Below are 288,358 nucleotides of genomic sequence, written 5' to 3' on the forward strand. Positions count from 1 at the left end.
AATTCACCAAACCAAAATGGCGCCCCCGTTCTAAATCGGAAGGTGTGTGACATCAGTCGAAAACAGTCTATTCCGCTTCCATTGCAAATGAGCGCTGGCGTGGAGAAGTGCAGTTTGATTGGGCAGCACCGTACAGTACAACTTCTTTCTGGTACATTGGGGTATTTTGTCAGCGCTGTTGCGTTTAGCTAACGTAGCATCTGAAACGGGGACACAGCCGTCGTGGCTTTTGCATCCCATAATCCTCGTGTGTCACTCTCAAGACACGACCAAACAAGCCACGCTTCATCCAAATCGGCTCGACTACCCGGTGAGACTCAATAAGAGGATCTAAAATGAATTTGATCGCTAAGGCAGTATCAACAATGGAATGAGAGATGTTTTAACAAAAATATGTTAACACAGTAACACCCGCTGTACGGTTAAGGTCATTTCTGTATTTTTATAACATGCCCCTCCCACCCCTCAATTCAAGTTTTAAAGTTTGACACGTGTCAATTTGATGAGCAAGAACATAACAGGAGGAGCAAATCTAACCCTCTCGAGTTGGTATTTTCCGCTGATGATGAAATTTGGACAACATCCTCCTCTTTCATTTGTTGTCGCCGTGCTCGAGCCGCTAATGCGGCTGCAAAACCTCGGGACATCTTCCCGATTACAGAGAAAAAGACCATTTGAAGACACGTGTCCAAACGGGGAGCCGTCTAATCAAGCAACACAAACAAAAGCCTTGAAATTCTACAAAACTGACCGATTCTGATACAGTTAGCATTATGGAGGAACAAGTTTTTTCCCAATATGTGCTCCCAGATGCTTAATGGGAGCAGAATTCAAAGGGGTTGCTGTGTGTTCCATTTGGGCCCATGCCGGCAACCGTTCACGTGCGCCGTTTTAAAGGTCTTCATAATAGCGGGTCATTCGGAACATTTGCGAGCAGAGTTGAAGGGTCATTACGCTAGATTGTATGCAGCATTTTAAATACCGTGTCATAAAAAAGTGTCTTTGCTCTTGCTGTGTATTTCATCATCACATTCCACAATTAGCCTCCTGTTTTTCATGCTGTTGTAGTGGTGAGGGTAAGAAAAAAAGGCGTTACTTTATCTGGATCAGACCTTATCAGAAGAATGCATAAATGTTCTTCTATTTCATGGCCCAAAGTGCACGTTTGACTTGTGTTATGACTTTTTATGATATTTTTGTTTTGGGGGCAAAGGGAGAAAGTGTGAATGGAGGACTTTAAATGATTACAAAAAAAAAGCCAAGAACATTGCTTGCATTACAAAAAAAGTGTGAGATGAAAGGCGGTGAAGAAACGGATCCAAGCAGGTTGCAACGGGTGGAGGAAAGCGTCAGATGTGATGTGATGTAAATTTCCACAGCGGCAAGAATCATGAATGGCGTTGCTGCACGTCACGGGCAAATCCCTGCGTCCTCCTGTGCAGAAATGCAGCTTTCCATTTTTGATTTTTACAGCTTTCCAACTAAAGCCAGCTCTCCTTGTAGATTGGCAGCTGCTGAAGTTTATTCTCTGGTGGTGAGCTTGCGAGTGGACTTGAACATCAAGAGACTGCACCTTTTCTTTATTTTAGCTAGAAGTAAGACGGACTTGCTCGCTGTTTTGACTATTATCAAATCGCGTGGGGAACAATGTGAGAGTTGATGTAAAGGCCGTCTACGGAAGGGTTTGCTGTCAGGTGTTTGCTATGCAGCGTGCGGCACGTTGGCATTCCCAGTCAACTCTCATGGTCTCCTGCAATACTCTAACTTTGCCTTCGAGCAGCTTTGACTATATTGACAAAATATTTGATCCTATCTATTTATATTCCAATACCAAATAAATTCCATATTGCCACAGTGTGATCGTAGAGTGTTTTAACAAAAGTATTCTAATACACACAATAATATTTCTCACAAAAAAAATCACATTTTCTGCCATTTACGGAGGGTCCCTTAGCACACCTCGCGCATTGAAACGTGACGAATGGCGGCCGCATTGAGTGGGTCGCCAAATATGACGTGTGAAGCCTCGCATAAAATGTGTTCAGATGGGTTTTGTCCAGGAAGTGGCTAAGAAAATCTTGAATGAAAATAAACTCTTCACAGACAAACTCATTCATGAACTTTCCATGACTGAACTCAATTAGGTACAAGATCACTTTTGGGTCCCGACCCACCAGTTGAGAATCCATCCATCCATCCATCCATCCATTTTCTTCGCCGCTTATCCTCACAAGGGTCACGGTGAGTGCTGGATTCTATCCCAGCTGTCAATGGGCAGGAGGCAGGGCACACCCTGAACTGGTTGCAAGCCAATCGCAGAGGACATCGAGACAAACAGCCGCACTCACATTCACACCTAGGGGCAATTTAGAGAGTCGGAGGTTTTTGAGATGTGGGAGGAAACCGGAGTGCACGGAGAATACCCACGCAGGCACGGGTAGAACCTGCACACTACACAGAGGTGGGGCCGGGATCGAACGCGGAACCTCATAACTGTGAGGCCAACGCTTTACCAGCTGCCCCACTGGGCCAACCAGTTGAGAGTCACACCACTGAAACGTTGTCATACATGCTACAATATTTTTTTCGTTGACTAACATGATTTCTTCTAAATGGTCCAACACAGCTACAAAGCTTTTGTAGTCACAACTAAAACTGTTTTCGCTCACATACGCGACAGGAATCCTCTCACACACTGCTGAAATTCTCACATATACACACAAAAATTAAATACATTTATGACTGAATGTCTTTAGCCACATACACAATTGAAACAATCTCACACAAACCTCAAATGCATTTCGTAAGCACTCTCCAACATTACGTGCTACTAAAATCTTTTTCGTGCATGCTGGTGAAATGCTGCAGTCATATTTTCTAAGTTGAAGACACTCATTATATGTTTTCAGTTCTCTTAGCAAAGTACAATTTTGGTCACGCGAGATGTATTTGAACCTTAAAATAGGTGGCTTGGCATAGTTGACTTGAAAGCCAAAACGTGAGTTGAATGAAGAGCGTCAGTGGAGGCGCTGGGCTTGTTCTCGGGTGCATTTTGAACAGATACTAGATACTAAAAAATTTGCGATGCTGATGAAGGCACCGAATCCCCCCACCCCACCTCCCAGCCCCCCGGCAGGCAAACGGCCGTCAGGTGAAGGAGAGGCTGACATGTCACAAAGTATCGGCCTTAACTCCATCGTCACGTCTGAGCCAATCAGCGTCTGGCACTTTTTCCTTTTTTTGTCCCCGTTTTTTTTTTTTTTTTTTAAACAAATGTCTGCTGTACATTTTGATTCTGCTCCTGTCAGCAAAGTCGAGTCTCTGAGCACTTCATGGCTTTTACCACAGTAAAAATACTTCAAAGAAACATCCAAGGATTAACAGTGCTCATTTTGGCTCATGATCTTTCTCGCTTTTTTTGTACGACTTATTAAAAAGTGGAGCGCCGACGCCAGTGTTGTCACATGAGACGTCAGCAGAGGTGGGTAGACAAACCACATATTGTACTCAAGTAAGAGTACTGGTACTATAAAATATGACTCGAGTAAAAGTGAGAATTAGTCCTCCACATGATTGCTTAAACCTAAGAAAGCGCTTAGTGGAAAAAACTAGCAAATCACTCCCGAGTAGTTTCTGATCTATTACAGAGCACAAGCCTAAAAAAAAAACAAAAAATGGAATAAAATGAATATGAAAATTCTGATTTTGCTGAACAATATCAGTTCATTTAAAAAAATATTAATCTTTTAAAAAATAAAATCTTTGTAAAATAGCAAATTGAGTCACATTCAGCTCCAAGAAATGTTCTTATATTATTTCTACTTGATGGTAAATTTATGCGATATATCGACACACACACACAAAGAGGAAATATCATTTCTATTAGTTTCATACAACCTTCACAGGCTTTATTGTTCTGTTCTGCTGGTTAGCTCGATATGTGTAGATAACTGTTTACTGTCCTTTTCTGTCTCTCTCACTTTGATATAACGACGGGCCTTTTTTGTCCGGGCGACAACTCGAGAGCTCTGTATCGTTTTCTCTCTTTGCAGAAACTAGAAAGTTTTGTGCTTTTCTATTGTAATAAAACCCCACAAAGACAAGATTGCTTCCTTATTTATTCTGTCAGAAAAAGATTTGCCCAAGGAAGGCTCACCAGGCTGATTACAAAAAACAGGAACAAAGCAAGGCAGCAGTGGAAATAAACAGTGTAGGAAATAAATGTGTGGTTGATGTGGCGGTGGTGGCGTTGTAATATTCTCTGATGGTGTAGATAAAGCGCCGTATATGTGCAGTCCATTTTGCCATTTACCATATAAACAGCCCTGTTTTGACCAAGATAAATCATTTCAAAACATTTTACACCGTTTGCCTGGAGGCCCCCGTAGCTCAGTGGTTAGAGCAGTGGTTTGGTAAATCAAGGGTTGTGGGTTTGTATCCCACTGGGGGTCTCCACTCCCTGAGAAGGGTTGCGTCAGACGTAAAAGTTGTGCCAAACATGTATGTGCATGAACGCTGTGGCGACCCCAAAAGGGACAAGCCGAAAGACACTTACTTACTTTACACCGTTTGCCTGACCCAGAATTTCTACAGCCCAACTCATTTCCACATTTTCCAAGCAGATTCATTTTTTGATCTTTTTGAGAGGGGAGGTGAAAATAAACAACTGAAATCTACTTCTATGTGATTGTCTTGGTTTTGACATTGAACTTGGCTGGCTCACTATTGCAAAAAGAGACGTTCTGTTCTAACTGACTAACTTAGCTGGTTAAATAAAGCTTAAATGAAATAAATAACATTTTATTTGGTTGCACAGGGCTGCTCTCCATTTTTTTCCCATCACCATCAGGTTAGAAGTGAGCTGTAATATTCAAGTTTAGCCAGTGACAAAGGTCAGCTGTTAAATGTTAAAGCTTTTGCTTTTGGTTGCCTGTAATGTAAACAAGGGTTGCGTGGGTGTCACGACACACTTTGATTGGCCTGCAAAGTCCAAAAGAAGACTTTATAATTTACCCATTTGCCCTTTTGTTGTGGCACCCAATCCCCTGTTATTTGGTTAAAAAAAAAAAAAAACCAACACCAACTTTGTAATACCTTGGTGCTGAGAAACATTTTACAGTGATTTGAGCAGCTTCTTTTAAACATGTGGTTTTTAAACTTTTTTGGGCGTGTCGCCCTTTTCTTGAGATGGATTTTTTTCATGTCCCCCTGCCGCTTGAAATTTTCTCTGGCGGGGATAGCTGAGATAGCGCTGAAAATTGGAAGCCCCCCCCCCATCATGACGACCCCCACGGGGGGACACCTCTCGGTTTGAAAACCGCTGATTTAAACAAAAGTAATGCTTTTCCATTATCTTGTGCCACATATGGACGGTTATTAACCTTTTGTGGCCATCAGTTCCTCTCAGAACTTTTACTTAACTCTGGGGGGTCCCCGCCCTGTCAGAGTAGCCGGTGTTCACTGTATTTGTAGTAAATAATCATGACGGGACCATTTAGGGTAAGGTTGATCATTTCCAAATATCTCCCGCCATATTAGCCACAACATGCTTTCCCTCTTGTCTGCTATATCTTCCCCACTTGCTCGTAACGAGAAAAGATCACCCCCATGTTAAAATAATAGACCATCAACTCTCAAAACTGCACATTTGAGAGCGCTTAATGACACTTATTAGTTCAGACATTGGTTGCACTTAAACAGTAAGAGAGCACATTTATTTCTGAGCAAAACGATGCCAGCAGCCTCTGGCAGCATTTGCAACACATACGTTTGGGGTGGGGTGTGGGGAGGGGTTGGGGATGGGGGGGGGGGTGTTGCCTTTAGCAAGTGCTAATTAGCATCAGAGAGCAGCCAGTCCCGGCCTTTTAACAAGCACAGAGGATGAAATTACTTATGTATCGGATGAATATTTGTATTTGTTTGCTCCTCTTTAACACCATTCAAAGCATGCAGCAACATTGCAGCTGCAAAGATAAGCACGCGTTGGTACTGATGACAGATAACTGGGTGTTTATTTTTGTCCACCATAATGAGCTTGTAATTACTAGCAATTCAAACCATGCTTCACCATTCATGCCTGTTACTAAAATAATAGAAGCCATTCTACTTTTCTACCAGAATGTGTTTCTTTTCCATTATTCAAAACATGGAGCAATTTACACACCTTGTATCATTGCTTACAGGAGTGGTTACCTACTGAAATAATAATTCTTTCCATCCAGTTTCCATATCGCTGATCCTCACTCGGGTCACGTGTGTGCCAGCGGCCGACTCTGCGCGAGAGACAGGGGACACCCTGAACTGGTCGCCAGCCAATCCTAGGGCACATAGAGACCATCATTCAGACTCACACCCATGGGTAGTTTAAAGTCTTGAATCAAGCTACCGTGCATGTTTGCGGAATGTGGGAGGAAACCACAGATCCCGAACAATACTGGGAGTACTGCAAACTCGCCACAGGCAAGGCGGGATTTGAACCTGGTTCCTCAGAACTGTGAGGCAGATGTGCCAAGCGTGGCCACAGTGTTGCCCGATACTTGTCATAATACAATTGAACATTGCAATGGCAATGGGAAAAATGCGAACCCCTGCGATAAGAGGCAGGACAAGCACTCTGCGATAAAGTGAGAGACAATTTAAAAACACTTGCATGCAGGGAGACAGTCTGGCGGCTGACGAGAAGTGGGAAACAATTTTTCTCAAGTATTTTTCTCTTTGAATGGCAGGGAACTCTCCCCACCTTAACCAGGACAAAACTCAACCTTTAGTTATTGGACCTTAGGGCCAAAGAGAGAAACCTTTAACTTAATCAGAATCTCTCTTTAAATCCCTTTTCACAAAGGTAAAACGTGGATGTTATTTTAAACTCTGAGCCGTCATTAATTATATATCAAAGATTATTTCATAGACTCTAAATTGCCCAAAAGTGTGAATGTTGTCATGATCCTGCCGCTCCAGCACGAGCTGTGCGGGTGTCCGTGCAGGTGCGCTGATTGGATGGTGCACACCTGCGCCTCATGCAGCCTGATTTTGCTGTGGATTTATATGACCGCGATGACAACTGGCCGGGGCCAGTTCGTTGATCTTCATGTCCCGTTCGTGTGCTCCGGTATCCCAGATCGAACCTGTGTATACCGACCTTCGCATGTTCTCCGACCAATCTTGTAAACCTGACTCCTTTGATACTTCTGCCTGCGTTGATTGTTCCCCTGTGTACCGACTCCTGCCTGTCCGCTCATCTGCTCTCTTCGCCCGACGTCCCAACTACCGCTGCTGCACCGGACTGCCTGCTTGATCCCCTACCTCTGCATATAATAAACGTGTCTCCTTGAACTACCTTGCATCTTCCGAGTCCTGCATTTGGGTCCTACTCTCGTTCTGATGGGAACGTGACAGAACGAACTGGCCAACACAGGACCCAGCAGGAAAGACCCGGCGTCGCCGGGACCGAAGCAAGGTAGACCGTCTGCCGGAGGACCAAGCCTGTCCGATCCGGGTAGGCTCCCTGATGTCCTCCGCTTCCGTGTCTTACGCTCCGCCAGCGAGGTATGAACACGTCCCGAACACGACCCGTCCGGCTCCTCATATTCTTCTGGACTCTGACTTTTCGGAGTATGAGGAGGACCGTGATTTGTATGACCGGCTGCCGGAATATGACTCTGATTATTCTGATTATGAATCTGCTCGTCCGATCTTTCATCCCAGTTTGTTTCACCTCCCCGCATTTCCAGCACCCGAGCGTCTTCGCCCGCTAGGTTTAAGTACACCAATCCGTATGAGGGAACCCGCTTGGCCATCTACCCGGGACCTCCGCGTGGAGGCCAGAGGAGACGCCCCGGCCGGGCGCTCCCCGATGCCTCCCGCTGCGCGGCAACTAAGACATCGTCCTCCCACTCCTTGCCGGCAACGGCGAAACCGGCAGACCCGCAGCTGGTGGCGAAGCTTCCAGCCCAGAGGGAGGAGGAGTCTCCAAATCACGAGGCGTTCCGCCGCGAAATGCGGGCGGAGATAGAGCGGCAGAGCGCGGAATTGGCGGCTCTCACGCCCCAGGTCCGGCAAGGATTGGCGAACCAGCCGAGCTACGCTGACGTCGCAACGGCGACGGACTTGCTGCTGACGCAGGTTCACGTGGCAGTTGGAACTGACCCGCTCCCGAGACACGCCCACGTGTCAGTTTCGACTGACTCTCTGCTGACTCTCGTTCATGTTGCCCTGGAAACGGATTCACCACCGCGCCACACCCACGTTGCTGTTTCAATGGATGCACTGCAAGCTCACGTGGCAGTGGGGACCGACCCGATGCCGCCTCACGTTGCTGTCCAGGAGGTGGCGACGTCTCCACAGCTGCTTCTCGTCCGTGCTCTGGATTACCAGTGGAGACCGGCCCGCGGACGCTCCAGACTCCTGCTTCGTCGGCGACCGGCGCGGTCGCCCCCGTTCCTGCTCTGTCGGCGACCGGCGCGGTCGCCCCCGTTCCTGCTCTGTCGGCGACCGGCCCGCGGTCGCTCCCCGTTCCCGCTCTGTCGGCGACGGGCACACCCATACGTTTACCGTCCAGGTGGTGGCGACGGTAACACTGACGCTGCCTTCTCACATTCCTGTCCAGGAGGTGGCGACGGTTCCCCAGCAGCCTCACGTTCCCGCCCAGGAGGAGGTGGAGTTGGTGATGCTGCCTACGCCTTCTCATGTTCCTGTCCAGGAGGAGGTGGTACTGTCGCCGCCTTCTCACGTTGCTGTCCAGGAGGAGGCGATGGTGTCGCCGCCTTCTCACGTTGCTGTCCAGGAGGAGGCGATGGTGTCGCCGCCTTCTCACGTTGCTGTCCAGGAGGAGGCGATGGTGTCGCCGCCTTCTCACGTTGCTGTCCAGGAGGAGGCGATGGTGTCGCCGCCTTCTCACGTTGCTGTCCAGGAGGAGGCGATGGTGTCGCCGCCTTCTCACGTTGCTGTCCAGGAGGAGGCGATGGTGTCGCCGCCTTCTCACGTTGCTGTCCAGGAGGAGGCGATGGTGTCGCCGCCTTCTCACGTTGCTGTCCAGGAGGAGGCGATGGTGTCGCCGCCTTTTCACGTTGCTGTCCAGGAGGAGCTGGGGAGTTCTGTGGAGCCACCCTGGAGCTGGAGAGACTTCGGGATGGCGGCCATGGCGCTGGTCCTTCTCTCCATCATCCTATTCGCTCCAGATGGCTCCCAGCCGCTTCATGACCTAGCCTTGTTGGTGACCAATCCACGGCTCCCTACTGACCAAGCCTTGGTGGCGACCAATCCCTGGTCGTCTTGCAACCACGGCATGGGAGGTTCTCGTCCGGAGCAGTGGCCTGCCTTGTTCTGGTTCCTGCTTCGCTGTTTGGTTCCTCACAGATGTCGTCCGCCCTTATCGCACCTTGGGGACCCTGGTGCTTGGCGTCCGGGTCGTCCTCCTGACCTGTCCACCCGGACGCCTTGTGTTTGGTGGCCTGGATGGCCACCAGACTGGGGTTCGGGGGGGGGGGGGGGGCGTGCCCTCCTCCGGACACCCATGTTATTTTAAACTCTGAGCCGTCATTAATTATATATCAAAGATTATTTCATAGACTCTAAATTGCCCAAAAGTGTGAATGTTGTCATGATCCTGCCGCTCCAGCACGAGCTGTGCGGGTGTCCGTGCAGGTGCGCTGATTGGAAGGTGCACACCTGCGCCTCATGCAGCCTGATTATGCTGTGGATTTATATGACCGCGATGACAATTGGCCGGAGCCAGTTCGTTGATCTTCATGTCCCGTTCGTGTGCCCCGGTATCCCTGATCGAACCTGTGTGTACCGACCTTCGCATGTTCTCCGACCAACCTTGTAAGCCTGACTCCTTTGATACTTCTGCCTGCATTGATTGTTCCCCTGTGTACCGACTCCTGCCTGTCCGCTCATCTGCTCTCTTCGCCCGACGTCCCAACTACCGCTGCTGCACCGGACTGCCTGCTTGATCCCCTACCTCTGCATATAATAAACGTGTCTCCTTGAACTACCTTGCATCTTCCGAGTCCTACTCTCGTTCCGATGGGACGTGACAAATGTGAATGCGAATGGATGTTTGTTTCTATGTGCCCTGCAATTGGCTGGCAACTAGCAGAGGGTGTACCCCGCCTCCTGCCCAAAAATAGCTGAGGTAAGCTCCAGAAAGCCAGAAAACCATGTGAGGATAAGCAGCTCAGATAATGGATGGATGGAAATGTTTTCATCAGCTATAGAACATCATGAGTGTTCTTTATTCTCTCTCAGGCCAACTCTTTTCGGAGCATTAATGGCATTTCAATTCATTTCAATGGGAAATGATGATTTGAGATACAAGCATGTTCCCGTAATCCAACTCAATTTTATTTATAGTATTGCACTTTAACAGCCGCTTGCGTCATCATGGAATTTCTGTGTGTGATTCATCCAGCCATCCAATTTCTGTCACGCTTTCACCTCACTAGGGTCACGGGTGTGCTGGAGCCTATCCCAGCTATCCCAAGACGAGAGGCAGGGTGCACGCTGAACTGGTCGCCAGCCGCACCTGGGCACATACATATAAACAAGCATACTGGGTGATTCATTGCCTCCCTAAAGAGACCTGCAGGCTGATACTCGAACCTGTTAGCTCAGCTTCCGAATGATTGTCACAGAAGTCTTACAATTTTGGCCTGAAAATACACAACGGCACACCCATGCACACGGCCACAGATCGTGAGGCAATAGAGATGTGATGTTTCCATAGAGACGGGCACATGTTTTTTTCTTCCTCAGTGAGGGTGACACTCATCCTCTTGTCATCTGTCCCCGGCGAGGTTGCGCGTTGTAGGTGCAATGGCTTTATTGCGCCATGTTGTGAGTCGCTGACAGCCTGCCGCCTGCAGCGAGCACATGTGGACTTGGACAAGAGTGGAGCAAACCCCCGTAGATAAGTCACATTTTAAAATGATGTTATCAATTGAAGTTGAACATTATTTCAATTAGTGGGCCTTCAGAATTGGAACCAAATCCAAGCCAGGAGGTTTTTTTTTTATCTTTTCCGATTTTGAAAACATTTCGAAACGGGATATGCAGTGTTGGTGTACTATAGTACTTCACTTGAAAAGTGTACAGGTTATGTTTTAGGTAACATTTTAGTTTACTGATTTGTCATGTAAGTTAAAAACTGACATTTTTGTCATTCCATTTGAATTTATTCTGTTTGAAGAACTCTGGTCAACTGTTTACATGATGTGAAGAGGTCATGACTGATTGATAGACTGCCTGAATACTCACTCAATCACTCAGATTTTGACTTTAATTTTGACATGAAAATCATCTATCCATCCATCAATTTCCTTAGCCTCACAAGGGTCAGGGGGATGCTGGAGCCTATCCTAGCTGTCAACGGGCAGGAGGCAGGGTACACCCTATACTGGTTGACAGGCAATCGCAGGGCACATAGAGACAGACAACAGTCGCACTCACAATCACACCTTGGGGCAATTTAGAGTCTCCTATTATTGTCACATGTTTTTGGGATGCGGGAGGAAACCGGAGTGCCTGGGGAAAACCCACGCAGGCATTGGGCGAACATGCAAACTCCACACAGGCCGGTCCGGGATTGAACCTGGGACCTCAGAACTGTGTGGCCAATGCTTTCCAGCTGCTCCACCGTGTTGTCACATGAAAATCAGTCACACTTCAAAATAAAAACATATTTGTATCTGCCAAAGTATCCAGAGAAAGCCCAACTGTTAAAAGATTTGTTCCTGAAGAAGTCCACCAGCCAAAAGCCAGTCAAATCAGTGCCCGCCATTTGTCTCAACAGCATATGAGTCTAATTAAAACTTGCGGTGTTTGTATCCCACTCCAATTTAACCACAGGCACAGGAATATAAAAAATCTGACCTGGACACGTCTTCTAGAGATGTTGAATTGCAAAAAAAAAAAAAAAAAAGAATAAAACAAACAATCTAACGCATTTCAGTACTCACTGGAAAATGTTCTGAATGCAGACAGTGACTGCATTCTCTGTACAAGTCATTCAAATGTAGCATTGCGACTTGGCTCATTGGCACAGAATTAAGATTACCATAATTAATCTCAATGACAAACTTAAGAGCTCTACCAGATGTTATTTTGCAAATATAAAAACAAGTCTAAGGAGAGCAATAGAAAAGCAAAACTCTTTCTACTTTTACAATCAGGAAAATGATCAGCCGGCACCTCACCTCTTGCTAGTAGCTCAGGTGGAGAATCCCCGGTAAGGTGAGCCCAGCCAATTAAATGTCATATAGACGAGTTGTGGCGCTTCCTTGTTGTAAAACACTTCCCAGGGGGCCTCATGTCCGCCTTAGTTGCGATTCCATGTTGGTCATCTTTGACACATCGATTGTTGTTCCGGCGCTTTTGTTCTCTGTATCGGACCACTCTGTTAAATCCTTTGCGGCTGATAGGTCAAGGAGAAAGGAGGATCTGCTTTCATTTTGTGCCGGAACAATTCTACAGTGGCACAGTGGAGTTTTTGAACCGTAACTGTGATTCTTTGTATTCTCCTGGATTTTTATTAAAAAATTCAGTCAAACAGAACAAAGTTTTAAAGGAGCGTGAGAGGAAAAAAAACACAAAAGGGAGTCACAGTGAATACACAACTAAATAAAAGGAAAAGAAGCCAAGACACTAGCTATAAGGAAAATTAGGAAAGTAAATTATTTCAAGCCAAGTACTGTACAATGAAACATTGGATTTGAGTTTTGTATGGGTCAATAGTGCAACACCCTGTGAGCAAAAGACAGGACAGCATAGGACAGGAGTGTAGAGCACAAGGACAGGAGGGGAAGGTGCAGGACAGAGGTAATGGACCCGGCTGTATAAGTGAAGTGGGGTTATGTAAATTCTAAACATCTATAGGAGCTGTGTGCAATGTGAGGAGATACGACAGAAGTTTGCATCGTTATGAGTTGTGTATCGCAATGAGTGAATGGCAACCCACACAAAGTATACAAGTCCCAGAAGTGCAGATACATGCAAGCGAATTGACATGCACAGTAACCTTCACAAGTGACCTGTATTGCTGTACCTGCACCGCAGGGGCTGATGATCACATCCCACCCGCGGGAGACGTGGGGTCAGACCATACAAGAGCAATCTGGTGGACAAGCCACCCACACCGAGGGACCCAGAGGAGGGCAGAGGGGCAGAGGGGCCCGACCCCACCCCCTCTCACTGCCCCACCTCCAACCTACTGGGCTCACCAATGTAGCCAGCCCTCCGCCAAGCCAGACATTGAGTCCCCTGTTTGATAGATAGGAAGGCGAATAGAAATCCCCAACAGGAAAATCATACTGAGGGCTTTCCAGAGAAGAGCCACAGGGCAAGCAGTCATTCAGCCAGAGGGGCCCAGCCCCAGCAGCACCGCCATGACCCTAAACAATATTTACTGTTCCAATGAAAAAACAATTTAGCCCGGAACTTGGCAGTCTTGACGCAATTTGGCCCTCAAGTGAGAACTAATTGGGGGACCCTGCCCAACCCCATGCATGAGTGGTCCCTGAGTGGTGCTCTTCACTCATATCGGGAGTGGCTGTGGGGGGGAGGGGGCCGCCGGGCCCCGCAGCCAAATCCCACCCCCAGAGATTACTGCATGTAGTGCGCTGAAAAAAAGGAATTGATATGTGTGGTGCGTGAAGAGACTGGCCAGGCCCATCCAGCGGGGACACCACAGGGAGAGAATGCAATATACAATACGCGATAAGACTTCTAGACACTTTTCAAGTTGCATGACTTTTGTCTTTGTCACAGAGTTAGTGCATGTGACACTTAAGGGTTGCAGGTACAAGGCACAAATGACCGCAGGAGTTACATTTTCAAAGCTGAAACAGAACCAGTATATATAATGTATTAAATTTGCCTTGCCAGGTCGTGTGGTTCCATTGGAGATACGTTCAAGAAAAAAAAAAAGAGCGAAAAAAGGAGTACATGAGTGATGCCTTCAAATACTTGTCGGAAGATATAGGAATTCTTTCCATAATTTGTTTTTTTCTTTGAAAGAGTTCTAACTATTACGTAGTTTCAGTTTAATTCAGTGCATATTTTGAAAGCAGCTACATTGGTTTGTCAAATCTAGTTTAGTCCCAATCAGCCCTTGGGAGGGGTTGATTTTAAATCAGGCAAAGCACTTTGAAATGCATTTTATCGATTAAAAGTGTTACATAAATACATTTTTGATTGGCTGAACGAACTGACTGACAGCCAGCGAGCACACAAGCAACCAACAGATTAACTTTACAAAAGACGTTTTCTGTCTATTCTTTATTTATCTATATATATATTTTTTTTAAATCTAACCCTCTGATCGTCTTGAGCTTTTGTGCCAATTTGCCATATGGCCAGTAAAATATGGCTAAGTCAACAACAGTAATATTATATTATATTAATAACAAAAGAAGAACGGAAATGGAAACATATTGCTGCCACACCCCAAGAAAAGGTTCACTAGCACGTTATAATCTTATCATGTTATAACATGAAATTATTCATGTATTAATTTCATGTACAACATGAAGTTATTCATGTTATAATGTATAATTTAGAACATTATAACATAAACATACTTATCACATTATGACATGATAGTGAAAATTTTTATTTTTTTTTTGGTGTGGCAGCAAAACACTTACGTAAAAGAGCAACTTTATTTTCCTCCAAATAGGCCTTCTTATAACAATGTGAGAAGTTTAGCCGTCTTAAACCTTCTCAGGTGGATCCTTTAATGAGATTTTGTCGACAGCACCAGAAACACGAAGGTTACATCCCCATGACGACGAGCCTGCAAGTATGTGGCACTGATTAAAGCGAGCGAGGGTTCAGACTGCACCAAAGCGTCCTAATGAGCTGTGCGCTCGACTTGTTTGGGCTGCTTTTATTTACGGACCCACGGTGGCGCGCAGAGGTCTGGCGTCGCCCAAGGCCAATCACGCAAAGATTCAAATGGAAGGCTGAGGACAGTTCACACCTGGATATTGCTGGTTTGGCATTTGAGAACTCAGTTATTGGGTGAATTTCTTATCCCGAAATGATACCTCCGCTTGTCACAAAACACTCTTTCACTGCTTTTTGCACTTTTCTCCTCAGCTGGAAAAAAATCATTTTCGATCCTTGTTAAAGCCAGGCTGGTCCGTCACTCTTGTGAGACACTGACAACTTGCAATATATTTTTATTTCTTGAAAATGACTTTTCATAGCTTGACTGAAAAAGAAGAAAAAAGGATCTGCAACTGGGCTTTCAGTCCATGGGTGGAACTAAATTCAGTGCTGTACTTTGGGCCGTGTGCTATTTCCTCAAAAGAACAAACAATACTTATAACAACACAATATTTCCGTATCTATATTACACCAGGTGTATATCTAGCAAAGATGGGGGGGACTTAAATTGCCCTGACTTTAGAACTAGTAGCCAAGAGATTCAAACTTGACTTGATTTGAACTAGATGACGTGACACATCTTGTATAGTGCTGGAAATCTGAATTTTAATTCTTATTATGATTTTGACATGTTTTGGCTGGGTCGCTCACACCAAGCAATTGTTGCGGACTGGCATGTTTGAAATACTCGCCTGCATGAACAAGGATGGCAGGAGCTCAAAAAAGAATTCAGTTCTGATTCAAGGATGATGTTTATGGTGAAGTCTGCAAAAAGATAGTAGCAACTTGCATGGCTTCCAAGAGGTGCATTAAACACACAACAACAAGGACGGTGTACTTCATCCTTGTGTGTCGTGTTTTAGTTTTCCAGTTCATTTGCCAGAATAAGCATCAGCTTTATTGGCCAAGTGTGTAAAAACACAGGAGGAGTTTTTCTCTGGAACTCGTTGCTGCCCTGGTACAACGTTCAGAACAAAGAACAAAAGCGATTTTTGTGTTTATAGAAACTTTTCCGGAGAAGAATCCTGCAAGGTGTAAAATCTTTTTCATTTAGAACAGGTAAGAGATAAGAGTGTGTCAACGTCCCACAATGTTTTAAGCTTGTACCGATTGCCTTTATCTCTTTGCGATTCTTGTTGTAGACCAGCTTCTTGCTGATGGATTTGCTTCGTTACTGTGTCCCAGCGTTCCTGTGCCACCACAGCCAAGTCTAGTCTAGTCTTGTTTCTGCCTTGTAGTTTTTCCGGCCTCATTTTCATGACTTTGGATCTTCCCTTCTTCCACATGTTTTTGTACCTTTGCCCTTGTTGGACTGCTTACATGTGTATGACCTCTGCCTGGAATAAACCCACCCTCGAAAATCACGTCACTGCCTCGGAGTCCTGCATTTGGGTTCTACCCCATAATTTAAGATTTGCGAGCTGATCAAACATGACATTTCATAGACTGGTTTTGAATGAAAAAACTAATATTGATGTGAATGTCAACGTTTTAGCACAGCTAAGTAATGTAACTAGATGTGGGAGAGTTTATGATAATTGTCAGAACCTTTTGTTTCGTTTCGTTTCGTAGGCATGTAAACCAAAAGATATAGCCAAAAAAAAAAATTTGCAGGTCATGACAAAGAGTCAATTCCAGAAGGTGCTAAGTGCGTTACAGGTCTGTGTGTATCGAATCACTTTGGATTACGAACACGGCGATTAAAAGCAATAGTTGTTGACAAAAGGGCATTCCACCATAAGTTAAAGTAAGTAATTTGCATTACAAGGCTGTCACCACAAAGTACACAAGATAGTTTGTTCAGAAATAAAGTTTAGTTTGAAATACAACTTTAAAATAATTCAGCGCAGTCCATTAATTTCATCATCATCTCTGTTGCTGTTCATTCAACTTTTATAAGGTGAGAATCCTTTTTTGTTTTAGTGTTGTGAATTATGGGGAAATAAAAGTGTGAAAAGACATTTCTGTATGTATGACTCTTGTATGACTATGAGTACGACTTGGGACTTGCTTGAGACCTACTCTCACATCTGGTATATCGTCAATATTACACAGAAATTCCATGTACTGTATAGTGTACACACCACTTCTACTATAAAACTAAGTACAGTATATAAAGTTAAATGTCCTGTTATTACTTTCAGGAAATGTCTACACGCTACTGTTAAAATGCCAGCTTTTTGCAATATTAAAAAAATTGGGACCATGATTTGTAATAACAAAAAAAAAAAAACACATGAATGCGAATAATGCATGTTGCAACTCTGCTTTTTTTGTTTTGTTTTGCCTTTGTTTCATGGGACTGTTTTTCTTATTTATTGATTTTAATTTGTTATGGTTTAGTCATACCAAGGTTGAACTATTTGGGGATGACTCCAAAACGATCAGTATATTTGGTGTAAAGACATAACTGCTCATCACCAGCAACTACAATGAAGAACAGTAGTGGGAGCAGCATTAAACATTCCGACTTCTACTAGGATGCATCTGGAGAACCTTCCCAGAACATGTGAACTTTATTTGGGGTTAATCAGAACCACTTGAATGGGAGGATTTGCGCTCTGACTGAATTGACATGATTATTTCTATTTGAATTGATAAGTTTTAATGTAGTCTTTCATGGTTCCATAACTGGGTTCCACTTCCAGTGTAACTTTACTTATCCACCAACTGCTGGCTATTGTTTTGTCACAGTTGGCTGGCATCTGTGTGAATGTTCTCATCGTGCAAATGTACTGAATCTGATTGAAAGATGTTCCTTGTAATCGTCTGTATTTTTGGGTTTCAGTTTCAGAGGGCGTACAAAGAGCATGAGGACAGTCGACTATCTCCCACCCTCTCTCTCTCACCCCTTTGTCTTCTTTCACCTGCCGTCTCATTTTGTTCATATCATGTAAATTGCTCTTTGAGTTAAAAAAATAAAGACAAGAGGCATTTCCAAGACACGACTCTCATTTAACAGGAGTTTAAATATGATTGGTTAACTCAGCTACACAACTGTAGTAGTTGCCGTTGTTCTAGAGTTAGCCGACCAATCAGAACCTTGCTTGCCTTCATCTTTGTGTGAGACCCAATGGACCTTTCCAACCTGTCAATCACTCGTACAATAATAGCCAATCAGAGAGCCACATTGTCTTAACCCCTGGCTTGACACGCCCCCGCCACCATGTTGTCCCATAAGTAATACTGGTTGTCAGTAGCGTGCGCTTGGAAAAGTTTAGGTTATGAAGAAAATGGTCCTCAGATGCACTTGGGGAACGTGCAGTTCTGATGAAAGATATCCTGCTAGTTTACAAAGGGCCCGGTTAATTCATTTTCCAAAGCCTAAAACACAGTTGAAGAAGTGTCTACGATGGATTAAGGCTTGCGGAAGACCGCATGTATTTATACGCATGCATGTAGTTGTATGCATGTACAACTAAATGTGGACAATATCGCCGAACACAAGGCTGTATGCTTTATACGTTGCAGGAGAACAACTTTCACTTTGTTAGTGTATCACTGACCTGTTGAATGAAGTGTGTAATGTTTTATGATAGAATGATTTTGAATGAATGATTTTATGATATGAGTCGTCAATGTGCAACGTCATGGAAGAGAAATGTCTATTTGCCTGTTTGTATCACATCAGATTTTTAAGACAGCACTGGGTTCCATTACAAGCCAAGTCAAATAAATAAACCCACTTACTTATAAAGACCACAATGATATTACTCGTGATGTTTACAAGTAAAAAGTACTCACCCTGGTTTACATGTGCAGTACGATTCCACTATTTTATCCTGTTGGATTTCAATATAATGTTTGTGAGGCGTTAAACTTTTTTGCATCGATCACCAACATTTCACTGTAACTCTGACATTGCGTCCTGCTCCATCCAAAATCTTAATTCCGTGTACATATCCTTGCGTGAAATAGTTGTGACCTCTCTGTAGAACTCTCTTGGACAAGTCTGACGCATTTGGCAAAAAACATACCGCAATATTATCTGGAATCCGGGATAGAGAATCGACTCAAACCTGTTCTGTTCAGTCGCCATTTTGGAAGTTTGTGGGACATGGCAATTGTAGTTAAGGGGGCGGAGCTTAAGGCGCCACTGTCATGAAATGGATAATTTTTAGTATGTTATTCATGAAAAAACGGCAGCCGGTAAGACCCATCCGTTTTTTTTCCACCACAAAACATGATTATGACATGATTATTATATGCCATGAAAATCCTCTCGAGGGATTTGTTTTTGACAAGAAGCAGGAAGTGATGTTAAGGGCATTAGCGCAGTCAAACGGACTTGTTTATTTCTATTAGTTTTGCCTGCGGGAAGGTAGCTCTTTGTTCCTTCGTGTTAGCCAAAATGCCGGCTCATTGCATTACTGGATATTGATCGAAAACTCGGGAGGATGGATTTACCCTTCATGAGTTTCCAAGTTTCCAAGAGACCTGGTTCGTCGTGAATAACGGAATGCCTTCCGCCGGCCTTGCTCGTCGCTGCGGTCGCTCATGTCTGCTGCAGAAGTGGGCGTTTATCACCGCCGGCAGAGGTGGATAGGGCGGGGAGGTGGTTTGGCCGTGATCCGCATGTCATCTAAATATGGGTCGAAACAATAGGGTAATATTTCCCCGGACACTTCACGCGGTTGTGAGATGTTTTCTTCGAAAAGAGCTTCCGTGTCTGAAGAGGCGTGTCCCACGGTATGGGCCACAGCGTATTTTCAATGGCGAATTCCGGGGTGACATCACAGACAGTAAATGCAGCCAATATGGTGACCACTTGGATGCAACTTGCGCATGGATGACGCGCTCTCCGCTCATATTTATTTTTTCGTGGAGACATTGAAGTGAATAATCTTATATGTATTTTTCATTTCAATATCTATTTTACAATGTTTATAGGGGTGACAGTAGACCTTTAAGGAACTCATTCGAGTGATTCAGTACACCCAAAAGTCCATCGTCCACACATTGTCAATCACTAGTTCAAATCCTCCCCTCGGCTGTATGGGTTTCCGGTTTGACCACACATCCCAAAGACGTGCACATACTTTCATTGAAGACTCTAAATGGCCCATAGGTGTGAATGCAGATCCGAATGGTTATTTGCTTCTATGTAGCCTGTATGCTGTGCCGACCCCTAACGGGACAAGCCGAAAGGAGAAGAAGAAGCTGTGACTGGCTTGTAACCATTTCAAGGAGTAGCCCGCCTCACCACAATAGATAACTGAGATCCAGCACACCTGCGATCTTGGTGATAAGCAGTATGGAAAATGGATGGATAATTGTAGCGTGGGGGGACATGGAAAGGTCACATTCGCACATTAAAATGGAGACACTTTCCCCTCATAATTTCAGCATCGTAAATTGTCTTTGACTTCCTGTCTTGCCTTCGCTGTATAACCTAGACAACAAGTGAAGATTACAGTTTTGGACACTGTTGTCAATCATAGCTGCTCACAGATCCATTCGTTTGCTATACGTGTACTGAGCCTCTTTGTGCCACCATTTTTTTCCCCGTCTTTTGAAGTCAACTAGCGTGTCAATCCCCGAGCAATCAGGGTGGCGTGAAAGCGTGAATGAATAATTCTACACTGCTGTTATTATTTCCTGTTCCCTTGTGCAGTCTGTCAGAGCTGAGTGGCCTTTAATGTTGTTTTTGTTTAAAAGTGACTTGAAATAAAAGAGGAGACAGATTCTTCATTTCCAAGGTCTGCGGAAATTAGTTTGCCGATGGAGTTAGCGTAGCGACCCTGAGCCGTCCGCAATGACCTAAAGGAGGCGATGGGGATGCTTGGTTGAAAAAGGAATTCCACTGTTATTCTTGGCTGAGTTTGGTTGTCATGGAAAATAAGCGCTACATGCAATGTTCTTGTTATGTATTGTAAAGTAGGAAATGCGGAGAGATTTAGAAAAAAAAAATCAAAAAGAAAAAGCTTTGCGTGCAGCGAGGTCAGCTACCGACTATCCTTCCGTGTGCGCTCACGTCCATCAAAGCTCTCGCCAGCCGGCGTTACTTTTCTGCATTCCGGTGTGCAACAGCATCTGCCACCCGGGCTGCTTTCCTGCTCACTCACTTCACTGTTGTCATCATCTGATAAGTGGAAAGTGTTGAGAAAGTTTCACATATTATTACAGTATTATTATTGTTTCAAATAGGCTTCAATAATGGCTTCAGACACACAGAGGGAATGATATAGTGTATATGTGTAAATATATACATTTATATTATATCCATCCATCCATCCATCCATCCATCCATCCATCCATCCATCCATTTTCTTCGCCACTTATCATCACGAGGGTCGCGGGGAGTGCTGGAGCCTCTCCCAGCTGTCAACGGGCAGGAGGTGGGTTACACCCTGAACTGGTTGTCAGCCAATTGCAGGGCACATGGAGACAGAAAACAGTGCCCGGAGAAAACCACACAGGCACAGGGAGAAGATGCAAACTCCACACAGGCGGGGCCGGGATTGAACCCGGTTCTCAGAACTGTGAGGCCAACACTTCACCAGCTGATCCACCGTGGCGCCTTTATATTATATTTAGACTCAGAATTAGCTATTGGCTTGAAGAAACTTTTGCTATCCAGACGAGGACGTCAGAACTTGCTGTTTGAATCACTTGTGAGTAAATCGTTCACCCGGCGAAGTAATCACTTATCGTACAAGTACTTTGTGCTTGTGCATCACAAATGAACGAATCATGCTTTAGTACCTCAGTACTCCAGTTGGATGGATGGATGGATGGATGGATATATCCATCTCCAAGTCCAATGTCCAAACTGCTTATTCTCACAATGGTCCCAGCTAACATATCCATCCATCCACTTAGTCACACTCACAATCACACCTAGGGGCAATTTAGAGTGTTTTTGGGATGTAGGAGGAAACCGGGTGAGTGCCTGGAGAAGCCCCACGCAGGCACGGGGAGAACATGTCAACTCCACACTGGCGGGGCCGGGATCGAACCCGAGTCCACAGAATTAACAGCTAAACCACCGTGCCGCCCTGCTAACATGTGTTAATACTAAAATAGGTTATACATGTCCAGTGATGCTGAATCATTGAGCAACCAATGTCATGATGGTGTTTTTTTTTAACATGTATTCACAGTGACCAGCAGTCCAAACCTACATCACATCGCCATCGTACCCGTAACCCAATGACAAAGTAGAACATGCGGGTTCCTCCGTGGGCTTTTTGTCCACTAAATGAAAGGATCACACATTTTTAAATAAAGCCACATGACATCTTCTGGACTTGTCTTAAAGGTGAAAGGACAAAGATGTTATGGGGTCAGTTAAATTCAAATTTGAATATGTAATGTAATAATGTCATGTAATCCATGCATGTAACTTCCAGCAAGTTGTCCACTGTAGTTTAGCTAAAAATGAGATTTTTATGATGCATACTGAGTCCCCGCCATACATACCAGAAGCTCAAGACACCGAGATGAGGTTACTCCGTCCACCGCAACTGCAATTGCCAAACACGGCGTCCTACACACTACAGGCAATAGCGAGCAACGTGTTGGAATATGAGAAAGAGGAGGATTTCCACGAACACGAGCACCCAGGTGAACTTGGCATCATCGAACTGTACGTTTGAGTCGATCAGGAGATCCGAACTTGACAGAGATGACGACGAGCAGCCAAGTAACAGCCAAGTAGCAGCTGTACAATAGAAAAAGGAAGTTGCCACCGGCTCCATGTGACCATGAGTGTGACGTGACAATAGCATGCACGGTGGATTGGAATATTTGTGCATCCTGTAAATCCACGATTTACTTGGTCCTTGCTCTCTTTGCCACAGATTCAACTTCTTGTGGTTGTTCCTGAGCTCCGTGAGGACATTTTAAAATGCTACAAGGGAAAGGAAAACATTTACGCTCCTGGAAACCAAAACAGCTAGAAGCAAATTGACTCACGTGGAGCCAATAAACAAGTGGAGCCAATAATCAGTACATGAGCCTCACAAGGAAAAAGGAAGATACAAAGTCCTGCCGTCAACCCCAGTGAGATGCTGTGGCATGACCTGAAGGGAGCTACTCAAATACACATCCAAGGAATCTTGTTGAACTACAACAGTTTTGTGAAGAGGAATGGTCTAAAAATTCCTTTTGATGAAGATCACACCATATTTTCTGATCTAATTCTCCCCAAATTTCAGAAATTCCAAAGGTTTCACATACTTTTTGCTTCTCCTGTGCTCCTTGAAGGCAAGCCTCCTTGATTTCCAGCCGCGTGACAGCAATGGATCTGTTCATTTGCATTTGTGCGAGCAACTGAGTGCATTAAAACAAAAGTGACACACTGTCGTTCAACCATACAGCTTAATTAGCTGCATGCGTAAAAGTCCCTCAGTTGGCAAGTCCTCCATCTCCCCTTTTTCTAGGGCAGACGGGATGTTTTTGCACTCATTTGTGTCACGCAGGCTTACAGTGCATACATGAAACATGCTCACACCAGCTGTGACCTGCATTATCACTCTGGGTGTGCGCATTCTCACAGTTGCAAGAGGCTATCACTCTTTCGCCCACCCCCACCCTCTCCCTGCCCGGCTGCCTACGTCACGGCCTCAAAAAGGGTCCACGCGCCGCCGCCAGCCCGCCACTCGCGCTCACAGAGGCGGTCTGAGCGCATCTTCAGCCTCCATGACGCGCGAGGTGGAATCACACAGTTGGCCTTTTTTCTTTCCTTCTGAGAAACAGACGAGAGGCGTGTTGGACACGCGCGCTTTGAAAGCTTCAAAAATTAAAGGTGAGCTCCTTCATTTATGCACTTTGTACTAAGTGAGGAGGCAACTTGTCATGCTTGTGACATGATATATTATTATTTTATTTGCTATGACTAACCCAGTAATGGGTTCCTATTGTCATCTCTGTCGTTCATGCTTGTGAGAACATATACAGTATACATGGTATGCTTTTATATGATCAATACATATAGTTTGAATTATATTCATTTTTATGGTAATTTCATTTTTTCTGCTTTCTGAGAGTCAGTGCATCTTCCTTTACATTTACTTGTCATTAAAATTTGCGATTATTTGAATGTGCGCGTGCATGCGCGGATGTGTGTGGAAGTAATCGAACATTATGAGTATGTATCTTATATCTCTTTCATTTATAAGTTTAAAAAAATATTGGTTTATTTCTTTTCTTCTTCTTTTTTTAATTATGCATTATTGAAGTCACCTAGACTTAAGTCTGTCTCTTATATTTCAAATTTTATTTCATTACATCTATTTATTCATTTATCACATTTGTATCGATATTATGATGATGCTAATAATGCTGATCTGTTTTTGTAATTTTTCATCATGGATGGCACTCAGTGCTATGTTTGTCTCCTAACTTAATTTTTAACCATTTTTCATTTTGATTTTTTTTTCGTCTTTTTCAGTTTTTCATAGTTCTTAATTTTTTCATTTATTCCTTTATATATATTATGGAAGTCAATCAGCATGAACTGAATGTCTCTATTCAGACACATTTCATTTTTACATATTTTTTTATTTAAGTTGATGTTTTATTTTGGATTTGCATTAATACATTCTATATTTTTATTTATATTTACAGTGCTTTAAATAATGGATATTACTGAACATTAATTGTGCATCTCTTATACTGCAGTATAGCATAGTTATGGTTTACTTTTAAAAATATTTTCCTTTTCATTCAGTTGAATTATTTGTAACAAAGTATTTTTATGGAATTATTTAATTTGATGATTTTTCCATTGTGGCATTCAATTGATATCACTGTACCGTAAGACTACTTATATTTGTAATTTAAATGTTCTTTTTTTTTTTTTTCTAATCACAATTCTGAGCGTGTATGTGATTCAATTTTTGACTGGTGGAAACCGCCCAACATTGGGTGCGTGCGTCCCTCCCATCATCTTCATTTGTGGACACAGTGGGCTCATTGTGCCTGGTCCAGCCCCGTAGATCCACTCATGAACATACCCCAACGCACCCCCACCCTTTTGTTTTTACGCAAAGTGTCCAGAACTGTTCGGAGATATTGTTTTACATGACATGCAATTAAGTGTCATTGATTGTTTGGAGGTTGTTCCGCTAAACAATTAGGAGCAGTAATAACACAGCGAGGCGACAGAAAGGGAGCCGGGCGTCAAACTTGCTTTCAAGGAAGGAGGAACGTAAGCAAACGGGACGCGATGAATGGCAACAGCTCGGACAGAAGGCGGTTTCGGCTCTGGCTCGGAATAAACACGCTCTCGGGATTAGACTGTTATGCAATAAACAAAGACAACGGGGCTGTACTGTAAGCACTGAAGTTATGATCGATTTCAGTCCCCGTGTGAGTACGCGACTGTCATATACTGTAAAAAAAAAAAAAAGCACACACACACAGAAGGCACGGAGAAACGTATTCCCAATCAATGGGCCAAGAGAGTTGTTGATTTTTATGCATTATGACCAACGGAATGAGATTGGTAAAAATGTCCATTATGAAGGTAGTCACAAAAAAAGTCTCAAGAACATATGGAAGAAAACAAATGGCTGCCAATTTGGTTATTTTCAGTGGTCCTTTGGAAAAATAACTTTGGATGACCTGGTATTAAAATGTGCAACTCATATTTGACCTGGTTTTTACACAATTAGCAATATGAAACATACAGCAAATGCACAGGAAATTTTCCATTGCACCCTTGGGAAGGTCCTCCAAAGAGGATTTTTCTTTTTCTTGGAGAAGTCCATTTACAAGGAAACGTGACTCATGCATCTGTCAGAGCGGAGCATGTCATTGAAGTTTGGTGACTAATGTGTTTGTAGAATTGCATGAATTTAGAATTGTATGGTGGACCTGATTGAATGTTCTCCTGGAACATGTACAGCTAACGAGCCGTAGGGTTCGCCACCTTCGTCATAGCCTACTGATACACATTTGTTCCAGTCTATAAATACTGTATCATAATATCATCTAGCTCATCATTATCAAAAAACAGTTTTCACTCCAGTAGAGTCATCATTATCTCTACAGGTTCTACATGCATCATTGACTGCATGTTACGAGGAGTCTTTAAAGTTGATAAAAGGACGCAAAAATATCTGATTGCAGTTTCTGTTTGATGAGGTCAACTGGCGGCGCATTGGATAACAGATATCATGAAAATCTGCCATCAGCTGGTGAAAGCCCAATTTGAGCAATAGAAAAGCAATTTATAAAGGCCCATTGGCGCAAGTTTTTAGATATTACATAAATACAGACATCATAAGTAGATCTAGAAAAAAAGGCTCAAGGAACTGCTGAATTGGACGCACACAAACCAGACTGATAATCACCGCTTAATTACCATGTACGGGAGTTTTTGTGTGGGCTGAGCATGACGGTGAAGTTTGAATACTTGCCTGAAAACACAAAAATGGACAGTCTGACAAATCAGGCCTTGAACCCGGTTTCATTTAAGAACACATGCCAGAAAACACACAAAGATATTTGAAATGACCAATTTGATGGTTCCCCATTAAAATAAGAAATGTGATCTTTGAAAATTCAGCCCTAATAGCCAGTTTCACTTAGTCGCATCAAGTTTTGTAGGCGCTTCTACGATCAACAGACATGCAACTCATGGCTGAAAACACACGAAATCTGCCATTGAGGTGGCCATTTTGGAAGCATTTTCACAATTTCTAAGAATCCTCCGGAGAGGATCTTGCCCTGTGGATTTTTTTTCCAAATGTCAGCAAATATGAACCACGTACACGAAACAAATAGCCAACAATAAAAGTTTTTGTCTCAGTATGTAGGCGGAAGATTGGTAATTGGCCATGAAAGGTGATACTACGTCTTTTAGGACTTGGCAACGACAATCATAAGTTGACTTGCAAAAAGGAAGCTTTGCCCAGAAACCCACGGGCAGCCCGCCACTGGAATAAAAAAAACAACATTAACACCTTCTTAGTAGTGTGTAATTCTACATATGTTGTCAGCAAAGTAAAAGCAGACACCCAAAAACACAGTGAAGCAGCCGTTTTTGAGGTATTGTTTAAAAAAGACCTTTTTGACCATTTCCGGGGCTTCCATTGAATGGTTAAAAAAATACATTTCCATTGACTTTATGAAAGCGTTTTGATGGACATTCGGAGGGTTGGCATTTGTGAGCCTGCTGGAGCGTTAACGCTCACACCGAGGGGCGAATTACATCTGGCAAGCTCCCCGACAGTAATTACAGTGGGGACCATGCTGGGACACGCCCCAGGAGGGTGGGGGAGCGTCGGTGGGGGAACCGAGCGGATGGGCAGAAAAGATACTGCGGCGCCTTTTATCAGTGGGGGAAGTTGGAGATTTCCAGCGGTGATTGATAAGTGGCCGTGAAATGTGTAGAATGGACAAATGTGAAGTCTTTGATGCGGAGTGGTGCTGGAAGACTGTCGGGAAGCAGTCCAACGTCGCGCTTTGGACACGGGCGCGCTGTGTCGCCTGTCGAGAGTGACATGAAACGTGGACCAAATGGAATCTTAAGAGGTGTATAAGGTCTGAAACCGCTCCAAACACTCGTCAACGATGGTGAGCAGGGTTCACGCAAAGCTGGAGGGAAGTTTTAGGTCCTGCCTCTGGTTATTTGGAAGACGGTGGACATTTATTGGAAAAAATTTGGAGTGGGACACTGCCACACAGGCACGGTTTTCTAAATTGTTTACAAAAACATGCAAGCTGGGTTCATTAAGCACGCAAAGTTGTCTTCTGTGTTTATGAAAAGTTCAAAGATGACATTTTTTGAAGGTTTCCATTGCTTGTAACGTGTTGCTGCGAAATTGTCTTGAACAGTCGGTGAGGTTCGTGCCGGACTAAATTGTCTCCGACGTTTCCGAATATGCATTAGTTTGGTGTGGCGAAGACTGAATTCCGTGTACATTCGGTTGATTAAAGTCACGAAATTTTGTTCTCGTAAAAAGAAAAAGTTTTGGGTTTGTTATTTTGTGCTTAAAGCTTCTTTCGATCCCTCGGGGCCTCTTTTCACATCAAAGCCACACGCATCATTTTCTTCTTTACAAATTTGCTATCATCTCGATGAAGAACGAGAGGCCTTTCATTCAATCGATCTCGTCTTGATGATAAGAGGGAAACGCATGAAGAGGCTCGGGGCAAAAAAGACCCCAAATAAACAAAGAGTTGAATATGACTCCATGGGAGACGGCTGGTGTGATTGAAATCTTGAAAAATGCTGGGGACAGACGTAATCGAGCGGCTGAAACGATTCGCCGAGATGATGCTTGTCCGCTTGTTCTTTTGGACCTTTTGTCCACATGGAAGAAAACAGGTCAACCATTGAAATATTTGAAGACAACAGGCTCCAGGACCCCCGCGACCCTTGTGAGGATAAGCGACTTGGAAAATGGATGGATGGATAAATGAAAAGAAGAATTTTAAACTACTCTTTGATGATTACATGCAGCATGTGACAGTATATTATTTTACTTCAATATTTCAGGCACCCTTATGGGGAACAGTACACACTAAAGATTGACAATTGAGTCCAAATTGATTGATGACATCACTGATTTTGTTTTAGTGCAGTCAGGCGGTCCTTAACAATTTTGCACCAAAAGTACACATCTAGACGAAAAAAAAAAAAAAGGTATTAAGGTGAATGTAGTTGTGGTAATTAGCAGGAAACCTGCACGTTTTTCCTCTTCAATCTTGTGGAGGCTGGTTAAAAAAAAGTCTCTCTGTTTCCACTTGGGATTTTATGGCATATGAGGATGAATTTACATATTTTTTCGAGAGGTCATGTTGAATCTTTTAAATGTCTACGCTGAGTAGTCGATCAGTCGACTTGTCGAATATTCGGTTTCAACACATAGCACAAAGTGACTCTCACACTAGCCCCTCCCATTCTAAATTTGTAAAAATGTTTAAAATATCCATCGATCCATTTTCTTTGCCGCTTATCCTCACAAGGGTCATGGGTAGTATGCAACATTGATTAGACACATTGATTTGACACTCTAAATTGCCCCCAGGTGTGATCATAAGAGTGACCGCTGTCTTTCTCTATGTGCCCTGCGATTGGCTGGCAACCAGTTCACGGTGTACCTCGCCTCCTGCCCGTTGACAGCTCGGATAAGCTCCGGCACTCCCGCGACCCTCGTGAGGATAAGCGGCTCAGAAAAAGGATGGATGGAGGATTTAAACAAACTCCCACTTCTTTTTTTTATTTCATAGGGTCAAAGAAAAATCTGACAGGAAAATCAATTAAAATACACCCGCCCCCCCCCCCAAAAAAAAAAAAACCTTAAATGTGAAACAAAACAAACTTTTAAATCACAAAATTCTTCTAGTCACAGTGAGAGGGCTAACACATGCTACTGTTTAAGAGTCCTATCAATCTAATCATCCATTTTCTTAGCCACTTATCCTCTGACAGATAGAACCCGCCCCCCCCCACCTCCACCCACACACACACATACATACATAAAAGCAGTACAAGTGTGTTGAATAGGAAGTCACTCCATGATGTCTTTCATATTAAGCAAGCTTCCATGCATGTTTATGGTGAGCAAACCTCCAAGGAGGTGTTCGAGTGGTGAATTGTGCATACGTCTTGATAGCGATGCAAAAGCAAGCTGACATAATAAAAATCAAACAAAAGGAAAAATAATGGAAATCCTCAAGAAGTCGTCTCTTTGACAGGATTGCTGCTCCGTTAGTTCCAATTTAACAAAACAATGGGTTCAAATGTGTCCTTGCAATAGCAACCACAAAAACATTTTTTTTCTTTACAACTCCAGGGCATTAATTAAATAAAATGAAACGGGACTTGAATGCTGACTTTCAATTAAGACATACTTTCGTATCCACCCCTTGCGATGTTGCCAGACCAGCCAAGAAAGCTACGTTTGCGCTTGTCCTCACAGACAAATCATCTACTTGTATTACAGTGGCTTTCAAGTAGCTCGTAACTACACAAGTGCAGGAAAAGAAGATTATTACAATAATGATGATTATTAGTGTTGCTCTAGCTTGACATCTTCCATCCCTCCATCTGTTTATACTTTCACCCATCAACCCATCTATTCAGTTCAACCCAACTCAATTATAATCTCAGGGCACTTTTATCCATGGAGCAGGTCAAAAGCCTCACTCCCCACTCAATAGACTGAACTGAGAGAGAGAGAGAGAGAGAGAAGAGAGAGAGAGAGAGAGAGAGAGAGAGAGATTGAGAGAGAGATAGAGAGAGAGCGAGAGAGAGAGATGCTGTTTTTATCTGCACCTATAGAAGCAACAACACTCTTCCTATTACTGAGAGAGGGATGAGGTTAGTGTCAGAAACATCAGAACCTAGTAACAAGAAGTTCAACTAGGAACCTCAACTCACAACCTCGATGGGGTCGTGGTGGACCAACAACTCACCGTGGGAGAATGCAGATCAATAGGAAACACGTACAGTGGGTAACAGTAGAGGAAACATGAAAAATTGGCCGCATCAATCAACGTCCAACGTGAAACGTTAAGTCGCAGAAGTGTGAACTAACAAAAAAAAAAAAAACATAATATAGCTATTCATCAACATCTTGCACTCGGATATGCTACTCCAATTAATGAGGGCTCCTAAAGCAAATAATATTGGGACTCTCGGGACAGTAAGATGCTGAAGGAGGATTATGGATGACCACTAATCACGTTTTATTGAGGAGACATGCTATATATTTGCGCAGTCAAAAACCTAGCAAGATACTTCGACCGGACAAGCGCCTGATAACGTAAAGCTCGGAGATATTCTGTGGACCACAAGTAAAGCCTTCAGAGCTATGGGAGGGACGGGGGGAAATACTCTGGTCACTTGGTTTTGCACTTGACATTGTTTGACGTGCTCAATCATTTAGGGTTTTACAGTTGAGGAGAATCCATCCATCCATCCATCCATGCATGCATCCATCATTGCCACATTGGATTCGAAAATAATTATATTTTGCAACTTCACTCAATGGCTGCCTCCAATTGGGATATATTTCATCTTCATATTTTAATAGACAAAATGCCATTTAAAAAGAGGAAAGATGATGTTCCAATTGCCCCCCCCCACCTGTTTCCTATGACATGTAAATTGATACGTATGTTTGTTTGTTTTTTTGTCTTTGAAGAGTTGTGTCTTCAGGCTGTGCTTGTTTTGCTGTAACGCTCAAGAGCCTTTTATCCATCATTCCTATAAGCTAAATATAATGGCGGCTGTTGTACAATGATAAGGAATGATAATCAAAGCCTTCATTTACTGAATTGTAGGTCCAAAATATTTTGTCTTAAATTTCAAGAAACAGTCAATGCCCCAAAACGCACCAAATTGGCAAGCGTATGTACTTGGTGAGAATGTACGTATTTTACAGTTGCGGAACACGAAAAGCCCAAACTAACGAAGTAGTCCTCCCTTGAAAAAAATTGGCCCCCAACAGCAGTTTTACTAGTAAACACAAAATTGGGTGCCCATGTTTGATGACACAGAAAAATTCTCATGGCAAAAATTGAGCAGGAAGTTACATTTGGTTTGAAACCACTATTTTGGACCAAGTCCTACTCGGGAATTTAGCAAAAGGACTTACATTTAGAAACAGATTACATTAGTAACACCAGGATGACGCAAAATAACCAAGCTTTTTTTTTTTTTTTTTTTTTGCCTAGGCTATCTAGTATTGGTAAAACATACTGTAGGGACTGGTCACGAACGAGGCAGGGATTTTGAGCTTTAATATTTCCTTTCATTCTTATGACCCATTTGACGGATGAATACACCTGAACTGCATTTTTCCTTGAGGCCAATTTGTCACCAGTGATTTTGGGCCCCATAAATAAAAGACCGACTCACTCAGTTATTCGTCTGCCCTTAGGTTTAAAATGAATCAACATCAACAAGCGGACAACTGGACCCTTTTCAACACCTCTGGAGAGGGCGTCCTTCCTCCTAGGAATAACGTCACCTACGTGGGCTTTTACCTCCACCAGCCATCCACGGCGACCATCTTCATCGTGTCCTACCTGCTCATCTTCTTGGTGTGCATGGCGGGCAATGGCGTGGTGTGTTTTATTGTGCTGCGCAGCCGGAACATGCGGACCGTCACCAACTTGTTCATCCTGAACCTGGCTGTGAGTGACCTCCTGGTGGGGATTTTCTGCATGCCGACAACACTTCTCGATAACATAATTACAGGTACAGTAAATACTTGCCTCACTCACTTGGTTTGCTTATTGACTGTTGTTGTTCATCGTGTGTTGAGGAAATGGAGACGACACGGGAGCGCACTACTTGGTTGTCTGCTCAAGAAATGATTTTTTTTTTTTTTTGCACAAAAAAAGTCAAATTTTGCATGAGAAAAAAATTCACAATAATGCAGGGAAAATGACTTAATTCTATTGGAATATTTGCATGATTCCAAAAAAGGGTCAGAATTTCACGATTGGAAAAAGTCACCATTATTAGGAAAACAGTTAGGATATTAAGATAAGAGTGAATTTATCAGTTTATGTGAACAAAGTCAAGTAAAATGCTGAATTTTGCATTCAATAAAGTTTGACAAGAAAGTAAGTCATGTAATGAGACAAAAAGTTTGAATTACACAAAACTCAAGTACAGTAGGAACATTACAAAAACTGAAATAAATCATCATGTCGAAGTCTGACTTAATTTTATCAAAGTACTGAGAACAAAACCAAATCATATAAAATAAGTCAGAACGTTATGAGAGCAATGTCATTGTATTATAAGAATAAAGTAGTAATGTCACAAGGAATGAAGTTTAAATTTGCAGAATAATCAATAAGAAGGGAAATATTTCTGTTTTGCAAGAACAATCATAATACTAGAAAAACAAAGCAGTAAAATCATAATTACAGTGAGTCTTGAAGACGTTACAAAGTTTCTCACTACATATTTCCAAAGGTGCTATTGATGTTGGGAGCAATTCAGTTGTGTGGGAAATCATACAGGGAAAAAGTATTGAACACGCCAAGTGGTATTTACTGAATAATTTATGCAAAAGTTTTTGTTTGCAATGACACTCTTCAATGTCTATCCACAGTAGCCATCGAGTACCACTGGTCTTGTATTACAAGACTTCTATTGACGATCGTTTTAATGAACCACCATTAAAAAGTTCTCTTGTCCTTGCAGCTTTAATTGGAATTATTTCCACCGCCTCACTCGCATCTAATTAATGTCATTCATGAACTCCAGAATAGAAAGGTGGCAACCATGAGAACCTGTCATCTGACGTTGTCGAGACCGGACAACGAGCAGTCGGCTCTTTGATAAAAAAAAAAAAAACAAACAAAAAAAAAAAAAACCTTTCAAGTCCCGCACGTCATTTGGGTGATTGGGACACATAATGCTTTAATTGGCCGATAATGAGAGTTTTCTGGTTTGCGAGAGGACTAGATGAAAGGAAAAGCCGACTGAAGCCAGCGGCTATTGTCGGGATGCACTATGTGTCTCGCAAGAAGATAGCGTTAACCCCTTTTTCTTTGCTGCTTTCTTCTTTTAAAACACAGCATTATCTGACTGAACTGACCTGCTAACAAGTACTCAGGAAACAAGTTCAGGTTAAACGGAATGCTTTGTTTTAACACAATAAAATGGAGATGAAAAAGCCCCCCCAAAAGAGAAGTAATTGGGTGGGTTTCAGGCAAGCAAGCTGGAAAATTCAGGATAAACAGTTAGCCTTGTAATAAGAGAACAGCAAAAAAAAAAAAAACAGTGAAAACAGTGAAAATCAAATTTAGAATCAAATCAAATCAGGTTTGTTTGTGCAGCCCTAAAAGCAGTTTTGCAAGTGGCGTGAGCAGGTGTGTGCGAGACAAGTGTTGAAGAAAATTCAGCAGGAACATAAAGTTAGCTTACAAACAAGTCAATGTTAAGGAAAAATGCATATTTTTGTAGGAGATGAAGTCGATGGAGTGGGCCGAGAAGCAAACGAGCGGTAAGGAAACAGTTTGGGAGAACAGCTAATGTTTGCTTTTACAGCAAAGAAAAACAGGAGTTGAAACTATTTTGCAACTTGACTGGGAAAATTGTAAAACTGTCAAGGTCATAAATGTGTGCATTTTGTAGGGGTCAGCCACAGCAGGGCTCAAGAGGGAGCTTAAAGCAGTCCCAACAACTCTTGGTTTTCTACACTCAGAAACATGGAATAAGGATTCCACAGGCTATGAATACATTGTGAAACGTTCTGTAGTTCCTAATTTCATATACTGTACAAGGTGTGTCATAATAGTTTAAGAACTGGGGTCACGAAAGAAACTCCAAACTGCAAGTTTTCCTCTTCCAAATAATCTCCCTGGAGTTTAAAACACTTTCGAGCCTTTTCTGCCACCCGTTCATGCACTCCTGAAAGGATTCTTCTGTGGTCCTCCATAGCTCCGTCGTCACAACCATCTTGACCACATCTTCAAAAGAAGTCCCCTTGATGACGCCATTGAGCTTGGGAAAGTGGAGAAAATCAGCAGAGTTTTCACTCAAGTCAGCACTCTTGGCCAGGAAGTTTCAGATGTTCAGATCGTTGTGAACAGGTGCTGAATCATGTTGAAGCATGCCCGAGTTTTCCTGCCACAACTCTCATCTCTTTTCTATGAAATGAAGCAAAGCAGCAGCATCCTAGAACCTGACACACACCATAGACCATTGCTATGGGGACATTCTTGGTCCAGGTCAAAATTAACCCAAAACATGCAAGAAAAATGAATAGAGTGTCTTGGTTAAAATCTTGAAATTAAACTGAGTATCCGAGTACAACACTGTTGAGACTTTATCTCCCTGGCAGGGATTGAGCAGTCTCATCCCTTCTGTCCACAGGGTGGCCGTTTGGAAGCCTGGTGTGCAAAATGAGCGGGATGGTGCAAGGCATCTCTGTGTCGGCATCCGTCTTCACCCTGGTGGCAATCGCCGTGGACAGGTACGGTCCCCCGACAGCGCATTGATGATTTTCCACTGGCAAAAAAACAGCTTTGCTCCAGGTGACAATATCCCGTCATTTGTTGCGCAGATAGGTCGTTTTAATGCTTGAAGATACATGCTAACCTTAGCTTTCCCTTAGCTCTAGCTTTGGATGCTACACTGTTGTTATTTTTTTTAGTACAGTGCTTTTATTGTGTTTTACATTATTCAGTTTCAACTTCCTGGGTTTCACCTTACCAGTTCTATGGGGATTGAGGTGTGCTTTAAAGGTTTTTTTTTTCCAGTGGTTTGTTCTTTAGTGTTCTCTGCTTTAGTTTCAACTTCTTAGTGTGCCGCTCATAAGTGGCATACAAAATAGTGGCATAGGGCAGAGTGCACTCAAGTCCCTTTTCAAAAGGATGCACTCCAACAACAAAGATGTCTACTTTTTAGTTGCGTTACGTGACTCGCAGACAGGGACGGTTGCACAATGCAAAAAGAGGCCAGGCAAAGATCTTTCTGCTCATCAGGCGCTTCCTCTTCGAAGCTCACAATCTTCTGTCAAAGTGTCATGTACAGAGTCAGTGATCATAACAGGACGAGTAGAAACACAACATACCATACAGGAGATCCTCCAATTCATCAGTGGTTCGTACACTAAAAATTATACATAAATGGAGGAGCAGAAAAAGATAATAATGGTAATAGAGAGAATGCCAAGCACACATACAGCAATATAGGACATTGTGTGTAGCTGGACTAAATACTGTATGTGATTGAATAGGCTACAGCGTGTTGAGCTAGTACAAAGGTGGAAAAATGTTTGAAGTTGGTATTTCAACCCTAAATTATTAGCCACTAACTTTGTACATTCTGACAATGATTACCATGCTCTACTCACGACCGTAGATCAGTCGGCCCTAGGGATGGTCTGTCCCTGAGCACCTCAGGAGAGAAAAGAGACTGCTTTGGTTGAAGGAGAAGATACGCAAAAACAGAAAACAAAAGAGATGCAAAAGAAAAGTTGCTGTCCCATTGTTTCCTGCAGTTTGAGTTTGTTGCGGGCCCTGCTCTTGCTTTTAACTGGGGGTGTGACTAGTACGGATGCCGAGACTTGCCGCCTGGGGTCTCCGCCAACAGATCGGGGCTGGAAAAGACCAATCGGAGCGCGCATGGCTGCCTTCTTTGATCGAACAGTCATGGTCCGGGGGCGCACGCGCACATGGTGCTGACAAAAGACAAAGAAAAGGGAAAGGGGGAAGGGTTGGCCGAATCTGCCCCCTTAGCTAAAGGGGTGTTAGGCAAGAAGGGGAGGGAGCCAGAAACTAAGAGCAAGAGTTCACTTTTTATAGGTTGAACAGGTTGTGGAATGTTCAGAGGAAGCAAATTTGGAAGGCAACCCGTGAAAACACAATCGCACAGGCATCGCGTTATACCTACAACAAGGTTTGTTGTGTTGACCATTAACGTGGGAGCTCTTCATTGTTTTAATGTCTGCAGGTCTCTAATCACCACTGGGGGGATGATGTTCCATCGTTCTATAGTCATCAGTCACTCCCTCCCCCGGTCAGATGTGCAAGTCATGAGGAGGTTTTATGGTGTCCGATGATATAAAAGAGGTTTCCTGTAGCTTGTGAAAGCAAACTGGCAGGTTGAGATTCAGGACGCAGAAATGCTACAGTTTATTGGTTTAGGGGGTCGCCATGACAACCGGGCCATCGACTTATCCTTTTCAATGTTACAAAACCCGTTTCCTCAGTTGTCCAGCACAGTTTTTCTCCAAAGGTACATCGGCAGTAAACAAAATAGATAGCAGTACATTCTTATGCCATACCATTTTGAAAAATGGCATTCTTACATATCAAGACCAGCGTGCCAATAAACCAAGTGTGCAAAACCAATTGCTCTTCCCGAGCTTCGCTCTTAGTGCCCATCAAAATAACATCAAATCTGACATCCCCGCATGAATCTCAAGAAAAGTTGTATCTGCTTGAGAATAAAGGTGAATAAAAGTTGTTTTAATATTATGAAGCTATAGTTGCATTTTTGAAATTTGAAATGTGAGCGTCTTCCTTTATGTTTTGCTTTACTGGATAAGCGGTAGAAGATGGATGGACTTTATCTTGGGTAACAGTACTACTCATAGTTGCAGTATATTTAATTGATGTTCAGATAATGACACAGTCCTTAGAAAAAAAAACATCTTGCACTTGGGATTCCATTCGGATCAATATTGAACCCATTGAAGGCATCACAACATTGTAAGTGACATCTTCTGGATTTTTGTTGTTGTTTTGGTCAGCCTGTGCTTGCCCTGCATTTAAGACCAATTGCCTCATTACTCCAGATGACAGTTTGACTTGAACTCTGCAGTCAGTTGCAAACTGGCCTCTCAAGGATGGAGAAGCGGCTGAGCTGCCACCGTATTAACAACAGCCGGTCTGTAGCGGCTCTTGTCATTGTGTCCACCCTTTACCCAGCCCGAGGGGGTCTGGTGCCACTGGAAAGGACACATGAGAGTTTGTAATGCTTTGGGAGAAGTCAGCGTCATCTTACATATCTGTCAAGCGCTTTGATCGGTCCTGGATCTAAGACAGTGAAACCTCCTCTGCTCTTGACTACAATATCACACTTCAAAATCAAAAAGCACAGCAAGAGTGTTTTGAGGAACAACTGATTTTATATTTCCAGAAGTACTTTTTTTCCATCTAAAGGAATATTTTATATATTGATATACTGCACTCATTTCTGTATGAGCCCCCCCCTTTTTTTTTTCCCAACCCGGCAGAATGCTTTGCCTTTGTTTTAGTGTTTTTTCCCTTTGCTATTCTTTTATCTATTTTATTTTTCGTTTTATAACATTATTCTAGATTGTATGTTAAATTCCTGGTTTTGACCTGTGGCCATGGTTCATCTACTGGTAAGGGAACTTTATTTTTCAGTGTCTTAAGGACACCTTGACCTCCATGTCACTTGGTTTAGTAGTTTGGATTCCTAATTTTAACATATATGGACATCCCCCCACCCCCATCCTTTTACCCCATGTTCAGCTTTTCTTCTTAGAGGTTCATTTCTGAGAACCAGACTTTGGAAGCCCACTGCTCAGTCTGGTTTCACCCTCCCTTTCAACTCCCTTTAATGGACGTTATCTTCTGCAGTGTCTAAAGACAATTTTTGTTTGAATGACAAAGTTTACTTTTCATCCCATTATGCTGTAGGGACTGGATGCCATTAACCTGTACTTAACCCTTTGATATCTCATGTAGTCTAGCAGGTACGAATCCTGGTTTTCAGGTGCCCCGGCTGCCCCTCCTGGTGAAAGATGTTCTTTTCTGTAATGTCTGACAGCAGCCTCTGAGCGAAGGCTCGACTCACTGTATTTGGATTCATGAACGTAAGGGTGACTCAGTTTTTATTTGACATCCCTGTCCAATACGGTTTTGAAGTTAGGATTCCTTGTTTTCAACCGAGTGGTTTGGGTTTAACTCTTGGAAGAACTGAGTGGCCTGGATTTAACTCTCAGTGTACTAAGTATCTTTTCTGCGGTGTCTGAAGGTAACTTTTGGTTTCAGATGATTTGTGTAACTACATTTGGATTTAGGCCTTGGTTTTCCCACATTGTCTTGCGGTTCAGTTTCCTGATTTTTCTTTTCTTCCCCAGTCAGCCTGGGTTCTACTCACATTATGAGAATTGTTTTTTTCTCCAGGGTTCAAAGTCAATCTTTGTCTGAAGACAATGTTTCCCCCTGCATTTGATTTTAAAAACCGTATGTACCAATCGCAAACTTAAATCACTTTCAATTAGGGTAGAGTCTAGAGAGACGAGTGGGTGAGATTCCTGACTTGCATCTGGCTGCCTTGGCTTGATTACCACTAGTTATTTTCTCTCAGATCAGAGACCAGCCTTAGCCTGAAGGTCCACCACTTTAATCACACGATTTGAAATTAAGAATTGGAAATGAATAATGAGTGGCCCTTATCCCAAATTGACAAATCCCTATCAAATATGGACTAATGGCAGGAATTCCTAGTTTTCACCTGTATGACTCTGGACTCTAGTGTGTTTTGTTTTGTGAATAATTCTCTGCAGTGTATGAGGGGAACCTTAAAATGAAGAAAATGGGTTTTACCAACTAACCCTAACGCTAACTCTATTTCCAACAGTTTAACTTGGACCTCAGTTTACCTGAAACGGGCCACCTAACCCTAATCACTGACTTTACCTTCAATGCAATGATTTTATAAAACCAAATTACTTTTGTTACATGTATGCAATGTATCATAAAACACGGTGTGTTCCAGTTACAAAATCAATGCACAGTTACAGAGAGAGAACATATTTGTGCATGGAACAAAAAATATTTTTATGCTAGTTTTGTTGCTTTCAAATAAAATACCCAATGTCTGTTTGAGCCCTCTTTATGTCTATGCAACAAAACCTAAAAACTTGAATTATTCACCTGTCTACAAAATGCTGCATGCTTCTGTGTGCAGTCATCATTTTATTGCAAGTACTGGAGCGTGCAGTCAGCTGTCAACCTAATTTAGCGCTGGGATTCCCTGATTCCAAAATTGACATATGGTTATCCCATATGTTCTAGTGTAGGCCTGGCCAAAGAATGGTCCACGGGCTACATCCAGACCGGCTGCAGTCTCTGGCCAGCCCTTGCAGTCTTTATAAAGTACAAAAAAAAAAAAAAATCTGAATATGAAGAGCTTTTTTTCCTGAGAGTTTAATCTGCCCATGTGTTGGCAGTATAAGAGTGCAAGTGCAATGAATTGTCTTCAGTGGTGCCATTTTAGCAACTTCTGTATTTGGTGTTACTTAAGTATATCATACCTACACAAGTAGCATCTTATTGAAGCAATGTAAATGCGCTAAAATTATACCATACTTTGTGTAAACACTAAATTATTATAAGACAATTGAGATGAACATGTTGGTGTCACCTTCGTCAACTGTTCCAGGTTTTCAGAAGGACCTTGTGGAATATTGCTCCTCGCGTCATGAGAGGTTTTAGCACATCTAAAGACCCTTTTTTGATTACCATCCTTAATTTAATCTCTAAAGTGACATGTCACTTTCCCATATGGTCTAGCAATAGGGTTCAGCTCGTGGTATGGAACAAGCTTTTTTTGTATCTTTGAAGACTCCCATTGATGAAAGACCCTCACTTTGAAGTGCTGCATTTTGGTATGATGTGTCCTAACCCCGAATGCACGAATTCCCATATCATCTAAAGATCAGGATTTCTTTTTTGTTCCCAGAATCTGAAGCTGGTTTTTGCCCTGTCTTCTTCTTTTCCTTTCGGCTTGTCCCGTTAGGGGTCGCCACAGCGTGTCATCTTTTGCCATCTTAGCCTATCTCCTGCATCTTCCTCTCTAACCCCAACTGCCCTCCCTCATGGTTCCCTCACCACATCCATAAACCTTCTCTTTGGTCTTCCTCTCGCTCTTTTGCCTGGGAGCTCCATCCTCAGCATCCTTCTACCAATATACTCACTCTCTCGCCTCTGAACATGTCCAAACCATCGAAGTCTGCTCTCTCGAATCTTGTCTCCAAAACATCCAGCTTTGGCTGTCCCTCGAATGAGCTCATTTCTAATCCTATCCAACCTGGTCACTCCGAGCGAGAACCTCAACATCTTCATTTCTGCCACCTCCAGTTCAGCTTCCTGTTGTTTCTTCAGTGCCACCGTCTCTAATCCGTACATCATGGCCGGCCTCACCACTGTTGGTAAACTTTGCCCTTCATCCTAGCAGAGACTCTTCTGTCACATAACACCACCAGACACCTTTCGCCAGCTGTTCCAACCTGCTTGGACCCGTTTCTTCACTTCCTGACCACACTCTCCATTGCTCTGTATTGTTGACCCCAAGTATTTGAAGTCGTCCACCCTCGCTATCTCTTCTCCCTGTAGCCTCACTCTTCCCCCTCTATTTCTCATTCACGCACATATATTCTGTTTTACTTCGGCTAATCTTCATTCCTCTCCTTTCCAGTGCATGTCTCCATCTTTCCAATTGTTCCTCTGCATGCTCCCTGCTTTCACTGCATATGACAATATCATCTGCTAACATCATGGTCCAAGGGGATTCCAGTCTAACCTCATCTGTCAGCCTATCCATTACCACTGCAAACAGGAAGGGGCTCAGAGCTGATCCCTGATGCAGTCCCACCTCCACCTTAAATTCCTCTGTCACACCTAAGGCACACCTCACCATTGTTCTGCTGCCATCATACATGTCCTGTACTATTTTAACATACTTCTCTGCCACACCAGACTTACGAATGCAGTACCACAGTTCCTCTCTTGGTACTCTGTCATAGGCTTTCTCTAGATCCACAAAGACACAATGTAGCTCCTTCTGACCTTCTCTGTACTTTTCCACGAGCATCCTCAAGGCAAATAATGCATCTGTGGTACTCTTTCTAGGCATGAAACCATACTGTTGCTCGCAGATACTTACTTCTGTCCTGAGTCTAGGCTCCACTACTCTTTCCCATAACTTCATTGTGTGGCTCATCAACTTTATTCCTCTATAGTTCCCACAGCTCTGAACATCCCCTTTGTTCTTAAAAATGGGAACTAGAACACTTTTCCTCCATTCTTCAGGCATCTTTTCGCCCGCTAGTATTCTGTTGAATAAGTTGGTCAAAAACTCCACAGCCATCTCTCCAAATTGCTTCCATACCTCTACCGGTATGTCATCAGGACCAACTGCTTTCCCATTTTTCATCCTTTGTAATGCCTTTCTGACTTTCCCCTTAGTAATCATTTCCACTTCCTGGTCCTTCACTCTTGCCTCTTCAACTCTTCCTTCTCTGTCATTTTCTTCATTCATCAACTTCTCAAAGTATTCTTTCCATCTATTTAGCACACTACCGGCACCAGTCAACACATTTCCATCTCTATCCTTAATCACCCTAACCTTCTGCACATCCTTCCCATCTCTATCCCTCTGTCTGGCCAACCTGTAGAGATCCTTTTCTCCTTCTTTCCTGTCCAACCTGGTGTACATGTCTTCATATGCCTCTTGTTTAGCCTTTGCCACCGCTACCTTTTCCCTACGTCGCATCTCGATGTACTCCTTTCGCCTCTCCTCAGTCCTCTCAGTATCCCACTTCTTCTTCGCTAATCTCTTTCCTTGTATGACTCCCTGTATTTTGGGGTTCCACCACCAAGTCTCCTTCTCCCCTTTCCTACCAGATGACACACCAAGTACTCTCCTGCCTGTCTCTCTGATTAGCTTGGCTGTCGTAGTCCAGTCTTCCGGGAGCTTCGGTTGTCCATCGAGAGCCTGTCTCACCTCTTTCCGGAAGGCCGCACAACATTCTTCCTTTCTCAGCTTCCACCACATGGTTCTCTGCTCTACCTTTGTCTTCTTAATCTTCCTACCCACCACCAGAATCATCCTACATACTACCATCCTATGCTGTCGAGCTACACTCTCCCCTACCACTACTTTACAGTCAGTAACCTCCTTCAGATTACATCGTCTGCACAAAATATAATCTACCTGCGTGGTTCTACCTCCGCTCTTGTAGGTCACTATATGCTCCTCCCTCTTCTGGAAATAAGTGTTCACTACAGCCATCTCCATCCTTTTTGCAAAGTCCACCACCATCTGCCCTTCAAAGTTCCTTTCCTGGATGCCGTACTTACCCATCACTTCTTCATCGCCCCTGTTTCCTTTACCAATATGTCCATTACAATCTGGACCAATCACAACTCTCTCGCTGTCTGGGATGCTCAGAACTACTTCATCTAGTTCCTTCCAGAATTTCTCTTTCAACTCTAGGTCACATCCTACCTGTGGTGCATAGCCGCTAACCACATTGTACATAACACCTCAATTTCAAATTTTAGTCTCATCACTCGATCTGATACTCTTTTCACCTCCAAGACATTCTTAGCCAGCTCTTCCTTTAAAATAACCCCTACTCCATTTCTCTTCCCATCTACTCCGTGGTAGAATAATTTAAACCCTGCTCCCAAACTTCTAGCCTTACTACCTTTCCACCTGCTCTCTTGGATGCACAGAATATCAACCTTTCTCCTAATCATCATGTCAACCAACTCCTGAGCTTTTCCTGTCATAGTCCCAACATTCAAAGTCCCTACACTCAGTTGTAGGCTCTGTGCATTCCTCTTTTTCTTCTGACGCTGGATCCGGTTTCCTCCTCTTCTTTGTCTTCGACCCACAGTAGCTGAATTTCCACCGACGCCCTGCAGGTTAGCAGTGCCGGGGGCGGGCGTTGTTAACCCGGGCCACGACCGATCCGGTATGGGATTCTTTAGATGAACGCTCATATTTGTTTGGCACAGTTTTTACGCCGGATGCCCTTCCTGACGCAACCCTCTGCATTTATCCGGGCTTGGGACCGGCCTACAGATTGCACTGGTTTGTGCCCCCCATAGGGCTGCATTGGTTTTTGCCCTGTCTAAAGGCTGCTATTGGTTGAAGGTTCCATGCGTTTGATGGGCAACATTCAAGATCAACCTCCCTTTTATTAGCCGCCTAACACAAACCATGTCTTCTCAATTTCAATGCCATGACCCAATTCTCCAGAGTCCTGTATGGTCAGGTGGCTAGGACTCCTGGTTTTCACACACAGTTTCAACTCCTGGTGTGGGAATAAATACTAAATGCCTCACCCTCAGACACACATAATACCTTCAGTTATGCGAGATAAACTAAATCTCATCAGTTTAATGATAGGTTGATGTCTGCGTTTGGCAACCTCTCTTATTCTTTTCATCTGTTGACAGATTCCGATGCATCGTTTACCCATTCAAGCAAAAGCTGACCATCTCCACTGCCACCCTGATCATCGTAATCATCTGGGTCCTGGCCATATCCATTATGTGTCCGTCGGGTGTGATGCTACAGGTGACGCAGGAGCAGAGCATCCAAGTGCTGCTGGGGTACGACAACAAAACGACTCCTTTTTACTGGTGCAGGGAGAACTGGCCCAATCAGGACATGCGGAAGATTTATACCACCGTGTTGTTCGCCAACATCTACCTGGCTCCGCTGTCCCTCATCGTGGTCATGTATGCACGCATCGGCATCACACTTTTCAAGACCGCCATGCCCACAGGCGGCAAGCCAGGTCACGACAACCGACACAGCGTCTCCAAAAAGAAGCAACGGGTGATCAAGATGCTGCTGATCGTTGCCTTGCTCTTCATCCTGTCCTGGCTGCCCCTGTGGACCCTCATGATGCTGAGTGACTACGCCCGGTTAACGGAGCAACAGTATCGCATTGTTAACATCTACGTGTACCCCTTCGCCCACTGGCTGGCATTCTTCAACAGCAGTGTCAACCCAATCATCTACGGATTCTTCAATGAGAACTTCCGACGAGGATTTCAGGTGGTGTTCAAGTTTAGCCTTTGCGCAGCCGACGGACAGCGGAGGAAAACATACTCGCACAGGCTGCAGCCCAACTCAGTGCTACCGGCCAATAACGTGCAGACATCCCTGGAGCCCATCTCGCTAAACAGCCTGGACAAAGCCAGCTCCAGGCGGATGCACCAAATTGCGGAACAAGACTTGGTCTTGGAGGACCTGGAAAAGGGGTCCTGCAGTAGTGGTGGGGTAACGGCTGTGTCCATTTGAACCGATATGTTCCTTGTGATACTTTCTTGGGGTGGTTCAGATCTTATGCCTGAGTGCCAATTTCTCCAGGAAGCTACCTCCAATGAAATGAAGACAAGTTGCTGACCTTCATTGTCTCCGACACAAACAATCCGGGTCGTGGACATTCCCAAAAACCTTTTTGCAGCTTTGGAGTTTGAGTTAAGATGACTGGAAATAAGAATGACAAAGTATCACCCAGAATAAAAACAGTAACTTCCGGTTATTTGTATCACATCAACCTCCACAAAACAGGAAGTAGCAGCCAACCTTTACATATTAGTGGGACTACTAAAGTGTGACTCCACCCAAGAAAAGAAGTACTTTCTGCTCCTTTGTAACTGTTTCCTCCATGAACCAAGAAGTAGCCTGCAAATCTAACTCGTCCTCACCTATTGGAATAGTTTTCTGTTTCAGTGACTATGACTTTGGGGTGAATGGAAACATTTGACCTAGAATTGAAATGCACCTATTTTTTGCTTCGAAACAACCAAGAGGCAAAAATAATATCACCATGTTACACCATCAACAATGAAGTATCCTGCCGATTCCCAAAAAGTTTGAACTGTTTCAATAGGGTGGTGTCCAAACTATGAACATTAATTTTCTTAGCAGAATGAACTAAAATTTGACATTTGATTGAGGGTTCCTTATCACTATCAAACCTACGAAGTACAATGCAATTAACCCAAATCATTGCTTAATGTTTGAGCTTGAAAGTTAAATATGGCATTGTTATAATAGATACTTGCAACTATCACGTCAAATAGTTTATATGTGCAAGGGTCAAACTGACTTATCTGTTTTAAGCACGTAAACTTTCATTTTCACGGGTACGCCCTGAAACTCAGCATTCTCTCACAAAAAAATAACTTAAAAAAATTAAAATGAGACATAAGAGAAAGAGTAATGTATTGAGCCAAATGCGCTACAAAATGTTGATTCTGTTACCTTCCCACTGATGACACACAAGGTTAGTGTTTGTGATACTGTGAGATAAAGTTCTTGTGAATTTGGTACCAATTCATTGTGATGTAAAGTTGCTAGTTTGACCTTTGGTGAAGTTTTAGCTCAATGTTAAGCTTGCAATGCGACTCTTTCCAATTTTTTTCAAGTATGGTAAAATCATTCATATGTTATTTTTCTGTCTGTCATCAGCTCTTATGCTGGTTGAAAGACTAAAATAAACTAAAAACCATCAGTGAAAGCTTGCAACCCACCGTTTAACTTGTTAGGTGCCTCAATGTTGGCATAGAAGTATTTTATTTTCTCACACACACAATTGACTGGACTTAAGGTCCACACAATGTAGGCTGAGCCTCGGAGCAGAAGGGAACACATCAGACTTTGTGAAATAGTCCTTTGCACAATATGAATGAACTTAATCCAAGTGTTGCACTGAGGTGACAAGTCATATATTTGAACAAAGTTAAGACATACATTTGTTTGATGCCGCTATTCAGCACCAACACTTCTTTGTCCATATTCTGCTTTTGCTGGTTCACGCCACTTTCTTCTTCAGGGTCAGGGGACTGTAGGCATCAAAACTGGGAAACGAAATTTGAATGATTCCGGGAGAACTGACTCAACGTTAGTCCCAGTTCTAATCGGTTCTTATTTCTCAATGCACAACCCTATTTGTGACATAGTGATGCGGATCCAGAAATGTCCAACCCAGTGTCAAAATGGTACCTTCCATACATTCGTAGCGTCCTCCTCCATGGACCGGGGGAAAAAAAACAACAAAAAAAACCAAAAAAAAACAACGTACTTAGCTAAACAATCCAAACAAACCAAATTTGGTCATTCACTACTTTTGTTAGGCTCATTGAACCCTCCAAGCGATGTGGAGTGCAGATGAAAGTGGTATATCCAAATGGACAAGGGTAATAAGTAACTCATAATACATTTTTGGTTCATTTTGGTACTCCAACGACACTTTGGTAATCAATTAAGGAGTTGTTTGTTAGCAGTGGTAAAGAACAAAAGAAACGCTTGTCCTCTAAAGCCATTCAGATCCACTCTTATGTCATCATGACGTTAGAAAGCTGCAACAAATATTGGCGAATGCGATATAGTCTACGGCCAAAATCTTTTAATTGGGGATGCAGTAGAATAACTGAATACTTCTTTTCTTCCCTACCTTCAGAGCTTTTGTGTGTATTTTGATAACTATTCAAACAAAAGGGCCAAACAAAGTTTTGGCAACTTGCAAATGAAGGTAATAAAAAAAAAGAAAGAAAAGACCAAAATACTGTAAATAAACATGTATTAGATAAAGGTAGGTGTATAATTTAGTGAGAAAAAATGTTAAAATGTATAGTATTTAAAAATATAAACAAATTATGTTTTTGTTATTAAAAACATTATGTCAATCAATTATATTTCTTTTTTAAAAAAGACAAATCTCGAGTCATTTTTAAATAATAATAATGAACATATATTAATTCATTTTAATATTTAGAAAATCTGTTATTTTTATTCAAATGAATTCAGTTGTTCAATTCAAGCAAGTGTTTCTTTAATTAAACACAATGAATTATTCATGAAAGATGTCAGATTGAAACCCATTTCCGATAATACCACTATGGTATTATTTTAAACATGAAATGGTGTATGAAGAAATCCAACCTATTTTTATATACAGAATTTCAATATAATATTTTTTAGTTTAATTTTAGTTGAACAATTTTAAATGTAGTCTAAGCGACCACATGAAACAATGTGACAGGTTGTTGCTGCGACGTCGGCTCGTCGTCACACAAATCTTGCATTGCTATGACAACGCTTTAACGTCTGCTTTTAACGCAATGTAGTATTGGCGCACCAGCCAGGACTTGTTCTTCTTATGTTTTGTTAAGCACTAGCTTGGGCACTAACATTATTGGATGCAGTACTTGTACAAACATTTTTAGCATATAATTAAAACATTAAAAATAATTTCAAGGTAAAAGCAATGGCTTCTTTTATTCTGAAATCTTCATTGCCGCCTACATGCGGGATTAGGTGTTATGTATTCATAAATGGCTCGTCATCTTCCATAAATTTCCATAAACACCATATTGTAAGATAAGCGGTTTAAAAAATACAAAAAAAAAAGAAAAAAAACTAGAAAGAGGCCTGCAGAGGTAGCTACAGAGACAGTTGACTGTATACATGGAAAAGAAGAGGAAATAAAAAGTCTAAACACCCCATTTTTATGATATGATTGAATGAGACCTAGATTAACAATGTAAAACATTGGGCTGTACAGCCTGTTTAACGCAATCGAAAAAGTGAAAACAACAACTGAAAAACGTCTTGTAGTTGCACAAGTATGCACACCATCTTATTGCTGGGATGTGGCTGTGCTCAGAATTAAATATTCACATTCAAACTCGTGTTAAACAGGAGTCAGCAAACACCTGCTATTATGTTAAAGAACCTAAGATGAACCCCAAATAAAGTTCTGCTATCATTTTTTTCCCCGGTCACTATTTATATTTCCTCCACCATTACAACATAAAATATGCAAAATGCATGTTATGGTATGATGAAACAAACCAAGGTCGAACATTTTTGCTATAATAGCATATATTATATAACAATATACGTTTGGCACAAACACAACACTGCTGATCACCCAAAGAGTCGGAAGCATAGTGGTGGCAGAATCATACTTTGGGGCTGCTTTTCTTCAGATGGAATGCAGGCCTTAGTCAGTGTGGCGGGAATCATGAACACTTCCAAACAGTTGGACTACAAAACTTTAAGGATTCTGCTATAAAGCAAAAAATGAAAAAAATATGAGGAAAAACTGAAATTGATTTTGGGTTAATGATGGAAGCCATGCGCTAAATTGAGTTTGAAAGTGATCAGTTCATCATCCCTTTTTAGAGGAAGATGTGCACATATGTGCAACCACATTATTATCCTCTTTTATCTCCTTTGTATCTGATTTTTTGACGGCTCCCATACTTTTGCAGCAAATAACCTTTATTGCCGTACGCAAAAAAAGTGAAAATGATTCCTCACGTAGTCAGCTTCTTAGAAGGAAGAAAACTTACAATTTGCCTTTTTGAAAAATAATCTTGTGAATGTATGCAGTGCATGTTAACAGGGAGATACCAGTCAACAAAATATGGAAAGAACTACATGAAATGAAATCACAAAAAGGCAAGAAAAAATAATTACATTCATGCATATTTCACAGAAAATAGACATATAATAAAACATACATCCTGCATCTATTACAATGAATATATATAAAAACTGTTCATTGTATAACTTTAAGCATATTATTAGCAAAATACTGTACAACTAAAAGTCTCCTGTAAACAGTGGGTCATAGAAAAAAAAAAACAACTAATTCGATGAAGCACGTGGGGACTAATGGCGTGGATGATGTAATTTAATGAGCACAATGGGTATACATAATCGCGTCTTTCATCCAGCGTACGCTTTGATGAAAAGTACCTTCAAGTACACACCGTGCCTCTTCATGGCGCCATTCTCAAGCTTCAAAACATACGAGCACACGTCATCAATAAACAGCACCAAGTGAGCGCGCAGATGACGTGCAAAATTGTGCGGGTGGAAAAGACTGGAACTAGCAACAGTCCAAAATGTCACCCTTGAGACTACCACTGTGAAATATGTCATCACTTTTTAGGGGTGGGGGCTTTCAATTTTCTGCCCGAGTGATCCTCCGCCGCCAGCTTCATATCTCAATGTGTACGCTGTTCAATACAATACCTCAAATAAGAATTCTTCATCCGCGTTAGTTTTACTTGATACAGTTTTATGTTCCGTGATGCTTTTACCTAATGTCAGTAGGTACGCTTGCACTTTCCATTGAGAAAAAAAAAAAAAAAAAAAAAAATCTGTGCATATATACATGTATATATTTACCCCAATTAATTAATTTTGACTTTTTAAATAAATGACTGAGTTCTTCTTATTGTTGTTAATGTTTTTAGCAATTTGACATTATGCATACAATGGTCCATTTTAGGGGCCCGTGGAAGAGCAAAAGACAAAAAACTAATAATTCCTCACATTAAGGTGGAATTCATTCGGATAAAAAATGTCTATTTTAGATTTAAAAAAAAACACTTCATAAATTTTTAAAAGCCATCTGTGTCATTTAATCAATTATTGATCTAAAATCAACTTGAAAAGGTACACATTATTTTGATCCTTGAATTTAGTTTTGCTTTTAAAATTCATATGGAATAGTATTTATAGCTAAATAAAAAGCATTTTTATTTGCTACAAGAAATTCAAAATGAATACAACTTATTTTTGGGTTATTTAATTTGAATATGTAAATAAAATCTACTTTTTAGATAAAACAAAGATATTTAGTCATGTCTCAAAAAAAAGATGGGGTTTACATACAGTATGTGGCTAAACATTTTGACAATAAAAGTACATAATTTAATTGACTATTTTTTTTCCGGGTTACGCAAATGATAACCGTGCCAACCTCGCTGCAGAGTAAAAAAGCAACAACAATGATAAAAAAAAAGAACCAAAACAAAACACAGACTACAGTGTGATATTGTAACACAAAAATGTACATTATGTTTCATCATTGCACAATACCTGTAAATAAAGAAAGCGTTCAAAACAGGCGAGAAGAGGCACTGCAGTCACTTTTGAAATGACAACATTGGGATAAATGAGGTGACTTGAAGAGTCTTCTCGTTGTTTGGGGTGCAGAAGTGAAGAAAATTGGATCAAAGAGGTTAATAAAAGTGCTGGAGTGGAGAGTGCGGGTGGTGGTATGCATGGTGAACACAAGGTATTGCCAGCAAGTTTTTTATACACAAATATTCATCAGTGAATTTGTCGAATTCTTAAATACAAATTTGATGAATGATTTTTCTTTTAACCAGGAGGGGTCGAAAAATTAAGAACAACCCTGAGGAACACCTTTTTTTTTCAGTACTGGATTGTCCAAGTGTATCCAAAACCCCCAAAGTATTTTGTTGTCCAGTCAGTATTTTTTTCCTTAACCAAATTAAGTAATTAAAAAAATAATAATAATAATTTTTTGGGACATTAAAACAACGACAGTCCACTTTTTGAATGTAGTGCATTTTTGTGCCTGTGATGTGACCAAATGAAAAGATGTTTCTGTTGTAAATGTGGGTGAAGGCCCAGAAAGTACCTTTGTGAAGTTTGCACGTAGAAACGTATTACCACTGTGCGTGTGTGTAGTACTGAACTCTGTGTGTGTGTGTGCGTGTGACATATTGAATTACTGTACTGTAATTTTAGCTGTCTTTTAATGCTCTGTGGACACTGTTAATTTGTGAAGGGCTACACATCACGTGATTTATTGTTCCACGATTGATGACAATTTCTCACGCTGTCATTTGCTTTATTTGAGGGTACGGAAGATTCACAACATTGGAAAAACTGCTGTGCCGCCGGCGGATTAAAAAGAAACAGCCAAAATCTGTACAATGGAGAGATGAGAACAATATTTGAATAATACTTCATTTATTTATCATTTGGTGTAGATAGAAAAAGGTTTTGATCCTTGAGTACAGCGCATGAATATTGGGAGTCAAAACAACTGTTGCATTTACATTTTTGTTCAGTATAAAATTATCACATGTAAGCAGAATACAAGTATAAAAAAATTCAATGCAAAAAAAAATAGCTCAAGGCAATAAATTGGCAAATGTTAAGCAATAAAGAAAGCATTATGATAGTATACAAAACATTAACATTATATTGTATTACTTTTTTAATTACATATTGAAAAAGGTTAAGTGTTTATCTGGAATATGTTGACTTTTATTTTTATGATTACCAATTATTTGAATGACTTATTAATTGTAAAATTAATGATACATTCTTTATCACATGTAACCTTTTATTGTAGATTTCTGACCTGTAAGACATTTAATAATATCTTGAGTGTGAGCTAATAACACAAACAAATTATTCAGGAATGAGTCCACAATCCTGAAAACATCAAAAGCAAATGAGGGGGAACGACAATGAAAAGTTGTTATGAAAGCACAAACTATTAAATACAAAAATCAGCTACCAGCTTTTTCAATATATAATGTTTACCATCAATAAAGAACTTTCATATTTTTATTCTTTAGCATAGTTAAAATAAAGACTAAGCCATACGATGCTAGTTAGCAAGAGCCGTAACAAACACGCATTTGCGTACTTAGATCCACTGTGGTTCGGACAACTTTGCTTTTCCTTCACTGCTGGTAGTACTGCTGTCTTTCTTTGTGCCGATGGCAAAGAGCATACTGGAAAAATAACAACAACAACAACAAAAATATCTTGAGAAGAACGAGCGAGAGAGGGGACGTACTCACGCTATGAGGAAAGCACCGGCGTGCAATAAGTGAGCAGCGGCTCGTTTCGACACGGGCTCTTATGGAGTCGTCATTGCTCAATGTGGTTTTCACTTTGGCAAGATGTTCGGAACCCGAGAATTGGGCTGAAAACTGAAGCGTTTTTTTTTTTTTTATGCAGACTTTTTAGGTCGATTTGTACAGCTACCGAGAAGTTTGAATTCCGAGATTCCACTGTGTACGGTACCGGTAATTGAGACATTATGATTATGACAAAAATCACACACAAGGACAAACAAACAACCAGTACTTGTAAACAACTGCTTGGATTTTAATGAGTATACACAAACAGGTGAAAGCACAATGTACGATAAATTGTTAACTACTCTTTGAGCTTCGATGATAACAAGAAGAAAAACGAATGAAATCATAAAATACGCAAAACTTTAAAAACCTTGTGAGGTGTGACAAAAGATACGCGCCAGGTCGGAAGCTTGTATGGAAAATGAAATGGAGTGTAAAATAAATGCACATATATAGTATTACATAAGACGGCATTCACGACATTACAGTTGGTCCAGAGCATAAAACCCTGACTGATCCAAATTATGGTGGACTCTGTCTGGAGCTGCTCTACATCTCACTGACAAACACATTCTAGAGTTTTCTTTTCACTGGCCTGAGTGCTACCCTCGCCCCGGTCAAATGCACTTACGGGGACGTCGCTGCGTAAAATCAATCAAATGTGTGTGTGTGAAAGTGTGCATATGGATTTCACGCCGTCTCACGTCTGCCTGCCAAAAGTTGCCTCCCGCTACGCACTCAATTTGACTTTTTAGTGTGTGTGTGTGTGTGTGTAAAGTGTACTGAACGGTGACGTTTGGTCAGATCATTTTTGTCTCGTGTGTGGTTCCTCAACTCATTCACAATAAAGTTTGAACTCACTTTCTGCTTCATTTATTGTCTGAAACAATTGGAAAATCCCAAATATCCTAAATATTTGCTGAGCGTTTCTCCCCGGAGCCCTGAAGCCAGTTCATCCTCACAATTCGACATTTGGTTGGCATGTCTAGCATAACAAGACCCATAAAAAAGCCTCAAGAACAGGAACACAGGAAGTCAGCCATTTGGATTTGAAGCTTCCATTTGGGCCCAGTAGCATCTTGTAGAGGGTTGAAAAGAATTCAGACCCCAAAGCCAGTTTCACTTAGAAACATGAAATCTCGTAGCCACGTCTATTGTGAATACACCCACAAAGGAGTCTCAACAAGAAAAGATTCAAAAAGTCTTCCATTTTAGTTTGAAGTGGCCAATTTAGAAACGGTTTGGCCATTTCCAAGGCTCCTTCAAAGTGGAACTTCAAAATTGCCTCATAATAAATCAGGTGGTACCATTGGAACACATAAAAGTAAGTTTCTTTCAGCTTGTCCCTGTCGGGGTCGCCACACCGTGTCATCTCAGATCAACGCATATACATGTTTGGCACAATTTTTACGCCGGATGCCCTTCCTGACGCAACCCTTCTCAGGGAGCGGAGGCCCCATAAAAAAACTAAAAAAGGACTTTCAGTTTTTGAGGAGGCTTTTCAACTTTTCCATCCTGGTAACTCACGTTTTCAGTTTTCTGTCATTGGCTTTTCCGTTACAATGCATTATGACATTGGTGGGCAGAATTAGCCTTTTTACAATTTTCCTGAAAAATGCATCTAGCACTTTGTTATTTAAAGGGGCAAAGGATGAATAGCAGGAATCAAAATCAAAGCACAATCATAGAAGTCAGACTATTTAGTCAGGAAATGTCAAAAAGCCTCTGCAAACACCTGCAGCGTCGTCATGCACATTGAAAAGTCAGTGAGTCAGCCTTTTCTCATCATTTCTACAGCTCAGCACTTTTTGTCTCACTTTGACGTCATTCCTTCAGGCGGCAAAAAACAAAACAAAACAAAACAAGAGGCTGAAAAGTATTCCGTCGACACTCCCATAACAATATTCATAAGCGTCTATTTCCTCCAGCAGTCATGAAAAGCTTTTGAATTTGATGCCTCATCACCACCAGCTGCTGCAGTTGTGAGGCTTCTTTTATTCGCGTTTATTGGGGAAAAAAAAAATCATTAGCCAAGATCATGGTTAAGACTCACACTGCCAAATGTGCCGAACACGGTCGTGACTATTCCGGACAATTTCAGTACATTCATGCATGGGAAAAGAAAAAAGCTTTGTTCTGTCTGTCATGTACACACGTACAGCAAATATGATACATAGATGGGTGAATTGAGGTTTCAATTTGGTCTTAGTGTAAAGTTAGTGTTGCGTTATGTGGAAGCCCACATACGTTCCTGGCAGGGCAGACCCTGCTCCGATATTATTGGCTCCAGGACACACGCCGCTGCACTAGGGTTGGCTTCTGTATGTGCAGAACACGCCACGCTGCCTCCAGAGGGCAAAGGAAGCGGCGAAAGTGATTTAAGCGTAGCAGCGTTGATGTGAATCCCACTAATCCTAACCCACCTTAATCCTAACCTTGACCCACCCTAATCCTAACCACGGCAACTTGTTTGTTTTAATTTGGGAGGGTCCTCCCATTCCATCTGCGTAGCCCGCTTTGTCATGCCAGGAATGCTAGTGGGATATGGAACAACGGCGATGTCCATCATATTATTAGAGTTAGGCTTGCTTTCATGGCTAGTAGTGAAATTTAGTGGTTGGCTCTCACATTTAGTGAGGGAGGGAAGATGCAGGACGCAATCAACATCCTTTCATTTTTCAGCTCAAGAGTGTTGTGGCTTTTTACACACGATGGGCGAGGTAGCCGAGCGTTCCTGCTGGCCTCCGTGCTGGACTTTAAGACTCCAAGTGCTTATTCCGCCCGACTTCAGCAGGACCGCTATTCATTTGGAAGGAAATGTGAGGTCAGATATCAATGTTTCAGTCCAGCTCTCGACTACGCTTTAACACACTTGAGCCGCCCGACCCGACAATCCTCCACACTGTCAGAGCGAGCCCGCAATTGATTTCAAAGGGAGTCTGAAGCGCATATCTCCTAAAATGGGTTCATGATTTAATAACCTTTCCATGACCTTTCCCATTGAGTGCATGTATACAGGCCACAATAGACTTTCTGATGCGTTTGCGTGACTATATGATAACACGCTGCTCAAAGAAGTTGCCGCTCAACCAAATGCAGCAGCAGGCTCCGGGTCGGCAAACGAACCGTCGCCCCTGGCGATGTCGCTAATGCGCCCACGTGGTAACCTTGGCGTGAACGTGGCAGATGTGTTTTATTTTTCCACCGCAGAGTCCCTGTCGTCTTTCACTGTTTTGCGCTTGCCTCATTTCACACCATGCAGCAATGTTTACGTAACATAATCATAATCATAGCTACTATAGTAGTGGTTTGGGCAGATAACGAGGGTTAACAACACCTTCACTCCCTTACATTTACTTCAGTAAATTTTGGGATAACTTGTACTCGTCAGAGGACTTTTAATTGAACATACTTTAAAGTATTCTGTTACAGTGAGCTATAGTCTGCTCACTTTCATATTGATCTATTATTGCTTGTGCTACTTCTTTGTTTTGGTTTGACAGAGAGTCATCAGCCTCGGGCGCTGTCATGAGTGTTTGGCCAATCCAATAAACGAATCGCGATGATTCACCAATCAAACGGAGACAGGCATCACATGACTTGCGGTGCCGCACGCACACAAGCAAAGCTTTTAAAGTGACAAATATATACTCACGTTCAAAATATGTTAACCTCAAATGTGATCAAAAAGAAAAGCTCAGTCACATGCTGTCATCAGTTCCTAAAAACGTCAGTAGTTGAAACCATTTTCTCAGTGATTTCCCCCTGTGAGCCCATTATGTTGTTTCACAAGTATAAACAAAAGAAAAAAAAGGCGAATTTAAGACCATCTCTTTTGGCTGAATCTTACTGAATGTCTATAGTCTATCAAGACTCCCTGTATTTTTTGCATTATGTTTCAGTGATATTGTTGAACAATATTGGAAGTTGCAGATTCCCATTTTTATGCTTATGTCCATTTGACATTAATGCGTTACATACATGATATACATTACTTCTTTTTTTTAACGAGTAACTTACAAGTAACCAATTTGTATCGTTTGATGGTTGTATAAACATCTGTATAAATGTATAAATATGTGATCAGGCGCATCCAATTTCATAACCTCTCAATACCACCGCAGGCTGAACATTGTAACGAGGGTGATTAAGCCTGCTGTGATGATGATCACACAAGGTAGACAAATGAATGGATAAGTGGCGTCATCAGTACACACTGCCCTGCGAGAACAGCATGCAAAACAGTTGTCACGAAACATAATTACAGTACTCACAGTGGTGCTCATTGGAGCACTGACACCTGATAGGGCCTAAAGAATCCCAATTGTGGTCGTCATGAATCCAAAGTTTCACTTCAGTCTTCGAGGTGGCAGAAATGCACAGTACGAGGTGGACAGCAACCCCCACTTTGTCATAGCGCAATCTGGCTGGGACCAGTTTAAGTATACTGACAAAAAGGATGTTTTTTTTTTTAAATCCAATAATTAGAAACAAGTATCATATACCTGGAACCAAGGAATATCAATAAAATGTGTAAAATACATAATAAAATAATAGAATGCTAATACAATACAAACCCCACCGTCAAAGAAGTTGGGATATTGTGAAAAATTGTAAATGAAAACCATACAAAGGGTTTGCAAATCCTTTTCAAATTATGTTAACTTGAATACACCACAACAATAAGATATTTTATGTTCAAACTATTTTTTTTTTTTTGCTTTGAATTTGACACGTTTCCAAAAAAGCTGGGGCAGAGGCTATGTTGCATCACCAATAACATTCAATAAGTCTTGGGAACTTAGAACACCGATTGTTGAAGCGATTGCATGTAGGTGAAATTCTTTCGCATTCTTGCTTGACGTACTTCAATTGCTCAACTGTCCAGAGTTGCCTTTGTCATATTTTGCGCTTCAAAATGTACCACACATTTTCGATGGGAGACAGGTAGGGACTGCTGCCAGGCCAGTCTAGTACTAGTCAAGCCACAGTGCTGTACCAGTGCCACCTTTGTGGCTTTGCATTGTTTTTCTGAAAGAAGAACCGATGTCCCTGAAAAAAAGATCTTGCTTGGAAGGCAGCACATGTTGCACCAAAACCTCTATATACCTTTCTGGGTTAAAGGTACCTTCACAGATGTGTAAGTTACTCTTGCCATAGGCACTAACACACCTGACTGCATCACAGATGCTGGATTTTGAACTTTGCACTGATAAGACTCCAGATGATCCTTAATGCGTAGGACACAACATCCATGATTTCCAAAAACAATTAGAAATGTGGACTCGATAGACCCGAGGACAATTTTCCACTTTACGTCAGTCCAGCTCAAAAAAGCCCGGGCCCAAAGAAGTCAACAGCATTTCTGGGTGTTGGTGATACATGTATGGGTTTTGCTTTGTGTAGTAGACTTTTAATTTGCGTTTGTAGATGCAGCGATCAACGCTGGCTTTCGTAAGCGTTCCTCTGCCCAGATGGCAATATAATATATGCAATGATACTGTTTTTTAATTGCTGTCTTGCTTGGTTGATTGAAGATCACCGACATTCAATGCTGGATTTTGACCTTGTCCCTTGCATGCAGGGATTTCAATCGTTTGATTATATTCTGGTATATGATATTCAAAATTAGGGTAGGATTGGCTCCGGCGCTGTCGCCACCCAAGAGAGGATTAGCGGCTCGGATAATGGATGGATAGATGGATTAAGAGGAATATAATATACACAACAGAATATATGTGCATGAATGTGAGGGGTGGAGGAGGACGAATGAAGCTCCAGCGAGAAGAGATACCGAGGGTGGATGACTTCAAATATTTGGGGTCAACAATACAGAGCAATGGAGAGTGTGGTAAACAAGTGAAGAAACGGGTCCAAGCAGGGTGGAACAGTTGACAGAAGGTGTCTGGTGTTCGATGCGACAGAAGAGTCTCCACTATGATGTAGGGCAAAGTTTATAAAACAGTATTGAGGCCGGTCATGATGTACGGATTAGAGACGGTGGCACTGAAGAAACAACAGGAAGCAGAACTGGAGGTGGCAGAAATGAAGATGTTGAGGTTTTTGTTAGGAGTGAGCAGGTTGGATAGGATTAGAAATTAACTCAACAGCCAAAGTTGGATGTTTTGGAGACAAGGTTGGAGAGAACAGACTTAGATGGTTTGGACATGTTCAGAGGCGACAGAGTGAGTATATTGGTGAAAGGGTGCTGAGGATGGAGCTGCCAGGGAAAAGAGCAAGAGGGAGACCAAAGAAAAGGTTGATGGATGTTGCGAGGGAGGACATGAGGGAAGTTGGGGTTAGAGAAGAGGATGCACGAGATAGACTTAGATGGAAAAAGATGAACGCTGTGGCGACCCCTAATGGGACAAACCGAAAGGAAAAGAAGAAGAAGATGAATTAAGAGGAAATCAATGAAAAATAAACACTTTTATGAAACTGCATGGTATAGTCTTTGCCACTTTGCTCACAAGTTTTACACCAGTACCTTTCACCAAGTGCAATGTGGAAGTAAAAATCGATTCTAGATTTAACCGTGACATCACACAGACAGACATTTTTTCTTACCTCCATTCCCCCAGTGCACAATCTTCGTCACCCCGCTGCTCATTTTTTATCTTATCCTTTGTTCCGCCACTTTCCGCTCTCCCCAGATTCCCACCGTCTGATAGCTTTGTCTCTTCCTATTTCTCAAGAGGCATCAGGCACTTCCTCCTCGATTCCCAGTTATGCTCGTTACTCTCCCTGAATTATTTTTTCTTTTTTTTTTTTAAGTACTGGAAGAAACATCTGTATCCTCGTGTTTTATGGAAATCCATTTCTTTTTCCTATCCTAATCCCTCTAGAGTGGATAAGGAGGGTCCATCTGCTGCCAAACAAATAACGGCAGAGATAAACAATAGAATCAAGTAGGACATCTATTAAAACGTTACATAAAAGAACCAGAGTAATGGCTTATCGTAGATTATTATATTGGCTTATATTGGCTCCTTCTTTTTTCATACGATATGAGTAATTTGGGCATAATGGGATATTAATACTGCTGATATTTTCCGTGTTCTTGCACTGTGTATCTTGCTGGCAGGCATACATCGCTACTTGAAAAATAACATTCAAATTTACGCAGCGGGGGCTGTAATTTTCTTGACTTTTTTTCTGAAATACATCATGTTATGGAAGAATACTCACTTTGGTTGATGAAAGTAAAATAAGGATCCCCCACCGCGCCCCACCCAATAAAATAACCATTTTGTGTCTGATAACTGAAGCATTGCACAATGCCAAGGACAGTGACATTAGAATTAACGCTAGCGTTACTGTAGTGTACTGTAAAGTGTACTGGATGGTCTAGTGTTCCCTTGCTAACAATAGGAAGACAAAGGATTTTTTTTTCCTCCCAGCCTAACATCTAAAATATACTTTTTTTTGGTCTCACGATAGAAACAAACATTTAAAACCTTAACAGTGGCATGAGCATTGATGGTAGTGGCTGATTAGGGGATCGCCAAGGGAACAATATATAATGAACATGTTAATTGCAATAATAAATTATGCTATATTCCTAATGCCATGTTCCCATGGCCACCTATGATCAAAGCAACAATGAGGAATATTTGTTCTTTAACATTCACTGACGAAACAAATGAGCATTGCGCTTACCCTGAATAGAGAAATTAGCATTAGCGCTAATTGTAAATGTATTGTTTCTATATTGCAAGAGTTGTCGGTGAACAAGCACTGTGTGCGGCTCTAATTAGCCACTGTAAATCAATTAAGCAGTAGTCAGAGGCTTTGCGACTCCCACACAATCCACGGGTGACCAACCATCACCGACAAAAGACAGCGGTTGCCCTGTGACAGTGTTTTGATGTACCACATGAAGATGTTTTCACACTTTTTACTCCGTGATCAATCATCACTTACTTCTGGGTTGAAAAAAAGAAAAAGGAAACACCTAACGGGATTTTTATTTTCCACGCAGGATTTCTCCCGTGGTAAAAGTTTGGACATGACCATTGGAGGGGTGTTGGAAGCAAAGAATATGGGGAAACCTTCCACTCGTGTAACAAAGAAAAAAAGGAGAAAAAAAAAACCCATTCAGGTGGTGCCTTCGGGCATATTTTTTAAAAATGCAAATGTCTAAAACCAAGTTAACAAGCATTTTTCAAATTGCAAATAGATAGATAGATAGATAGATAGATATAGATAGATAGATAGATGGATGGATGGATGGATGGATGGATGGATGGATGGATGGATGGATGGATGGATGGATGGATGGATGGATGGATGGATGGATAGATAGATAGATAGATAGATAGATAGATAGATAGAGATAGATAGATAGATAGATAGATAGATAGATAGATAGATAGATAGATAGATAGATAGATAGATAGATAGATAGATAGATAGATAGATAGATAGATAGCATTGCCCACTCACCTGCGGATCTGCCAGACTGTGCTGGTCCACAAAATTAACACCATCAGTCTAACCCACCTCTGGCGCACAGTTGGATTTTTGCTGTTTATGATAATAGGGCCTAAAAGTATATATATAATTCTAGAAATTATCATTATTTACAATTAATATTTATCAAAATACGGGCAAGTTAAAGGTCTTCAACCTACCATGCTTATTTTTGTGATGTGCGAGGAGTACCTGGAGAAACCCATGCAGGCATGCAGAGAACATGCAAACTTCATATGGGTGGAGGGGGGGGGGGGGGGTGCAGATTTGAACCCCGGGCCTCAGAACTGTGCATTTTCTTATTGAATTGCATATCTTTCACAGACTTTTTGCAACATTTGTTTGGATAACAAAAGTCCTTTCATATTGTTTTAATGTTGGGAAACATTTCTAAAGGTCACTAGGTAGTTTGTGCAGCAAACCTCGTTTATGTTTTTGCAAACAACCACAGGAGAGAACATCACACAAAACGTTTGGATACACTTGGAATTTTTGGGTATTAACACTTTTTCTGACAAAAACAACAACAATAGTGTGGAGGCGGACGTGTTGATCCTATTTTTATTGCTATGTGCGCCCCATTCCAATAAACAGCATCAGTAGTAGTGTACACTCGAATCTGCACAAATACACAAGACAAGCACAATGGAGACATGACAATGCACAGGTTGTATGGATACAGTACTGGAAGGAGGCTCAGGGGTTTTGTCTTGCGCAACTAGCATCATTGCAAAGCTTAGCAGCGACGCAAATCGTCAACTACACTAGCAGCTTGAATAAAGAGCTTGGGTCGGTTGCTACAAAAACAGAAAAACAAACAAACAAAAAAAACCAAAACAAAACAAACAGCTGTGAAAAGACAGCCTGGTGACAAACATCTCAAAATTGAGCGTGTATATTTACATCTAATTGTTTGCAGAAAACAATGTCATTTCTATCCTAGTACATGTATTTGAATTCATTTAAAAATGAAAATTGAAAATATTGCCAGAAAAAAGACAAAACAAACAGCACCGTTCTGTCAATAAATATGTCTGCACTCAATGCTATCTATATACACGAACTATACACTGTTGTACATGGTTGTGTTGTGTTCTTATTGCAGTCAGATGCATCGTGGTTGTGAGGAAATCCATTTGTTGTTTTTGTGTTGTTGTTGTTTATCTTTAATTGCCATCAAAAACATCATGTAGCTAACTGCTAAAAGGTCAGAAATGAGCAAAGCGAAGCTAAGCGGCAGGAATGGGCAGAAATAGTGAGACGGTGCAATCATATCTGGTGTGTATTCAAATATCAAGCATGAATTCATCTCCATGTGACAGTGACATCGTAACAGGAGTTCAGAACATGGTCCACAACACTCAATCTCAGCAGGGTTGCGGATGTATGTGTGAATATAAATATATATAAAGACTCACTGATAGTATAGTGGCGCCTGACTTTGGTGAGGGCAGGGTGGGTTCAATTTCCACTTAGTGATGGTCAAAATCTGCCCTGTAACTGATTGCCCACCAGTTCAGGAATGAAGTGGATGGATGGATGGATGAATGGATGGATGGATGGAGATATAATAATTGATCATTAAATTGCTACATAGTCAAAGAAACGAATGAATCACCTACCTCTATTGTAAATGTTTGTGAAAATGTTCATATGTTGAAAAAGCTTGCAACATACTAGAGATGGTCGTGACAAGTATTGGCAAACACGTTCCTGTTGCACCTTGTTTGTGTTCAAAATGCTTCTCTGGGTGAAGCTAATGCTAAAACTAAAGTAGCTGTAGCTGTATCTATCCCCAGAACTTTCAAAAATGTATTTATTTTGAAATAATGATGATTAAACTTACTCTGCTTGCTTTATTTTCCAAAATAAAAAAAGGAAGTATGATCATGGAGTTCAGAATAATCCATTCAAAATCCACGCATCCATTTCTGTCTCTCACAAGGATCGTGGGAATACGGGGCACACCATGAACTGGTTGCCAGCCAATCGCAAGGCACATCGAGACAAACAACCATTTGCCCTCACATTCACACCTAGGGGCAATTTAGAGTGTCCAATGAATGTTGCATGTATCTGGGATGTGGGAAGAAACCGGAGTTCCCGGAGAAAAACTGTGTGGCAGATATGCTAACCAGTCGTCGCTATTTAAAATACAATTTTAGTAATATAAAAATATTTTGTCCCTTTGTAAAATAGACATTTCATGAAATGTGGATCCATTCCAAACTCCCAAAGTGATTCCGATTGCAGTAGGCAAGGTCCATTAGCTGAAAACGTGAGTGCAGCAAAAGCATTAGGATGTTTTAGCAAATGCCTTCCCATTTGTGTCTTGTCTTTAAATAAGGAACAAAAAAACTTTCACTGAGGAAAGGTAAAGTTAAGGTTATTGTCTACAACAATCAAAACTGACAAACTGATCCTTGTCATTTGTAATTTTTTTTTAAATCTAGAAAAAGTTGACAATTGAAATTGAAGTAATCAGGAAAAATAAGTGATTGAGGAGTTCAGAATATGCCACTTCAAATATTTGAAAGAGGTCAACGACTATGATTCTAAATTTGACCCGTGGTCAATCAAGGAATTTGGTCAAATCCAGTCTACGTTTTTGTGACCACATTAACCTTTATTGGCTTCAACTGCTAGCCATATATCAAAATGCAAACGTGACGAAAGCAAAATACTACTTTTGGTAAATATCTTCTTCTTATGCGTTATTGCCAAAAAAGAAAGCTTTTCACTGCAGCAGAACTTAGTCAAACTGTGGCTGTAGCTTCTGAAAGTTACAGCTGCTACATATTTTAAATATAAAAATGTTCATTTTGTAACACTGAGATGGTAAAATAAAAAGCATCTGTCCATTTTTTTTAATACAGATTATTTGAATGTGATAGCTCCATATCACCATGTAGTAAGTGTGGAAGCACCATGAAGCAGAGCTTCTGAAGTTAGAAGCAGCTCAAACCACTTTTTGTTCGATATCGATAACATTGTGCGTAATGTCTCCTCTTTGACTGGAACACATGAAAGGTAGATACCGGTTATTGTCGGTTTTGCTACGTTTCCGTTTTTGTATTTTTTCACGTCATTCATTGATTATTTTACATCATTAAAAACATGTTGTACCGTTCACTGTTTCTGTGCATACATATATTTGAATTTTATGTCTTTCTATTTGTGATGGTGTTGTCGTAAATGTTGTTTTGACGCACGGGAAAATAAAAGAGTGCGTTTGATCAGTTCATGAAAACCTGCATTCAGGTTTGGAGGGCAGTGAATTGTGATCTTTGAGGTTTATTTATGAGAAGTCTTTGACTTTTTCCAGAAGCATGCATGTTTTGTTCTTTTTAAGACCCAGTTATCTTTGTTATTTATCTAAATGGTTGTTTTATTTTTCTCTGTGTAAACTATCTTTGATGTTTAAGAAAATGTGTATGTTCGATTTGTCTCCATCTTGGATGTTAAAATTGCGTATGTCTTCATTCTTAACGTGTTTTTAAATTAAAAGAATTGCAGCAAACTTTTCCATTTCGACCAAATAAAAACGTTCCCTTTCGACCTTTGTGCCCCCATCTTAAAATGAATGCCCCGACTTGCTACGTAACTGTAAAAACAAAGTGAACCAGCACCTCTTATGTCTTTGATGATTTTCTTGTTGTTGTTAGTGTGAGAAGACTCAGAACGATGAAGCTGTTGTCTGTGTAGTCCAGTTAAGGAATCTGCCACTCTCATCTCTCCACTCGTGAGTACGTAGCGGGCCGCTGGCTGTCAGCGGAGCCGCCAGCAGCGGGCCGTTGCCTCTCGGCAAGGGCGGCATCCCGTGGGTTCCTCCTGGGCTTTGACGTCGTCTTGGCTTTCTTAGGCGGTGCGGGCGTGGTGACCGGCCTTGATCGGCCGGCGTTTTGTTGTTGTTTACTGGCACTTGGCTTTTGTTTAGCAATGCTCTGCCGTTGTTTACCGCTCTTCTGCTGTTGTTTACCTGTGTTTTGTGGCTGGTTGCCTGCGTTTTGTCGCTGTTTATCGCTGTTTTGATGTTTATCGGTGCGGGTGGCATTGGCCATCAGCGTCTCCAGCAGCTGCGATGCAGAACCGAAGCGCACGTGGTCCTCTTGCTCGGAGAAAAGAGCCCCCCCACCCCCACCAACCCGTTTGCTGCAAGACTCGCAGCACAGTTTTTTGTATCCGGGGATAGAGCAGTAGCGGGCCAAAACCTCCATTTGGCAGAAGATGGATTTGTCTCCGTGGCAAGGATCATCTGAAAATCAAAGCACATCAACACATGGCAGCCGAGCAAAAAAAAACATGAAAGAGAAGACCCGTGTATTATAAGCAAGGCATCAGTTTCTTAAGGAGCAGAACACAAGAAGATGGTTACTTATTTGAAGTTCGGTTCAGTCAAGACTCGTTATGTATGGAAGTAAATTAGTGCCACCAGGACTTGAATTTGAAATGCCACAGAAAACAGGATTTGAATTTGAAATGTTAAGTGATCCCATTTTCAATAGTTGCGACAATTCGTTGTCTGAAATTCAACCGGCTACAATTCGCTGTCTAAAATTCACTGTCTGTGCCACCAGGCAGGGTTACGTCAAGTCAGAACTGAACACCCACCCAGCCAATCGCAGTTACGCTTTCTTAGTCACGTGACGACACATACAAAGAAAGAGTAACTGGATTGGCTGGCTGTTTGGTTTTGACCTGAAGTAACCCTGCCTGGTGGCACAGATGGGGAATTTTACACAGCGAATTGTAGCCAGTTGAATTTCAGACAGCGAATTGTAGCAACTATTGAAAATGGGATCACTTTACAATTCAAATCCTGTTTTCTGTGGGATTTAAAATTCAAGTCCTGGTGGCACTAATTTACTTCCATAGTTGTGAATGTTCATGAAAATGCACACATTAGCTTTTTTGAAGACTAAATGGTATGATGGGTGATGATGAAAAAAATGTCTTTGATGTTCATAAAAACCTGCCCGGTAGGTTAATCGAAGACTGAATTGGCTTGGGTGTTTACAAAATGTTCATTCAGCAACAAATAGCATTTTAAAAACAATTAAAATAGGTTCACATGCACAAAAGACAAAAGTGTTTCATTTTTATAAAAATTAGCTTAATTGACATAATTGTCTTGGTCTTCACAAAAACACGTAGAATAGTGCATTAGTATAGTATTAGTATAATAGTGCACAATAATGGTGCAGATTTTTGTAAAACCCCTTTTATTTAAGTTAAATGAAGACTGCATTATCTATGATGTTTCTAAACATACAAATGTGTGGTTTGTTTTGAGTTTGAGTTTGCTTTATTGAAGACTCAAAACTATCTTTAATGTTAATAGTCCCATTCCTTATCTTCACTGACTTGGGCTTTGGTAAAACATGGATTCACGAACCATTCGAGACTCACTGATTTTTACAAAAAAAAATTGCTTTTGGCTCATAGAAGACTAATTTGTCTTCAGTGTTTCAGAAAACACGCGTTAAGTTTGTTAAAGACTTGAAATTTTCTTTAATGTTGAAAACGACATTTTTGACTAAATTGTCAGCGATGTGTCAAAGAACTTTATGCTGGGTTCATTAAAGTCTAATGCAGAAGTCACCTGAAAGGCTCCAGTAGCACCCAGGTGACCTTACGAAGAAAAAGCAGTATCGAAAATGAGTTTCTTATCAAACTATCCCCGAGTCCCAGAATGTGAGTCAGACAGAGGGGGTGTCCTGGCTGGTCCATTCATCTATATGACTGCGCAAGCAAGCGATCAAGGTTTGCTATGGAAACTAGAAAGATGCTGCACTATTGATTATAGCTAGCGTACCACAGAAAGGATTTTTTTTAAAAACTCAACTTTGTGGTATGGAAACAAATGTTTCTTGAAGCGTAAATTCACTTTCAGCCTTTTAGAAAACCTTTACTTTAAGGTACAGTTAGCCCTTAATGTGGTTTTAAAGTCAATCTTTTGTATTACATTAAGCAGTTTTTAAATTGCTTTAGATTTTTTCAATTCACATCAATTTACACATCATGTTTTGAAATGGGGCCTTTTATGTCCAGTTATTAAAGTACATTTTTTTATATCGTTGATTTGAAATTGGGTTTGATCAAGTTGGGGGTGTTTATTTGATTCTCATCTTAATTTCAGGTTTGACAGGCTAAATGAAGCATTTACTTCAGGGTACTTCAGATACTCACCATGGCATGGCCCAGGCCGGCACACACGCACATTCTCTGGCTTGTCTCCACCGCACTGGTCTCCAACTCGGCAGGTGACCAAACGCCTCTCTGTGCCCTCACCACAGGTCACGGAGCACTGCACAACAAGTGGAGGTGCAAACACAACACTCATGAGGCTTCCCCATACTTGCAATTAATTGGTCAGCATAACCTCTGATGGAGACAGAATTACCCCCAATTTTTTTTTTTTTTTTTTTGCTTGACCCCAACTGACCCATCGCTTGCTACTTGGTAATGCAAACAAGCAAAATTATTGTGCAACAAACCATTAAGTCCCACCTCAATTAATATATGGACCGTCCAGATTTGTCATTAGGCCCTCTTATGACAACATAAAAACCCCCAAAAATCTCAATTTTTGGTTGAAGGTGACAGCAAAGATATTTCACCATTCAGCTGAATCTGCTGCAACAAACGTCTTCATGACTAATTATCGGATTGCTTACCGATTTGTCTTTATGCTTTTAGGTGATGACAAAATTACCCAAAAAATGTCGCTTGAAAAGGGGATTAATCTCCAATGCTTAAAATAGCAAGTACATATGCAATGAACTATATCAAGTCATTCCTTAAGGCAGGGGTGCCCAGACTTTTTTACCCCAAGATCTACTTCTCAAGCAGCCAGCCTCTCGCAAGCGACGGTGGGGGTGTGAGAGGGTTGGGGGCTGACGGTTTTTTTTTTTTTTTTTTTTTTTTTTTTAGAATGACCAATGATGAAATAGAATAACAAAATCATAAAGATCTACCCACTACAAAAATGCAAAACACATTTATTTTTAAATATATTGAGGATTCTTTTTGTGTAAATGTATGTTTCTGTGCCTTGCATAACCGCTTGAGCCAACATTGCACAATACAACATAGATATGAACACTTTTTGTAACTATCTGAGATCACGTTGATAATCACTAAACACCATACGAATGAAAATGCACACCTGGGCTGTGTCACTCACATCTGTGCATTCGCAGGAACTGCAGTGAGAAACACTCACAATCTCTAATGACCTTCCACACATCAGCCATGGCTTCACAGCGCCGTGTAACTGTACTCCTTAACAACTGCAGAGATTTTATTGAAGATAATATTCACACCTTATTTTTAAAACATCGAAACAAGTCAGCTATGCCTCTTTTACCATCTCTCCGTCTTGGAAGGATTTGTTGTTATTAACGATGATGTGACGAACCCGGAAACGATGCTTAGGAGGCGGCTGTCACTGTTGAACTATATTGTGTGCAAAGTGACTGCTGTGCGGCCAATTGGGACTTTAGTTTGTTCACTTTTCTCACTCTCAGCTTGCTTTTCGGCGGAATGTCGGTGTCATATTTTCCATAAACAGTCCACATTTCACTACACTGGCCGATGAGGCCAACGCACTTCGAAATGACATCGTTAAAAAGTTGTCCGCCTCCCATTCTGTATGAAAGTGATACGTTTTTGTTTTCTTTACTGCAGCATCCATATTCATGTTTAAGATTTCTTAAGCGAGAGCTTAAAATAGGGGGGAACTCACTGACAGCGTGTTTTGCTGTACTTAGTGTCGTTGTTTGCACATGCGTGGTGAGCTAAAGTTAAAAAAAAAATACGGCTGATGCCTTTTTTTTTTCTTGGCACGTTGTCGACTGGTCGATCGTGATCGACGCATTGAGCACCCCTCCCTTAAGGTCTTAAATCTGCAATGTATAGTTAAAAAAAAATTAACACTTCATATATTTGTGTGTGTGCACCTCATACTCACGAGCCTCGCTAAAGAGTGGAATGGCGATTCAACACATGTTTTTATTTACGCACTCAACAACCTGTTGCTTCCTGGGCTGATTATGTACTGTAACTTCGGTTTTCAACAAAATTTAAAAAGAAGGCTTTACACAGGTGTCTACTTCAAAACTTGGGTAAACGTATAACGGTGGTGCACTATTTGCAGATGGCTGCATATTGCTGGTCTCGGAAATCCACTGGCACCCACACAATGTGCTAACAAAGAGTGACATTTCCGTTGGGTGGGTTGATCACCCATTAATTTATTGTACAGTCCCAAAAACAAAATATCTAACTGGCAGCATTTTCGTGTAACGGCAATGGTGCACTCTGAGTGAGGCAGCCTCAGATGAGTGTGCCCCCCCCCCTCATTCCTCCAGTGGCTCATCGTGCACATCTGGCCAACCAAGCATCATTCTGAAATGGCCACGCCGCTGTCTTGCTACTTCTTTTTCCTTGAATGAGCTGGCGGCTTTCCTTTGTGCAGACAAGTGAGGTTGTGGGGTCATGGTCAGGGATGTGAAATAAGGAGAGATGTGTGTCTTACATGTACTTTGAAAACTTGCAAATTTTGCTTTTAATGAGGACTTTCCATTTTTCATATTTTCTATTATGCCCTCACATGGTGAGGTACTGACAAAAAAAACTGGGTTTTGCTTAAAAAAAGGTCACCGCTTAGAGAGATAAAAGTAAATGTGCAACAAATCATATCATCATACATCAAATTAAAGCCCTCAATTGGAATTTTCAATATTTCAAAATTAATGACGTTGTCTCATTCATCATCTTAATCCTGATGAAGACTTTTTCAAGTACAACAGCACTTCTTCTTAGTCATCGCTGATGCGGAGCTTTTAAGATTACAAGTTGTTGGCTGTAACTTTTGGAGACAAGCCACAAGTCGCCTGGGAGGAAAAATGATGCCGCCAAATTGGCAAAAGAGTCACACTCATGCAAAGCCGCCATCAGATTGACAAATGCTAACCAGTTTAAATGAGATCTATGCATGAAAAATAATAACCTTAAAACAAAATTTCACACAAAGGAAATAACAGAAATAAGGTTAAGAAGGTTTTCTAGTGTCAATTTGTCTACAATGCCACATTTGAATATTTGTACAAGGGTAAAAAAAAAAAATCAGCTATTTTTATCAGTGATATATCGTAACAGGCCGGCACGGTGGGCGATTGGTTAGCAGATCTGCCTCACAGTTCTGAGTCTGGTTCAAATCTGGCCTCTTCTGTGTGGACTTTGCATGTTTTCCGTGTGGCTTCGTGGGTTTTCGCAGCGTACTTTGGAAAACTGCCCGTAGGTGGTAGTTTGTGAATGGTTGTTTCTTGATATATGACCTGTGATGGGCTGGCGACTAGTTCAGGGTGTGCCCTGTGATTCGCCCAAAGATGAGTGGGATAGGCTTCATCATGCCTGTGAACCCCCCGAGTGAGGATTTAAAAAAAAAAAAAAAATGAATGGAAGGATGAAAGTATTATAACAGTACTGAAAATGATTTAAGTAACATTTGAAGAGTTCAAATGCATAAGGAGACATTCCGTTGTGGTTGCCCACATTACAACATTCAACCATAACCTGCAGCAGTCGGAAAAACTCAAAGCTGACTACAGCTCCTTCATAAGCACCGATGTGGACTGGTTTGGTCTCAGTTCCATTTGCTCAGCTATGATTTGGAAATGAAAGGTTAGCCGCGTCAGACAACTTCACATCTAGCTCAAAGGATACAATTGGGACGGGGACATCTGCTTCGTGGACAATCACACCCTTTCTTCAATAGCTTGGACTATCACAAATAAGACTGACTCCATCCAAATCTCACTGGATCTTGTTTTATTATTATTATTATTTTTAATCCCTGAGCACTGAATTCAACCTGCCCTCCTGCAATGTGTTATAACAATGATGGTCAGTACATCTACACCGTTGCAGCCGCCCAGTGTCAATCGCATTACCCACTAGCGCCGCCTACTGTCCACCTTTATCCATCCCAGTGATTGGGTCCAATATACCTCCAAACAAGGTACACGTTCACATTCAGTCTAATGGACATTAGATGACTAGCACAGACATGGCTTGGGACAGATGCACCAGTTGTTTTCACTGAAGGCCTACCCACCAAATTTGAGATATGTACTCTCTGCGAAACCGATTAGGATCTCAGGAGGAATAGCGGACTTTTCTAAGATCAAAGAAACATAAAACCTAAATCAAGTTTGTTTATATTAACAGCTCGGCATAATTTGAATCCCATACCAATTTCCAGACCTTTTTAGAATTACCATTAATCGTACACACCACCGACAAGACGGATTCAATAACCAGCGATTTTAATGTGCATGTTGACAACATAGTGGATAAAATGTCCACAGAGTTTTTAAACCTTTGAATCTGTATGGACTTCAAACAGCATGTTACACTGTTGACTCTGAAACAGACAGCATACTCTGGATCTTGTTGAATGTACAGTGTCTCTGTTGTCGATGTGTCTGCTGTTGTCTGACCACCGCTGTGTATATTTTAAACCTCTGGTGGGAGTGGTGGGGAATTGCTTTCTAACATCTAAACTGGCTGCAAATTGTGTTTGTAGATTTTACAGAGCACTCCTTGTGACATTCTTACTGCTAGCTGGGATTTGATTGGTGAGAATTTTAACACAAAACTGAAGGAAGTCAATGTCTGATCAGAGGCTCTACTTTTAAAATAAAACAATACAAATATAACGTACAACCTGTGCAGAAACAACACTATCAAAAAAATTAAAACAGAATTCCAGGACTGGAGAGAGCAAGTGGAGGGGAAAACAACTTGACAGTTCGTTAAAGGGGAATTCCGGTGGTTTGGATTAACAATGTATCCAATAGGTCATGTCATATGTACTGTATCTTGAAAATGTGATGTTAATCCCCTCTCATTTAATGGTGTTTTGAGAAGATTTTTATCTGCAATTTTGAATTTTCACGGGCGCCGCCATTTTGCCGAGTCAAACGACCTACGTGCGCGGAAGTGACATATTAGATGCGGCAACAAAGGCTCGCTTACGTTGGGAAACAATTATGGCCAGCGTTGATTTCTCGGATTTATCCTCATCTGATGAATAAATAGGAGTATCGGTTGATCGGGGTGACAGAGGAATACTTCCATACAGATTTGAACCTGTGGCTGTAAATAATGTTGAATCTTTGGATGGTTTTTCGGACGCAAATGACGTGGAGTTTGACTACTCGGAGGCCGATGGGTGGGATATTAGGTGCGTAAACACTCGGCTCAGTTACATTCCTATACAATCATGGACAGTGGTGATTTTTGGATTTATCCTCATCTGATGAAGAAATAGCAGTATCGGTTGCTCGGGAAGATGGAGGAATACACAGATTTGAACCTGTGGCTGTAAATAATGTTGAATATTCGGATTGTTCTTTGGACGGAAATGACGCGAGGCTGACTACGGGTAGGCCGGCACACAGGACACACCATTCATCCATCCTATTGATTTTGGAGTGCGTTCAGGCCAGCCAGCAGAGGACTGCACTGAGGACAGCACTCGTGGCCATGAAGGATGGTAGAACCCATCAGTGGAAGGTGGGCCTTATATTGTAAGAAAGGTTGTTTTAGCGGACAGCGTAACCGGGACCCAAGTGATAATGAAATGCTCTTTGGCTTGGAGGAAGTTAATACTGCCTCCACAACAGCGGCACGGTAGCTCAGCTGGTAAAGCGTTGCCCTTACAGTTCTGAGGACCTGGGTTTGATTTTTGTGGAGTTTTTATATTTATGGAGTTTTGTGTGTGTGTGTGTGTGTGTGTGTGTGTGTGTGTGTGTGTGTGTGTGTGTGTGCGTGTAGAATTGTGAAGTTTGCAAGTTGTACCCATGCCTGCGTAGGTTTTCTCTTAGTTGACCCATAGACGGTACTCCACCCTTTTCCGAGTGAGGACCATGGCCGTCGGAAAATTTTCTTCCCAACCACTTCGTATTCTGCTGTGAATCACTCCAGCAAGAGTTGAACATCACGGTTTGATGAATGTATCAGAAACACGTCATCTCCAAAAAGCAGAGATGCAATCACAAGGTCACCAAACTAGAACCAATCAACACCTAGAAATTCTGTTCATAAAGATAATGAATAGAATTGATGACAGAGGGCAGTCTTGGCACAGCCCAACCCTCACTGAAACAAATCTTACTTGTTACTGGAAATGCGGACCAACACACAGGGCTCGAAAAGGCCTCATTAAGGGGTCAAGTAGTCCTTACTCCAAGTGCACCATCCACAGGAACCTCTGAGGGAAACAGTTGAACACCCTCTCCAAGTTCACAAAGCACATGTAGACTGATTAGGTGAACCCCCATGCACCTTCAAGGACCCTGATGAGGGTGTAAGGTTGGTCTTCGCCAGACTCCACTTCCTCAGAGGAAGGGATAGCGGTGGAATTGAGGAGGTCTTCGAAGTATTCTGCCCACCGACTCACAACAACTCCAATTTAAATCAGCAGCACCGGTCCCCAGGGTACACAGTGCATACGGTGCACTGCCTCCCCCCTCCTGAGACACTGGATGGTGGACCAGAATTTCCCCGAAGCCACCCAGAAGTCATTCTCCATGGCCCCACTGAAGTCCTCTCGTGCCATCAGTGACCGCCATAGCTGCTATCTGCTTGGCTTGCTGGTCGCCATGAGTGGCCTCCGGAGTCTCACTGGCCAAAAAGGCTTGATAGGACTCATTCTTCAACATGACATCATAACTTAGCGCTAGTGTCCCGCATTGGGTTAGGGGACTGCCGCCATAACAACTTAACAATTCTTGCAACTCTCACACATGTAATGACATAAAAATGGCAGCCCACATAGATGAGTAGATGCAGTGTTTGTGTTAATTTGTTTTGTTTTTGTAACAAATACTTCATACACTGTCAAGTTAATCGCATACAAAGACATTTTTGAAATATAAACGTAAGGTTTGACATCTAGGGTTTAGTATTCCTTTAAATGGTTTTCTTATTTTAGGTTCAATTTTCATTTACGTACTTTGTTCTATCCACAGGTGTTTTTTTAAGTGTTTTACAAAATTTGTTGACTTTAAAATAGAATAGACTTTTGTTTAATTGTCAACAACTATTTGTAACAATGTATTCAACTCCAACCTTTATGTGCAATATGTTTGAATATAATCATTATTGATTTTTTTTTTTTTTTTTTTAAATTTCCTATATTTAAGATACCTCAGACCAGGCCCCTGTCCTCCAGTGTGACGGGCAGGCGAGGCGGTTGCAGGGCCTGCGGGTCTCGGGCCGGTCCCGGTGCAGTACTTGCTGTGTACGGAGCGGTTGGCGGTGTCATGCAGCAGCTGGATGCAGCGCACGGTCCGCACCTGGAAGCCCAGGCTGCCGCACGTACGTGTGCAGTGTTCCCACTCCTCAGAGATCCACCTGTTTGGATGGAGGGGAGGTAGAGGAGGTGGGGTGGGGGGGCAAGAGGAGGGTTAGACAACATGCAAGACTGTGGCAAATCTTGAAGGATTTTGACTGAATGATCAGAAAAAGAATGCCCTCAGTAAATACATATGCTAATACTACGATGTATGATGACTACTGCTTCTCAAAATAGCACTCAAACGAGCGCAGAGCACAGAGAGCAAGTGGTTAGCAAGTCTGATTCACAGTTCTGAGGTCTTGAATTTGAATTTCAGGTGCTCCAGCTTCTGTCCTCATTTCAAAAACATGTATATTAAACATTCATGATCCTGAAAAGATCAAATAAATATATATAAATACATATTGTATGACGGCGGCACGATGGATGATTGGTAAGCACATCTGCCCTCACAGTTCTGAGGACCGGGGTTCAAATCCTAGCCTCGCCTGAGTGGAGTTTGCATGTTCTCTCCGTGCCTGTGTGGGTTTTCACCAGATACTCCAGTTTCTTTCCACATCCCAAAAACATGCCTGGTAGGTTGATTGAAGACTCGAAATTGCCCATAGGTGTGAATGTTTATTTGTTTATGTATATGTGCCCTGCGATTGGCTGGCAACCTGTTCAGGGTGTACCCCGCCTCCAGCCCGATGACAGCCGGGATAAGCTCGAGCACTCCCGGGGACTGCGGTTTCTGCCGACATCCCCAAAAAAACATGCATGATAAGGTAATTGAAGACTCTAAATTGTCTGTAGGTTAGAATGTTTGCTATTCATATGTGCCCTGCAATTGGCTGGGAACCAGTTCCGGGTATATCCCACCATCTGCCCGATGATAGCTGGGATTGGCTCCAGTACTCGCGACCCTCGTGAGGATAAGTGGCTTCGAAAATGGATGGATGTCTTTTTAGTATATATAGTATTGTCGTGTGTGTGTATGCGTGCGTGTGCATGTGTGTGTGTGTATATACACACACTCACACGTGTGTGTGTGAATGTGTGTACATAACTTTCATATTTATGACTATGTTAACGCCATTTTTTGAAGGGGTAACAAGAAAACGTATCAGAATCCATTTTTGAAGAAACACTCCCAGCCCTGTATGACTATCTGGTGGTTGAAATCGTTGTTGGTTGAGGCAGTGCACAAAACTCTTTGGAGACATTTGACACAGCGGGGCATGAAAGAAAACCTCTCCAGGATCATCTTTACAAACAATCACTATCAGCACAATGTCAGTCGAGTGGGGGGAAGCTTCATAGCATGTTTTCCGTGGATGCCCAGGGCAAAAAAGCATAATCGACAGCTGTCTGCGGGATTTTGCCCATTGACTGGATACAAACAGGTTTCTTTTTTCTTAAAATAAATTGAGATCTCAAAGAGGAGACACAATTCAGTAAACATCAAATCAATGGGAAAACTTTAAGGTTATATTTACACATACACTTGTCAGCTTCAAGGTGTGTTTTTATGGTCAAACGTTAGGACTTTAACTGTTCAAAACAACTTAATTACAAAGGTTTATGTTTCTCTCAGGGCGGCCGCACATCGAGCAAAGCGGTGACTCACAACCGCACATCAGGCAATCGACCCTCACACGTACAAGACAACTCACCGCTCGGGGAAAAACTGCATAATTGGGGAAAAAAAATGGGGCTCCTTTGGCCACCAGGAACATAGCTTAAATGTAGCATGAAAAACATCAACATGTTGAACGGTAATACCGGTGAGCTCGCTTTATGATGCTGAAACCGTATATCAGCTACATTTACAGGTATGTCCTGCGAACTCTATCCGCTTATCCTCACTGGAGTCATGGGAGTGCGGGAGCCTCTTCCAGCTATCATCGGCCAGGAGGCACCCGTCGTTGAGATACACCCTGAACTGATTGCCAGCCAATCGCTGGACACACTGAGATAGACAACAGTCGCACTCACAATCACACCTAGGGGCAATTTAAAGACTACAATAATGCGTGTTTTTTGGATGTGGCAGCAAACCCACGTAGGCACAGGGAGAACATGTAAACTCCACACAGGCGGGGCTGAGATTTGAACCTTGGTCCTCAGAACTGTGAGGCGAAACCTCTAACTAGTTGCGCCGCCTTGCTGCCACTACATCAAGTCATATCTCAAATTTACGGCCTCAATGGGAGCTTCCAGATTTCACAATAATTAGTCTATATGGCCTAATGTAAAAAGTTTTTTTTTCTCAAAACGGTTACCCATCTTCACCGCTTACTAAGGCCAAAAAACAAATGTAAAAGAAGTAATACTAAGTCACTTCTCAAATTTACTGTCTTGATGAAATCATGGCAGATTTCCAATTAGTTGGTCAATATGACCGTATAACAGGATGTATTAACAAAAAAAAAAAAAAATCAATTTCTTTTTGGTTGAAAAGGTGACCAGCCTCCAACTATTATCTGGCTAAGAATGAAAATTTGTAACAAACTACATTGAGTCATACTGTACACCCAATTAAAAGGCCTCTGTGACAGCTTGACTAATTCGTCAATACGACCTCAAAATATGATGCACGAATCAAGAACACACACTTTCTTAGACACGAAAAATAATGAGAGCGAAACAAACATACCAAGTCATACCTCAAATAACAGGCCTGGATGAAGACTTGTCAGATTTGTAACTAATTTGTCAACATCTGCATGTGACGATGCAATAAGCCTCAAAACATATGTTTTGCTTGAAAAGATGAGCACTCATTTAAAAATAATTCTGCAACAAACCAAAGACACATGCCACAGCATAAGTCCCTTAACAAGCAGATTTGAATGTGTCAACATGACCTCGTTTGACAACATCGCGTCATAACCAAGGAAAAAACCCACAAATATTATGAAGGGCACCAATATGTGTGTACACACTCACTGGGGTTGTGTGCAGTCCTGCAGGTTGCACATGCGGCGTATTGGTTTGGGCTTCTTGCCGACGTCACAGTACCCCCTGTGGACCATCTTGGTGTCGCCTTTCTTCCGACAACCGTACTTGGTGTACTGGTAGCCTAAAATCATTTCAAAACCGGAAGCAAGGTCCTGTTCTAAAACTCATTATATGACATACAGTACATGCTGTGTGAACTGCAAGTGCATGACGCTGCTGTGTTGTTTACCTCCGGCGCACGGCTTGGAGCAGGCAGACCAGCTCTTGAGCGCCCACTCGTAAGTGTCCTCCTGGATGACATTGTTGTTGTTGATGGGCACTGAGTCTTCGTGGATGATATACTTGTACATCAGAGTGGAGCGTGTTTCATTGTCCCTGGGTATGATCTGGTAGACATGATGAGTGCCACTATTAGGAGGCGACATATTGCATGCGTACAGTATGTTCTTTGACAATATTGTACCTAACGTGACTAATTACAGTTGCACTAGCTTCCTGTTCAGTGTTTATTACCTAAATAAAAAAAAAATAATAAAGTAACAAGTGGAAGCGTGGAGGACCGGTTAGCGCATCTGCTTCACTGTTCTTAGAACCGGATTCAAATCCAGCCCTGCCTGTGTGGAGTTTGCATGTTCTCTCCATGCCTGTGCATGGGTTTTCTCTGGGTTCTCTGCTTTCCTCCCACATCCCAAAAATGTGCATGGTAGATGAATTGCTCTAAATTGTCTGTAGGTATGAATGTGAGTGGGATTGGCTGTTTGTTGTTACATGCCATGCGACTGGCTGGTAACCTTACAGGGTCCACCCCGCCACTTGCTCAACGTCAACTGCGATAGGCTTCAGGAACCCCTTAAGTCTAGTGAGGATAAGCGGCTCAGAAAATTGATAGATGGATAATAATAAGAGTAACAATGCATATCACTTACAAAGCACTTTCAAGGCACTCAACGGCGCTTTACAATTGCATGGATTATTCATTCATTCAACAATCCCACCCCCAGTCCCCGGGGCAGGCTGACAGAACGTGGCTGCCATTCTTTGGCTGCACCCACCCTCTGCTCGCAGGGCGTACACCTAACCTCTGCACCACACAGGACGGAATCAAGACCGCTGTATTGAACGATAGAGTATGTATAGTTGTATTTAGTACATTTTACAATATTTACTCGATCAACTTCTAACAGTGGGGCTCTGCTCTCGACTACTCGTTGTGGAAAGCGGAGCCATTAAACTGCCTCTCCCACATTCATTCAGAATAAATTGCTGAGACAGAACCGACGTGCAAAGTTAGCCATTGCAACACAGCGAATGGCTTAAGTGCGACTGAAACCGAAGCTCCTCCAACATCCTTCAGGTCTGGCTTTGGAACGACTTTAGTTTTTGAATTAAGTATGACCCTGATGGCAAGCACGTCGTGAAAAAGGACAACGGTATGTGTCACACAGGGCTAAAGTCCATCAATGGAAATACAATAAACTAGACAACAAATGTTCAACAACAACAAGAGATGTGAAAATAAGAGCAAAAAGACAAACAAGCACACGTGGTACAAAATTGACAGTGCAAACACAAATACAGTGCAATTCACACTTAGGTGCCACAGCAAAAATTCCCAATAATAGCAGGACCAGAAACATTTCATTTTCCATTTGATATTTTTTTCAGATTCTCAGATAATTGCACAACATGGAACAGTGGTTATAAAATTATCATGTCAGGATTTGGGTCTTTTTGTTTTATATGCTGTCAAGAGTAGAAAATACACCATCAGTGACGCCCCCGCACCCCTCCCTCCCCCCAAAATATTAATTGACAGTATGTTTCAAAACATATTTAGAGCGCAAATTGAATTTCATACTCTACTGCTAAGAATGAACCCAAGAAGATATCAGGTGTAACACCTCATCCATCCATCCATTTTCTTAGCTGCTTATCCTCACAAGGATCACGGGAGTGCAGGAGACTATCCCAGCTGTCAACGGGCAGGAAGCGGGGTGCACCCTGAACTGGTTCCAAGCCAATTGCAGGGCACAAGGAAACAGACAACAGTCGCACTCACCACCCCACCTATGGGCAATTTAGGGTCTTCAATTAACATACCACGTATGTTTTTGGGATGTGGGGGATACCGGAGTACCCGCAGAAAACCCACACAGGGACGGGGAGAACATGCAAACTCCACAAAGGCGGGGCCGGGATTGAGCCCTGGACCTCAGAACTGTGAGGCCAATGCTTTACAGCTGCTTCACCGCGTTGCCTATCAGGTGTACTGTATTTATTTTGTTAGAAGGTATTAATTTTTTTAATGGTTCTAACTTGTAAGCATGGACAGCAAAAAAAAATTAAATAAAATTGGAAGGTTTAGTTGCACCAAATACATTTAATTAAAAAACTGTACTTTCAAGTTGAAACAAATTTCAATCAACCTCCAACTTAAAAAAGGCAGGACATTTTCTCTTTTCTTCAAACGGTGGCAATTATTGAGCTGAACCAAATTTTGTGTAGCGCTGCACCCCTACTTGCAACCTATACATCCATTTCACAGATTAATATGAAAAACGCGTATACAGTTTTTTCCCCCTCAAATATCTGTTGAGTTACTGCTTAAAGGCTGACTACGCAGGCTGATCAATATAAAACCGTCATTAGAGTTTTAACAGCAATTCAGAATAATGTTCAGTGGACCTTGCTTTTTGTGAAGCACTCACAGTTTGCACCACATAAATTAACTAAAGGTTTCTTTTTCATCATCAAGTAAGTGTATAATAAATGTCTTTTGATGAAGAAACTGCAAGTTGTCCTCTGCCACTTGTCATTGTCACAATAGAATAAAAGTGTCTCGCAGATGACTGTAATTAAGTCTCCTGCATTCATTATACCATCAATGCATTTCTTTTGAAACTGCTGCGCCACTTGTACTTTGACGATTGGCAGAGAAGTACTGTTTAAGTCCAACAAACAAATGTCTCAATTAAAAGTGCTATTTGAAATATAAAGTAACTCATCTTTTGAGTGGTACCTCTACTTACGAACGTCTCCAGTAACAGAAAACTCATGTTATGAAACACCTCCTTGGAAAAATATTCTCTCTAGTTACGAAGGAAATTCAGAATACGAAATCAAAAAAATGGGGACTGGATTGGCAGCCCCCAAATTCCACCGAACATAAACATCCTGTATCTTGATTTGTGTGGCGCGATAGAGCTGCTCTCGCAGTGCTATCGCCGTAGCATCTTCCTAGCATCCCAACGGCTAGGAGGGATGTCAATCTTTACCCATGATGCTTTACATTTCCCTTGGACACTCGACTGTCAGCGAATCTCACTAGCACACATTGGAAAAGTACAACTTTTAGATTCGTTTTTCTTTTTTGTTTTTATGCAAGTTTATTCATCTTTATTCACCACGGGCCCCAAGATACTCTAGTGGCATTAAGTGGTGTGCGTGCGTACATTCTTATGTTTCCTTTCCTTCCTTTCAGCTGTCAAACGTTTGCCTCCTCCTCAGTCCCCCACAATGCCTTTTGTTTCTCAATCACCCTTCTCTTCAAGCATAGTTGCCCAATGCCAAATGTAAATGATCATCATTTTTATTATTCCTTACATTAATATACTTTAAATGCTTATTTTTGGTGGGGTGGGAGTTGGTGGTCGGGGGGCTTGGAACAGATTAGGCTATTTACATGTAAAATGCGGTTTTACTTCCAAAAAATTCACGTTACGAAACAACTTCCGGAACAGATTATTTTGTAAGTAGAAGTAATGGTGTAATTTTTTAAGGCTAATGTTGAGACTGTAGCGTGGGAGAAAAGGAGTCGGAGGCGGAGTGTCGGACACAGGAACAAAACTTCTTTTATTGTTCGACATCAAAACACTACTTGCATAACGGCGGGAACTCTGTTAACCTTTACTCCGGAAGCGCAACAACAAAAACAGTCCGTGCGGAACCCCGCACCCCAAATCGAGGTCCCGCGGGTGAATTATGTAAACGCCACAAGACAAACTGGAATTAATTTTAATTGCAACCTTGACAGTAAAGGCCATTTTTGCACCAAAAATGACAGTTTTCTTATTGTATCTAATTTAGCTGGACCAGCAGTGGGGTGCAAAGATATTTCTTAAAACCTTAATTCTAGTTTAGTAAAGAGTTGACCATTTACAGACAATTGATATCAATCGAACAAAAACCTTGGGAAAGGCAAAAACCACGCCGAGATGGTGGACATCCGGTGTCTTTTTGGGCATGGGTTCTTTTTGGCCAGTCTCTTCATGATCAACATGTCAGATTTTATGCAGCTCAGTGAAAGTGGCTTCAAGGGCTGAATGTTCCTTGATAAACTCAAGGTAGAATTTTGTGTGAGAATGGCTGCTTCAAATCAAAATGCCAAACTTTGTTTTTCCAGTCATGGTTTCTTGAGACTTTTTGGTTGGTCGACTTATGATAGACACACTTACCAAATTTCATGTTACTATGAGACATTTGCTTCAGGGGCGGTATCCCCCCCACACACACCCCCACCCCCGCCAAAAAAAAGTTCAATAGTGCTGTTAAAGTGCTAAATTTCAAACCAAAATGCTCAGACTTGTGTGTCTTTCTGTTCTGGCTTCTTGAGACATTTTCAGAGTGCTATTGGCCAAATTTGAGGGTTCAAATGTTTTTTTATTTTGGGTCTACTTGTGATAGACGTGCCGACCTGATTTCATGTTGCCAAGTGTACATTAAAAGTAATGAAGAACCTTTTTAAATTAGTGGCACAATTATCCAGCTCCTCAATGTTTACTAAATTGACACTCCACCTTTGAGAGGGTTGACTTTCTTTCTGATGTGATGTCATTGACCTTGACTTACTGCACTCTGTATACGGAATACAGCAGTGATTCCCTACTGGAATGGCATGGCACTATACAAGATGGGTAACACTGAAACATAGTAAAACTACTATACATGGTATTAATTCACATTTTACATGTGAATACCTTACATTATAATCAATCATTTACTGTTCTCCTTTGGGGTCCAAAAAAAAATTCTGTACGGGGATCCCTATTAGAAAGTCTGATGTTGCCACAGAAGCCAGACAACTGGTAGGCCTGCCTATCATGGGTAGATGATCAAAAAAAAAGTTTCAAAAATCGATACACTCAACAGGAAGTACAATTTTGATTGAAGCACAACATTAATTTGGACATTTCCAGGGAGCCTTCAAAGAGAGATTTTCCGTGCTTGCTATCAAATTTGCATTTACTAAATACTAGACAAATAGGTGATGCTAAATTGTGAAGCATTTGTTTTTTTGTCATCGTGTGAGGGCACCCAAAATTAACTCCATCATATTATACGAAAACCTGACGGCGCCACATCCAGGTTGAACCATGTGTCTCCAAGATTGAGCCACCAAAGCCAGTATAACTTAGCAACATTAAATTTCGTAGAAATTTCTATCATGAATATAGACACAAAAGAGTCTCAAGTACATAGATCTGAATAGCCATGGCACGTAAGCCACTATGGTTTAAATATGCCATTTTAGGGTAACCTTTGCAATTTCCAGGAGTCCAGCTGCCATGGAATGAGCATAAACAACAAATTTGACCCCACCCTAAAATACACACAGCCAGTGTCGCTCAATTGGAAGAGTGGGTCTTTCAATGACTGAAGGGGGTCAGTTTGAATCTCTTGAAGAGTCTTTGGTCAAGTCACTGAACCCTAAACTACACTGCACTTGCAGTGGGCCTTGCAGTGCCTTACAAGGGCGCAGCTGCCCATTGGTTTGAAGTAATGTGCATGTGAATGGGTGAATGTGAGGATTTCTAAAGCTATAGATACTGTATTATGTAAAATAAATGCAGTTTGTTTACTATTACAGATGTTTTATGATGTATGTTCTGCTATAAGGTTGTTTCAAGTATGTGCCATGTCTGGTAAACACTTGACATTTAAAGATTGCATTCGATAGAACAACTTCCACACAGCGAACAAATTGTAGCGAAGTGTGTAATTTCAATCAATCTCGTTTGATCGCCTATTGAAAAGCACAAGCTTAAATGTAGCACCAATGTGATGGAAACATAAGTGCTCACAAAAAAAGATTTTTATTCAGCATATTAAAAGTCCAACTGAAGATGATCTCATGAAAATCTTTGAAACCATTTCCGTCAAACATAACTCTCTTTCGATGACTATAAATCCATAGTACACCCTCAGATTCCCCCCACTGGGATACAATTACAGCCTTATCATGACAGGTCATTAAAACACTCACGGCCTGCTATGTATAAAATGTCAGGGCTATTCACTGTATACCGAGCTCAAGATTCCCCCTGGTTCTTCATTATGGTGACTTAAGATTCTGTATCCATTTCATTGGGGCATGAGTATGCTGTGTGAAGGCACCCTGAGGCCAGTTTGAAAAAAATTAGTCTGTCATGAGTAGACACACAAAAGAGTGACATTTTGGTTTGAAGCAGTCATTTTATGATCAATTTTACATTTATGAGGGGTCCTTAAAAATAAACTCCTAGAATATTTGTCCCTTTGCTATAAAATTTAAACAACATATATTCGGTCCAGGGCAGAAACCTCATGTCTAAAGTTGGTCAATCTAATATTTCTTCACGAATCAATACGATTAGTCTGTTTTCACAGTGACTTTCTGATCAGTGTTGAAAAAACCCATCTCTTCCCTCACTCTGCAAGAGCTGTGCGGACTTATGTCACCACAAGATTGAAACTCGGGATGTTTTTTTAGACAATGATGGTAAATGCTTTTTACTTTTCAGTCAACCTCTTTTGTTAAAGATACATTTCTGGGTGGCACGGTGGCTTTGGCCTCACAGTTCTGAGGACCCAGGTTCAATCCCACCCCTCCCTGTGTGGATTTTGCATGTTCTCCCCGTGCCTGTGTGGGTTTTCTCCAGTTTCCTCCAAATTGAAAACATGTGCCCTTAGTACAGGTAACAAGTGTAGAACAGAGGAGCCTATTAAAGAAGAATTTACAGGTATGTGAGAGCCAGTAATCTTGTTTACTTGCAGGTGACCAAATACTTATTTTGCACTATAATTTACTAATTAACTCGTTAAAAATCATGGTTGAGGTATACCTATGATGAAAGTATACTGTAGGCCTCTCTCGTCTTTTTAAGTGCAAGTACTTGCACAGTTGGTGGTTGACTAAATACTGCTTAGCCCGACTGTATGCATCATTACACTACTGACACTAAGCAGAATCATGCCGATGTGCAGTAATTTCCTGATCGCATCTTACATACAGCCAACTGCAACAAGCTGAAATTAAACAAGGGTCTGCCAAACATATAGTTGGGAGTCAGTAATTGCCCCTGCATTTGAAATAAAGCACCGTCACACAACAAATGCAGAAACTTGAATAGGAAAAGATTTCCTTCAATCAAATTTATCAGTGCACTAATAATCTGCGATCCACATCACTTGGAGGTAAGCAGGGTTCACTCATTCATTTATTCATTCATTGTACAGAAAAGCTCCGCGGATGCATGCACGCCTCCATGGGAATGGTGGTTGAGGATGACTGGCTGCGCATTTGATGACGTGCCCCAGTAATGCTTGCAAAACAGGTAACCATAATTGCTTGTCCTCCCCCCAGTTAATTAAAAATAATTCTCATCAGTTTTTTTTTTGCATTGATTTTTTTTTATGGCCAAACAATTTATTTTTATTTCTCAAACTGCTCTTTTCCTCTGATCGATATAATTAACAGCAGCAGATACTGGCGACACTTGCATGAATTGTGAATATGTTTTTCATTTATTTTTGTAACCAAGAACTTCAATTACAGCTGGGTTACATTTCCACTTCTCTGGCAAGTTCCTTTGGAGAGGGTAGTCAATCCCTGCATTCTTTAATGGATTGCTGCGACCATGTACTCCATGTTCAGTTGAAGGCATTTGTCAATGCAGATGAGGCTCAGTGTGGCAAGCGTGCCAATTTAGAACATGTGGGATTTATCAACACACATTATTTAGTGATCTGCGCGTCTGACTGGTGTTGGATATGGATTATTTTGTACGTACGCACATAGTAAATTTCAGTTAAATAAACAAATTTAGAATCTGTTTTCTGCAATGTTTAAAGCATTAGTGCCCAGGGCTCTTCAAAGACAAACTGCTCCTACAGATTTAGATGGATTGCTACCAAATTGGAAATTGGTATACAAGGCCAGTGGTACTCAAATGCAAATCTTTAAGGGCCACAACGATATTTATCACTGACTCAAAGGTACATTTATTTAGATTAGCCAGGCCACGTGCAATAATGTCACTTTTATTTAAAAAATATATGCCAATAAGACTATTGTCAGCCTGTGCCTTTTGTATCGAAATAAATATTGCTTAAAGGGTTGGAACATGATGGCACTGATGCTGGACATTATCCCATCTATGGTGTTTTGTAATGTTCATTAGCATTAAGCTAAGCGGACTAAGGCATGGCATATGGCATTTCAGGCATATGGTTGCCTGAAATACACAACGTAATTCTCTCGTTTGTTTGACAGTACATTTTAACTGGGAGTGACAATAAACAGCTTGAATGAACTAAAAATTTAAACAAAATATAAATAATAATAATGTGGTTGAATAAAACAGAGGGAGATTCTTTTTTATTTTTTACTTCGGTCATGCATTCCTGTGTTCTTTTTGCATCTGAGAAGGGCTTCCATGCCACATGAAGTCAGTGCTTTGTACTTTTTTGTTGTTGTGTCATAGATGTGACAAGAATTTGGCTTGCAGCTTGATACGACAATTTCAGTGGTTTTGTTGTTGTTGTTCTTACCTCAGAATTTTAAGGAAATGTCTCTTCAAAATACTTTTTTTTTTTTAATTTGGAAGAATTCAATCACATCTACACTCTCCTTGCATACAGAAGAACAGAACAGGAATCTATGAATTGCTGATATTCTTTGTTCACTTTTCTTTTAGCAGGGAACTCAGAACATACAATTTTTGTACAATATAGGCTCCTAGAGATGGCAAAATGACAACAATGTGCAGCTTGACACATACACGCAACATGTGGCATTGAGGCATTGAATGAATTGTTCAACGGTGTACTACTGTGCTAAGTGCGGTGTGAAAAGGGCATTAAAATCCAGCCACGACAAATGTGCAGCTGCCTATTGAGGACCACTCCACTATACGACAGATAGGTTGCTTACAATTGCTACGGGTTTCAGGGTTCACCACAACGAGTGTGCAAAGCATGATACTGTGGTTTGGCCAAACCTCCATTAGGTCAGAGAGTAAACAAATGTCTTTGAAGCCATTTTGTCTGAGCAACCTGAAATCTAATAAACTGTGAATATAAAATGTAACTGTAACTGAAATCAAAATTAAAATTATTTGAAATAGAATGAGGAAGTGCGGTGTGCAGCTGGTTTGCACATCCGCCCCACAGTTCTGGGGATTGGGGTTTAAATCCCAGCTCCGCCTGTGTAGAATTTGCATGTCCTCCCAGTGCCTGAGTAGGTTTTCTCCGAGCACACCAGTTTACTCCCACATCCCAAAAACATGCATGAAAGGTTAGTTGAAAACTCTCAATTGCTTGTAGGTATGAATCTGAATGGTTGTTTGTTTAAATGTGCGCTGTGATGGCTAGCTACCAGTTCAGGGTGTACCCTGCTTCTTTTCTGATGATAGCTGGGTTAGGCTCCAGCACGCCTGCAACAGTTGTGAGAATAAGTGGTTAAGACGTCATGTCTGAAAACATCAAGAAAGCCTGCCATTTTGACATTCTAGTGTAATTTTGGAAATTTCAGGAAATTTCTACATTTTTTTACAACGGCTAAAAAAAAGAAGAATTTTGTGCACTACACAGATGGGAACAAACAATGAATAGTTTGTTTTCATCTTGATTGTGGCCGAAGCATGGAGGTGAAGTCTCATGGCTCGCCACAAGAAAAACTAACTCTGCAAAAGTCAGAGTTGAACCAAATGTCTTAAAATTTCAGTCAGTTGTATTTAGCAACACAAAATTTGGTTGGCATGTCTGTCAATTGTAGACACACAAAAAAGTCTCAAGAGGCCATGCCACAAAACACAAGAAGCCTGTCATTTTGATTTAAAACAGCTATTTCCATGGTGAAGTTTGATAACCAACATGCCTGCTCTGAAGAGGTTGACTGCCTTTCCCGACTCGTAAACGTATAACTGCAATAAATGAATTCCTTCTTACCAGAACCACCACTGGGTCGTGCAAAGGTCCGTCAGTGTGTAGAGTCTCCACATCTTGCTCAATATTATACTGCCACTCCACCCCCAAATCAATGAAGCTCCTGGACTTGACTTCCTCTCCTTTGCCATTGAGAATGTAGTGGCCAGTCGCCTGGTTCTTGATTGCTGCAATTGGCAGTTTGTTATAAACCAATGAAAAATAGCTGCACAAATCAATCACAGAGAAGCCCGGAAGAGTCCATGAAGTCACTCTGTGGTCACACCTGCATAAATACATTCTGTAACAAGGCTGGGTTTACACTGCATTCACTGTAAGAGACAAAATTTGAGGTGCTTGCATAAATATGGTACATTATAGATGCAAAGACCAATAGTACACCCAGTGCCGTAAAAAAGTATTGGAGCCCTTCCGATTTCTGTTTTTTTGCGTATCTATCACACGCAAAAGTTTCAAATCATCAAACCAATTTTAATATCACTCTGACAACCCCAGACAATACAAAATGCAGTTTTCAAATGACATTTCAAAGTTGTATTAAGGCACAAAAAATTCCAAATCTTTCTGACCTTCTGTGAAAGAGTAAGTAATTTGTGAAATCACAAAGTCACAAATTTGGAAATTTTACAAGACACACCAAAACCTGATTAACACCAAACTTGTTGAATGAGGAAATCACTTAAATAGAATATCAGAGAATGTGAAGTAAGCTACAGGCTCTCAAGAGCCAATGCATCTTGCCAAGATCCAACCAAATTCAAGAAGAAATTAGAAAAAATGGGATTGAAATCGATCAGTCTGGAAAAGGGTACAAATCCATTTACAAGGCTTTGGGGTTCCAGCAGATCACTGTCAGAGCCATAATCCACAAATTTCCTAACTAAAATTACTCCAAGATTGCGAATATGACTCTTCCAGGTCACAAAAGAACTTTGAACAAAATCTAGACACCTACAGGCCTTGCTGGCCCCAGTTAAAGTCAGGGTCACTCTAACATAAGACAGACAGTGGCCAAAAATGTCATTGAAGGCAGAGTTCCCGGGCAAAAATATCTGCTATCAGCAAAAAATACAAAGGCTCGTCTCACATTTGCCAAAAAACATCTTGAAGAGCCTCAAGACTTTTGAAGAAACATTCTGTGGACTGACGAGTCAAAAACTCAAAAACTGAACTTTTTGGAAGGTGTGCGGCCCGTTACATCTGTCGTAAAAATGGCACAGCATTTGATAAAAAGAACATTGTGCCAACAGCAAAGCATGGTGGTGGCAGTGTGATGGTCTGGGGCTGCGTGGCTGCCTCAGTCACAGGACAACTTGTTGTGATTGATGGAAAAATGAATTCTGCTGTGTACCAGAAAATCCTGAAGGAGAAAGTCCAGGCATCTGTTCATGCCCTCAAACTCAAGCGCTCTTGGATCATGCAGCAGGACAACGACCCAAAACACACCAGCAAGTCCTCCTCTAAATGGCAAAAAAAAAAAGTTTTGGTGTGGCCAAGTTAAAGTCCGGATTTAAATCCAATTGAGATGCTACGGTGTGACCTTAAACGGCCAGTTCATGTTAGAAAACCCTCCAATATGGTGGAGTTGAAACAATTCTGCAAAGAAGAGTGGGATAAAAATGCCTCCAGACTGATGTGAAAGACTCCTGACCAATTATCGCAAACGCTTCATTTTAGTTATTGCTGGCAAGGGTGACACAACCCATTATTACTTCAGGGGGAAATTCATTTTTCACAGAGGTTCAGAAAGGTGTGGATATTTTGGTGTGTGTCTGAATAACTTGAATTGTCATTTGAAAACTGCATTTTGTATTTCCGTGGGTTCTCTCTGAGTAATATCAAAATTGGTTTGGTGGTTTGAAACCGTTGTGTGTGATGGATATGGGAAAAAAAAATCAGGAAGGGGTTGAATAGTTTTTCATACCAATGTATGATGATATGCAGACAGACCATTATATGTAAGAGGTGCCCAGATGATTAAATCTAAATATGGCACATGTACTTTAGAGAGGCATACACCATTCATCGGACAACAAAGGCGGCCACACCATTAACTGTGATGTAAACTGTAGATGGTACATTAGGGGTTCTCAGACAATTAAATATTGTGTAAATATGCTAGACTGGAGGTGCACAGACCATGCAAAGGACACTAGATGTCCTTTTGTATATTAGAGGTGTAGATAGAGGCCGTTCATTGAACATAAGAGGTGTCCAGACTATTAATATGCATTCAGAGGTGTTCAGACCATGCGCTATGCGTAAATGATGTCAATAAGGTACATTAGAGGGCCTTAGACCACTTAGGGTACATAAAAGGTGCACAAACCATCAAATCTTATATGAATTTCATAAATTACAGGCAATCAGAAAATTATTTGTACATAAGACGTCATATGGACCATTAATGCTACATTAAAGGAGCTCAGGCCATAAAATACAATGTATTATAAATATGTTACATTAGCGTTGTAAAAACCATTAGATTGTGAACAAACCATTAAATATGAAATGGAGCTGTAGGGCAATTCAAGATGAGGTCAAAACCAGGTCTGGAGTATTCCAACAATTCAAAGAGTGCGGCAGTCTGATAACAATTGGGATTAAGTCATTGCTCAAAGATCAAGCGAAACTATGACTTAAAGTCTCTCAAATGAGTGTTTGTTGCTAAGTGAGTTGAGTCAAGTTCACAACTACAATACAACTGTCATATTTAAAATTTTTGCCAGCAAGTCATTGCAAAAATTAATTAAATAAATAGATAAAAATCAGACATTGCATTTGATTTCAATAGAGATACTTTTAGAGGACAATAACCCAACAATTGTGATGGTTTGGCACAAGTGCATCCTTTAATCACTTGTTTGCCTTGAAGTAAATGGCATGACACAAAGGATGTTTTAGCTTTCCAGCTGTCAAATCAGACCCCCGCAGACTAATGAGCAATTAGCGGCGACATAAATTAATGTGTCTTGATTGAAAGGACGGAGTTTATTTAATCTTTGCTGTTACATCTACAAAGTATTTCTTTCGGGATTCACACCCAAAATTATCTTCCCACATTCAAATCAGGGAGCAACATTTCACAACCCTCACTTAACACTAACTTGTAACCCTAAACCTAACCTGGTAACTCAAACACCAAAACAAACTCGAAATCTAAACGAAACCTGAACCACTCAATTCACCTAATGTTAACCCGAACTCCCAACCACCAATTGAGCAACCAAGAAGCACTAGTTTACATCCGAACTCCAAAGTCACCTCACCTGAACTCCTCATTAGTGTAGTGGACAGTGTCTCCGCCTGTCACGCAGATGACCAGGGTTTGATTCCCTGATGGGGAGTTAAATAATGTCATCTCCCTCACCTAACCCTAGCCTGAAACACTATCTGTAATCCCAAACTAACACTAGACCTTTAATTCTAAAATCATAATCATAACCCCCTAAACCCAAGGCCTAACACTAATCATGAACTGTCCACCCAAACCTTTTTGAAACTCAGAATTACTTCTTTGGGACTAATTTGGGTGGCAGGAGCTTAGTCTGTAAGGATTTGGGCATTAGAGTTGAGGACATCGGTTTGAGACCCACCACAGACAAAAATGTAAAAATAGCAACTAGCTGCTGGAGAGATGCCAGTCTGCCTGCTAGCACTTGTCGACGAGCCCTTCAGCAAGGCATTGTTTTTACCATCCCATCTAAAGTGATCTAGGACTCTTTGTGCACATCTTTCACTTTAAATCTCTTCTTGCATGTGATCTGAGTATGTGTGGTGTACAAGACAGAAGTTTAGATTCGGAGTAGAAATTGATATTCCCCTTCAAGCAGATGTTTCAGTACAATACTCAAAATTAATGGAAAGGGCTACAAATTTGTCACAGGTGGTGCGTTGAGATCCAAGTTCATTAATTTCTGTGACTATTACTAAACAATTGTATGTCATGAAATGATCCGAAATTAATCTATTCCTGCCACCCCTCACTCCCCACCCAAAAATATATAAAAAAGAAATATAAAACAACCAAAAAAAACATTGTTTTTTTTCACAAAAAAAATTCCACCCGGAAGTATTGGAGAGTATAAAAACATTGAAAACACTTCCTCTCCACCTAGCCTGTAAACACGGAAAATGTGAGTGAAAAACATGGCTGTACTTAATGGATTGTTTTTCCGGATTCATATTTTTGGGGGTTTATTGGCAGGTGGCGGTTCAGCCGATTTTTTGCATTGACTCGTGAGCAAAAATTTGAGATACAAGTGCTGTATGGTGGCAGTGAACTCGACCCGACTGACTTCAAAGGCAGTAATTTGTTAGATAGTGAAAAATTCTCCCCCTCGCCCAAAAAAAAAAAAAAAGTTCAATGCCACTGCCAAATAAAGGTTATTGCTAAACTAAACAAAGAAAATTACACGTTGTGTATTTAAAACAACCAAAAAGGTTTGCCTTTGGAAAGGCAATTTAGCTTGATGTCAAAACTTCACAGACCGTGTAATGAACAACATACACACACACACACACACACCACACACACACACACCACACACACACACACAGAGTGCCTTGTGAAAGTATTTGGGCCCCTTGAACTTTTTAACCTTTCACCTCATTTCAGGCTTCATCATAAAGATATAAAATGTAAAAAAATTATCAAGAATCAACAAGTGGGACACAATCGTGAAGTGGAACAAAATTTATTGGATATTCTAAACTTTTTTAAAAAATAAAAACCTGAAAAGTGGAGTGTGCAATATTATTCGTCCCCCTTGCATTAATACTTTGTAGCGCCACCTTTTGCAGCAATAACTGCTACAAGTCGCTTGCGGTATGTCATTATCTTTGTTGCACATCGAGAGACTGAAATTCTTGCCCATTCGTCTTTGCAAAACAGCTCAAGCTCAGTGAGATTGGATGGAGAGCATTTGTGAACAGCAATCTTCAGCTCTGCCCACAGATTTTCGATTGGATTCAGGTCTGGACTTTGACTTGGCCATTCTAACACCTGGATACGTTTAATCTGTCAACCATTCCATTGTAGATTTGGCTTTATGTTTTTGATCTTTGTCCTGTTAGCAGATAAACCTCCGCCCCAGACTCCAACAGGTTTTCTTCCAGAATGGTCCTGTATTTGGCTCCATTGATCTTCCCATCAATTTTAACCATCTTCGCTGCCCCAGCTGACCAAAAATAGGGCCAAACCATGAGGCTGCCACCACCATGTTTGACACTGGGGATGGTGTGTTCAGGGTGATGAGCTATGTTGCTTTTACACCAAACATATCGTTTTGCATTGTGGCCAAAAAGTTTGATTTTGGTTTCAGTTGACTAGAGCACCTTCTTCTTGGTGTGTCTTCCAGGTGGCTTGTGGCAAACTTTAAATGAGACTTTTTATGGATATCTTTGAGAAATGGCTTTCTTCTTGCCACTCTTCCACAAAGGCCAGATTTGTAGTGCACAATAATTGTTGTCCTATGGACAGACTCTCCCACCTCAGCTGTAAATCTCTGCAGTTCATCCAGAGTGATGATGGGCCTCTTGGCTGCATCTCTGATCAGTCTTCTCCGAGCTCGAAGTGAAGGTTTTGAGAGACAGCCGGATCTTGGTAGATTTGCAGTGGTCTGATACTCCTTCCATTTCAATATGATTGCTTGCACAATGCTCCTTGAGATGTTTAAAGCTTGGAAAATCTCTTAGTATCCAAATCCGGCCTTGAACTTCTCCACAACAGTATCTCGGACCTGCCTGGTGTGTCCCTTGGTCTTCATGATGCTCTCTGCACTTCAAACACAACCGTGAGACTATCACAGAGCAGGTGAATTTATACGGAGACTTGATTCCACACAGGTGGATTCTATTTATCATCATCAGTCAACATTGGATCATTCAGAGATCCTCACTGAACTTCTGGACTGAGTTCGCTGCACTGAAAGTAAAGGGGCTGAATAATATTGCACGCTCCACTTTTCAGGTTTTTATTTGTTAAAAAAGTTTAAAATATCCAATAAATTTTGTTCCACTTCATGATTGTATCCCAATTGTTGAGTCTTGACAAAAAATGAAAATTTTATATCTTTACGTTTGAAGCGTGAAATGTGGCGAAAGGTTGAAAAGTTCAAGGGGGCCAAATACGTTCACAAGGCACTGTGTATACTATACACACACACACACATGCACACACGCACACACATCCACTTTATGTAATTAAGGTACATCAAATCAAAGTGCTGTTTTCTTAAAAAAGGTTGTTCCTTTTTTTGGAGGGGGGTGACGGGGCTGCAATGAATTAATCGTACTTCAGTTCATTTCAGTGGGGAGAAAGATCATTTGAGATGCGAGAGTTTTGAGCCGCTAAACTCATATCTCAAGGCATCACAGTACTGCATTCCCTGCCTGGCTTGCACATCTACTCAACCCAAATACGGTCGGGTTATTTCTGTGTTTTTGTCTGTGAGAATACAGTGCTGTACAATCCCAGGAGTCTCTTTAATCCCATTAAAGGTCCATAATCCATGCACAGTACAGTGTGAACAAATATATTATGCAAAGACTTCATGCAAAGTTGATGAGGTTTTTTTTTCATTTTTGCACATGTTGTGATTAGCCTCATATAAGAAATAAGCAAGAGGATGGTCATTAGCCGCCCGGTGGCGTAGTGACGTCACACTTACCAAGAATTTGAGGGGAGGCCTCATGTTCTTGGATGATCACATGTCTAGCTCCGGGAGGAATGAGAAACATCTTAAGGTAGCCTTTGGCGTTGGCGTAAAGGGAAGAAACAAGAGACAGACAGACAGATAGGAGACGGATAAGATGAGCAGAAACGACGTGTTTGCAGGGGTGGACATCTCGCATGCTTTGCTCTACAAAGCAGCCCAGGGAAAAGGGGGAGGTTTTTATTAAAAGGGGTTTTCATTTACACGCAATAGGATGCTTGGAATATGAATGAGGCATTTGTGCCTTTGTTACATCTGCCAAGGAGATTTTGTTTGCTTGACAACCTCAATGCATAAGCATGCTCCAGTTAGATTGTTTTTGGTCATTTGGATTGAGAGGGCAAGGGAAATATACATTTTTTTGTTTTTGTTTGTTTTTCTATATTTTTGACTGTAGGTTATTTCCCCGAATTGTGCTTACTTGTACTGTAAAAATTGAGGAGGATTGTGTGTGTGTGTGTGTGTGTGTATATATATATATATATGTATATATGGGCGCGGCATGGTGGGGGCATCTGGTTAGAGTGTTGGCCTCACTCCCAAAAACATGCATTCATTGGAGACTTTGAATTGCCCCTAAGCGTGATGGAGAGTGGAACTGCTGTCTGTCTCTATGTGCTCTATGATTGGCTGGCAACCAGCTCAGGGTGTACCCCGGCTCCTGTCTGATGACAGCCAGAATAAGCTCCAGCACTCCCGGGCACTCTGGTTTCTGCCCACATCCAAAAAACATGCAATATAAGCTAACTGAAGACTCTACATTTTCTGTAGGTGTGAATGTCAATGGTTTGTTGTTCATATGTGCCCTGCGATTGGCTGGGCACCAGTTCAGGTTGTACCCTGCCTCTCGCCCGAAGATACATGGAATAGGTTCCAGCACACCCGTGGTCCCTGTGAGGATAAGTGGTATAGAAAAAGGATAGATGGATGGATGGATGTTTTGATCTATCGAATCTCATCAAAACAGATTTCATATTAATTAATTATATTAACTTGGAAGATTTGCTTGATGAAATTTGTAGGTGATGATTTTTTTTTTTTAGACTTGGCAGAGGTTTATGGTCATATTGAATATTTAGCTTTTATGTAAATGAAAACCAAACAACAACAACAAAAAACTTGTTTAGTAGACTAGCGGGCAGCAAAGTCTGGCAGGGATGTCCACCGTTCTTACAAACCTCCTGTGACTCACCAATGACATTTCTAAACTGCTCACTCTCATTTAAAAAGACATAGCGAGCTCCTTTGGGCAATGAGAAGGCTCCCCTGGTTTTCCCTTTCGGAACGAAACAAAGTTGTTAGTTTGTTTGCGGTCGTCAGATCAGATCAGTGCCGCACAGCGGGTAGTAGGACTTCACACTGGATGAGGAGATAACTCATTTTGAGGCAGACGGGACACGAGCGCTGTGCGAGAGGGTATAATCGCTTGCCCCTGTTACACTCGGGGTGAGGTCTCGTGAGACAGACGCTGGAGCGCTGCAAGAGGTTATTACAAATGCAGCTCGCTTCGGCGGCGTTACGACAGGTGGTACGGCCGCAGGGACGACGTGACCTGCAATCTAACTTTGGAACTTGCTGCAGGGGAGGATAGCATTTGTACGGTAGGTGTCATTCAAAAACAAAGGCATCCAGGGTGAATCCAGTTTAAATCCTATTACAGTGGAACGTCCAAAGTTGTTATTTCCCATCACAAAAAATGTATCAACTAAGGAGATACAACAGTTCTGGAAAACAATCACGGTTAGGTACGTATCTTGGTTTGAAGTTAACAATCATTCCCCATTGGCCATGGTGAGGGATAAAATGAAAAAAACATTTTAGTGTTTTTATTATTTATAAAAATACAGTGAACCCCGATATATTAATGTTTCAGCATTTGCGAATACACCTAAACATTCATTTACTTGAAACCAAAATGATTCAGTACCATCTAGTGGTTTCTTGATGGCAAGAAACTATGTTGGAATGAACAGATGGGCTTCAGTTAGACAGAATCAGTACTTTGGTGTCACCTTGTGGCATAATGGTACCTAAGCATTATGTTGGAATGAGTTGAGGAGCTGTATTTAAACAAACTCCTCCTACCTGGAGAAAAGAAGCTACTTTGTAACAGATAGAATGGCAATGACATATGGGGTCCTTCAAGTGTTAGTTCTTGGACCCCTCCTATTCAGCCCGTATATGCTACCCGTGGGTCAAATTGTTCAAAACTTTAATTTTGATCATCAGGTCAAAATTTTCAAAACTAATTTTGACCATTATAGCTATGTAGATGACAAAGTTATATTTCAGTTATAGTTCAATAGTTCAATTGAGGTGTTGTGACACTGTCTAAAGGAGATAAATAACTGGATGAGCTAAAAAAAAAAAAAATCAACTAAATAACAATAAAACTGAGAGAATTGTTTTTGGCAATAAAGAAAAGAGATTTGCAGTCAGTCATCACCTCGACCCACTATCTTTAAAAAAAAAACAAAGACCAGGGGTTCTGATAGATTTTGACCTGACTTTCAGTATGTTCAGTAGTTGAGTAGTTTGGGGTCATATTAAATCACTCAAAAAAACTTGCTTTTACTATCTCAAAACATATCTAGAGTGATGGCTTGTATGTGTCAAGCAGACCAGGAAAATGTCATCCATACTTTTATCTCAAGTAGAGTTGACTGCTGTAATTGTCTTCTGACTGGACTCTCCAAAAAGAGTAGTAATCACCTGCAGCTCACTCATAATGCTGCAGCTCGGGTTCTGACCAGAACAAAGAGGTCAGGGCATATAAGTCCAATTCCAAAGTCCTTACACTGGCTTCCAGTAAGCTTTAGAAACAATTTTAAAGTTCTGCTACTAATCTATAAATGTTATCGTGATTTTTTTTTCCCATTTTAAATGTTTTATTTTTTTCGTATTCAAATCCTTTTAATCATTACCTTGGTACGGAAGCGTATTATACCTTATAATGTGAATTATTTCATGTTATAATGTGAAAAGTTTCATGTTATAACACAATTCGTTTCATGTTATAGTGTGAAACTTTAATGTTATAACGTAGATTAATTTCACATTATAATGTAGAAAATAAATAAATAAATTTCAGCCCTCTTCACACCGCCCCCCATAACGGAATTACTTCTGGTCCTACTATTTTCGTACATGTTCTTGCTCCATTCGTAAGAGGCAATCTTCGGGTACACCATGACTCTGTAAAAACCTCACCAAATCCATTTTTTTTTGCAACACTCAATGAGAGCCCACTTCTAGCTGTGTCTTCCTGTATGGCACCTTGGAAGGATGTGAATGACCACAGGGTCGCAACAAGTTGACGCCAAATTTTCAGGTTATAACGTAGAACTTATTAGGTTTTACCATATGTTTTATGTTGTAATGTGATAAATTACACTATAACGTGTTTCATTTCACATTTTAACATGAAGCATTTCATGATATAATGTTAAAGGAATTATGCTATAACATGAACTGATTCACATTATTACGTCGAATTAACCACATTATAATGTGAAAGATATGCTTTTTTTTTTTGGGTGTGCCAGCAATACGCTTCCGTACCTTGTGTATGAAATCCGCTATATATATTTATACATTTGCTTTGCTAAATGTAGTGCTTTGGCTCCATCTTGTTGCAAATGTTTTCAGTAGGACAGATTCTTGCTATTTCCAGCAGGGCTCTGTCCCTAGCCCATGTGAACAGTGGGACAACACTGGACACTTTGAGATGTCAATTAAAAAAAATAAGAAACTGGAGTAGAAATAGGAGAATTCAGTAGAATGAGAAAAATGATCATCAGGTCAAATTTGAAATGAAAAATGTCTTTTGACTTTTAGGGTGTTGATCTTTGGAGGTTCCACGGTAATTCATCCACAAACGGCTGAGACCATGACACTAGACTGCCTGTAAAGGCCTGCAGGGATGTCTACGGGATGTTGTATATGCACACGAAGTACACACGTAGATGTTAGTGAGGTTCCATAGATATTCACAAGAACTGTGCAAATGTGTATTAATCACGATCCTACATGGATCAATATTAGCAGCAGAAAGTAGTAAAAAGCTAGGTTAACAGTCTGCACTATAAAATGGACAGCTATAACGAGGGATACTTGCATAGTATGTTTTGAAAATGTCTTTCTTTTTGGGCTCTCTTGCTTAACACTTTCCCTGTTAAAAGATGTTGGATGATGTTAAAATGGTCACAAAAATAATAATTTCACGATTGAAAGGGTGAAAAAGTAATTGTCTTGGTGGAGCTGCCATCTTAAGGTTGTTTAAGAGGTCGTTGTCCAAAACCTCTTAATAATAGTGGGCCAACCACTTTATTTGCAAAGTGCTGGATTAGGGCAATTTTCTAATTTTGTGGATTATTCAAATTATGCACTCACTGAGGTAAGAAGTGGAGTGTGTGTGGGGGGGACTCAAATAAATGAATGTAAGTGATAATAATTTTTGGAAACATGCCCTCAGTAGTCAGTGTCACACAGTGTGTCTGGCAACGGGAGATAACCTGAGAGAAGATGCTTCAATTAAAACCAAAGCATAAAAGTCAATGCGTAATGGCATTTTGCTTTAAAAAATAATAATAAAGCAAGTGTGACTTTAATTATTTCTTCACAAATGAATAAGGTTCTTAATCCTGACAATTTTGACAGCTGCGTCACTTCATCTATCAGCTGTCAACGTATAGGTTTGTAAAACCTATTAAGCAAATCAAGGTGAAGAATAAATGAAAACTTACATAAAGCTATCCTCGCTTTGAAAATGTCTAAAAGACACCGAATGGGGCAAAAAACAAGGAGATACTGTATACTGGGGGCATTTTATAGGAATTGCTGAACGTAATACGTATGTTTATGTATGTTTTGCCAAATGTATGGCTGTAACATGATAGCAGCTTCATCAATTAAATGAAAGTCGGGGGTTAGACGTTAGTGCAAGCATGACAATGGATCATCTTAAAATATGCAGTTAAATTCAATTATAGAGGACCCGGAAGATACATTTTTCATGAAATCTGTTCTTTTTGATGACTAACCAGCTTTCTTGGGTGTCCGGGTGAAGGTTCCCTTCACAGTGCGGCAGTGGGAGTTGTCGCCTCCGCAGACGCCACACTTGTCCTCTACTTTGTTAGAGCCGATTTCTCTGTCACAGCCCACTTTCTGAAGAGCCCCAGCCGCCCACACCCCACAAAAAAAGTGCAAAGAGATTAGAAAACCTTCACCTCCCCTGTTGCATACCATAACTGTTCGAGTACAAAGGCATACAGATCCATCATTGAACTGGAACTGAACAAGACAAGAATAAAACAAACAAAACAAAAAATAAAAATACACCTTCACCTTCAGTCTCATGATTTCAAGATAATCAGGAGCAGGAACGCATACTAATGGCAGTCAACATGTTCATTAATAATAATCAGTAGTACTCAACTTCCAAATGACAAATCTTTCTTAAAAATGTTTTATCGGTTGTTTGTGCCAAATTCTGTCATTTAATTTGATCATTAATTATGAATGATTAACATGACTATTATGTTATCAGTTTCTGTGTTATGGAAATTTTTCGATCATACCAACCTTGTGAACATTGAATACAGATGAAGAAAGTTATTAAAGTTTCGAATCAGCCACCTCTTGTGACTTCAACCTCCGCGGGAGTCTACATTGGCTGACATGCCCCCATGGACATACTTTTACAGGGAAATGGCAACGCAGTTAATGCAGACTTGAGCGCCGTAAGCCACAAGCTCGTGTTTAAGAACGAATTCTGATCACTTAACATACGCATGGGGGTATAAAGAAAATTGCCCGCTATGCACGTGTCATGAATCCAACGGTAACTTTGCATCTCCTGTATGCTCAACTTGTGTGCAGAACAAAACAATTCAATGCATGAGCGAATGAGGCCCAATAAAACAATAACAAAGTTAAAAACAAGTAAGACACCAAAACAAGGAGGTTTTAAAGGTTCTCTCTTATGTGTTTTGTCACAGCATAAAAGAATAAAAGCTGCAAAATGAATTTTGATGTTTTCTTAGGCATAAGGAAAAGAAATCTTCACAATTCAGGATTGGCCATCTTCAAGGCTGGACTTCATTTGTGTGTATTCCCTAAAGATGACAAAATGACAACTCCTGTGTAGAATGACAATTCCATAATGTTGCAGGGACGTAATGTTGGTCATTTACAGTGGAGAGAGAAATATTTATAGAGGTGATACTTACTGTAAAAATATTTGGAATGACCTAATCGATTCTACTGTATGAAATGGCAAAATGGTATCTGTCAGGCAAGAATTTTTCTTTTAAAGACCTTGGAAATGTCTATAATGACCCTGAAATGGCTGCTTTAACCCTTAATGTAAAACTTCCAGTTCCAATTTTCAGCGTGGCTCCTTGGTGGTTAGTTGAATGCGTGAGATTACGGGCATTAGTTTTTTGCTGAAGAATAATAGTTCAAGCTAAACAGTCCTTTGCACCACCTTTTTCATTGTGAATCCTCAAAATAATCAAACTAACGTCATGCTCTGCCCACATTAGAGGGTGTAGGCAAAAAAACTCTGTAATCTGGAATCTGTCTAGAATACCTGTCTGGGATGATTGGAGAGCATTTGGGTCAATTTCCTAGCAGGAGTTCACCAAAATACGAGCCATGGAATTCACTCCAAATTACTGCTTCAGACTAAAATGGCTAGCTTTCTTTTCAATGACTTAGGTTCTAGAGACTTTTTTTGTGTGCTGCAATGATAGATAAGGCCATTCAATTTCGTGTCTACCGATTGTTTTTCTAACTTTCCAGGGTGAGCAACTGAGGTTCCAATGTCTGATTTAAAGCAAACTGGCCAACTTTCACTTTAATTTCCGGCATGGTTCCTTGAGAATTTTTAGTGAATCCAGTTATGATAGACCTATTAACCTCACATTTGTGTTGATGGATAGAACCGGTGTCAAAGGCTGAGTTTATCCTAGCATTTGCTAGGGAAACTATTAAGTTAGAGATGACTGATTTAAATCAAAATAGCTGGTTTTCTTTTCAAATTCCGGCATGGATCCTTGAGACTTTTTCATGTGGATGTTATGATCGACATGCCCACTTAATGTTGTGTTTATCGGTGAAATTTAATGACAATTAGATTTTAGATGGTGTTGGTACATTGCATCGGTGTCGTCTCAAGGCCTTACCACACACTCCCCACGAATGCAGACACTATAGGCGTCCTTGTAGGAGCATCGTGTCCCATCGTGCACCAGTTGCTTCATGTACGCCACGTCGCCCGTTTCCTTGGACTGGCAGTACAGGTGGCATCGCTTGTTGGCTACAACACAATCATTATGGGCAACAGGATTAACTTTTAAATTCAGACTCTACACAAAGTCTACAGTGGATTATTTCTAGTCATTGTGTTTCACTCTACTGTTCAAGTTGGTGGCTAACATTAATAACTTGCAAAGAACAATTCCATTAATTGTATGACGTTATGATTGAGTAGAGATTGACGTCCCTCCCAGCCAATGGGATGCCAGGAAGATGCTACAGCGATGGCCAATAGGAGAGCAGCTCTATCCTGCCATTTTCAAACCAAGATACAGAATATTTACTGTCATGAGCAAGGCTGGACCACGACCATGAGGGGCGTGGCCAGGCCTTGCTCATGACAGTAATATTCTGGAGCAACATTGCGCGTGTGTGACCTTGGATGCTATCAACTTGATTTATTTGTATTTTGTGGATTTGTAATCATTCAATTTGTTTTGATCGTACAAAGTGGCAGTTATTCAGAATTTTATGTCAATGTTTCAGGGTGTACCCCGCTGCTTGCCCGCAGATAGCTGCAAAACGCTCAAGCACTCCCGCGACCCTTGTGAGGATAAGCGGCTCAGACCATGGATGCATGAATGGAGGATTTTTAGCTGTTTATTTCTATTTTCCAAGTGACACGAACACAAGACACTTTAATTTGTCGAGTCCATGCAAATGTGACATTTCCGATCCCTCCAGGGAACCAGCTGGCAGTGTTTCAACACCTTTACGTAAGGATGCCTTGACCGTGAATCAACCTAGATTCCACACCCTAAATCCCCCCTTCCACCCCAAGTCCACTGAAGCCAAATCCTGAGGACCCCCCCCACCCCCACCCCCACCCCCATCTGCTAACCATGGCCAAGTCCCTGAGGAATATAAACCACCGACCAATCCAACAGCGGCAGCCCGACTGACTCACCATCCGGATGCTCATAGGGCAGCCAGTGGTGCTTGGTGTTTTGGAACTCGAAGTGGGAGTTGCGGAGCTGACACTGCTGAGCTCGGAAGTCCTCAAAGTGCTTGGGGCAGTCGTCGGTGTTGCACAGCTGATACTCAAAGTTGACACCCGGGCAGTCCTGGCCGCCATTGATAGGACTTGAGGTGGGGGAGGAAAGACATTTAGCAATTAGCTCATGGCTATCATGATCTAACATTGTTCACTGCTTCATTCTTCAAGAATAGTGAAGTCAGACTTAACCTTCAAGTTATGCTAATACAAAAGGTGCCCTTCTGGCTAACTCTCGCTTAGCGGACACCTTTGTTCTATTCCAAAGAGATCTTTTAGAGAACAAATGGGTTTCATTATATCAGAGCTCCATTATGTGGTGCACTTAATCAAAGTTTCCCTCCTACTCACGTTCACTTCCCACCATTCCCGTTATTACATGGATATATTTTATATTTTTCATATTATGCATATGTAACATGATTCAACATTTTCTTGGCTAGATTTTAGTTCCCAATACTTTTAAAGGATCACTATTCAAATGTATGGTTACTTATATTTATGAAATAAATACATACAGTAATCAAAATATTTGTTATTGTTTCATGTTAGATTGGATAATTATCAAATGGATATATTAAGAGGAGTAGGAATACATATTATATTCAGTATATTTATTATGTAGCACATGGATTCATTTTAGTTTTCAATGATTGATCAGATGAGATTACAAGAATATTTTTATGAAGACATGTTATATTGAACAGTTGAATAATATGATTAAAACTATTGCCTGTGTTGTCTTTGTATATGAATAACCTTACTTGTGTTTTTTTTTGCGATATCAGTCTGATGACATTGAACTCAACTCACTTCAGAACAAGAATCACGTGGCAGATTGTGAACAACAGACATTAATCAGGATTATTACGATTATTGTGTTGCTGTGTGATAACCATTTAACCAAAAAATATTTGAACACAAACAGTGGCGCAACACACAGAGACAGATTATATAACAACACTCACAGCAGGCATATATTCTCGATCCTGCAAAAAAATATAACTACATCTTACTGAGGGGAAGCGACTGTCTCCATAAATGTCTCAGCTAAATGAGTCAAAAGGAGCATATTGTGACTATTTTCAGTTTGTGTTTTTTTATGGTTTTGTTTGGCAGGGGCCAATTAAGTGTGTTGGAAATATAGGTCATGTATGACAATTTACTCCCAGTGAGCCAGACTTCAAGAAGTTAACTTTGAAGTAAGCATGTGGTTCATTCATTATAGGCATTTTTGAAAAAAATTAAGACACATATTCTTACCAATGAATGGCTTTTCCCAATTTAGAGTTATCTTGTTGTGATTGTACGATGTGTACGCAGCGGTACACAGCACAATGTGCACGCATTCCTGTTATTTGAGTTTCCGAATGCACCGTCCACAAATGCTCCTCCGACACTTTCCTCTTGCTAGCTTAGCTGCATGGATTCCGCCATCAATTTGGTCCTACTAGCTTAGTAGCGTAGCTGTAGGCAAGAAGCTGAAAGGGGATTGTTGTGCCTATGATATCTATGATCAATGTGCTCCACTCAATCTCTTCCGGTTTCCGTTTTTCAGCGTTTTGCATTTTATGTTGCGTTGCTGCTAACTTTAGGTTTCAAAGGTTTAGGTTTTGAAAGTAAACTATTTTTTTTATGTAACGAGAAGAATGTACAGGTATTTCTCTTTAAAAAATAAGGAGTAAAAGTAAAAGGTAGCCAGAGAAATAAATAATCAACTAAAGAACAAATACCTGAAAAATCTATTAAGTACATTAACAAACAAGTACTTCGTTACTTCCTACTCCTATACACACTATATAAACATTTTTATTGTACTGACCCCAAGTGACCAAGGTGCACACACCAGAAAGAGCAAAACAATTTCAAAATATTTGAAGGGAAAAAAAAAGTAGTAAATGGAGTTTAGTTTCTTATGTTTAATTTAAAGCCCTGCGACTGGCGGCAACCAGTTTGGGGTGTAGTCTGCCTTTCGCCTGAAGCTAACTGGGATAGGCTGCAGCTTTCCTGTGACCCTTGTGAGGATAAGTGGCTTGTATAATGGATGGATGGATGGACATTTTTGAGCGGGAGGGTAAAATAGAGGAATGGCAATTCCCATTCATTTTGTATCTCTATTTTCTTGAATATGGCATATATTTTACTCAATGGTGCCACGATATGACAGTTAAACGTAGCCTGTTTTCTGCAACATCACACAAGGGGAGTGATGCTGTCCTGTCACCACAGCGGTGATTCGGTCATAGAAAATAGCTTCTAGGCCAACAGAAAGTCATCTATAAAGACTTGGGTTTTGGACCCAAAAAGGTCACGGCTTTGACAAAAATATAAAAACAAAAATGGCAACCAGTTTTTGTATGATTTGTTGTTGTTATTTGGCTCCCCCATCAGGAAGGGTTTTACAAGACCAGAAGTGAACTGCAACACTTAAAACACAAAAATATTTTTCTGCACACCAGTTTGCTACTTGCTACTCCAAAATCGACGGGTAATCATTTGTGTATTACGTAGCATGTTCATTTCGTTTTATGATTAAACTTAGCAAGAATGGAAAACTTGACAAATGTCAACGCGTTGCACTTACGAGGGGTTGTTGCACTGTCGTGTTCGGAGGCGAATGCCGGTCCCACAGGAACGCGAGCAGGAGCCATGTTTGCCCCATGAGCTCCAAGCGCCATCTTGCTTCACCTGACTGGGGTTCTTCCACATGCAGTGACCCTTGTAGCACCACTAGAAGGGTAGAAGAGAGCCAAATGAACACACAAAATCCTTTGACTGTACCTTGGTAGATGCTCCTGTTTTGGTTGGCAAAAGCACTTTTGACAATTTGTGCGTAAATGATCAAATCTATATATAATCAAATCCAAAAAGTATTCATAATGACAAGTTGGCTCATTTGTGAACAATGTGTATTTAAAAAAAGAAAATAAACCGTCTGTCACAAAGAAGGTTTACGTGTGGCAGCAATACGCTTCCATGTACGGAGGCTCAATTTCTTTTGGGTTATATTTATTTATTTCGTTATATAATTTTTAGTCATAGTTATGAATGCGAGTTTATGTAAAACCGGGGGTCATTTATTTAAACGTTGGTATTTGTATTGAAAAAATTTGAGTGGGTCCATCACTATGTGAGATTTTTTTCCTGATTCCTGATGAAGAACAGATTCATAAAAGAAGTATTTGAATGCATCCAGACTTTTATACGCTTTCAAACTCTTCCGTGTAAATTTTGACCACTTATTCACCAGATACATCCAATTGGCCAATACAAGCAGTAGCAGATTAACAATCAAATTTCTTATTGGCGAAAACATCGCCTTCAGCATTAAATATGGATCCTCGATGACAAGTATCTCTAATTTTTCCACGTACCTTCGTTTATTATCACCTTCTAAATGTTTAACGGTATCGGATAAAACTCTGGGTGTCGTGAAATACGACATTTTTTTAACGGAATTAACTTCCACCACTGTTTGTTTGACCGGCAATATGGCGATGTAAACAAAAATCATGTGATTTAATGACATAGGTGTACAAGCTCTATACCCTGAACTGTTTAACTGTCAATTGCAGAACATAAAGCAAATCTTGGAAATTCAGCGCCTGAAACCATTTTTGACTTAGTAACATGAAATCGGTTGTGAAAAGACAAAAAATAGTCTCAATAAGTCATAGTACTGGTAAAGACACAGGAGGTCTGCCATTGTGTTTCACTGTGGCTGTTTTAGTCATTCTATCCATTTCCATCATAAAACACAAAACTCTAATCTTTGAAAATCCAGCCCCCAAAAACTGTTTCACTTAGCAATATAAAATTTGGTAGGCAGCGCTACTGCAAAATGACTCACAATAAAGTCTCAAGAGACAGGAAGGCTGCTATGTGATTTTTTTTTAAATGAGCATTTCATAGTTATTTTTATCATTTACGTGGCTCCTTCAAAAGCAGACCTGACCTAGAGATGTTTCTCAATTTGTACTGAATTTGAACAAAGTAAAGAGGCAACGTTAAAGTGTGAGGGCTTTGAATTTTGGTCATCCCATTTAGACAGAGCGTGGCAGCAAAATCTGACAACTCAATGTTAATTTCTCATTTTAATTATAAATAAGGCACTGACAAAAACAAACGAAAAAAAAAACTTAGATAAACATACTTTCCCAGTTGCACATTCCGTCCCATCGAGGGGCGGACCTTTCTTGGTCTTGCAGAAGTAAGGGTTGTCTGGGTGACTGCACCACAGCTGCTTGCATGGGTCAAATGTGCGGAACTGAAAGACAAAATAAAAGTGTGGGAAATACACAGCATTAACCAAGGTCTTTTTACCCCAAAGTCTTTGTTGAAGAGACCTTAAAATGAAGCACACTCTGGTTGAATGGAGGAAGCGGACATATTGTGGCAGCTGCTCACTGGGGACAAGTGTCATAGAGCATGCCTACAAAGCAAGAGTCGATTTAAAAAGGATTTTCATGGGCGGAAAAGCTCATCAGTTACCTCCAGGGAAGAGGATTAAAGGACATCAGGAGACATCCTGAGGTGAGTAAGGTGGGGATAAACATACTCAGAAATATTGAAGCAGAGAACTGAGTGCTGTGTGTTGTGTGCGTTGCATTTCATCCAATAACGCCAATACGAAACAGTGGAATGGGGTCACATGACTTGTCAAGTATGCCAAGAAAGGGAGGATGGGCCTTTTACGGATATGTAGATGGTACCACAAGCTATTTCATTGCAGTATGGGATGACTCAGTTGAAACACTCAAGGAACTACGTAGAGTACATCGATATTGCTTTTACTATTTGTAGAGGTAAACTTAGTTTTATGGTTTGATATGAGACGGAGACATCTTTAAAGGCTTTTTTAAATTCATTATGAGTTTTTCATTTTGTTTTTTTACTTTTACTAGAAAGAGTGATTGACCTATTCTTTAACATGATAACTGTACCTGTTTTGCGTTAACTACTATAGTATTATATTATAGTTGTAGTAATTGTATTTCCCCATATTATTTTCCATCAATTTATATTTTGAACAGATTTGACCCCTCAACTGTACAGTATTCAAACAGTTGCCATACTTCCCACGAGTCATTTGGCAGCTGGAATTGCACTTAGAAATGCAGATAGATGACAATAAATGAACTGCGGCGTCAACGCATTCGTAAGACTTATTTATTAAGCTGATGCCTTCAGGAAGCATCCATCAACAGACCTTTATCAATTTAAGTTTTTTTTTTTTTTTTTTTTTTTGCAGAGGCAGCAGGTAATATTTGACGCTGCAAGCTGAAACTCTCTCTCCCACAGAGACTTTGTGGATTGTCTGGATTTGGGAGATTTACAGCGATACTATTACCCCCACAACCCAATTACACACACACACACAGACACGCACACACGCACACACACATCCCTTTCTCACCCACATGTTTGCCCTGAATGAATGTGTGCTGGTGCACTGTCAATTTCCTCAACATCTCCAAGGAAATGAAGGGGGCGAGCTAAGATGAGGGAAAGAGGGCGAGCGCTCACTTCGTTTATGTGACGAAGCAAGATTCTGTGAGAGGAAAATAACAAACATGCACTGGGGAAAAGTTTGCTTGTGTCAAAAATAAAGCATACATGAGGCAGGCACGCTGTAGTGTGTGTTGTGTCAATTCAGTGTATTTTAATATAATTTAATGTACCGGTATTATCTTTTAGGCGGCACGGTGGATCAGCCGGAAAGCTTTGACCTGACAGTTCTGAGGTCTCGGGTTCGATCCCGGCCCCGCCTTTGTGGAGTTTGCATGTTCTCCCCGTGCCTGCGTGGGTTTCCTCCGGGCACTCCGGTATCCTCCCACACCCCAAAAATATGTAACATTGACTGGACACTCTAAATTGCCCATAGGTGTGATTTTGAGTGTGACTGTTGTCTGTCTCCATGTGCCCTGTGATTGGCTGGCAACCAGTTCATGGTGTACCCCGCCTTTTGCCAGTTGACAGCTGGGATAGGCTCCAGCACTCCGTGACCTTTGTGAGGATAAGCAGCTAAGAAAATGGATGGATGGATATTATTTTATTATATAGTTATTTCAACAAAACTAGATATTTTATCAGATATTATTGTATTTGATATGTTGTATACTGTATAGATATTGTGTATAAATATTTCATATGGAGGTGGAGTTTTAAAGGCGGACTAACAGGTCTTTGAGGGTCAGAATTGCAGCTGCTCGGCAGGTGTTCAAATACTTATTTGCTGCTGTATCACACAAATAAATGGTACATTGTGATTTCTAGATTTGACTTTTTAGATTATATCTCTCACAGTGGACATGCACCAACAATGAGAATTTCAGACCCATCAATAATTTCTAAGCGGGAGAACTTGCAATATAGCAGGGTGTTAAAATACTTATTTTCTTCACTGTAAATATGCCTACATGTAATACTACAAAGGAGTCATGTTCCTATGGACGAGGGACATCTCATAAGAACATTGTAAGACAGGTTGAGAGAGGACAGGAAGAGAGAGACTAGGACAGGACATGGTGCAACGACAAGACAATGCTATTGATGTGTGCTAGGGATGTGTCTTAACACCTGTAAGGCCCATTCTTTACCCATTTTTTTCTATTACTACAGTATTGGGGACGTTCGATTGGCAGTATGCTGCCTCGCTAAATGTGAAATATGAATTCATATTGTCCATGAAGTATTTTTGCCCAAAAGGTCTGAAATCGGGTCATCTAAACTTCTCAACCTTATCTATGTTAGTAGCAAAGCTCCCCGCCTACTTCGCCTCCTCCAAGCCAGCTTTGTCAACATAAAAAGTATGCTCCCACAAATAGTGAAGCTTGGGTCTTCTTCATGGAGGTATCCAATCTGAGGAAAGGGGCGGTCTTTGTTAAATAGGAACAAAAGGGATACTTTTCTGGACACTAGCATGAAAAAACCAAGGTGTTTTTTCTTAATAACTTTGACACTTTTATATTAAGACCATGTTATACAGCCACTCTAGAGATATCTAGATTGACAAAATATGGGACCTTTAATACAAGCTGTGAAGTGTGGGCCTCACAGTTCTGAGGTTAAATCCCGGAGCCGATTGTGTGAGGTCCCGAGTTAAACCCCGGACCCGACTGTGTGGAGTTTGCTTGTTCACCCTGTGCCTGCGTGGGTTTTCTCCAGGCACCCCGGTTTCCTCCCACATCCCAAAAACATGCATTAATTGGACATTCCAAATTCCCCTTTGGTGTGATTTTGAGCACAAATGGTTGTTTGTCTCCATGTGCTCTGAGATTGTCTCACAACCAGTTCAGGGTGTACCCCACCTCCTGCCCGAAGATAGCGTGGATAAGCTCCAGCACTCCCTGCGACCCTTGTGAGGATAAGCGGATAAGAAAATGGATGGATGAATACAAGCGGTGTCATTGTTTGTAGTCTGAGGACAAGTAATTAAGTCAGAGTTTTCCAATATCAACTTCAATCATTATTGTGATAGTTCCATTCCACACACTTTGCCATCACCAGTACACTCCTTTAGTGGCATCACAAACAAGCACAATTCAAAGATGATTAAACAACACTGTTCAGACCACTCACTCTCTCTTTTTACTAGGACTTGAAATGAGCAACTTCTTGCGGAAGAGCCTGAGCACAGATAAATAAAGGAAGGTCTTTAAAGTAATTTTGGTACTCACGGAGGTGCAGATCTTGTAGCCCACGCCAAAGTCAAAGCGGCACTGCTCATCCATGGAGTAGTTGATCCCAGGCAGCTCGGGAAGCTGCGGCCAGTCGTGCTTAAAGGGGTCATCCAGCAGGCAGTCGTAGGTGCTGGTGGGAAGACAAAAGCGGTGAGTTGTTGATTTCTTTAGAAGTACCGTACTTCTCTTAGGCTTAAATATATAAATAAATAAAGACCTGTCTGCTAACTCAACATTTATTAAATTTAGCTTCAACCCCAAAGACTTTACATGTAAAAACAACATATAAGATAAAACATTGCGATATGCAAATCCTCACTGAAATGGCAGAGGACAAAGTTGAACTTTTAGCCGCCATCTCAAAATAAAACACAAACACAGGTCAGCTAACCTTAAAATCGGCAACTATTTTTTTCTTCTGAGATCAATATTTCTGGAAACAGGTTTGAATCCTGCCTTAAATTGGTTTTGTCATGAGACGCCACAACGTAGGTTTAAGTCATAACAAGCTGAAGTATCATGTGTTAATTAAATGTAGCCTAGCTCTTCTTTAAATCTTTTAATACATACAATTATGTTTTTTTTTTGCAAGGATTCAGCTGAAAAAGATTTTGCGGTGGACTCCTTTGTACGACTTGCAGACACTTTGTTTTTGGCTGTCAAATGTATTTAATAGAAAATGAAAGAGTATGCACTTTCACTGTTCAACTTCATCCTGGTTTTGAAAACTGAGTCTTACAAAATTGGTCTTGTCTCAATCCTGCTTGCTTTGGTCTTGATCTTGACTGGGTCTTGACTTCCACAAGTCTTTGTCTTAATTGTTGTGGTAAATTCTAGTCTGGGGCAATTGTTGGTCATGCACAGTGTGATTTTGAGTACAACACTCATCCAGAGGACCTCCAATTTTCCTGATTTTAGTAGAACAGTTATTTTTTTTTATTTTTGGTGGCACACTGGACAACAAATTAGCACTTCTGCCACACAGTTCTGAGGACCTGCGTTGAAATCTGCCCTCGCCTATGTGGAGTTTTTATGTTACCCCTGTATCTGTGTGGGTTTTCTATGAATACCCCAGTTCCCTCCCACATCACAAACACATTCATGATAGGTTGATCAGAATCAGAATCAGCTTTAATGGCCAAGTGTGTAAAAACACACAAGGAATTTTTTTCCGCCAGTCGGTGCTGCCCTGGTACGACATGCAGAACAAAGAACAAGGAACAACATAGCAACAAGAACAAGAGACATTTTTGTTTATAGGAACTATTCCTTATAAGATGTACAAGATGTAAAATCTATATACTGATAGATAAGTGTGTTAACAATGTCAATTGTGCAAAGATTGGATACAAATTGGATACTCTAATTTGCCCATAGCTGTAAATGTGAGCGTGAAAGGTTATATGTGTATCTGCGCCCCGATTGGCCGCCAACCAGTTCAGGGGACACTCCGCCTCTTAACCAGAGTCAGGTGGGACAAGGTCCAGCATGGTTGAGACCCTTGTGAGAACAAGTGAAATCAAAAATAGATGGATGGAGTTTTCCTTTGTTGATATTTTTGGGTGTGTAAATTTCTGAACAACCCCCACACTCCCGCAGGAAAATAGAGTCATCGGAATTTTTAGATTAACGTTACAAATCCACATCTGCGGTTGTGTAACTCTGGTATGACTGAGGCAGATTAGGAGGCAAGGTAGCATTGGTTCCTTCACACAACTGTCAACTTGAAAATGCAAACCTGGCACATGTGAAATTGGATTGAAAGAAGTAAGACCTCGCCTCTTCCAAGCATTGCAGCTCTCAATCCTACGTTTGTAAGTCTTCTACTTGGGTGGACACAGCAGTCGATATAAGCCAGTCGCCATGCTCAGCAGAGAGAGAGATGTTGCTATTAACCTGTCTGCTCAAATCTAATTGGCAATCTGTCCATTGTCATACTTCCAAATATGTAAACGCTAATCTGTCCTCTCACATAAAAGCCGAGCACTTGCAAGGCTATTCACATTGATGAGGAATGAAAATGTAATTCTGTCCGTTTACCTACACACAAAATGGGAACATCTATCTGTGTATTCACAAATACACAAATGTAAACATCTGTTTCAACCACACCCCCAATCTAAACATTTGATCCTCTACATACAATATAAAGTACACAATACATACACAATGCATTGCTTTGTTCATTCGCATAGACGCCCAATGAAAAAAACACATGGAAATGAAAGTGTCCAAACGTCACACTGCTGTTGTTTGAAGTACAATGAGATGCCTTCAAAAACAAACTGAAAAAAGGTCTGCCAAGAACAGCGGTTGCAGACGGGCTGATTTACCTTTGATTGCATTTGATGGAGGCCCCTGAATGAAGCGCATCATCCCTACAGCACATCTTCTCAGAAAGCCATTAAATATAATTGACAATTCACCCCTTCAAAAAAAAATCTCACGTGTTTCAGAATGGGTGACGATAAAGTCTCAAATTGCAAGTGGTGGAGCTACAACATAGAAAACAACAGGCCGCAACTCACTGGATATATCTCTTCAGTTCTTGTCCACTGCACATTGACCAGTGGTATCGGTGGAAGGCCGCCTGGACCAGAGGAGCCATGACGCTTCCCATCGTCGTTTCGTCTCCGCACCGGTTGCCTTGGCCGTCGTGCTCCATGCCCAACCTGCGTACGTACATACAGTACATACGCGCGCACACACACACACACATTTTATTCAGTAATAAAATATTTGGTAGGCATTTCTATCATGAGTATATGAACAAAACAGTTTAAAGAAGCCGTGCCTGAAAACATATAGTAAAGCGAGAAAGAAGGTGCCCATTAAGGCCATTTTGGCCATTTTCTTTTCTTTTTTTTAACTGTTCTTCTGGGTTTATAATCCATGAGCATTTCTTTCATGTATTCAGGACCTAAACCATTTAGTGATTTATAGACCAATAGCAGAGCTTTAAAATCTATTCTAAAGCTGACTGGGAGCCAGTGTAAAGTAAACACTTTCGAAATAGAGTAATATACTCTGACCTCTTTGTTCTGGTAAGAACCCGAGCTTCAGCATTTTGAATGAGTTGCAGCTGTTAAATCCTCTTTTTGGGAAGTGCAGTCAGAAGACCATTACAATAGTCCAAGGCTGCTTGCGATAAAAGCATGGATAAGCTTCTCTTTGTCTGCTTGGCACATGATAGCCTTTACTCTGGATATGTTCTTTAGCTAGTAGAAGACAGTTTTAGTAAATGATTTGATATGACTGTTGAAAGTCAGTTCAAAATCTGCTTGCATCAAAACACCAATCTTTCAGACTTGGTCTTCAGTTTTTAAAGATAGTGACTCTAGGCAATCCTCTTTTCTTTAATGCCAAAAACTATTGTCTTGGTTTTGTTGTGTTGAAAAAATTTTTGGCTCATCCCAATATTTCTCTGTTTTAGAAAGTGTAATCATCTAAAGACACTGCTAGATATACAGTAACACTGTGTCATCTGCATAGATATGAAAAATTAAAGTTCTGAAGAATTTGACCCAAGGTGAGCATATACAGGATTTGAAAATTGTACGGGTGTGTTCAGTCATGGCCGCAGATATAAAGTTACGGGTGTGGTCCACCATCCATGTCCGAGGATATAAAGTTGCGGGTATGTGCTCTTTGTAATTATGAGTGTATCCCTTTAAGAGCGGAGGGGGGTTGAAGATTGTAGCTCGTTGTTAGTGACCGTGTGCTTCCGTGTTAAAAAAAAAAAAAAGACGTCAGGTTATGGATCACTGCACTGGACCGGTTTTCACGTGCGCTGAGAGTGTGTGACAAGTGTGCAATTGCGTCATGGCACAGCTTTGAGGGAACATTGGTCAAGACTACACAAAATAAGCTGCGTCTTTTAATATTCAATATCCATGTATTTCTACTCATAAATTTTACGCGAGTGATTTTTCGTGCTCAACTGTGCAGATTTGTAAGTGCGATCCTGCGCAGTTGCATACCTACCCGTCAAATCACAGTGACTGATATACAGGCCGAAGCGGAAGTGAACTAACAATTTAGAACCCTGCATATTGACAGATGAGTTACATTTAATATGTGAGACGTGAGTTTGAATCACTACATGTGGTTGCGGCATGGTGTTGAAGTTGGATGGCTTGTCATAAAAAAAAAATGAAGTGCAGATCTACTCGTTAAGGTCCAATGCCCCCTTCAAACTATTAAAATTCATCAGTATCCATTTCTGTGTCACAAACCTCAAATTTCACACAGGTCCTTGACAGATGGGTGCGTTCCATTTTTGTATTTCAATTTCACCCTTATACATGTTTGGAGAAAACAACCTTCCTTACACTCTGAACAGATTTAAGATTGGCTTACGAACACGTTTTCTGTGCAATCTGCCTGGGGGAGCGCACGGAAAAATAATGAAGACTCATAGGATTAATAGTGTCCAAAACTATACTCAAACATCAGCGAAAACAACAACAAATGAAACTCAATAAAGGTTCTGCTTCACAAAGCTACAAAAAGAACAGATGCCCACAATCATTCTGCGTGATCAGTTACCGTTGTCCCTAAAAGAACCTCAATGGAGTTCATTAATGGAACTTTGTGAGGTTTTGTAACCCAAAGGACAAGGTACTCACCGGCAAGTGATAAGCCGCCTCGTGTGAACGCTGCACACAGGCAGGGCATCGATTCATACACCGCCGTCAATGGTAGGAGACGCCGGTATGGAGAGGGAACTCACATTTTATTTTTAGCAATGCACGGAATGTTCTGCCTCTTATTTTTGGCTTATTCACTTAAAAAAGGGGGGAAAAGAGTTTCTAGGGATGACATTCAACCATAAAAACACCTTAGTCGAAACAGAAGTAGAATAACTGATGGAATTATGTTATTCAACAGATAAATTGCTCTCTGTAGACAAGTTTTCATCAATATCAGGATCATGGGTGGAATGACCTTTTCATGGCCGCTCAACGTATTTAACTTCCTATAGCCATCTAGTCAAATTCAATAGAAAACAATTTACCAAAATATTAAAGACTAGTACAACTCAAAACAGTGATTAACATGCCTTTGCAACAATGTTTTCATGGCTAACCTCGAAATTATTATCAAATATGACAGTTTCTTCATAATTTAGCCTTGCCCATCTGTCTAGTATATCAACTGTATCTCCTTCCGATTAGGGTTAACTGTATTTGAGTTTGTCAAATTATGCCTGGATTTTCCTAAAATGGCTGCTGAAAAGCAAAATGGCCAACTCCATGTTTAATTTCGGGTATGAGTGCTTGAGACATTTTCGTGGATCGAGATATGTTAAACATGTCTGCCCAATTTCGTGCTGACCAGTGATACTGCTTTCAGGGGCTACTTTCAAGAGGTCACTTTGGGAGCTTTGTGTTCAGGACCCCTAAAATCACAAGCATGCACACAAAAATTGCCGTGTTATCATGTGTGAATAATAATAATAATAATAATAATAATAAATAGTGGTCTTGGAAATACTGTAAGTCCAAGTAGATGACAAAGAACTGCTGTTTCATCAGTTTTTCCAGTAGATAAAACAGCAAATGAGGCTGATGATCAGGCCACTTTGCTTGCCATGATAAAATATGAATAATAATGGATACATTTCACTGAAAACGTAATACTATGCTAAGGAGTTTTTGAAGCATGAAAGCAGCACATAATCCACTATTGTTGCTGTGAATGTTGCTCGTGTTCAGGCACAGTCACATGATAACTGGCACATATGTCATTGTTTGAGGGAAAAAAAAAAGTATATGCGTTGTACATACAGAAACGCGAGGGCAGCGTATTGAGATTCAGTCACTCTGGAAGCTTGTTTGAAAAATTATCAGATTCAGGCGGTGAAGATCATAGGATAGTACTTTTTAACAAAATTAGCAATGAACAACCTGAAGCCTTGACAAAGTATGTCCCATCACAACTTCACTGTAGCAAAGCATTATCCACTAAATTGTCGTGGCCGACCAAATTCATCTTGTTGCGTGGTGTAATATCTTTAGCTACCTTAGCTCAGCGTAGCAGCGAAAGCAATGTGGGAGGTAAGAGTGAGACTGGTGGCATATATGTGTCAAGGAAGCTTTAGCGCCACTCTAGTGTGTTGCTGCTGTGTTAGTGCTGTGCTACCGTGTTGCTACTGTGTAGCTGCCCTGGCTGTTTTTTTTTTTTTTTAACCAGTATGCTTTGTTTTGGGTTTTTTTTTCTACCAGCCCTGTTCATGCTACCGTGTTGTTGCTTTGTTACGATAAGGTATTAAAAATTGCAAAATTCTTTCTGTGTACCGTCTTTCTTTGTAAATATCTCATGTTTCAATGGGGGTTTCAACGTGGGCACTTGCGGATTTTACACAGATGCGGGTTATGTATGTACCAAATGGTATTTCCTTTACAAATGTACTGGGTGAGACTTGTAATCAGATGCCCTCTGTAGGCCGTAAATTACGGTAACCTGGGAACTGTACAGGAAAATTTATAAATAGCAGGCTAGGGCGATGTCTCACACTGATAAGGCTGGAGGGGCAATTATTTAAATATTCAATGTAATAATTCTGTCCATCCGTCCATCCATTATCTACCGCTTTTCCGGGTCGGGTCGCAGCGGAAGTAGCTTCAGCAGGGATACCCAGACTTCCCCAGCCACTTCTTCCAGCTCTTCCAGAGGGATCCTGACGAGTTCCCAAGCCAAATTTGAAAGAGACCCTGTTCGTTGTGAAAAAGGGATTGCACGGGTGCCAAGGACGAGAGCTTCGTGGGTTCCAAATAACAGGTAAGTGTCTATACAGCTACTAAAAAAAAAAAAAAAAAAAAAATAGTTTGGGGCGGACCACGTAATCGGTCTCTCTCATAACGTAAGAAAAGATCCGCATATGAAATGTGTCGATGTGCGCGTCGCCCAGCCAACAATGTCTCACTCAGCCTGCAACATAGCTCGGCTCCACCCCCTCCTTATATAGCACGGCGGGCCGAAGCTCAGCCACATCGGCTGAGGCGCCGCGTTCGGTGGTCACATCTTCCGCGAAGGCTGCACGTCGGGCTTTGTGACGGGGGCGGCTCTGAAGAACCCATCTGAGAATGCGTTACTCAGTCGCGTGCGAGCATGCAGAGATCCGGCTCGACTCTGACTAAAGCAGCACTGCTCGGCTCTGTCATAAGCCACATCGGCTGGCTGCGATGAGCCGCGATGGCTCATCTACGCTGCGGGAGTGGATCAGACGGGAGGCAGTTTGGCCGTGATCGGATATCATCTGAATATGGCTCGAAACAATAGTGTAATTTTGCCCTGAGGGCTCGAAACAGTGTAATATTGCTTCACTTGGTTGTGTGGTGTTGTCCTTTTCGAAAAGAGCTTCCGTGTCAGAAGGGGCGTTGGAAAAATCTGAATATCTCTGTTGTTCGGCTTCCATAGTAGCAGGCACTGCGCGTTTTTAACGGCGGAAGTGACGATGACGTCAAGGACAGATGACGCGACTAAAATGGCGACCACTTGGATGTCGAGGGACACTCAATTGCGCAACCTTGTGCATGGATGATGCGCTCTATCAATTTTTTTTTTCGTATAGACATTGAAGTGAATACTGTTATATGTATTTTTCATTACAATATCTATTTTAGAATGTTTATAGGGATGTCACCCGCTCTTTAATTAGAATGCTCAGTCAGACTTTCGTAAACTTTTTAAGTGACACTTTTTAAGAGTCACACATAGTTGGACACACCCTCACAAGTATCTAAAAAAGGCAAAATCAAATCTTAGTTTTAATATGTTTATGATCATATGTGTGTAGTGGGGGGTAGGAGGGGTAGTAATATGTAAATAATGTTATGACAGCGGCACGGGGGCTCAGCTGGTAAAATGTTGGCCTCACAGTTCTGAGGTCCTGGGTTCAATCCCAGGCCCGCCTGTGTGGAGTTTGCATGTTCTCCCCGTGCCTGCGTGGGTTTCCTCCGGGCACTCCGGTTTCCTCCCACATCCCAAAAAACATGCCACATTAATTGGACACTCTAAATTGCCCCTAGGTGTGATCGTTAGTGCAGCTGTTTGTCTCCATGTGCCCTGTGATTGGCTGGCAACCCGTTCAAGGTGTACCCCGCCTCCTGCCTGTTGACAGCTGGGTGAGGCTCCAGCACTCCCCGTGACTCTCGTGAGGATAAGCGGTGAAGAAAATGGATGGATGGATGTTTTGACATCCCTGTTGGGGGCTGTTTCAAAAAAGAAATGAGACCGTCGACCAGAAGCCATTCCAAGACAATTACTTTTATAACCATTACAATTGCCACAGATGGCATTTAGATCTGCTAAATTCATCCGATTATCGCCATAGCCAGTTCTCATTCTAAAATGCAACAAATAATCAGATACATCCATGCATTTATTGGCTGGTTTTATGCCTCCAGCTGGTGACGTTTATCTCCAGATTGTATGAGTTTGCGAGAACAGATCAGATTTTACACAGTTGGTTCATTAGCTTGATCTTTTTCCTTGCTTAGCCCCACTCTGTGTTTTGTATTCACAGGAGAAGCGGGAGTAATTCACATACTCCAAGTCCCGAGTGAATCTCACGGTCTTAAGCTTTAAATTTCAAGTTAAGTCCCAAGCTACTTTGGTGAGGGAAGTCATTGGTCAAGTCATAAAATCTTTTTAGTCACTATACTGAACACACACAAATACACACATTTATATTTATATCCGTCCCTCCCTCCCTCCCTCCCTCTATATGTTAGCCTCTTTGCACTCAGTATTCATACTTGTGTTAGTTATCTGTACTAATATTCATAACCACATTTGTTCTTGTAACCACTTTGTGTTTTCAGTTAAACATGACAAAAATGAAAAGATTAAAGACTCACACATGTCCGGTCTCATGGGCCACCACAAAGGCGGAGGAGAAGCCATCTTCATGGTTGAGGGTGCAGCTGCGGACCGGGTGGCACATTCCGGTCACGGGAGCATAACCTGAAGAAAATTGGGAAAACAAAGTTGGGAAAGATTAAAAGGACAGAACTTGGGCAGGTACGCCAAATGAAAGAATCAATGTGACAATGCAGAGTTCGATGGAAATCAGAGTGTTGCCACAATTATCTTAAAACAGCTGCTTTTCTATATCTTTCTTGCATGGCTTCTTGAGACTTTTGGACGTCCACTCATAATAGGCAATGCTTATTAATTGCCAGCCTGCTAAGTGTAGACATGGAAACACCAGAGACATGGAAAAGGTGCCAAAAAAAAAAAAAGAACGGCCCACTGCATAGAATTTAAAAACAAAACAAAACATAAATTAAGTAATGTGGATACAATAGTTAAAAAATGCAGAAAAACATATTTATAGTGCTCAAGTACATTTTGAAGTCCAATTTAAAATTAAAATTTGCCTAATGTCTTTGCTTTTTTTGCTCTGGCCTCCAACTTGAGCCAGGCCCATCTCCACCTCCACATGATGCTGTCTGCTTCAAACTGTACCACATGAATGCCATCCTCCTCATTAAGGACTCATTCTGGATAAGAATTGACCAAAATCATTTCATTTCAAATATCAAATCAAATCACATCACTTAATTTAATTTTTTACCATTACCAACTTCAAAGTCTAATCCCAAATGCACCCTCCAGGAAAATATAGAGTATTTTTCGGTTTTTAGTGGCTATTACTGAATCTGAAGTTAGCTTCCTTTCTGTGTTGTGACATAATCCCTAACATTGCCCCATCACTTAATACATTATCATTAACATAGGGAGACTAATTAGATAATTGTAGGCATGTTACCTAATTGATATATAATGTATCAGTGGATCAGCGCTTGTCACCAATATTACGTGTACTTTGCAACTCCGCTGGGGCCATGACCTGCAGCGCTTATGCCGTCAGGGCTCTATGAATAAAAGAAGAGCTCAAAATAAGTAGAAAAACTGGGGTTTACAAGAACAACAACTTTAGATATGTATAATAGGGTGTCTCGTTCTGCATTTGCAAAATGTAATTCCACGACAAATGAAACCAGCTGGTCAACCACATAAATGCCATCTATTGTATGCCCAGTACTGAAGATAAAGATGTAAGTTACCAGAACTAATGTTGTTTCTGAGAAATGAAATGATAAATGTCAGTAAATCCACTTGTAGAAGTTCAATATAATCAAATCATATTGAATTGTAAAATCAAGCAAATCAAATGTATTGTTTCACTTTTTCGCCACACACACATACAAGCTACAGTACTGTATGTTTAATGCTGACACATGTGGATATGGGGGACCATGCATGTTAGAAAACTTGTCAATATCCTACCAGATAATACTTGCCAACACAAAGAATTTTAAAAAAAGGCTCCACTTTTTGACACCCAATTTCCACCCTATAATTACAGCCATATCTATAAAGTCTGTCCTTTTTTGTTTGAAGCAATTATTTTAGATTCATTTTTTGCCATCTACAAACGTTTTGTAAAAGTGAACTGGTCCTAAAGATTTTTATCCAATTGCTACCAAATACAGAATAAGTATACAAGAGAGATTGACAACGCTGAATTGTGAAACATTTGACTTTTCATTTATGCGTGTGGCCATGGCATGACGGGGAAGCTTGATGACTCACCAAATTTTAGTTCTAGATTATACTGTCAGTTCAAGCAAAATGTGCAGTTGACAAGCAATCAGTACCGATTGTATGTCCTAGAAAAGCAGTCTCCGTGCACCCTTTCTGTTTAACATTTTCTTCCTCCTTTGGTTTGCAAATAACCAAAATTTTGGCTTTGTGCTTTCTGGCATTTTCAGACAGGTCGGTAATAAGAGTTTTTATTTACATGTTTGAGAGCTGCAGCTGACATTTCTTTCATGGGCGCAGGCCCAAGGCTTTTGTACTTTAAAATTTTGATTAAGAATACACTGTTGGGCATCTGTATGTGTGTGTGTGTGTGTGTGTGTGTGTTTGTGTATTACAGTGATTCATACTTATTCATGCAAACTGGCGAAGACGAGCACTTGCCAGGAGTCACCAATTGATCTTAAGTGACAGTATGTGGCACCTTGCCAGTTTGTAACCTACGCAAACTATTAACAATAAACTCCACATCTTTACTTAAAGTGCTACTCTTTCCTCAAACAACAAAGACAGATTGATGACAATTATAATAATGTAATACAGGGATGGGCACGTGACAGTCTGTACAGACACACACAGAGTAGCCTCTCAATATGGGGAATTCAAAAACTGAATTAATTTTTTCTTATGTGAAAATTTTAAGCGTGAGAGAGGACACGGGGTCCGTGCCCACACTCAAAGTTGCCCCTAGATTAATTAAAGAAAAAAAAATACTCTACCACAACGGAGCACTTTTAGGTTGGAATAACACCAATTACCACGAGATAACAGAGATCGCTTAGTATAGCACCAAATGTTCACTATCAGAGAAGAAAAAATGTAGCTAGCTACGGTAAACTTGTCCAAGGAACTCATATGCCAATGTGGCCCCTTGGTAGCGTGGACAAAAAATTGTGGCCAACGACATCATTTAAATTGCCCGATCCCTGGCGTAATATTTATTCAATATCGGATTGATTGTAATTCTTGCAGGGCAACACGACATTTGAGAAAATTACTTTGTCCTTTCTTTAACTTACCGAGCATATTTTTCCTTAGTTCATTCTTAGAAGTGTCACAAAAAGCCAAAAGAAAAACGGCAATAACGGGAGGCACTTATTTCTTGGATTCTGGCTAAAATGAGGTCTAGTGTGATGCGCTGATAGCTTGCGAGACATACTGAGGTCAGCTATAATGACACTTTATGTAAGAAGATTTCACCCTGTCTTGGAAAACAATATTGAAACAGACATGATTGGAGATGAGAAATCATTTGTGTGTTTTCCGATGGTCTTTGATGGATTCTATTGGCTATTTTGTGGAAGACAGGACAAGCGTATGCGACTGTTTCTATCAGCACATTATTGCACTCTCACTATACGAATGGGCGACTTCCCGCTCAATTGCTTTGTTTGTTGAAATGATCCCATTTCAAAACATGTCACACCCAAAGACAAAAGTTTAATAACGTGGCTTACAGCACGGCCCCTTGCTTATCAAATATTAACCCGAATTGTGAGGTGCTTCACCCCCAAGGCCCAGTCCTCCGAACAACATGCGAATAATTTGGCCTTTGACTAGCCACGTTGACACGAAGACATGAAACCAATAACGTCTCCGTGCCCGCCACACTGTGAATGAAAGTCCAGGCTGCTCACCAGGAGGATTACGGTCACGTCGGATAGATTTTTCATGCCCACTGGCAAAAAGGGACTGGAGAGAATTGATGCATAATTAGATTCTCAATGTGGCCATTCTTAAATCTGTACAAATGGCCTCACAGGGCGAAAATACTGTATGCAGGAAGTAATTCATTTCTCTTGCCATATCCCTTTTGGGAAATCACAGATGTGGCTGGAGGATGCGATGCAGCCAGCCCAGTAAGAGGCCACAGGCATATTAATTTTGTTTTTAGCAAAACAATGGGAAATAATAACACCACATTGCACTTTTTTTCCCCCCGCAACGAAGCCGATGAATGATGACGAATGCTACAATTTACCCTAAATGTCTACTTCAGCCAACAATGGCAGACTTCTGTGTCTTTTGGGGCATGGGTCGTTAAGACTTTTTGGTGTGTCCTCTTATAACCGATAATAATGTTCACACAATTTTATGTTGATCAGTAAAACTTGTATCAGGGGCTGGGGAGCTACTGAGTAACAATTGGCAGATTGAAAACAAAATGCCAAATTTCACCTTTATTTTCAGGCAGTAGTCCTTGAGACATTTTATGCATATTAGACCGGTCCACTAAGTTTATGTATCAGTGCCTGGTAGCTTGAGACATTTTTTTAGTCCACTCATGATAGCTACGCTAAGATTTAAAAGGAATTTGATCCAGCTTTCACCTTGTGTATCTGTGTTCTTAGAGTTTTGCTTTGAGGTAAGCCATCAGACTTTGCCAGCAAACTTGGTCTGTATGTCACAGCATGAACTTAAACGGTCCACAAATTACCCCATTTGTATAGTACACACGCAAGTCAAATGTGGTAACAAACAAAATCTCAAGATCAAGCCGCCTTTGTAAGACCCCTGGAAAGGGTAATAATGGCCCTTAAAAACCTTGGCTTCAAACCAAAATGGAAGACTCAGTGTATTTTCTTGGACGTGTTTTTGAGACTTTTTTTGTGGGTCTACCAATGATAGCTATGGCTACCAAATTTTATGTTGAACTGGCTTTTGGGTCATCATTTTCCAAACAATCCTTCAAATACGGAGCCAATCTTTGACCAAAGAGTCATAATAACTACAGCGTTGCATTGAGACACAAATGCCCCAACTTAGGGGCTTTTTGCAATATGAGCCATCATTCGGCCATTTTGTTTTTTGTTTTTGCTTTGGCCTGTCAGGAAAAAAACAGATATTCAAGCGCTGTATGGTGCCAGTGAACTCAACTCAACTCATGTCACAACAAGTAGCAGTTTGACACGGTGAACAATTTTTCAAAAAGTCTTCAAGCTTTTTATTGCCACTCCCAGTTTACGTTTGCTGTTAAAACATGTAAAAACAGAATTAAGTAAGCGGCTTGGAAAATGGATGGATGGATGAAACAACCACACACATAGCATAGCTTTACATACGATAATTCGGTTTAATGCCGCTTAATGCTAGCTAACAATCCAATAAGACACAGGCAGGGTAATGAATAGCATCAGTGTCACAGTGTAATAGCGTTTCAAGCAACAGAGATTTGAAAACATGTAGATACATAATACAACGATTTCTTACAAGGATATATTTATCCTCAGCAAAAATCAATTAAAAACCCAGCTTACTGGGGAGTTTTGTCCTGGTTGGTGTATGTCTGCTTTATACTGCCCCCAGGGAGCTAAGGCACATACGTTGAATATAAATGTGGAAAGAAATGATTATTTACATTCTACTTACCATGCCATTATTGAATATTTTTATAATGTACAATTAAATGAGGGCGGCACAGTGGATCTGCTTGTAATGCGTTGGTCTCACAGTTCTGAGGACCGGGGTTCGATCCCGGCCCCACCTGTGTGGCGTTTGCATGTTTTCCCCGTGCCTGCGTGGGTTTTCTCAGAGCACTCCGGTTTCCTCCCACAGCCCAAAAACATGCGACATTAATTGGACACTCTAAATTGCGCCTAGGTGTGATTGTGAGTGCCGCTGTTTGTCTCTACGTGGCCGTTGATTGGCTGACAACCAGTTCAGGGTGTAACCTGCCTCCTGCCCGTTGACAGCTGGGATAGGCTCCATCACTCCCTGGGACCCTCATGAGGATAAGTGGCAAATAAAATGTATGGATGGATGGATGGATGGACAATAAAGTGAAATCTGAATATAACGCACCCTGACAATAATCGATATTGGATAAGACTATTGGGACATAAAAATGCTTCCAAAAATAGATTAGCTTTATTACTTAAAATGACATTGACAAAGTCCGTTTGTTCCAGAATTGGGCGGTCTTGTTTACTGGTGCTACAGTGCGAATCCAAGCAGAGATCAGGACTGACGCATTTCCAGGTCACAGATATACAATATGACGAAATCTGGTTCCAAAAGATGTGCCTCCCTTGCCTACGTCCCACCTATGGTGATGATAGTTATAGCTATTGTCCACCGTGCATTGATCACTGCACAGAGAAAGATCAGCTTGATTATGGTGTTACCTCTAAGGAACACACAACACAAGTCTTTGGAGTGTGGAACATACTATTTATGCTACAGTACCTACGGCCAGGGATCTTGAAGTAGGAAGCACACAAATTCCTTACGGCTCATGAAAGGTACACGCCCATGATGGCTACTGTAAGTCAACAATATGACCATGAGCAAATACAACAGCGTGATCATTTTGGATAAAATGTTAGATTTTCAAGCATTTTCAGGCTAATTTTTTACATTTATTTGCAACACCTGGGCTTTTTAGGCCAGTGAAAAAAACACGTTTGTACTGTTCAGTGATATGTGTGGCTATGGCCTTGGAAAAAAAAAAGTGCCTCTATGAAACTGACAATCTGCTATATTGGACGACCCCAACTCCACCACCCCCACCCCCTATCCATTAGCCCATTATATAGAAATTCCACAGTATATCAAAGGGCTATTTTTGTCATTCAAAATCAACACTGCTATTTTTCCCCCCATTTTATTTGTCCTTCAATTCAGTTCATTTGGGAAACGATGATTTCAGATACACGTTTTGAGTTAGTGTTTACAAAATGAATTGCTCAAGGCATGGCTGTATTTTAGCTTTCCCAGTCTCAACCATTAAATGAGAGAGTAGAGAAGGGTTGAAGGGATGGATGGATGGATGGATGGATGGATGCAAAAGCAGGGAGCAAGTCCATGGGCATACTGTCCTCAAGTATTTTGAGAGTTTAACAATGTTTTTGGAGGCAGACAAAAGGGATTTACAAATAATAGTCTTACATATCTTCTCTAAAGTTTTCACTGATTTTCACAACATATTTCCACAATAGGTACACTGAATTCTAATCACAGAAAGAAGAGTATGGGGATGATATTAGAAATTAAGCACTGTTGAGCAAGATATCTCTCAGGAGAGAGGAATGGGTGGCGGACGTAGGGGATCTTTACCTTGCATTCCCGTGGGGCCGAAGCCTTGACGTGTGAGGAAGATGGCGTGGTCATGATGTTCGGCGTGGTCCACGTCGCCCTTCTGCTGGCCAAAGGCCCAGCGGCACACATTTTCCAAGCTGCGGGATGGATTGCCTCTTTCAATGAGGCTAATGGACTGAAGGGAAAGGAAGAAAAACATTTTGACAGGCACTCTGACTCCAAATTGCCCTTTGGAGTGATTGTAAATGTGAATGGTTGTTTGTCTCTATGTGCTCTGTGATTGGCTGGCAAGCAGTTCAGGCTGTACCCCACCTCCTGCCGGAAGATAGCTGGGATAGGCTCGCATGACCCTTGTGAGGATAAGAGGATCGAAAATTGGATGGATGGATCTTATCTGATGTTCATACGTCATCCATGACACGAGTTCAGTTGCTAAACAAAACAGCAGCAGCTTTGGAAATACCCATCTGCAGTTGAGTAAATATCCATGGCAACTGAGCAAAGAAATAGTTAGTTAGTTAGTTAGTAGTTAGTTAGTTAGTTAGTTAAAGAAACATAGGTAAGTATCAAGTCCCCTCCACCTGGACTAGTTAGTTAGTTAGTTAGTTAGTTAGTTAGTTAGTTAGTTAGTTAGTTACTGAAAGACACATAGGTAAGCATCAAGTCCATCTCCACTTGGAATAGTTAGTTAGTTAGTTAGTTAGTTAGTTAGTTAGTTAGTTAGTTAGTTAGTTAGTTAGTTAGTTAGTTAGTTAGTTAGTTATATGCACATATGTAAGTATCAAGTCCCCCTCCATTGGGACTAGTTAGTTAGTTAGTAGTTAGTTAGTTAGTTAGTTAGTTAGTTAGTTAGTTAGTTAGTTAGTTAGCCTTTCATTGGGATGAGTTGCTTAGTTGGTTGGTTTTTTAGTCAGTTATATGAAGCCCACCTTGGCGTAGCCAAGCATGATCATCCTCACGAGGACCACGTTGATGTGGACCCCCAGGGACTCGTCATGGTAAATCTCGTTCACCTGCGAGTTGGGGGGGAAAAAGAAGGACACTGTTAAATTAGTTTGTAGAAAATGATGATGAAACCCGATTCACAGTGCCTTCCCAGCTAATAGTGCCAGACAGAACTGACCAAAGTTCATGTTCACACTCGAATTTTATGGCCTCAAATATGTGCCTGCAGGAACTGAATTTAAATCATTTGTATTTGAATTTCTACATTGCTGATAATTTCTTACATTCACTTTCAAGATTATTGAATTTAAATATTGAATATTTAATTTCAAATTATACTATTCAGATTCGTTTTTAAATGCAACACTTCAAATTAAACAATACAAATTCACTTTTTCAAAGGGATTTTTTAAAGCAATTATGCAAGTGTAGAAAATAAGTCAAAATGATTGAAATTCAGTTCCTGCTGGCACATACTTCAACCCATCCACTTTGATCAGATCTGTCATTAATTTGCTGATAATTAGCATTTTATGTAAATTTTGGGAGCGAACATAATCGTCCAATTTTCACTGACATGATCTCGTTTACTCCAGGTTCACTCCACACTGTTATCTAGATCGCCAACAAACCCATAAGTTTCATTCAGAAAACTAGTTTACTTTACAGAACTGTCATCTGTTTTGTGACTACGTTGCGTGGGCATCTTGGGCATTCCCGCGACTCTGGCCAGCCCACTATTGTTCCTATAATCATTAAATACCGCTACAATGCCGGTTTTGTTTCCAGATTATCATGTTCAATAACGCATATAAGAGTAAAACATCAGCACAGAATGACATTGTGTTAAATGGGCAGCTTCACGACTCTGCACAGTGATTAGCCAGGCTAGCTACCATCATTTATCATCATGTCATTAAGTCACTAATTATCGGCTCCATGCTGGGTTTGTTTCCAAATTATAATGTCCAATAATGCAGAGACAACAACTTTGCACCAGCAAGAACTTTATTCTCATTGAAGTTTCTTTCGGATATTCAAACACCGATAGTCAAACTGGCGGTGCGGCATCATGATGGGCCACGCGGGTTAGCTATCTTCAAATACAAGAAAAACACAGATTAAATAGCAACAATGAAAAGCATAATTCTTTGCAAGAAGATGACATTGTGGCATGCTACAACACGCTGGACTGAGGAGATAAATGAATGCCTCATTGACGGGCTGGGTGATTTAGTTATTTGTCATGCCTTTTATCCTGTGCCTTTAAAATATTAAATATGAAAAACTTTTTTTGATGGTGAAACAGATTTTAATGTATCAAAACACACTTTTCAAACGAGAAACATTGTGCATGGTTAAAAACATTTAAAATGAAAAAAAAATTATTGTATATTAAAATACTGTACATAGCGCCTGATCATGTGTGAGTGTGCCCTGAGTGTGTTTATCAGCAGTCGCTCACATTTGAAAAATGTACGCGTGTGGTCAGTCATGCCCGCAGATAACAAATTACGCGTGTGGTTCAACAATCATGCCCGCAGACATAAAGTTGCAGGTGTGGTTAGGGATGGAATCTCAAGAACTTAAAAGAACTTACTGAGTTGTTGTACCCGAGTATGTAGTTGTTACCTAATACCATAATCATAATTTATTGACACAGCACAGACTGAGACAGACATTTTTAAAGAGGTCAATAGACATTCAATTTCAAAACAAAATATTCATATGATCAAATCATTTTATTTCATTATGATGTATTTTTATAATCTCGTGTAATTTACAGCACTATCGGTTGTCAATCCATTGATGAAAGCTAGCTTTAGATGATCTATATCTTCCTAAAGCATGTAGAGGGGAAAAGTTTTCAACTTCCAGATAACGCAGTACAGTGGAGGAAAATGACCGTTGGCATTTAGATATATGGATAGACTAGTTTAACGTTAGAATTTAGATCAAGTCAAAGTAAATCCCAATCTCATACTTATTATAGTTTATGTGCGTGCACTCGACATATTGGCCACACCTGAATCAAGTGATGGGGTGGATGATAGTCTAAAGTCTTTTTACTTTTTTGGGACACGCCGTCACACAATCAACCAAAACTGCCTCGCGTATGATGCATTGAGCACCCCTGGTGTAACTGAATTTCCTTTGACATGGCTCATGATGTAAATGCGCTCGCAGTACATGAAGCAGCTCGGAACATGTGCTTTTGGCATCACTTCCGTACATGCTCAGTGACCTTAACTTGCATTTCCTGTTTCCTGGTGAATACTGATTGTTTAGAAGCAAGCTTGTTTTGTTAACAACGTTTATGAAATAAACACATAAATTAATGTCAAGACTACACAAAATAAGTGCCGTCTTTGAATATCCATTTTTTCTACTCGTAACAAATTTTACGAGCGAGACTTTTCGTGCTCGACTGTGCAAACTCGCTCGTCAAATGTGAATGACATGAGCAGTACTATGAATGGCTGAAAAGTACACCGGGGACCATGGCTCCCATCTCCTACCTGCAAGGGCATATACAAGAGCAAAACAGTAAGTATACTATAAAAACCCAGCATTAACATTGTAGGTGTTACAATTAACACACCGGTCCTGGCCCTAAACACACAGGCCTCTATTTTACGACTTATACTTTCTCAAAAAACGTCTTCGACAGCCTGTGTGACTACAAGCCAGTGTGGGAAGCAACATTAAGTATTCCCACTGGTGTAATGATAGGAAATGCAAAATAAGCACAGTAAAGCACCATCTACCTTTTCCACGAAGACTCGTTTTACGAGCAACCATGTTTTTTATCAGGCTGTGGGATCAAATTTCCCCTTCAGGGAATAGCGTCGGCTCTTTCTATCTTCAGGAATCTGGCCCATAATAAATACTAGTGATAGATTTCCTTTTTGGGAGGGGAGGATGAAGGGGGAGCCATGTTTTTCAATCCCGTTTTTGCATCACAGAGTACTGGAGACAATTACAATTGAGGGCAGACAGAGGGATAATTTGATAAGAAATGAGTTAATGATGTATAAGACAGAGAGGCAGATGGGGAGCTATTATTAAATTCTTGGAGAAGGTGATTCCATGAAAAGCGATGAGCTGTAGTACTATACATCCCTATGACAACAGACATTTGGAAATGTGATTTGAATTAGCCCTGAATTCTTGTTTAGCTTGTTTGAAGTGCTGTCTTATTTGGAACATTCAAGCTAACGATTCCCAGAACAGTGACCCTGTTTGGCTGCACATGCCAAAATCCACTACGGTCTAAACCTAACCCTATACCCTACCCTTGCCTTACCTAACTCTAACTGCTCTGCTAACCCTAGCCCAGACATGAGCAAACTACGGCCTGACTAGGATTTTCAATACGGCTCGCCAAACGTATCCACTTGAAAAAAAAATCTAAATCAATCATCATTCGTCAATCATTCATCTTTTCCCTGTAATCCTAGCATTTTACCAATAGATGGCGCACTGAACATTAGTGGACCTTTGTTGGAGTGTAGTGCACTCATTAATGTCACTCTTAATTTCTCATTGGCATTTGATCCCTTCTGTAAAAATTAGTGGACCAAAGAAAAGAAAACTGTACAGTGAGTGCCGAGTATTTAATAAAGAGTAGACAATAAAATATTTTTTCACTGAATTCCGATCAACAGCTGTGCGTCTCATATGCCAGGAAGCTGTTGCGGTTTTTAATAATATCAGCAATATCAGCCGCCACTTTGCAACGAAGCATACAAATCATGCTAGCAAATGGTTAATGCAAGAACGGCCAGCTACTGCACAGAGGAGAGTATTTCAATGAGTGTGGGAGCTCAAAGAAGAAAAAAGCTCGGTTTTGGAGTTATTGGGGAAATCCGAACTGAGTGACGTGAACTGGCTTTGTGATTTTGCATTTGTTGTGGACATATTTTCACATAGGAATTAGCTGAACATGAAGCTACAGGCGGAAGATCGGTTTGTTCACGACATGTACACAAATGTGAGAGCCTTCAAAATCCAAGCTGATTTTATTCTCCAGACAAATGTCAAACAAATCTTTCGCTCATCACCCTACACTAGTCACGCAGAAAGAGGCCACCTGAAATACGAAGAATTACTGCAAACCACTGGATGACCTGCACAGAGACTTCTGCCGTCGATTCTTTGATTTTGATAAAATTGAGACGGCACTTCAGCTGGTGTCTGGTCCATTGTTACAAGACTCTGAAACCGCACCGCTGGAGCTGCAATTGGAACTGATTGATCTTCAGTCCGACTTTGCCTCAAAGGAGAAGAACAAGACTCTTGGAGTAAATGACTTTTACGCTGCACTCAATGAAGCCATGTTTCCAAACCTCTAGTGGATGGCACAGAAGATGCAACCGTTGTTTGGCTCGATCTACATGTGTCAGCAGAATTTCAGCATCATGAACATCAACAAAGCCCGTCACAGATCCAAGTTAACTGATGAACACCTCAGATCTGTCCTGAGAATAGCCGCAATAAAACTAACTCCAGACTTTGATGCACTGCCGGAAAAAAAAGGAGGCCAGTAACACTGTTCCCACTAAAATTGCTCAGTTTTTCTACTGTTATGAAAAAAAAGTGCTTATGGAATGGAATGTTTAAAAGTGTATCTTTTAATTTTGTGCACATTTACACACAGCAGCAGAAGAGAAAATGAGCGGAGCAGAAATGAATGAGAGAGTATTTCATTTAGTAATGTTTTGAATGATGAAAGTTACATCTTTTTCTTTGATTTCTTTAATTTTGAGTCTTCAACTGAAACGTATTGTGTGGTATTTTAATTTATTTACATTTTCTCCACCCAGTATTGTGCCAAATAGTGTGTAAATGCCATATTTTGCATATACATTGAGACAAACATATTACCTGGATGAGGGCTATTTTGCACATTTGAAATACACATTCCTCAGTGCGCACTTAGTAAATTGGGTTGTGCATTTATTACGTGTGCATACTGTGCTATGAGATCCTGGCCCGGCTCCTCTGTCAAATTTTAGTACCCATTGTGGCCTGTGAGACAAAAAGTTTGCCTGCCCATGCCCTAATCTAAACTCTTAACCCTAAGGTTTCCTTATCTCAAATCTATCCACTGGGATAATGCTCACCCTAACCTTTACCATAACTTAATTCTAAATAGTCATTCATTCATTATCTAACCCGCTTATCCTCACAAAGGTTATGGGTGTGCTGGAGTCTATCCCAGCTAGTTTGGAGGCGAGGTACACCCTGAACTGGTTGCCAACCAATTGCAGGGCAGATAGACACAACCATTCACACGCACAATTACACCTACGGGCAATTTAGAGTCTTCAATTAACCTGCCATGCATGTATTTGGGATGTGGGAGGAAACCGGAGTGCCCGCCGGAGAAAACCCACGCAGGCACGGGGAGAACATGCAGACTCCACACAGGGGGGAAGCCGGGATTTGAACCCCCGTCCTCAGAACTGTGAGGCAGCCATTCTAACAATTGATAGACTGTTTCGCCTAATCATAAACGGTCACAGAAAAAAATTATCAGAGCACCCTTGTTTCTTCAGTGTCTTTTCATTTTTAATGCCTGGTAGCGTTAAAGGTTCATTTGATTGGACCACAACAACTCACAATCATTTTAAGAGTTTTTCTATAGACGTTTTTCCATGGTTTCCTTGATAATGACTCCAAACACTGGGCATACAATTAAGATTAAGCATGTCAAATGCGACATAGTACAATGGAAACAGCTGCACTTTTGTCCTCCACATTGTGTTCTTCAGGTAACATACCATTATTTGTGGTATCAGACATTAAAATTGACAAGAAAAGCTTTTTTCTGATTTAATGGAATTAACCATATGCTGCACAATATTTTCTGCAGTGCCAATGCTATGACATCCCCATGACAACCACGAATAGGAGATGATTTTTATCACAATATGACGGGAAGGAAGAATGCGCTGACAAGGGAACGACTGAAGACACCAGCAACGCTAATTCAGAAACCGAAAACAAGCTCGAGAAGGACCTTGACTGAAACCCCCTCAAACTCCCTCAAGTTTAGAAGCTGGCTGCCTCAAAATGAATCGCTGTCTTGCGTTTGTATCAATGCAGGTTTAATGTTTCAGCAAATGCACTTTAGTCAAAAGCTAACAGACTTCTTAGCACCCCAATCCCATCTGCGGATGGTGGCTGTCTGAATCCCACGGCATCCATCCTTTTTTTCTTAATTACAAGATGCAATTGGGCGAAAACATCTTAATGCAACAACAACACAAAAGCAGTTCTTTCATGTTAAATTGGGTAAGATTTATTCTCTGTGACTCAGTCTTCCAGACACATTATGCATTTTAATAAACAACTTCTCCTTCATTGAACTCCCTCAGGAGGCTTTCAGGAAAACTGTAGCTGATTATCCTGCAAACTATTATGGGAATAGTGGCATTAAATGGGCTAGTTTGACTGGCATTATTTATGGTTTTTCCCCCACTTATTGGAAATGTAAAAAATAGCCCCACTGAACCAGATACAATGGATAAGAAGGAGTATTAGAGCCAGACTGAAAAGAAAACCATTAGTGCACTGAGCAGATTACAGTCCTTCATTTATTATGGAAAAATAAGAAAGTTATAATCTTTTGAGGGTCCTGTCATTTCAAGAAAAGTCATGAGGTTACAAGAATAAAACAAAAATATTTTTGGGGTCAAATCTTATGTTTTTCCTCAACACTTCTTTTATTTCTTAATTTTTTCCTTACTACATTTTTTGGGGGGGTTAATGGCATTTCAGTGAATATTAATAGGTAAAATTGTCGTGATATACAATTAAATTCAGTTTCAGAATGAATTAAATGCAATTGATACTGTCAAACATATGGACTGAAAAAAAAAATGCAGGACACCGTTGCAATATAATTTACATTTTGTTTACCGCGTGATCCTCAGTCACGTTGTCCAGAGTCCTGTGCTACGTGCAGCTCTCTAACTGCACTATAAATGTCAATAGAATCAGGACATATGAAAATGTCCACCTTCAACAGAAAATGGAAAGTGCTCATTAGTCAGCGGGTGCTAAAAGACAGCCGGCTTTCCTTTGTTTTTGGCCTGTTGAGCGAAGCAGAGAAAAAAAGTGTTTTTACCTCAAAGTTAGCTCAATTGCATAACTGTCGTGACCCCCCTACAACACTGATGCCGCAGATTTTAAAAAACACCTCTGATCCTTTGAACTGAGGGAGGGGGCACCAAAAACAGATACCAAAGGCTCTATTTTTGTGACTGGTGGAAATTAATCCCCTACATCTGATGTAACGCTACAAAGAGGTGGGATAGACCAGTTATTGAAAATTTCATGAACCGGCATAGCTAGTGCATTCATACAGTAAGTGGGACATCAACGCTAGTGTGGGTGTCATCACAGCCGACTTCAACCCTGTCCAACTGAACATTTCAATTAAATGCAGCAAGTGAGAGGCACACTGATAGTCTTTGACATGTCGGAATAAAAAAATTGATTTGCTTGAGTCCGGGATGTCACAATCAGACACCCACGGGCAGATGATATAACGTTTGCTCGGGAGGAGATCACTGATGATCTGCAATATGAAGCGGGCACTTGGTGACGAACCTATTCATCATCTTCTGTTACAGAAAAGGTCCAAATTTTGTTTGATTTTTTTTCCTTCTTTCAATAAACTGTCTACACTACAGCATCTGTGATATTAATTTAATTGCAGCTTCTCTTTACTGCTGCACATAAACATACCAAGGAAAACACTGTTGTCAAGACAAAACATGCAAGTTCTGCCTAGACTCCTGCTCACTAGCTCCGCTCCCATCCCTCGACTTGCTCATTCAATAAAAAACTAACACTTTATTTTAGCGTCTTTGATTGACAGGACAGTTACTCTTGGCTGTAAACATGGCAAAAATCATTACATTTCTTCTGAGCTCAATCAAGCATGCTCAGAGGAATGCAGACGGTACTGTAGTTGTGTGTATAGGCAGAACCTCTGCCTACACACACTTGCAATTCCAATCACAAATCTCACAGCAGCCATGATAGATTTGTGATTGACAGTGAGCAGCAGTGGATAGATAGGAGAGGAAGCCTCGCCCAAGGCGAAAACACGGTCAGCTCCCTTTTCTCCTCCTCGTTTTCCCTTCATTTTTTCCCACTGCGTTGGCATAGTGTAATCACATCCGAGAATGAGGCACTTCAAAGTGCCGCCGCCAGCAGTGAAATTCCGGTCAGCGTGGAACACCCCCACCCCCTATTTTCTTTTCTTGGCGTGGTCACACTCCTGTTCCACACCAATCAATTGGCATTCATGACTCGCCATCAGAGAACTCCCGCTGTCCGACCTAGCGCCGCTCTTCGTGTTGTTGGTTCCTCCGGCCACGATCGATGTAACTCATGTACTGTACATTTTGTACATCTGCGTGCTTAGCTGTAAGCTGTTTACAGTCCTGCATTTTAAAGTCTAGAGAAATGCTTGGAGATGTGTGAAAAAGTGTTTTAAGATTGCTAGTTGTGGTACATGTTTAATTTAGATAAATAAAATGGGCAAATATAATCACTTTTAGGAAAGCTTCAGTTAGTCACGTAAATGTATTTTTTGAGGTCCAGCTCAGTCTATCTCTGACAAATAGCAGTGGTCCACTGGCCACACATTCACCTAAATATTCATATTGTGGAACCTTGTTACCTGGCGCTCTGAGCCACATGGCTAATTTAGGATGAATGTGAATTGCATATAAATTGGCCCTGTTCTTGGAAGTTGGGTTGCTGCTTTTTTTTTTTTTTTTTTTAAAGTTTCAGGTATATAGTTTTCTCTATAATTGAACAAAACAGACTTTACATTCCACACAGGAAATATATACATGATACACACATGCATGTACGCGAACATCCCACATTCACGCAGATAGAGTCACTCAGCACAGTGACAAAGGGCCGAACACCAGTGGGAACCCAGCACCAAGCCACCAGCAGTGAATGTAAAGAGTGCAGAATAGTGCACCCTGGGTTGGGAAGACAACAACTGACCCCTCCAAAGAAACATCATAAACAAAAACACATTTATGTCAAGAATAATTAGCTATGGGCACAGTGGCGCAGCTGGAAAACGTTACCCTCACAGTTCTGAGGTCCCGGGTTTAATCCCGTACCTGCCTATGTGGCATTTGCATGCCTTTGTGGGTTTTCTCCGGGCACTCCGGTTTCCTCCCACATCCCCAAAACATGCATTAATTGGACACTCTAAATTGCCCGTAGGTGTGATTGTGAGTACGGCTGTTTGTCTTGATGTGCCCTGCGAGGGGCTGGCAACCAGTTCCGACTGTACCCCGCCTCCTGCCCGTTGACAGCTGGGATAGGCTCCGGCACTCCCACGACCTCCATGAGGATAAGTGGCTAAGAAAATGGATGGATGGATATTTAGATATGTATTTAATGACAAATCCACATAATCTCCCCATCTGTTACTTCAGGTGACATAACGTTGACTCAACCCCACTCCAAATTGTTCCATTAAATCAACATTCCAATCTACAGATGGAGCTGAAAGTTCAAATGCCTTAACTTGATTAGGCTAAGCACAATTTACCTTTTGTTTGTGATAGTGATGACTCAGGGAAAGGAGATACAATTATGTTTCGTCTAAGAGTAGGTTTAGAAAAGGCTAAGGAGATATGGTGAAACGGTATAAATACCATTCAGGTGGGGCAGGGTTAGGTAAGGTTTGTAAGGGTTAGGTGAAATTACAGATAAAGTGGTTTAAAAAAAAAAAAAAAAACGTTGTAAACCCATGTACAAATATTTTTGTCATACCTAAAATGAGGCCAAGAGAAGTCATGTCAACATTTTTTTGACCATCAATGTCAATAAAAATACCGGTAATGGAGATAATGTGGCTACACAAGTGTCCACCCCCTTGTGCTGACAATTAACCAATCACTTTCAAGCTCATGTTTACTCAAATAGGAGTCAGCACACACCTTCCTGGTGAGCAGTACGGTGTATCTTTTGGACCTTTGGCCGAAACGTTTAAGCCCGGTTTTGTCGGACCATACCACATTATGAAACATGCATTTGGAAGATTTGATGCGGCATTTTTTTTCCTTTTTTTTTGGTCAGGTAAGTCTTCTGTCTTGCCACTCCACCCCATAGTCCAGGAGAGGGAGATTGTGCCACATGTTCTAAACAGCCAGTAACTGCCAGAAATTCCTGCAGCTCAGTCTGTGTAGCTGTCAGCCTCTTGGCAGCTTTCCTTACCTGTTTTCTTTTTTTCTTTTCATTTTTTTGGGAGGGATATCCAGGTTTTGATAATCCCGTTATTGTGCCACATTTTCCTCACTTGATGAGGACTGTCTTCACTGTATTCAGTTGTATAAATCGTGCCTTGAAAGTTCTTTGGGATCCTTCTCCTGGCTAACAATGAGTTTAGTCTCTTGCTTGCTGAGGAATCTGTCTGTGGACCACAGCTTGTGCTCAAAGAAGTGACTACAAAGTGTCAAGAAAGGCTACTAGAACATCTGAACTTTATTTGGTGTCAATTCAACATACTTTGAATGGTGAACACATTCCTGGCAAGCATTTCATTCTAATTTATGAGGGCCAGACTTCTATTCTTGAAATACATATGTTGGTACTGTGTGCCCATTCTGCCTCAAAGTCAAGCAGACAAACTTGCTCCTCTCTTCACAAAGATCTTCGACAAGTCCCTACAACTGTGTGAAGTACCAACCTGCTTCAAACACTCCACCATCATACTGGTCCCAAAAAAAGCATCAGTCTTAGGTCTTAATGACTACAAGCCTGCTGCCTTGACATCTGTGGTCATGAACTCCCTTGAACACCTTGGGGTGGACTACCTCAAAAATGTCACAGGTCCCCAGCTGGAGCCACTGCAGTCTGCCTATCAAGCTAACAGGTCTGCGGATGACGCCATCAACATGGGTCTGCACTTCAACCGTGAACATCTCAACAGCGAGGGAACCAATCCAAGGATCTTGTTCGTGGACTTCACCAATGCTTTCATCACCATCAGCCCTGAACTCCTCTCTTCCAAGCTTCTCTAGCTCAGCGTCTCGGCGGACATCTACCAGTGGATCTACAACTTCCCGATGGGCAGGACACAGCAGGTGAGGCCGGGAGACATCACCTCATCCACGCATATTCTCAGCACCGGGGTAGTACCAAATGTTTTTTTTTTGGTTTTTGTTTTTTTTTACCATTTCATTATCTGTTTGTTTGGCAGTAATAGTATTATTTTAAATGCGCCATTTGTTTCAGTTTTACTATAACCATGTTTGACTTTTAACAGCTGTTTAACAGCAATAGTGTTATTACCATTACAGAGCAACAAAATGACAGCTCAAAAAAAAATTAGAACATGTATGTTGTATGTAGATTTGGGTAATGGAGGATGTCTTGGAGGGCTTTGCTCTGTGATGTAACATAACAGTTCGATACTATCGGACCTTCACAGATAGATGGAGCATGTATTTATGTGCCTTGGAAAGGTTAAACTGCATGGGAAGCTTGATAGCATGAAAGCGCTAATTTGTTATCTGAAAGAGCCGTTTATAGAAATTGTACCATGGGGAAGAAGTGTGTGTAAATGCCATAGTGTGTTTAAATGCCATCTGTTCACCTCTTATAAATAACGGAAAAATGTAAAAACAACAAAAAAAGAGGGGCTCTTCTTATAAATAACACAGAAATATGTAAAATAATAATAGCAATAGAAATACGGGCTCTATTTCTCAATTTACCGAAATAATAAGCATGCGGTATGACATGCAGTAGATTGTAGTCAACCATACATACTACACATACAGTACATGCAAATACATTATAATGCATAATCAAATACAGTTTTGAAGGAGATAAGGAAGATAAAGAGAAGGATGTCAGATAGAGGCAGAGGAGAGGACAATGGATGAAGATTAGACAAGAGGAGAGGATGAGTGGGGTAGAAGTGGAACAAAGGCGATGTTGAGGGTAAATAACCAAGACTGAAGAAATAAGGGGATCATAAAAACTGTGCCAAACGAATATGAGATGTAACGCTGTGGTGACCCCTAACGGGACAAGCCGAAAGAAACACACACCAGCATATGTATCACTACATAATTAGGTATTGTTTAGTGTAGACCCTCTTCTATTATTAATTTTTCTTTTAAATTTGTATCATTTTTCTGACTCACAATGCAAACTTGAGAAACGCACCCTAAGTTTCATAATGGCTTTTTACCTTATCTTTTTTAATTGAGGAATATTTTTATTGTGGGCAATTATTTTGGGGTGGATAGAAAGTTCTACAGGAAAAATAAGTGCCCTAAAATTTTTAAAATGTAAAATTCGTATAATTGAATCTCTTTGGTGCGGGAAGATCAGACTAAGGGAGTCGGGGTTTTAGACTTTCATGTTTTATGCTGAGTCATCAAACTTCTGCCACACTCTGCCTAAACGCACCCCAAAACTACTACTACTACTACTACTCCTACTCCTACTACTACTACAGCCAACTAAACCTCAAACTGGACGCTTGAAAACCAAAGTGATGGACTTTTTATGTTTTTTTTTCCACGGATACCTTCTAAGGATTTATTATGGGTCTACTCATTATGGGCATGCCTTCCAATTTTCACATTGCTAAATGAAATCTATTTTGGGTGGTGGTGCTGGGGAGGTGTCCATCAGCAACCCATCTTTTCCTCCCTGACGCATAACTGATTTGTTGTGCAAGCATCGCGTGGTTGAAATCAGCCGCTTACCATCACATCCCCTCCATAATCATTTCCATCCCACATGATGAGCATTGACAACACCTACCAGAGTGAGTACGTGCATACACTATACGTTTGCGCGTGTGTGTGTGTGTGTGTGTGTGTGTGTGTGTCCATGTATGGACAATCATTACTAGGGAGCGACTGGAAGAGGGAGGGGTTCCATCATCGTCAGTAAACTTGTTGCTGCAGAATAAGCATCTAAATTCTGGGCCGAAAGCATTCCATCATCATCTGCATAGGAATACCTCATTAAAGGAACAAGGCTATTGACAGCTTCTCTCTTTCATCTTCCCGCCTCCAGTGATGTTCTTTTTCTGATTGGCTGACATGAAATGCAATTAAAGGCTCCCCTGACACACAAAAGATGCTATTATATGAAATGAGTCAGGCCAAGCAAATGTAGTGTCCTTGTGAAAACTTTTTGGAAGAGTTACACAAAATTAGCCAGGTTGACCAATCAAATAGACATAAGTGGGACATTTGTATCATTATAGGATCCACCAATAACTCTCAAGGACCCATGCTCTAAATTGAACAGGATGTCAGCCATTTTGGTTTGAAATAAGCCTTCTGCTATACTTTGCTAAAGTCCTACAAAAAATATACTTGAATGATATCTCCTGGAGATGATGTTAAAATTAGCCCCCATCAAGGAAGAGAAGGGGGATGAGGAGAAGAAGAAGAAGAAGAAGAAGAAGAAGAAGAGAAGAAGAAGAAGAAGGAGGAGAAGAAGAAGGTGTTGTTTGAGTGTTCCCGTTTTTTCAGTGATTGCTTCTCATATAGAGAGCCTTGTTCCTTATATTCAATCTGAAGAGCCAAATGGTTTTATAAGGAGCGGTAATAGTTTTTCAACACACTTTCTGATGTTATTTACTCTGAATATTTGGCTGGAATCCCTGAGATTGTGATTGTACTAGATGGTGAAAATTAATCCAAGAGACGGGAGTGGGAGTACTTGTTTGCTGTTTTGTGGAAATTTTGATCATTTGCTGAATTTATTTCTTGACTTCACCTTCTTCAGGAAAGCCAGTGTATCAGCCACACTGTTGATCTTTATTCTGTTTATTTTTCTCTTGCACGATGAACCTGCCTAGGATGTCTATTGTTGTCTTTGCCATTGGTATTGAGCCCCAGTCTACCACATTAAGCTCTTCCTCCCTTTTTTAAAAAGGAAATTGAATACAGATTACTGTATTGGTATATGCTGAACATCTGTTATATGTAACTAATCCCTTACTGAGATTATATGTTCTACAGGAAGGGCATCCGGCGTAAAAATTGTGCCAAACATATATGTGCGTTCATCTGAGATGACACGCTGTGGTGACCCCGAAAGGGACAAGCCGAAAGAAACACACACACTTTTTGTATGTATGGATTACTTGGGTTGTTACCAACATCTGATGAGATTTTCAGGTCTTTGGAAGTATACTGACTTGGAAAAATGGTGACGAGTTAAATACAGTATTTCAGCTGCTGTGTATTTAAAAGGTTTAAATCTGTCAAAATCTCAGAGTCTTTGGATTTCTTAAACCTAAAAAGGGATGAGGCTTCCAACCCCATGCGTTTGGATGGTAGCTAATATCTTCAAGCAGACAGGATGGCGGCAGCTTGGTGTGCCCAATTCCTGTTGAGCACAGGGAGGGAAAGCATGCATTTGCAGCATGCTCACCCACACCAAACACCCCCCGCTGTTATCTGTATGTGTGTGGCGGGGGGTGGGGTGTGTAAACGGGTGCTATTATTCCAATTTCAGGAGAGGTTAGGTTACTTTTACAGTTCTATAGGAAAAGTTGAAATGTGTACTTACAATATTCATGAGCGTGAGGAGGTAATTCTGCACATGTTCCTTTCCGTGGAATCGAACCACTGAGTCGTCGACTCCCAGCAGGACTTCGATGTTGTAGTCGTTCTCACCGGCATCGCGGCGTCGGCGTTGCTGGACTGTCTCATTGACCTGCCTTCGAACTGTATCCAGAGTCCTGGGAACATCCGGCAACTCCGCTTCTGTATATATTTAAAAAGTAGATTCTCAGCCATCTAGGTCATGGTAATCTGCAAAGGTTGAAGCGAGACTGTCCTTGCTTGTTGAAGACATTTCACCTTTAATGCAAATGGGTTTTTTTTTTTTTTTTTAAATTGTGGAGTCTCTGTAGGCGGCACAGTGGCACAGCTGTAGAGTGTTGGCCTCACAGTTCTCAGAACCGGGTTTCAAATCCCTGCCCTGCCTGTGTGGGTTTTCTCCAGGCACTCCGGTTTCCTCCCTAATCCCAAAAATCATGCACTCAATGCAGACTCTAAATTGCCGCTAGGTGTGAGTGTGACTCTCTCTATGTGCGCTGCGATCGGCTGGTAACCAGTTCAGGGTGTACCCCGCCTCCTGCCTGATGACAGCTGGAATAGGCTCCAGCACTCCCACGACTCTCGTGAGGATAAGCGACTCAGAAAATGGATGGATGGCGTCTCTGTATTGACATCTCTGGTGGTGGTCACAAAGGGGTTGTTGTTGTTGTCAGAATGCCAGCTCTGCCAGGTGAATCACCGACCTCGTGTAACCGTGCACACACACCACCCAACAACTTTAAACAATGGAGAATCATGTTTTTCCATTTGTAGTGCATCTCCTGAGCATGACATGGCTTTTACAGCAAAATATTCTCATCTTCTCCCCCTGTCAGCGTTAAGTGGCGATCAACAGTACATCCCACATAATCCTCATGTTCTTAAATCAACCTTGGATAAAAACCAGAACGTCAATCGCTTCACATTCCCCCCTGTGAGTACAGTATGTTTACATCGCACAGACTTCTGATACTTTGTTTTTAGAGTCTTGTGCAAATGATAACAGGTTTAGAGGGAAGCTTTTAAAAGTGAAAAAGAAATGGATCGGCTCCATTGCCGTGAGGACACGTGAGTTTGACATAAAGTTGATGTTCTTTTTCACTTTGTTGCTTCATTTCAAATCAACAGTCTTTCCAATCTAGAACATCATTGCTGTCCTCAAAGGAATGTTGAACTCGAAAGAAACTGCCCTCCTAGGTTGAGCCATGTGTTTGTGTAGAAGCTGCTTAGTCTCTTCAGTGTAAAGAGCATTGCACACCTCAATACACTGCACTGCATAAACAACATTGCTGAAGTTGGGTTGTGCCTTTAGGAGAGATTCCCAGACTTCTCTCTTCCCAGCAACTTCATCCAGCTCTTCTGGGGGTATCGCAAGGTGTACCATGGCCAGATGGGAGACATAAGTCTTTCCAGATTGTCCCCAGGGTCTCCACCCCTCACGGTGAGGTGTCCAAGAGGTGTCTTAATCAGATGCCACCTCATATGGCTCCTCTCAATGCGGAGGAGCAACGGCTCTACTCTGAGCCCCTCCCAGATTAATGAGCTTCCCACCCTATCTCTAAGGGAAGGAGAACACTTATGTAGGGTAGATGCTATTAGTTTTTTAAATGTATCTATTTAATAAGTCGACATTGAAAAACACGAAAAAATAATGTCATCAGTGTGGGTTGTTGTAGAAAAAATTAAAAGCTGTGAATACTTTTGGGACACAATGTACACGTACGGTATCTCTGTTCTGGATGCTCACCACAATATACAATTGCTACAAGTGACAATATTATTCTACATGTACATATGATACTACATAGATGCTCAACAAACATTAGCACCTTTGGGTGTCAATGCTTTTAACCATACATAGTCATCCATTTTCTGTACCGCTTATCCTCACTTGGGTCACAGGCGAGTGGTGGGGTACACCCTGAATCAGCCAATCGCAGGGCACATTGTAAACAAACACTCACACTCAGATTCCCATATGGATAATTTCGTTTTCAATTTGTTCCTTCTAAATGTGCCATTTCACAGTTTAACACCTGTGTGAGACTTATAACTATCATTGGTAATTATGTTTCTCCCCCAAGCGTGGGAGAGTACAAAGTTGAGAGTATTTTAGATCGATATATACTTTTTAAACACACTTTTATGGGCCAAATTGTCAAGCCGACGGGTGTGGTCTTCTCCACTTCCCCTGTTCCCCCCCTGGGTATTTAACCATGTCGCATACAGTACACCTTCTTGCTCTTGTCTCATGGCTTCCTGTTCCTCCTGGCTAATATTTCTCCAACTGGGGGGCGGCTTAGGCCAGCCTCTGCACCCCCCCTTTCTTTAATTCAAACCATGCGGTTTCAGCCAACGCGAAATTTGGGATCGTGACTCGACTTCCCAGCCTGTACTTGTTCACCGCCAGACAATCAGAGAAGCTGCTGATAAAGTACAACTTACGCTTCCAGCCAAGCGTAAACTCATTGATTTACCAGCAGATCCGCAGATCCGTGAAAAAGCCAGGAAGAGAATGGGTCCCATTCTCCCTCAGAATGTGTGAAGAGTAACTTCTTTTTCCTTTTCCCGCCTTTTTTGATTCCATTTATTCATCTTTTTTCCCTTGTCTCAGTAAAGAATGCATAAGATGGGCTTTTATCTATCGAATATATGTGTGCAATGCAGCAAAAATACGCCTATTTTCACACGATTAGGGAATGCCTATCAATTCAATGCTTTTGGTGTTTGATTATACAAAATCTCTATCATATTTTGAATTTTAGGATTCCTCTTTGGCAGCATGCTGGCTCAGCTGGTAAAGTGTTGGCCTCACAGTTCTGAGGTCCCAGGTTCAATTCCGGCCACGCCTGTGTGGAATTTGCATGTTCTCCCAGTGCCTGTGTGGGTTTCCTCCGGGTACTCCGGTTTCCTCCCACATCTCAAAAATATGCAACATTAATTGGACACTCTAAATTGCGTGTGATCCTGAGTGTGGCTCTTTGTCTCTATGTGCCCTGCGATTGGCTGGCAACCAGTTCAGGATGTACCCCGCCTCCTGCCCATTGACAGGTGGGATAGGCTCCAGCACTCCCCGCGACCCTCGTGAGGATAAGCAGCAAAGAAAATGGATGGATGGATTCCACCCCAAATTCTCCAGACTTGGCGACCTTCGCTTAATCGATCTTCCTCATATATACAATCACTACTTGTCACGTTAACTATGGCTAAGAAAACAATTCTATTAAACTGGAACAACAATCAAGCATTAACATTAATCAGTGGCTAAATCTCATCATTGAATATAATGAGTGAGAAAAAACATTAGCAGCAGAACAAAAAAAACAAATCAATGACATATATTCATAAACATTTGGTCACCTTTCCTTAACAAGCTAAATCTATGTGATCTTTAGTTCTTACAGCCTCATTCAACTGTACCATGATTAGGGAAGTACAATGGCCTTTAAAGGACAAAAAAAATGTAAACAAGTTATGCCATAGATATCAGACATAAATCCAAGCAGAGGCCATTTTTCTGTTCTTTTTTTTTTTCCCAGGGATGCGCTGCTGTGTAGACAGTGTTGCTGGCTGAGCGGTTGAAGGGAGTTAAAATAAACAGGGAAGAAATGGCCGCCACATCGTCCTCGGGTCGGGCTCCGACAGGCTGGGGATTGTGGGCCGCATTCCTGCCCTCTGCCGTTCCCGTCATGACACTGGCATTCTTGTGTACCTCCCCCCATAACTCCCCCCACCCCCACCCTCAAGAGTAAACAGGCTACTTCAAAGGCACAGGACTTCCCCTCAGTAGCGCCGCTTTAAGACTGGTAGTGTGCTCTGGGTCCACAGCCCAGTCCCTGGAGACTCCCACAGTGGAGCAGACAAGGAGGGCAGGGGGTGGTTGGGTTTTGCAGGCGAGGGTCTCACACGTGGCACCGCTGGGTGAGGTGGCAACATGGCAACCCAGAGCTGCCGCAGGCTAAAAATGGCAGGAGGTCGGCGACAAGCGCGAGTCGAGTGGAAATCTACTGTGTCGCCGTCAAATGCTCATTTATTCATATCCTTTCCACCAGAAGTGCCATCGTAATGCACAAAAAAAAGTGTCTTGGCTTTAAATGTTAATAATTAATGGTGTTGGGAAGTAACAAAGAAAAAAACTGTTACTGTGTTTTAGCAGGTTTTCCAGGTATTTACTTTAGTAGATTAGAGATGAATTTCTACTTTTGCTCCCTACACGTGAATCTGAATCAGATTCAGGCACTCCCATAAATCTGGAAGATTGCAGTCGTCACACCCATATACAAATCTGGAGATAGGAACACAGCCGGCAGCTACAGCCCGTTTGTTATACTTCAACGTGACGCCCAAGTGCTTGAAAAGATTGTTGCTGAGCAACTAATCAACCATCTTCAGTCTAACCAATTACTGCATTCTCAACACATTTACACAGAATTATTCCAGAGATGGCCAACTACAATCTTTTAGAACAAGTATAAGCACCACTAAAATAAATAATACATTTTGTGACAGTGGACTGCCATATTTTAATTGAGGAAAGGCTGGATTTTAAAATGTCATCCGCACAACTGCTGTGATTTAAATGAATGTTCACCAACCTTTTTTTGCACCACGGATCAATTTAGAGCAGGATTTTATTTCTCATGGACCGGCTGTCAAGGTGTGGCATGCATATGTATTTGTGTGTGTGTGTGTGTGGTGTGTGTGTGTGTGTGTGTGTGTGTGGTGTGTGTGTGTGTGTGTGTGTGACCTCCTCCGTGATGACAGAGGCTACCACGACCTTTGTGAGGATAAGAGGCTCAGAAAATGGAGGGATGGGTGTATATATATGCATTCAATCAGTGAGGTCATCAATTTTGTGAAAAACAGGTGTCAATCACTTGGCCCCTATCTACGGATGAAGTCAGCAATTGTTGAACATGCATTTCTCCTTGAAAGCCTGACAAAAATGGATCGTTCAACACATTGTTCAGAGGAACAGCGTACTTTAATTAAAAGTTTAATCTGGAGAGGGGAAACCTTATTAAAAGGTGTCAAAAATTATCGGTTGTTCAGCTAAAATGATCTCTAACGCCTTAAAATGGAAAGCGAAACAAGAGACCCATGACAGAAAACGTAAGACAACGATCAAAATGGATTGAAGAATAACTAAAATGGCAAAGGTACAGCCAATGGTCAGTTCCAGGATGATCAAACACAGTCTGGTATTACCTGTAAAGTACTGTGACCGTGACAAGATGTCTGTGTGAAGCTAATCTGCAAAGTCCCTCTATAAAACAATTTAAAAATGAATGAATGATTGTCTATGTGCTGTGCATTTGGCTGTTCAGGTTGTACCCGGCCTCTTGCCCAAAGTCAGCTGGGATAGGCTCCAGCACTCCTGTGACCCCAGTGAGGATAAGTTCAAAATGTTAGCAAAGCTTCTTGAACACATTGTTTAATCACATCAAAGCTTGAGTCAATGCTCTAGGTTTAAAAAAAAATAAAATAAATCAATAACACAAATTTCTTTTATTGCGCCTTAATATCAAGCTGATGGGGCAACCCGAAGGGAAAAGAAGAAGAATAATGTCAAGATGACTATAGTATATCATTGACAGAAAAGATAAATTTTTACTTTACCGCAAAGGTCATGTTTAGATTTTACTAAAAGGTGTCAAATTCAGTTCTACTTTTACCAGCACATGGGGGGTTGGGACAATGTAATCCTCAGCAACCAAGCCATTAAAAGGCTGTTCTAAACACTTAGAATACCATAAATCTTTTTAAGTGCTCCCCCTATATCTGCGTCATTGGGCAATATATACCATAAATATATATGAGTATAAAAACCTAATGATGTGCATTCACAGAATTGACTTGTTTTCATCTGACAAAGTGGGCCAAAGACACACAAAACAGGAAAAAGTTTTTGTGAAATCAGACAGCGGGAAGCTCACCCTCTTAATCAGTAAGACATTCTTTACTCACTCCCTTTGACCAAACTGCAATGAGAGCCTGATGAAATATGAAAAGCTGCCAGTGATCATGATATGTAGACTATAAAGCCACTCTGACAGCTTACGATGCATAACAATTATGATGCCAAAACGATAGGACACAATCCAATCTGATGAAATATTACTCTCCAGTTATGGCTAAATATACTGTACTGTATTCCATTTGTGGAATACTCCAATTATGATATGATACGATTTGATGTGATACTGTATAAGTGAATTTGCTAAAGTTCGGCAGTAAACCATGGCTGGTTGTTTTTGAATGTGCGAACATTTTTCATTGCTACACACAGAAACGGGCATTGGATGGAAGAGCAACCGTATATGCGTCTTGGCTGCTCGCTGAATTTTTAAAGACACTTCAGTTCTGTGCAGTCAAAACAGCTTTGAAGTTCTAATTTTGCCCCGTTCGTCGACTTTTTCACTGATTTTACCAAAGACTGCGCATTTAAGTAAAGTACTTGCTTTTATGTGGGTATTAGGTAGATTAAGCAGAGGTTGGAGGAACCTAGGTCAGCACGGTGAATGGTACGGTATGCGTTATTTACTGCGGTATAGCAGTGCTCTAAGGTGTCATTTTCCCTGGTCGCCCAGTCTATGTGCTGCTTGTATTTAGGGAGTTCGTGGTTGAGTTTTTTTAAATCTCGTACAATAATGAGGGGTGAGTCTAGGTGGTTTTTTTTTTTCCTCAATCTCATTTACTTGATCAGGGAGCACTCGCAGTGTAGCGTTCATTCTAGCTTGGGGTGGAATGTAGACATTGACAAGGATGAGAGTGGCAAACTCACGCAGCAAGTAAAATGGCTTACAGTTCAAGAACAGCGACTCTAAAAGCAGGAATCAGTTTCTGCTGAGTTGTGTGAAGTCGGTGCACCAATTTTCATTGATGTAGAAGCATATACCACCCCCTGTTTCCCCCCTCCCCTGACAGGTCCGCGATGCGATTTGCCCGGTGAATATGAAAGCAGGGTAGTGCTATAGCTTCGTCAGGAACGCATTCGCAGCCAAATGTCCGCTGTCTTTAGTGGCCCTTATTAGGAGATGAAGCTCGCCTATTTTGTTGGGAAGGGAGCGTAGATTCGCAATGTGAATCAACGGGAGCGCCAATCGCTCCCCAAAGGCCTCTCATGTGAAGTCTGACTTGGATCCCAGCTGTCTAACCTACTGCGGCGTTGTCGCCTCCGTGCTTCATAGACCGTATTCACTGCTCCATTGAGTAACTCAGGGAAAAAAAACTCGGTGAATTTGCGTGAGTAGTTGAAAAAAAAACGTCCAGGGAGACTCCCTAGTGGTTAGCAAGTCATGCCTTGTCTACTTGAGTCCAATGACAACCGAAAAACAAAATCAGACAATACCATACCGAGGCTACCACACGGGTCGGGGCCATCTTGGTTAGTGATACGATACATTACAATTACGTAGTGATAGAATGACACACTCGAATTAAGACATGATAGAAGCGCAATAGAATAAGATTCACCCGAATATACTATTTTGCCAGGGCTTTGGCACCATTTTTTGGCATTTTAGAGTGAATGTACAGCACTTATATAGTGTCTTGTCTATGCTACCACAGTGCCCAAAGCACTTGACAAGCCTCGCATACATCAATAGGCAACTGCGACTGTCGTAGACACTGCCGGGTCCACTGGGAGCATGTTACCATTTGCCCAAGGACACTTTGACATGCGGACAGTTGGAGCAGAGATTCAACCCAGCTACCCTTCGATCACTGGACGGCCCGCTCTACCTACCGAGCCGAAGAACCCATAAAACCTTTTCAAGTGCTCCCTCTTTTAAGTGCTCATACATAAATAGCAGAGAAACAAAAAGTGACTTGCATAGGCTCCATACTTTGGTGAATTTGTGAATAGGGAACCACGAATAGGGCAGCACGGTGAAGCAGCTGTAGAGGGTTGGCCTGACAGGTCTGAGCACCAGAGTTCAAATCCCGGCCCACCAGCGTGGACTTTGCATGTTCTCCACGTGCTTGCGTGGATTTTCTCCGGATACTAGGGTTTCCTCCCACATCCTAAAAACAGCATTACTTGGAGACTCTAAATTGCCCCTAAGTGTAATTGTGAGTGTGACTGTTGTGTGTCTCTATGTGCCCTGCGATTGGCTGGCAACCAGTTCAGGGTGTACCCCAAACCGTGTCCGATGACAACTGGGATAGGCTCCAGCACTCCGGCGACCCTCGTGAGGATAAGCAGCTCAGAAAATGGATGGATGGAACCATGACGATGAAGGAGCTAATTGTACTTTCTATGCTTTAAGTTCACCCCTGATAAGCAACAAGTTGTACCTCACCTCCTTTCCAGAAAGCGTTCACCAGCCATCTTGCCGCTTCAGTGAGTTCACTAATCCTCGGAGTACACAATAGCAAAATCAACTCGTACTCTGAGTGGCATGCAAAATTACCATTAGCCGTTGTTGTGTCTTTGCAGTGACACAAAGGCTTGATTTACACTCACAATAAGGGCAATCTCAGATCCCCCAGGACTAGGATATCCTTTCTTTTCCTGCTTTTGCTAGGAAAACGAACGGTGGCATCATCAGAAGCACCAGCTTCAGCAGCAACAACAACAAGGGTCTAATTACCTGCCACGCAACTGAAACAAGACAATAAGATGCTTGCCCAGGCATTTCACGTGGTGACGACGCCACGCCGGCTTTATTGGTGAATTTTAATGGGTGTTGGACTCTGTGCACCCTGGTACAAAACATGCTAAACAAGCCCTAAAATTGAAGCCAACACTTGGAGTCCCACTGGGCCACATGCTCCGGGATTGCTAATGAGTTCAGTATATTGGCTGATTCACCAGAAAAGAAAAAAAAAACATGAATAAATAAACCCAAGAGACTTTCAAGGAAAAAAACATTACTATTAACAAAATTATGCCAGTAAAACTACTCTTCTGGATGCATTAACAGAGAGTAAAACATGTTGCACCTTGACACAGACTTTTGGATGGCTAAGTGGCTAATGCCAATGGGAATCCAAAGCGGTCTTATTTTTAAATTGGCACAGAGTACAGTGTAAGGATACCAGATTGAAGCTATTGTTTAAGGATCCCACAAGCGCTAACTGCATATAGCGTGCTAATAAAGCTCTTTAGCCTGTTTTCTTTTTGGCATGTGGCTATTATGCTGTCTTCAAGTCAATTGTGAGGCAATACAATTCACTTCAATTACAATGCGATACCAAATTGTACAATAATGAAGCAACACAATTCAGTCTACAGTCTTGTCAGTCAGTGTCTAAAGCGACACTGTATAATGTGGTTAAAAGGAAAGGTGATATAACACTGATAAACAGTCCAATTACCAGTGCCACCCCCAGATCCCAGACTGGCAGTCATTGGCCCTACCTCGTGGATCAGTGCCCCCTGAGTGATGTGGTCCATTTAAAATCTGGACGGCCGCCAGGCACTACTGACTAATGGTAAACCCCACCACTCCACCCCTATCCACTGTCCCCCAAAAATGGGTCTATGTGGTGCATTAAAAAAGAGGATGAGCGTGTGTGCTGCATTTAAAATCCATGGCGGAACCAGGCCAGAGGGTCAGTACGCACGGACCAGGAAACAGCGCGGGCGTGCTGAAACCCGGTCCGACGCCCACATCCCCTACAACCCCACACCAATCGCCCAGGAACCCTAAATATATATATATATATATATATATAATATATATATATATATATATATATATGTGTATGCCAAGCTGTGATTAGTGAGAAAAATATGTACATTGAACAGTGTGTGTGTGTGCTAACTGAGTGATGAAGAGGCATAGCTCCTGAAGGTCAGGTCCATCAGGCCACGAGTGAGAGGGGCTGCCCTACGCAAACCCGTAGCACTGAGTCTCCCCACACCCTCCCAGCCACACACACACACACACACACACACACACACACACACACATCCCCACCAAATATTCGGCCCCGAATATGGTAGGTGGACCGCCCCATCCAAACCAGGCAGAGACAAAAAAACTAAATAACACAGCAGGGCCCATAACCCATGGGGTACCACCAAGACCCCCACCCCACCCCCACAGAAAGAGGAGCAGGTAAGCACAGCGGGACACAATGAACGGACAAAAGAGGAGGAAGCAGGCCTCAGGAGCGACAAGGAGGCCCCGCCGCCTACACCAACACCCGGAGCCGGGGACCCTGGTGGGTGCTATGTCGTGTTGTGACATTTGAAATTGTTTTGACCTGTCTCGGCTGCCATAAATATGACGGAATGTACATCAATTGCACTGTAACACATTTCACGACAATTATGTTGCGATACGATACACTGCAATGTTGTGAGAGGATACATTCCAATTGTGATTCAATAAGATACACTCGTAGTCTTTTGTTAAACTATATGATGACTTTACATTGTAACGCTCGTACCTTTCTTTACACATGTAACACATTAAAAAAAAGAGAGTGGTGTTTATTGAGCTCAAAGAGATAAATGGCATTTCAATTACAGTAAATTTAATGGGAAAAAAAATTGACTTTATAGGTAAATTAAGTGCTCGGTGACAGAATTAATTACATTTGAAAGTGTACCTATCACAGTATTGGTTTTTTAAAACACTATTAATTAAACTGCCAATTCAACAGTTTCATCTTTTCATCAGCGGTATGAGTGTCTTTCTTTTGTTTCGTCGTTGTCCAAGTCCCCTCGGGTGTTTGGGGCCCGCTACCGAGCGGCGAAGCAGAACAACACCAGGCCTTGTTGCTGTGGCTCAGCTACACATGTGTCCAAACTTAGGCTTCATTCATGGGCAGCGTGCAAACTGCATTTTTTGGGGGGTGAAGAAAATGCTGGGTGTATTTCCGTTTCGTGGAGTTCAGTCCACTTTAGTGAGCCGCATCCGCTTCTCTCAAACAAACAGCCCAATGTCGTGGGCAGAAAAAAGGCCTAGTGGTAAACTGCTTTCCACTCCGGGGCCCTCGGCAACACAATGGATTGAATTCACAAATGTCACGACCTTAAAAAAAAGGAATGAATGAATGAAGAAAAAAGCTTCAGAGGATGCTTGGAAAGGAAGCATATTTCCTCAGTGATGATGTCTCTCGTACTTGTTTCATCTGGTGGAAAAGCTACACATCGTACACTGTCAGCTGATGGAAACAGTTGGGTGTATACGCAATGGAAGGTTTTTAATGATAAAACCACACTTTTACCTTGGGTACTAGCATGAAAAGAGACTTCTTCAGTAAATGCTGCAAGCTATAATTAACACACTTCTCTGCCTACTGTACCATACAATGTGTTAGCATGTACTATTGTACCATACATTATGGGGGAGGGACTCCACATTTTACCACTCAAAAAATGAACATGAGCACAAACAGTATTAAGACTTAAAAACAGGGATGGCACACCTGGCATTGGGTAAGTTAAATACAGGGCACAGGAGTTGAGGCTCCGTGCAAACGTTTTTCTATATGAAATGGTGTCCTTGCACTTGCTTGTACATTTTTGTGTAAAATTCCTCTCAGGCCAAATACCCATTGGAGTTATTTGAGAACAATGCATATTTTAAACAAATGTCAGTCACACAGAGGTTTACCGAAGTTTAACGTGTTAAATATGGGTCCTCTATGCCAAGTGTCTCTTATTTTTCCACGTACCTTCGTTCGTTATCACCTTCTAAATGTTTAACGGTATCGGACAAAACTCTGGGCGTCGTGCTATAAGACATATTTTCGTGCCGTCTCCAACCAACTTAGCATTGAAGAATGCTCTGTTAGACCGTGAATATGGCCAGTCACGTGACTTCGGTGACGGCGGTGCACGAGCGCTACATTGTTTCCACTGGACAAATTCCACAATAGTCTCACCAGGCAGAGATTACAAAAACAGGAACTTTATAAAAAGTAAACACAACCCCGTTCATATGTCAGGTTTATGTGTTGTAAAAGAATTCTGTCCAAAGATGAATAATTTCAAAAAATGTTCTCCCATTAATGTGGCTTACAATGTGTGAAACTCAAGTGATATATTTCTGTATCTTTTTCGGTAGTGGGAATAAACAACTGAAATAAACATGAACATGAACGACTTGGACTTGACCCTCTCTTAACCAGGTTAATGCTTGTTTTTGGGATGTGGGAGGAAACCGGAGTGCCTGGAGAAAACATACGCAGGCACAGAGAACACGAGAACTCCACACAAGCAGGGCTGGGATTGAACCCCGGTCCTCAGAACTGTGAGGCCGACGCTCTACAGTTGCTCCACCGTGCCGCCCCATCTTAATGTCCAATTACTTATAGTATTAGTATGCAGGTAGACAAGTAGTAGCTCTCACAATCAATAGACAGGATCTGTCTTTTATTTTAATCTTACTGTATAGTGCATGGAAGTCTGATGTTCATTATCATTCCATGCAAAGTCAATGGGTCGGGATAAAAGCTGCCAAAAATCCTGCAAGTCATCGCAAACAACCCACAAGCAAGCAGTCTTGATATCTCGCATCATTTACAGACTGCAGCCCACACACTTTGGCCCGACACAAAGGCATACAGCACAGTTATGCGGACAACGTCATAGAAAGAGCAGAAAGCTTTGTTTTGGATCAGAAAGTCTTGTATGATACTGCGGCAATGTACAATGTATATTGCCTAACAGTTTTTTGTCCCACATTTGATTGTATATTGAATATTGTACTGCACCACATTATACCATATCAATGTGTATTGTCTTCTACCATATTAGATTCTATCGTATTCTTAATTCCATCCATCAATCTTCTCAACCGCTTACCCTCACTAGGTTCATGGGTGTGCAGGGGCTTATCCCAGCTATCTTCTTATACCACATCTGCCTCACCGTTCTGAGGACCAGGGTTCAAATCCCAGCCCTGCCTATGTGGAGTTTACATGTTCTCCCTGTCCCAGTGTTGGTTTTCTCTGGGCACTCCAGTTTCCTCCCACATTCCAAAAACATGCATGCTAGGTTAGTTCAAGGCTATAAGTTGCCTGTAGGTGTGAATGTGAGTCTCTTATACAGTGCCTTGTGAAAGTATTCGGCCCCCTAGAACTTTTAAACCTTTCGCCTTTCAGGTTTAAAACATAAAGATATAAAGTTTTAATTTTTTGTCAAGAATCAACAACAAGTGGGACACGATCGTGAAGTGGAACAAAATTACAGCTGAGGTGGGGAGAGTCTGTCCATATGACAACAATCAGTCGTACACTGCACAAATCTGGCCTTTATGGAAGAGTGGCAAGAAGAAAGCCATTTCTCAAAGATATCCATAAAAAGTCTCGTTTAAAGTTTGGCACAAGCCACCTGGGAGACACACCAAACATGTGGAAGAACGTGCTCTGCTCAGATGAAACCAAAATCGAACTTTATGGCCACAATGCAAAACGACATGTTTGGTGTAAAAACAACACAGCTCATCACCCTGAACACAGCATCCCCACTGTCAAACATGGTGGTGGCAGCCTCATGGTTTGGGCCTGCTTTTCTTCAGCAGGGACGCGGAAGATGGCTCAAATTGATGGGAAAACAAACGGAGCAAAAATACAGGACCATTCTGGAAGAAAAGCTGTTGGAGTCAGCAAAAGACCTGAGACTGGGACAGAGATTTATCTTCCAAGAGGACAATGATCCAAAACATAGAGCCAAATCTACAATGGAATGGTTCACAAATAAACGTATCCAGGTGTTAGAATGGCCAAATCAAAGTCCAGACCTAAATCCAATCGAGAATCTGTTGGCAGAGCTGAAGACTGCTGTTCACAAACGCTCTCCATCCAACTTCAATGAGCTGGAGCTTTTTTGCAAGGAAGAATGTGCAAGAATTTCACTCTCTCAATGTGCAAAACTGATAGAGACAATTTTAAATATCCAATAAATTTCATTCCACTTCACGATTGTGTCCCACTTGTTGATTCCTGACGAAAAAATTATATATATTACATCTTTATGTTTGAAGCCTGAAATGTGGCGTAAGGTTGAAAAGTTCAATGGGGCTGAATACTTTCATCAGACACTGTAAGTGCCCTGCAGTTGGCTGGTTAGCAGTTAAGGTGTACCGTGCCTCTCGCCCGAAGATAGCTGGGGTAGGCCCACGTCCCTAATGAGGATATGCAGAATGGAAAATGGATGGATGGAAAGACGGACAGACTGGGATATTAGTATTGAGCCTCTCTATCTTCCACTCAGTTACTCCTTCCATTAAGAGGCTACCTGGACCACATTTGTGCCTGTGTGACTCTCACAGATGGCGCCTTTGTGTCTGTAGTGAGCACAACAGACAATACCCTTGATAATTCCAAAATGTTCTTCTTTTCCTACTCATTAAGACTTAGCTTGATCGCCGCATTGAAGATGATGCACAAAAAGATTTCATCAAGTGTTTTGCACAACAGCGTACAGCCTCAGCATTATAAATCCCAACAGCCTTTCTAATTGTTCAAACCCACTGCCCTGTTAGAATGTGCAGGGAGCTGCTGCATAAATGCCGCAATCGATTGTTGGGGAGCTTTCGGCTGGATTGTTTTCACATTTCTCTGCTCCTACACTACGCTAGCCATGATAACAGTCTTACACTAAACAGGACTTGTGAGTGTAGATAAAACATGCTCTAATTGTATGAACATCCATAACCTTTTTTCACCAGACACCAACCACAGGCCTCGCGTGCAGTTCGGAGTCACCTTAACACTTCTTCAATCATGCGCACGCCACGTCTATGCTCATTTTCCAAATAACAATGACTGGTCACGGCTAACACGCATTATGGAAGAGTATCTGAAAATATAGACAATAGCTCATATTCGGTAAAGTTATGTAGTTGTGGGCTCTTTTCATGCTAATGGTTCTAGAGAACGCAGAGAGGTTTGGAGGTGACTCCATACTGCATGCACGTATTCTTGGATCAATCTTCTGACCACGTTTGTGCCGAACCATGGAGGGTGAGCCGTACGGATCAAGGCTCAAAGATGAGCCGTTGCACCACTAGTATTGTCCATCCATCCATCCATTTTCTTCACCGCTTATCCTCACGAGGGTCGCGGGGAGTGCCATTGTCACCAGGCAGGAGGCAGGGTACACCCTGCACATGTTGCCAGCGAGTCGCAGGGCACATGGAGACAAAAAGTCGCACTCACAATCACACCTAGGGGCAATTTAGAGTGTCCAATTAATGTTGCACGTTTTTGGAATATGAGAGGAAACCGGAGTGCCCGGAGAAAACCCACGCAGGCACGGGGAATACATGCAAACTCCACACATGGAGGGCTGGGATTGAACCGGGGTCCTCAGAACTGTGAGGCCAACACTTTACCAGCTGAGCCATCACGCCACCCACTAGTATTGTATACCATCACATAGTACCATATCTTACGGTACTGAGATATATCGTACCAAAATGTGTCGTAACCAGTTGTATTATTATTATATTCCAATGCACATGATCTAATAGTGTTATTGTTTTAACTAAATTACTGAAGCCAAATAGTTGTACAGTATTCACATCAGTTGTCTTCTCTGCCATTCACATGTAGTGAGTAGATGTGTGGTCTTCATAATTAGTCAATACAAAGTAAAAGGATCAGAACCAAAAAAAAAAAACTGTCCAAAATCCTCCAAGTCATCACAAATAACCACCAAAGAAGCCAGTCTTGCTCACTCATGTCATTTCCACTCCAGACACTTTGGCCAGGCGCAAAGATATTTAGCGCAATTATTCAATACAAAGTCACACAAACAACACCACAGTGTTTTGTTTCTCGGATCAAGTTTAGAGCCTGGAACGATGAGGGTCTCTCTAGTAACTCCAACAAGCAGCCGGAATTTCAAGTATTTGGCAAACAGCGCCGCAGCAGAAAGAAGAAAAAAAAAAAAAAAGCTTGAGGCCACTATGTGACTTATGAGAAATGACTGGGATGATGATGATGATGATGATGATGAGTCACAGAGCATTTTGAAATACCCCTCAACACACATCCAAGGTCTTTCCATCCAGCACTTCCTTGGCTCCAAGCAGCTAATTATCGCCAGGTTTCCGATGGAAAGTGCTCAGAGTGCGAGAAGGTACTTACCCAAAAGACGTGAGACAACGTGGAAAGTATCTTTAGAAGTGGAGCCTGCTTCATGGTGTACACAAATAGAAGAAAAAAAATGATTTCATGTGCACGCTTGTACTTATTTACTGATCCTTATGATGCAGACAGGGTCAACGAAGTGGCATCTTTGATCGTGTTTATTGTGTTAGATTGTACAATATCATATGGGGTCATGTTGTACTGCAATGTATTGTAGCATATTGCTCAGTGCCCTCGGAGACAGATTGATCTTAGTTTATGTGTTCCTAATAACTTTATATATCTCAGATAATGGACAAACACGAAACAAGATCCCTGCATTGTATCGCAACATATTACGACATATCGTAACATATTGTGTTATAGAGTCGTGCTGAAATGGGGTGCCAATTATTTTTTAGCCTGACTGTCTATTATATATACTGTATTTGTATTTAAAAATAAATCCTTCTCTCACTATTTGAGCATTTACCGATAACAAATGATTTTTAAAATCCAGTTTGACCTTGAACAGGAAAAGTTCTCCCTTATTTCATGTCAAACAGCCAAAAAAAAAATGCACGTCCTTTTATACAGTCATTGCTCACTGCAAGACTGTAGCATACCATGTTGTATTGCATCATTTCATTCCATATCGTGCTGTATCGTATTGTATCATAGAGTATCATCATAATCCCGGCCCCCGTAACATACTGCTCTGTGATGGATTGTATCGTAACATATGCCACCATTTAATATTATACCGGTACCATATCTTGAATATTTAATTTTATCATAAGGTACTGCACCATATTGCAAAAGTAGCATCACAGCATATCTTCCAAAATCATATTGCATCACATGGTACTGGATGTAATCGCGCTACAATCAGCCCTGCTTCATCAAGCTCACAAACATAAAGAAAAGCACAGATTTCACGCACTGACTTCTATTTATTTATGGATGCTAATGATGCAGACAAGAGAGGGAGGGGATCTTATTTACTTTCTATTTGCACCGACGATAGCTTGAAAGCTTTGCGGCTTTAATTTCTGTCGGGCATTTTGTGCACACGTGTGCGCACACACGCATATACACACACAGTAGGAGACTGCCGAGTGTTTCAACTGACATCTAACCTAGCCGAAATTACTTCTGTTTACTATACATTAGAGGATCCACCCAGGGTGACAGCCACGTAACCTTTAATGCGTATAACTTGATCAAGGGAAATTGCTTTAAAATGTTTCTCATACACATATGCATTCATTTACCACAAACATCCACCACTTTAAAGACAAAACAAACGAATGAATGAATGACTTTTGTAGCCTAAAGACAATTAGGATTCAAGCACCATTATCGCCAGATGCCAAGGAAACGAGACCGTTTCATTAAATCAAGTCGGTCAAGTAATTGACTTCCCAAAGTGGTTTTCCCCAGATGTGCTAATACATCTTCACGCTTATAAACTATAGATATGACCAAAGGTATTGGGGGGGGGGGGGGGTTGATGGAAGCCCAAACTATAAAACTCCACTAAGACAAAACCTTGTGACTTCTACTTGCAAGACGAGTGGAAATTCTGAAATGTCCGGCTTGGTGTACTAAAAATAAACACATCAACCCATATAATAGCTGCTATTACTATAGCAACTTTAAGATAGTGAAATATTAGTTCAGGGAATCTTCACCTGTTGTCTTCTTCAAAATAAATAAACAGATAAATAAAAAAAATCTCACCCCAAATAAAAGGGGATGTCACATGGTAGGAGTAGTTTAGTCCTATGCACTCTCGCCACATTTGGACCAAGAGGTAAAGTTTCCCTAGAAATGTTATACAGTTCTGTCAAGTAGAGAAGGTAGAGTAGAAGAGGCAGGCGTGAATGACCGGAAAGTGGCTTTGATTAGTAAGGGAGAAGTTAGAAAGGTACTGAACAGAATGAAAAATGGAAAGACAGTTGGTCCTGATGACATACCAGTGGAGGTATGGAAACACTTTGGTGAGGTGGGTGTGGAGTTTTTGACCAACTTATTCAAAACAATACGAGCAGGAGAGAGGATGCCAGAAAAATGGCGGAAAAGTGTGGTAGTCCCCATTTTTAAGAACAAACGCGATGTTCAGAACTGTGGAAACTACTGAGGAATAAAGATGATGAGCCACACAACGAAGTTATGGGAAAGAGTACTGTAGGCTATACTCAGGACAGAAGTAAGTATCTGATTAGAAATGAGCTCATTAGAGGACATCATAAGTTGGATGTTTAGGAGACAAGGTTAGAGAGACCGCCAAAAAATAAGCAAAGTACATAATGTAAAGAAGATTAAAAATTGTTGATTTACCTTTGGCATTTAGTGACTATACTAAGAGAAGGGTGAGTGAGATGCAAAATGCATTGTGGGGGATGGAGGAGGAGGCAAACATTTGACAGCTGAGAGAAAACATTTGTACAAATGTACGCATGCACACAACTTAATTTTACTAAAGTTTCTTGGGGCCCACAGTGAAGGAATATGAATAAACTTGCCAAAACACAAACAAAAAACTCACAAAATAGTTGTACTTTACTAATGTGCGCTAGCGTGTGACAGCGTGTGAGTCAATGACACTCGAGTGTCCAAAGGAAACGAAAAGGATCATGGGTAAAGACTGACGTCCCTCCGAGCCAATGGAATGCCAGGAAAATGCTACAGTAATAGCCAATGGGATAGCAGCGCTATCGCGCCACTTTTAAACCTAGACACAGAATATTTATGTTCAGTGGAATTTGGGGGCGGCAAATCCATTGCCAATTTTTGTCTTTTGTATGCTTAATTTTCTTCAGAACTGGAGACTATTTTTCCAGAGAAGGCATTTTGTAACCAAAGTCAAATGAGGAATGTATAATGAGAAGAGAAGCTGCTGTGGGCTGTGACTTACGCATACTGATTGACTGATATATGAGGAAATCAGGTAAAAAGTTGAGTCGTGGAGCAAATTAAACTCGTATGTCAAGGCACCAATGTACGATGCATCTATCATGTGAATTCTCAGACCCCACGTCCACCCTCAAAAGTTCCCCCTTTTATGCCATCTTACGAAATTCCTCCGCCCTCAGCCACCCCCACTCTTAGCTTAGCACAGCCATGCGACAAATATAAATCCTTTTTATCTTTGGAACCTGATGACACTTCACTCCACACCAGAACCCTCCAGAAGAGTTGCCTCCCCCTCCCTCTTACACCCACTGGCCAAAGAGCACCTTCCAGAGCGCCGCCGGACTGATCGCGACGATCACTGACGCACCCCCAGACACTCGGTTTCTCGTGCTCATATTTCCACTGATGTGTGAAAATGGAAGCTAATATCCAAAGTGTTGCAAGACGGTGGAGGACCTTCGCTGCGGTTGTTGGGCCTGATAAGAGGATTGCTGGGCTGGTTGGAAGGGGCACACTACCTCAGACCGTTATTCCAGAATTTTCATAACCACAACAACCTCCATCTCTCCAGATGTACCACACACGTGTCTACTTGGACTCATTAAAGTTCAAGATGGCTCCGGTGTTGCATTAGCCGCACTTTGAAAAATCGTGCATTGGCTGTTTGGTAATGTTTAATCACCACATCTAATGGATGCCCTTATGCTGGATTCAAGACAGCTGGAAAGTCAGGAAACTCTACAGTATGTATAACGCATTTAGAGAGTGAAATCAAGATCATACCAGCAACAATACAAGTATTCATTTAAACTCGGAATTTCTTGAAGGCTTCACTGGGTGCATCTTAAACACGTTAGCTTACACTAAGAAATACAGTTTGGTTTGGTATGCCAGGTGCAGAGTCTTCTTGAAAAAAGCCTCCCCACCGAAATAAATCCAAGACATAACAATATCCAACGTTCCACCATCCATATATCCGTTTTCCAAGCCGTTTGCGGTATTACAAAATGAAAACACCTCACCTGAGATAACAGGTAATATCACTCGGAATTACTGTTAGCAATACCGTTTGCTTTGGCATGCTTCACTGGGCACATCATCTCCTTCAACAAATAAACACCCTTCCTTCCAGCCATCCATTTTCCAAGCCACTTATACTGAGGAGGGTCATGGTAGTGCTGAAGCCAATCCCAACTAACTGGGCGAAAAGTGCAGTACACCCAAAACTGGTCGCCAGTCAATCGCATGGTACGTATTGACACGATCAATGAGCAGGAATTGAACCCACGCTGGCTGCCCCAAAGTCAGATGTGTGTACCACCCTCCCAGTACTTCCACAGCAAGTGATGACACTTGGTAGCAAAAATTAGCTTTACTATAGCTCTCTTTCCATGCACCAAGGCAGTAGGGTTGGTAACAGTACAATTTGGTTGAATTTGTAAACAAACAAATACATAACCCCTAAATAACAGTTGATGTCATGGAGTAGCAGAAATGAACTTTATTACACCCACCATTGCCCCAAGCAATTTGAAAGAAAATAAAAACACCTCACCCTAAATAATAGGTGACGCCCTAAAGAAGCAGGAATTGCATTTACTGTAGGCACTTTTCCACTGAGTGATATGGATTCAAATACATCTAGGTATGTCATCTTCTTGAACAAATTAATAGTTAACCCCAGATAACAGGTGATGTCACTTGGTCGCAGGAAATATCTTGATCGTGGCCACCTATGTAACAAGAGGTCTTAAAAACACCGGGTGGGCACGAGCCCATTCAGGGCATATTTGACCTTGTCACCTGCTACCAGGAATTGATGCCGCTTGACGCTTTTAAATGTGCATGTTGAAGCGAGTGGCATGGCACCTTTTTACTACTTCTTCTCACAGGCCCCAAAAAAGATTCCCTTTTGCCCTCCAGACAAAAAAAAGAAAAGGAAAGGAAAAAAAACAGCTAACAGACGGTTGGCAAAACCACGGACCATCTGCTTGGAGGTGAAGCTTAACTGACTGACTAGTGGGTTTCATGACTACGGAAAACGGTTCTTCTTGACTACACAGGCTTCAGAGCAACTTTGTGGGGTGACATTAAACAGCTCTGACGGAGACATACCTGTATTATTTTAAAAGTGAGTTTTTAAAAGCCCACATTCTAATAGTTGTCGTTTTGGAGTGAAATTTCCGAATTCATCTTTAGCTGCCTGTTTCCCAAAAGGCACCTCTGATGTAAGTTACAACAAATTACATAACCCATACCCTGTTTCTTCTGCCATATCTTGAGCGCTTCTCTAAGCTGGGTGAAGCTCTGCCATTTTCAAGCCCTATGTGAAAAATTTCATAGGAAATCAAAGCCAAAAACTGAGAAGAGCTGATGATTGTTGTGTCGCATTTGTGTCTGCTGACTGCGCCACACGCACAAATTCACTGATGAACAAGCTTAATTGGTCATCTTGATGGTGAAGTGCTGCCTCCACCAATGAAAATACAATCTATCCATCTATTTTCAATTGCACTAGAATTCAGGAGGGTCCTGGATGAGCTGGATCTTATCTTAATTGACAGAAAAGTGGGGTGGATGCTGGGCTGGTTGCCAGCCAATCGCAGGGCACAGAGATAAACAACCTTCACAGTCACGTTCACTCACTTATTCATGTGTTAGAAAGCCGGAGCAAAGTGTGATGCAGCACTGCTAACCAGTATATTGCTGTGCAGATCTTTCGGATCTTTATTGGAGAAATCCAGTGTATCACATAGGTCATGAAACATGTACCCTATTTTGACAACGTGATGCTAAATCCTCTCTCATTTCATAGTATTTTGAGAAGATTTTTGTTGACAATGATGAATTTTCAGGGGCGCTGCCATTTTCGCGAGTCACATGATGTACGTGGGTGTATGTGACGTGTACTGTGCGGTTTCAAACGCTGGATTACATGGGACACCATTATGCCCAGCACTGACTTCTCAGATTCATCCTAATCTGATGAAGAAAGAGCAGTATCGGTTGATCGGGAAGACGAAGGAATACTTGCATACAGATTTGAACCTGTGGCTGTAATTAATGTTCAATATTCGGATGGTTCTTCAGGCGCAATGACGCGGTTGGTTCCTCGGACGGGTAAGCGAGCTCCACCTCCACCGCCCGCTTCGTTAGCCCAGGTCGCTGAAGCTAGGCTAAAGGCCTCTGCAACCACCGAAGCTCGGCTAAAGGCCTCCCCAGATGTCGAAGCTTTGCTCGCAGCCTGCCGCCGGAGCTCGTGGCCCGCCTTCAGTGGCGGCGGAGGCCTTTAGCCTAACTTCGCCGTTCCGGGGCTAAGGGCTTCCATGCCTAGAAGCTCAGCTTGCGGCCCACCGCCATAGCTCGCTCGTCAGCTTCCGCGTCATTCCCGTCTGAAGAACAATCCGCGGCTGCCGGCCTGGAGCTCCCGGGGGCCTTTGTTTACGCACTTATGTCGCGCAAAGGCCTCCAAGTAGTCAGACTCTGAGTCATTCCGCCCGAAGAACCATCCAAATATTCAACATTAATTACAGCCACACGTTCAAATCTGTATGGAAGTATTCCTCCATCTTCCCGATCAACCGATACTGCTATTTCTTCATCAGATGAGGATAAATCCGAGAAATCAGCACTGGACATAATGGTGTCCCATGTCATCCAGCGTTTGGAACGGCACGGTACACGTCATATACGCCCACGTAGATCATGTGACTCGCGAAAATGGCAGCGCCCCTGAAAATTCGTAATTGTCGATAAAAATCTTCTCAAAAAAGAGGATTTAACATCACATAGTCAAAATAGGGTACATATTACAAGACCTATTGGATACACTGTAAATGCAAGCACTGGATTTTCCCTTTGTAGAAGGATGGTGTGTGCGCTCAGTCTCGAAGTTTGACAAGTACACACTCACTAAATCTGTCCTTCGTCGTCATGGAAACTTTAAAAACTCATCAAATTGCACATTAACAAAAGCTGTACTCAACATTGGCCCAGAAGTACAGGGGGTGAGGTGCTCAAAACAGAAGATTTTTTTTTTTCTTATAAGTCTGGGCCTGATAAAAAGCCACGCTGTTGCCCTTGCACATAGTCATCATGGTGAGAAATGTCACTGGCCTTGGTTGGGCTTGGTGAGTAGTAGGTAATTTTCATGAGACAGGACCGCCACCTCAAAACAGGTTAAAAAAAGATTATTTTTTGACACTGCGCTCCAGAAGTAGCCTCAGAATAGCGTTGCCCCTAGTCGTCTTAACAAAGGCCATTCTACTGCAGTCGAAGTGCATTTCCGTGAGACAGGAACACTCCCTAACAGTCGAAAAAGACTGTGAAAGGCTTTCTTTGACAGGCAGTGTGAAATGGATTTAGTGAAACTTATTATTCAACTCGTGCCATGCAACTGACTGGCGACCAGTTCAGGGCGGAGTCCGCCCTTTGCCCAAAGTTAGCTGGGAAAAGCTCCAGCCCCCCACAACCCTGACGAGGTTGACCATGACCGATGTTGAAAGCGGATAAACTAACAGATATTATTCAACTCGATGCTCTAGTTCTATACGCCTAATAAAGGATCCACTGTGTGTGTTCATTCCAGACATAGACTTTCCAGGCACAAGTTTCATCTAGCTTTATGGAACGTTGCTCCCACTCATCCAGACAGACAGACAGAAGGAAAATGAGGGGGGTTCTCTATGGATTGGGTGGGGTTAATGAACCAGCATGGGATTTTGAGGATTTTTTTTTTACATGTTCTGAGATTTCGGGAGTTGAACGCCATGATATTACATCATGTGTGGCATCACTACAAGATTCACCATCACTTAAAAGTCCACATTTAGATAACTTATTATATCATTTAATATTGTGTTATATCATTACATCAGAGTATACCACTGCAAAGTACAACCATTGTGATCACCCTATTTTTAAATTTATTAACCAAAAGTGAAACACACTTAAACTGGATCTCCTTTTCATTCCTAAAAATGAGGAAAACTAAATTTGACAATGACGTATCATGTGTCGTAATAGTTATGCTTCAGTGAAGTATTTGTGGAAAGAAAACTAAAAGAATATGTGATGTGACATGATGTGACAGGACGAGTATAAATAAAAATAACGGATATAATGCTCACAAATTATATATATGCCTGTGTGTGTGTACACATTCATACATAATGTACATACATACATACATAAATACATGTGTACATATGTACATACGTACATAAATACATACGTACATATGTACATATGTATGTACGTACATACATACATACGTACATACGTACGTACATACGTACGTACATACGTACGTACATACGTACATACATACGTACATAAATACATATGTACATACATAAATACATACATACGTACATACATACGTACGTACGTACGTACGTACATACATACGTACGTACGTACATACATAAATACATACGTACATACGTACATACATACGTACATACGTACGTACGTACGTACATACGTACGTACATACGTACATACGTACGTACGTACGTACGTACATACGTACATACATACATACGTATGTATGTACGTATGTACATACATAAATACATATGTAGATACATACATACACACATAAATACATATGTACATACGTACATACATAAATACATATGTACATACGTACATACATACATATGTACATACGTACATACATACATATGTACATACATACATACATATGTACATACATACATACATACATATGTACATACATACATACATGCATACATACATAAATACATACATACATAAATACATACGTACATACATACATACATAAATACATATGTACATACGTACATACATACATAAATACATATGTACATACATACATACACACATAAATACATATGTAGATACATACATACACACATAAATACATATGTACATACATACATAATATACATGTAGAGACTGAACAATAATAAACACAATCTATAATAATAAAAACAAATGTAGAATGTTTAACTTGTTTTTGTTTTATATTATAAGTTTGAATCAGTTTGAATTTATATTTTGTTACACTATATCGGTGGTACTATGGAGCAACTGGTTAGTGCATTGACCTCAGTTTTGAGGACCGGGGTTCGAATATCAGTCTCACGCATGGTGTTTGCATTTCCCCATCCCCACCTTGCCTGAAGATAGCTGGGACAGGCTCCGGCACGCCTGTGACACTTGTGAGGATAAGCGTAATGGAAGATGAATAAATTAATTGAATAAAAAGAACCAAGGATACAAGAATACAAAATAAATCAATTTTAAAAAACAATACAGTGTTCCCGCTCAAAATCACAGTTCAGTCTTACAGTGTACAGGCAAGTCTGAATCGGAGTGGCATCCCAACAGTGTAAAAAAAAGGAAATAAAAATGAATTTAAAAAATGTGCCACAAAATCAAAGTCAGCACTGAGTTCTAACGGAAGACATGTGGCGTAATTCCCAGCAAGATGTAGAAAATGTCGTAACCTGAGCCCCGTTAACAGCACCGTCACTGACAGCTGATTGGGCACAATTTTGATGAATGCAAATATCACATTGGCTTTGCTCAATCAACTGTGACTTTGACTGACAGCTTGAAGCAAACACGCTTTTCCTCTTTGGAGAAGTGTGCGATAAAGTCTTTTTTTCATTTCCTCAATGTCATATGCCATATGTCTAATGTCATAGGATAGTCTCTCATTTTGTGACAGCAAGAAAGTGAAAAGAGGGACATTCCTCAGCTAAAGCGGCACGGCGCTTATCTGGTTAGAATGCTGGCCTCGCAGTTCTGAGGACCGGGGTTCAAATCTAGGCCCTGCCTGTTTTCATGTTCTCCCCGTGCCTCCGTGGGTTTTCTCCAGGCCCTCTGGTTTACTTTGAATTGCCCTTAGGTGTGATTATGAGTGCGGCTGTTGTCTGTCTCTATTTGGCCTGCAACTGGCTGGCCACCAGTTCAGGGTGTACCACGCCTCCTGAGATAGCTGGGATAGACTCCAGCACTCCAGCGAACCCTTAGGAGGATAAGTGGCTCAGAAAATGAACGGATGGATGATTATTTAAATTCTAAACTAATGAGGTCATGGCAGGGTGAAAATACAACATTTCTGATTGAAATTCAATCACGTGTGGCAGATGGACTCACAAAAGAGTACAAGGTCATTCTCAGCCTCATGTTGTGATGCCCTTGAACCACTCATGCCTAATTAACTCTGTACAATGAAGAAAAAAACCCAAAACAAACAAAGTTAGTCACCACAACACTATTATCTGTTCCCGACATGCAGATGATTAACACCTCACCTCTCAAAATCCTCCTGGCTGCCATGTTGTTTGCTTTATTTGGCCCACGGTATAGCGAAACTTGGTTATACGGGAAAACACGACGTGGCGCACGGCTGTTTTGCTGTGAGGAGTGCAGGCAGAATAGAGCTGAACAACCAAGCAAGCGAGAAATAAGACCCCTGTTTCGCGCATGGCACGATAAGAGCTACGACGGGCCAACTTCCCACAGCTTGCATGACCTTGACTATAATGTTGAGGATACTCTCAAGCAGGCTAGTGTGAGCTACGAACTCAGTAGTCAACAGTGAACACCCGTTTTTCATGGGGAATATGTTCCGGACCTTACTTTAATGAGCAAAATCCTGCGATATAAAGAGCCCATACAATTTTTGTCATAGTTTTACCCCTCCATCTGGCCATAAACACATTTCAATTGAATAAAATCCTTTAAACACATTCTACAGCGAAACCCCAATATTTGCAGGGCTTAGGACCTTGGTCCAACCGCAAATTGTGAAAACCGACAAATAATTGATGGCCATTATTAAATAAAAAAATAAGTGAAAAAGCGGCATGATGGAGCAGTAGTAGAATGTTAGCCTCACGGTTTCTGAGGACTGCGGTTGAAATCCAGACCCCACCTGTGTGGAGTTTGCATGATCTCCCCATGTCTGCGTGGGTTTCCTCTGGGCACTCCAGTTTCCTCCCACATCCCAAAAACATGCATTAATTGGACACTCCAAATTGCCCATAGGTGTGATTATGAGTGTGACTGATGTCTGTCTCCATGTGCCCTGTGATTGGCTGGCAACCAGTTCAGGGTGTACCCTGCCTCCTTCCCAATGGCTGCTGGGATTGGCACCAGCATCCACAGCATCAAACATCACTTCACAGCCTTTGTCTAAGCTTTTTTTCACAAAAGAGTGTTCAATAGCGGCTCATGCTAAGAGTCCTATCAAGCAAATTGACCAAAAATGTGGAATCAGGCAACCAACCATAACAAATAAACAAAAAAAAAAGCATTAGATAGCAACATTGCATTCCATATTTGTTACTGTGATATCATAAAGCACAGTCAACCCTAACCCTAACCCTAACAAGTCACATGGGATTTAAAGCAATTTATTCAGAAAAAGTTGTTCGATCCCAAGCACTCCTGCCATCATCATCAACAACATCAGCAAGGAGCTTCTGCTGTTTCTCACTCCAAAAGAATCCACACTGAGCACGGCGAGAGAATACTCAATAGCACTGACATTAATTGCAGAAATATCAAAGGTGGCATAACGTCAGGAGAGTGAACGGTCGATACGAAAGGTCGCCGCTATACAAGTATTTTTTTTTTTAGGTGGAATAATTGTTTAGTCTCTCTGTGAAGTAAGTTGAATGTCAAAGCAACGCATGACTGGGACTCTGAGATAAGACACACCAGATCTAATAGTTTTGTGAAGAATAACAAATTTTAGGGTCACCAACATGGTGCTCATGTGCACCAGTTAGTCCCCAAAGACCACATGAACCGGTTGAAAAATATCTCACCAGTGATGGGATAGTGTGATTTAATGCAGCCCTATGGGGGCACAAACCAGTGCAATCTGTAGGCCGGTCCCAAGCCCGGATAAATGCAGAGGGTTGCGTCAGGAAGGGCATCCGGCGTAAAAACTGTGCCAAACAAATATGAGCGTTCATCTAAAGAATCCCATACCGGATCGGTCGTGGCCCGGGTTAACAACGCCCGCCCCCGGCACTGCTAACCTACAGGGCGTCGGTGGAAATTCAGCTACTGTGGGTCGAAGACAAAGAAGAGGAGGAAACCGGATCCAGCGTCAGAAGAAAAAGAGGAATGCACAGAGCCTACAACTGAGTGTAGGGACTTTGAATGTTGGGACTATGACAGGAAAAGCACAGGAGTGGTTGACATGATGATTAGGAGAAAGGTTGATATTCTGTGCATCCAAGAGAGCAGGTGGAAAGGTAGTAAGGCTAGAAGTTTGGGAGCAGGGTTTAAATTATTCTACCACGGAGTAGATGGGAAGAGAAATGGAGTAGGGGTTATTTTAAAGGAAGAGCTGGCTAAGAATGTCTTGGAGGTGAAAAGAGTATCAGATCAAGTGATGAGACTAAAATTTGAAATTGAGGGTGTTATGTACAATGTGGTTAGCGGCTATGCACCACAGGTAGGATGTGACCTAGAGTTGAAAGAGAAATTCTGGAAGGAACTAGATGATGTAGTTCTGAGCATCCCAGACAGCGAGAGAGTTGTGATTGGTGCAGATTGTAATGGACATATTGGTAAAGGAAACAGGGGCGATGAAGAAGTGATGGGTAAGTACGGCATCCAGGAAAGGAACTTTGAAGGGCAGATGGTGGTGGACTTTGCAAAAAGGATGGAGATGGCTGTAGTGAACACTTATTTCCAGAAGAGGGAGGAACATATAGTGACCTACAAGAGCGGAGGTAGAACCACGCAGGTAGATTATATTTTGTGCAGACGATGTAATCTGAAGGAGGTTACTGACTGTAAAGTAGTGGTAGGGGAGAGTGTAGCTCGACAGCATAGGATGGTAGTATGTAGGATGATTCTGGTGGTGGGTAGGAAGATTAAGAAGACAAAGGTAGAGCAGAGAACCATGTGGTGGAAGGTGAGAAAGGAAGAATGTTGTGCGGCCTTCCGGAAAGAGGTGAGACAGGCTCTCGATGGACAACCGAAGCTCCCGGAAGACTGGACGACGACAGCCAAGGTGATCAGAGAGACAGGCAGGAGAGTACTTGGTGTGTCATCTGGTAGGAAAGGGGAGAAGGAGACTTGGTGGTGGAACCCCAAAATACAGGGAGTCATACAAGGAAAGAGATTAGCGAAGAAGAAGTGGGATACTGAGAGGACTGAGGAGAGGCGAAAGGAGTACATCGAGATGCGACGTAGGGCAAAGGTAGAGGTGGCAAAGGCTAAACAAGAGGCATATGAAGACATGTACACCAGGTTGGACACGAAAGAAGGAGAAAAGGATCTCTACAGGTTGGCCAGACAGAGGGATAGAGATGGGAAGGATGTGCAGCAGGTAAGGGTGATTAAGGATAGAGATGGAAATGTGTTGACTGGTGCCGGTAGTGTACTAAATAGATGGAAAGAATACTTTGAGAAGTTGATGAATGAAGAAAATGAGAGAGAAGGAAGAGTTGAAGAGGCAAGAGTGAAGGACCAGGAAGTGGAAATGATTACTAAGGGGGAAGTCAGAAAGGCACTACAAAGGATGAAAAATGGAAAGGCAGTTGGTCCTGATGACATACCGGTAGAGGTATGGAAGCAATTTGGAGAGATGGCTGTGGAGTTTTTGACCAACTTATTCAACAGAATACTAGCGGGCGAAAAGATGCCTGAAGAATGGAGGAAAAGTGTTCTAGTTCCCATTTTTAAGAACAAAGGGGATGTTCAGAGGTGTGGGAACTATAGAGGAATAAAGTTGATGAGCCACACAATGAAGTTATGGGAAAGAGTAGTGGAGGCTAGACTCAGGACAGAAGTAAGTATCTGCGAGCAACAGTATGGTTTCATGCCTAGAAAGAGTACCACAGATGCATTATTTGCCTTGAGGATGCTCGTGGAAAAGTACAGAGAAGGTCAGAAGGAGCTACATTGTGTCTTTGTGGATCTAGAGAAAGCCTATGACAGAGTACCAAGAGAGGAACTGTGGTACTGCATGCGTAAGTCTGGTGTGGCAGAGAAGTATGTTAAAATAGTACAGGACATGTATGATGGCAGCAGAACAATGGTGAGGTGTGCCTTAGGTGTGACAGAGGAATTTAAGGTGGAGGTGGGACTGCATCAGGGATCAGCTCTGAGCCCCTTCCTGTTTGCAGTGGTAATGGATAGGCTGACAGATGAGGTTAGACTGGAATCCCCTTGGACCATGATGTTCGCAGATGATATTGTCATATGCAGTGAAAGCAGGGAGCACGCAGAGGAACAATTGGAAAGATGGAGACATGCACTGGAAAGGAGAGGAATGAAGATTAGCCGAAGTAAAACAGAATATATGTGCGTGAATGAGAAAAGTAGAGGGGGAAGAGTGAGGCTACGGGGAGAAGAGATAGCGAGGGTGGACGACTTCAAATACTTGGGGTCAACAATACAGAGCAATGGAGAGTGTGGTCAGGAAGTGAAGAAACGGGTCCAAGCAGGTTGGAACAGCTGGCGAAAGGTGTCTGGTGTGTTATGTGACAGAAGAGTGTCTGCTAGGATGAAGGGCAAAGTTTACAAAACAGTGGTGAGGCCGGCCATGATGTACGGATTAGAGACGGTGGCACTGAAGAAACAACAGGAAGCTGAACTGGAGGTGGCAGAAATGAAGATGTTGAGGTTCTCGCTCGGAGTGACCAGGTTGGATAGGATTAGAAATGAGCTCATTAGAGGGACAGCCAAAGCTGGATGTTTTGGAGACAAGATTCGAGAGAGCAGACTTCGATGGTTTGGACATGTTCAGAGGCGAGAGAGTGAGTATATTGGTAGAAGGATGCTGAGGATGGAGCTCCCAGGCAAAAGGGCGAGAGGAAGACCAAAGAGAAGGTTTATGGATGTGGTGAGGGAAGACATGAGGGCAGTTGGGGTTCGAGAGGAAGATGCAGGAGATAGGCTAAGATGGCAAAAGATGACACGCTGTGGCGACCCCTAACGGGACAAGCCGAAAGGAAAAGAAGAAGAAGAAAGAAGAAGATGGGATAGTGTGATTTACTCAGAATAGTATAGAAGTGGTAAATGGAAAACTAGTTTCTTCAACTTTATAGCATCCCTTTTCAATGGTGTCCTCCAATGTTCTCAGGGATTGCCGCCATGACAGGCACTGACCTTACGACTACAGCTTCAGTCATCCATGTTGACGATGGAGGCACAGAACATAGTCCACTCAGGCTCAATGTCCCCAGTGTCCTCCGAGACATAGGGAAGTTCTGCCAGATGTATGAGTTGAAACTCCTTCTGACTCCGGACTTTGACAAACGTTCAAAGCAGAACTTGAAAATACAGTTGGGTCTCCCAAGTCGGACTGGAATCTTCACCCACCATCATAGCAAAAACACCATGAGGTGGTGATCAGTTGACAGTTCCGCCCCTCTCTTTACCAGAGTGTCCAAGACATAAGGCTGTAAGTCCAATGATACTACCATAAAGTTGATCATTGAGCTGCAGCCAAGGGTGCCCTGATGCCAAGTGTACATATGGAAACCCTTATTTCTGAACATTGTATTTCTTATGGACAATCCATGACGAGCACTTGTGTCTAACAACAAAACCCCACACTTTTGTTCAGATGAAGGGGGGAAAAATGTATTTCCCAAACATGTCCTACCAGGTTTCATTGTCATTGCCCCCCTGAGCTATGCACTCATCAAGCAGAATGAGGGACAGACAGTCAGGAGCCATCCACCCATCCAAAGGAGGAAGGAGTCTACCTTCTCGTACACTGGGGTGCACCCCAACATACAGGCACAGAGACATGGGTCCATCAGTACATCAAAACCTGCTTGGTGCCTCTCACTGTGCGCATCGCCAGAGTGGAAGAAAGTCCAACTCCTTTCAAAGAAGACTGGTGCCAGAGTGTGTCGAGGCAAGCAAAAGAATTTTTAGTTGGAATTTCCCAAATTTGCACCCCAGGACAGGCTCTTTCCCTACCAGGAACACGATGTTCCACATCTCTAGAGACAGTTTCTGTAGCCAGGGATAGGACCCCATGTTCCCCTACTTCGCCCGCCGCCAAGATCACACCACATGCAACCCCCTTGGCCCCTCCCACAAGTGTTGAGGCCATGGGGAGGGGGAAGCACGTTGTCCTTTTGGCCTGTGCCTGGACAGGTTCCAGAGGTGCATTCACAATTGTGCCACATCTCCAGTCCTGACTCCAAAGGGGGGCCCCTGTGACCATCATTCAGGCGAAGGAAAACAAACTCAAATATTTGTACTAATCGAAAGGGGTCTTTTTGCGTCCTTTGTCTCCCTCATCTAGGACCTGTTTGCCCTGGGTGACCATACCAAGGGAATAAAGCCCCAGACCAATTTGGGAAACCCTCCAACATGCTAATTATTATAATTGATGACTGTTAATGATTGATGATTACTAATAATACCATAATTAAAGAAATGTGAGCATTTTTTCTATTTCTGAAGTGTGTAACCAGCAGTCTCTCGCATTAACCAGTAAGCAAGAAGTACAGTAGATACAGTAGCTCTTTTTCTAAAGGTTTGTTGATATGATTGGTCTCTCCATCTCTAAAGTACCATATACACCAGATTTAATGTTGTGTGCACCCTAATTTTACATACTTTATTACATACTTCATGGTTTTGTGTACCTCTATTGCAGCATACTAACACCATATTGTGTTTGACCGGTACATGAAAAAAAAAAAAAAAAACACACACCTGATGTACTGCTGTGCCACCTAAGAAGATAAAACACTAAACAGAGTACAGTGGGAAAAGTGTCAGACGAGCTCCAGATTGCAGCATTTCCATCAACGTCAATAACAAAAGTGATAAAGAGCATCAATCAGCCGAGCTTTGGGCTAAAAATTTCGCCTTTTATCCATATCGACGACTCCAGAGGAAAGGCACTCAAAAGTTATCCTCTTCAAGAAATGTGTATCCTGTTTAATATAAACTTTAAACGAGTATGACATTTCAGACAGATCTATCATATCTATGTGGGAAAGCTGTAATTTAACGCTTTTACGTTTAAACAGGAGTTAACAAGGTGGAATGTTCACTGTGACAGTGTAATGTGTTTAAAATTGGGGCCAAGCAACAACGTGACAAAGTAATTTTTTTATACCTGTTTATGTAAAATTATCCAAAAAGTACTTTATGGAAGATCAGGAAATTATGGGGCAGTCACAGCTCTATGCTGAGCAGTCAAGAGATCTGTATTATTTTCCCTTTTTTGTTTGTGAATTGTGGGAGATGTGGAATTTAACACCTGTGCCGTCTGTTTTTTCTAAATGTGAGTGAAGTGCATAGATTTAGCAACAACATGGGCACAGTTGACACAACCTCTGGTAGAAAATCAATATTTCTCTGTGTTATTTTGACAGCTGAAACCACTCAAATACCCTTTTTGTCCCCTCCACCAAGAAAATGTTTTCATCAGCTGCAAGATTACAAAAGATCATTTAACCTATTCAATGCCAACCGTTTTCAACGCAGAGCTCCCCACATTGCCAGCTGTTTTAGCAAAATTTTACCAATCTTTGACGACCCATACTATATTGCATTCTGAGAAATATAATGTGAGCACCAAACCTAGCAAAAGAAGTATAAAAGCGTAAAAAAAAAAATTTCTATCTCTTTCCATTCATTTGTAACTTGCAATACAACTATGACATTGCCAATTTAATGGAATGTCTAATGTTAGAGACTCTAAATGGAAAAAAAGAAAAATTCCATTATGATCTTTAAATATCAAATACCTGGTTGAAGTGCAAAACTGTTACAGAATAGATGGAAGAAATGTTTTCCGTAGCCAACAACAACGAATTTATCTGTGGCGGGTGCAAAATCAACCCAATAACTCTAATGTAACTGAAAAATAGGACTTCATTAACGCAAAGTATAGCTCTTTTTTTTTTTTAACCAATCAATAAACCAAGTAGGATAACATCACACAGTGTGACAATAATTGATCAATTCTGTACGAATATTGTGAGAATTAAAACAACCAGTGGCCTGCTAATCTGTAAGATTGCCAACCATTTATGGACCAGTTTCTACGCTTCATGACTGTGTCTTTAAAAAGAAGGCTGAAAAAAGAAACATACATGATCAAATCTATTAGTAAATGAACAAGACCTGAAGAAGTAATCAGTGCCTTGAACAACAGTCTAGCGTAGTGATTTCCAACCTTTATAGAGGCAAGGCACATATTTTACAATTGAAAAATCCCACAGCACACCAACAAAAGTAAATGTCACCAAAAACGGATAGATTCATTACTGTATGTACTTCCTGCCATCTAATACAACAGGAATTTTTTGTTCTGTCTGTCATTGTGCCTCACTGGCATAAATAGATGAATAAAGATACATTATTTCTTGGAAATAAATGAGTTTTTTTTAGCAATTACATAAAATTGGATAATTTCCCACAGCACACGTGAAGAGCACTCACGGCACACTAAGGTACCCCGGCACACTGTTTGGGAATTACTAGTCTAGCGCACCAGGATTGGAGTATAATATACAGAGAACCTGATGTTGACGGTGTCTATAACGTATTCATTGTGCAGCAACCATTGCCCAGTGAACGGACACAACGTACAAAAGGAATAATTTAGGTTTAAAAAATGAATCCTTACATCCTTTATCCAGTATAAAACGAAATAATTAAGATATAATGTATGTAGGAATAAATTAAGGGGCATTACACCTCCAATCCAGTAGGTGGCAGTACAAAGCAAAACAAACATCTCTAACAATCTACTTAAAGCATAAAGGTGGGCACCCATTTGTTGGTTCGCTTGTCATTATTAGCGGACACATCCTACCTGGCACGTGGTAGTCCAAGGAGATGTCGGAAAGGCCCTGCAGCACGGCCGATCTGCGGTACACCACGTGGACTCTGCCCTTGTCCTCCAGCTCCTGAGTGCCTCTCTCCAGAGGTTCGATGAAGTACTCATCTGCGTCAGTCCGGATCATGCCGGCCTGCAAGGTGCAACACATCAGTGAATCATTCGAACTTAATCACGATTAAAACCATCTCAAGGGCTCTTTACCTGGGGGAGCAGGTGTGGGGCTACACTAATCACACATGAAAAAGACAATTTTGTAACTTTCCATCATTGAAGGAATAAATGCCACCATTGTCCATCATCAGAGTAATGTCATAACTTGCCATCAATACAGAAGTAAAACATGAAAGTGTTGAAACTGTCAATATCAGAAATAAAGTTCCAAATCAGAAAATGTTGAAACTCCCTGTCAGAGAAATACAATTTTCAAAAAATGATCATCATCATGCTTACGGCCATGCAACCGTGAGAATGCCCGATCTCATCAGATTTCGGAAGCTAAGCGGGTTTGGCCCTGGTTAGTACTTGGATGCGAGACTGCCTGGGAATACCAGGTGCTGTAAGCTTCTCTCCCCGGGTAAAATGCAGAGGGCTGGCATCAGAGAGGGCATCCAGCGTAAAACTGTGTCAAACAAACGTGAGCGTTCATCTGAGATGACACACTGTGGTGACCCCTAATGGGACAAGCCAAAAGGAAAAGAAGAGAATCATCATCATCATCACAGATGCTAAATGAGAACATTTCATTATTGTCTATATCTATCCACCTATTTTCTGGGCCACTTATCCTCACGAAGGTCACGGGAGTGCTAGAGCCTATCCAAGCAGTCATCGGGGAGGAGGCAGGGTACATCCTGAACTGGTTGGCGGCCAGTTACAGGTCAAATGGAGACAGACAATTGTCGCACTCACAATCACATCTTGGAGCAATTCAGTGTGTCAAATTAATGCATGTTTTGGGGATGTGGGAGAAAACCGAAGTGCCCGGAGAAAACCCACATAGGCACGGGGAGAACATACAAACACCACACAGGTGGGTCCATGATTAGAGCCCCGGTCCTTAGAACTGTGAGGGCAACGCTTTCTAGCTGCGGCACCGTGCCGCCCTAAGGAAAAGTTATAGGTTAAAATAAAGCTTGCAGGAGGGGTAAACTTTTGTATTTTAAAATTAAATGTTCTCTATATCATGGATTTTCTGTTACTGTAGGTGGGTCTGGACTGCATCCCCTGAGAAAAACGTGGGTCACTGTAATGAAAAGAATAACGCCATACATGGCGATATCGATGTTGTCGGCCGTCTAGACGTGAGATGGTTCAATGCATTGATTTTGAAGCGTTTGTTACAGTAACAAAAAAATAAGATCAGTTTCATTTCCAGTGAGAAGTCACGGCTAACATTGGGATTTCTGCTACTGCTCCTGTATACAATGGAGCATTTAGCAGGCGAAGAGATGGATATTTCCCGCAGGATTTGACCTCCTGGAGCGAATGGCTCAAAAAGGCGTTAATGCAGCGTCAGGGTCTTTGCAATATATATCTCACTTCTGCCCCTTTGATACGTATATAATCTCGACCTTTGTGGAGGATTGCCAAACCTCGTATAGTAAGTGCGAAAGGTTTCTCATAAATACGTGAACAGCTATGGCCAGCTTTTGGTGAACAAACATCTTTGAACTGGGCGTTGTGACTGGTATCATTCGTTCAAAGTAGACAATTTAGTTAACATTTTCATGTTAACTGGCTAGCTACCATACCCTCTGACTTGCGAGCGAAAGGTGGTGTTAAATTAAAACGAATCTAAAGCCCCTTAAAGTTGTGCAGGTTGAAATAAGACGACCGTAAACCCCCCCAAAATTGCACGAGTTAAAGTTAACAGGTAAACAAACACACCACACCAAGGTTTCACGGGTTAAAAATACACTACGGTTAAAAAATGACTTTGCCGCCTAATAAAAAGTGTTTTACAGGCATTAAAAATGCTACTGTAAAACCCCAAAAGTTCTTCAAGTAAAAATAAAATTAACATAGTTAATTAGTAACGTAATGAATAGAGGAAAAAAAATGTTTTTTAGTTTTACAGATTAAAAAAAAAAAAAAAAAAAAACCTGCGAATGCTAAAATGAAATTCCAGTAAAAGTTTCAAACATTGCACAGGTTAAAATAACACCACATTAATTAAAGGGAATGGAAGGACCGCAATGCACCTTTTGGCCAATATTATACAGTTTTTATGCTTAACATGAATCCTAAATCTGTTATGAAGGAAACAATTTTGTTTTTTCATTATCTGCAACAAATGATCGCACATTGTTGTATCCGCCGGAAAAGGACGGAAACGTGGCGGAGAAAGCCGATCAGGGGCGTGACGTAGGACGTTGTGACAGCAACATGGATCCTGTAGGAAGGAGTTTTCTGATAATTCAAGCAATGAACATTATTCTGAAGTGTCCCACGAAGACTGTGAGGAATATGAGCTTTATGAAGCTTTATTAAATGTTGTCCATTTGAGCCACTTAGACAGCACACACGTTCGAATTCAGACGAAGTAGCAGCAGCAATCAGACCCATCGCGGAGTATATGCCTCCTGTTGGAAATAATCGTCTGGTAAGCGTTTGTGAAGTTCTTGTTTTGTTTAGTTAGTCATAAACTGATAAATGGTAAAGGCTTCGATATCCAGAATGCATACGAAGTTTTCGGTCTTGTTTTGAAATTATGCAAATGCCGTGTATTTAGTGATTTGGGACGCGGCAACTACTTTGCGTGTAAAATGCTTATTATTGCACCAAAATTTAAAACTGAAAAATAGTCGCATAAGTTAATATAAAAACTTGAAAACCTTACAATCACTGCAAAAAAAATTACTGTAAACCCCCAAGTTGTAAATGAAACATATAACTGTTCACTTTCTATAATCTTATTCTATACTCCCCCCAAAACGTTTATAGGTTAAAGAAAACTACAGTAAATAATACAATAAGACCATCTTAAAATGGCCCAAATCATTCAGATTAAAATGGAATTACAGTAAAAATATCAAAAATTTTCTGAAAAAAAATCAAGGACCATAAATCCTCCAAAAAATGTGCAGGTTAGGATAAAATACCGTTAAAAACACAAAATGTTACACAGGTTAAATTTCGTTACGTCCTTCAAAAATGAAATTTTGTGGAGGAGAATTCAGCCCCTCAATTTCACTCACTTCAAATTTAAAATCTGTGTCTAGAAAGAGTCTTCCGGGAGCTTCTGCTGTCCATGGAGAGCCTGTCTTACCTCTTTCCGAAAGGCCGCACAACATTCTTCCTTTCTCAGCTTCCACCACCTGGTTCTCTGCTCTACCTTTGTCTTCTTAATCTTCCTACCCACCACCAGAGTCATCCTACACACTACCATCCTATGCTGTCGAGCTACACTCTTCCCTACCACTACTTTACGGTCAGTAACCTCCTTCAGATTACATCGTCTGCACAAAATATAATCCACCTGCGTGCTTCTACCTCCGCTCTTGTAGGTCACTATATGTTCCTCCCTCTTCTGGAAATAAGTGTTTACTACAGCCATCTCCATCTTTTTTGCAGAGTCCACCACCATCTGTCCCTCAAAGTTCCTTTCCTGGATGCCGTACTTACCCATCACTTCTTCATCGCCCCTGTTTCCTTTACCAATATGTCCATTACAATCTGCACCAATCACAACTCTCTCGCTGTCTGGGATGCTCAGAACTACTTCATCTAGTTCCTTCCAGAATTTCTCTTTCAACTCTAGGTCACATCCTACCTGTGGTGCATAGCCGCTAACCACATTATACATAGCACCCTCAATTTCAAATTTTAGTCTCATCACTCGATCTGATACTCTTTTCACCTCCAAGACAGCACTAGGTTAGCAGTGCCAGGGGCGGGCGTTGTTAACCCGGGCCACGACCGATCCGGTATGGGATTCTTTAGATGAACGCTCATATTTGTTTGGCACAGTTTTTACGCCGGATGCCCTTCCTGACGCAACCCTCTGCATTTATCCGGGCTTGGGACCAGCCAACAGATTGAACTGGTTTGTGCCCCCATAGAAGCTATACCCAAAAAGGCATAGGAAGTCTGCCATTTTGCTTCAAAACAGATATTTTAGAGTAAATTTGATTATTTCCAGGGATCCTTGAAAAACTAACTTCTCATAGAGCTAACCAAATTTTAGCACGCGTTTATTTCCCCCTCCTGAGGGGCTAATAAGAGCAATGGCGGACCAAACTAGACACAGTAATGTGTGTTGATTGGTGGACAAAAGATTGGTCACTTCCAGGATCGCCAGAAAATTAAACGAAAAAAAATGCTTTTTACCTTACCATAAGTTAGCCTACTTCTTGATGAAAATCCCGTTTTACCCTCATATGTACAAATGGAGTGCCTTTTAAACATAACTACTGACAAAGAACCCAACGCTAGACAGCAGTGGTATTTCCAGGTCGCTAGACTGTCAAAAAGACCAATTACCGTCCTCACATCGGTTTGTTTGCACCACCACAGCAGCCTGTTTCCACCCAAACAGTAGCATTAATGAGACCCGCCAACCTATATAAAAACATTAACTTCCCAAACAACAACAAAAAAAAACAACCAAAAAAAAAAAACATAGCTTCCTAACGGAACAAGGAAGGTTGAGCAACAGCAACATAACATTCAGGCTGGGTAATATAAAAAAATAATTGCAAAACCAGTAATTGATTCATGCTGCCAAACAAACTTATAAGCTGCATTTGCAAGCAGTGGCAGATTCAAGATAAATGAGCTTAAAAAAAAAAAAACAAGACGGAAAGAAAGCGGCTTTATATTTGAAATGTTTTTCGCTGATTTTGTTTTTCACACCAAGTCATCTTTGCAATGATAATAACACAGAGAGCACACGCATAAATTTTTTCCTGCCAACTACCACACAAGTATACATTGAAATCAACCCTAAATGTCAAACAGGACGATAAAATAATTGACGTTATGTAAATGCCACAAAGGGGTTGAACAACTAAATTTTTGTAGTCTGCTATGTGATGAAAGTCAAGTCAAAGTCGATTAACTGATGGAGTCACTGATAATTTTGGGCGCAGTACGGCAGTCCCCAACCTTTAGTGTGCCACGGACCAGTTGAACATGGAGATATTTTGACTGATGGGCATAGAAAATAAATAAATACAACTCACAATTAAGCTTGTTGGAATTAGTCTGCACATTTCTCTTGAACCAACAAGCCGGTCTCATCTTCTGTTCTCTAGTTTACCATAGCGTGGCTTGTTTTAAGATGTGACATCACAGCATGCCTCCAAGAAAATTTGGATCTACTTTTATTTCATTTCTCCTTTTTTTTTGATTGTATTTGAGGACAGGATTTTTAGTGATCTCAATTTTGTTAAAAAAAAAAAAAAAACTTCCACAATCAGCATCCATACGGCCGTATACATTGATTGGAGTGCACGTCAAAATTTTGGTCTGGTTCTCAAAGGAGCACCCAAGGTTTTTTTCCTAACCCACGACCTCACTGGTCTGTTTGGAAACATAAGTCCTATTTGTTACTTACATGTTTTCTGTGCAAATATGGGGAATACAACTGTTTGGGAGTTTGTTTAATGAGCTCATAGCCATTTTTTCCCCTTTTGGGTCTTTCTGCATATACTTGACATTTTATTTGTCTTCGTCTGAGCCAATTCATAGTTGGTAAACAACTTGTGCATGCAAACCTGCAGCTCGAGCAAGAGACATTTATTTAGATTAGGTTATTATTTCATACCAAGCATTCTGTGTATACTACTTAAAGATAGATAATTTCGAATCTGAGCGAGAACAAAGATCTTGAAACTAATTTGCTGCCAGCCATCCCAGTAGACATGCCACTTGGCATATTGAATAGGTGTCAGTTGCAGTGAATGAGTTTGAGCGTTGGTGTGCGTTATATCCAACAACATCTAGGTCTTTTTTTTTTTTTAAATAACCGCTTTCAATGTAAACAGAAGACAATCGTTTCAGCAGTTGGTTTTTGAGACTTTTTCATGGGTTTACTCATTATAGACATGCCGACCAAGTGAAATTTCCTATGGAAGCTGAATTTTGAAATATAATCAACTAGCTTCTATTGGTTCTAATCGAGTTTTAGTCTAATTTGGGTTCTACTGAGCCACAATAGACACTTCAAACCAATTTCACCAACTTCCTGTGTCTTTTTGGAATAACTTTCGGAGCCTTTTTTTGCCCATGTGCTCAAGATGGACACGCCTATCACATTTGATACCGTTAAAGGGGAAATCCAGTGGTTTGCATTAACAATGTGTCCAATAGGTCATGTAATATGTACTCTATTTTGACAATGTGATGTTAAATCCTCTCTCATTTAATGGTGTTTTGAGATGATTTTTATTAACAATTACGTATTTCCAGGGGCGCTGCCATTTTCGCGAGTCATATTATCTATGTGTGCAGCTGTGACATGTACCGTGCTGCACCAAAGGCTCAATTACATGGGACACCATTATGCCCAGCGCTTATTTCTCGGATTTATCCTCATCTGATGAAGAAATAGCAGGATCAGTTGATCGGGAAGACAGAGGAATGCTTCCATACACAGCCGTGAGCGGCTCAGCCACTCGGTTGATCGGGAAGGTGGAGAAATACTTCCATACAGATTTGAACCTGTGGCTGTAAATAATGCTGCCAAGCGGCGGAGCCGTGAGCTCACTCTCCCGCGAGCGAGCTCTGCCACTCGGCTGTAAATTTTGAATATTCAGATGGTATATTCAGAGTCTGACGAGCTCGCCCCGGCGAGTGTCGGAGGCGTGAGCTCGCTCCCCGGCCAAGCGAGCTCCTGGCTCGGCGGGAAGTGAGCTCACGGCTCCGCCGCTCTGTATGGAAGTATTCCTCCATCTTCCCGATCAACCGATAGTGCTATTTCTTCACCAGATGAGGATAAATCCGAGAAATGGTGTCCCATGTAATCGAGCGTTTGGAACGGCACGGTACACATCACATCCACCCATGTAGGTCATGTGACTCGCGAAAATGACAATGCCCCTGAAAAGTCGTAATTGTCGATAAAAATCTTCTCAAAACACTTAAATGAGAGAGGATTTGACCTCACTTTGTCAAGATAGAGTACATATTACGTACATGAGCTATTGGATACATTGTGAATGCAAACCACAGGATTTCCCCCTTTAGGTGAAACTGGCTTTGGGGGGGCTATAAAAACAATATTATTGCAGAAGTCGCTACTAACCCAAAATGGTAGACTTTCTATGGCTTTTCAGGCACTTTTTTGTGCCGTCTATGCATCACATTGATGTCGCTAAGTGAAATTGTCATTGGCAGCTGAGATCTTAAACAGAATTCTAGAAGGTGCTGTTTGGCCAAAATGACTTTCTTGGATTTGCAGCTTCTACTAAACTTTAATCATCACTAGGATTAATATTTTCCATATAGGAAATGCCTCAAAATGGATTTGGCCTCATGACCAGGAACCACACCAATTTGCTTCAAAATGTAACTCGCACAGCAAACTTGACCCGCGCATTAAATACATTTATTTGGTGGTGCATTTAGCTCCTTAACATTGAGGATTTGCTCTCCCTGTTTGTTTTCCTTACGTATTTTGAGAAATGCTCTCAACCAAGATTTCTCTCTCTGACAAGGAATGGAGATGCGTGCCACTTTCAAGCCGGCAGATGAAAATGGCAGCTAATGATGACGAAGGTTTGCTCGCATTTCTGCAAAGCAAACACACCTTTGAACAACACCGCGGGTGAAAGGTGCCACTGTCCCGCCTCATAGCGAACCCTCTAAGAGGTTTTCACACTGAAAGGGGCTGTTTCTGACAAACTGGAGCCCTTCAGCTGAATGCCACATGTTGTTCTTGGCAGGGCAGCACTGTCTGCTTGGCCCGGTCTGAAGCCGGGGTATTAAAGTGATGGAACACAGGAGTCTTGATCCCGTTTTTTTTTTTTTTTTTTTTTCCCTGTTTGGGTCCCAGAAAACGGTGCAAGTCTCTGTCAAACACCTGCCATTGTCTTCCCCGTAACGGGATATACAATACAGTGGAACCTTGATTTATAAGTGCTCCAACCTTTGAGTTTTTTCATTGTTGGGTAAGGTTTTTCTGTCTGCTGCGAGGAAAAAGTTAATGTATGAACGAGCTTCAAAATAGATGCTGCTTGAGTGAGATGAATATGGAAATGGAGCAATTAAGTAATGAATGCCCTTCCATGTGGGAAAGGAGAGCCACGGTAGCTGATAAACTTTCAGAATTTTATTGAACGGTCAAACACAAAAATACAAAATGAGAATACACAAAGGAGCTGCTGAAGGCCAGAGACTCACAAGCACACACACACACACACACACGAATACTACACTAAATACCGTAATTACAGTTTAAAAACCAGTTTAATTCTTTACATTCTCTTTTGGTTTTGATACAATATAGTGCTAATGTTCATAGTAATGAATGTAAAGGTATAATAACAAAAGTAAGTAATAACACATTTTTAAAATTGTGGTGGTTTTTAAAAGGGCGGGAACAGATGGCCTTTCTGCTCATTTTAATGAAAATACATTTTACCAGGTAAAACCTTTTCATGCAGCAATCTCGGAAAGTTAAAACTGTATTTTAGTTTACGTACAGATCTGCAAAATGAAAGCTCAGAGGCTGATTTATGAGGTGTGTCCACGCTGGGGGGGTGCAAAAAATATGTAATGTAACCTAGCAACCAATGTAAGCAAACAGAGGAGCGGTAAAACTTAAAATCTTACCCTTGCGAAGTTGCACAGCAGTGCCAGACATTTATTTTTGGACATCATTCATGGTAGCGTTCAGTAATCCCAGTAGACAGTAAATAAACTCTGATGAACTTGACCCTGCAGGTGTTGTCAATATGCCTTTACCTTTAGCGTTTACCAAAGAAGCAACATTGCCATAAGTTAAAACCGGTATTTATCTGCTTCTTTTACATACAAATGCCATCAAATTACAGTATCAGTGTTGTAACAGAAGACAAGATAACAAGCCACTTGAGCTTTTATAGTTAAGTAGTTTGTTCATTTCTTGGTTAGTTAGCTTCCTATGTTTGTTTTTTTGCTATCTTATATGTTCTTTTGTTTCTCCGCTAGCTGGATAATTTTTCCATTTGTTAGCGTGTTTATTCGTTGTGAAGTTGGTTTTGTCTTCCATTTTGTTGGGTGATTTTCTTTTTTTTTAGCTTGGTAGTGTGTTCTTCTGTTCATTAGTCTTTCTTTCTTACAGGAACACATTCCTTAGGCGAATGATTCCCAATCAGTATTGAACCATGGCACATCTTACATTTGAAAAATCTCACGACACACCACCAAACAAAAATGTCACAAAAACACTCTGCCATCAAATGCATTCATTTGTTCTTTCTTTATATGCTGCTGCCAGAGATAGAGGAAAAAAGACATCATTTCATGTCATTATCCCAGCCACTTATCCTCACAATGGTTGTGAGAAAGCTGGAGCCTATCCCAGCTAGCTTCGGCGAAAGGCGGACTCCACCCTGAACTGGTCACTAGTCCGTCAAAGGGCAGATATCGACACCTTCACTGAGCGGGAATCGATCCCACGCTCCCTGCATCAAAGGCAGGTGTGTGTATCACTACACCATCAGTGACTCTAAAAGATACATTATTTGTTCAAATGAAAAAGTATTTTGGCCAACTAAGTGAAATTAGATAACTTCCCTCGGCACACCAGAACAGCTCTCACGGCACACTGGTTGGGAATCGCTGAGTTTGGCAGTTTTTCTTGTTGTTTTGTAATTTTTTCTCTGTTCCATTGTTTATGTGTTTATTAGTTTGAGAGTTTGGGCGTTTACGTATTTTCTCTGTAAGATGTTTCATTTGTTTATTTCCTAGTTAGTTAGTTCTTGCATAAATTAGGGAGTTAAACGTTTGACTCATTTAAGGAATCTGCTCTTTCACTTTTGGATTACTTGCATCACATGTTGAGCATGGTGGTTAGTTTGTTCTTTTATTTGTTATTCAGTTAGCAATGTGGCTTGTTTGTCAATCTTTTTTGTCATTTGTTAGCTATGGCAACCATTTCTCATTCAGAGTATTTGTTCATTTGTGTTTTACTACTTTGGTTAATTAGTTTGTTTGTTTGTTCTTAAGTTAACTAAGCAATTTGTCCAGAGATTTATTGAGTTATAGTCTTCATTTGTTGGTTCACTTGTTTGAAGAAAAATGTGCTTTTTATCATATTTTTTTTCCCCCAAATTGGAACTTTACCAACCTTTTCAGGGCAAACATGAAGAGAATTTGGCCGTAGTGTGACCCGGCATCAAACAAGTCATTGGCATAACTCACCAGAAAACTTCAGTGTCAGTGTGCTTGATTATGCAACACTTTTGGAAATTACAAATTCATATGGATTACAACGATAGAACCAAAATGGTCAAAACCATGACTGATAAGAAGCAAGGGGAAAGATAAAAAAACTAACAGCGTATTAGAACGTATCTGGGGTGCCAAGCATCAACGTAGTGACAAGGCAAATCAGTGTGTGTGTGTGGTGTGTGTGTGTGTGTGTTGTGTGTGTGTGTGTGTGTGTTCGCGGAATAGTTTACACGAGGAGGCCGCAGACATGAACTTTGAGGAGGATGGGAACAACGCAGCGTTCCGCCCTCTTGAAGACATGGAGGTCAGCTGCATTCCTGACTTGTTTGCTCTTATCATTTTTTTTCTCGCACTCTCTTTCCAGCCATGTGCAGCCTTCTCTGGCCATGTGACCCACACAAGAAGAAATAGAAGATGGAAAAAGTGGTACACACCAGCAGGAGTAGGGGGTAACAAATACTTTATTACTCGATTGATTTTGCAAGTACGTATCTTACTCAAGTATTTATTTTTCTGACCACTTTTTACTTTTGCTCCCTACAATTGAATGCCGTAGATATCTGTACTTTCATGCTTAAAATTGGCTCGTTATTCTTCCACCCACGCTGCATAACATTAAAAAAAAAAAGATGTTAAAAATGTGCGTTAAAGCCAACCACTGTTGAAATTCCGATTGAATGAGATCTTGCTGTCTTACACTTTATTTTGAAAGCATAACATTTAAAACCAACATTACCTCTCTGACATAGATGTGATTTTTTTTCCTTCTCAATGTGAAAAGTGACTGTATATAATTGAGAATAAAAATAGTTTTATTTAGTTATACTTCAGTACATTTTAGACATTTTAACATAATATCGGCGTTATAACAGTCCTTCTACTTGTTCCCATCTTTTATTACTACTTCTACTACATAAGGTGTGAACACGTTTTGCACCTGTGTCCAGCAGTGACTACTTTATTTACAATGTCAACAATCATAAAGAGCAGGTGTGCTCAAACCAACCAATCCCTGCCATTACAACAAAAAACATGCATAATTTCTATTTTTACAAGCCCAACTCCCAAATTCTCAGCAGGTTTTTTTTTTTACCCTTTCCAAGGAGAAAATGGAAAATTCCATTTCCTCTGCTTTTCTATGGCTTTTGTGTGAAATGGGAAGACTTCAAAGAAGATGTTCTCAGAGAGAAGTGACCACGGAGCTTAGGGTGTCATCCGCAAGTTGCAACCTGAATCCAGTTCCTCATTTTGATCCCGTTTCCAAACAAATCTCAATTCTGATTCCCGAGAAGGGGGCTGGGTCAAAAAGGTTTGCATGATTTCAATAAAGGACGTCAAAGTTATGAACATCCATAGCCTTACCATCCCGCAGCATAGTCTAAAATTAATATTCGACTTGGGATTCTTTATAACCGGTATCAAGATCATACTTACAAAATAAAAGGCAGCGTTTGCGGAGTTAAACCAACTGACCTAATATTCATTCATTAATGGTTCATCTAAATGTGAAAATTGTGACCGTTTTATCATGTCAAAGGGTTTATATGAGCAAGTTTTAAATTGACTTCCCATTTTAAGCATGTAGTCTTTCATTTTGAAGGATGCCCACCAGAATTCAGGATTTTTGCATGAAAAGTAACTTCACACGACAACAAAAGTAAACCGAGATGCCAAAAAAAGATTAATAAATGGAACCAAATACCATAAAACATGCTGATGAGGCACATGGTTAGTGTTTGTGATATTTTGATTCATTTATGGGAATTTTGTCCTACTTCATTGTGATATGAAGCTGCTACATTGAGATCAATGTTGATTTTTGTTTTTCCTGTCACAGGCTTTTACATTGGTTGGAAGACAAAAATAAATGCTGAAAATCATCAGTGGAAAAGTGCTTGGACTCATATATTTAACTTGGGTGGTGTCCACTTCTTCTGATCTACTCAGTCCCTGGAGTCCAGCTGTGTTTGATGATAGTGACTTGACATGATAAGGAAAGCCACACACCTGTCTATATAAGACCTCACAGCTCACAGTGCATGTTAGAGCAAATGAAAATCATGAGGTCAAAGGAACTGCCTGAAGAGTTCGGCAACAGAATTGTGGAAATGCACAGATTGGGTCAACATTGCAAAATGAAGCTGCTGCCCTTAAGGTTCCTAAGAGCACAGTGGCCTCCATAATCCTTAAATAGAAAACTTTTGGGATGACCAGAACCCTTCCTCGGGTTGGCCGTCCAGACAAAGTAACCAATCGGGAGAGAGGAACCTTGGTGTAAGGGTAACGAAGGACCCAAAGATCACTGTGGATGAGCTCCAGAGATACAGTTGGGAGAAAGTTCTCGAAAATCAACCATCATTGCAACCCCTCCGCCTGTCGGGCCTGATGGAAGTCAATTGAAAGCCTCCATGAAGTTTGTTTTAAAAAAAAAAAAAAAAAAAACACCTAAGAGACTCCAAGATGGTGTGAAATAAGATTCTCTGTTCTAATGAGACCAAGACAGAATTTAATGGCCCTAATTCTAAGCAATCTGTGTAAACAAAGCCACCACACAGTGCTCATGTCTGAAATTGTGCTCTCAAGTCAAACCAAAAAAATTGCCTGTATGACAACTTGTACCTGGAAAAACATCCAAGCTGTGTTACTCGTATCTCAAGGCGCCACTGTACTTACGGGAGTTAATTAAGGAACAAAAGGACAAATAACCTAATTAACCAACGATCTTGAACATGAATGCTTTTCTGGTTTGCAGGGAGGTGGACCCTAACCCAATTGACTTCGGTCGAAAGGTGTAACACAGTTGCACGGTCATTTGGACAGACTTCCATTAACACCCACTGAGTGGGAACTAAACCCATAGTGCCTGCATCAAAGTCAGGAAAATGTAGCACTACAACATCGGTGACCTCGTACACAGTAAATTAAAAAGCACAGCTCAGCACTTGACATGTTGCATCAGATTAAAGCACAACCACTTCACAGCCAGCCTCACAATCCCCCCACCACACACATACACACAATTACTCAACCACTATGCCGCTGCGGTAGCAGACACAGGAAGTAAATGCTTCACAAGACTGCTGGCTATAATTAAGACATCGTAAAACACGCACAAAAGTCACACTTCACACAGGGTGACCACGAAGCATCAAAGAAGGACAAGCTTCCTTCGTACGCTTCATCTAAGCCTCAACTCCGCACTGATGCAACAAGAGAAAGCACGTCATGTTGAGCTCTGTAAAGCATATTAGATACAGTACTGTGTGGTATAAATTATCTCTTCGTCAGATTGAGTCCGAGGCTACTATTAGACCGAGCCATGCCCCAAATGGCAAAAATCTGGGATTAGCACTCGCATAAATAGGGATTGCAAATTTGGAAAGATGCTACGATGCTAAGATGCTGTGGCAAAGCAACAACTTGGCCAAATGAACATCAACATACTGTAGTTCCTTAGAACCAAGAAGCCACAATATGCTGGTAAAGCAATAGTTTTGTCTCAATAATGCTCCTTGACTCACTTCAAAAGTTTCTCAAATCAAGTAAACACTTCAACTCACTTCACCATAGTTCCCCAGCACGAAAATGCCAAGAGATTGTGACAAAACATCACTTCTTACAAAACATACACTTTTTTTGTTTTTTCATTTTCAGTAAATAATGGTTTGGCAAAAAAGTCCACAAATATGATTTTGTAAAGGCCAGACATCATACCTGCAGGGTTTCATTGCCTTTCACACAAGTTGACAGCTACCAGCAAAGGGGCATTCGATTCCTCTTAACAAGGATGTTGGATGAAGAAGTCCAACATTACATCAACTAAGGGAAGTAGAGCTATGGTACGATAATTCAAATCAGATTAAATAATATAATTATTTTTTCTAAGACTATTTATTAATTAATCTTCCATACTGCTTATCCTCACCAGGGTTGTTGGCATATCAGAACCTATCCCAGCTATCTTCACAAGGGGGCATGGAAGCAATTCGCACTCCCGTTCATATCTACGGGCAATTTAGAGTCTACAATTAACATGGCATGCATGGTTTTGGAATGTGGGAGGACACCAGAGTACCCATAGAAAATTCACACAGGCAAGGGGAGAACATCCAAAACCCACGTAGGCTAGGCTGGGATTAGAACCTAGGACCGCAAAACTGTAAAGCAGATGTACAGTACATACCGGTCGTTCAATCATTCCACCTCAAGTTATTCAGTTTAATGTAAAAAAAAACAAAAACATATTGTATTTTACATTTTTCCTGAAAACCAAAATTAAATTCTTAAATTCATTCAAAATAAATGATTATGATAACTATACAAGAACGATAAGAATACAGGAAATGCAAATGCTTAAAATTATGGATTTTTTACATCAAAATATTAATCAATTTTGTTTCCATCTTTTTAATAATTCCTCCAGTGGAAAAGGACATTTATATACAAAATTATTAATATATTTCAAAAACATTTCATAATTGTAATTTTTCTATGCTTAGTATAATCCCAGAATCCAAATCTTAAACCAATAAAAACAAAATAAAATATTACTAATGTGTTTTTCGATCAAGGAAATTTAGCTGAATGGGAATCGTCAAACAAAACATGTTTTCTTTGTACTTCCACGAGGAGATAATTTAGCAAGTGTTTGGGTGCGTGTGTGTGTGCGTGTCTGCATTATGAGGAGAACGTTTAAAACAAACTTCAGAAGCAACCATGAAATTTACGGGACTAACCAATAAAGTGAATCATCAAATTACACACAGTAAGCAATTCCACCACATATTCCTCATTTGGAATCATGAATGTCTTTGCAATGAATGGACTCCATCGTGCCATTGAGTAAAGTATGCGTTGCAATGATACATTCAAAAATGTGTCACAGCTGTCAGCTGATGAAGTGCAGTACAGGCAAACGACTAACTGCCACAAGGCTATTTAAAAAGCACAACTCTCACATCCTGTGTGGACCCCCGCCCCCTCCAACTCCTAAGATACACACACACACACACACACACACACTCCCATTGAGCCACTGATGAACTGCTTCCTCCAGCCTGCGTCAATGACAAATGCCGCAGATACCAAGCTTTCTGATGCAAGCCCCCACATTTTGCCCCAGAATACCTTGAAAGTCTTTCACATTTCATGCACACTATGCATTGATACTCCGTGGGTGGATGTGGAAAAGAAGCCCCAACGTAGTTCACAGTAGCTACAATAATAAACTCTTGGTTTTGAGTATTGTATATGTAGCATGCTGCCGAGACAGCTAACTTTGTTCCGACAAAAGGCGATTTTCACTGAGTAGTTTTATCTTGCTCAAATTTCAGATGGGATCTGGAACAAATGAACATGGCTGAGACATTCAGATGGGGTTTAATATATTTTAGGCAATTTCAAATAAAATAATGTTGAATGCTTGTATTTTTCAAACTCAACATCCTCAATATGGGTCAAATGAATGTCGGAAACATGGCGCATTGAGAAAACATCTGTTCAGGCATCATTACAATCATGACCGTGTGGTCATAATCATTTAATCATTCACTCAGGATGCCCACACCTGCTCGGCGCTTCTCACCGCGGGCAACTCCAGAGTGACAGAGATTCCAATCCATCTCAAGAGTACTGGTACCAGAGCACAAGCCGTGTGTGCAGGCCAGCCCGACTACATCTGGTCGGAATTTCTTGTCCTCACAACACCAGTTCAGGCTCCTGCCCTTCCAAAGAGGTGACATTCCACGTCCCTAGAGCCAGCTTTTGTCGCCGGAGATCGGATCACCAAGGTCCCCAGCTTCGGCCCCCGCCCAGCTCACAGAGCCCCTCCCACAGGTGATGAGCCCATGAGAATGGGGACCCACGTCACCCTTTCAGGGTGGGCCTGGATGGGACCCACGGGTCCGGGCTCGGCCACCAGGCGGTTGCCTTCCAGGCCCATCCGGGCAAGGGAAAACTAAATCTATTTTTTGTACTCGTCATAGGGGTTTATGGAGCCGTGCTTTGTCTAGTCCCTCATGTAGGACCTTTTTACCGTAGGTGAACTTACCAAGGCCATGAAGCCCCAGTCAATTGAGCTCCTACGATCATTGGGACACTTAAAACCCCTCCATCGCGATAAGGTGACTGCTCAAGGAAGGATGACTGATCACTTAAGTTACACTTTTTATTTAAGTTGCGGGTGTACTCCATTTGAATTGAGTCATTATTTATTTATTGTTTTATATTTAGGCACAATGTTAATATTCTGTTATAACTAGTGTTATAGTGGCTTACAATAATATTAAGTACAGCCTCATCTTTGTTTTGAAGAATACTTCCTGTAGGCCTACTAAGCTAACATATTTTAATGTTGGTCCTGATAGTGGTACTTGGAGCGAGAATTCTTTTTTAAAAGTGGTAATTGGCGTAAAATCTTTCAGATCTAATGAGCTGTGTTAACAGACAATATAAAAAGACATTTGGATTGATTTCTGATGAGATTCCAGTTTGGCTCTTGAACATTGAACCGGTCCCCCCGTTTGACTACATTTGGTCAAGTTTTGTCCAGTTGCCTTTGGAGTTCAGCTCTCTGCATAATAAGACTGAGAATCAACGGAGAGAAGGAATGCGGTTTACTCTGCTATCTTTATGGAGAGCATAAATCTGTTCCTGTAATTCCTTCTGCTTGGCTGGTTGTTTTCACTTAATAAGAAAATTAGCCTAATGGTGCAAAGCATTTTCATTTACAGCCATTGCTGGTTATCACTACCGAAAGCTTTTGGAAAACAAAAGGGCATCGAATGGTGGTACAAAAGCGACAAAGCTTGTATCCTGGATGCTCACTCCTTTCATGGTGAGCGCAATAGCCTCAGTTTCTGATTTGCTGCTATAAAATGCAAAGCTAAGATATTGTTACACTAGATTATTTTGTTACTGTCCTATAAAGGAATGGCCTCACAGTTATGAGAACCGGGGTTCAAATCTTTATATATATATATATATATATATATATATATATAGTACTCAAACTGTTCCTATTCACACAAAATTAAAAAAAAGAACAAAAAAAGACATCTTGTTCGTGCACTGTACCCAACACGAACCCAATTGTCACCTTAACACCAAGTACAGAACCAGATTTTTGGGTGGGACAAACAGTTAATACATTGAATGTTAAGCATTGCTTCCCCCTCCCAAAAAAAATCTCTAAATGGAATCTCAAGCACGGGTCATTCATGCTCTAAATACCACTTGAGTGTTTTACGAGGGCTGACGGGGCGGTCCGGTCGGCCCAACCACACAAAAGACCACTCCTGTTTAATGTCGGGAAGGGGTCGTTTCAAGGGGGTCGTGGGCCTTCGCCGATTAACAGTCACTCAAGCGTAACAAACATCGGTATAAAACGCCTCATGAGAACAATGCGCTATAAAAAATTGCTGACGTAAAGAAAGGTCCCGAATTTCGGACGCTCCAAAATGGGTCCCTTGATAAGGTCATTGAACAGCAGACTTACCAGGCCGTCGCAGTTGTTAATGGCAACCGAGGCCCCGGGGACATCCGTGATGTCGCCCACGAAGGTGCAGTCTGTCTTCAGTGAGGTTATCTTCCCTGTCTCGTTGTTGGGTCCAGTCCGGTTAGTAACTTGTTTGGAAAATCCGCTTGCAGCCCCCCAGCCGTCGTCATCGTGCCACTCCACCATCGCCCCCGGTGCCACCAAACGGTTGTTGGGCCTCAGTCGTAGGTGGAACTCCTTACCAAAGGCGCTGATGTTGAAAAAGAGCTGTTGATCTGATGCCGCTGGGGTCGGCGGCGTGGTGGTGGACGCCTCCCTCCTGACCCGCTGCTTGTGAGTGGCCGACAGCAGGTGAGACAGGAAGCGTCCATGGGCGTCGGTGCTGAAAGGGGTGACCAGGCCATATTCCTTCAGACGGCGTGTCAGCTGACCTGCAACATAAATCACCAGACTAGTATATCAACAAGCACCAGGGAAGACCATACCACCAGGTCCCTAAACACCTACTGGAACCATTCAATGGTAAGACTGTAAATGGAACTTCATAGAATATGCCATATTATACTACCGTTGAGAACATTTATGGTATTTCATGTCATTATTTCTGTGAGTAAAAGAAAAATAATTACTGTAAATGAATAAAGATTCATCACCATTAGACATGGGTGTTAATGTTTTCATTTTTTTTGACCATAACACGAGACAAGAATGTTTAAGTATATGTTCTATACATGTTCAATCGGTGGTGTCCATATTCAAAGGGGTCCAACTCCTATTACAGCGATTCAAAGAAGGGACAAATGGGAGACTTGTGATTTTACCAAAGTAGGCACATGGAAACAAAACTCTACATTCTGACTAGTAGTGTAGTGGTACACGTGGGTGCACTCCAACACCAGTCCCAAGGCCATCAGTAATGGTATCCAATGTAAGACCTGTGCCAAACAATGAGTGTTTGTGACACGGGTTTGATTCCTGGCAAGTGACCACTTACTTACCGTCCTAAAGCCAGATGAATGGTAGGCTTGTGTCAGTAAGGGCATCTGGAGTAAAAACTGTGCCAAGAAGTCATGCAAGTGATTTACTGTGCCGCAAGATAGATTCCCTGCTAGTGCTCCAATAGACATCCACCGAGTCAACTACATTGGCGATGGATTGGATTGGGAGTGGGTTTCCATCACGAAGAGCACCCAGCGTAAAGTAAAAACGGTGCCACACAAATCATGCAAGAGACCTATGGCATGAGTTCAATTCACAGCAAGTGCCCCCATAACACTGTCGTGCATGGCAAATGGGACGGTTGCGTCAGTAAGGATTGGAAAAATTGTGCCAAACAAGTCCTCTGAGTAACTCAGTCCCCAAAACCATGCCAAATTATATATATGTATATATATATATATATATATATATATTATATATATATATATATATATATATATATATATATTACACATCTATCCAATTTCTGGGCCGTTTATTCTCACAAGGGTCGCGAGAGTGCTAAAGCCTATCGCAGCTATGTTTGGGCATGAGGCGGGGTACACCCTAAACTGGTTGCCAGCCAATCATAGGGCACAAAGAAACAAACAACCATTCACACTAACACTCACACTTAACGGCAATAAATTCCAATTAATGCATGTTTTAAGGTTGTGGGGGGAAACCGAAGTGTCTGGAGAAAACCTGCACAGGCAAAGGAAGAACATGCAAACTTCACACAGGTGGGTCCAGGATCGAACCAGAGTCCTCATAACTGTGAGGTAGACAATCTCACCAGTCATCCCACCGTAAAGAGAGCGGGAGAGAGTGTCACAATTTCTCAGGAAGACGGACTCATATTAGTCAGAAACTGGATTATGTCAGATTTTTTTTTTTTTTTTTTTTAACAGGCTTCATAACTGGCCAGGAGAAACTGTTGTAAGTGGGCTACACTTGACAAAGTTTCGAAGTAGTATATTTGAATACAAAGCACACCTCGTTTTAAGACATTGCCAGCTAATGCTAACAGCTAATGGAAACATCTTTTGGACAGGCAAGCTAACATTAGCATTTCTTTTTCTTCTTTTCCTTTCGGCTTGTCCCGTTAGGTGTCGCCACAGCGTGTCATCTTTTTCCATGTAAGCCAATCTCCTGCATCCTCCTTTCTAACCCCAACAGCTCTCATGTCCTCCCTCACAACATCTATCAACCTTTTCTTTGGTCTTCCTCTCTCTCTTTTTCCTGGCAGCTCCATCCTCAGCACCCTTCCACCAATATACTCACTCTCTCGCCTCTGGACATGCCAAAACCATGGAAGTCTGCTCTCTTGAACCTCGTTTCCAAAACATCCAACTTTGGCTGTCCCTCTTAGCTCATTTCTAATCCTATCCAACCTGGTCACTCCGAGCGAGAACCTCAACATCTTCATTTCTGCCACCCCCCGTTCTGCTTCCTGTTTTTTCTTCAGTGCCACCGTCTCTAATCCGTACATCATGGCCAGCCTCACCACTTTTTTTGTAAACTTTGCCCTTCATCCTAGCAGAGACTCTTCTGTCACATAGAACACCAGACACCTTCCGCCAGCTGTTCCAACCTGCTTGGACCCGTTTCTTCACTTCCTTACCACACTCATCATTGCTCTGTATTGTTGACCCTAAATATTTGAAGTCCTCCACCCTCGCTATCTCTTCTCCCTGTAGCCTCACTCTTCCCCCTCCACTTTTCTCATTCACGCACATATATTCTGCTTTACTTCAGCTAATCTTCATTCCTCTTCTTTCCAGTGCATGCCTCCATCTTTCTAATTGTTCTTCCACCTGCTCCCTGCTTTCACTGCATATCACAATATCATCTGCGAACATCATGGTCCATCATGAGAGGAGTTTACTTTCAAATAATAAATATTCACACACAAACCGTGTGTTCACACATACAGTAATACAGCAATACTCACAGGCAGATTTTCTTCATAATCTGTGGAAAATCAAATTTAATAAACTTTATTCTATTCATTTGTATTTTACTGCAATAGTACTGTAATCTACCATACTGCCCCTAAGAGGCAAAGGCACTTACAGCAGAAATAGATACAGGGATGGTTTGCCTTTAAAAAAAAAATGTTTCTTAGATGAAATCAGAAGACATTGCTCAATGTTTTGTCTTTTGTAAAAGTCTTTCTGCATTTGTTAATGTGTTTTCTGAATTGTGAATGTGCTCTAGCTTTTGTTAATTTGTTTTCTGAAATGTAAAACCTTTTGTTAGTTATTTATATTGTTTTGCACGTCAAGGCAATTTTAATAAATACTAAACTTTGGAGTCAATGAATAAATATTTATTAATTGTGATTGAAAACGTAGTCGTGATTTTTTTTTCTATTATCATGCAGTCCTAAATAGAATATAACAGAAGTTTTAATTGTATTTATTGATTAATTATACGGCGGCACGGTGGTACAACTGGTTAGGGCATTTGCCTCATAGTTCTGAAGACAAATCCCGTTCAAATCCCGGCCGCGACTGTATGGAGTTTGCATGTTCTCCCCGTGCCTGCGTGGGTTTTCTCCGGGCACTCCGGTTCCCTCCCACATATTGAAAACATGCATTCATTGGAGACTCTACCGTATGTTGCCCTGAGGTGTGATTGTGAGTATGAATGGTTGTTTGTGTCTATGTGCCCTACGACTGACGGGCGACTCGTTCAGGGTGCAGTCCGCCTGAAGTCAGCTGGGATAGGCTCCGGCGCTCTGTGAGAATAAGTGGAAATGGATGGATGGATGGATGGATGGATGATGGCCACAGTTTGACCCAGTCAACTGATTATTTTATTTAAATATTTTTATCCTTGTAAGAAACTATAGAGCATTAAAGCGAAAGGCAGTTGATAAAGCTTTTCTCACAGCCAAAGTTCCTGACAAGGGAAGAAAAAAAAAATCATCACTGGCCCTTTTTTTTTTTTTTTTTTTTTTTTAAGACAATCTTCGGAGAGCACCAGCAATTTTGTCCAGATGGGTTGCAAGGTGATGACTGGCGGTGGGGGTGATGTGCTTTTTAATGTTGCCAAACAGGAAGTGAGCAAAAAGAGGTCAAGTGTGTACGTAAGTGGTTTAGGGGGAGATAAAGGGGTTCGGCCCAGACCGTGTAGAGGCTCAGCTTCTCATTTAACTTCCCGATGGAGAACAGATGTGGAGGATCCAGTGGTGGAATTTGCATTTCCTGTCTTAACTGAGCCTGTCAAGAAACGTACTGGTAGACAAAAGTGTGTGTGTTTGTACAGAACTGGAGTACCTGGAGAAAATCAACACTCAGCCAACTCAACACAAGGAGGCCAGAGCCAGGATTTGAACCACCAACCTCAAACTGTGAGGCAAATGTGCTACACATTTGGTTAACCGTGCCGCACTCACATCTCATCCAAGCAATTGCTAAGCAGCCTATTGTGTAAAAGTAAGGAGTAGAAAGTACTCAAACCTCTTTTCAAATGTAGGGTGTAAAAATGAAATATCTTCAGAAAAAAGAAATTTCCAAGTAAATATATTGCTAGCTAACCAAAATATTGAGACTTTGCTGGGAAAAGGTTTTGTCAGTTACACCTCGCTGAGGCAGGGGGGGAAGAGGGTCTCTCATGAGTTACTGCTCTTAATACGGGGGATCCCCAGTATTGACGAGCAAACATCAGCCAGCGACAGAATTCGGATCAAACTCATCTCCAAGGAAGGATGGAGATGGAGACAGAAGCGTTCCAAGCCTCTTCCGTCTTGTGGCCATGCGCAACGGTACATTTTGGGATCTCGTGAAAGATTTCTCAACCCACGAAACACAATAAAACTCTGAAAGCCAGTTTTGGTGGTTCTTCAGACTTGGTCTGTTGGCTCTCCACCACATTTGAGTGACTCTAGTTGGCCACTGGAAAGAGGCCTCTCCGGTTCTTCTTCAACACACAGAGTACAATCTTTTGCTGTCTCAAAGTTGAGATCAGTCACTCTGGATTGAGTTCTGCTCCCCCATCGGAATAAATCTCCTCACCTGAGGACATGACAAAGTCCGAAGTCTCTGGCAGGTGAATGACTAGATCCCCTCTATTTGAGTCACGAGGGTCCATCCACACTTTGCCCCACAGCCAAAGCCTCAGCAGCAGTGTACTGTCGAACCATCTTTGTTTTTGTCTCGGCAAAAGTACATGACAGTACTGTGTAAGGCACTTGTACCGCGAACCGTCCACTGGAATCCCAAGTTTAGCACGTCATCACAGTTCACACGCCTGCCCACCGTGCTCACGAGTGAACTTTAGTGTACAGTGTTCAGTGGGGTGGGGGTTTGCATAGTCTCCCACAGGCTATAACATCAACGTATGCACACAACTGTAATGCAACATAAAAAGCTATGCTATGCGTTGTCAGTCTCATCCAACATTCGTCATTCAAGAACTCACTGATTATTCTTAATTTAAAAAATACTCTATTGATAATCGACATTTTCACTTGGAAACTGCAGCTCGTCAGCTTTCAAATTCTATTTCTTATCACAAAGAGCAGAAAAACATGTTGCATGGCCAATCATTTAATGCTATGAATTTAGTTATTAGCTTGTTTCATTTTTAGTTAATTTTATAAATGTGCTCAAATGTAAATAAAGTGAGGCTTAAAATGATTTGCATATTATCACGAATGGACCCGTGCAATACTGATATTATACAAAAATACAGTGTTACAATTGGTCTCAACATGCAACAATCATTTACATCCTGTTTCAAGTAGCAAAATTAGCTTGTTCTAATCCATTTTGCACCTCTCTGCCCATCTACATAACAGAAGAGAAAACAGGAACACATTTCTCATATTTATGCCCCCACCTTTTCCTATTAAAGAAAAAAAAAGTGGGGGAAGTATGACCAGATAAGACCTCACATCTCACACACACTCAAGCACATTCCAGTGGGCCTGTCATTATCTATGCAGGGCCGACCATTTGCAAATGTATTGGTCACTGATCGAGTTATTCCTCTCAAACCTCTCAAACCCAGCCAGACTGATGGTCTGAAAATCCTGGGACTTCTAGTATTAAACGTGCCCCCACCCCCACTTCTAGTATGTGTGCTTTGGACACAGGGGAGCTGTATAGTGGGGAGACGGGGATCAACACGAAACTGTGATAACTCCTCATAAGGTCCTGTAATATTAGTTGTTTTTTGCCAACTGTAAAGAATACAGGCCTGAGCATCGTTATATTATCTGTCAACATGTGTTGCTCTACCGTTTGTCTTCAAATATCTACTGATTACAGGTTATAACACCAAAACAGGGATGCTATTTGTTACCCTGTCTATGGCATTTTGATTTGTTAGTCTCCAAATAAAGAGGCGTGCTAATGCAATATTTTGCGGTTGTTTTAAATACACAATGTCATTCTCTTAATGTTTAGTTTGAAACCTCAAGAATTGATAATTGTTCACTCGGACTGACAAAGCGGGAGAGTTGAGTTCTCTGGCACCACGCATATCTCGGATTTTTTTGCTTGCAAGTCAAAGGGAAAAAAATCAGTTGAACAGTGGCTCGCATCTCAAAAAACTTGGAAGTTGTGTCACTTATGGTACAAATCATCACTGTACCCTGCGACTCCCCACTACTGGTGTGTACTAGTGTATGTGTGCGTGTGTGTGAGACACGACTGAGGTCGACACATTAAGCACCCCCCGCCCAATCTCCCTTCCACTTTTTCATCGAAACTCACCTTCTCGATCATCTTCACCAGCCTGCAAGACAAACAAGATCAGATGATTAAGTGCAAAGAAAACAAAAGAGAAGAGAATCGTGCACGTGGCGCCTTGTGCAAGTGAACAAAAAGTGGCTTGATTGGAATCGTTTATGTAACGTAAGATAAAGTGTCGCGTGCGCGTGTGTTGCCAGCGTCAACATCTCACACAGTGCACGCATTTAACGGAGTCAAACGTGCACTTTTTTTCCCTCCCACAAGTTAGTCCCACTTCTCTTTTGTCCTTTCTAACTTTACAAACGCTACAAAAGAGACATTTCATCATCATCATCAAAGTTTTTACCTTGACGGCTGAAGTCGCGATAAATCCCAAGAGCACGAAGTAGGCGAATGACAGCGCGGCCATCACAAGTCTTGTCGGAGAAATAATAAGAAATAAAGTTTATCCCCCCAAAAAAAGAGATGTAAAAAGAAAAAAAATGGTGTGCGGCAAAACGTTGCCTCTTGTCTAACTTTTTTTTTTTTTTTTTTGGACACAAAGAGTTAAGTGAGGCGACTTGCGTGACTTTTTTTTTTCTTTTTGTGTGTGTCACTTTTCGTCACTCTGTCATTAAAAAGTTTCCGTGACTGCGCCGCTGCACAGCTGCGACCTGCCTGCCTGCCTGCCTGCTGCTGCTGCTCCTTTGGATGCCCCGAAGCCCCCGCCTAATAAACCAAATAAGTTCGGCACTGTGACGTCACTGCAGTCAACCACCCACCCCGTCAACCCGCACGCACACACGCGCAATCCCATCTTCGTTCATGTCCACTTCACGTGGGGAGGAGGGTGGGTTACAATAAATATATGACTCAAGCCCCCCAAAGAATTACTTGAGTAAAAGTTAAAAAAATAAAAAGTACTGCACTGTACTTTACTGTAAAGTACGAAGTAAAGGGGTAACTTTTGTTTTGAAATTAAAGCATGAACGTCAAACCGTGTGTGTGGGGGGGGGGGGGGCGCTGGAGAAGGCACATCACCGTTTCCGACTGAGGACCATAGTCTCAGATTTGGAGGTGCCATTTCTCATGGCAACTGCTTCACAATCGGCTGAAAACAGCTCCAGTCATACTTGAGCGCAGCTAGATGATGCCAACAGAACCACATCATATGTAAAAAGCAGAGATGCAGTACCGAGCCCACCAAACCGGCTCCGCTCTACGCCTCAGCTCCACCTACAAATTCTGTCCATAAAAGTTATGAACAGAATTGCTGACAAAGGGCAAACAACCCTGCCAACTCTGACGGTGGTCATACATGGACTGAACAGCCCGTATCAGGGGGTTCGGTACCCCACACTCTGGAAGCACCCACCACCAGGCACCACGAGGGACAGGGTCGAACGCCTTCACCAAGTCCACAAAACATGTTGACTGGTTTGGCATACGCCCACGCACCCTCAAGGACCCTGCCGAGGATGTAGCGCTGGTCCACTGTTCCACGGCCAGGACGAAAACCACATTGCTCCTCCTGAATCTGGAATTCAACTTCGCAATGGAGCCTCCTCTCCTGCACCTTAATAGACCTTACCAGGGAGACTGAAATGTGTGATCCCCCTGTAGTTTGAACACAACCCTCCAGTCCCCATTCTTAAAAAGGGGGACCACCACCCGAGTCTGCCAATCCAGAAGAACTTTCGCTGATGTCCACACGATGTTGCAGAGGCTTGTCAACCAGGACAGTCCCACAACATCCAGAGCCTTTTTATTTTTCTTATTTTATTTTCCAGCTTATCACCCTTGAGGTGTTCCAACAAGGTTAGCAACCTCTGCTCTGGTGACAGCAGATGAACACCCTTTGGCGAGCGTGCTGACCCCAACTGGCACAATAAAAAAAAAGGGGGGGGGTGGCTGGGGCGGTCATATCTGGAATGTCGTCTTTTGACTCTCTCACATCCTAACACAATGATCAGTGACGTCTTTACCAGGCCCAGTTATGTCCCGCTCACAATGGCCCATGTCCCATCCCGTGGGGTCAGTAATGGTTTTCGTCATGGGGGGGCACTTTAAAAAAAACCTTAGTGGTTAAAAGACGGGACATTTCATTAGAGAGTGGGGTAATGAGGGAGGGGGGGGGTTGAGAGAAATTAAAAGATGCTTGTCTTATGAACACCCTCCCCCCTACTTAAGGTGCCCGGAAGCCATTTATTTGCGTGGCCACATGCTAAATAGCTTTGCTACTGATTCAATTAGGCTAACAAGGTGATTAATCTTTTTCATATTGGCATCCCATAAAAGCTGGTCAAAACAAAAAGTTATGTTTTTTATTAACATGATCATTCCATATACAGTATATTCATACATTCATTTTCTGAGCCGCTTATCCTCATGAGGGTTACAGGGGAGCTGGAGCCAATCCAAGGCAGGACCCTGAACTGGTTGCCAGCCAATCACAGTCAATATATTAATATCGCTAAATCATTGCTATGCATACAGAAAGCCTTCAAACAGAATGGAAGTAAGCACAAGTCAGATGTTCGCAGTACACTTCGCAGTTAAAAAGGTTAATAAGTTATAAAAATGTTTTAAGAATACAGTACTGTAGATTCGAAGAAATCCAATGCAGTATTACTAATATTAAGTGGGGAAATTACCGGAAAAAACTCACCTAAAGACAATCATTCGTAACCAGGCATATCAAGAAAAACTCGATGATATGAGAACCAGGGAGATGACTTACCAGAAAAGTGAGAAAATTGTATTTACAAGAAGAAGAAAAAAAAAGTCCAGATGTTACAAAACCAAAGTTGCAAATGATGAAAAAAAAGTCATAATCTTGCAACATTATTTTTGTAAATTATGAGTAAAAAGAGGCAGCCCAGTGGTGGGGTGGTTAACACAATAGGCTCAAAGTTCACAGGTTGTGTATTCAAATCTGTGCTTACATGTCCACCCCCACATCCCTTTATGTTTTTTTTTCCCAGGTACTTAGGTTTTCTTCCCATATCCATTGGAACTCTTTACGCAACACTTTCTACACTTTACATGAATCTTCCGGCCGTAAACAGTCCAAATTGTGCACTGGCCAAATTCTTGGCTGAATATCAAATATTTCATCAGAAATCAAGCCTAAAATTGCAACAGTCTATTATGGACAGACTTTTTTTTTTTTTTTTTCTCTTCAGACCTCATTTGTAAATCCAGAATTCAGGCATAAGTACCAATCAGTGTTGACGGTATCTGATGGGTCCTTGAACACCCCTCCCCTTTTTCTTGGTACACAAGTTGTTGGTTTTTACAGTGGTAGTGTGTTTTGTCTCATGATATCCTAATCAACCCAATTGTCTCGAATGGACCAATATGCATGCAAAGCAATAATAAAACCAACAAAATGGAGCTTTTCCTTCTTGTTAATCCACTTAGCATTTTTTCCCCTTTCCCCATCTTATTTCATGGTTTGCAATGGATGATGTTTGCCTTTGAGGCTATCCACAGAGGCCCCCTTCCTGCTGACTCCCCCCCAATCCCAACATGTCATCGTAGGCCCAACACGTAGTGCTCTGGTAATGAGCATGGACAAACACACGCACGCGCACACACAAAAAGCTTTCGCAAGGCTCATTTAAACAGCAGCAGCGCAGTGGGAAGTACAATAAAAGCTGCCTGAATTAGTGGCCCCCATGTGGCGCTGTTGCCTCGTCAGATGCTTTTCGACTTCTTGCCTGACGTGGGGGGAAAAAAAGAAAAGAAAAAAAAAAGCACCCACACTGCATTAGTCATCAATCATACGCTTGTTTACATAAAAAAACTCCCATCGTCAGGAAAAAAAACAGTTACGGATTTCAAGTGTAGTGTTACATTGTTATGTTATATGGAGGGGGGGGGGAGGGTTAATTTTGAGAAAGCTGCAGTGGTGATAATGGAATAGTGTCATAAATTCTGGGAATTTGTTTTGTAATGTGACAAGAACAAAGTTATACATTATGTTGAAAAAAAGTTATGTTACAACAATAAACTTAGAAAAACTTGAAAAAAAATATTATTTCCTAAAGTCAGTGACATGAAGAAAATGTGAAATTGTATAAGTTATCGAATTACGTGAAAAAAAGTTGTCATGTTATGTACTTTGAGGAAAAAAAACAATATATACATATTAAAAAAAAACAAGTCATGAATTACAAATGCACTATAATATTGTAATGTTTTGAGACAAAAGTGGTAGGATGAGAACCGTTAAATTACAGCAGGTTAAAATGTTATTTAAAAAAAAAAAAGTCAGAAATCATGGAAAAAAAAAACATTATCAGAAGAATTTCATCAATGAGATGGTAAAAAAAAAATGACGATAAATTCATACATATACAAGACACAGAAAGTCTGCCATTTCGGTTTGTTGTAGTCTCCCCCAAATATGGTCTGGTAGTTTTCACTGTACTTTAAAAAAAAATTAAGGGGGGTGAGGGGGGTATCAGCCCTGTATCCATGTTAACTAGGCATCATGCAATTTTGGTAGACATGTTGATCATGGGTAGACCAACACAAGTCTTAGTGCCAAAAAATAGGTTTTGGTTTGAAGTGAACATTCTCGGGTCATTTTCATCCTTCCCAGTACAGTACTCAACTCAACTTTTTTATCCTATGTCTTCAAAACAAAAAGTACATACATCGAGAGTGTTAGTCTGATGCAGTAGATATAATAAAATAACAAAAACAGATCAGTCCTGTTGAGAAATGCGTCAAACTCAGAGGAGTATATACAGTAGTGTACTTCCTCGTGTAAATTTGGGGGGTTGAAGACTGTAAAAACATCTGCTTCGACTAACAGCTCTTGTTTTAAACAAGCCGTTAATTGGATCTAATAGTCCAGATGCCGGCAGTGTGCAGTCCTTGAGTCAGCAGCTCTCTGGGGTTGCTTTGGCACATTTTGTCCATGTGTTGGGACTTCACGCATTTTCCGCTCGTTAGCATTTGAATCAACGCTAAATTTAGTAGATGAAACCTTTGCTAACGGTTTGCCATGGCTGAGAGCTTAAGGAATGGTTTGAAATTCATTTGGGTCTACCTGCGCAGGTTGACAGTGGGAACATTTTTAAGTCTTAGCATTGATGCTAATGTTAGCATCTAGTTACTAGATGGAGCTGAACGTTTATGGGGATACACTGGATTGGCCTTTTCTCATGTATTTTTGAATCCCGCTAACGAGAATTTCACAGACCACAATTTACGACTCGTGCCTGTTTTGAGCCCCCTCCGACCGTCTCTGGCATTGACACTGATGTTGTTAGCAAGGTCTGTGCACCACTCATGACTCATAAGACTCTCAAGAGTGTGGGCATACACTCACCGTGTGTTTAACGAGATATGGCATTCATTTAATGAGAGCAAATGTCCAAATATCCCTTTATTGCTAAATAGCTTGGAGAGGTAATCAACAGCAGCCATGGCGGCATGCAGGGAGCTTCGGCTCCATGTCGGTGTTCCATGGGAGACTGCAGGTTTATCATTACCAGATCAAAATGCAATCCTGGTGGGGGAAAACTAGCTTCAGTTGGAGACGACAAGATCCCTGAAGAGGAACATGAATAGCCTAAGGTTGAATTTTAATTAAGGAATGACATGCATCAATATTCTGTACTGCAGGGCAAATAAAGATTAAAAACATTCTTACAACCATGAGGGACAATTTAGTCTTCAGTAATGTACCTAACGTATGTTTTTGGAATGTAATGGGAAACCGGAGTCTGAATGGAGCCTACAAACACTACACAGGGAGGAGCCCGGATTCAGATCACCACCCTCAGAATTGTGAGGTAAATGTCCTAACCACTGATGCTGAAACTGAAATACAATATGCAAATAAAAACATTTTGAATTTAGTAATGACTCATGTTGAATCCTTACATTATGCTGTGTCACAAGATCAAATCGGTGTGGTGCACAGGGAATTAAAAAATACAAAAGTAGAGAAGTAAAGATCATTGGATGTGGATATGATTAAGGTGTACAAACCATCAATTACAATGTAAATATGACATTTGTGGAGCACAGACTCCTAAATGTGGCGTACATATAGTACACCAGATTTGTGTCATGTGCTTCGATCAAAAAGTGAAACCCAGCTGAATGTGGTTTGTATTTTTCTTGACTTTGTTATCTGACATTTATTTGTTGTGGTGAATGATACTCACAAACTTTTCAATTACAACTGGTAATTGCCAAATAATGAAAAGTTGTTTGGTTTTGATTACAACGAGTCTGTGCCGTGAACACACTGCAAATTCAATTACTTGCGCCAAATTCCCGTGTGGAAATCTCTCATCGTGCTAATTCAACTTGGCTGACTGGCTTGATGCTGTTTGTTTATTTCAATTAATAGTATTGATACTAAAGTTACCACCTAACGGAAAAAAAGCACACGTTGTTGTAGCGTATATGAGAAGAATTTGAAGGAACTTAACGGTATGGCAGTGGGCGTCTGCTTAGAGCCTTGGCCTCACATTTTTGAGGGCCACGGTTCCATCCCGGCCCCGCCTGTGTGGAGTTTTCGTGTTCTCCCCGTGGCTGCGTGGCTTTTCTCCTGGCACTCCGGTTACCTCCCACATCCCAAAAACATGCAACATTAATTGGACACTCTAAATTACCCCCAGGTATGAATGACTGTTGTCTATCTCCATGTGCCCTGTGATTGGCTGGCAACCAGATCACAGTGTACCCTGTCTCCTGCCTGAAGATAACTACCTGTATGTTAGGTTCCAACACTCACGCAAACTTGTGAGGATAAGCAGCTCAAATAATGGATGGATGATGGTATAGCTGCGGGAAAGTCTTTTTGTTAGCACTAGAAGTTACATAATTTTAAATCCTGCCTTAACTTAATTCAAGTGCTAACTGAAGTACCTGAAAGACAAACAATGCTGTAAAGTTTCAGAAGTCTTCCCATGTCGGCAGGCATCAAGGTACAGCTTGTGTCTTTGGGCAACCTCAGTGAGCATTTAACAATGATATTGTTTGCACTGACGCTAACATCAGTGTCTGTCTGTCTGTCTATCTATCTATCTATCCATCCATCCATTTATGTTGTTGTAGCCAAGTGATTAAAGCAGTGAACTTGAAATCTGTCGAAACCTCAAAGCATAAGTTTGAAAACTGCTAAAAATGCACAAACGTTTTATGAACCCTGCGTCACGGTTTTGTGTACTTCAGTTAGCTGTAGCATTGTTGCTAATTTTATCATTTATAAGTATACATAAACAACTCAATGCTTCTAGTATTCATGCTACTCCTGCCCATAACAATGTTTTCTTTGATTTAGTTTTTGCTGACAATGTTAATTTTCCTTGAAACCTCGCTTCATAGTTTGAGCCTTTCCTTGACTGTACATTGGTTAGTGGTAGCAATGATGTCAATGTTACAATTAACAGATATTTCATCGGATGTCAGGTTATGTCACAAGACTTCTAGTTCACCGCATTAACCGGTTGGCTACGTCTGAACGACAACATGATAATCAATACTATAGCGAATGAAAATAGTCGACCAAAAGCACAAGTTACAGAAAAAAGTTCTGAAAACGTTCTGTGTGAGAGAACCACAGAATGAACCTGTGTTTGGCTCCACTTCACCTCCTGCGGGTCTTTTGAAGAACATCCATTTTCGCAGCTTCCATTGACGACGAGTTCAAAATGTCTCCTTCTATTACCAGACCCTGAGAAGTAATTGGAAGTGTGGTAGAAAGGCGCTATCACACATTATATACACGTTATTTAGTAAGCGCCTCCACCTTTAATAATTTGTCCAGACTTAACTAATTTCTTTGAATTTTCATACTGTAATTGGGAAAAACACGGAAACCAACCAAGCGAAAAATTAGTAAAAGCCGACATAGACAAATGGTTTTCAGGCTCATTTTAAAAGAATAAGGGAGTCAAAAATGTGAAAATGTCCATTTCCTCCTCTATGGTTATCCCCGCACTGGACCATGTATGGATATATGTATGTATATATATATATATATATATATATATATATATATATATATATATATATATATAGTGAAAATATTCATCCCCCTTGAACTTTTTAACCTTTTGCCACATTTCCGGCTTCAAACATGAAGATATAAAAGTATTGTTTTTTTTTTTGTCAAGAATCAACAAGTGTGACACAATCGTGAAGTGGAATGACATTTATCGGATATTCTAAACTTTTTTAACAAATAAAAACCTAAAAAGTGGGGCGTGGAATATTATTTGGCCCCCTTGCATTAATACTTTATAGCGCCACCTTTTGCTGCAATTACAGCTGCAAGTCGCTTGGGGGATGTCTATCAGTTTTGGACATGGAGAGACTGAAATTCTTGCCCATTCTTCCTTGCAGAACAACTCGAGCTCAGTGAGGTTGGATAGAGAGCGTTTGTGAACAGCAGTCTTCAGCTCTGCCCACAAATTCTCGATTGGATTCAGGTCTGGACTTTGACTTGGCCATTCTAACACCTAGATACGTTTATTTGTGAACCATTCCATTGTAGAATTGGCTTTATGTTTTGGAGCATTGCCTTTTGGAAGATAACTCTCCATCCCAGTCTGAGGTCTTTTGCAGACTGCAACAGGGGCCGAATACTTTCACAAGGCACAGTATATATACAAAACATATATATATGTGTGTGTGTTTAATTTTGTTTAAATGCCACAAAAATATGAAGAGAATACTCATACATATAAAGTATACAAAATATACTGTCAAATTAAGTTCTCTTATAAAAGAAAAAAAAATAGCAACGTCAAAGTTGAAAAATACTACTTTCACAATAGCACACTTTCCTTAATTTATGGACAGACGGAAAACTACTGTATTTTATAACATGGGCAGTGTTGTGTTGATGAGACTGCAGCTGCATCAACAAAGTGATCAGAAGCTGGACAGCACAAAGCCAACATGGCCAAATGGTCCCATTTGACAATGGCGCCACCTGCTTTTCCTAATCCCGACTCCTTTTCAAACTGTGGAATTCCTGCCGAGCACATCAATGTCAAAGGATGAAGTGATCATGCCAAGAATTAGGAGTACTTCCTCATTCCAACCTCTTCCTCATTCCTATTGAATGGAAGTGAGAAAGTCAAGTTATAGAACATACCTGTGGTCAATGAAAGGATATGAATCTGCATGCTGAAAACCCAATTACTGTAATCTTGTCCATGTAACAACCACCCAGCTGTTGGCAGGATTTGAATCATACACGTAGACTCTAATGGATTTGTAGTCCATAGCCTTAAACAATTGACAATGACGACCAGTGATGTGGGAGCTAAACGCTAACACTAGCATAAGTTCAAACCCTGTTTGAAGTAGGGAAGGACAAACACAAAGTGTCTGGAAAAGTTCCCTGTCATCAGCACGATTTGCACCTTAGCGGAGGGATCCCAGTGGCTTTCCTAGCCCATCTCCTTCATACCTCACCTATAAAAACCTGAATTGCAGCAGCTAAATGCTAATATTACCACCGAACCCTCCCGAAAAAAAAAAAAAAAAAAAAAAAAAAAAGTTTCTGGAAAACTCAAATTTTTTTGACAAGTTTCTAACCTAAGTGACAAGGCGCTAATGGATTTTTAGCGCATCTCCTTATGCACACCAACTTGAATAGGAGCAGCTAAATCTTTACATTAGTATCAAAACTTTTTCCAAATGAAAGTTGTATGATAGAAGAGTAAACACATAGGTCCAGGAAATCTCTTCTGTAGTGGGCACGATTCAACCTATGCAGGGGAATCGAAAGGAATTCCACCCTCCTGTCTTAACCACAAGGCCTCAACAAACTGAGCAGCAATAGTTAAATACTAAAATTAGCAAAAAAAGGTAATACAGGTAAAACTTAATGTTGCAGAGAAAACCTTTCACAGAAAGTTCCAGGAAAATCTACAATTTTCAGCAGTATTTGAACCTACACAGGTAAACCCCTATGGATTTCTAATCCATCACATTAACCACTCTGTCATGACAACCGGAGATGAGGAAGTTATCTGCTAACATTGGTATTGAAGCCAAAGCACAAAGCTTCCAGAAAAATCTCCTGCTGCCCGCAGGATTCAAACCATATTGGGAGGACCCAATTGACTTTTAAGGTAAACTCAGACTCAGACTCGTGACATTTTTCAACATTCACGGCAGTTACTCGTCAGATAACCTGACATGGTGTCTTAAATTTGTTGTCTGTGGACCAGGCCAGTAGCCACCCAACTAGTATGAAACTGACCAGACTGCGCCCCTTGGACATGTTGTCTCCAAGATCACAGTCCAATCACACATATTTGACGAAGTGGGACAAATATTTGTGGACATACAAGACAGTGGAACCATAGTGGTGGTGTGCAGGGTTAACAGGAGCTGTTATCCCCAGACGCCAAAACTAAGCTAAAGGCCTCCGTCACCATTGAAGCTCGGCTAAAGGCCTCCACCACCACCGAAGCTCAGCGAAAGGCCTCCGCCACCTGAAAGCTTGGCTCGCGGCCTGCCACCAAGCTCGCTTGTCAGACTCCGCGTCATTCATTTCCGAAGAACCATCCGCGGCTGCCAGCCCGGAGCCCCCGGGGGCCTTTGTTTACGCATTTATGTAGCGTGTAGGCCTCCGTGTAGTCAGACTCCGCGTCATTCCCCCCAAAGAACCAATCCGAATAGTCAACTTTAATTACAGCCACAGGTTCAAAATCAGTGTGGAAGTATTCCTCCGTCTTCCCGATCAACCGATACTGCTATTTCTTCTTCAGATGAGGATAAATGCGAGAAATCAATGCTGGGCATAATGGTGTCCATTGTAATCCAGCGTTTGGAACGGCACGGTACACATCACATACGCTCAAGTAGATCATGTGACCCGCGAAAATGGCAGCGCCCCTGAAAATTCTTCATTGTCGATAAATATCTTCTCAAACCGCTATTAGACGAGAGAGGATTTAACATCACATTGTCAAGATAGGGTACATATTACATGATCTATTGATACACTGTCCATGCAAAGCAATGGATTTCCCCTTTAAGGTTTTGCTCTAAAGGGACTCCATTGTTTACATTCATCAGCTGCTCCCTATTGTCACGCCATGTGGATTACAGTTCATACATCCAATGGTATTAGCAGGATTGGGGGGGCTGAAAACTTACTGTGATGGCATTGAAGGAGGTCCAAGTCTGTTTCAGCATTGATGTTGCATCCAAGGGCGCAGTGTCCTCAGCCAGGCCCAAGTTGCAAAAAAAAAAAAAAACCCTTGCCTTGGAGGCCAACAAAGTCCAGCAGTTTCTCAAATTGGGTAAATTCATGTGTTGTTGGAGAGCTATGGACAGATAACATCTATGGAGATGATACTTTTGCATTTTTTTGTGCTACAATGTTAACCTGTTATACTGTAGTTAATGTCATGAGCGTACAAGAAGATTCAGAGAATATGAATTCTGCTTTTCACCCTGCATAACAGTGAACACCGCAAACACATAGTAGATACATACTACTATATACCACTCAAAGGATTTACAAAAAAGATGTAACAAAGTACCAGGATTGAAACCCATGTGGAGAGATCCCATTTGATTTCTAGTCCATCACCTTAACTAGTCTGCCGCAACACCTGAAAGGATTGGCTAAAGTCAAACACGAGCATTAGTACAAGCACTTGTTGAAGTAAAAGCCAAACATCCTGGGGAGGTAACCTACGCAAGTCAAACCCAATGGATTTCTAGTTCATCTCAGAAGCACTCCATCACAACTTGAGTGGCCGGAGCTGAATGCCAACACTAAAAGAAGAAAGGCATACTCACAGAATTGTACTGTACTGTTAATTTCCAGGATAAACTCAACGGTATTGGTGGGTTTGAACCAACAATGGCAGATGGCAATAGATGTGTAGTAAATCACCTTAACCACCGTAGCTGAAGCAAAGTAGCAGCGCAAAGCTAACATTAGAATGCAGTACATGCATGCACTCTTTGAAGAAGCTGAAAGATAAAACCTATAACACAAAGTAGATTTAGTAGTAGAAAACAAAGAACATTTTGCCAGTGTTGACAGAATGTAAACCTACGCTGGAAGGACCCTAATGGATTTCTAGTTCATCGCCTCAAACACTAAGACACAACAACCTGTTCAGTAGTGTAGCTAAAATAGCTAACTAGTCCAACATTAGCATAAAAGATATGGAAAAGGCATAACACGAACCTGGACAAAAATGAGATAGTGAGAGATTATGGATTAAAGTGATAAATTATTCTGGTTTTTGGGCAATCCAAAATCTTAAAGGTTTTGGTGTTTTGTTCTCTACACAACATTGAAGGCAACATGGAAAAGTAGTTTCCATAGTTTATGGAACAACTTTAGACTGTTTAGGGGGAATGGCATGGAGTATGATAGCAAGTTCGGCGATAACTAAAGACACTTGATGGTCATATCAATAAATGTAAATGTAGGTAGTGTCAAAGTAAAGTTTTTAAATATTGTTTTAATTTCCAAGCAGAACTTCCATAATTCAGACACTTTAAAAAAACAGCCTTAAAAAAATATTGAGAATTTAAGTATTTTACTCACATTTTCAAAAACTTTATGCTTTACAGCTAAATCAATAGATGTAAATGTAGATCTAGCCAAAGCCAGATGACCGCTCTGTCATCCCTTGCCTCGATCGTGCTTTCAACTGATCGTGAACCCCGTAATTTTCCCCCCAGAGACGAAAGCATTCTCCCGATCTTGCTTTCAAGTTGCGCAAGACAATGCTATTGCCACTCGAGGGCCGAGTGTGCGTGTTCCTGTGTTACACAACCAGATCAGGAGCACCTGGTCTCTTTCTGAGAAAATTCCAGCTGACCGACCGGCGTCGGTGCCACAACCTGACTTTTTTCCATCTGACATGTCCAGTGGGGCACTCAGACGAGGATTAACTTCTGATTGGGGCACCCCCACTCTTTGCTGGCGGCTGTGCCAACAGAGAAACCACTTCAAAGAGTTCAGGGAAAAAAGGCGCCACGAATTATCATAGCCAAGCCTGCCGCAGGACGGGCAGGAGGGAAAAAGAATGGGAAAAGCCGTTTTGATGTGTCGGCCCTCTGGTGTTGGGATGGCGTGAAATGCGGGAGAGCAAGGGCCTACGGCGGAGAGGATCCACCGAACATCTGATGCTAACAAAGCCTTCTACATCTTCACTCAGTGCTGTCACATTTGTCACAGCTCATGCATTCAACACACCAAGGACAGGAAAAGTTTGTGTCTGGCGGTTAACTCCACACTCTCCAGGCATTGTGGCATTGTCTTACATATATACAGTATCTCACATGAGTGAGTACACACCTCATACTTCTGCACGTCTTTAATAATATCTTTTCATTGGACAACACTATAAAGAAATGACTAACTCAATGAAAAGCAGTCAGTACCCTGTGGTCTGATGAGACCATAGTGTCAGGTGTGTGTGGCAGAACCAGGTGAAGGGTACAAAGGCAAGTGTGTATTGCCTGCAATCAAGCATGGTGATGGGATTGTCATGGTCTGAGGCTGCATGAGTGCTGCGAGCATTGGGGAGTTGCAGTTCATTGAGGGAAACATGAATGCGAACATGCAGTGCGACACATTGTAGCAGAGCATGAAACCTCCCTACGGAATTGGGGCGTGGTGCAGTATTCCAAGATGATAATGATCCCAAACATACCTCCAAGATGACCAGAGTCTTGCTCAGGTTTTTCATCCGAGGATTTGAGGATCCTCTCCAGTTCTCTCATGTTGGATGGTGACCGTTGGTGGACAGCCAATATACAGGTCTCTCCAGAGATGCCTAACTGGTTTAAGTCAGTGCTGTGGCTGGGTCATTACAGAGCGGTCACTGAGTTGTTTTAAAGCCACTCTGTTAATTTTGCTGTGTTTTTAGGATTATTGTTTAGTCTGAAAGTGTACTGGTCTGAGGTCTGAGCAGTCTGGAGAACGTTTCGCCCCTGCACTTCTCCGTATTCATCTTGCCTTTGATTTCAACCAGTCCTCCTCTCCCTGCAGCTGAAAAACACCCATACAGTATGATACTGCCACCACCGTGCTTCACTGTTGGGAGTGTGTCTGGTTTTCTCCATACATTGCTTTTAGATTTAGGGAAAAATAGTTCTATCTTGGTCTCATCAGACCAGAGAGAGAATCTTATTCCTCACCATCTTAGAGTCCTTAGGGTGTTTTTTTTTTTTTTTTTTTTTTTTTTTAGCAAACTGTGCTGGCTTTCATGTGTCTTACACTGAGGAGAGGCTTCTGTCAGGCCACTCTGCCATAAAGCCCCGAGTGGCGGAGGACTGCAGTGATGGTTGACGTTCAAGAACTTTCTCCCATCTTCCAACTCCATCTCTGGAGCTCAACCAGAGTGATCTTTGGGTTCTTCTTTACCTTTCTTACCAAAGTTCTTCCCCCCAGTTTGCTCAATTTGGGCAGATGGCCAGGTCTAGCAAGGATTCTGGTGATCATAAACAGCTTCCATTTAAGGATTATGGAGGCCACTATGCTTTTAGGAACCTTATGCGCAGAAAAAAAAAATTGTAACTTTGGCCAGAACCTCTAAACATGTACAATCTGACAACGGAAAAGCGTTCATGCTCTCCCAATTCCAATTATGCCCTGGTTAACGAGAGTCTATTACTTTAATAATCCCTTGTTCTCAACTGTGTGTCTTTGTCGATACAATTTGTTTGTTATTTTCATGGGATTAGCCCTTGCATCAGTCTGGATTGTTAAGTCTTTCATTGAGGATGCACTACTTGCGTGTCGCACTGTTTCAGTTGATAAAGAAGATTGTTTGTATTCTCGGTCTTTGTGTGAACGCTTGACCTAATTTGCAGTCCATGCTTCTCTGTTCCTTGTCAAGACTTTGCAAAACCAAAATAACTCTACACTGCCGAAATTTTCGGGTTTTTCCGGTAAACGATGTCATCCGTTGAGGCTTAGAATGTGTCTCTTGTCTTGTGTTTCTTCAGTGTTAACATTTTTCCCCGCTCTACCCCAGCACTCTCCCACGGCTCCAACAGAAAACTACAAACATTAGGGTCTGTTAAGTCTCGCAGCAATTGTGCTGTGTGTGTCAACCTAACTTGACGTGGTTCTATTCACATCACAAGATTGGCTTAACTTGCATTATTATTGGCTCTTTCTTGCGTTTACATCCTCCAAATACAACGACAGGAACCTGGCAAGAAGAGAAATTAGATAAGTCCAAAAGTTGCTATTGAAACCTCCCTGCAGCATCACTGGCGGGGTTTTTTGTCAAGAAGTTTTTGTCTAAAATACAGGGTGTCCCAAAAAAAATGTATACATACTTTAAATATTTGTAAACTTGATGTTTATTATAATTCAAGTAATTTTTAACGTGTAAAATAATTTATTATTATTTAAAGTGTATACACATTGTTTTGGGACATCAAATATATTCTTTACTGCTACTGATCATGCGTATGTCACAATGTGCAACATACAGTGGCTTGTGAAAGTATTTGGCCTCCTTGAACTTTTCAACCTTTCGCCACATTTCAGGCTTCAAACATAAAGAAATAAAATTAAACATTTTTGTCAATCAACAACAAGTGGGACACAATCGTGAAGTGGAATAAAATGTATTGGATATTTTATACTTTAACAAATAAAAACCTGAAAAGTGGGGCGTGCAATATTATTCGGCCCCCTTGCATTCATACTTTATGGCGCCACCTTTTGCTGCAATTACAGCTGCAAGTCGCTTGGGGGATGTCGATCAGTTTTGGACATGGAGAGACTGGAATTCTTGCCCATTCTTCCTTGCAGAACAACTCGAGCTCAGTGAGGTTGGATAAAGAGCGTTTGTGAACAGCAGTCTTCAGCTCTGCCCACAAATTCTCAATTGGATTCAGGTCTGGACTTTGACTTGGCCATTCTAACACCTAGATACTTTTATTTGCGAATCATTCCATTGTAGATTTGGCTTTATGTTTTGGAGCATGTCCTATTGGAAGGTAAATCTCTGTACCACTCTCAGGTCTTTTGCAGACTCCAACAGATGGTCATGTATTTGGCTCCATTCATCTTCCAGGGTTCATACTCAGTCTGACCTGAAAAATTCAAGGGCTTTTTAGGGCCATTCTTAGGGGCTGACATGAAAAATTTAGGGCGGACGCGGAAAAAAATTTGAGCTGACACGAAAAATTTAGGGCCATCGTGGGAAATCAAGAGTAAGGAAAAAAGACTCACCCAATGGTGCCATCGGCTGTTCTTGGTTCATCAAAGGCTCCAGTACCTCAGTACCTGTGACAGCGATCACCTGTCACCCCTTGTGGTAGTTCTCATTGATATGACCATTGTCAACGTCTTCACATAACAGTATACAGAAAAACTGATTCTAACTACAATTCCAACTATATACACAAATGTCTTCTACTGATGTCTGTCTCAGCACCCCTACTCTAGCTCCTTGAGCCTACCCAGTGCCTCCTCTTTTTGCTACTGCAGAGGTGCCAAAGAGGCTCTCTTGTCCTTTGCTCTGCCTCTGAGTGCATTGGCCTCAGTGATAAACCTCAGATTCCTCTTTTCTTCTGCCTCCTCACACAGCCTATCAGCCTTCTCAATAAGCGTAGATATGTCAGTCTCTATTCTGGCTTTTTTGGCTTTGAGGCAGTAGAGATGAAAGTGGGCAGCAATGCCAAATGTAACCAGGTACGAAGTCTTCCTTTCCCCACAGTGGTAGTTTTTAGCAATGTCACTGTCTGGGAACATGACTGCAAACACTTTGGAATTATTTTCACAAGATTTGTAACTGTAATGGTTGCAGATCACTTTTAAAGTCTACACGATCTCTCTTTAACGAGTCCGTCTTCGTGTAATGAACTACGTTCATAAAGCCTGACTTCCGGTTGGTTGAAGTCGATGACTGGACAACTGTAGGTGCGCATGCACTGCTAGTACCACTGCCTGAAGTTGATGCTTCACTATCTTGATATTTTAGAAACAGATTCATACCAATGGAAGATGAGAGAGTTTTCGCCAAATCAGCGTGTGTCCTGTTTTTGCGGTGCGACTCCAGCGCGTTGACGCCCACCTTTTCAAGCTGGTAACTCTGCTTGCATAGATGGCAGTAAAACATGTGCCGATCTTTTGGATCTTGACGAACCCAGCTCCCAAACTCCTTACTTTCAACCCTAGCATATTAAAAATGCACTTCCCCATGATACAAGTTGGATTGATGAAAGAACTACGCTACGTTGTAACGAAGACGAAGTGAAATGCCTACTCACGGAAACAAACAATGGAATATCGACAAGATGGCGACAAGTTGTCAACATGGTGACTTCCGTTGACAATTTCCGGCTGTTTTGGACGCCAGACGGATCGCTATTTTTTTTAAATAAAAGATTTTTTTTTAGGGAGAATTTTGGCGGTAGAGGTCCCCTTTCATTTTTTTAATTTAAGGCCTTTTTAGGGGGTTGACCGGTTTTTGTGGATTTTTAAGGACTTTCAGGAGCCCCTAAATGCACCTTCGAAAATTTAGGGGTTTTTAGGGACTTTTAGGGCCGTGTGCGAACCCTGTCTTCCGATCAACTTGAACCATCTTCCCTGTCACTGCTGAAGAAAAGCAGGCCGAAACCATGAGGCTGCCACCACCGTGTTTGACAGTGGGGATGTTGTGTTCAGGGTGATGGGCTGTGTTGCTTGTACACCAAACATATTGTTTTGCATTGTGGCCAAAAAGTTCGATTTTGCTTTAATCTGAGCAGAGCACCTTCTTCCTCATGTTTGGTGTGTTTCTCCCAGGTGGCTTGTGGCAAACTTTAAACGAGACTTTTTATGGATATCTCTGAGAAATGGCTTTCTTCTTGCCACTCTTCAATAAAGGCCGGATTTGTGCAATGTACGACTGATTGTTGTCCTATGGACAGAGTCTCCCACCTCAGCTCTTGATCTCTGCAGTTCATCCAGAATGATCATTGTCCTCTTGACTGCATCTCTATTCGGTCTTTTCCTTTCCTAAAGTTTTGAGGGACGGCCAGGTCTTGGTAGATTTGCAGTGGTCTGATACGCTTTCCATTTTAATATGATTGCTTGCACAGCGCTCCTTGAGATGTTTAAAGCTTGGGAAATCTTTTTGTATCCAAATCCGGCTTTAAACTTCTCCACAACAGTATCTCGGACCTGCCTGGTGTGGTCTTTGGTCTTCATGATGCTCTCTGCACTTTAAACAGAACCCTGAGACTATCACAGAGCAGGTACATTTATACGGAGACTTGATTACACACAGGTGGATTCTCTTTATCATCATGAGTCAACATTGGATAAGAAGAAGATCCTCACCGAACCTCTGCAGTGAGTTTGCTGCACTGAAAGTAAAGGGGCCGAATAATACTGCACGGCCCACTTTTCAGGTTTTTATTTGTTAACAAAATATAAAATATCCAATAAATGTCATATTACTTCACGATTGTCTCCCACTTGCTGTTGATTCTTGACAAAAGATTTTAATTGTATATTTTGTTTGAAGCCTGAAATGTGGCACAAGGTTGAAAAGTTCAAGGGGGCTGAATACTTTCACAAGGCACTGTATATTATTGAATTGTCCCCCAGTTCAAACATGCTTATATAGAAAGACAGGACAAATATGTTTTAGTGCTCCAAATTGGTGATGTTTAATTGGCTCTGGGCAATTCAATACAACCACAAAGATGCTGTGCAAAGAAAGCAAACATTAAGTCGACACTTATGAATGAAATCTGCGAGGAAGGAAACTGCAAAATGAGAATTCATGCAAAAAAAAAAAAAAAAAAAAAAACAAGAAAGACCGAGGATTTATTATGAATTGAATCACCCCTCAAATAAAAAATACTGATCAAAATATATTGTGGTACAGCTATAATAATGAAAAAAAAAAAAAGTTTTTTTCAACCTCAACTGGATGTTGACTGTGAGCTTTTCATAGATGGAAAATGTCAAGGCCATGCAGTCCAGAATCAGGAGTGTCCAACCTTTCCCATCAAAGGCCTATTAAAATGTTTTCAGCATGAAATATAGCTACTCAAAATTAACAATTATTTGAGGATATGAACCCTTTTACATTGAACTAGTTTATGACGCAGACATCTAGGATAAAGTGTTCATTTATTTGGACAAACAATTAATGTTTCAATGGTGAAGGACATTTACAGTAAATTCGTTTGTAGTTTCCAATATTACAGCATGCCTTGGACCAATAACCCCATCTGCTGGACAATATAAAATTTAAAATGATACATTAAAATCATAAGAAAACATAAAAGAATAAAAATGGGGTGACAAAAAAAAAGGTATTTCCATGCTTTTCAATGGGACACTTGAAACAAAAGTGTTGTGCTTTACGTAGCGTTGCCTTTTTTGTCTCATTTAAAGGACAGAAAATGTTTCTTTTGAAAAATGAATATCCACTGACGAATTCAACCTAGATTTAATTCTGCCTAAAATGGTTTGAATCTCTTTCAGGGTTAAACTAGCTCAGTTCAATTGAGGTCAAAATATTATAGGAAATGTTCTAGTATGTATACATTATAAATATATCTAAAGAAAAAAAGTGGTCCCCAACCACTGAGCTGCAGGTTATTTGGTACTGAGGCAGTATAGATATTGACCAAAAAATTAAATAAAAATCAGTCTTATTTGAATCTTAGGTGGATCTGCCTATATGTCTCTGTCAAAATGTGCATTTTGTGAAAATTATACATGAAAAAGTGAGCACACCAGCTAGCAAAAATGATTAGCGTAGTACCTTGCATAAAGAGCTTCTTCGAAAAGGTGAACGGGCCCAAAAACGAGACAGAAGATGACTTCCAGGAAAAATAAAGCTGTTCTTAAAAGGTAATATCGGCAGTCCTACTTAAGGTACGACGTTTTTTTGCAAGTTAACTCACGCAACAAACCCGCTCTGTGGAATATGTTGTGACAGACTCGCAAATGAGAGAAGAAGCCATTGCCGTTGGTACGCGCAGATCAAACACAACAACCATTCATTTACTTTTTAACTATCCCTAACCTTAGCCTATTAATCAGGATTTAACATTAAGAACTGTTTGTTATTTACAATGTTGTTCTGGTCATTAAAAGAGAAGCATTTTGAGTTTTTCAGAAGAAAGATTACCCCCTAGATGAGACAGGCCAGCTTGTTGAAGAGAAACAAGCGCAGGCATCCGTCCGACATACAACAAGAACCACATTCAGTGTAATGGTGAGTCGTATATTTAGGCATTTGCTTTTGACCCCCTTTACATTGATTAAGATTTTGCGGTGGCCTTGCCCCTGAATCCCACTAGAACCGGCCCTGGAAATTTTGCAAAGTTTTAGTTCTCGGTTCTTCATTCTCTTCTCTTGAGTACTGGAGATTTTGGACACCCCTGTTCTGAATTAGCAACATGAAATCTTGACATTTCATAGGAATAAGAGAGTTTCCAAAAAGTGCGCACGTAAATGTTGTGTATTGATAGCAAAAGCAAGTACATGCATACTCCTTTAAAAAAAAAAACATTTAAAAACAAGATTATATCATATGAATATGCGGCTCATCTGGTTACTACAAGGGGATATGTGTCCACGCTGCGAGGAGAGGGGGGTGGGCTCTGTGAATTAACAGGACGACAGAAAACAAGGTAAGAACCTGGACAACTAGAAGAGAGGAGCTAATTGGTGATCAACCCCTCCGGGGTCAACTCTTCCTCACTCGTCATCGCTCATGTCAGATTGTTCCTGTAGAAAGGCAGAAAGAGAACCCAAAAGTGGATGAGAGGAAATTCTGAGGTTCTGTTGTCTATCCACATGTCACTGTGCCTGATAAACCTGTAACCGGTGTTTGTATTAACCTCCATTGCCATCCACCATGAATGGAAGCATCTATGAGTCTTCCAAAACCATTTTAGTGTGCATTATACGCTTGGGCTGATCAATTAAGTCTTCCAACAATCTGTTGTTCAACACGGAGGACTTTTAATGAGTAGAAAAAGATCAATAATCTGTTAGAATGTAAGCATTTATTCACCCTTTCTCATCAAAGTTAAAGGCCAGATATTAAAATGTCTCTAGATCCTGAGTGATTATCCGTGGGTGTGGAGGGTTAATAGTGATACAAAGACTGATAACTGAGCCAAATTTGAGCATTTTACTCACTTCTGATCAAAGTTATCATAGGCCTGGTTGTTGGATGTCTCAAAAAGGTGATTTAAGATATTATCCAGATGTGTGAAGTGTTAAGATTAGTTTTCTATCCACAATCTGCTCATAAATCTATTGGGTGTCACATCATTAAGCACGTTACACACATACAGATAATACATACATATTTTTCCCAATCTATCAAAGTCAGCAAAGGCTCGATTGATAATCAGATGTCCCTAAAATATTATTCTGAGCGATTATACTGTGGTATTGATGTTAAGAATGAGTGTTTTTAATTTTTTTTCCCTTCCTGGTCTGCTCAGAAAACGGTTAGGCCCAACAATTGTTCAGATGGATGCAGAACATGAGCATTTACCACCTTCCGATCAAAGTCAATTAAGTACCCAACGTGTTTTTGTAAAGAAAGTGATTTAGTTTTCAACTAACCTAGTGTACGTGTATTTCTACAAACTGAAGACAATTTTGTAATCAACACTGAATGAGATTTAGTCCTTATTGTAGTAAACTCTGAAGAAGATTTTGGTCTTCAAAGAACCTAACATCCTTTCTTAAATACTGAAGATTTAGAACCTTTAAGGAACCTCACGTACGTGTATGATGTAAACAGTGAACATGATGTAGTCCTTGACACATGGTTGGGTAAACACTGAATAGGATTTAGTCTTCAAGAAAGCTAACATGTTTTCATTAATATTGAAGAGGATTTTGAGCAATAAAAGAACCTAACGTGTTTTTGTACATGCATTTGTAAACACCAAAGGCAATTCAGTCGTCAATGCACTTAATGTCAGCGTGTTTTCATACATGCTGAAGACGATTTATCATCTTCAAGAAAATGTAACGTACCTGTTTTTGTAAACATGAACAGGGATTTAGGATATAACTAACCTAGGCTTCATGCTTTTGTAAACACTGGACTCCAGGCTTACAGGCCAGACCCCTTAGTCAATCGTCAGCATACACTCAACTTGTCCCCGAAGCCGATCTTCATCACGTTGCCTTCAACACTGCACTGGATGAAGTGTTTCGTGTGACAATATACGTGGGTAATGAACACGGATGGAACCAAAACAACTAACAGATTGCTGGTGGATTTGGGGGCTGCAATGAATAGCAAACATCTGATAGCCTCAGTGGGGCTTAGATGAGATGTCTCAGAATGTCATGATACACCTCCATGTGCCATCAACAAACATCTCCACATGGTGCTTCCTTACACTTATTAATCAACAAGCAGGCACACAATTTCTGGGTAAAAGTTAATAAACCACATTGTTTTTGTCATGAATTCCTCACTTTTGGATTTCAAATTACTTCCTTCATGGAGAGTACACTTTATAGCATTACATGATACGTACTTGAGTTTAATGTTTAATTTCAACTGAAATAGTGAATACTCCTTCAAAAGATCAACTCCAACAAACAACTACATAAATCTGAATTTGAAAAGCCAACTCTGGCTTGAAAACTGACTTTATACCCTTACCAAATTTTTTTTTTTTTTTTTTTTAAAAGGTGAGGGGCAGGTTCTTTTTTATCATTTAAAACCTCTTGTCTTCTGGAAAGTTGTGATGGTTTTCATCTACAAGTGTGTGACAGTGAGCAAAACAGCCATTCACTTTATATGGCCGCCTTTTGCCCAATGTTAGCTGGGATAGACTCCTGCACTCCCACGACCCTTGTGAGGATTAGCGACTTGCAAAATTGGATGAATGGATGTTGTTGCATGGTGTTGAGAATCCAGAGTAGGAAGCCATACTTTATGAATTCCCCAATACTGCAATAAGCTGTCTTCTCTACATTGATATCGGTGTCTCAGTATTGGAACATTTTTAGTTGACTCCCATACCCTTGCTTGGAACACGAACCCAGGCTTGAAAACACACTTTGGAACCCTCATCATTGCTAGAACACCTCCTTTAAACCTTTACCCTTGTTTGTAACAAAAATCCAGGCTTGAAAATCTACTTTGAAGGAACAACTTTTGTCTGGAAGGCTAACCCAGGCCTGGAACAACACTAACCTGGGCTTGAAAACCCACTCTGGCAGGTCAGTACAATATAGCCAAGTTGACCAAAAATAAAACCAATGTAATGTAATAATATACACGACTATGCAATAAAGTGGAGGGCCACATAATCATAGTTTGGCTGCTGCAGATTGACCTATTCATGAAAAAAAAAAAAATAAAAAAAAATTATATATATATATATATATATATATATATATATATATATATATATAATATATATATATATATATATATATATATCCAACCAAGTTTTTGAACCAACCTCAAAAACAATTCTTGGCAGTATCTCCAGATCCCCTTATTGAATAATTTTTGGAGGTTAATGGCCAAGAACTATTGTCTCCCTCATGAATAGTGAGGGGATGTTTTTTTTTTTTTAATTATTTTTATTTATTTATTTTTTTTAAGAGACTCGATTTTAATTTTCACTTACATTGCCGTCCTGGTCATCATCGCTTTCATCGTCACTGACCACGGGTTTGGCCTTGGCTCGGCTCTGCCTCTTCTTGCCTCGCTCTGCACTCTTGCGGGACTCCTTGTTTAGCTTGATCTTCACCCACACTGGTTTGGCTAGAACCCACATGTAATGTTTTAAATGATGATACACTGGCTGCCCGAGTCAAGGTACACAACCGTAAATGTGCGACATGATACAGCTAATTACTGACAGATATTACAAAAAAAAACAAGGTACTGAAAGCTTCACTTGTTTGTTGATGTCAGAATCTTGTGTGGAATCAGGGGATTCACTATACAAGCAAAAGCGTGGTTTAGTTTTATACTCTGAATTGAAACTGGAACAATGGCTTGAAACTCTAATTTGAAACTCTAATCCAAGTTTCAAACCCTGTTTTGAACTCTAATCTTTGGTTGAAACCCCACTTTCAAACCCCAACCCTTTTTTAAAAACTCTACTCCATATCTGAAGCCTTACTTTTAAAACTCTAACCACACTTTGATACCCTGACTGAGACTTGAAACCCAAACTCGAAACCCTAACCTTGGCCTGAGAACATAATTTAACCATGAAGCCCTACTTTGACACCAGTGCTGGGCGAGCTGACCTAAATTTAATATTTAGATTTTTTTCCTCCTCAATGTTTAATATGACTTGACATTTGTTGTATTAAATATGTATGTATGTAAAGCAGAATAAAGCAGTTTATTGAACAATTGTAAATATCACAAACAAATGCATTTATTTTAGCCATAAGATATTTTAAACTATACCAACTTTAAAATTAAGGATGTACCAAAATAATTCTTGACTTAAACTCAAAAACTAAAAATGAGAAACCCAAGACCACAATAATATGAGCAGAACTGTTTACTCATTTACTAAATAACAGTTGGGCTGTGAATTTCAAAATAAGAGCAATAAAAAAAAAGTATTATATGTTCAAATAAAGTGCTTAACTCCTGAATATCCATCCATCCAGCCAGCCAAACCCAGCGATCTGCAGGCCAGAGGCAGCGTACACCCTGAACTGGTTGCCAGCCAATCCCAGGGTACGTATAAACAAACAACCGTTCGCACTCATATTCAGATCAACTGGCAATTTAGAGTCTTCAATCAACCTACCACACATGGTTTTTGGCAGTGGGAGGAAACCAGAGTAGCTCGAGAAAGCCCACGTGGGACAACATGGAAACTCCACACAGGTGGAGACAGGATTGGAACCCTGGTCCTAAGAACTGTGAGGCAGATGTGCTAAGTGTTTGGGTGTGCTGAAACTTCAGAATAATTATTTGGGGAAAAAAACAAAGCAAAATAAAGATAATTCATGATTTGATCAAAGCATGCATTGTAAAAATGCATTACACATAGGTAGAAGGATTTTCCAGATCTTTTAGGTCAACTTTGGGGGTGCGTATTATACATGGGTGGGCATTACAGTAAACACAAAAAATGATGGTAAATGAATAAATAGGTGAAATGAGTAAAAGCGAAACTTGTTCATGAGTTAAAAGCTAAACCAAACTGGATTCTTGAACCTTCCTTTAAAAAATACAATATCTGTGTTCCTGATGCCTCAGGTAGGTTGTTCCACAGTCACAGGCCATAATGACTGAAGGCAGCATCTCCGTGGGTTATTGTTCTAGTTTTAGGAACAATTAAAAAGCCAATGCCTGAGGACCTCAGGCTTGAAACACTACCTTTGGCTTGTAACTCTAGTTTTCAAAGCTTACCCTTATATTAGACCGCAATTGTTTTCCAAAGTACTTATAATTGCTCAAAACCATGATTTGCAACCTTCTCCTTGGCTTGAAACCTTAACCCTTATTAGCCTTCCTTGTAGCGTAGTGTTGAAAGTAGACATAACCTCACCCAGACTTTTCTTTTGTTTGTTGTTTTGTTGCCCTCAGACAGCATGACTATCACAAGGAGGAAAATTAAGCGCGCCACAGAGAATGACTGACTACCTGGATTACGGACGGAATTACAATGAGATCACAATGTCTGCGTGTGTTCTCACCCTCAGCCTCTGACTCTTCTTCATCATCCTCATCTTCATCATCTTCACTGTCGTCCTCGCTTTCCTCGTCTTTGGCGATCTTCTGCCTGGCGCTTTTGAAGACTGACTGGAGCACAATGGAGTCCTCGTATATCTTCGGGGACATAGGGAAAGGTGTGGCTGCTCAGCACAATATGACTTGTAACATGTCTCATTTTATGATTGACATTGAGAAGCAGATCATTTCACTTTACAATACTTACTATTGAAATTAGAACAATCTGTTCACCTGTGAAGCTTTGAAATTGTCAGGTTTCGATGATATTTTTTTGTACGCTTTTTAAACCTTGGTTTGAAACCTGAGGTCAAAACAATGTTTGTTTAAAACAAACCCTATCTTAAAACGTTACATTGAAATCTACCTCTTATTTGAAACGGTAACATTTGATTGAAATGCTACTGTTAAACCTTTCCCTAGTAACTTTTTAACCCCTTATTTTCACTATAAATACTAATTACACAAAAAACCCAACCCAAGTTTTAGAGTCTGAGTAAAGTGATTTTTGTGTTTTGTTTCTAAATGCAGTACATCAAATGTGATTGAATGAAAGTGCTCAAAATGTGCGAAGACTGGGAACAATTTAATAATGAATTGTTGTCATAAAGCTTCAAACTCTTCTTGACCATCTCAGCTGTCGTCAGAAGATGGGAGAAAGCGCACGTGACAGTGGTAGGGTCGCTTAAAACATCAGCACCTCACTTGGAGTTCTTGTATGTGGGTCCCCACATAGATACACAGGAAGGTTAACTGTTTGTTATCCATAACCACAGCAGCACACATCATTCAGTCAAGAGCAGACTTCAGACATGAGCACATAGCGTATGAACGCAAATGGTTGACAGGTGGAGGACTGTAATGGGCACACAGTCCTGCAGCTTGAGGGTGGGCCTTATTTTCTTTTTCATGATTCATTTTAAAGCTCTATTTTCCATACGTGGTGTTTTATTTTATTCATTCAAATTTGGCTAGTTTTATTAAAAAAACAAAACAATACTTTCTGTGGTGTGTAAAATTTCCAAGACATTTTTTTTGCCCTCTTCAGTCTTAAATCCTAACACTTGGTTCAAACTCTAATTTACAACTGTAGTCATTGATTGAAATACTAACACAGGCTTCAAAAACTACTTTGAAACCCCAACACCAGTTTAAAAAACTTACCTGGGCTTGAAACCCTAAACTGAAAACCTTACCTTGACTTGAAACTGTAACATAGCCTTGAAACCCTACTTTAAAAAACACGTTTGAAACTAACCTGTACGTTAAACCAGAATTTTAAACCCTAAACCTTGTTGGAAACCCTAACCCAAGCTACTATGGAACCCTTATTTTGGCTAGAAACCCTAACTATTGTTCGGAACAGTAACACAGGCTTAAAACAATTTTCATGATTCATTTCAAACTTTATTTTGTAACTTTTATAATGAAAACAGCAAAAGGTAAGCAGAGTTGAGGTGAACTAAATGTCTGCCTTGGGATTTAATGAAATCTATTGTTATCAAGCTGAATGTTGGCTTACTTGAGATCCCTCCAGGTTGAAGGTCTGCGCGTTGTGACAGAGCAACATGACGTCCTTCTCCAGGTCTCCAACACTGCGGTATTTATGGCTCCTGACGCGTTCCTGCGTAGTGGCAGTGCGGTAATGGCATTAGCCCATAAAGCTCTGGGCCTCGATGGCGACATACAGTACCTTGATCTTTTTGAAATCCACTGGCTTTCGGATCAGCTCGTAATACTCCGGAAGCTCCTTTCTGGACGGCAGCTGGATAAAGACTTCGCTGAGCTGTCTGCCAGCCCTAAAATGTAGAACAAAAAAAAAAAAAATGTTTTGATTCTGCCATTCAAAGCCTATTGCTCTGCCTTCAATGTGGTTGCTACAGCATTATGCTCTGCATTCTCCACTTTGCTACATTTTGCCCTAAAAATGTTTGTTTGTAATCTAAAACCATAACAATCATGCAAAGCTGTTACCCTTATTAAAAAAATAACAATTGCAAGCAACATGACTTTGCAAACCCTCACTCTTGCTTTATACCCTTACTTGGGCTTGAAACCTTTATTTGAAACCCTAACCCTAAAATGCAAATATTTTCAAGTCAAAGTTAAAAACTTTTTTTACCCTCATGCTTTTTAGAGCATTTCCACTTTTAAATATTTCTTGCACTGTACACTGTTTTAATTGTATTTTGTTTTTGTTTTCTTTGTTTTAAACATTTATAAGCTGTTTTTTCCTTGTTTTTAAATGCTTTTATTATTATTTTTTAAATTATTTTTCATTTAGTTGTGTATCAAATGATCTTTTGTAAATAAATTTACTTTGCTTGAAACCCTAATTTAAAAGCCTAACATTGTCTTAAATCCTTACTTTGAAACCAAACCCTTATTTAATTCCCTAATACTTGTTTGAAATTTTAACCTTTCTTTAAAATCTTCACGTTTGCTTGAAAACTTAATTTGAAACATTAACCCTGGCTACTTTAAAATCATAAACCTTGTTTAAACCAGTAACCCAGACTTAAAAGCCCATTTTGAAAACTAAAAAAAATGTTTTACAAACCATTATCAGACTTGAAACAATAATGTTGGCATGAAATCCTACTTGAAAGGTAATTCTTGGTTCTTCTTTTCCTTTCGGCTTGTCCCGTTAGGGGTCGCCACAGCGTGTCATCTTTTGCCATCTTAGCCTATCTCCTGCATCTTCCTCTCTAACCCCAAGTGCCCTTATGTCTTCCCTCACCACATCCATAAACCTTCTCTTTGGTCTTCCTCTTGCCCTTTTGCCTGGCAGCTCCATCCTCAGCACCCTACCACCAATATACTCACTCTCTCGCCTCTGAACATGTCCAAACCATCGAAGTCTATTCTCTCAAACCTTGTCAGCAAAACATCCAACTTGGGCCGTCCCTCTAATGAGCTCATTTCTAATCCTATCCAACCTGGTCACTCCGAGCGAGAACCTCAACATCTTCATTTCTGCCACCTCCAGTTCTGCTTCCTGTTGTTTCTTCAGTGCCACCGTCTGTTATCCGTACATCATGGCCGCCCTCACCACTGTTTTGTAAACTTTGCCCTTCATCCTAGCAGAGACTCTTCTGTCACATAACACACCAGACACCTTTCTCCAGCCGTTCCAACCTGCTTGGACCCGTTTCTTAACTTCCTTACCACACTCACCATTGCTCTGGATTGTTGACTAAATATTTGAAGTCGTCCACCCTCGCTATCTCTTCTCCCTGTCGCCTCACTCTTCCCACTCCACCTTTCTCATTCACGCACATATATTCTGTTTTACTTCGGCTAATCTTCATTCCTCTCCTTTCCAGTGGGTACCTCCATCTTTCTAATTGTTCCTCTGCATGCTCCCTGCTTTCACTGCATATGACAATATCATCTGCGAACATCATGGTCCAAGGGGATTCCAGTCTAACCTCATCTGTCAGCCTATCCATTACCACTGCAAATAGGAAGGGGCTCAGAGCTGATCCCTGATGCAGTCCCACCTCCACCTTAAATTCCTCTGTCACACCTAAGGCACACCTCACCATTGTTCTGCTGCCATCATACATGTCCTGTACTATTTTAACATACTTCTCTGCCACACCAGACTTACGCATGCAGTACCACAGTTCCTCTCTTGGTACTCTGTCATAGGCTTTCTCTAGATCCACAAAGACACAATGTAGCTCCTTCTGACCTTCTCTGTACTTTTCCACTAGCATCCTCAAGGCAAATAATGCATCTGTGATACTCTTTCTAGGCATGAAACCATACTGTTGCACGCAGATACTTACTTCTGTCCTGAGTCTAGCCTCCACTACTCTTTCCCATAACTCCAATGTGTGGCTCATCAACTTTATTCCTCTATAGTTCCCACAGTTCTGAACATCCCCTTTGTTCTTAAAAATGGGAACTAGAACACTTTTCCTCCATTCTTCAGGCATCTTTTCGTCCGCTAGTATTCTGTTGAATAAGTTGGTCAAAAACTCCACAGCCATCTCTCCAAATTGCTTCCATACCTCTACCAGTATGTCATCAGAACCAACTGCCTTTCCATTTTTCATCCTTTGTAGTGCCTTTCTGACTTCCCCCTTTTAATCATTGCCACTTCCTGGTCCTTCACACTTGCCTCTTCAACTCTTCCTTCTCTCTCATTTTCTTCATTCATCAACTTCTCAAAGTATTCTTTCCATCTATTTAGCACACTACTGGCACCAGTCAACACATTTCCATCTCTATCCTTAATCACCCTTACCTGCTGCACATCCTTCCCATCTCTATCCCTCTGTCTGGCCAACCTGAAGAGATCCTTTTCTCCTTCTTTCGTGTCCAACCTGGTGTACATGTCTTCATATGCCTCTTGTTTAGCCTTTGCCACCTCTACCTTTGCCCTACGTCGCATCTCGATGTACTCCTTTCTACTCTCCTCAGTCCTCTCGGTATCCCACTTCTTCTTCGCTAATCTCTTTCCTTGTATGACTCCTTGTATTTTGGGGTTCCACCACCAAGTCTCCTTCTCCCCTTTCCTACCAAAAGACACACCAAGTACTCTCCTGCCTGTCTCTCTGATTACCTTAGCTGTTGTTGTCCAGTCTTCCGGGAGCTTCTGCTGTCCATGGAGAGCCTGTCTTACCTCTTTCCGAAAGGCCGCACAACATTCTTCCTTTCTCAGCTTCCACCACATGGTTCTCTGCTCTACCTTTGTCTTCTTAATCTTCCTACCCACCACCAGAGTCATCCTATACACTACCATCCTATGCTGTCGAGCTACACTCTCCCCTACCACTACTTTACAGTCAGTAACCTCCTTCAGATTACATTGTCTGCACAAAATATAATCCACCTGCGTGCTTCTACCTCCGCTCTTGTAGGTCACTATATGTTCCTCCCTCTTCTGGAAATAAGTGTTTACTACAGCCATCTCCATCTTTTTTGCAAAGTCCACCACCATCTGTCCCTCAAAGTTCCTTTCCTGGATGCCGTACTTACCCATCACTTCTTCATTGCCCCAGTTTCCTTTACCAATATGTCCATTACAATCTGCACCAATCACAACTCTCTCGCTGTCTGGGATGCTCAGAACTACTTCATCTAGTTCCTTCCAGAATTTCTCTTTCAACTGTAGGTCACATCCTACCTGTGGGGCATAGCCGCTAACCACATTATACATAGCACCCTCAATTTCAAATTTTAGTCTCATCACTCGATCTGATACTCTTTTCACCTCCAAGACATTCTTAGCCAGCTCTTCCTTTAAAATAACCCCTACTCCATTTCTCTTCCCATCTACTCCATGGTAGAATAATTTAAACCATGCTCCTAAACTTCTAGCCTTACTACCTTTCCACCTGCTCTCTTGGATGCACAGAATATCAACCTTTCTCCTAATCATCATGTCAATCAACTCCTGAGCTTTTCCTGTCATAGTCCCAACATTCAAAGTCCCTACACTTAGTTGTGGGCTCTGTGCATTCCTCTTTTTCTTCTGACGATGGATCCGGTTTCCTCCTCTTCTTTGTCTTCGACCCAGAGTAGCTGAATTTCCACCGACGCCCTGCAGGTTAGCAGTGCCAGGGGCGGGCGTTGTTAACCCGGGCCACGACCGATCCGGTATGGGATTCTTTAGATGAACGCTCACATTTGTTTGGCACAGTTTTTACGCCGGATGCCCTTCCTGACGCAACCCTCTGCATTTATCCGGGCTTGGGACTGGCCCACAAATTGCACTGGTTTGTGCCCCCATAGGGCTGTATTAAGCTAATTCTTGGTTGAAAACCTTGAACTTTTGCAAGAAATCCTAAACATTCCTTGAAATCCCAATATTTAACCTTAACCTTTGATTGAAACCGTATTCTTTGCATGAAACCTTTACTTTTCTTTGAAACAAACACTGGTTTGAAATCCGACTTTGAAACCTAATTATTTGAAACCCTAAATATTAATTGAAACCCTAATCCATGATTGTTTGAAACCCTTACTGAGACTTGAAACCCAAAATTCACGCATATTGTATCATCACTTAAAACCCATAAAATGACCATGTACTAGAAATTGTACCTTATTGAGTATAAGAATTACTATGGACACTGGATTATCATGGTCCACAGTTTCCACAATGCTGCACTTTGCCCTCTCAGATAAAATCTGAATTTATGGCCAAGGGTATAAGGTTAAAAGAAAAGCCCAGCACCAATCCTCTTGATTCCTATTATGCTCGTGCTGTCTTCAGATATTGATAGGACTGACCCATTGGGACCTCCACAACTCTCCCCACACTGTCTCAATTGTGACTGCACAAACAATTTGCTACGTAGTTGAACATGATTGATTCCAAATCGTAGTCAGCTGGCAAGTCTTACTACAGCCAATCAGTGGAATTTTGCTTAACGCGAGGCTTAGTGTGGAGAAAAAAACTAGACATGCTTGGCGACAAAATGACCACAGTTTTGGAATCGGTCTGCCAATTGTAGTTTTAAATAGCATAAAAAAAAATAAAATCTAAATTTCTTTCCAAATTGTTCCGCAGTGTTATATTTGAAAATTATGCTTTGTTTTCTTTACACCAACCAATCATATGACATGTATCCAGTGTGCGTCTATCCTGAGAAATTCCATTAAAATATATTTGTAGCTGTAACTCAACTAATGTGGAAACTCTAAAAAAAGTGTGAATATTGTTGCAAGTCACTGTGAAACACTTTTCCTCTCAGGGGAAATCAATACGAGCTTCAAGGGCTTTCTCTGAAGTATCCAGTGTGCGTAACGTAGAAGCCACTCGGAAGATGAGTGTATATGTGTGAGTGTTTTTAAAATTTAGTGCTTGAGGTATGCTGACACACCTTCGGTCTCAGATCAAATCATGTAAAAATGATTTGAAACGTGAGCATGAGGCTGTTTGCTCTGTTGGTAATTTATTATTTTGGTATTTATTGGAGGCCAAGCTGGACTGCAAGCATACCGGTGAAAAATGTTAAAACTTTAACTGCCGTGTAGGAAGAAATCAATCAAAACAGATGTATTATGACAAGCTTTTGTCAAAATATACAAAGTTCATCAATTATTAATCATTCTATTCATGTTTTTTACTCTAAAAAATTACCCTAGCTATACGATAAAATCTTAAACAAGACTTGATCATTGTAATGTCTTCCCTTCCTGGTGCAACCCACTACATTTATCCGATCTTGGGAGTTGCCTACAGTTTGCACTGGCTTGTTCCCACCAGAGCAGGGGTGTCAAACTCAAATTCACAGTGGGCCAAAATTTTAAATTGAACAAAGCCGCGGGGCCAAGGTTGAACAAATGAACCTTTTCAATATGGAACCAAACAAGTGTGTAATACCTGTCAAACCGGCGGGCAAGTTATAATATTAATTTGAAATTGCCTCGTGGGCCAAATATAATTACACCACGGGCCAAATCAGAGTTTGACACCAGAGGGTTACATTCAGCAGACACGTTTTTCTAAAGAACAAAAATACTCTGTGTTGACAACTTTGCAACATTTGAGTATGTGCCACAGTAATGTTGTGGGGTAGTCTGTGTGAAATCGTATTTAACCCTTGAGGGAGGTCCTCACCCATCTCTGTAGTTAATGACGGTGTCGATGATGGTGTTCATCTGTTTTGTGAGTTTGGGGTGGTTGGGGGAAAGCTTCTCAGCGGGCGGGCGCCCTCGCCTCTTCTTGGCCTTACCGCCCCAATCCTCCCTGCTCAATGGCTCTTTGTCTTGACGCCTCTTGCGTTTGCGCTTCTTGAGTCGGATCTCCTCCTCCATCTCCTCCAGGTTGCCGTCCTCGATAGCCTGACATTGACAAACACAATGAGCAAAAATCTAGAGCTGTAGCGCCTAGGTCCATTTCCTAAATTTTTGGCTTGAAACGGCAACTGTTTACAACAGTACTGTATTTCAGATGTGATTGTTTTCACTGAACTGCTCTATAATGGTAACATTTACCCGTAGCCACTGTTTTTCAGTTAGTGCGTCGCTGTAATCCACATCCCGGCGGCAGCGGGAACCTCGCCCGAACATCTTTTCCTCCTCCTCCTCATATGTGAGGCGCTCCACCTCAGCATCATCCTTGATGATCCACGAGGGCAGCTCGTCCTCCTCCATGAGGCGTGGCTTACGTTTAGGGTTCCGGGCATCTTCCCGCCGCCGGTCCATGTCAAAGCGCTAGCACCATGTGTCACAGTTGAGTGGAGAATGTGATGACACTTTATTGGGAAAAAGCACATGTCACTTTCTTACCATGTAAAGCTCAAACTCCTCTTCATTGCGGGCAATCATCTGGTTCAGGGTTTCATCGTCTGGTACCTCATTTTCTTCCTACATGTGAGGAAAATGAAAAATGGTTAAAATAAAAAGTCCACGTGGCACATGGCATCCAGTCTTTTGGCCTAGCTGTACAGAAGACAATCACCAGACATAATGCTAAAAACTGTGCAGAGCATTTTTTTTTCCCGGGGCAGAGGAATGGGCAGTTCTACAAAAAGTAACCATAATTGGAACAAAGCGCACGGTCAATGATAGCTGCAGAAAAATGTCTACCTATCCCTTGTATTGCTCCCATCTTTCAAAGAGCCATCACTGTTAACCTTGGTGGTAGCGGGTTTAATGATCCACTAGAAAAAGACATAGTGGGACAAAAAAAATGAGCCACTTGTACAGGATAGCAACAAGGTGGAATTCGATGCTGATGAGCTCTCATCTACTGAAGAGTCAAAAGGCTGTTTTTTTGTTGCTTCAGACAAACAGAACCACAAACTAGTTATACTAACATAAGCAGAGCTGCTAACAGTCCAAAAGCTGACACCTGTCTTTGAGCCATGCAGGTAAATATAACAATTTTTAATCCCATTTATTGTTTCATTATTTCATTTATTGTCTACATTTAACAGTATTTTGTTGATTAACAATTTTTTTCTCAAATTGTCTACACCCAATTTGTGAAAGAACTCCTTGGAAGTAAGACATGTCTGTGTGTGTGTGTGTGTCCTGTTCCTCTGTTAAATTAAGCAGGACAGTGAATCTGCATCCCTTTTATGCCAGAATAGTTTTGCTGTGTCACAGTGAAGTTTTTGAGCTTCCTCTGTGATTTCTTAGTATTTTAATTGAAGTTTTATTGTGGATCAGAGTCAATCAGTCAAACAAAACAGAATTTCCAGAGGGGTGAGAGAGAAAAGAAAAGAAAAACTGATAAACAAAGGGCTAACTTTAACCAGAATGAGAAAAAGAAATCATTCATTCTCTACAACAAAAAAAACCTCAAATATGGATGTTACATGAGACTGTAGTGCTACACCCTGGGAAGGAAGAACAGGATAGGACAGGATAAAGCAGGAGAAGACACATGCAAGACAAGGATCGTGAACCCGGCTCTTACAACTGGAATGTGGTGGGACTGACTAAGTGAATAATAATAATAATAATAATAATAATAAGGGTCTATAGAATGAGAATAGAAGTTGGCTTGTATATAACCTCTTTGTTTATATGTGAGTTATTTGTTGCAATAAGTGAGTAGTCCCACACCCAATGAAAGAATCCCAGGGGTGTGTGCCCACAGACATATGCAAGTGAACTCACACCATAGTGTATGCAAAAAAAACTTGACATAAATTCCTACAATTGCTGTGTCTGCTGTGTGGAGGTGAAGGACTTCACCCAATCAATTGAGGATGGAAACCAGGACCACCAGTCCCCGAGGCTCCCTGCCAACTGGCCACCAGACAGTGGCCATAGGGACCCAATGCCACCCACTCAAAAGAAGGTTGATGGATGTTGTGAGGGAGGACATGAGGAGAGTGGGTGTTAGAGAGGAGGATGCATGCGATAGGCTTGGATGGGAAAAGATGACACGCTTTGGGCCCGTTTATCCAGACAATCAGTGCCGTTCTTGGTTCTTTCTTGCATCCTCACATCAGCCTGTCTTGGAGGTGATTATTCAACAAAAGAATTTCAGGCCGAGACCATAAATGCAGGTTGGGGCCATTTTCGGTGGGTGAAACTGTTCGGTGACTTAGAAATTTGAACTGGTACAAGTGGGTTGGTGTCTAGTCATACAGTTCCATGTAAGACTTGCCTCGCTTCTCCAAATCTTTTATTTTTCCATAATTTCCCAACTTTTATAATTAAGATCATCAAACAAATGTAAATATCATACTTAATCCAAGGGATTTAAAAATGGTGTTTGGATATGATTTCATTTATTAAGGAAAAATAAAATTCAGTTACATGGCCTGTCTCCACTATACACAGTGTTGATGGTGCTTCCCAACTGAAATGTAGCATGGTGGACCAACAGTGATGATGATGGATGGTGGAAACAAACAGTGCCTGGAGAAAACCCACGCAGCCACAGGGAGAGGATGCAAAGCCAGGACTTGAACCTCGGTCCTCAGAATTGTGAGACAGATGCTCTAACCTAGGGGTGGGCAATTAATTCTTACAAGAGGCCACATGAGAAACCAGAACTGTGTCAAAGGGCTGCAGCATTGACAACTTGAAGTTAATTCTCGACTTTGTCCCATTTTCAACTACATTAAACTCGATATTATGAATAGCTGATACTAAAAATTGGGACAAAAGTATTCTGTAAATATTTTTATACATGGGCTATATGAAATTGTGGTGTATATGTCAAATAAGAAAATACTCCTATAGAAGTAGAAGTAACAAAAACAATCATTACATCAGTGCAATTACTTTTTAACTTGATAATCTCCATCAACACTGAAACTTGTTACTTGTTTTCTATTCATTTGAGCTCTTCTGTGAGAATAATCTCGTCTTGTGTTTGAACAATGATGTTGAAATCTGGTGGAATGTCTGGGGTGGCTATACGAAGGACAGCTGAGAGGTGGTCATTGGTGATCGAAGATCCGTGTTTGGATGCATTTAACTTCATCACAGAGAATGTCTATTCACGTATGTAAGTTGATCCAAAGTGGATGAAAATGTTCTGAGTATGCCTTCTCAGGTAAAGATAGTTCTCTTTGAGGGAAGAGCAAAAATCCAACACTGAGACTGACCTGAAGCGCTCTCCCAGAAGCGGGTCAGACAACAGGTCAATGAATTCCATCTGAACATCCCTTTGTGTATTATCAACACTGCAGTGGAATGGGGAAACAATACATTTCACTCTCAGCTGTTTTGAAATCTTAAAATAAACTTGAAAACTCTCCATGCAGTGCTCGTAACATGGATGAGTACTTGTGGAAGTGATGAGCTGATTTTGTTGCTTCCTTTAGTGTTGGCAAGCGGGATGAAGGATGTTGTTCTCCCCTTAGCTTGAGAGAAGCTGCAACTTTTTCATGAAGGCCTTCAGGGCACTGTACATTTAATGTACAAAAAGGCCCTTGCACTGCAGTTTGACATGTAGTTCATTTCAACAGTGTACTCACTGCCACAAGAAATCAAAGGTCTGCCAAACAGTCCTCATCTGAAAGCTTTGGGAGATCATATTCTTTCTTCACACAGAAATCCTGAATCTGGTCTCTCAGGTTCCAGACACTTTTCACTACTTTGCCTAAGATGAGCCAACTGACGGCACAGTGATAACTTATGTCACCATGTTCTGTCTCTTTCCCTCCCAAACTGCAACAAACTGTGATTTAATGAAATGAACTATTCCAGTTACAACATCCACAACATGGGTGTTTTTAACACTGATTTACACAACACTTGCTGATGTAATACAATGTAATAATGTCAATTTCTGCACTGGGTTAATTTCTGTTACCTCATCCTGCATTTCTCTTCAAAGGGACAACTTTTTTTCCCAGTCAGAACTGTCTGTTGTCACACCTGCCAGCTTGTCTCATTTCAGTCCCAACTCGTCAAAACATGCATTTACCTCTGTGAACAACTCGCCTCCAGTGGTGATCCTTTCATTGATTGCATGGCTGCTAGCTACTCCATGATTTGAAAATCTACAAGTGTCACATGTAAGAAAACGAGCAGCTGGGCAGTGTCACATACATTTCAGCTCTCATCCAATGCCAAAGAAAAATAGTCAAAGTGGGCCACTCTGTTCTTCAGCCGAAGCTCCAAGTTTCCAGCAATGTCCTAAACCTACCCTGTTACAGTCCATCAGGAGAATGGCATATTCTCAAATACTCCCCTTTTCTCCAGGCATAACAGTGCAGCGTCCAATAAGCACTATTTAATAAACTCTCCATCGGAAAACGCCCTACTTTTTTTGACGACTATATGAGAAATGACATAACTTGTCCTGACAGCTGCCTCTCTGGGTGTCCAATGTTTTGTAAGAAATCATTCATTATTGGCTTCGCTGTTTTGTTAGCAATGCATCAGACTCCCTTGCGTGCTCTTCATCAGACAGACGTCTTTATTTATCCTTATATTTGGTCAAGTAGTGGCGATTCAAATTGTAGTTTTTTTAACACATTGACCTGTGTACTACAAATTAAGCACACGGGTTTACCTTTGCATCAGTAAAGAAAAAGTATTTGCCAATCCATGTCTTGCCGAAAACACGACATTCGTTATCAACTTTTCTTTTCTTGCCGTGATCAGACATCTTCTGGGTAACATAGCTACCATCCGTTGTTGTTGTTGTTGAACTCCACTCATGGATCACAATACCACATTTCACATGAGAGCGGAGCAGCCTCAAGCTTTGGTAAATAGACACCTGAAATCTGTCGATGCCTGGTAGTCAACAAGGGCCTTGTAGTCACATTATTCTGAAATTAATTAGTTGAGAATGTGATGCATTATTTCCCATTTAAATTAATTCCCATAAGTAGATTTGCATTTATGTAAAGCTCAACTGTCATGCCTATAAACATTCTAAAATAGATATTGTAATGAAAAATACGTAACATTATTCACTTCAATGTCTATACAAGAAAATAAATATGAGCAGAGAGCGTTTAATCGACGCGCAAAGTTTCGGAAGTCTCATTCGACATCCATGTGGTCGCCTGAGAAGTCATCAGCAGATGTTACACCGGGACATTCGCTATTGAAAACACGTAGTGGCAACTTTCTACGGAACATGGAAACTCTTTTTAACGAGAACAAGTTGACAAGGCCGTGCGGAGGCCGTCCTTCCGAGGCTTCTGCACAGAAGGCTTCCGACGCGGATCCTGTGTCACGTTATGAGAGGATTACGCCCCCCCACACCCAACTATTGTTTTTTTTTTTTGAGGAGCTCTATACATATCTACCTGTCAATTGGAACCCATGAATCTTTCAAATTATATAAAGGGGCTGAAATTAGGAGTGCTTAACTTCCGAATATCCATTCATCCATTTTCTTTGCCACTTATCCTCACGATGGTCGCAGAGAGTGCTGGAGCTTATCCCAGCTATCAACGGGCAGGACGCGGGGTACACCCTGAACTGGTTACCAGCCAATTGCAGGGCACATGGAGACAGACAACAGTTGCACTCACAATCACAACTAGGGCCAATTAATGTTGCATGTTTTTGGGATGTTGGAGGAAACGGTAGTGCCCGGAGAAAAGCCACGCAGGGACGGGGAGAACATGCAGACTCCAAACAGGCGCCTCCGGGATTAAACCTGGACCTCAGAACTGTGAGGCCAACGCTTTACCAGCTGATCCACCATGCTGCCAACGTCAGAATAATTATTTGAAAAACCTAACAAAATACAGATAATGCTGCATGTTTTGATCAAATGGGAAGAAGCAAAATAATAATGCATCATACATGCGTTCAAGGTTTTTCCAAGATTTTGATGTCAACTTTGGGGGTGTATATTATACATGCAGGCACATTATACACAAGAAATCATGGTAATGGCTATAATTAGTATTCATAATAAAATACACGTGCATACAAATACCCAAAAAACATACCTCATTCTGTTCCTCATGCTCCAGGATGGCCTGCAGGAAGACGCGGCGCTCATGGCTGGACGACTTCTGGTCGAACATGCCGGCCTGGATCACTTTCTGGTCCACATTGAGCTTGTACTTGGCAGCTGCCAGGATCTTCTCCTCCACGCTGTTGACTGTGCACAGGCGCAGCACGCGCACCTCATTCTGCTGGCCGATGCGGTGCGCGCGGTCCTGCGCCTGGAGGTCCTGTAAATTGTTGGCCAGAAACAGCCGTTTTATTTAGTGTAATTGAGTGTGTGTGTTTGTAAACCAACCTGCAGTATCCCAGTGGTGACCCTTTAATTGTTTTGGATGTGAAAAAATTGCAAATACCAATAAGTTTTTTCTTGCTGGAAAAACGTCACGTCAAATGCTTTTCACTTGAGTTCTGAAGACCTGGGTTCAATCCCGGCCCCGCCTGTTTGGAGTATGCCACCTTCAGCTATCCCTTGAACCCCTCCCTTGAACCGCGGACTTGGACAGGCAACTGATCTCTCAAGTTACCCACTAGATAGGACCGCTCACCCTTCTTATCTCAGGAAATCAACACAAAACCCTCCAGTTGTTTGTCACTCTCTCCCTGGATACTCCAATAATCCTGGGTATCCCATGGCTCAAGAAACAAATCCGTGCTATAGAGTGGACCAACCTGTCAATCACTGATTTGAATCACTTCTGCCACTCCCTCTGTCTTGCTGAAACGGTTCTACTTAGATGACATCCACATCTTCTTCCACTCACTGAAAGAACATTGTCAGCATGTCCATCAAGTCTTTCAGGGCCAACTCAAGAACTGCCTGTTTGTGAAATCCGAGAAATGTGAAGGTCCCCTGTATACATTTTCTGGGAATATACCATTGCCAAGGGACAATCACACCAGGAATCGGCTGAAATCCAGGCTGTCGTAACTGGCCCATTCTGTCCACCCATAGCTACAACGTTTCCTAGGTTGCTCAGACTTTTACAGGAGATTAATTTGGGACAACAGTAAAGTGGTCGTTCCTCCCACTAGTCTCACTTGCTCGAACTCCCCATTTCATTGGATCCCGGCTGCTTCCCAATCCTTTAAATGCCTGGAAGAACTATTCACCAGAGCACCCATCCTCAGACAACCTGACCCTACCCTACTGTTTGTTGTAGACTGGCACTATGTGCCTGATGCAGCCTACTCCTAAATTCTTAAGTGGGCACATAACTTCCAGCTCACCTGTCATCCCGGAATCACCTGAATCATCCAATTCATCCAACAATACTTCTGGTGGCCAAGCTTGGCTAAAGACACCAGTGAATTTCTCCTAGCCTGTTCCCTCTGTACCTGAGATAAAACTTCCCATCTGCCCCAAGCTGGCTATCGGCTGCCTATGGTTTCACATTGCTTTGGACCTTGTCACCTGCCTACCCCCCACTGAAGGTAAGACTTGACAATGGATGATTGGCTGATGTCTCTCTTTTTTTCTTTGTCACACAGTCATGTGTTCAAACAATACAACCATCAGGATCTATGCATCGATGCTTTCCTTTATTTATCTCTTTTTATGTAATCAAATATTGCAGTGTTAGTGCTTCGGCAGACGGTGTGGACACGACCCGTCAGTTAGATCGAATTCTGATTCATTAAAAAAAGGCACTGTGGTGTTAAAAACAGTGACCGCAAAGCATGTGTCATGAATGTGATGATGATTTGGGATAGAAGGTCAACCTCTGCGAACCGTAAGAATATTTCTAGGCATTTATTAGTGAATGAGGCCCAATGTGTTTATAGACCATGTAATTAGTTTATGTCCAAATAATTGACATTTTTTAATTTTTCTCATTCCTTTAGGATAGCCAATGAATAGATAGAGTGCAGTTACCACAGTAGAGCTAGTTGGTGAATTACATTTCCTTCAAAGTGTTTGGCAAAACACATGGTAAATTTCAGGTAGTGTTATAGTTCCATGTTAAGATGTAATAGTTGCTCTAAAAACTCGACCTGATGTGGGTTCCAGTCACTGTCAAAGATGATGACTGTGTCAGCGGCCTGCAGGTTAAGTCCAAGGCCGCCGGCCCGGGTGCTGAGGAGGAAGATGAAGTACTGCGATCCCGACTCGTTGAACTTCTTCAACAGCAATGCTCGATCGTCCGACTTAGTGGTTCCTGGAAGAATTGAAGAGCTCGAGCATGTGTTTGAAAAGGCAAAAGTGATGAAAGCACCCATAAACTTCTTTACAAGGCTTTTCAATTACCCGGGCATACCTTGCATGAATATGCTAATTTCTCTTTTCATTTAAAAGTTGAAAAGCTGTTTGTTGAGCATTTTAATTAACTTGGTTATCTTGCAAATGCACCTTTACATCCAGCCATACTTGAATGGATTAACTGCTTATATTAACATGATTAAAGAATACTGTATCAACCTGCTACTTGTGGACTTCTAGCTAGGGGTGGGCAAAATGGGCAAATAAAAATATCTTCATATATTTATTTAATTTTAGTGTAATGCTAATTTGATAATATCCTTTATTAAAAAAAATGTGAATCCCTACTTGCTTGGCAGGATGGTTTGTTTTCCCCAGACATAGTGTTTCAGAACAGGTCTTGCTTATTTTTTTAAGAGTGTCATACATCTTCAAGAATGTTGTATGGCAATATTAAAGAATTTATTTCTTCAAGTTATGTCCAGGCTTTTTACAAGACAATATGCCAAATCAGGTTCGTGTAATAGCATTTTGGTTACACTTATGTTAAAAAAAAAAAAAAAGTAAAACAAATGAAAAAAATTAAGATGACATTAAAATATAACCCGTTTTAAATATTTTAAACTAAATAGACAAGTTTCTCGCTATAGGACACACTGGGAAAGAATGTATTTGATGGTGATCTTTATGTCTCGTCAACATTTACTTGTATTTATCGTATTATGAGTATTTTTTAAATGACTTGGGGTAAGTTTTCTGAATGTGTTTTGGAGATTTTCCTCATCTTTTCTTTGAGATGATATGGATGGATGGCTGGATTGATGGATGGATGGATTTGTTTCTTTTTTGAGTGTTAAAATTCTGATTCGGGATACGTTTTTGTTTAAATTGGGATCCGCGAGTCAAACCATGAGTGTGTTTTTTGGGGGACAGGAGAAGATTAATGGTATTTCAATTAATATCAAAGGAAAAAAAGTGATTTGATATGCAAAATAAGGTAGGAGCTTGGTCATTTCAATAAATAATGTCAATTAATATTCAAGACTAATGTTGTCAGATGACTTTTAAATGATAGAGTGTTTTGGGATCATAGACAAGGATGTAATTAGTGTTCAACTATTTATAAAGGCGATTATGTGGGTAGGGGACATCCGTAACACGCAAATTTTCAGTGGTCACATCAGGGTTTGATCTCTAACATTAGTGGATAGCTATGGTTTAATATACTATATTTCCAAATGCATGTGGCTATCTATGACATCCACAAGCCAAAGGCTGAGCTGTACTGTTGTTTACAGAGATGACACGGGGCAAGGAGCGCGCCTCACTTATCTTCTGTGTGGGAACATGCTATGGTGCACCATGCTACCAAAAACCACAACACAAATACCTTATATGGACTGTTCAATCACTACTGCTGGTGTGGTGTATTAATACTGTACTGTGAGATGCAATCTCACCATCCAGACGCAAATATTGAAAGTTGCGGTAGCCAAAGTAGTCCTCCATGATGGTCATGAGTGAGGTCATCTGGCAGAAGAGCAGCACCCGGTGGTTGGTGGCCTGCAGCTTGGGAAGAATGCGGTCCAGGAGCTCAAACTTCCCGGAGGCTCGATACAGGTCTGGTCTGTGTTGGGACCGGATGGCATAAAACAGATAATTACTGACAGCTTGGCTAAGAGGCGAGAGACTCCTTTGGTTAATTTCCATCGCTCATTAATTAATCTTAATTAGCACCTTTAGAGAGCCTCCACTGTACATGTGGCAGCCAATAATGTCAGAGCTAATTTCCATCAGAGTGAAGTCCTGGTTTAACTGTTGCTCAACACTACAGTGGATCTAAATACAAATGACTTGGCATACCTATGTCCTCTACTGAGCATAGTTTTTATAGAGAGGGAAAAAGACAAATATGAATATTATCCTGTATTTTTTAACATTGTAATATATATCGCAGGGTTGATGAAAACCAAAAAGTCATTTTTTTTTCCTCCAATATCATGCAGCCCTTATCAAAAATCATTACAGAATAATCTGCAGACCTTGATATTGCGCAAACAGGCAAAAAAAATAAAATTAAATTAAAAGCAACATATATGAACAGGACAATACAGCCTAAAAAGCGTACAAGGTTACATAACTTTAGATTATCATGAGACACAGGGCTTCGAGGTTAATAATGGTGCACAATTAACTAGTTCGTGCAGTGCTGTAATGTACATGGTCATGCAGCACAAGAATGCATGCTGAGTTACCGTGACTTACAATTACCCCACCTTCCAAGTTTGTCATGTTATGAGATGTCGCTTAGTCGACTCTTTCTTGTATTGTGAGGCAAAATTTTAGGTACTGATTTGAAGAGCTTCCGATAAGCCACTGGTTGAGTATTGAGAAAAGCAATGTAGATGTAATGTGCTGAATGGTGGACAAGGAAAGCCAGTCAACTTTTCTTCACGCAAAATGAAACAAAAAAAAATATGTAATGATTATTTGTAGGCAGAAGCAATGAGGAAAAAAATATTTGATACTTTTAAATTCTATATGTAAACTGAATTATGAGCTTGGTCACGAAATTAATTCAACTAAAATATTATTATGAATTTATTACTGAATTACCATAGGTTGGCAATAGTAGTAAAAATACTCATGGGCTCATGGGCTTAAACAAGTTGCCGGCCCTTGTTGTTACAGTAAGAAAATCGTATTTTGCACAGGCCTCACAGGAGAGGAAGACAAGTGTAAAAAGTGGAGACAGCCCTCAAAACGACCAATTTCAGCAAGGTGCAAGTAGCACTTGATCCATGAGGGGTTTTTTTTTATTGACAAATATTACAGTTGCGCTATCATGACATCGAATAACTGTTTTAAAATTATTTTTAAAATGCTGATGACCCCTTTAAAAGGCAAAAAGTTTAGAATATTAATATTCAGAATACAGCAAAATGAGAAAAAATATTTTTTTTCCCCACTAGTAATCTCTTTGAATATAAACCGTTTTCCCAGACACTCTCCACTCTTCATTGGCTAGTATCGGAGGAGATGATCAGCCAACACTACCTCACTGTATTAATAACTAGTTGTAGACAATGCTCAGTCAGCACTGCCACACAATCATAGCCTCTTATCTTTTGTTAAATTCTATTGAGAGTGGAGAGGTAGATGGATGAAAGAAATTTTTTGATTCAACTTACCCGCTGATGATGCCACTGGGGTAGCCCAAATGCTCAGCAAACGACTCCTGTATTGGAAAATTGAACAATCAAGAGAAGCTCTACTCATCCATCCATCCATCCATCCATCCATCCATCCATCCATCCATCCATCTCTTGGGCTCGGCAGGAGAATTTCACTTTTCATTTTTGATTCTCTAGGTTTCATTTCAATTCCATATTGGAATAAATGCTTCTATAAGGTAATTATGTATGTAGGGGTCACAAACTCTTTCTGCAGACTCGGACAACTCCAAAATCGCTGTGCTCTATTTTCCTGACTTGCACGAACCCAGCTCTGCGAGGTGGTGGGTTACAACAAGTTGTTGTAAACTTGTAGATGTGCACAGCCAGTCTATTTATTAAAAGGGCTGTCTGCAAAGGGGGCGGTAAAAAAAAAAAATCCCAATTAGTTTGCGAATAAAACGCCTTATAATTCATTCATTCAAATTAAGTGAGCCGCAATTATGGTCTTGCATGAATGGAGAGAGCAATCCAAGCGTGACTAGAGCATTGTCACTTGGCCAGTGTGGCAGAAGATAACCTGATTAAATACAGGATGAGCTGGTGATGACTGCGAGCAATCCAAATATGTCCACGGACCTCATTAATTTATCCACACCCATGCATGACAGTTTGTGTATGTGCACCCTCCCTCCCGTTAGCTACATGGTACCAGTGGGGTAAAAGAATTAAAAATGGGCAAATAAAGATGATAAGTGAAATAAGTCTGTTCCCCCGCACATGTCTGCAGGGCTGAAGTATCTGTCAGCCCACTCTGCAAGGAGGTGAGCTACACCAGGTTTTAGTACTTTAGTGGTCCGGTGTAACCCCTGCACATTTAAAATGAGATGTGTGCACTAGTGGGTGCGTCACCCCAGCAAGCAATCGAAGCAGGTTATTATGTACCCTTTAAAAGCGGTGCAAATAGTCTCACATAGTGAGATCATACAAGCGGAGGAGAAATCAGCCACAGGGGTGTGATTGGCGCATTGAACGATAGCGGCATATCCCTATTCATCTTACTTAAATGTGTCTGTCGACCTCGTTGAGTTATATCCCCCCTGGTGGTCATTCATGTCCATTAACTCACGAACTACCTGTCAAGCAACCTATTCAGCACTAAACAGAGCTCACCTCGATATGCTGGAACATGTATGGGTGGTTGCAGATCTTCTTCAGTTGCATGATGGTATTCATCAGGGTCTTCGCACCACCTTTGCCCTGAGGCCATGGTACTCCAAGTCAAGCAATAATCAAGACGTGCAAAACTAATGGTGATTAGGTAGTAAAGGTTTCAACATGTTTGTACCTTCTTGTCTTTCTCTGAGCCGTCGGTGAGGAGGATTCCCTTCTGCATGTGTCGGTATAAGACTTTTTGTATGGCAGACATGTCACATTTGATAACATACTCCACCTGTGCAAAGGACAAAATGATTGCAAATGTAAAACGGGACTTTGGGCACATGGCGGTCATAAAAACAAAATGTGAACACATGGAATATCTTTAGTATTAATCAAATGAATTCTAACAAGTGATATCCAAAAATCCCTGTAGGTTGAAAGCAGATCAATTGAAAACTGTAGTGGAATATGCATTAAAATAGTAATCTTTTCAAAGGGCAAGCAAATCGCCTCCGTTTTGTGCTTTAAGGAGGCGTTGTATATGGAGAAAAATAATAAATTCCTTTTTCAGATTATTTTGTTAATTGATTATTTTGTTGTCAAATACCCAATGCTTTATGTTAAAAAATTCTCAGACTTCAAAATTCCCATGTTTTTATTAGTTTTTCTTCGAACCTACTAATAATTACACTTTAGGCTGATTTTATTAGCCTGATTGGAATCGGGTGATAACTGGCTTTTTTTTGCTGATTGGCCAATTGGTTTAATGTCGTAATTTCCTGATCCAGTCCACAAACCACATTTACTCTAGGCCGTCCTGCACAGTATATCTGATCCAAACACTAGTTTCTTATTATATAGTAGTATTTATATTACTGTAAATACCTGAGGGCCAATTAAGTTATTAAAAAAAAAATGTCAGCAGCATGGGAAAGACAAGACGGCTGAGACAAGACAATACATAATGCATGGATCAGACAGAAGCCTACTAATCCTTTCTGACAATGCAAAAAAAAAACCACAACAATATTAGTCCGTTAATTACCCACAAAATCAGTTTGTCATGTCAGAACCATTAGTCCGTTAATTACCCACAAAATCAGTTTGTCATGTCAGAACCATCATGGGAGTTGCTAAAATAGTTCTTGTTAGTCTTCGCTTCAACTCAACTAATATTTAAGTTATTACTTGTAATGTTAGGGTTAGGTTAGTAATGGGTAGGGTTAAGGTCAGGCTTTTTTGGTACTGTGGACAAATTATATTCCCGCCACTTGCCAGCTGTCAAAAGTAACTAAAAAGTTACTTTTTTTTTTACCTTATTGAAATCAAGTAATCAGCAAACTGACTAAATTACTTTTAAGCACAAGTGATTACTTATTTAATTATTATTATTACTAAAGTCACTCTGTTACAATTTCAAAGTAACTGTGGCAACACTGGTTCTGGGAATGATTAAAAATGCCCAAAAAAAACCTTCAATGACCTCAAGGGAAGTGTGGTAAACCACGCAATGTAAGAGGAAACAGTGTTTGCTAATTAATTATTTCGTGTTAGAACCCCACTCTACCACTTGAAAAAAAATATTCCACATGAATTCAATGACTCAAAGGGAGGTGCAGCATCTTGAGAAGAATCCAGGTAATTTCCTCACAAAATTCTCTTGATAAAATTCTCAAACTTGCGAGGACTCAATTGTTGCTATCAGACAGAAAACGTTTGTGTAAAAATCAAACACCAAACAGGAACCTTCTCACCTTCTCTGGCAGCTGAGACTCCACCTCCTTCTTTAGCCGGCGCAGTAGGAAGGGCCTGAGTACCTTGTGCAGACGTCGAATAATCAGGATTGTCTCCTCTTCATTGAGGTCCACCTGAAGAAAAATTTGTAAAGTTGATCTTTTTAATAGGAATAATCAGTGACCTGGCTACCACAATGACACAGGAACTGGAGGGGGCAGCTAGATTCAAGACACCTTGGGAAAAAAGATTGATACAAAAAGAGGATGAGTACCCTCTCGCCCGTCATGGCAAATGGAGCATTGAACCACTGCTCAAAGGTGCTGCAGCTCTTGAAGATTGTGGGCAGCAGGAAGTTGAGCAGCGCCCATAGCTCAGGAAGCTTGTTCTGCAGTGGTGTGCCAGTGAGCAGCAGGCGACGTGGCGCAACGTAGTGCGTGTTTAACACCTGTGTCAGCTTGCAGTGGTGGTTTTTCATACGGTGGCCCTCGTCCACGATCATATACTTCCAACGGATCTGGAAAGGAGACTCTAGTCAGTCATTTGGAAAGTAATCGACTACGGAAATAAAAGAAATTAAAAAAAAAAAAAAAGCTTTATCAAACCTTCATGGAGACTGCAATAGCTTATTAGTCCATTGCCTTAACCGTTGGGATGCAACAACTTGTGTTATTGTTCCTACACGCTAGTATTGGCAAAGCTAACACGAACTGAATATTATGTGAAATTCCACAAATTTTATGATGTTTTTAACAAGATTCAAACCTGGACAGAGAGACCCCGATGGGTATCTAGTCCACCGCCTTGACCATTTGGCCACAACAACTGGTGACACGTTTCCTTGATGGTACGAATTGGCACGAATTCTAGCCCAAATTAAACGTGACATGAAATTATACATTGTGCAAAGTTCCAGAAAAGTCTTAAGTTGGTGGCAGGATTGAAACTCGTGCGGGAAGACAGTGGATTCAATGTAAAAGGCAAAGGCAGCTATGCTGTAGCAATTGTGTAGGCTCTCTCAAGTCCCACATACTTGTGTAAGTTTAAAAGGAAGAGCACACACTTGCTCGGAAAGATGCTCTGAAAAATAAGTACAAAGTCATTTTATGACACTGAAAGCAATAAAGCTTAGCACCCTCCAGAAGTATAATTCCAACGTGAAACAGCTTTTTGGGGAGAGTTCTTACTGTTTACAGCAGAACAAGTATGAGGGGAAAAAAAAAAAATTCAACATAGTGTTGTATCATTTCAAGGTTGGTGTGATCATGGCACAGTCCTTTGCAGTGATGATGGCATCAAGAACAACCCACCACCCCACCATAAAAAAAGACTTGTACTATATGTAACATCTGGCTTTTTAACAAATCCGCCACATTTAATAAGGGAGTACCGACAAAAAAGTCTGGAAAGCACTGCAAGAAAGGCAAAGGAGGCCCGTGTTCATTTGACTGCAGCGCCACTCGATAAATCAATAACGGCTTTTTAGAGCGGAGTCTGGTTGAGCTTGCATCAATGCCCCTCTTCGAGTTTGAGAAAGAAATGATAAAGCCGTCTTATGTGCTTTGAGATTCGCTTCAATAATCTCCCATTGGGTTGCACATCCCATTTGTTTGCACGGCAGCAAACAGTTGTGCTTCTAAGAGAAAAGTTTGGTCTAAATGACTTTTTGCAACTCTTGCAGTCAACACTCTTACTGTCCAGTGATGCAATTATAGGAAAAAATACACCTCTAAAGTCACATATAATGTCAGATTTAAAACCATATCATGCACTCTATCTTGTGACACTTATCAAAGACCCCTTGAGCCCTAAAGTCCATGTAACGTGAAAAAAAATCCTTTGTAAATTGTAAGATCAGAAAGACAAGTGTTGTTAACAAACCTACCAAATTTCAATGATTAACTATCTGTAAGTGCAGGGAGTTCTTAGGTTAAAACGGTCTCGACAAAACGTTTTGACTTTACAATGCCCGTGTCTTACCCGCCATTTTGTCCCTAGCACAATAGTGTTTCAGCTTAGCTCATGCATATTGCTTATCTGTGTTTGTGTGGTGGGAGTATATTTGCCTTTTTTGCCCTTCTTTTAAAACATTATGGCCCAAAAGAAGAAAGCTGTGATTTAACAGTTAACTTTCCCTTAAAGTATCTGTTGTTTGAGTTTTCAGTCTTTGGATGTTTTCAGCAACTGTCTCGGATGTACTTAGAAACATATTTTTGAATTCACTTTTGGGGGTTTTAACAAGGACTGTGAAGAGAAAGTAGGTGAAAATAAAGGAAGGATTAATTCAAAGTTCAGATAGACTTTTGTTTCTACAGTGTAACTTTTATATTTGCATGACAGGAGAGACATGGCAAGAAAGAATCCCCCTTTCAATTTAAGGACTTTTATCATTTTTACACTTGCATGACACTGAACGATCACTTTTATAGGTGCCTTCATTGTCATGTTTTAGCATTCGTTCTATAACACGGTTCAAAGTTTGTGGTATACTGTATTTATAGTTTAAATTTGATAACACGCAACTAGAGAACTGTAAATTACTGGGTGTTTATTGTTGTTAGTACCAGGACTCTAACCCTATCCCTATTTTCTGTCGTTAATAAAGATCAAAGCAAATTATTACATCCATCCATCCATCGCACGGAGTGCTTATCACCACAAGGATCACAGGAGTGCTGGAGCCTATCCCAACTATCTTCGGGGAGGAGGCTGGGTACACTGAACTGATTCTCAGCCAATCACAGGGCACATAGATACTAAAGCATTTGCATTCACAATCACACCTAAGAGCAATTTACAGTCTCCAATTAATGCATGTTTTTGGGACGGGGGGAGACACACACACACACATTGAAGTGCCCGGACAAAACCCACACAAGTAAGGGGAGAATGTGCAAACACCACACAGGCAGGCCCTTGTTCTGAACCTTACTCGTCAGAACTTTAAGGGTAACACTCTAACCAGTCGTTCCTCCATACCACCCCAGATTATTACATTTCCTCTATTTTCCACAGAAAAAACTTCCAATGTCACTGACAATAAAGCTTCTTGAATACTGAGTAACTGGTTGGAAAGCCACAAAAAGCAGGTGAAGTGAGTTGGGTGCATCAAAGAGAACATCTTCTTTTACCTTGGCCAGTATGTGCTTGTCCTTGATGATGTATTCGTAGGTGGTCAACAAAACGTTAAATTTCCCACTCCGGAGCTGCGGCACCAGTCCCCTGCGCAGGCCGGGGGTACCCTTTTGCAGAATTAAGGAAAAGATATTTTGACAAATAATGCATTCTGGAAAGCTCCAATTGTGTCGTTTTTAATTTTACCTTGTAAGCAATTTTGACCACAGATGGGGCCCACTTGTCAAGCTCGTATATCCAGTTGGATAAAGTCCTGAAAGCGGGAAAATTTATGAAAATTACAGAGACGCCTTGAGCGAGCAATTGTTAGGTTATTAAAAGCATGAATTTCCATCATCCAGTGACTGCCGACACTACGTTTGTAGTGAGTCACAATACTGCTTGAGAGAGTTTTGGAATGTGCTCAAAACTGGCTGTCCAGTCATATATATCGCTCAACAGAGGATGACTGCAATTAGATCAGTCCATAGAAAAAGATTACATCTGAGCTGTAATCTGCCAATTCAGTAATTATGGGAGCCAACAAGGCCTTCCAGTCTGCACCACTCATAAGAAATTTCTTGTAGATTTAATTTTATTTTTAACTAACTCTAACCCTAACCCTTACTTTACTCTGCTGTCTGCACATGACAATCTGTTGTCAATTGCCTAACCTGGATAAATAAAGGTAACCCGTAAATAAAAACATACCACCCAAAAATAATAACAGGGAGCAACATTTTGCTTGTAGAGTTCCCAACTTACTATCAGTCATTACAAGGCTCACACAAACTTCCCAAAACACAGTTTACCTTATTAGCGTATATTGGCTAAGATTACAGGTAATCGCAAAACAGGTAATAACTAAACCCCTTTTAGTAACAAAGTTAGCATTTTGAAAAAACAACATACCATTTTTTCCCCCAAATAATACATTCCAATCAAATAGTATACCCTTGACCACCTGGGCTCATGGGTTTGGTTGTGGTTTTGGACAATGATAAAAAGACAAAACTATTTACTGTATTACTGAACTAAGTCTGTTCTGTCCTGTAATTGGCCAGTTTCAGTGAACTCTGAATTTGAACTAAACTTATTGTCTCGCCTTCAAAGTCATACTGCAGTTTTAGTATTTTGTAAATATGTAACAACAGCATAGCATTTTTTTATAGCTGATGAAAGTCCATTACTACCCAGAAGTACACAAAATGTATGCCATTTGATTCAAAACAGAGAAAAACTGTTAATTGGGTGACGTCTGTGTTTCTAGATTAGGGCTTATAGAAAGAACAACAGTATACAATTATTTTCACAATAGAACATTTAGATTGCTTTCTTTGGACCAGAAAAACGGGTGCCTGTTGATTTTTAACAAAGTAAAATGACTGGATACCGCAGTTTAAGAGATTGTGAGCATAAAGAGGCTCTTGACTCATTAATATTTTGTATGGCGATTAGGCTAAGGAGTACATCGAAATCAGCACACAGCTTGTATCTGAGGGCTGGAGTGCAGTCTAAGAATTTAAAGGGATTAATGGTGGGGGAACAAAACAGCTACCAATAAATTGCTGGCTTTGTTAAGTAGAATGAATGACTGAGGAGCATGTTCGTTTAACAAAAGTGCGTTTTAACCTTGCAAAGTTTTACATTGCTTCAGCTCTAACATGGAGTGTTGGTAATCCAACCGCCGTGTTCAGTCAGCATGTTGAATACCAATTTACAAAGCTTGTTACTTTAAAAATATCAAGTCATTCATCACGCGGCATAGACACTGCTGCTTATCTGTGTTTGTGTAGCCGGAGCCAGACCTAACGTCAAAAACTGAGGAAGTATGCATTAGGTGGAATTGGATTTCATTGTACTGAAGTACAAAAACAAAATAAAAAAAGGGGGGGGGGGATAAATGTATGTATAAGAGCAAATAAGACATCTTTGAATTCTATATACATACTTTGGATTAGCATGGATTCAAAATTCAAATTATAATTTCAACCAAAGGTTAAGGCAGTGGTTTTTAAACTGGGGACCACCATTATAACAGGTTGGGTGTGGAGCTCCCATGAACCGTTTTCATTAAGTTACACCCAGGAGACGGAGATAAATTTACTACCGAGTAAACAGCCCAAAACAGCCAATGAATTGACTACAGGAATTCAAAAACATTAAATGTTATCTGAAAAAAAAAAAAATAGTTTTTTGTTTATTCTTGGTGGTTTGGAGAACTCGCAAGTGTAACTTTTCAACTGTAAAAGTGATCTTTGTGGGCTGAAAATAATTTTATTGCCAAAAGGGGGGCTCTGCAAAACAGTTCGTGAACAAGTGGGCTAGTGTTTTAAATTACGTTTTTAAACCTGGGATTCAATCCATCCATCCATCCATCTTCTCAGCTGCTTATCCTCATGAGGGTCACGGGAATGCTGGAGCCAATCCCTGCTTTCATCAGGCAGGAGGCAGAGTATACCCTGAACTGGTTCCCGGCCAATCACAGGCCACATGGAGACAGACAACAGTCACACTCACAATCACACCTTGGGGCTATTTAGAGTGTCCAATTAATGTTGCATGTTTTCGGGATGTGGGAGAAAACCAGAGTGGCCAGAGAAAACTCACGTAGGCACAAGGAGAACATGCTAACTCCACACAGGCAGGGCTCGGTCCTCAGAACTGTGAGGCCTCCTCTCTACAGCTGTGTCATTGTGCCACTAAACCTGGGATGGTGTTTCAGATTAGGATTTCAACCCGGGATTAAGAATTCAAAACAGTAAGAGTTTTAAACAAGGGTTAGAGTTTTAACCAAATATAAAAGAATTACAGATTCAATAAGGGGTTCAAATTAAGCATTAAAGGTTAATGTATCAAATTACGTTAGGGTCTCAAAAAAGCGTTTTAATACTGGGTAAGGAATTTGAATGAAGGTTTCAAACAGGGCCAGTTCTAAACATTACACTTGAGGGAGCAGGTAGAACCTTTAAAGGGCCATAATGTGGCAGCATTTTCTTCATTTTATATTAATTATCCACATTTATTAGGCCGGTAAATTGGATTTTGCTACACCGCATCTTTCACGGTTTGACATCATGCAAAACAATCTACACAGGTACTGGCTATTGTAAACAGGCCACTTATACATATGTATTTGTGTGTTGCTACTCACTTGTTATTAAAGCACAAAGCCGAACAAATTTATACACCTTCATAAAACACTATCACACGAAGTGGTGTAATTTTGACTTTCAAAATAGCTTTGGCAACTGTGTCAACTATGACAAGTGTTCTATTTGGTGCTTGAATGTTACTGCATAAACACCAGTTTGATAGGACAGACTAGAATAAATGTGTTTTTTTTGTCATCATACACAAATTTGCTGTGTAAAGTATACTCATTGATTCTATTTAATGACTGCTTTGCCAGGTAACACACCCACTCAACTGCATGTATGCAGTATATGCACAAAGGGAGAGGAATTGTATTTAAAGAAAACACTGAAAGAGCAAAAGTCACAAACTTTGCCTGTACCTGTATTTTCGTGAATGGCGTATAAAGGGTTAAAACTGGATTATTGCTTGAAATTTAGTCTAAAAATTTAAATTGCAATCCTGGACAAAGGTTTCAAATTTGGGTTTCAAGGACAGGTTAGAGTTTCAAATTAGTTTCAAGACATGACTAAGGTTTGAGATTTGGGCTTGAAAGTCAAGCCTGATTTAGAGTTTCAAAAGACGGTTAGGTTTTCAACTTGGGGATTCAAGAGAAGGTTATGGTTTGAAATCTGGTCTAGTGTCAATAGTTTCAATGTGGTATTTCTAAAATAAGATTAGCGTTTCAAACTGTGAGCTTCAAGAATTTCAGATTAGGCTTTCAAGACAGTTTGGGTCTCAAATTGGGGATGATCCCGAGTTGTTAGGTGAATAACTGAGTTGAAGTGTTTCTTCTAGCAAGTTACAATAATGCTGTTTTTACTTGTATTTTGTCATCTTTGCAAGCAACTACATGAAGGATGTAATGACTCAAAACCTTCTTTACCTCATCTTAACCCCCACCCCCAATTCTGTACTACAAGTGTGAGAAACACTAGTGTGTCAATCATAAAGAAGAGTATTTAGGACAAATGCCAGGCGGGGGAGTACTGACGAAAGTGGCACGATGATGAGATAGGGGCCGTTGAGCCTTTTGTGCTCCATCAAGTATGTGATGAGGGCGATGGTTTGGATGGTCTTGCCCAGGCCCATCTCGTCAGCCAAGATGCCGTTTAAGTTGTTGTTGTACAGGGACACCATCCACTCCAGACCCTGAATCTGAACATGAGATAGGGAAACAAACAAGTGTTTATGTACTTATTAATAGACCCTTCACAAAAAACAACAAAGTGTGTTTGGAGGACATGCTGAACGTGAAAGAGCCAAAAGCATTTAAGAGGAAATATCAAAGTGGAAGCGTGACCATTTTAATAACAAAATCAGAGGAAATGTGCTCTCTTCCCAGATGACTAACTTGTTCATAATGAATAAATAATGCTTTTAAGGATTCAACGGCTGCAGAAAATAGACACAACAAAAAGATTGCCAGAAAATCGTAAACATCCTATCTGTAGATTTCCAACGGTATCTTCAATGACCAAAGTTTATAAAAATTTAAGAGATCTTAAAAGTGGAAAGCACATCTCATTAGACCAAATTTCAGCTGACATCAACTAACAGTTTTGATCTAGGGATATTCAGACAAGAACAACATTAGCATGAAATCAGTGGACCGCCTTTCTACGCGTAAAAGACTGGTGGTTGTCCACACTCCACAGCAGGGGTCAGGAACCTATGGCTCGCGAGCCACACCTGGCTCTTTTGGTGGTTGCGTATGGCTCATAACGACATACTGTATACAGCAGGGGTGCTCGCGAAGTTCCGGTCGATCGGGTGACTGCGTGGGCAAAAAAAGAAAAAAGACGTCAGCTTGATGTCTTTTTTTTTTAACATTTTTGACCACACATAACTTTCTCTAACAACGACCTGCTGCACGGCCTCCAATGACGGCCACACACTCTTCTTCCTAGTTTACCTTGCACAGCCCCCTCCTCCGCTCTTAAAGGGGTACACTCAAAATTACAAATGTTGTTACAGTACTTACGCAACCAATCAATGTGGTTTATATTGACAAAATGCTTATGCACTGCCCACCACCGGAATTTGTCGCCAAGCATTGTTGGCGAGCGCACATAAGTTGCGGAAAAATGAAAAAAAAATTCAACCTGCAGACCAACAGATTGTGAAAACTTGGAACACACTTCCCATCACATACCACACACTGCAGTGTGTGAATATTGCTGTACTGACAATGTTTGGTTATACGCATATGAAAAGTCTCTCACACGTTAAAAAAAAAAAACAAGAACAACCTACGTTCATGAATAACGGATGGAAGTCTCAAAGGCTGCATGAAGTTCAATTTAATGACACATGAAACAGACGACTAAGCTATCAGCAAAGTCGCATTAATGCTAAAAAGTACTTTTGTCATCATTGGTTGGCAACAGTATAATGTTATGTAAATGAATTTAGAGACTTAATGTACTCTTAAAGTGTTGGTCTTACATAAAATGCACGAATACACTTGCAATTAGTTTTGAAAATATTGGATGGCTGTTTTGGAATTACATTTAAAAATATTTGCCATTTATGTCCCTCTCAGCCTAAAAAGTTCCCGACCCCTGCTCCACAGGATTAGGGTTTCCAACTAGAGTCTCAAGACGGGGTTAGCATTTCAAATTAGGGTGTCAAATGAGAGCTTGGGTTTAAAATCAAGGTTACCAACTAGCATAAGGTGCTTCAAAGAAAAGTTTCAAGTATGGATTGGTATTGGTGCCAATATTGTAAGTTTTCTTTTGTGCCCATAAAAATCGACAGATACTACAACCGATCCTTTTTTTTTTGTCATGTTCGGCTGTTACATCAAGCAGAATGGACGAGCCACCCCACCCCCCCTACCACAACCTGCAGAGCCCACGATACAGTCAGTCACCAGCAAGGCCATGGGTGCAAGGGTGTTCCTTGTATTTTGGAAAGGAGGGCATGGATAGGGGCACCTGAAGGTCATGAGAGGGAAGTCCCAACACCAACCAGTCATTCAGCCCGGGAGGCCCGGCCTCAGGAGCACTGCCATGGAGCTTGCCGATAACAGTTTACCAGTCTGACCTACTGTAATCTTTCCGAGCAGGGGGAGTAGGAGCCAAGTCTGTCAGCTGTGTGTAGATACACTAAGGTAAACATGGATGCTGGCAACACTAAAGATGATTGCAAATCATGCTTTGCAAAATGAATGATGAATTCCGCTTGAGTTTGACAGAAGCGGACAGTGTCCCCGCGATTAAAATAAAATAATTTCACATAACATAATGTAATTATCAATTTATCTGTACTTGATAGCAGGGATAGGTTTAGGTTTAGTAATTAACTAAATAATAGTAATTTAAGGAAGACTCTCCTCAAATTTCATATGTACGATAAACCCTCCAATGTGAAGTAATATTATTATTACATATATTTTGGACATTAATTGATCAAAAAAAATAAAAATGAACATTTTTGAAATCGAAGCAAAGTCTGGATGTGTGCCAGCTTTCACAGCTAAACGCGGAAGAAACATCCTTGACTCCACATCTGACGTCGCCGGCGCTGAGCATACAGACCATTCGTTCCAGCTAAGCCAAGATCCTGACTTGTTCTGCAGCAAAACTGAGAAACCGCATCCAAATTTGTCCTTCTTTAACCTCCCGTGGGGTCAACCTGACAGGATAAAGCTGTGGCTGTCCCAGTTGAGGCTCATTCATCAGCGGGGAAATTTGCACGCATTTAATCATTACTGGTTATTAGCTGCTAAGTTATAGCCTCTCGTGCTGGTACAGTAAAGCAACAACATACATTATGAGGGGCAGCTGTTCAATCCTGGACTTCCATGTGTCGAGTTTGCATTTGCAGCAGGCCACGGCTGCTGTGTAATCTCTGCATTGAAACCAACTCCTTACAAAAGCATCAAAACTCCACGGTCCATATAATGGAACTGTTATTGTTCATCGTCAACACCACTCTCTTCCCGACACATCGACTTCCGCCTGTGTGCATTCTAGCTCAAACGCTTGAACATTGTACATTGTTATTTTTGTTTTGTTTGCTCAATGGTGGGAGTAGTAATAGCACGGAGCATCGACTCGCTGTTACATTCACTTTGTTGGCTCTGAGCACACAAAACTTTCTGGTTACTATTCACGGTGATCCATGCGTGCACCCCCATCCCCCCGGCCGCCAATCGTTCGCGAGAGGCTGACTGCTTCAAAAGTAAAATTTGGGGGGGTAAAAAAAAAAATGCTTGCTGTATAATCTCTACATCGAAACCAACTCCTCAGAAAAGCATCAAATCTCCGCGGTCCATATAATAGGACTGTTATTGTACGTAGTTAGTGCCCCCCCCCCTTCTATAACACTCAAGTGCTGGATGTGTGTATTGTGGCTCAAGCGCACAGTTTGAACATTGTACATCATGCTATTTTTTTTTTGTTTGTTTGTAATTATTTTTCACAAAAATCGTCCACAAAATGCCAGATAGTGGACCTTCTCTTTCTCTGTTCGGTGAGGCGCGGCAAACGCTGATTGGATGTCAGTTTTTCAGCCGGGCTCATCGGAATGTCTGAGCGAGAGATGAATTTCAATAATACTTTTCCAAATTAGAGACGTTTCTTGGTGAAATCTGTGGATAGGTCTGGCATTAAAAGAAACACTGAACCGTCATCTACTAACCTTTAATGTGTGCTCCCATTCCTATTAGTTTTAACAAAGCCTTTAAACTAAGTAGTTTTAAAAGGCTATCCTAGAGTGATAAAAGAAAGTTTGTTTTAAGTAGGGTATCAAGTTTAGATTAAGGTTTCAAATTGTGATTCTTAAAGACAAGGTTCTGGTTTCAAAGTGAGTTTTTTCAAGTGAGGGTTACTGTTTCAAATCAGGGATTGAAGTGAGGGTTACGGTTTCAAATTAAGAGATTCAAATGAGGGATTCATGTTGGAGATGATGGCTCATACTCTTGTATGAGCAGAACTGTATTTGTTTATCTTTTTTTCTAAGCTTTCTTTCCTTTAGTCCCCATTCCCTTTGGATTGATGGGTATCTGCCAAATCTGGTACAATTTTTTTTTTTGTGTACAAATAAATGTTCTCGTGATAGTTGCCATATTGTCAAACATAACTGATATTACATTTTACTGGGCGCTTGAACTGAGAACTTTTTATATAGTTGGTGCTCTGGCTTTTTATAGTCAGTTATTCAAGCACAGCTCAGTAAGGAAGGGTGGGACTTAGCATACGGCCCCTCTGAGACAAAGACCTGATAGTGGGGGATGTTGAGCAGTGAGGCGGTGAAGGAGTTGGACTCTGATCATCAAAGAGGCAGAACGCACTGTCAGCTCATAACAAGGCCAGCGACCAATTAAAGAGCACACCCCGCTTCAGGTCTGACAGCTGACATCATTGCAGAAGAAAAATTAATAAAATAAAGCGCCAACGATCCCGTGTGAGCATTTTGTGCATTTCAGACCACTCATCTAATTACGTTGAGGTTGAATAATCATTTTCCCCACAAGGTGCTTTCTCCATATCTAAGCAAAAGGCAAGAACACCATAAATCACAGCGACCGCTCAAGACATTTAATACCAAAAAACCAACAAACATGAGAAAGCATCAGAAAACGATAAGCAGGCAGCTAAAGTATGTAGGAGTCTACATCCTCATTCACTGCTCCTTTGAGTCGAATCCCCGGAGTGTCCAAATTCCTTTATTCACAAAAATGTTGATCAATACATGCTCTAGAAGGAAAGCCCTATCAAAAATCACAGAAACACTTCCCAACCAAGTATTTGCCGACAACTTTGAAACCATTTGGGCTTTATGCTGCCCATTTGATTCGACCTTGCATCCTTTAAAAAAAAAAAATAAAGAAATAAAAATGAAAAAATATAAAAAACATTCTCATTGTGATAATAATGGAAATGCACTGAAGCTTCCCAATGTTTTGTGGATTTTGGTCTGTCTTTGTAAATTCCATATTCAGCTCTTTAAATATTCATCCATCCAATATCCAAGCCACTTATACTCAAAGGGTCGCAGGAGTGCCTATATAAAATAACACTGGTACTATTTACGTTGCATGGTGACTGCCTGGTTAGAGCGTCTACCTCACAGTTTTGAGGACCGGGGCTTTCAAACCTTTCCCCACCTTTGTGGAGTTTGCATGTTCTCCCTGTGCCTGCGTGGTTTTTCTCCAGGGACTCCGGCCTCCTTTCACTTTCCAAAAACATACATACTAGGTGAATTGAAGACTGTAAATTGCCCATAGGTGTGAATGTGAACGTGAATGGTTGCGTTTGTTTTTGCCCCAAGATTGGCTGGTAACCAGTTCATGGTGTACCCCGCCTCCTCCTCAAAGATGGCTGGGATAGGCTCCAACTCTCCCACGGCCCTTGTAAGAGGGTCAAAAAAATAGATGGATGGTACAGTTTTACATCTAATTGTCGATTTGGGCTCTATCATGGCCTCTATTTTTCCCCAATTTATTGATTTTATATTTTTACATATTTTGTACAAAAGACCATTTTCATCCTTGAATCTGTATATCACCATCCAATCCACACAGCATATTATTTTTACAGCAATTAATAATTAGTCTTTCCACCATATTATAAGGTAAATATAGTACAGGAAGTATAGGAATTAGAACTTCAACCAGTTATACATTTTCTATACTACTTATACTCACGAGGATGGCAGGGTTGCTGGAGCCTATCCCAGCTGACTCTGAACGAGAGGCCTGGTATACCCTGAACTGGTCACCACCCAATCACAGGTCACACAGAAAAAAACATTCACACTTACAGTCACACCTATGGGTAAGATAGTCTCCAACCAACCAGCCATGTATGTTTTTGGCATCTGGGAGGAAACCTGACTATCCAAAGATAACCCACGCAGCCACAGGGAGAACATACAAATTCCACGTGTTGTGTTGGATTTGAACCTGGATCCTCAGAACTTTGAGGCAGATGTGCTCACCAGTCGTGTTGCCAGATTTAGAACTCCCTTGAACAATATTCCTGGGTTGCATTCATATCAAGGAAAGAAAGGTAAAAAGCGAAACAAAACTAGAATGAATATAAAAAGGGGACTTCCAACTGAGCGTTAGATCAAAGATTTTCGTATTGGTGTCATAAACCTTTTTTGGTTTGTTGCAGTCTTCTGCAAATGTAATTCTTTCCACCTTGAAAATGTCACAATGTCAATCCATTCAAACATCCTAGGTTTTCCTAGTTTTAATGATCTCCATGCAATGGCCTGCCTACAAAACTATTGCCCCCCTTCTCAAGTACTTATATTTTTGCATTGTTTCCCCAATTTAATGTTTAAAATACACGTATTAGACAAAACTCAAGTGAACTTAAAATGCTATGGTTAAATGGTGACATCATATATTCAATATTCTATTCAAAGTTGCCCCGCACACCGAATCAGAATCATCTATATTTTGCCAAGTACACCAAAAACGGACAAGAAATTTGTCTCCGGTACAGAACCCGTTGTAACGTCACAACAGTCAGTCAACTGTCTGTTCGTAACTTTATAGACTTTTTAGTCACTGAGCAATGATAACTGGTCGGGCTAAAATGGAGGCTTTTCAAGCATGAACAACGTTTTAAAGGTCATGGGCCTGCTTTTCAATTGGATTCAAGTGGACTTTGACTAGACCACTACAAAACCTTCACTTTGTTTTTTTAAATGCCATTCAGAAGATTATTTGCTGATATTTTTTATATCGATATCCTGCAGCCCTGTCTCTTGCTTATTGTGTCATGAACCTTTACTGAGGCAAGGGAGCCCTGGAACTCTTTAGACGTGCTGAGTTCTTTTGTGGCCTGCTCGGTGAGTCATTGCTATTGTCTTTGGGTAATCTTTGTAGGCCAGCCACTCATGGGAAGTTTCCCCAGTGTTCTATATGTTGTTCATGTGAGGATAATGGCTCTTCCTATGGTTCTGTGGAATCTTAAAGGTTTAGAAATGACTGATACATATGAATTACTGTATTTCCCGCACCTCACCTGGTGTTGGGTTAGGACTGAGGTAGAGTGTGTCTTTCATTTTTTTTATGTTTCGAGAATAGGCAGGGTTGTTCGGTTTATTGCATTAGCATATTTCAGTTTCTGAAGTTTTAATAAGCATTCTAAACAGTATGGTTGGTGGTGGCCCCGGCCTTATTTGGGAGTAGGAAGACTGGAAGAATCGGGTCAAGTTAGGTTCTGGGTTTCCCCTAGACCTATACCATAACATGATAGTGAATTAGAACTCAGTGTCACATGTTAATTTTAGACGATGCTGTAGGCTGCTAAGAAAATTGATGCTCACAATTCGGACACCCTTCATTTAAACCACAGGTGTCAAACTCCAGGCCCGGGTACAAGATCCGGCCTGCCGCATGATTTTGTGTGTCAACTTCCATGATTTGAGCTAAAATCTGTCCTAAAATTTCAAATTGTCACTTTATAAATGATTACTGTTATCATTATTGTGTGGCCAAACAACAGCAATAGTTCAAAAACCCATTACACTTGATTTCTAATTCCAAAACTAGCTCATAAATTTCATGTGTAAATATTATGAAGCAAAAGATTTTCATGGTTTCACAGTCATAACGGGGCCTTTAGGGAAATCATAACTACAATGTGGCCCATGACATAAATGAGTTTGACACCCCTGATTTAAAAACCATACAAAGCTTCATGACCCAGCCACCTAAAAGAATCAGAATAAAGAATCATTCAGAATAGGAATTGAAATAAGGGACTGGATATGGCACCAGAATCACCCAAACTAGGCTCACTGATGGCCAGTTTGAGAACCCCCGTTTGGTTGAGTTTAAATTATCCTCAATATTTTTCGGGAAAAAAAGTGGAGCCTTTTCAAAGTTAACATGTCATATGGTTGGATTCATATGGAATCAAAAGCATGACACCGTAAACATTATATGCATGTACCTGGTAGTGTTTGAGTGAGCCGTTGATCAGAAGAGATGACTGCTTCTCCACCCTCTCAATGACAGCATGCGCCACGCCGTAGTAGGACTGTAGGCTGGTCTCATCCGTTGGCACACTGTACTCATCGTCCACGTCCTGCTTAGCTGACCTGTGTGTGTGTGTGTGTGTGTGTGCACATCAATCTCACATCCTCTATTCAAATTATTACATGCTGCTTGTCAAAAAGAAGACAAAGAATACAATACTCGATAATGTGCTTGGCCTCTACGATGGGATCTTCTATCGTCTTGTCATTTTCGCCCTTGCCTGTTTCCTCTTCCTCCTAGTGAAATAGAAAACACCTTGAGGACACATAAGTGCGTATTTACTACAATTAAGTAGCGCTTATGTGGAGTACATCTAAAATATGTACAACTACAGCACCCTAGTGGATTGAAAATGTGAGGGTTTAGAGTGAGGATTCTATGTTTTCATCCTTCATTTTCTATGTAAGACTTCATTAGGGATGCAGGATGCCCATAAAGGGCAAATAACCATTCATAGCCACCATTGCATCAATTGGCAATTTTTGTGTCTTAAATTCATCTAAAAAGCATGGTTTTGGAATGTGGAAGGAAAACGGAGTACCCATAGAAAACCAACACAAACACAGGGGAGAATACATATACAAACAGGAAGGCCGGATCATAGACCCCCAAAAAAAAAAAAAACGTAAGACAGACGTGCAAACCACTAGCCCAGTCATTTACAACTATTGTGTTGTCGCATATTTGTGTGTTTTGAGAGACCATCCAATGACCGGGCTTGAGAGAGTTGTGTGTGTTTTAAACCAAATGGGACACATGAAGTGAAGCAGTCGAACCTAACACTTTGGAGGAATTTCTAAAACAGCTACCACCACTATCTGTGAGTATTGTTCGCCTGTTGTCTCCATGGGTTTCTCCACCATTTACGTTCAAACATCCATTACTTAAAGGGGAAATCCACTGGTTTGCATTAACAATGTATCTAATAGGTCATGTAATATGTACTTTATTTTGACAATGTGATGTTAAATCCCCTCTCATTCTCATTCTCATTCTCACGGCTGTGTATGGAAGTATTTCTCCGTCTTCCCGATCAACCAAGCGGCCGAGTGGCGGAGCCGCTCAAGGTTGTGTATGGAAGTATTCCTCCGTCTTCCCGATCAACCGATACTGCTATTTCTTCATCAGATGAGGATAAATCCGAGAAATCAGTGCTGGGCATAAATGGTGTCCCATGTATTCAAGCCATTGTTGCGGCACGGTACACGTCACATCCACGCACGTACGCCATGTGACTCGCAAAAATGGCAGCGCCCCTGAAAATTCATAGTTGTCGAAAAAAATATTCTCAAAACACTATTAAATGAGAGAGGATTTAACATCACATTGTCAAAATAGAGTACATATTACATGACCTATTGGATACATTGTTAATGCAAACCAGTGGATTTCCCTTTAAAGGGCTATTACTAGCAAAACAGCAATGCTAATTTCCTAAGATGGTCTATGGTGTTTTTTATTGCGTTAAAATTAAGCTAGTGAACTTTCAAGAACTATGTGGTTTAGTTTAATCAACCACCCATGAAGTGCAAGAAACATTTATGACTCACTGACCTCTTCCTCAAACTCAGAACTACTCTCCTCACTGTCCGACCTTGGCGCCACTTCGTACCTGCAGTCAATACGAAAAGTTACCCCTTATTATACACATTGTATTTTTCCCAAGATCGATACAAAACTGATACAAAGAGCATAGTAAGTCTCCTCACCCAGGGTTCATCTCTAACCAGGCCTCCAGCTGGCTGGATTTAGGTGCATCTGTGCCCTGCAAAACTTTACCAGTCTCCGTTTGGATCACCTTGACGGGTAGTTCACTCATCTGGCTGCTTTCGTCCATCGGCTGTTAACAAAGCAAAAGAAGAAAACCGAAATGTAGTAGGCCTTATTGCTATTCCCATAGCGACCTGGAGGACAAATTAGCTGTGTCCCGTTTCCTCTAGTTTCTAGTTTGTGCTTATTGCCTGCCATCTGAAAAACCTACATCAATTTGCTATTATGATTTAGTGCTAATTGAGATTCAGTCAGCACATTAGCAACCACCGATCGTTGATCTGTCATTGTGGCAAGCCTGTGATAAAATAACAATCCATAGAGATAGGAGGGGAGGTCAGAGGATTATAAAAAATGAAAAGTTACCCTTTACAATGACTAATTATTCGGACAATGCACATTTTTTTTTTATCTGGCCTCTATTTTGAAATAAGTCACTTCTTTGACCCCACCTTGCTGAGTCTCCATTGAAACTGTATACAAATAATTGCTAGTTCCAAACTTATCGTGGGTTGTTGGGTCTCAGCCGACTGGCTAAGATTAACAGCCCCATTAAAAAAGTAAATTTGCCCATGGCAGAGACAGTCAAGAAATAAATACTTAAAACTTGTTTTCTTTTAGCTTTGCGAGTGGCTGTGCATGAGGCAGAGGAAGATATTACGGAGAAAAGAGATAATGTCCAAGAATGCAGTTAGAAAAAGGGCAGTTGAAGTTGTTTAGCCAGTTAAGCATTTATTCAGACCAGAATGTGAGTGGAGATAGTGACCAATGGTAAATAAGTGATTTCAGGGTAAACAGATAATGGCATGCTTTAAAACTGGAAAACACTGAGGGAAAAAAAGTGGTTAAACCAGGTTTGGTAATTAATTAAATAGCTCATTTTATTTAAGGGTGCTAGGAAAGTGGAGAGAGCGAGTATGTGCATGGACGACAAGAGGTGAGGAAGAAAGTTCCATGAAAAAAGATGTCATGCTTTAAACAAAAGGGAAAGTTATTCAGATAAGTTTTTCAGTTATTCAAATAAATTGTGTGTGCAAACACCTGCTGATTTACCTCTCCATCAGGTCCAATGGCACTGGTACCTTCACCACCTTCTCCCTCCACCCTCTACACATGGAGCACATTCATGTTTAACATACAGTATTGGGTTGCCATCATGGTAGTTTTGATGTGTACGTACTACCTTCTTCTTCTTCCTCCGCTTCTTCTCCTTCGCCGCCTGTGCAGCTTTGTGCTCATACACCAGTGTGGTGAGGTTGGCCACATACTCATCAGTCTGCTGCAGAAGGTACGCTAGACGCTTGTCCTTCTTCTGGTCGATAAGTTTTCGATAGCCCTCCTCATCCTCGGCCTGGGATTTGAACAGAAGGCTTGCTGTTATCAGATGCAAGAGAGGCTTGAGATACTATTTTCCGCTTTACCATATGAAAGTTTCACTATATTTTCAGACATTTTTGCATATTGCATAGAAAGACCTACAGAGTGATTGGCTCTCTGGATCTTTTCAATTTTCAGATGTTTCCTCAGGGGTTAAGTGCCCAGATTGTATCCTGCTTGAAAGGGGCTTTAGGTCAGAGTGGGACGCTGATGTTGACAAAGCCGCTGAGAAATCCTGGGTTCTTTTTTTTTTTTCTTTTAATTTGACTGAATGATCGATAATAAGGTACAGTAAAATATTTTTGTTGAATTGAGGTTGTTATTATTACGCTTTGCGCGATAAGGGTTTTACGGGCCGAGTTTAAAAAACAATGACTGATCCGATCACAACCTGGAGCTATGTGTCTATTTAAATGACTTGCTCATTTAGTGTATATAGTTGTCTAATTAATTACTCCAAAAATGTGATTTACAATAAAAGTGTATCTTTGTTGATTTGTTTGTGGCAGTGAAGCATTTTGATAAAACGGGATAAATTATCTTCTCTTAGATGGCAGGAAATGCATACAGTAATTAATTTATCCGCTTTTTATGACATTTTTGTTTGTTGGTGTGCCATGAGGTTTTTCAATTGTAAAATATATGCCTTGGCTCCAAAAAGGTTGGAAATCACTGTTCTAGTCAGATAATTTATTCCAGTCAGTCACGTCAAACCAACATTATAGACCAAAATGTTGGAACATGAACAGATCGCCTGCATGTTCAGTTACAACCGTTTATGGTATCACTAGCTTGCTAGGCTACATAACATTGTGTTGCCTACTTGGGAGCCGTATTGTATGAAAACTACATGACGATAACTCAAACAATCTTTGAATGAAAGTCTTCTCCCGAGCACTGGTGACGAAACACGTTTTTCAGCATTTTTTTCTTACAAACGCACACCACCATCCATTATTGTTGGTGACGTTATGGTAACAAGTGCATCCAGTCGAGTTTGGGTTGACTAGATTAAGCCCATTGATCATAAAAAAGGGGATGCTGAGGTATCAGACTACAAGGTTTTGTTGCAGGAATCCGACGTGCTACAATTGTGAAAGACCAAATTTGTCTGGTTGTTGTCTGTATGTTGTCTGTCTCACATTGACAAGGTTTTTTTTTTTTTTAATAACTTAACTGGTGGTCAGATATTTACACTACGACATCAAGACACATAACAAGGCTCAAAATTTAATTTTTTGATTCGAAAACAGTGTACACGATGGCGATGTGGAGTAAATGGCTTTTGCAAAGCTGATAAGCGAATTATGAGATTAAAGCCAATCAGTCAAACAGCATAAAATGCTAATTATGGACCGATACCGAACAGATCAACGTAAAGTGAAGTTATTACCATAAGTCTTCTCATTCTCTCCTTCTCTATCCTCTCTGTCTCTTTCTTCTGCTCCCGCTCTGTGTTGGTGTGCCAGGTGGCAATGGCTCGGGTGAGCTTCTGCATTTTCCCCGACATAGATCGGTGGTACTCCTTAAAGTCTTTGGCATGCTGGAGAATACTGTTGAGGTACTCCTGGAAAACAAAAACAAAAAAAATCTACTAGCTTGAAGCATTGGCACTCTGTGGCTCATGTTGTAGGCTACATTCAAACTGGAGCTCAATTTCGATTATTTTATTTTTAAATCAATGTAATGTATCAGATTTTTTGTGAATGGTACAATTCAAATTTTCATGTGCAATCCACCCCTCATCTATGTACAGAAAAATTAGATCCATAGCAAGAAAAAAGTAAACGGCAAAAATAAAATTCTTTAGAACTGATAAATACAATGTTGGCCCCATTGAAATTGCCACAGATTTATCAGGACTGAGACCTATACGTGTGGCCATATTTACTTCTGCGTCTTGTTTAGTGGCCATGCATAATGTGACGCTGTCTTTTGTGCTCATGTATGTCAGTTCACATACCCATTCTGTTCACATTAACAGTCCCATTTGTTTTTGTAAACAATTACCTAAAAAGATTGGATTCAAAACAAAATCTGAAGAGGGCCTCATGCCCTGCAGTGTAAACGTAGTTTTAATTTTACCACGATAGGTTTCTTTTCCAAACCTGGTGCTTCTGCCGGCGCTTCTTCTCCTGCTCCAGCTTCTGCTGCTTCTCTAGCTTCTCTGTCATACGTGCCTCCCGCAGCGTCTGTCGCTTACTGCGACGGTACGCCTTGGAGTTGAGGGCTGTCTCGAGGGTTGTGTCCCGCCGCATACATGCCACCACATCTTGCCTCAGCTAGGAAGTAAGGAAAATGGTAGCACCTCCAAACTCAATAGATCAAACGTTACCCAATATAGTACAAAATGGGCTTTAATCAATCAGACATACATTGTGTAGGCACTCATTGCACTAAACACTCTTATTATTCCCCTCTCCTAATATTCATCAATTGGGCAATCTTAAAGTAATAAACCTTCCAAGTAAACAACCGATACTTGTAATTTTAGCAGTTGCTTAAAAAAGAAGAAAAATAAGCAATCTACTAGCATTAACCGAGGGCAAAATCTTGTCATAAGTAAGTAACACTAGAAAAAAACTGCAAAGTGTGATAACCAAATTATTAACTTCAACAAAAAATGGTCCCCTTTCATTAAAATGGTGAACCTCGAACCTTGATTTTGCCTGTCTGGGAAAGAATTCCGTCCAGAAATATAATGTGACCAAATTACATTTTCTCACCTTAAACTCGTGTGCTTACCAAATGGTCAGTTGCACGTATTCAAACCCCTATCCTCCTGACTCCAAAGCTGTTCCTCGTCCAACCCCCACATGGGATGGGCACACTACCACCTGTTTTTGTTACCCCTGTTCCTTGTGTCTACCAAACAGCTCCTTCCAGCCACTGTCTTGTCTTGTTCTCTCGTCAGTTACCTAGTTTCCTGGTTTCGTTCAGTCTCTATCTGTTCATTTGTGTATTTTCTGTATTCCCAGCCTTATTATGCATTTATGCATGTTCATGATGATAAAGATGATTCTTTTTTTGTTGATTGGATTATGCCTAGCGATACTTTGATTTTTAATTTTGGGGGATTTTGTTTAGCATTTAGATTTTTCCATAATCCTTTTTTTGCCTTTTTTCCCCCAGCCTTGCCTCCTTGCTTCTCGACAATTGGGTCCTCCACCTTTATGCCTCAGCACCACAAAATAATCCATATTTGACAGAGAGAGACTATTTCTAACACTTCTGTTACAAAGCTAAACTGTTCCATGACGAAAGTATACAGATCCACCATTTTGCCTGACCATGCAGTTAAACAGGGGAGGTCTTGATTGGGAGAAAAAACAAAACTTTCAAGCTATCAAATTTTGCAGTCCCAGCAATAATTCCAGGAAAAATAAATACAAATACCAAGCATTTTAAATGTCATACAATTTGGATATTCTGTGACTGCTGTTTGGCAAGAAGCACTGAGGAGAGAGCTTCTTGCATAAGCTGCCAACCAACACTAAAGTGATTAAAGGTTGTTTCAAATTGCTAATATTGAGCATATCTGTGGACTTATGGAAGTAAAATTTAATACTTTTACGCTATACTTTTTTGTAAATACATAAATCTGTTACATTGCTCCATATTAGCTTGTGCTAGCTGCTATTTAGCCATTAGTTAGCCTTTAGCTAGCCAGCCCCCATTCATCATTGCTTTATTTCTAATGCAATAATTAGAGATGAAAGTGGACTTTTGTGAAAATTCCTGAAAATACAAATGTGAGCACTTGGAAGGTCCGGAGGCATGCGCCCCCCCGTGAAGTTTTTGAAAAAAATAGATGGCTGTGGTGCATTCTGGCGATATCTGTGAACAAAATTCAGACAAAAATTGAAAGTAAAATTTCCAAGTCCTGACCCAAAAAAAAATTGGGCAGATGTTCCCCAAGGGCCAAGCTCAGAATTTTTTTTGCCACCATCCCCCAATCACTGGATAACAAAAAAAAAAATCACATTTGTCATTAAAATATGCCATCTTATCGCAAGACAAATGAATTAAGTGAACTATTCAGTAAAAAGACATTAAAATTATTATTTGTATAGATATAGAATATACACGAAAATATATCCTAGAATTTCTATACCGTACAGCAAAACAAGTTAAAGAAGTTGATCTGTAGTAATTACTATTAACATTTAAGTCTAAAACTTCTTACGTCGCGTTGTACTGATACACTCAACCACATTGCTCACTATCTTAGATATAGCTCTTGTAATACTAATAGTATAATCAGTTGCCTTTAATATTTTGAGATACGCAGTCACTCAGATTTGAAAAATGTACAGGTGTGGACAGTCATGATCGCAGATAAAGTTGCGTGTGTGATTAGGGATGGCTTTAAAATAACTTACTGGATTAATATAACATAACTAAATTAAAAATAAACAAATACATAACTAAAACAGAAAACTAAAATTCAAAACTCCGAAAAGATAATTTCCAACTTCAACTGATATTAGTAGAACAAGATATAAAACGGTATTTAAAATTTTTCATCAATAAAAATTCTTGATTTGACAAACTATCTGAAGAAAAGTTAAATGCACTGGCCTGTCAAGGAATAAAAACGAACGGTCTAATCTCACAATGTTTTGAAAATGCTGAACGTTTCGTTCAACATAACTGGCGTTCGTGGCAACAAGCTTGCGATACATTGGAACAAACATTCCTGCCGGCAATGCTGGCGTTTTGTTGTGGGGGGAGCACGCATCGCGGGGCTGCCGTAAATAGGAGGCCGGCTTGCTAGAACGCGCCTTTATGTGCATGCGCTCGACCTATTGGCCACATCAAAAATCAAGCGAAAAGGTGGATGATAGTCTAACGTGTCTTTTCTTGGGGGGGGGCACGCCGTCACAATGCCTGAGTGTGCACTGAGAACCCCTAGTGTAACAGAATTTCCTTTGACATGGCTCTTCATGTTTATGACTTTCGACGTAAATGCGGTCGCATGACGTGACGCAGTTCTGAACATGCGCTTTTGTACATGCTCCGTACATGCTCAGTACGGTAAACTTGCATTTCCTGTTTCCGGGTGAATAGCGGTTGTTTTGGAGCAGGCTTGTTTAGTTGTTAACATTTATGAAATAAACACGTAAATTAATGTCAAGACCACACAAAAGAAGCGACGTCTTGAGAGAGTAAGATGGGAGCGACGTTACTGTTCCTAGTGTTAGTGCCTCAACGTGGCTACGCTCGTGAAAGCAAAACAACGAACTCAAACGCATGTTTGTTCAATGTTGTCAACTAATATCCGGATTAATATTAGGCAATTATCCGGGAAAATGCGGAGGACTTTCATCACTGAATAATATTGTATTGCCATACTTAAGGGAATGAAATGTAACCATTTTTAGCTTTATGTCATAGGCATCCTTGGGTTCCTTAGAAATACAAAAATAAATATCATTGCACAACACTTGAGATTACAATAGGAGAGTTATAGGTGTGATTTGTCTTTAACATTTGTGGTTGATTTCCTTGTGTACTTTTGTGAAAATGAAATATTTACATGAAGTTGAGTGTTTTGTTGTTTCTAACAATTTTAGACTGACATTGGTTCATACTTCTATAACAGTTGAAAATGATGAGTCACTTATACTATGTAGGTTTTAGGAGGCAAAGCTTATCTGATTGGGAAAACGGAATGGATTCTTCCACCTAAGTGGTTCCTCTGTACTCTATACATAAAGGTTTATCAAAATACTGTAAACATTATTCAAATAAAAGAAGGGACATCATGGTGCTCTTCAATCCAAAAAAAAGTTCTGATTACCTGTCGCTGAAAGTTCAGGAGCCGGAGTGCCTTGAGCTCAACTGTAGCCTTGGTCCTCAGGTCGGGTGGCAGGGAGCCCGGCAGACTCTCCAGTTCTTGGATGCGATGCGCAATCCGAGCCTGCAGCCTGGTAGATGTCGTTATGAAAGTTGATTATTCTGAATCAATCACTTTAGGGATTTAAAAAAAAAAAAAAAAAAAAAAAAAACACTGTCTTTCTACCTATATTCTCTCTCCTGCAGAATGCCCACTGGGTCCAGGCCCTGTGGCTTCTGAATGGGTGTGACACGGTTCTGCTTCTGTTGCATCTGCAGCATGGGGGACACCTGCTGGCCCATTGGTTGAGGAGCGACTGAGCTGCCTGGCAATGGCCCAGTTGGCACAGCTGTGGCCTGGGGGGGCGCGGGCGATGGGCGGCCGCCACTGACAGGGGCGAGGTGCTTGGGGGCACCAGATGGATTATCACCGCCTTGGCCTAGGGCAGAGGAAGGTTTTAATTGGTTCAGTCTATGAGTTTTAGGTTACTAAAATTACATTTTGGAACCAAGGCATCGTTGACATAGTGCATTGTGAACAAGGAACTTAGATTTGAAATTCATCTGTCTATGCTGTTGGCCAAGGAGCAGATTGGAGCTGTAAAAGAAAAAAATTAGAAAGCTAGGGTCTAGCTATGGTCGTCTGCCGTTAAAGTAGACATAGTATGACTTTAGAAATGTTTGAGTACAACTAGTTGGGTCTGCAGAACGCCTGCCCACCCATAATGTGTGAAATTAAAAAACAAGCAAAATAATTTACAAAAATAAATGCTTGAGGGAGGCGTTCTGAATGTTGTCAAACTGCGAACATCCGTGCAGCTAATTTACACAATCATGCCCCCATACAGATTTTCTCCGCCAATTACTGGGCAGTTAAAAGGAAACTAAAGATGTCAAAATTCCTGCTCGATTTCAAATCTCCAAATGTTCTTGGTTTGATGCTGTTTACTTGAATGCAAAAAGTATTTAAACACTGCATTTACTTGTCTAAAGGGGCTTAGGGGGTGCTATATTTAAATTATTACATGTGCAAATGAATTTATCACTCCTTCCTTTATGAGTACAAAGGTCATATGAGCCAAAAATTTTCTCAGACTGGACCGAGCTGCTACCTTTCCAGCTAGCCTACTGGCTACCTAGCCGCTATGGCTACAGGCTGTGTTGGATCAATTTTCTTGCATCAAATCTGCTGCTGTGCTGCGATACTACTCTCCAGCGATGGCTCTTTTTCGGCTTCCATTATAGCCTCTCTGTGTTAGTTACTGTATCCATGCAGCTCAGATAAATGCAAGTTTCCTTCAGAGTAGAGCTAATTTTATATTATTTTTAAACAAACTATGGAGATCATGCTGAAGCTAAAATGCTTTTATCGACAAAAGCGTTGGGCACCAAGTCAAACCTGAGGCAGTAATGAACAAAACCAATGCAGCTGTCTTCAGAATAAAATACATGATTTGATTTATTTCATTCCACTGCATAAATTACGACTTGTGATATGTTTTTGTTTTTATTTTGATTTGCACTTCCAATCAAATCCCCACTGATTCATTCATCCCACTAATGTGGACCAAGCTGAAAAGCGTGACCACAAAACCAAGATACGGACCAAACCATGTCTCGGTTTTGTGATCCGTTCCACCCCTAGTCTATACTGTATATTGATTTGTAATTAGTAATACATACCATCAGACCAAGGTTTGGGTCCAGTGCCTTGATTGTGACCTTGCATGGATGGAGTGGGACAAGGACTGGACTGCGCTCCACCCAAAGGTGCCATTGGCATGCCTTTGAACCAGAACAGACACAAAAGTCACCAAAGACTATCATTATTGTCTGAGGACAGCCTTGTCGGTCCATTTCATGATTTTAAATTGAGATTATCTCCTTTCCTTAAAACACCGCTGTAAATAACCATTACTGTTGTTGTATGGTTTTATAAAACACTTAAAAACACAGTAGTCACCTGTAGAAATGAGCTGATTGTTGGAGGTATACCAGGATTTTGAAAAGTTAAGGTTACAATCACTACTAAAACGGTCTGTTACACGTAATTAGCTTTTTTTTTTTTGTTTGGGGGGGGGAACCTGCAGCAATATGAGTGGCTACTTGCAAAGACATGTCTGTTCCGCACCAAACACGTAGCCTCTTTGACGTTAATAAGGGGAGCCAAACTGGCTTTTTATTCACAGTTGAGCAGAGGGGGGCAGGGCAGCTGTACGTAAAAGACATGGAAGCAGATAATAATAATAATAATAATAATAATAATAAGGAACGGTTCAGGAAAAACAAGCTAACAGCAGCTGGAAAAGGAGAAATATCTGGATACATTTTAATTTCATTGCCAATACAAAGCCAGAAATAATTTTAAAAAGGTGCCGGTGTTTCAAATTTCTAATTCTATTGCTAACCTAGCTACTGATCCTGCAGATGCTGGGTCAGACATTAAGCATTTGTGAATGGAGGCCTGACACCATGAACAAAGTTGTTGTAGTCATTTCAGAAGATCTACTCATGATATAATGAATTTTTGCAATCACATCTGAGATGACACGCTCTGGCGACCCCGAAAGGGACAAGCCGAAAGAAACACACACACTTTGTATTTAGTGTCTTTATACTGCATTATTCGAGCCCCTTTAAGAAATTATTACTACACTTGAATTCATGGGTAGGATTCGGTCAGTACTAACCTTACTAAAATCAACCCATTCCAAGTACAGAGATTAACAACACTTCAAAGAATAAATCAAGAGGGTCGGGCATCGAGAATCGAGAACCGATTGGAACTGGGACTAACATTCCAGTTTTCCCGGAATCGTTCAATTGTGGTTGCCAGTTCTGCTGTCCGAAAAAGTGGCCAAAACCAACAAAAAGCAGCAAAAACCAAAGAAGAATGCGGCCGAAGACGTGCTTGTCCTCAAAAAACAAAAGCGTGTCTTAACTATGTTAAAATAAACACGAACGTTGTGTCTCGTCAGTGGGAAAGTAAAGGAGTCAACGTTTTACAGAGCATTTGGATCCATTCATTATTCTTTTTTGTTTTACATTCATTTTTACCTGTGTCGTGTGAAGCTTTTTTTTTTTAATTAAAATGCTAAGTTTTGGTAAAAACCCTTCAAAATAAAAGGCTACATGCTTAAAACAGGAAGTCAATTTAAAACTTTCACATGTAAACCATTTGACGTGATAAAACAGTCACAAAAAACTATTTTAAATGGTATATTTAACTTTTAGATGAAACTAATTAATGCGTATTAAGTCAACAAAGTCGGTTCTACCGACATTGCTTTCTATATCATAGTTTTGATATTGATACTGATTATAAAGTACCCGAGTGAAATGTTTGTTTTAGGTCAGGCTTCAGGCTGCTGAGAAAATGGGTGTTCATAATTTGGAAATCTTTTATCTAAACCATGCTAACTTTTTTGACCCAGCCCCCGAGTGAAACCGGAGTTGCCACCCACAATGCCCAACCCTAAATATTAAAATATTTCCCTAAGCACAACAATGTTCTTAAGCCTTGATGTTGTGTACACTACGTATATTATGTATAAATATTGGCTGAAGTGACACGGAGAAGCTGCTGTAAAGCGTTGGCCTCATAGTTCTGGGGACCCGGGTTCAATCCGGGCCCCGCCTGTGTGGAGTTTGCATGTTCTCCCCGTCCCTGCGTGGGTTTTATCCAGGTACTCCAGTTTCCTCCCACATTCCAAAAACATCCAACATTAATTGAACACTCTAAATTGCCCCTCGGTGTGATTGTGAGTGCGGCTGTTGTCTGTCTCCATGTGCTCTGCGATTGGCCGCCAACCAGTTTAGGGTGTACTCCACCTCCTGCCAGTTGAGAGCTGGGATAGTCTCCTGCACTCCCGTGACCCTCTTGAGGATAAGCAGATCAGAAAATAGATGGATGGATATTGGCTGGTTGGTGGGACACTAAGCTTTGGGGAGCGCTGAGTGTGTGCACTGTGAGTTGATTTTATGGTAGGAAAAAGCACATTGTGTATGACGTTTGATTGCCCTTAGGTGTGATTGTGAGTATGAAGGGATGTTTGTTTTTATGTGCCCTGCGATTGGTTGGCAACTAGCTCAGGGTATACCCCGGCTCGTGCCCAAAGTTAGCTGTGATAGGCTCCAGCACTTCCGTGACCCTTGTGAGGAGAAGAGGCTCAGAAAATGTATGGACGATTGGTTGACCGGTTGATTGATGTTCATAATACCTTACATCTCTGAATTTCAGATTTTTTTTTTGACAGTTCCCTTCTTCTACCAAAAGAATGCTGCTGTTTCTTACAACTCATGGAAAAAAACACCAACTTTTTTTCTTCTTCATTATTTATTTATTTGCTTTTTCATTCTTTTAAACTTTTAAATGATCTTTCCTGAACTGGACATTGTTTTTATGTTATTATTTTGTTTGTTTGTTTTGCTTTCTTTTGCTTTTAATCACATTAAGGAGTGAGTTACACTGTGTATGAAATGTGACATATAAATACATTTGCTTTGGTTATTTTTTTTAATTCATTCGTGGGCAGCATCCCATTTTAGGGGCATTATGATTTTCACGCATTATATCCTCAATTTTTTACCTTGAAAAATATATCCTTTAATGATCAAGGTTCTATTTTAGGGACGGTCTACTAAGAAAACCCAAGTATCCTCTCGCAGGCAGCGTCCCATTTATGGGACAAGATTATAAAATAGTTAAGTTATCATATAACTTAACCATAAACGAAAAAGAAGTGTTATTTCCTTGATTGTGGCCTTTTAGGAGACTTTTATATCAATAAGGCAAAAAATTACCACCCTGCCCATGAATGGGTTAAGTTTGGAATTGTGGGGCTAACAAAAATTAAAAACAAAATCAACAAAAAAAAATCATAATTCAAAGAGAATTTCTTAACCTTTTTTTTTTTATTTGAAAAACGTGCTTTCATCAAAATTACAACGTAATATCACTCACATAAATCCTCCTACCTTGAGGCCTGTTGTAAGGACTACCACTCTGTGACTGCTGCTGGTGTTGCTGCATTGTGGGTAGGCTCCTCTTGCCCTGCACTGCCATTTGGAGGTTCTCGGGCAGTGGCTGCCCACGGCCAAGGACCTTGTAAGCCAGGATCTGAGCCCTGAGCTGTTGCAGCTGTGCCTGACTGAACGCAGTTGGCCCCCGGCCCTGCTGGCCCATTGCGGACATGTTGGGTACGCCGCCACTGTTGCCACCTCCTTGCGGGTCCATGGCCATCATGGGGCCTGGCTGGGAGGGAGGAACATGAGGGGGTGTGGGTCCGCTGCCCGCAGCCATAGGGCTGGATGCATGCTCATGTACGCCCATTGGAGAAGGATGGGGGGACATATAGCCTAAAGAGAGAAAAGAGTGTTCAAGACCAAAAATTAGATGTGGTCTTGAGCAAGCGTGAGTTTAGACCGACGTTCATCGACCAAATTGTCCTATGCACCTCACGGATTTTAAAGGATACATCCTTATTCCGCAGATATGCCCAGTTTAGTGGAGACCAGTCAGTTAAATCCAGTACATTTGAAACTTACTCCTAAAAACCTGCAGTGTTTGGAGAGACTAAATTTCCCTTTGATATGATCGTGAGTGTGACTGTTTTTCTCTATGTCCACTGTGATATGCAGGCGACCAGTTCAGGGTATAATCTGCCTCGCGCCTGGAGTCAACTAGGATGTGACTGAGTAGCATCTGCACCACTTGTCCAATCTTCCTGCCCAAAGATAGCTGGGATAGGCTCCAGCACTCCTGCGACCCTTGTGAGGATAAGCGGCTCAGAAAATGGTTGTATGGATGGTTAAAATGTACCCTGGCTATGCTGGTCCATGGGGCTCTGTGGGGGGCCCATGCCACTGTGGAGGGTTCTCATGCCCACACCTTTCATGTGACCAAAGTGGATCGCATCAGACATGGCTTTGTCGTTCATTCCTTCCATGGGCTGAAAATTCAAGAACAATGATATAAGACAATGTTAGTGTCAACAAATAATACAGTAGAACCTCTAAAGTGAGGATTTTTGTTGCCTTTTTTGTTTGACATCAACAAAGTGGATAACCAGTGATGACAAGAAGGTTAACCGTAACCATAGAGCTGAAAATGGAAATTTTTCTGAGATAAGGTGCACTGCCCTGGCTGTTGAATACAACTTGGGTAAAGCGGAAATAATTCATGACAAAAAGTGGCTACCTTTTTAAAACTTATTTCTACAATCGCAATGACTAAATTTCAATTACCTATGGGTAAAAAATATTATCCTTAGAACCAAAAGATAAAGAAGATTGACCAGCGCGCCAAAGTCCATAATTAGAAATCGAGAATTCACTGAATTGTGCCGTGTTTCACCTTGTGCATGGAATACATGACATCTTGCGAGAAGTCACCCTGTGCCTGCGCCTGCATGCCATGGGACCCGTTGGGGGTTCCAGGGCCGGGGCTGGGTCCCATCATGCTGTGAACGGAGCCGGGTGAAGGGTCCGGTCCGGGGCTGGGTCCCAGGATAGGACCGGGTGAAAGGCCCGCACCCGGGGAAGGGCCAGGATGGGACATACCAACTGACAGGTCTGAAGGGTTGGACATGGACTGGAACGCCGAATGGTAAGTACACCGTCTTAAAGAGAAGAAAAAAGCTTTCAGTGTCACTAACCATCAATTCAGAAACTGGTTCCTCAAAAGTAAACTTAGTAGCATGATCATGTTTAACACGCTTAATGGAAAACTTTTCAATGTTTAAAAAAAAAACAAAAATCTAACAACTAATACTTATTGATCAAATAACTCTTATTAGAACCAAATCAAGTTAGTCAATTTTGAGACCATACATAGGGGAGCCTTCTATTTCTATTCATCATCTGTCCATTCACTATATTCGACATATTCATTATGGCTGCAGGTGTGCTGGAGCCTATCCCAACTGAGTCTGGGCGAGAGGTCGGGGTGTATCCAATTGGCTAGCAACCAGTTCACGGGATATATTGACAAACAACCATTTAAAGTCACAATTAAGATGCAGAACTGTACAGCAGATATGCTAACCAGTTGTCCATTGTACCACCATTTTATTTCATCTAAGTTAAAATGGAAGTTAGGTTATAGTAATGCCTTCCATTTTAAGTCATGTCAAGCACTTCGGCCCTTCAGTGGAACATAATGAAAAAAGGTGAGACATTAATTGTAAGTCAATTAAAACAAATCAGTCCCCCATTTTGAGTCGAAACAAAGGGTGAGCCCTCCATTTTGAGTGAAATCTAACAGATGAAACCTCCATTTGGGGTCTATTAAAATGCACACTAGCAACACATTTTAAATTCTTCATAAATGCAGTCTTCAACCACTGGGTCACACACTGTTACCAGTGCATGGGGCCAATTTCGTAGAGGAGCCGCACAGACGGACTCAACAGAAAACCCTATTTCATAGATTATTCGAGTCTGACAAGATTTATTCTATGTGCCTCTGAATAAAAAGTCAACCTGCTCATGTCGATCACCTGGCAATAGCCCACATGATCACAAAAATGGGTAAAAAATATATATAATAATTAAAAAATGAAAAATAAGCGGCCTCTTTGGAAAGGTGAAAAGTCCAAATGATGAGACAGAAGAGCCTGAAATGTGGATTTGAGAGAAAATATCAGCACTCAAAATCAAATACCTAATTCAAATACCTGTTCATTGCAACAGAGGATTCCCACACACCATGCATATTGCATATTATGCATATTATGACAATAGGCTCTCAAATGAGGCAATGAAACCTTCAGAACTGCCCCAAAAACCCAGAATACCTAGGTCACAATGCCAGAATCCTATATTTGTGAAATGGGATTGTCTGCAATGATGGCAATCAAAACAAAATTACGAGGTAGACTGAACAACTACAGTAACACTAACATGGGACCAGATCCTTCAAGAAAAACAAACTGGGATTTCAGTAATTACAAATACACTGTATACAGCGTAGTGTTTAGTTTTGGTTTTTTTTCTAGCATTTTCTTAAAATTGTTTTTCTGCTTGGCCATAAAAATAGTGCTTTACTTGAGTGTAGTGTAGTGAGAGTATTTAAGTGACATGTGTCACTTAAAACAAATTGCTCTGGCCAGTTTTATCAGCCAAAACTACAACTTTTCAAATCTTGAAAAAAATTTGCCGATTCGCTGGGATTTTTTTTCCTTTTTCACATTAAAACATACAACACAAGAAAGGTGATGACATTCAAAGATGAATAAAAAGAAAGGAAAGAATAAAACAGTCACAATACACAAAACAATTAGCATATCAAATGCACAAAAAAATTCTTTGTACATATATTTAAATTGAAACTGTCAAAGATGACTTATTTTGGCATTTGAGAAAGGATTCTCTGGTATTTATTCGAAGCTATCATTGCATGGCTAAGAAAATAATGGATTAGAACAACTGTGATTTAATATTCAAGGCCATAATGCATATGTTTTGCCATTAATGTCACTAATTATGTTGTTCATGCACCGCATACATTTATGGCTTAAATCTAAATTCATCAGTTAATGTTGTTTTGTAAATTTTTATATTTGTGAATTAGTCTCTGCTGTAATGTTAAACTACTAAAGGACAAAGTATTGTAAAAGTTACATTTTCAGTTATTTTTTTCCTGCGGAATTGCCCTAACCGATCCATTGGTTCAAAATAGTTGTCAATTAATTTAATGGATCGATTAGTTGTCGATTCACCGATTGTGACAACTCTCGTAAAAATCTCACTATCAAAGCTGATTATATAAACTGCAACTGCATATCATTATTACTGCATGTAGTAGTTTCTCAGCTAGAAAGCTGCAGTTAAGCAGCGTATGACCACAATCACTCCCCACATTGCTTAAAGTGGCCACGCTTCATACAATACTACTTTATATCCCAGCATTAATCACGAGGCAATTGTGTTATTTAACGCGAGCACCGTTAGCCTTTTGCTCCAGAGACCGATAACTGACAGGGTTAAGCTTGAAGAGGAACTTTATTGAATCATGCAAAAGAATAAACTGAAAAGACAAAAACCGGTGGCCATCATGGCGGAGAATAGCGTCACTTGTGGAATCAAAGTCAATCCAGAGATACGGGTAACTAGGCGCGACTCAGTTACATTAAATATGCTTAACGTGCCAGTGTATTCCATCAAGGCCCACATGGCTCATATTCTGTCCTCCCCGGAAAAACAAGTACCCCCCCCCCCCTTCCAATCTCACAGTCATAAGGCTAACGGCTAAGCTAACCCTGTGCTGGGTGGCTAACATGTTAGCTAACTGGTTATGGTTCTGTGGAGTCTCTCTCTCTCTCTCTCGCTCTACGTCGTCGTCTCTCGCTTTTTCTCGCTCTCTCTCTCCCCCTCCTCTTCCCCTCTCTCTCCCCTCCAAAGCGAGTGGTCCGCGTCAGAAAAGTTTTGACAGCTACGAGAGCTCAACAAGGTTAAAAAAAAAAAAACAAAACAAAAAACACGCCGTATACTATGACAAGGCCCTCGCGTCCCCGCGCGGAGATCATTTACCTCTCGGCCCAAGCGAAAGTGGCACGCAGAACCAGATGAAAATATTCGAATGTTTCTCTAAAACATGACCGCAGTCGTCAAGTTCACTCCCCCTCGGTGCTGTTTTGCTGACATATTTAAAGTTGAGCTCCATCGCGGCGGCGTCCATTGGTCAGATTTACAGGATGTCCCGCCTTCCTCTGTTGCCGCTACCGTCTATTGGCTAATGTGCCTTGTCGATCATAGTGTTTTCCTTCCCGGGTGTGTCTTGCAGTGTACTGTACAACACGTTGCCATAACTTTGTGGTTAAGTGAGAGCAGGAGAAGACCTTCGAATTAAAAGTGACTAGACAGTTTTGTACACAATGTTTTTAGCCGTATAAAAAGTATGCATTGTTCTAACGTGGTTTGAAAGAAGTGAGAAATAGTTTATTGATGGCCTAGTCTGAAGTCTACATTGACCACTAGGTGACAGCAACGCACAACAATTCTGCATCGCGGTTGGCCTTTTATGGACGTCGTAATTTCATTTACGAGACCAATGCGGTTTGCAACCAAGCTTTGTAATTGAATTTATTCAAATGAAAAAATACATTTTCCCAAATGATTGGCGTGATATATAATTGATCCATTCCATCTCCCTCACAAAAAAGAAAAAAAAAAACCTTTTTTAAAATGAATAAATTAACCGCTGTGTTGTATTCCAGAATCAATCAGGATCGTCTTTATTTTGCCAAGTATGTAAAAAACACAAGGAATTTGTCTCCAGTTTTTGGAGCCGCTCTAGTACGACAACAGACAGTCAATTGACAAAGAATAGTTTTGAGACATGAAGACAGTCCATTTTGTGAAGAGTCACTGAGCAACAAAAGGTTGCTAGTAATCTGACAATTACGGTACTTTTTGTTTGTTTTGAAAATTGTGCCAAAAGATGCAGAATCCCCGAGAAATTAGAGCAGTTTGAATGCCCGATTAGACCAATTGACCCCTCCGTGGATATTGCGCAATCCGCGTCACTGACCAATCAGAGGCCAGAGATCTGCATAATCTCGGACTCAAATCTCAGACAACGCTGGATGGTCCAGTATAGCTTCTGTTGGCGTTTTATCGCGTATTTGGATTTTTTTAACAATAGATATGGTTAAGAGGTGTAGTCACAGACTTTATAATAGTGACGACAGGTATCCTGAAAGGCTAGTTGGTGGAGTTCAATTCGTACCCTTTCCAAAACCGAAGACCCAGTACGAAAAATGTCTTTGATGGATCAAACTTTGAGGAAAACCGCATGATCAACTGAATCCATCAACCGGAACAGATATGTTTGCACGAAGGTAAGTCCTATATTTGATTTTCGATACATGTCTCATAAATATAAATTAGCAGTTCTTCGCTTGCATAATATAGCTATGTGTGAATGATTGTCACACTTGATCTGTGTTGAGCGATATTTTGCGATGATCTGACTGCACAAACGTGTCCCAATGTTCGCGGCTAATTAGCTAAGCTAAACCGGACTAGCAGTCCTAAAAGCCTTCGACGTGCACCGAGACACCAAGACTGAAAGAAGGATGTTTGAGGACACTAAAGTAGTGATTGTCGTACTCGGTCGGGACTTACGTAGGTTCGGCACTAATTCAAGAATTATTGAGAGGCGCGTGTGACGTTACACAAAGAAAACGAGAGAAACAACTCGTAAATCAAGCCTCGCCTTCTTTTCCTTCATAAGGTGGTTCACAAATGGCTATACAGATTCTGCACACAAGAGTGATATATAACACGAAAATAGGAAACTGTCATGCTCCTGGCTTCCTGCCCAGGCTGGGTGTGGCTAGCCAATTAGTCAGCGCACACCTGCACCTTGTCCCAGCTGATTCCTCCCAGTGTATATATAGGACCCGGGAGACAACTTGTCCTCCGCCAGATCCTTGTCCTTGATGCCTCGTTCCCGCACTTCTGCTCGCCGTGTACCAACCCACGCCTGTCCACTGACCACCCTCGTAAGCCTGCTGTACTATTACTTCTGATTGTTTGGACTGTCTGCCTGATCCCAGACCTTGGACCGAATAAAGGTTTCCTCTGCACTGTCTGCTTGTCTCTTGAGTTGTGCATTTGGGTCAACCCTCGAGCCCCGTTCGTGACAGAACGATCTGGCCATAACATGGACCCAGCCGACTCAGAGGCTATCCGTCACTCCCTGCAAGTCCAGGGCAGACGCCTGGTGGAGCAGGAGGCTGCTCTCCAGGTAGCCAACAAGGGGCTCCATGAGATCTGCACCCAGCTGGAGCCGTGGCTAACCTCCCAGGCTAGCGTGGTTGCCACGCCAACGGTGGCCACTCCACCGGTTCCGCTCTCCACGGAGCTCCCCTTTAGCAGCCTTACACCGCTCTCCCGACCGAAAAGATTCTCAGGCGACTCGGGGAACGTCAAGCCTTTCCTCACTCAGTGCGATCTCCATTTTGAACTGCAGGCTTCCGCCTTTCCCACAGACCGCTCCAGGATCGCGTTTGTCATTTCCCATAATGCGGGAAGGGCGGAGGCATGGGCCACGGCTGAATGGAGTCGTAACTCAGTAACTTATCGTTCTTGGACGTCATTCATCTGCGCACCCACCCAGGTGTTCCAGTATGCGGCGCCGGAGCGTAAAGTTGCGGCCTCCCTCTTGACGCTTCGCCAGGGTCGTCGTCGCGTTTCGGACTACGTGATCGAGTTCCGGATCTGCGCCGCCGAGAGTCGATGGAACGAGGACGCCCTGCACGACGCCTTTTTCCAGGGGCTTTCCTCCCAAATCTGGGGTCTCCTCATCGCTGTAGATCTCCCTCCTTCGCTGGACGCACTCATCGCGTTGGCCCTCATGGTTGACCAGGGACTAGTAATGGAGGATCAACTAGCCGCGATGACTGACGCCCGGTCGTCCACGGCTGAACCCATTCAGGTGGAGGGTCTCAATGGGCCAGTGGAGGAGTGTCTGCGCCGGCGAGGGGAGGGTCGCTGTTTTTACTGCGGGCATCTGGGACACTTGATCGCCCGCTGCCCGATTCGACCAAAGCACCCCGACATCAGGATCTCATCTCCGGTGAGTGTGTGGTATACCGCGGCGGAGTCAGGGAGGTCCCTTCTTCACCTCACCTTGGGAACGGACTCCCGTTCATGCACTGTGACTGCTTTCATAGATTCCGGGTCGGACACAAACCTGATAAATCCCCGCGTGGTCGAGGAGCTGGGGGCAGCAACTTTCCCCACGCAACGGCTTCGTAACACCTATGCTGCCAACGGCAAGTTCCTTTGTCGGGTTACACATCGCACTCAGACGCCACGTATGAGCTTTCCGGACGCTCACTCGGAGCGTATTAGCTTTCATGTCTTCAACGCACGTAGTAGCAACATCATCCTGGGCAGCACGTGGCTCAAAGAACATAACCCGCACATAGATTGGGCCACGGGTCAGATCAAGACTTGGGGAGAGAACTGTCGCATTTGCTGTTTCGCTGTCCAGGAAACCAAGGTTATTCAAGTCGTGCCGGTTCGGCTAACAGAACCTTGTACCGCCCCGGAGCTGACCGCGGTGCCCTCCTGCTACCATGACCTCCGGGAGGTCTTCTCTGAATCTAAGGCAAAGTCTCTGCTGCCACATTGGTCATACGACTGCGTGATTGAACTCCTGCCAGGAACCTCTCCTCCCAGAGGGAAACTGTTCTCGTTAACAGGACCAGAGCATCAAGCCATGAGGGACTACATCGAGGACTCGCTGGCAGCGGGACTCATTTGCCCCTCATCCTCACCAGACGGTGCAGGTTAATTTTTTTTTTTTTTTGTCAAAAAGGACTCCATGTTGCGACCCTGCATCGACTACCGAGAACTGAACGACATCACAGTCAAGAACCGGTACCCCTTGCCGCTGATCGCTACAGCATTCGAACTCCTTCAGGGAGCCCCGATCTTCACCAAGCTGGACTTGCGCAGCGCTTACCATCTGGTGCGGATTCGGGAAGGGAAGGAGATGAGTGAAAGACGGCATTCAACACCCCCACAGGGCACTATGAGTATCTTGTGATGCCTTTTGGACTGACAAATGCCCGCCCGTCTTTCAAAACTTCATTAATGACACTCTTAGGGAATTTCTGATCAAGAATGTATTTGTGTATCTCGATGATATTCTAATCTTTTCATCAGATCTGAACTCTCACATCCAACAGGTCAGGGAGGTGCTCCGGCGTCTGTTGCAGCACTAGCTGTTCGTAAATCTGGACAATCGTGTCCTTCCTGGGTTTCGTACTGGCAGAGGGGGAGATGCGTATGGATCCTGGGAAGGTCGACGCGGTGCTGCGTTGGCCTACCCCCGCCAGCAGGAAGGACGTACAGAGGTTCTTAGGATTTGTGAATTTCTACAGGAATTTCATAAGGAACTTCAGCTCCGTGGCCGCTCCTCTGCACGCGCTCACCTCGCCACGCAAAGTCTTCGTGTGGTCCAGGATCTGCCAGGTGGCCTTTAACAGGCTTAAGGCAAGTTTCCTCGCCGCGCCCGTCTTCATTGTTCCGGACCCAGATCGCCAGTTTATGGTGGAGGTTGACTCATCTAATTCGGGAATCGGAGCCATCTTGTCTCAGGAGTCCCAAGGACGGAAGGATCCACTCGTGCGCGTTCCTGTCTAGGAAGCTGACCCTGGCAGAGAGGAACTATGACGTAGGAGATCGAGAACTGCTGGCGGTCAAGACTGTGTTGGAGGAGTGGCGGCACTGGCTAGAGGACTCGCAAGTGCCGTTCGTTGTCTTCACTGACCACAAGAACCTAGAGTACGTAAAGACAGCGAAGTGGCTGAACGCCCGCCAGGCCAGGTGGGCCCTGTTCTTCACCCGCTTCCACTTTACTCTGTCCTTCCGCCCAGGCTCCAAGAACGGCGAGGGGGATCGCACAGAATCAGAGGCCGCTCCTATACTGTCAGAGGCGCGCTTCGTGTCCGGCTTTACCTGGGCGGTCGAGTCGCGGGTAAAGGAATCCTTGGGAGAAACACCGCCACCCGTGGATTGTCCGTCAGGCCGCCTTTTCGTCATTCCATCTCTGAGAGGAGATGTCGTCAACTGGGCCCATACCAACAAGACGGTCTGCCACCCGGGTATGGCAAAAACGTGTTCAGTGGTCAAACAAAGGTTCTGGTGGCCCAACCTCAGCAAGGACGTAAGGGAGTTCGTCAACGCCTGCCCGGTGTGTGCGACCAATAGGACTTCCCGCCTACGGCCTGTTGGTGAGTTGCGACCCCTGTCCACCCCCTTTCATCCGTGGTCACACGTCGCGCTGGACTTCGTCACCGGCCTGCCGCCCTCCCAAGGGAACACAGTGGTGCTGTCTGTAGTGGACAGTTTCTCCAAGATGGTCCACTTCGTGCCGCTTCCGAAGATCCCGTCAGCCAAGCAGACAGGCCAGCTGGTGTTAGACGAGGTCGTCCGTTACCACGGGCTACCCCAGGACATCGTTTCGGACAGGGGTCCGCAATTCAGTGCCTGCTTCTGGAAGGAATTCTGCAACCTCATCAGCGCTTCAGCTAGTCTGACATCGGGTCATCACCCGGAGTCTAATGGCCAGACGGAGAGGCTAAATCAGGAGTTGGAGACCGGAGCACGTGGAGCCAGCACATCAAGTGGGTAGAGTATGCCCACAATTCTCTGCCCTCCACCTCCACAGGTATGGCTCCACTCCATCGTGCATGGCTATCCTCCGTCTCTGTTTCCTCCACTGGCCGCAGACTCTACGGCCCTGGCCGTGGTACAACGCTCCAAACGAACAACGATTTTGACTCCCCTGTGCTTGGTGTGTGGTGAAATGCTATTCAACAGTCCAATGGTTCCAAGTAGGCTTAGACAGCATCTCCAAATGAAACACCCTTCACTTGAGGACAAGAATATAAAGTACATTGGTCCCTTGAGTCTTGAACACAATCTGTTCCAGAAGGCTGGTTCAAAACCAAAATGTCCAAAAACCAAAGCACGTTTTCCTATTACAATGAATGGAAAATGAAATAATCCGTTCCGATCTTAAGAAAAAGCGATTTTATTTTTATTTTTTTCTCTTTTTTTAAATATTAAACTGCATCGTAGAAGTACATGTATAATTTAAATATTTTATATAGTCAAATCATTTAAGAAATCTATTTTTTGCTTATAATGTATGCTTTAACCTAGTAGAGTATGTTAGGCTGGGAGTGCATTGCCATATCTGTAGCGAACCGGCCCCCAGCCTTGGAAATCTTTTTCGATTAACAAAAGTGCAGAATAACTTTAACCAAGGAATAATGAGGGGGGAAAAAAACAAAACATTTTTTTATTTGCACAAAAAGTACGTAACGTAAAAAAAATAACTAGAGGTAGGGTTAATAGAACAAAAGAAAAAGCAATGCAAAACAGTTTCCCTAAACCCTTCGGTGGGGGTGACTCGCCCCTTTTTCACAAAGACCGAATCTGTTTATTTCTGCCATCTTTTAAGCACTTTTTTGAAGTGGCTCATAACATCGTTAAAATTTTGCAGTGCTGTGCTATATTCAGTTAAATTTCTACAAAATTATGGATGTCGTTCCATTTAGCGCAGATAGCTTTAATATCAGCACTTGAGACATCCTTCTTGCCTTCAGCCTCTTCAGACGACATCTCCTCCCTTCCTATCCCCAGCTAACTGCTGCTCGTTCACAAAAATAAGAAGCAACTTTTAGACTCCCTCCAAGATCTGTGGCCTCTG

At 41.3% G+C, this 288,358-nt stretch overlaps 3 protein-coding genes and 1 pseudogene across 3 annotated transcripts; 2 read left to right on the top strand and 2 right to left on the bottom strand.

Moving 5' to 3' along the window:
- Positions 1-22,513: 22,513 nt before the first annotated feature.
- On the top strand, positions 22,514-44,392 carry npffr2a (neuropeptide FF receptor 2a). The gene is made up of 4 exons (XM_061817545.1): positions 22,514-22,542; positions 31,806-32,047; positions 34,685-34,784; positions 43,540-44,392. The coding sequence occupies exons 1-4, from the start codon at positions 22,514-22,516 to the stop codon at positions 44,390-44,392; spliced, it is 1,224 nt and encodes a 407-aa protein (XP_061673529.1).
- Positions 44,393-60,687: 16,295 nt separating this feature from the next.
- adamts3 (ADAM metallopeptidase with thrombospondin type 1 motif, 3) lies at positions 60,688-200,764 on the bottom strand. Its single transcript, XM_061817550.1, is given in 23 exon segments — positions 60,688-64,534; positions 66,469-66,586; positions 73,498-73,571; positions 73,574-73,704; positions 76,580-76,712; positions 76,821-76,977; positions 86,798-86,961; positions 93,466-93,546; positions 98,553-98,676; positions 100,698-100,831; positions 101,738-101,913; positions 104,409-104,554; positions 105,978-106,091; positions 109,504-109,636; positions 112,035-112,178; positions 118,371-118,476; positions 125,173-125,329; positions 126,084-126,167; positions 140,701-140,897; positions 175,513-175,669; positions 193,412-193,842; positions 200,116-200,137; positions 200,441-200,764. Coding segments are annotated over 23 exon segments (3,573 nt in total). The 5' UTR covers positions 200,504-200,764; the 3' UTR covers positions 60,688-64,007.
- On the top strand, positions 175,984-176,102 carry LOC133500107 (5S ribosomal RNA; annotated as a pseudogene).
- Positions 200,765-218,693: 17,929 nt separating the features above from the next.
- Positions 218,694-281,793, bottom strand: smarca2 (SWI/SNF related, matrix associated, actin dependent regulator of chromatin, subfamily a, member 2). Its single transcript, XM_061817135.1, has 34 exons — positions 281,656-281,793; positions 278,480-278,744; positions 277,946-278,075; positions 277,102-277,482; positions 273,808-273,909; positions 272,312-272,564; positions 272,090-272,216; positions 268,395-268,568; positions 267,680-267,853; positions 266,093-266,260; positions 265,963-266,016; positions 264,849-264,979; positions 264,694-264,751; positions 263,299-263,375; positions 263,054-263,201; positions 255,127-255,290; positions 251,205-251,271; positions 251,015-251,125; positions 248,158-248,400; positions 247,904-248,017; positions 246,337-246,441; positions 246,162-246,248; positions 245,007-245,053; positions 243,276-243,442; positions 241,611-241,774; positions 239,618-239,845; positions 234,018-234,095; positions 233,724-233,942; positions 233,347-233,570; positions 227,461-227,566; positions 227,290-227,391; positions 225,734-225,866; positions 223,690-223,826; positions 218,694-220,798 (listed from the first exon to the last, which is right to left on the bottom strand). Exons 2-34 carry the CDS (start codon positions 278,711-278,713, stop codon positions 220,769-220,771), a joined length of 4,737 nt encoding a protein of 1,578 aa, XP_061673119.1. The 5' UTR covers positions 278,714-278,744; positions 281,656-281,793; the 3' UTR covers positions 218,694-220,768.
- Positions 281,794-288,358: the final 6,565 nt, after the last annotated feature.

The sequence above is a fragment of the Syngnathoides biaculeatus genome, chromosome 4 (assembly GCF_019802595.1).
Source record: "Syngnathoides biaculeatus isolate LvHL_M chromosome 4, ASM1980259v1, whole genome shotgun sequence".
Classification (NCBI taxonomy): domain Eukaryota; kingdom Metazoa; phylum Chordata; class Actinopteri; order Syngnathiformes; family Syngnathidae; genus Syngnathoides; species Syngnathoides biaculeatus.

Excerpts from the sequence above, each read along its gene's own strand:
- npffr2a (XM_061817545.1), top strand. The coding sequence starts at position 22,514 with ATGACGACGAGCAGCCAAGTAACAGCCAA. Across the intron at positions 22,543-31,805 it reads AGCAGCCAAGTAACAGCCAA|GAATAACGTCACCTACGTGG; the intron begins GTAGCAGCTGTA and ends CCTTCCTCCTAG. Across the intron at positions 32,048-34,684 it reads TCTCGATAACATAATTACAG|GGTGGCCGTTTGGAAGCCTG; the intron begins GTACAGTAAATA and ends TTCTGTCCACAG.
- smarca2 (XM_061817135.1), bottom strand. The coding sequence starts at position 278,713 with ATGTCCAACCCTTCAGACCTGTCAGTTGGTATGTCCCATCCTGGCCCT. Across the intron at positions 267,854-268,394 it reads AGCGCCGGCAGAAGCACCAG|GAGTACCTCAACAGTATTCT; the intron begins GTTTGGAAAAGA and ends TTTGTTTTCCAG. Across the intron at positions 233,571-233,723 it reads CTGAAAAACAGTGGCTACGG|GCTATCGAGGACGGCAACCT; the intron begins GTAAATGTTACC and ends TGTCAATGTCAG.